At 39.7% G+C, this 288,358-nt stretch overlaps 8 protein-coding genes and 1 long non-coding RNA gene across 16 annotated transcripts; 5 read left to right on the forward strand and 4 right to left on the reverse strand.

Annotated features, from left to right (window-relative positions):
- Positions 1-2,330: 2,330 nt before the first annotated feature.
- On the forward strand, positions 2,331-59,681 carry mib1 (MIB E3 ubiquitin protein ligase 1). Of its 4 annotated transcripts, none has more exons than XM_042429012.1 (22): positions 2,331-3,259; positions 4,200-4,371; positions 7,911-8,040; positions 11,426-11,530; positions 12,628-12,694; positions 13,249-13,453; positions 13,828-14,011; positions 15,415-15,559; positions 15,661-15,794; positions 16,641-16,748; positions 16,914-17,111; positions 17,368-17,519; positions 46,754-46,886; positions 48,076-48,162; positions 48,633-48,791; positions 50,767-50,948; positions 51,724-51,913; positions 51,999-52,077; positions 52,202-52,354; positions 53,794-53,865; positions 54,660-54,760; positions 57,279-59,681. In XM_042429012.1, the coding sequence occupies exons 1-22, from the start codon at positions 3,031-3,033 to the stop codon at positions 57,417-57,419; spliced, it is 3,126 nt and encodes a 1,041-aa protein (XP_042284946.1). In that variant the 5' UTR covers positions 2,331-3,030; the 3' UTR covers positions 57,420-59,681. The 4 variants fall into 4 exon arrangements, with proteins under 4 accessions (XP_042284946.1, XP_042284947.1, XP_042284948.1 ...); XM_042429013.1 differs by having other exon boundaries at positions 53,797-53,865; XM_042429014.1 differs by having other exon boundaries at positions 2,332-3,259; positions 52,202-52,288.
- Positions 59,682-83,329: 23,648 nt separating this feature from the next.
- Positions 83,330-88,534, forward strand: gata6 (GATA binding protein 6). Of its 2 annotated transcripts, none has more exons than XM_042429819.1 (7): positions 83,330-83,585; positions 84,265-85,176; positions 85,701-85,873; positions 86,775-86,900; positions 86,993-87,080; positions 87,177-87,274; positions 87,761-88,534. In XM_042429819.1, exons 2-7 carry the CDS (start codon positions 84,324-84,326, stop codon positions 87,920-87,922), a joined length of 1,500 nt encoding a protein of 499 aa, XP_042285753.1. In that variant the 5' UTR covers positions 83,330-83,585; positions 84,265-84,323; the 3' UTR covers positions 87,923-88,534. The 2 variants fall into 2 exon arrangements, with proteins under 2 accessions (XP_042285753.1, XP_042285754.1); XM_042429820.1 differs by lacking the exon at positions 83,330-83,585 and adding an exon at positions 83,964-84,154.
- A 1,604-nt stretch (positions 88,535-90,138) lies between these two features.
- LOC121908266 lies at positions 90,139-138,436 on the reverse strand. Its single transcript, XR_006099207.1, has 3 exons — positions 135,034-138,436; positions 106,528-106,586; positions 90,139-91,786 (listed from the first exon to the last, which is right to left on the reverse strand). It is a non-coding gene; the product is annotated as an uncharacterized LOC121908266 (long non-coding RNA).
- Positions 124,290-148,817, forward strand: cables1 (Cdk5 and Abl enzyme substrate 1). Of its 2 annotated transcripts, XM_042428170.1 has the most exons (10): positions 124,290-125,046; positions 132,633-132,704; positions 132,851-132,943; positions 134,278-134,355; positions 138,702-138,807; positions 140,353-140,509; positions 140,652-140,755; positions 143,285-143,391; positions 143,567-143,774; positions 146,882-148,817. In XM_042428170.1, the coding sequence occupies exons 1-10, from the start codon at positions 124,460-124,462 to the stop codon at positions 147,020-147,022; spliced, it is 1,653 nt and encodes a 550-aa protein (XP_042284104.1). In that variant the 5' UTR covers positions 124,290-124,459; the 3' UTR covers positions 147,023-148,817. The 2 variants fall into 2 exon arrangements, with proteins under 2 accessions (XP_042284104.1, XP_042284105.1); XM_042428171.1 differs by lacking the exon at positions 134,278-134,355 and having other exon boundaries at positions 124,292-125,046.
- A 4,886-nt stretch (positions 148,818-153,703) lies between these two features.
- npc1 (Niemann-Pick disease, type C1) lies at positions 153,704-169,914 on the reverse strand. Its single transcript, XM_042429373.1, has 25 exons — positions 169,745-169,914; positions 166,145-166,273; positions 165,884-165,990; positions 165,310-165,455; positions 164,833-165,000; positions 164,413-164,662; positions 164,195-164,277; positions 163,678-164,048; positions 163,210-163,436; positions 162,689-162,789; positions 162,143-162,245; positions 161,827-162,016; positions 161,420-161,602; positions 161,099-161,213; positions 160,792-160,919; positions 160,383-160,517; positions 160,024-160,113; positions 159,572-159,762; positions 159,188-159,303; positions 158,245-158,374; positions 157,878-158,063; positions 156,975-157,206; positions 156,464-156,577; positions 156,036-156,198; positions 153,704-155,935 (listed from the first exon to the last, which is right to left on the reverse strand). Exons 1-25 carry the CDS (start codon positions 169,820-169,822, stop codon positions 155,853-155,855), a joined length of 3,819 nt encoding a protein of 1,272 aa, XP_042285307.1. The 5' UTR covers positions 169,823-169,914; the 3' UTR covers positions 153,704-155,852.
- A 2,832-nt stretch (positions 169,915-172,746) lies between these two features.
- egfra (epidermal growth factor receptor a (erythroblastic leukemia viral (v-erb-b) oncogene homolog, avian)) lies at positions 172,747-215,060 on the reverse strand. Its single transcript, XM_042428591.1, has 28 exons — positions 214,838-215,060; positions 193,881-194,032; positions 192,776-192,962; positions 192,456-192,587; positions 192,280-192,348; positions 191,792-191,910; positions 191,294-191,435; positions 190,593-190,709; positions 189,465-189,591; positions 189,270-189,343; positions 189,095-189,182; positions 188,765-188,964; positions 188,467-188,599; positions 187,930-188,020; positions 187,202-187,359; positions 185,471-185,509; positions 185,185-185,329; positions 184,834-184,956; positions 183,690-183,788; positions 182,243-182,428; positions 181,723-181,878; positions 180,319-180,394; positions 179,306-179,452; positions 178,993-179,090; positions 178,716-178,883; positions 176,149-176,196; positions 175,960-176,053; positions 172,747-174,866 (listed from the first exon to the last, which is right to left on the reverse strand). The coding sequence occupies exons 1-28, from the start codon at positions 214,914-214,916 to the stop codon at positions 174,523-174,525; spliced, it is 3,591 nt and encodes a 1,196-aa protein (XP_042284525.1). The 5' UTR covers positions 214,917-215,060; the 3' UTR covers positions 172,747-174,522.
- Positions 215,061-221,448: 6,388 nt separating this feature from the next.
- Positions 221,449-237,514, forward strand: mmp16b (matrix metallopeptidase 16b (membrane-inserted)). Of its 3 annotated transcripts, none has more exons than XM_042430023.1 (11): positions 221,449-222,076; positions 223,962-224,110; positions 224,392-224,406; positions 224,844-224,960; positions 226,054-226,358; positions 228,683-228,844; positions 229,266-229,483; positions 229,583-229,721; positions 231,026-231,176; positions 232,850-232,965; positions 233,753-237,514. In XM_042430023.1, the coding sequence occupies exons 1-11, from the start codon at positions 221,948-221,950 to the stop codon at positions 234,112-234,114; spliced, it is 1,863 nt and encodes a 620-aa protein (XP_042285957.1). In that variant the 5' UTR covers positions 221,449-221,947; the 3' UTR covers positions 234,115-237,514. The 3 variants fall into 3 exon arrangements, with proteins under 3 accessions (XP_042285957.1, XP_042285958.1, XP_042285959.1); XM_042430025.1 differs by lacking the exon at positions 221,449-222,076 and adding an exon at positions 222,993-223,112; XM_042430024.1 differs by lacking the exon at positions 224,392-224,406.
- Positions 237,515-272,199: 34,685 nt separating this feature from the next.
- pter (phosphotriesterase related) lies at positions 272,200-275,833 on the forward strand. Its single transcript, XM_042429539.1, has 5 exons — positions 272,200-272,302; positions 273,005-273,462; positions 273,904-274,169; positions 274,711-274,851; positions 275,134-275,833. Exons 2-5 carry the CDS (start codon positions 273,031-273,033, stop codon positions 275,342-275,344), a joined length of 1,050 nt encoding a protein of 349 aa, XP_042285473.1. The 5' UTR covers positions 272,200-272,302; positions 273,005-273,030; the 3' UTR covers positions 275,345-275,833.
- Positions 275,834-275,934: 101 nt separating this feature from the next.
- On the reverse strand, positions 275,935-280,815 carry c1ql3b (complement component 1, q subcomponent-like 3b). The gene is made up of 2 exons (XM_042429540.1): positions 277,568-280,815; positions 275,935-277,191 (listed from the first exon to the last, which is right to left on the reverse strand). The coding sequence occupies exons 1-2, from the start codon at positions 278,186-278,188 to the stop codon at positions 277,012-277,014; spliced, it is 801 nt and encodes a 266-aa protein (XP_042285474.1). The 5' UTR covers positions 278,189-280,815; the 3' UTR covers positions 275,935-277,011.
- Positions 280,816-288,358: the final 7,543 nt, after the last annotated feature.

Below are 288,358 nucleotides of genomic sequence, written 5' to 3' on the forward strand. Positions count from 1 at the left end.
AGTATCTGGTGATTTGGATTGGGAAAATCTTCTGCCTAGAAAATGCTCCATACAGACACGAGATGCATCAAAAGTTGACTGTCTTTCACAAAGTCACTAGAACAAAATCTGATAAATCCTATATTACTTTTATTTATTTGCCATTTTGGAACCTTTTTGATATTTTTAAAATATTGTTTTTGTTTCTATATTGACAATTTTGTTTTGTTTTTGTTGTAAGTTTGCATTGTCTACCTTTTCAGACTTATTTCACACATTTTCTGATGTCTATGTTTGGCTTGTTTAGCTTCATCTTGTTTTATTGATCAATGTGATTTTAAATTGCTGCTTGTTTTATTGTTGCCTGTGCTGTGTGGAAGCCAGGAAGACTAGTGACCACTTTGTGAAAGCTAATGGGGATCTCAATAAAGAATAAATCATTATAGTACTTTTATCTATAATTGTCTGGATGCGCTACTCAAACTATTAAAGACTTTTCAATTATGATCAATTAAAAATAATGATACAATGATCATTAAATATGACAAATAAGAACTATATCGAGTATAATGAATTACATTTTCTTTAAATGTGAAATGAATATTTCATTTATTAATGCCAGCTGATTTCCTTTTACAAATTCATACTTCTGTTATGATGCACTGCAAATCCATTGTATAGTATACACTATAGACAATATAACAGGCATGTATGCATGGATGGATTCATGCATAAGTATATAAATTCTTATGTATAAGGTAGGTCATATATTACATTTTACTTATTGTTATTAAATATATATGGTTATTCAGTTTTAGTTTATATATTTCCCACATCTCATCTCCTGGTTTATTTCAATTTTAAAAATATACTTAAATAAAATTGATCTTTTGTCCCCCCCAAATCAGCCATATACTGTGTGTTTTGACTAATAATAATAACAATTTTATTTGTATAGCACTTTCCAAACCTGGAACACAAAGTACTTTCCATTGACATCATAAAAGACAAATGTTAAAAAAGAAAAACACAAGAACGGCAAAATACAAGAACACAATTAAAGGACTGTAAAAGAAATTTACATAAATCATCCAAAAGGTAAAACAAGTGAAACTATTAAAATAAACTTAAAGTCAGGTGCACAACAGAGCTGTATTATGTAAACAAATAAGACTAGTTGTCAGATGAGAGGGCAAGTCTATAAAAATGTGTCTTAAGACAGGATTTAAAGGCAGAAACAGTTTCAGCACATCAAATCCTACCTGGAAGACTGTTCCAAAGCTGAGGTGCCAGTACAGTAAAAGCTCGATCACCCTTTGACCTTAACCTGGACTCTAGAAAAGCTACCAGGCCTAATCCAGCAGATCTAAGAGGCCTTTTTAACAGTAAGGAGATTAAAACATTTAATTTTTAATGATTTTAATTAATCTGAATCATCTTTATCATCTGTATTGGCTACGTATGTTTACACATACAAGGAATCCGGTTTAGTGGCTCTCAATGTATACTTAAACAAAATAAAAACACAACAATCTTCAGAAATATACACAGGAAATGACTATATACAGGTGAAAATGTTTCTGTGGACTGTAAAAAGGATAGAAATAGTGCAAAGAAGTGAAGAGTTCGAGGAGTGCTGAGATAAATATTAAAGATCCCCTCCAGACATGTTTTAAGATGTATATAAAATACTCTACTTTGAATAATAATTTGTGCCTGATATGGTTTTTCCACAAAAAAGTATACTTACCCCGTTAAAATCCTTGAAATGTTCTCCCTCTCCCTCATTTAAAATACCAGAATATATTTATATATCTATAAATATGTAAACATATTTCATTTTGGAAGTTTAACTGCCAGACACAAGATGTTTCCTTCTTCACTGTAATGTACATTCTCAATGTATGTGCACTGGAGGCTTCAAGTTTCCACATCACACTTATGTAAGTTGAAGATTGGACCAGGATTGGCTTCCAAAACTATTTGTGATGTCACAAATCATGCCCGTAGGGTCCACAACTTAAAATTGGATTTTCAATGAGCACAGAGAAACTTCCCACTTCAGCAGATGAATGTAAAAACAACCTCCCAGTGTCAAACTCTGCACATACATTGTTCTGTGCAGTGAAGCTCAAATATCCAACTGAAGGAACAAGAAGAACAACATATTTTTGAGTGGAGGGGGACTTTAACTGGTAAAAAAGACGCCGTTTTGTATACATATTAAATAATCCTTGTAAATCTTATACCATTTGTAAGAGGTGAGTTAATTTAAATTATTGTTCTGACCGGAAAAATTCCTATGTAAAAGCATTTAATAGAAAATTCACAACTGTCTTTCTGCATCAACAGGAGCTGATGTTTTTTGCATGTTGCACATGCGCATGCGCATCGTAGGCCGGACTCGTGCTTGTTTTCCGAGCTTCGCGTCTTCGTGCTTTGTCGTCTCCCTCCGTAGCTAGTTGTTGCTCGTCTGAGGTCTGGACGATGATTGACAATAATGGCGACGCGTTTATTCTGAGTTGACTCCAGGGAACCATCTCTGGCTGACAAAGGGGAACATCTTGGATGGATTTTGAGCCCCGTGCACATCAACAAGGATAAACAACTCCCTTTAAGGACTACATTTGCCTCAACGAGAAGGACTTGCTAGCCAGGAGAGGTTTATTTCGCTAGCATTGCGTTAGCTAGCAACTCGGCTCGCTAGCTTGCTAAGTTGAAGAGGTGGCATTCTTGTGTGTGGAGAGGAGGAGAGGGGTAGCCAGCAATGTGGCCACTTAATGGGCTCAGAGGGTAATTAGTTTCTCATTCTCAGAGGCAACACTGAAGAGGCTCACGGTTAGCTTGTGAGAAAAGATTTTGGTGGCTCCTTAGGTGGCTAACTTAGCTTGCAGGCTATCTTTGTGGATTGTTCCAGTGTCTTTCCTGTTAGGACTTGCTCTCACTTGGCGTTTGGAAACTGTCCACCAGTGCACCGAAAGCTGGCTAGCATATAGTGCTAGCTTGCTAACTTCTAAGGGTTTACTGTGGCATTTTGAGATCTTTTCTTAAATGACCACCGGCAGAAATAACCGGGCGATGATGGAAGGAGTCGGAGCCAGAGTGGTCCGCGGACCCGACTGGAAGTGGGGGAAGCAGGATGGAGGAGAGGGACATGTTGGCACCGTCAGGAGTTTTGAAAGTCCAGAAGAGGTGGTGGTTGTCTGGGATAATGGGACGGCTGCTAACTACCGTTGTTCTGGGGCATACGACGTGAGGATATTAGACAGTGCTCCGACAGGTAACTTTACATCAGTTGATTTTGTTTGCCAACACTTTTAAGACAAGTGTCTACTTATATGCAACAGAGCTATGCACGACAACATACAAGACATTGTTTCCTTAAGGATGCAGAGCATTAGTGTGATCAGACAACCAGACAACAAAAGTGCATCTTTCATTAAAAGCTGTGATCATGGTCGTAAAATGAAGGAGAGCCTGTTGAAGAAACTTGCGCTCTGGAAATTCTCAGAGGGACTTAGTTGTAGTTCATTTATTCTATTTCCGTTGAAGGCAGACAACGTCTTCTTGTCTATCCCGATTTATAAAAGCACAAGATGAGTATTTATAGACATCCTGTTTGAACAGAAATGTCACGGACATCTCTGTGTGCCAGACATGCAAATAAGTTATGCATGATTTACAAGATGCACAAACATGTCCAGTGTCAATACTGCCTTAGTATAACACTTGTGACATGATTGTTTTCATATTCAAACATTTCTCTCCCACAAGATATTAAGTATGATTTCTCAAATTACCTCAATAGGGTGTATAGTATTGGCATATTCAGAAATGTTAAAGGACTACTTCTCCATTGCTCAACTTCATCTCTTTGTACCTGTAATAGTATCACATACCCGCAGCATAACACTTCAGTATGCATCATATAGGCCAACTTCAATTATCTTCCTAAATATCCACCTAATTATGTCTTTATGGAACAAGCAGCACTTATTAAAATGTTCATAATTCTGAAGTATCAAGTATATCCTGCAAAGAAAGGATTAAAGGCCTTAAGTCCAAAAGTAGTCTAGGTGTGTGTTTACATTATCAGTTGTGGAGTTCAGGTTGCACATAGAAAAAGTGGTCAATTGTCAACAACTTACTAGCATTATTTTTCCTGCACAGATAGTGTAAACATTGCCGTTACTAAACCGATGAATACTGCCCCCTCTCAGGCATCAAGCATGATGGAACCATGTGTGACACCTGTCGTCAACAACCCATCATTGGTATTCGCTGGAAATGTGCTGAGTGCACCAATTACGACCTCTGCACAACCTGTTACCATGGAGACAAGCACCACCTGAGACATCGGTTCTACAGGATCACCACCCCAGGGAGTGAGAGGTTAGTTTACCCGGCAGCATTTGCCAGTGTTGTGGTTCACCTTAGACCCACCTATTATGAAGAGAAACAAGGTAGTCGGGTAATCCCTAGCATTTCACTGTGATTGGCTGGCCTACGTCGTTACTCCCTTACTTTGGCTTTGTGTGTGTTTGGGTGACATTTGAGAAGTCTTTTTGTGTGCCCTGCCTCACGGGCAGACAGAATCTATCTCGATGCTCCCAGCCCTCAGTTGCCAGGCAACAACTCAGCCTCGTTTTAGGATTCAGTCAGGCCTTTTTAAAAATGATATTAAGGCAGTGTTTCCCATATATACAATTTATTTGAGCAGATTTCCCATGTTTTTTTAAATACATTTTTGGATGTCTTCAGAAGGCTGCAAGGTAATGAAATGTTAAGTCCAGATTTATTGAAAAATCTGTTTTGCAGCTGACTTTCAAACATCAGAATTTAGAGCTTTGACTCTGCAGTAAGTGCATTTGATGAATAGAGATAATGAAAACTTTTCACTACGTTACTGTGTAAGGCAGCTTCCTGTTAAGTAGAAAGACTAATCTAAGTGTCCAATAACTGTCCCAGAAGTTACTCGGTGATATAACAAAAAGAAAGAATAACACTAGACATGCACAGTCAAGTGTTTTGACTTCATTCAATCACAGTTGTTTGCCTCACCTACATTTTTAGTGCTACAGCAGTCTCTTGCACTTAATATTACTTTATCATCATTTGCCTGCAGTCATTCTGTCACTCAAACGGTGCTGTCAAAGTGGGAGCCCCAGTCTTTTTTTTTCTCCTTTGCTCTTTATTTGTAGCTGTAAGCTAATGTTGAGGTTAAGATTTATATGAACTCAGCACTTCCAGCACGTGCCTCATAATGAATGGCAATTGATGTGAAGGTGTTTTACCGTAAAGGCAGTGTTAGATTTGCTGTGACGCCACCTCGGGAAGAAATGACAATGCCAGCAAGTTTAGCTAACGTTACCAAAAGTTGACTTTATAAAGTGTGTACACACATACATTTATCTGCACTTTTTGTCTGGGCATTAGAAGTTGGTGCAGAAGCTTTTCAAGCTAGGACATGATCAGTGGTAATCAGACATTAACAATTGTGTGTTTAAATACATGTGAGTAGTTGAATGTGATGTATGTCTATCCTCAGGTCAAGATATGGTTAAAAAAAAAAAAAGTACTAAAATGGAACTGATGTTCCACAGCAGGTGTTTTACAGGTGGTTCTACTTACATTTGGCAACTCATAGTTTTTCATTTATTGTCAGAACTTTAAATTAAAGTCAAACACATAAAAAGACCATCCTCCCCCTCACCGCTGTGCCTGGAAGAATTTCAAATGGAAACATTATTTCAGGCGTGGTGTGTGTGTGTGGGAAGTGGAAAGATTATTGCCAATTAATTCTTGTACAGACAAGATCAAGTGAAGTTGTTGAAGATGGCTTCATTCTGTGCGTTCAGAGATGCTCGTTAAAGAGATCAAGGTAGTTCATGAGTTGGAAAAACGAGCAGCCACTTATTTGAGACATAAGTTTAGTATTGTAAATTCCTCAACTTGCATTAGATTGTGTTATCACATCTACTCTCAGTACTGTGATGACACCTCATCTATTTCAAGGCCATTTCAGCCAAACACTGTAGTTTAGTAGACGAACACATGGCTCAACAGCTGGCAGCCTTTTCAACTGAGAACGACTTCATTTCCCCCGAGACAGACATTGCATAATGCACAATGGGTGCTGGAGGTCTCCCCAACTCACACTGCTCTGCCAGCATGATGGGGTGTTTTGTTACACCACATTAGATTCTTTCACTAACTGCTGAAGAGGGAGTGGTTAGAGGCCAAAAGCTGTTTGCGCTGGTTAGACCTACACTGTCCAGCTGCCATGTCTGCCATCAAGGTTCACGTTGTTGTTTGATGGTTAGAGCTCATCTGGATATTTTATTTGCTATTGCCTTTTTTATTGCTTTGAGCTTATAGCTATGCCAGAGTTTAGACTGCAGCTCTCAGCATTATTGTAAATTAATGTCTGGATGTCAAACAAAAGAAAATGCATTTGACTACTTAACTGCTGGTTTTGCATTTGCAGTGCTATTATTGTTGGGTATGGGTGCAAAGGGAAGTAATTGTCAGTAAGGTGGGAATGCTGTGCTAGTACAAAAATTACTGTTAGTCGTAATGTTACGACTTGACACCTGATGCTCAATTGCACACAATGTGTTTCTTGAATTTTACTGCAACAAGGAAAAGTCAAAATCTAGGGCTGTACCCGACTCAGTACTCAATACGACGATTCGACTATTCGTTCCTTTTTTTTTCATATAGACTATCTGGCAGTCAGAAAATCCATTGGCATGAGTTTCAGTGATGATTTCGACCACATAAACATAGTCAGATGCAACAGAGTCATGGGAACATATCTTTGGGCTTTTAAAAATCAATAAAAGACAGCCGCATATGATGCAAGATTTGAATTGTAGATATATTATGTTGGGCTACTATATGGATTTGTCAGATTAATGAGACAAGCAGCATACATGTGTTTCTGTTTAAATCAAGCTCTTATAACACATTTTTTATATTTCACTTTAAACATTAAAAACAACGTGTAAATGAATAAACAAATGAAACAGTTAAGTTAAACAGTGAATTCACAGCATTGCCCGCTATGAAATAACTGACATCTCCTCTTCAAGAGCATATACCTACTTCTTTATTTCTCTTTAAACATAAAAACTAATAAATAAATCTAAACCAGAATAAATTAACAAATGAAATTATTTAAGATCGGAATTATTTCTAGATGAAATTTAATAGATGCAGTTTAAGACAACAAACAAAAAAATCCCCAAAAACTCCTGACTTGGAATCAGTCGACTGAGAGGTCTCCGACAGACGATTTTACTTTTCGACTTTCAGGGAGCAGCTCTAACAAAATCCCTTACAAAGTTCTAAGTAATGGTGTGTTTTTGATTTCAAACTAGCAGAAACATAGGCCAGTATGTTGCTTATACACATGTTTCATATTTGATTTGGCCTTCATTTTTCTGATGCTATCATCAAACATATCGTGAGACAGTTATAATAGTGATTGTCAGTGACTGCACAGTTGATACAGCAAATTAGATGCTGTTACGGCCAAAAGCCCTCAATGTAATGTGATTTTTCCATCTGAAGCCAAGTCCAGTTTGCTGAACGTAATTTATACAATGATTCCAGAGCAGTAGGCACACAGGGAAAGGTTAGTTAAGGACGCAGGATAGCTAGAGGGAGGGTGACAAGGGGATAGTTTTTAATCTATTTATTTAAAAAAATATTGTGGAGCAGGGCAGGCACTGGCATCCCTTCTGCAATCCATATTTGATAATGGTTAAAAATAAGAGTGAATTGCTCCATGTAAACAGAGCCGCTATAAATACCTGCTGTTGAATACAAGGTCTGACTGTGTCTCTTAAGTCACTAAAGCTGAGCCCAAATAAAAATAATTGACTCTTTGTGGAAACTTTTTTTTTTTTTTTGGTACATCTGTGCAGAGTACTTCTGGAGTCACGTCGCAAGTCAAAGAAAATCACAGCCAGAGGGATCTTCACTGGCGGACGGGTGGTGAGAGGAGTGGACTGGCAGTGGGAAGATCAGGACGGAGGCAACGGGAGGAGAGGAAAGGTAGCGTACCAACTAGAAAAGTAGAGCCTTTAACTGTATGCAATTTTCTTTCCTCCTCGAGCCAAACCCTGGAATTTTGACCTGTAAATATGTGCAATACAGAGACAAGAAAATGCTCCACAGTAAGCACCGAAGCCAATTAGATGCAGACTGTTTCACAGTAAGTGAATAGGTTGTCGGTTACATAGTTGCCTGTAAGTGCCTGCAAGGACGCCTCTGGCTTCACTGTTTTCCATACACAGTGTTCAAAATTAACTTTTTGACTCACCTGCCAAGGGGGACTGGTAGATGCAAAAATCCACCGGCCAAGCATATTTCTTACCGGCCAAAATAATAAATTGCCTTTTTTTGTCACACATACATTCGTTTCAGTACATTTCATTGTGATAATAAGGTATTTTGAATACAAACTTAAAGAAGAGGCCAGAGCAAAATTTAAAGCAAAATAATTTTAATGTGTTGATCAACAGTTCAGTTCAACAATCAAATGAAATCAAGTTTATTTGTAGAGCATATTTTAAAAAAAACTGTCTCAAGGGCTCCTGCAGTTTCGCAGCAAGGTTTAGACGCATGTAAAAACATATGATGTGCATGTCTACACTGTATAGGGACAGCAAACATGAGTAATTTCCTCAGAGCCAGATATTTATTACATGATTATTTTGGTACAAACATTTAGCCGCCAGCGTGGCGGATAGACTTTTGAGATTTACTCACCAAACAGAAAATCTACCCGCATTTGGCGCTTTGCAGGTGTTAATTTCAGACCCTGCCCATACAGTGAAAAAACATATGATCTTTGCCACTTTTTTAAAGTCATTATCTACATCACCTGAGAGCTTGTCGGTGTCCAATCACTTAGAGTTTTCTGTAGTGGACAAGGCAGGTGTCTTCAGTAAAGCAAAAGGTGCTTTATAAAAAGATCAATGGATTAATAAAAAGAAAACTAGTTTCACAAGTGAGCTTTAAGTGTGTAGATACCCTTCTATTTTTTGCTGAATGACAAGGCTGCTTAAAGGCACCGAGCCTGCCAGAGGCCATCAGAACCACATGTGTGCTACTGAAGGGAGCATGACCACCCGTAAGGGTTGCATATAAGCAAAAAAAAAACAAGAAACCCTTGTACAAAACAATCCTAGGGAGGAAAAACAAACTTGCATCCCAGGATATGATTCGATTCGAAATGTGCAGAAGCCTCAGTGAAAACAGGAAGGGCACGGCCTGACTCAACATGTGAGTAGCATGGAGGTATTATAGGCGAACAAGTACACAAACAGTCCAGTCTTATGGTGCCTAGCTAGGTGTACAACATTATGCTGTATTTGAAGTTACCGCTGCCCAGAAATAATCAAGATAACTAATGTATTTGTCAGTCTTATTTACATTCAGTTTCTATCACTCTTCATGCATCATAATGCATACTACAATAAACAAAAATCAATATTTGTCTCATATAACTATGTCAAGATTATGTTGGCATCACCCACCTGTAGCTGGAGCAGAGAGTGACAAATGTGTTCTTCTCTTGTGGCTTACTTTGCCAAAAATGAAAATGAAAAAATAAAGTGACAGTGAAGTTTGAGCATCATTTTTCATAAGTGAAAGAAATAATAATATATTAGCTTTGTTCATCAGCAGCTATAGCCAGTAATCCAGATTAAGTGGAAAATCTGTGCTGATGTGTTTAATCTTTTCTTAACTCATCTGTCAGTAGCTCTTTTTTCAAGGATGTTTTTTTTTTAAAGTGCACCATATGTTGGAAAGTTATCAAAATTGTAATTAATAAATTCAAATAGAAACGATAATAGGAGCTAGTAGAATGTGCCATTGAAAAACCTTTATTGCTTAGTTTCATTCAACTGATTCCTATTCATCTTTACTGGGGCTATAAACATATTTCCTTGCTGCAGGTTATTCCAGGATTAAATACGTCATTAGAAAGTAATACAATGTCAGATGAGGTTGAATTTGTTTAGCACAGTCTATTTAGATTCATACTGTAACTGTGCTGTAAAGTGCTTGTATTTTGACTCTGGTCCAGACCCTCAGAGTATTCAATTTAAGAGTCCCTCCAGGCAATTTAAGACTTCATTCTGCTGTGTTATTTAATGGCATATCTCATTACTGTTTTATGATGCTGTAAGCAATATGCTCTCCAGAAAACTGCTATTACATGTCCTGCAGCTTAGATGTTCTGTTAGTTTAGCAAGAATATTACCTCCTAAGGCCCATTAATCTATTACCTCTGGAAGGGGCCCGAAAATTAACGATTTGATTTCTGTATTTACTTAAGGCACAGCTTTTAATTAAAGAATTAATTTACTCCACTGCGGCTCTGACACTTCCTCAATCTTATGAAAGTGTTGTGCTGCTTGTGATGGAGAGAGAATTGTCTCATGTGAAAATCCTGACCTTATGCTCCAAATATGAATTGATTTTACAGTCCTCCATTCATAGCTCATTGCTTATTTATGATTGTAACAGACATAATTTTCCTTGGCTTACAATGCCCTTCAAAATGTTTTCACCAAAAAACTTAACGGTTGTGAGCTGGTTCTCACCACAATAGTCAGGTGTAGCATTAGTCATAATGTAATACACCAAGTACCAAATCAAGAAAAGTCTCAGCAAAAATGTTGTTGCAGATGTGTTTTGATCAACTCTTGATTTAAAAAAAAATTGACTGACTCACTTCCACTGACTCATTTTGTAAATGTGCTGCTTTTAAGCCTTTTCTGGAGCTTTCCCTCTGGGAACAAATAGTATAAGGCCTTATTCATTTAACAGTAAAGATTTATTGGTTGTATCTCAGTAAGAAGATGACTAATGACATTATCTAAGCATCTTTGGGTTCCTGTCTAGCAAGTCAGCTGTTTGAATCCAGCTGTAGAATATGCTCCTGTCATCTTACTTGATGGAAACATATGTAGATATTGAATTTTAGGAGCTTCAGGAGCAAATTGTGACTGGCCAGAAGACATCGGAAACTTCAATCAGAGGAACCCAAGTTCAACTCGTGTCAGCAGACACTAGCTGAGCCAATGAATGCTTACTCGTCTCCAGGGTTGTAATTCTGCAGTTCAACCTTCACTGTGACCTTCCATGTGAAAGCAGCCATCAAAAAGATAATTTCCCAAAAGGGATCAATGAAGTATCAGATTTGCTATCGTTGTGAAGTTTTAAGATAAAAAAACACCTGCTTGAAGCCTCCCACTTAGAAAACAATCTTCTTCCTCTCAACAGATTCAGTTTTCACATATATTATGCCAAAAACTTTGTTCAGTTAAAATTTGTGGTGATATTATAATTGAAACTCAAAACAATCTGCTTTCCATATGTCCTTTTTTTCTGTGTTCCCCATCTCATCCCTCCTCTTCCTCCACAGGTGACAGAGATCCAGGACTGGAGTGCAGCCAGCCCTCACAGCGCTGCCTACGTACTGTGGGACAATGGGGCCAAGAACCTGTACAGAGTTGGCTTTGAGGGAATGGTAAGCAAACTTCCAGTCTGACCCACATCCTCAGTTCCTCAAACACACACATACACACACACACACACACACACACACACACACACACACACACACACACAGATACTCACAAAAGATCAGCTGTCAGGTGCCTTTTGTGTTTGACCGCAGGGCTGAGGCCCTTTCTTTTGCTGCCAGGCCTTTGTGAGAGCCACGCAGCCAGCATGAGTAAGGCGCCATTGTACAGGCAGCTGGAAGGGGAAGGTATCTACATGATAAAGGCAATCTGTTCTTTCTGCTTTTTAGGGGGAGAGAGTGAACATGGAGGTCAACTTTAGAGGAGGGGGACATTCTCTTGGGGTTGTCGCGGGTGCAGCTACACACGCGTCTCAAATGAAAAGCATCTTCCTTATTGGTGGAGACTGGCCTTGCCTTTTTATGAAAGAGGCCAATCGGGTTTCTCCGTTGCATAACAGATTTGTCCTTTGTCATTCTAATAGGTTTAAATGCTTTGGAGAGGAAGGGAGATGGCATCTGCTTGTGGATTGAATAAATCATGGATTAGACCCCCCATCTAGACAGTTTTAATTTGTCTTTTTATTGAGACAGTGGCCAAATCCTGCAAACAAATATAGAGGGACTGCAGATTAGTGTATGTTCCAAATGCAGTATTTGTGGCCAACACCTTTTTCCTGTTTTGTAATGTCTGCTCTATGCACATAGAATCATCAGATCAAATGTGACCTGCTGGTAGGATACAGTGAGATAGACTTGAGTTATTAATTTGTTGAGACTTGCTGTATTTAAAGGTTGAGTGCTCCATCACAACAGAGGAATGTTTGCTCTGCCTTACAATCATCTCTGCCCTCTAACTATGCCACAGTGGCTGCGCATCTGAGTCATCACAAATGATATGATGCTTTCTCCTCGTAGAAATGTAGTGTTTCATCGTCCTGTCTTACCCTTAGGGCACAGCTATTGTTGGTATTCTAGCTAACTACACTGCCACTGCAGCTTGAAGTGTGCAAATACTCAGCTTCATTATTCATGACTGTGCCCCTCCTCTAATGGAATTACCCTGACTAATTATCTGACCCTTTCCGTCTTTCCTCTGACAGTCGGATCTGAAATGCGTTCAGGATGCCAAAGGAGGCTCGTTTTACAGAGACCACTGTCCCGTTTTAGGTAAGTGAGCCAGCGATCTGTGTCCACCGTCATTATTGCACCACTTCTCTCACCCATCGTTCTGGTGCAGTGAATTCAAGGGCATTAGGGGGAGTTTCAGTTGCAGTTAATTTTGTGTGGCCACTAGATGGCAGCACCACATTGTCACCTGACTGCCGAAAGCAGGTACAGGCTCAGTTCATGCAGACACGGTGTTCCACGAATGACATGTTCTCTCTGGTACCTTATTAGCGCAGGATATAAGGCCCTAATTAAGTTTATTAGTGTCATCATTCACATATGGGAGGGGTTTTTATGTGTATTTCATGCTGTGAAACTTAACCTTTGTTTTGTTGTTACCACAGTAGAACCTCACATGTATTAACGTAAATGTTTTCTCAGATTATTCATGATTTCTGTCTCTAAAAAGCGTTTCCCTATTTATATCTCTATACTTCTGTCTCAAATCACTCACAGACTCTAAATCTTGATGTGCAAAACCAGTACCATTTTTGACGCACTTTTAACACTGCAGTTTCATGATGAATAGGCCTAATTCAACCTTTATCTCTTAGGTGAGCAGAATGGCAACAGAAATCCTGGCGGTCTTCAGATTGGAGACCTGGTCAACATCGACCTGGACCTAGAGATCGTCCAGTCCCTCCAACACGGTCACGGGGGATGGACCGATGGCATGTTCGAGACCCTCACCACCACCGGCACAGTATGTGGCATCGATGAAGATCACGACATTGTGGTTCAGTACCCCAGTGGGAACAGGTGAGACCTTAGATGGATTGGCTCAGATTTAATAAATCCCAGTGATTGGGACTGCATCATCTCATCAGCAATAGTTCTCTCCTTAACTTCTAAGTACATCTTCACTGCAAGATCTAATCATCCTTTGAGAGAAGATACTCTGAAAAAAGTAGATTTAAATTTTTATGGAAATATATAATTATAGCGGAAGTTCTGAAAATGAATTCTAAATGTAAACATACTCACAAAATACATACATACATAGCAAATTTTTAGTCTGCTTCTAGTATTGCAGATACTCAACTATTCCATGCGACTGCTCAGAATCTATACTTGGTAGATATCATGTTTTATGAATTGTGAGTGAATGAGTGCATTAATTTTTGTAACCTCAGGTGGACATTCAACCCAGCAGTGCTCACAAAGGCAAATGTAGTGCGTAGTGGTGAAGTGGCAGCTGGGGCAGAAGGAGGCAGTTCCCAGTTCCTAGTGGGAGACCTGGTCCAGATCTGCTATGACATCGACCGCATCAAGCTCCTACAACGAGGTCATGGAGAGTGGGCTGAGGCGATGTTGCCTGTAAGAGTTTGGAAGTACTTTCACTGATTTGTGCAAATTTAAACCCTTCACAAAAGGCATTAAAAGTGTAAATATGAACTGAAATGAAATGCCATCACATGTGCCTGATTTGATCATGTGACGGTTTTATGATTAATGAGTTTCAGAATATTAGAATTGAACGTCTGTACGGATTCATCTCATTCATCCAGGTGCTGCGACATACAAGGTTGTAAATAAAACTATCCACTGGACTGTAATTGTAAAGTTGCAAAGTTGAAGACCACTCATCCTGATGAAGCCTCTTGAATGATTCGCAGAACATCTTCATATCTAAATTACACTAAATTACACTCTAGTAGATAGTTTCATTTCGGCTTGATGAGAGAAGTTGTCTTTTGACACTGCAAATTGGAGAATATTATTGCTATTGATATTGGCACCAGTTACTTTTTTTAAATCTCAATTTGACTTTGACTTCATCGGAGACTTTAAATTTGTATGCAAGAATCTATAAATTAGGCTCAGAGCTTCTAACTGTCTGTTTTTATTTTTTCTGTTTTTCCTCTCACTCTCGGCAGTACCACTCCTTCATCTTCTCTATAGGAAGTTTCAATGTTATTGACATACAGGCACATGATCCCTCCCCTCAAATCACTGTGACTGTTTTGCTGCCTCTTTTTATTTTAATTTTTTTTTTCTGTCTCAACAAGAATTTATTCTTCCTTTATGAAGTTTATTCATTGCTGCCCAGCACGCCCGAGGTTATGTAACGGCAGTCTACTCCAATATGCCACTTGTCCCTGCCAAACTGGCCCCCCTCAGCAGCTAATGAGCCTTAAAAACCCTGAGATGGGTTGTAGCTTTGATCACTAACCACGGCTGTTTGCCGCCCGCTGCTGCTTCTACTGCAGCAGTCTGCGTTATTGATGGCATCCTCCAGGACAGTCCCAGACCCGGCACGACAGACTCAAAGTGCCTCTTTCTCATATAGCCTGGATCGAGATGATATGATTCAAAATTGGAAAGCGTTTTGCTCTGTCCTCTTTGTACAGGCTGTATAGATGAGGAATAGTCTAGCAAGTAGAAGGGTCTCTCTTTTATATCCATCTTCTTTCTCATACAAGTAAATCTCCTCTGAATAATGAGAACTCAGCTTAAATCTCTAATATGTTTTTTCTGTCAATTTTTATTTTAGCAAAGAGCTTTATTTCTGTGTCATGTAGGACAATTGCTCTGTTGAGGTGGTATTTTCTCCTCTTTATCCTTTCCTCCCACCTCTTATTTATAAGCTCTTTTTCACAATCTCTCTCTCCATCATTCCTCATGGTCTGCCTTTTACCACTTACAGACTCCTGTTAAATAGCTCACAAAGACAACAACCGTCCATATACTAATGAATTTGTCGCACCATTTATCAACAGACCCTTGGCAAGGTGGGCCGTGTGCAGCAGATCTACTCCGACAGTGACCTCAAGGTTGAAGTTTGTGGAACCTCTTGGACGTACAACCCAGCCGCTGTCACCAAGATTGCTCCCTCTGGGTCTGCTGTTAGCAACGCCTCTGGAGGTATGTACGAACATGCACTACTGACATTGAGCACAGTGTTATCTTAATTCCCTGTTTTCTGACAACTATCACTTTCTGATGTTTTCCCCTTGTTTGGTCAGAGCGCCTTTCTCAGTTGCTGAAGAAGCTATTTGAGACGCAGGAGTCCGGTGATATCAACGAGGAGCTGGTCAAGGCAGCAGCCAACGGAGACCTGGCCAAGGTGGAGGATATTCTAAAGAGACCTGATGTGGATGTAAGTGCTCCAATAAAAAATTTGTATCCACGGTTGCTGAATTTCTAAATTAAGTTTTGATGAAAATCAAATAATTGTGCCATTAAACATATGCAAAAGATATGAGTACACTGACAATTGGAGCTGGAATACCCCTGACTGTGCTCTGCTCTGCTCTCAGTATATTAAGGAGGCTGAGAGTCTCCTAGGAAAGGGCTCTGAGATCCTCCCACTCCTGCACCTCTCTCAATCTGAAAAGCATTAAGGCTGGGCCCAGAGGAGGCACCAAAGAGCATTGGTGTGCACTGCAGCACAGACCCGATTCACTCTCAGAAACAAGTTGAGATCTGCAAACCCCATGCGGTTGCAGATTGCGTCCTGACACAGGCTTCAGGCCAGGGGAAACACCCGTTTACCAGAGGACAGAAGCCTGTGCCCTGTATAGGTTATAAGTACTAGTTATGTCAAGTCTGCAATATTGTCTTCACTCAGAGCAAGAGAGAGTGAATGAGTGTGTGTGTGTGTGTGTGTATGTCAGTGGTGAAGGCTGGCCAGATGCCCTACTGCCTTTCAGTGGAATTGTTTGCTTAAAGCTGAGCACACTGAGCCTGGCCAAGTGATCCGCCTGCCAGGACAAGAGACGTCTCGAGACTCCCAAAGGAGTCCACATTAATATTTATGCTCTGAGTTTTTGCTGTGCTGCAGTTGGTGATGAAACATGCACACATAGCCGTGCGTGCGCAACACACCCTCACCCATCTCTTAGTGCCTCTGGTGAACAGCTAATTCAGTAGACACGCATCTAAACGCGAAAAATGACATTGACATGTGCACTCATTCTTAATCTGAATCTTGATGTATTTGCAGGTGAACGGGCAGTGTGCAGGACACACCGCTATGCAGGCAGCCAGTCAGAATGGTCACGTGGATGTACTAAAGCTGCTGCTTAAACACAACGTGGACCTGGAGGCTGAGGTTGGTATCATTTAAAAAAAAAAAAAAAAAAAATTTGTTCATCATTTTTACAAATTCATCACAGCTCATTTTAAAGCATGTCACATAATATTGAAAAAAAAAAGGGTGGAAATCCACTCACAAACACAACATTGAGTCTTAATGCGGGTGTGTCACTGCACTCAGGACAAAGATGGAGACCGGGCGGTGCACCATGCAGCCTTTGGTGATGAGGGCTCTGTCATTGAGGTGCTGCAAAGGGGCGGTGCTGACTTGAATGCCAGGAACAAGCGAAGGCAGACTCCATTACACATAGCTGTCAACAAGGGCCACCTGCAGGTGGTCAAAACCCTGCTGGACTTTGGCTGCCACCCAAGCCTCCAGGTATCTATCACTATGACATATTTACATTTTGAGAAATGCTCCAAGGTATGGCTTGTGTCATCACAGAAAAGCAATACAGAAACAATTATATACAACAGCCCTGTTAAATATGAGTTGGGTTTACATTAATTGTCATACACTACATTGTTTGACAGTATGTTTGTTATAATACCGTAATAGAGAGGGGTTTTATTTTGCATAAATAGTTAGAATAAAAGAGGAGCGAGAAAGAAGTAACACAAGGTTTCCCTTTTAGGATTCAGAGGGGGACACACCCCTGCACGACGCTATCAGCAAGAAAAGAGATGACATGCTGTCAGTGCTGCTGGAGGCTGGTGCTGACGTCACCATCACCAACAATAATGGGTTCAACGCCTTGCATCACGCTGCCCTGCGAGGAAACCCCAGGTATGAGACACTTCTCTGCCACCACTCGCTGTCACACCTGCTTGGCATCTACAAGGGACCTGATAATGTTTAGGTGGGATTTGTGGAAGCAGATCCTCTGAATCTCAATAAATGTCTGCTTTAAGCTTTCAGTAAAGCCTAGATTAGATACAGACATGCTGAATCTTATACTCCTACCTCAAAAGCCTTGTACATTTCTGCTGTCCACACTAAATTCACAGATAATGAATAGCAGTGGAAAAAAAATAATTGTTTCTTGGATATAGTTTGATTCTTTCTCGAATGATTCAGCACTGATGCACAAAACTCTTTAATTGGATTTCAGAAGGTTCGCGGTCTTATAGTAACAAAAAGTATGGAAATTAACAAATGAGCAGCATTGAGAATCACATTCAATCATAATCCCATTTGAGGTACCTAGAGATTCTCAGCCATATTAATTGAATGGACCCCAGACTACTTTTGTTATGCTGTATGTGTAGCACTCATCCCGCACACATTTTCAGTACTCATGTTGGTGCTCATGCATGAGTATTGAATAACATCTAAAGTGATATTTTCTTCGGCACTGACACAGCACAACTGAAACAGTTTTGGTGAAAGGAAAAAGGTACATTTCACAGCATCACAATTATCAAATCTTATCAAACTTTTGAAGATTATTGAGCAAAACTACAGCCAGTAGACCAATTATGTTCCGCTTCTTAGCAGTTAGGAGGACAGAGGCCATGTCAGAAGCACTAATCTGTTATTACTCTGTAATCCGTTACTTAATCATCCTCTGTTGATATGAAACAACATGACCCACGGGTCTAAATGAGGAGATAAAAATGTGGACAAACACATATTGTGGCACAGCATCCTAGGAGTCAAAACTCTAAACCCTTTAGAGTGGGTTTATTTCACATATTGTTGAATTTGTTTTAAAAAATAAAATTCAACTATGGGTTATTCAGTCATTCAAGTTTATCTGTCACATGTAATCATATAAGGCATAACACAGTGAAATGTAATTATTATTATGACGTAGTTTAATGTATTCTATATTTCCAACATCCTCTCAAAATCTTAAAATATTGAATAAAATAATCAGAATCTGTAAATCAAACTCACAGATGAATCAGCTTTCACTCAACATCTCCTGGTTTTGTACCGTTACACACTACTGCAGTCTCGTGTGATGCTTCCCCTTAAAATGTTTCCTTTTGACCAAATGTTGTCAGTCAGTTGTCTATCTAAAATGAACCCACCACCTTATTTGGAAATCTCCACAGATTTCACTTACATTTAAAAGTAGTTCAAAGCTGTGAAAACTAAAGAAGGTTTGATGCCACTACTTCACTGATCACATTTAATCCTACAATAAGATTTACTTTGGAATCTCAATTTAGTTTGACATTGATTGAAGTTTGAAGCAGGCCTATATGCTTCATCCATCTCCCCAACAGATGGTATGGTCTCAAACTGACATTAGACTACCTTTGAGGCCTTGAAAACATCTGTCTTATGTAGATTTTTTTTTTTTTTATAAGTGTAGCTAATAGCTACTGAAGTGAATGTGTTGTTTCTTTCTACTGTCTTGCTGGTCCATCACTGTGTGTTGTGAGCAGAGGCTGGCCTAAAGTGTCTGGCCTGTACAGCAACAGCAGTTTGCCTCGTCCTTGGCCATAGTTATTTCTGGTTCCAGCAGGTTGCTGCTCCTCTCTTTGGCTGTTATATTCTCGTCTCTCAACCATGAGCATATTAAAGATGTCTCAGAGAGACGGCTGTCTGTATCATGTTGATCATCCAGGGTCTTTTAAGGTGATGTAAGGTGACGTTACAGGGTCAGGGTTGTAGACGGGAGCGATTCCTAGAAAAGTTAACAGCTGCTTCCTTTTACTGAGCGCTTTTGGTGTGTATGAGTGTTTGTTTGTGCATGAGCGTGGTTATCCCGGACTATGTGTCATTCCCCTTCACTGGCATTCATTCCATTGGCGTGAGGACAAATTGAATTGAGGTCAGAGGGCTGTGGAACACCTGCCACCTGCCACGAGGCCGGCCGAGCCCAGCCCTGCACCTCTGGCACACTGCGGAATAGCTTGTCTAATGCCAGCGCCTGTTTCCTGTGCGGTCAACTGATCCATCGATCAACAGATTGATTAAGACATGAGGAATTATCAGATTGCATATCAAGGCTGAAATTAGAGATCAAGAGGTTCAAATTTTTTCAAATTGATCTGAAATTGATCTCAAGTTGAAGTGATTCAAGTAACCCAAAGACAATGGGTCAATGTTCTTTTTTCTGTTAAAAAGCAAATGATGATGATGATGATGATAGTAACGACATGATAATAATAACAAATATAATAGTTATTTATATGTGACTTTTCAAAAACAAATTACACAATGATTTACTGCTTGAAAAAATCAGAAAAGGTATAGCAAAGCAGGGAATAAATAAATTAAAAAAAAGTAAAAATATGTATTTAAATATTTAAAAAAATAAGGATAGGTCTACAATAATGTGTTTTTATTTAATTAATTTATTTAAAAAGCTACAGAACTAGCCGTCCTGATCCCTTTCAGCAGGTCATTCCAGAGTCGATGATCCCTGAAATTCTATAATTAAATATAATTATATAGATGTAGGTCTATCCGATAAACATCCACATGTTAAATCTTTTTCAAACTATGTCCAATAAATGACAGTAATGAATAAAAATCAATAACAGAACCCACAGAAAAAATTGGCCAGATGATCAGCAGTTACAGTTGGATTCTTGTTGTCTGAGGAGGGAAAATATTACAAGGCTGCTCTTGATTTTTAAAAAATTTTTTTTTATTGCGCAGTTTTACACTTAAATGGATAATAGTGAACTTATTTAAGAAAGGTCACAGACCGGCAGAGTTGAAACTAAATAGCTTGCATTATAAATATTAAAACACTAGTGTAATTTTTAATGTACGGTGGGTAATTATGCGCACTAATGAAGAATATAGCAAAATGAACTGAGTTGAGAGCAGCAAAAACGCTATCAGTAACACAGCCAGCAACCGGAAATGAGACAATACGCTTACCGCAGCATGTCAGCAGCACATCAGCAGCACGTCAGCACCATAAAGAAGTGTGTGTGTGTGTGTGAGAGCGAGTGTGTGTGTATGTGTGTGTATATATATATATATACAGCAGGATTCAGGAAGGAGTAGGAAAGCTGGTCTACTGTAGGACTCATTGACTTAGAGGCAAAAAAGTGCTGGAGAACAGTATTTTCTGTATCAGGGTCTCTGCCATGTTGCGTGTGTATATGTGTGTGTGTGTGTGTGTTGCTTGCTTGACTACACACTCTGTCCCCTTGCCTTCAGAGAAACGAAGATATATGTCGCCTTCTCCAGTCTGCCCATTTACTTTTATTTCACGCTCGAGCTCCTGCAATATCAGGGAGACAGTCCACAAGTCCTAAAGCCCTCGAAAATCTCTCCCTAGGTTGAAGTGAAAGTACCTTGTCTGGTGTGTTTTTAGTGGAGAGGCAGTTGTTTCGATTGAGTGCTTAAAGGAATTCTTACCATAGAATCATATTCCTAAAAATTACCCTCGATGAGTGTCATGAAGAAGTGCTTGCAGTTGGAAGCTGATCAGAGACCCCTAAGATGAAAGATATGAAAAACTCCCTCCGGTTAATGATTGATGTTATTATTTCTTCTCCGATAGCAACTTTCAGCATCGGGTCCGCTCTATCTCCTCATGTTTAGATTGAGTAACGGCACAGAATGTCCTGGCATACATGGATTAAACAAGTCTGATCCATAATTTCCCATCAACTCTTATCACAGTGCAACCTCCTCTAAAAGATACAAAAACCGGCTTCCACTTTCTGTCCAATTGCGCTCTCTCTTTTGTAATGTGATGCGAGTTATCAACGTCAAATGCTTGTTTTTGGATTCAAGTAGAGAGTGCGTCAGACCCTGGAGTGTGTGTAATGTGTGTTATGTGCCTGGGTGTTGCTGAAGAGTGCGGGTGGGAATTCCAGCGGTGGAAAGAAGATGGAGGAAGACACAGAGGAGGAACCCAGCGGGCGACGGAAGAATCTTTCAGCTTGGAGTCCCAAATACTGAAACAAATCAACTCTACCAATAGGGGTGCGGCAGGAACCGGGGAGTTTCACTATATTTCACCTCGTTCATTACTCACGCATACACCACTGCAGAGTGTAAATGCATTTCCTCATAAATTAGACCTGGTTGTTAAGTTTTACAATTGCTAGTAAATTGAAACTGCCGGTATAACCAGTAGTAACATGTTCGGGAGAGGATTTTCTCGGACATCCACATCGTGTGTTCTCCTTGTGTGTTTGCATATGTGTGTGTGTGTGTGTGTGTTTACCGCAGCCCTCAGCCTGCAACGGGAGCCTGGCTCGTCTCTGTGTCTTTCCCTCGGGCAGCTTGAAGCCAGTAGCTGCTACAATACTGTAAACAATACGATTAATAGCCCATGACTCATAAACGGGCTCCAAACAAGCCCTGCAGCGACGGGCTGTACCCTTTTACGTGTCACCTCCTTGTAATATTTGCCCTCCTCCCTCTCCCCTATAGTGCTCAGCTTTCTTTTAATATGGCGACATACAGGCAAACCCCATATGGTAATTGCCTCACCTGAGGATATTTGGGGTTCTGCAAGCTTTTCCCACTGTGCTCCAAAATGCAGGCAAGAAGTATTGCTAATATAATGGTTCACTCTGTGGGAACTAATAGACAGCGTGCCAGTGCCATAATGGTAGTATTTTAACAGGGATTACAAATGGATAGAAAATAGTGTTGTGGGCTCATGGAGAGAAATCTGCGAAATGTCTTTTTTTGTGTGTTTTTGCCGCTACACTCACTCATTCTTCGTGGCTGCCATTGATCGGATTAGGAATTTTTCACCCTCTGTCTTGCTCATTTCAGACTAGGCCAACTAATGCAATTGAGTAAACTATTGCCTTACATTACATATGTAGATTTTAAGGGTTATTGGTGCAAAGGAAACCACTTTTAATTCAAGAGAAAAGGAGAGCAGAGCAGCAGCTATTTACAGTGATTTAAGCTCTTGATCTCTGTATGCTGTAGATAGTCCTACACCTGTCCTCACATAAGTTTCAGATAAAAAAAAAACAGATTTTAGATACATTTTGAAACAAATCTGTCAGTGATTTTATGTGATTTGTGGTTATGTTTTTGTGAGAACGAGTTACTGTGACATATATTTGAATATCTGCTAAATTAGGGCAAAAGAAAATGAGCTAGAGAGAAAAGAAAAGAAGAGATTGCAGGAGGCACAGTGCAAACAGAGTTTATTGTAATCTGCCCGCCTGCTCTGCAGTAACAGCAAGCGAATGTGTGCAACTGTAACTGTTTGCGTGTGGTGTGCTTCTGTGATGTGTGCGTTCAGCTTCTGTCCTCTAGAGCATCTAGCTCTCATCTAGCCCAGCTTGTTCAACATCACTGCAGGATGCTTCGGAGGAAGGAGGCCTGAGCGTGTGTGAGTGTGTGTTTGCATGTATTGTACCACACACTCTCTAAACAACTGTATTTAGCCCCTTCTTTATTTCTCGCACCCTTATTTTCTATTTCTTCTTTAGATCTTTTTACAGTGCTGTTGACCCCCCGCTGAGCTGCATTAGCTGTCCTCTTTATTTTTTTCTTTAGCCTGTTCCCACCCACAGTGTAATTGACTGTTAGCATCCAGTGACAGTCAGTTTAGGAGGTGTCTTAGCAAGACAGCCGTAAATTCTCAGACGTGTGACTGCCATGTTTCTGAAATAGCGCACGCCGCACGTCTACCCCCTGCTATTTTTGAAACAGCTACTGATAGTGCGGTCAGAATACCAATCTCTGTTGAGGCAGAGAGGCAACACTCAGTCAGGAAAGGGGACCATACCAAGGGTTTAAAGGTGGGATTGGTTACTTTATTCATCAAAAATGAGACAGTTTTAGCATTGAACATGACAATCAGACACTTCAGATGTTCTCGGGGTAGAGGAATGCCATGAGCCAGTCATCATCAAGAAGTGGCATGCTTTCGTTACAGAGATTGTGTTGAAGGCGTCACAAAAGGGGAATTCTTGTAGTCATCAAAGCATAGCTACAGCTGGTTGAAGGGGACCAAATCCATTCAAGAGGTGATTTGGTTCCATTTTACCAGCTTTAGCAAAGCATTGTGGAATCTCCGTTGCAGCGACAGACATGAGAAGTGCTGTAAAAGTGAAGTGAACTGTTTCAAAAGCTCTACTGCAGTAAAAATTTGTCCCAACAGAAGCAGATTAACACCACGAGCAGAGAAAGGCCATGTTGCATTCGAACATCTTATTAAAAAACCCGAGATGTGGCTCATCACAGTGTTCACCCACTAGCTGAAATGGACTTTTGCTACATTATGTCTCTCTCTCTCTCTTGCCTATTCACCTTCACCCACTCCGTGCGACACACAGGTACATTTAGCACACTACACCCCATTTACCACCACACCAATAACACATAGGTACAGTTGATCAACCTTACCTAACTTTCTCCTTTGCTGTCTCCCAGGCAGACTATTTATCCTCTTTGCTATCTTTTTAAGTTTTATACTGGCCCCCACCCAGAGAGTGAGAAAAATTGTTCCCTGAGAAAAGGATAATAATAATCTGTGGCAGTGCACTTGAGTCAAATGTCCTGGAGTCATGAAGCAATTACAGGCTCTGACAGATGGGCCCTGCTGCAAGCGCGCTGCTGCTCCGGTCACCGAGACGGCCAACAGACAAATGCAGAGGCATAACCACATACACAAGCTCTCTCACTCACGCTCCTACAGCAGCACTCTGGGGTGTCGAGTCAAAACATTAATTTAAAGCAGTCATTTAAGTCCTAGAGACTGATTTGTAGTGTAGAGGGTACTGTTTGAACAGTGACTAAGGGCAGATTATTTGATGTCTCTTTCAGGCCTCTACGGTAGTACAATATTGTAACATTTGCTACTAAAAATCCATCCCTGTGCTAATACAAAAATGATCACAGTATCGCCTACATGAAGAACTTTGTCATGGTCTTTGTGTGTATGTGTGCACTGCCTAAGGCTTACGGTTGTTGAGGATCAATCATGAAAACTATTAGAGAAACATCAAACAACAGTTCCCATGTTATAGCAATTTTTTCCATCTTTTTCACTTTTTTTTTACCCCACTACTGCAATATTTCTTTTTTTATATTTGCACTACAATTTTTTTTTATCTCTCTAGCATTTATGCTACCTCCCAAAAAGTTGTCTTAACATTTATATACTGTTAAGTGACATTTATTTGCTTCCAATTCTTTCTCATTAATCATAATACATGCATACTGTTTTTGATGCTATTTTGTAAGCAGAATGTAAAACATAGTCAGCTGTTATAATTATTGACTTTTTTCTGCCAAGGCACGAATAAGTTTCTCAGAGTGGGCAGCGACAGCTGAGGGATATACTGCACGGCTTGTAGACAGGATGGAGGTCAACATAGGGCCAGCTTGATATGGCACACCAGAGGCAGTTCTATTTGTAACATACACATGCACATTCATGCTTGCTCACTTACCCACACACACACACACACACACACAGTCTCTCAGAGTCAGGTGGCCCGGCTGCTCACCTCGTCTAAGGGCCATAACAGGGCAAAAGCAGGGGGGATGACAGGCACTGAGCATTTGATAATGTCAGCATCTGCTGTGTTCGTCACTCAGACAGCAGGTCGTTGCTATTGAGGGCCTGAGAGAAACAAGTAGTGCAAGCCATGCACTCCTAAAAGCCACTGATGTCTTGACAGAAAAGAGTGCTAAACAGATAGAGAATCGTACAGATGGGTCCAAATGGTAAAAATGAAAAGAACCGAAACCTGAAAAGGCAGTTTGATTCTGATATTCTTAAATTTAAAAAGAAGGATTTAAATATTTTGGATCTGGTGGACTGTGGTGACCTTTTCTCTGTTACCTAGTTCTGCTATTTTTCAAGTTGAATAATTATCAACTGATTTATAGTACTAACAGTATCAATAATTCATCAATTAAAATGTAAATTCTTATGAATTTAATATAAGTCCTGCATTTAAGTTCAAAGTCTTTCCCTTCAGAAATGTTGAGTAGGGCTTTTCTTTGATTCTTAATAGATCAAATTTGACTTCATCTGACAAAAAAAAAAACGGAACAGGAAGAAATTTATAGGTTATGAACATTTTTTTTTTTGTTTACAGCTTTATATTTATATATATTTTTTTCAGATTTTATGTATTTTTAACCTTCAATAATCTCAGTTATTCATAGAAAATTGAGTATGTCAGCCCTACACCTTGAATATTAATCAGTTCTTGTGTTTCATTAGAATAAAGCTGTCGTATTACAGTGGCATATGTACACTTTGTCATTACCTCACTGCGGGAGAAATTTTGTAGGTATGGATACATCCCAGCCTGCATCCTCTAACAACATTGTAATTTAAGAAAAGAAACCTGTTTTTTATCAAGGAGCACTTTAAGCAGATACTGTTTGTGTTTTAGTTGTACGGTTTCATAGACTATCCCTATAAGGTTTAGTGTTAGTAGTGTAAATTTATATTCAGTAATGCTGAGACATTAGTTTGAAGATCAGGCCTCAAATAGTTATCATATTGCATAGGTGGGTTATTTAGTTGTATTAACTGTTTTATTTGTTCCATGTCTATTTTATTTTATTTCTTTCGTGTGCATTTTCAAACTGGAGACAGAATGAAGTGGAAAAATTGCCTTTAGCAGAGCAGTGAGTCCACATTAAAGAGGTGTAATGGAGAAGTAAACCTGTGCTAAAACTGTTGCAGGCCATGTCTATGATCCAGGCATAGGCCAGAGAGGGGGTCAGAATAGGTGAGAGTGCTAGATATGAATAGCTCGCCATGCAAACTGCTCCCCACCTCCCCCCCTCGCTTCATTTCTCTCTGTGCCTCTGTCCATATTCTGTTGCCTTTATTTGTTTGAAGCAGTCTACAATTGGAATCAGCTGACAGGCCAGAGTTGACCCTGATCCTGCATTGTCACTTTTTGATGGTCTAATCTGACTGCCATGCAGCCCAGCAAAGCATTTGGCAAGCATAGCAAACATGAACAATGAGAGCAGGAATCAGGGGAAGGGAGGGGAGCACGGGGCAGTCGGGTTGATGTGGGGTGGGGGTGCGGGTAAGGGCAGCGGCATAAAGGGAGGGCAGTCATAGTTAAACACACAAGATTGTTAACACGGAAGCCATATGATACAGCAATAGGATAGGGCCAGCTTGTGGCAGCAGCAGCAGCCTCAGTGCCTTTCCAATCTGCCGCCTCAGCAACTATTTCCTGCTCTTTCAGTTGCATGTTTTAAACAACAACAAAAAAAAAAAAAAAAAAGCCAACAATGGCAGAGTTTTGGTCTGATTTCACCTTGCTCTCTTTTCCCCCTTGAGCCATGTGGGACCACTGGAAAAGATTATGGTATTAAGGAGCAGCTCCAGCATACCACTGACTGGTTGCTGAAGTTGGTGCTAAGTTGCAGCTGGCTGAATTTCAAGGGCTGTAATGCAGTAAAATCACCCAATCATGAAAGGAGACCCAGTTCATATTGCGATGTCACAAGGCGCCTGTTTGCCCTTAGTTGGTGTAGGTGGCTAAAGTAGTGCACTAAACTCACACTGCTGTCAGAACAAACACAAAACATGATTGCTATCTTTTTATGCTAACTTATATAATTGTCCAATGAACTCTTGGCATATCCTGGATGAGGGATTTTTATTGGCTAAGTCAGCCAGTTTGAGAAAGCAGCGAGTTCCCTACAGCGATTATTGCTGCAGTGAGACTGCCCAGAGACAGTATAGCTAATGTATGAGCCTTACCTATCACATTCAAACTCTCCCCCCCCCCACCACCACCACCCCCCTTTCTCTATACTTTGCTTTCTATTTTTTCCTCACACCGCGATCACAGCCACATGAACAATCTGCAAAAGCACAAGACATATTCTCAGACAGATCTGCCCAACATCATTTTCTTAGAACGAGGACTTGCACCTCACCAAGAATACATACTTCTTTACATTCCATAGCTATCATATGTTCATATGGGTACATAAAGAAGTATGTACACCAAGGAGGTAATCTTAGGTATGAAATTTTCTCACCTTTTGCCAAGGTCAGGAAGTTCTGAGCAGAACAGTTTTCCTCACCGTTCTTTCTCCCAAGTATGGTAGTCTGCACTGTAAGGTGACTTTGAGTGTAAATTCAGTTCAACACTCAAGGCTTTCCTTTGGTTGCCATGTAAGGCTGAACAGCCAGTCCCCCCGCCCCTGAACATAACAGAAGTTTTGCAGTCCATACCATAGCCCCCCCGCTGTCCTCCAGACAACTGTGAGAAACCAGGAGGATCAGGGGGGCGGAACACGGCTCCTGTTTTTTTTTTTTTTTTTTTTTTTTTTTTTACAGCAGTTAAAAGGTGGTCTTTTTCTCTTTCCAGGAAAAATGTTGAGGAGGTAGATTAAGGGGTTGAACAAAAAAAAAAAACCGCAGCAAAGAAGAGAAGAGTTGTCTCCTTGATAGAAAGTCCGTGGTGTGAGGCGCCTGTGTGTGCACCTTGTCTTATATGACGATGTCCTGGGAGCAGGGTTGCACCTATAAGCTCAATGGCCACTGACATACTTAACATTTTCACTTCTCCCCTCCCACTTCTCTTTCAGCCTGTCCCCCTCCCCGCCATCTCCTTCTCCTCTAACATCACCACCACTCTCTGTATCGGCCCTCCTTTTTCTCACCTCTCACTTGCACCAATAACGTACCCCTCTCTTGCCTGTCCCTTGTCTCTCTTGTGTCAGCGACGTCCCCAGTGGCTAGCTGGAGCGCTTGCTGATGTTTGAAAACGAGGGTGATCCAAGTGGAACAGGAAGCTATTGTGAGCAGGATTTGGGCTTTAGGCGCAGAGGCAGGCCATAGGTCACATGAAGGCGCTAATGCCCACTCAGCACTTGTGGATTGGTCCTAGTTATACCCCCCACCCACCACCACCTCTCTCCCCCCCCTCCCTCTCTCTCTCTCCCTCTCTCTCTCTCTCTCTCTCTACCTCGTTCTCTCTCTCTATCTCTCTCTCTCTATCTCTCTCTCTCTCTCTCTCTCTCTTCCCACACATAGACCCCTTTTTTTTTATGGTCATCTTTTTCTCACTTCCTTTCTCCTCTAATCAAGCCTCACCTGTCTGTGTTTATAGTGAAACCAGCTGTTCTGTTGCAGAGGGGGGTGGAACAGATCAATAGCCATTTGCATGGTGGCGAGAATTGTTCAGCAGGTCTCTAATGAATCTTTGCCCCAGACCAACACATTCCACAAGTCGACACTGCCCCCAACCACGCTAAGCACGCAGCCAGCAGGCTGAATGCTGAGGCAATGGGTGTAAAAACGAAAATGGATTAGGGGAGACCAGCTTAAGTTTGAGTTTGGAGACTGGGTAGCAGAGAACTGAATAAATGGGAAAAGTGGTGCAATGTTTTTGCAGTGGAAGGGTTTGGAATAGCAATGAGGGGAGGTTGAACTGGAGGTGACAGTTGTTCTCAGCGCAAAGATAGGGTTGGGCAGGTGGATGAGCCCGGTCCTAAAGGTGTGACGTCCTGTTTAGGAAATGTCACAGCCACCCGAGAGGGTGAGCAAATAGGAAAGAGAGGGGGTGAAATTCCTTCCTACACACAGCAGGATGGAGGTTGGAGAACATGAACCAGCGAATTAGCCCGGTGGTTGTTGTGTCTGTTCTGGTTTGGGCGATAGCACTGCAGTACTGTGTGCCCTGCATGCCCTGCCTAGCCTATAGCAAACCGTTATAGAGAGAGAGAGAGAGAAGAAACTGGGTTACTACCCTAAGTGCTATGGGTTCAGCCAGTGACACACATCTACTCAGCCAACCATTGCTTCCCAATATCCCCTCCCACCCATCCTCACCCACCCCCACCCCCCCCCCCCCACATCTGTGTTAATACACTTCTCACAGCTGTGTGCCGTCAATCCGCTTTTCCCCCTGTTCAGAACGCCCGACCTGCCCGCTGTTCATTATTCTGATGCTTCGTCATCCCTCTGGTCGCCACATTCCATCTTTCCGCCCCAATCAGCCAACCTTGGACTTAAAAGTGCGACGTGTCCTCAAACTTACCTCCCATCAATTAAGAACGGCAGTGACCTCCCCTGCCCCTCAGTTTAATTGAAAAGTGATCTGGTAAGACCACCAAGAAAGAACCAAAAAGATATTTAAAAAAAAAAAAGACAAAAATAACACATTAAAAGTCCCAGTAATTATAGTATCCTTAGTCACAGTGACAAAAACATCTTGGAAGGTGTCGGACGCAGAGGGCGAGTTGTGCATAAGGGGATGTCTCTCCACACCAGTGCAGGTCTGAGTTAACGAGTCCGTCATTAGATAGCGGCAGGGCTGCAACCATGAAGCCTAATGAGCCAAAGAGCTCTGCTGCTGCAGCATGTCCGGCCAGTGCCAGGAACACGAGAGAGAGAGAGAGAGAGAGAGAGAGAGAGAGCAAGACAAGAGAGGGAGGGAGGGAGAAAGAACAAGATGAGAGAGATACAGTGGAGAGTGCAAAAAAGGGCTAAAATCCATGTGGACTAAAGCAACTCCCCAGCCTCCCTTCTCCCTGTTTCACCTCCTGCATCCTCTTCCTCTCCATACTTTTTTTTCTCTTTTTATAAAGCCTTTATTTCTTCCCTTTTTCTAAGACAAAAGGAACAAGAAAAGGAGAAAAAAAAAAAAACCCAAAGGTGTTCTCTGGTTAAGTTCTGTCCCAGTGCTGTTGCTGCTGCTGCAGAACAGTACATTCCACTCCCCCTTTCGACTACGCGACTCACAGGCAAACCATGCAGTTAATAACTGATAGCATCCGAAGAAGAGAGAGGGAAGAGACAGGACAGGAGACGTCAAGGCCCGTCAGGGGTAAACTCCGTCCGAAAGCGAAGGAAGAGCATATATTACCTGTCAGATCAGTTTCTTATCTGAGCTGCTCCTCCTCTCTTCCCCTCCTCTCCTGCTCTTCCCGTAGTGAAGAGAGCCATAATGACCTAGAGAGCGCTCCAGCTGCTGCAGCCATCGTGTGTGCCGGGTGCACGCCTGACTCGCTGAATCAGCTTCTATGATTGGGGGGAGGGAGGGGAGGGGGAGGGTGGTGGCGGGCGGGTTGAGTGCCAGAGTCAAGGAGGGGAGGAGGGGAGGAGGGGGGGGGGAAGGAGAGAAAGCGGGCATACACGCACGCAAACTCACATGCGCACACATTCCCACACAAACAAAAGTCATACCTTTAGAAGAGGAAGACGTAGAGCTGACATGAAGAGCTGCCATTTGAGAAAAAAAAAAAAAAAAAAAAAAAAAAGAGGAGGCAGGGAGAGAAGAGGGAAAGGAGGGGTGAAAAAAAATCTGCAGCACTCTCCTCTCCATCATGTGCATTCTGAGGCAGAGAGCTGGGAGGATGCCCTGGTCGGTGGAGGAGGCAGAAAGTGTACCAACCATCCTCCCACCCTGCCTTTTTCTTATTCCATCGACACACACGCAACCCCAGAGCTTTATCCTGCTCCTAAAATGCGCTTTTATTATTCAGTGGAACTTTATACAGCAGCTTAGAAGAGGGAGTTTACTGAATGTTTGAGAGGCGAATTGTGATAGAGGTATTTAAAAAAAAAAAGGGGTGGCTGTGCCTCTGCAGTAGATGACAGCTGTACTTTTAATAGTCCCTTGCAATCCATGCAAATTTGATTACCAATGTCAGAGACTAGAGATGAAGGATATTGCAATATCTTTTTGATATTTTTTTGTGTTTAGATTTTTTTTTTTTTTGCACTTGTCTAAATCTGCTATATGCAGGTTTTCCCCATTCCTGACAGTTTATCTCAAGGGTCACCTTTTTTACTAGGATAAGAGCAGTTCGGAGGGCAGGAAACACAGGTAGAACAGAGTGGCAGCAAATTAGGGACGGAGGCCAACCAGCCAGCAGCTTCCTACCCCACATTGCGGAGGGCTAAGCTAAACGGTTAGCACTTTGTGGGAAGCCAAGCATTTGAAACATGCCTCGGCCCCTGTTGCCGGGCTGCTCCTGTGTCTTGTCTCACCACCTCCCTGACCATATTTAGTCAAGCAGTGCAAAAAATAGTTCCCGCTCCGCTCCACTCTGCTCCTCTCCTTGCCTCATCCCCCCTCCTCCCCCTTCTCCATATCCCCCCTCAGCAACTGTTGGCTGCAGGCTCCGGGAAGCCTCCCCTACAGCTCCCTGCCTATTGATTCCACCGGCCTGGAAGGAGAGAGGAGCGTTAGGCCAGCTAGCCCCTGCTACCATTTGCTGCGCTATTTTTAGTAGCTCCAAATAAAGTGGTCTCTCATGCTTCCACTTGTATATTCTTGATACTTTACCCCCCTCCCCTGTTTTACATCCTTCACCACCACCGCCAACTCCACCGCCTCCTCTGATACCACCCCCTCACTCTCTGTGTCCTTTTGACCCTCTAGCCCCCCCCCCCCACCCCCGACCACCCCCCACCCACAGTCTCTATCATTCTTCTTTTTAAATAGAGCTGGAACACTCTGCTTATGGTTGAGCTTCCGTCTGCTCACCTCTATACTTAGAATAACTGCATATTCGAGAAATGGAGGAGAGAGTGAGGGTGAATATGTAGCGCAGAGAAGCATTGGGGGGGGGGGGGTGTTAGACAGTAGGAAATATTATTGTTTTCCCATTTATTTATTTATTTACACTGCTTTTGGCAGTGCAGGGAGACAAGTTGCAGCCTCACCTCTGAGGCACTGAAAAAGTTTGGGCTGCTTTCTCTCCTTTTTGAGCTCTCATTAATTTTCAAGTGTCTTTTTCAAGCTTTCCCGAGGCGCGGCCACTGAAGAATCTGTTTAATTAGTCGGTCTCATCACGGGGCACATCTATACTATACGGAAGAAATGTCCTCTGTGCCCTCTTCTCTTTTTTTTCCACTCGCTCCTCTTCTCTCCTCTTATACCTCAGTGACAGCACACAAGTCCTCTGACTTGCCCCACCTGCATTTAAACTGCAGAATGCTCAGGATGTTGTAAGCCAATTTTTTTTTTTTTTCTCCACACCAATCCCGCTCTTTAAGGGAATCCTGTGGAACACAAGACTGTGGCGTTTCAGAATGTGAAAATCCACAAACACCCCTAAATGCAGCAAGAACATTTATCAAAGTGTATTTTCATGAGACAGAAAAGTCATGCAATTCTCTGGTCTTGTGTTGATTTGATAAGCCTTTTAACAAGCTCCCAGTCATTTTGCCCTCACTCTCAGTTATATCTCAAGCCTTTTTTTCATGGTGGAGATAATTCTGCATAGATTTAAGTGTGCAATTTAATGTATTGTCACTGCAATTTATAGCTTTTCGATTACATTATCTTTACGGCTGTTACAAGAATTGACCATTTGCGAGGCAAAAATGGATTCCAAGCTAATGTGTCTGCTCAAAACTTGACCTTACAAGGCCAATCAAAGTGCAGAATTGCAGCTGCATAAATGGCAACTGTGAATGTCCACCTGTTAGTGCCCTGCAGTCTCAGCTTTTGCACACCACTTAAAATTGAACCAGTAATAATTTTCCAGGCAGCTATAATTTCCTCATATAGGAAATTTCCATGTCGGCACACACACAGCACACGCACTCACTGTGAGCGAATGCTTGTAGACCCTTTATATATGTGCATTAGAACTTGATGGCGTGCATTTATTCTCAACATGGTGAATTCAGGCTTTTGTGGCCTATAACTGTTTCTATTGATGATGCCCTTGTGTGTTTTGTCTATCCCCTCTGTGGGTCTCCACCCTGCCTTTTCCAGCCACCCAACCCACCATTTTAATCTCAATTACATCCCGACATCCCATCTGCCCCTGAAACTCAGCAGCATGGCTTACATCTTCCATCCATGATGAATTGCACGGGGCTGAATGTTTAGCTGAGCAGTTAATCGATCAATAAGAAAAGGGTCTACTAATGGATGTGCTTTGTTTCACTGGATGAAGGGGTGGGATGGGTTGTTCTTCCTACGAGCACCGCTTAACTCCACTCAAAATTAAAAAAAAAAAATGAATGAATGAAACACAGTGGTGAGAGATCAACAGTTTTCATGTTTTAATGATGCTTTATATCGTCCAGAAGATGCATTGTGGGTGGAAACAAATAAAAGAAAAAACATTTAATTAGCTGATTACAAGTTAGTTGTAATAACTTGGTAATATTTAGCCTGGAGGGGATCATACGTTTGGTCGTGTGTTTATCTGTCCGCAGCTAATCTCACATACTACTGGACCCGTCAGCCTAGTATTTTTGTGCATGTTTATGACTGCATACTCAACGACGTCTCATCAATTTTTGAAAAACCTGTTTTATAACACGATTTCTTCTGTGCCTATAGTAAAACTTAGACTTTCGTCTTCTCAGCAATCCTCGCCCACCCGCTCCTCTGCTCTGCTCTGCTCAAATTCACCATCACTTTTCTGACGCTCACTCTCTCTCTTAACCACTCACTCACTTAGCACCGCCCTATTCCTTAAAAGGAGCTACGCTATCCAGAGTTTCCCAGGCAACGACACAGAGGTTGACTCACATTTCGAAACAGCTCTGCTCAGAGGCTCCCAAACGCTATTGATTTGTGAATGAATGGAAATTTGGCATTATTTTTGGCATTTCAAAAAATATTTTGGCGGCCCGCTAGGCCTGTACCATTATAGGGGAAACACTGCTCGCCATTTTACGATAAGCGTTACAACAAAACAGAAGGCATTTCCCCACAATCAGCTATGCTAAAAACAAGTCTGTTTGCAGGCCACGTTTTGGCCTTTGTAGTGGCTCAAAAACTGACATCCACAGAAGAGTTTGGTCTCATCATGAAGCAGAGCATCTGCAGATTAATTCCATTCCTGATATGTTATAATCCACTTAAGTTAGGCACGATACGAGATGAGTAAATCCCCATTTTGTTATCTCTGCCGCCATCTTGACTGTAAGGGAGCCGGGAGGGACAATTGAGTGAGATTCAACTCTTCTTTGTTTGGGAGGGGAGAGGGAGGTAGGGAGGGGTTTCATATTGTCTGGTGTGTTACAACGAAATGTTCTAAATAAATAACAATGTTTAAATGGAGAAGTTTGGACTTATCATCCTATTTATTGTTTCCTTATTAAGTTTTTACAGTTAGGTGAACCCAGGAGGCCGCTCACTTACAATGCCATTGCACTATTCTATGCAGCTTAAAGAAAACTGAGACTATACTATACAAAAACACTTCATTAAAAACTTTGCATACATCTATATAAGAAAACATACACATCTGGCAGAGTCCAGAGTGCACTCTTTCAGTCTTTTTCTGTTGTTATTTAAGAATTTTAGATTGATGTAATTAGGATATTTAATAATAAACAGAAAAAGGGCAAACCAACATAAATCTCAACAATTGATCTGAATTGAATACGAACATCAAACATCATTTATTGCAGGAGTATTACCCCACATAGTTTTTTGAGTCTGTTTCTAAACCATCAATGTTGAAGCCAGTTGTGTTTTAGAAGTTGCATCACATGGTAGGTTGCAGATCACTGCTTTGCAATGGTGTGACAAGTGATCTCAGGTTAAACATGTCTACCTGGCAGGTCCTCCACTGGTTATATAATGTCTAGCATGACCACAAAGAATATTTAATACAAAGTTATTTTAAAATAGCAAATACAAGGAAAGCCACATGCTTCTGCAGTTTTGCAAAGAACAGGGAGAAATGCAGTGTTCACAAGTGCAAAGTCATATAGACTCAAGGCTACCAGAGGTGCCTCTAGTAAATATTGACTTGAGGGATTGAATACAATCAATTATTTTGGTTTTTTTCTTAGTACTTAATTAAGATGAATTTGTTTCACTTTGACATTAGTCTTCTTTTGATAAGTGTCAAAAGGCCTGTTTGCATCCAGTGTGATTCAGAGGTGTAATACATGGGTGGCAGGGGACTGAATATCTTTTAATGGATATTATTTGTATTTTTGTGTCTTTCATATTCATATTGATTTCATATGATGAACAGTCCAGATTGGACTCTCTGAGTTTAGTAACATAAGAGGCAGGTCTCCTCTCAGAAAGAAAAGTTTTGTACTTGGAGTTTTGGATAGTTTCAGACGATTTTTCTTTCTTTTAGCTTCAAGTCTGCCGGTGAGGTCTCGGTCAGTCTCTCAGCTTGTCTTAATTCCTCCTCTCTGTGTGCCTGCCCACCAGTCAACATCATGGAGGGATTAGAGCTGCTTCTAATGAGTCCAGTTTGTGCTTTTTGAGTAAATCTCCATGCTCCCCTTCCATCAGCCTGGCTCTTCCTCGTGCTTACTTTATCTCTCTCGTCAGTTCCTCTCCCCTCCCTCCTCCACACCCCATCTTCTGTCCCCCGTCCTCCCCCCCTCCACCTCCCCCTTCCCTCCTCATCCCTTTACACAGTGCATCATTTGAAGAGGTGAGGCTGTTGAGCGCTTGGAGGAATAAAAGTGATTTATGAATGGGCCAACCTACCTGGGTGCTGGAGGGGGAAGCCAGTGGCAGTCAGGCTTTCTGATCCAGCAGCCCATTGTTCCCTCCAGTCTCACTGCAGGGGAAGCTCCTCTGCCTCTGATCTTTTACCATGCTTTACTGGTGCCGCATGTAACCGTTAAGTGACTCGCAAACTGCACAAATACCTATGCACTGCAGGGTTGCATATGTGCGCAAGGCCATTTTCTCAGGGGCACACCCATACACACCTACGAATTTAGAGCTTACTATCTATGTTTATTTAAACATTCATGCACAGGCACATTGTTATGCCTAACCTGTATTAGTCTTATATGATGGGAAGTTTTAATTTTTCCAGATTTTAGAAGCTAGTACAGGTGAGGACAGGCAGATGCACCAGAAAACAGCCCTATTGATAAAATAAAGAGAGGTGATGTAGCTGCTGAGGCCAATGTATGAGTTCCTCCATGTCACTATATGCTCATATGCAGATATGCATCACATACACATAATATTAGACTGTCAGTGATGTGCATGGTAAAACCAAGGAAGGATGTCACTTAAGCATAGTAATTCAGCTATTTGTTTTTATGTGTTTAGCTTCCATGTATATGATCTTTCCATGTTTACATGTAATATATAATATATTTCCTGATGGTGGGACGGTTGGGGAAATAGACTTGTTCAGAGGAAAGGTGCTCAGCTGTAATTCATTAAAAGATAAGTGATTGCAGAGATATGTCAAAGTAACCTTTTGAATCCAGATGAACTGCACTTACTGAGTTCTTGAAGCCCACAATGGGAGGTAATATCCTTATGTAGGGGGAACTATCATAACATATTTTATGTAGTCTCGAGATTGATCCATATATCTCCGTATCTGACCGTTATTATTTCAAGTAGATGAAGTAGACTCTGCATTATGCTGCTGTAGCTTATTCCAGCTAGATCGCACGCTGAAGAATGCACCCATTAAAGATGCAGTGCAGTGACGAGTACATTCAGTGAGTCTGCGTACCAGTTAGATGCAGCATGCACCGTGACTTAATTGAAAAGTCCCCCAATCCTAGAAGCCCTCCCAGTGTCCACCTCTCCATGAGCTGGGACCAGTCCAACAGATCAGCCAGAGGACAAGCTGATACAAGCCCCAATCCCCCTGTGACCAATCAGAACGCCCACACTTCCTCCTAGGGCTGGGCCAACGGTGGCTCTGAGCCAATAGATAGGCTCAGCCATGCTGTAATGCTCTGTCTGTCCTGTGGCATGCTGAAACATTGAGTCCTGGCTGCTATGTTGCTATAGCACATGTTGGGAGAGGGAGGGGTGGGGGTAGCAGGGGGAGGGAGGGAAGGATGGATGGATAGAGGGGGAAAAGAGAGGAAACAAGGGATCGAGGGATGGATGGATGGAGGGAGGGAGAAAGGGAGGGAGGGAGGGGTGCATCCCTTACTGAAGGGACTCAAGGACATAAAGAGCTTTTGGGAAAGTGACTATAGCGTGCAAAGAGAAAAGCTTGCATTGTGAAGCCACTATACGCACTGATGGTATGTATTTTGCCCACTTGCCAAACCTAGAAAGAGCAGGATTTATTTGTGGCACTTTAAGTGCCTCAGCAATGCAGGTAATAAATATGACAGAGCAAGGTGATATACTTCCACGGCACAGCTGTCAGACATCTTTAATATTTTCTACCCCCCATTTACAAACAAATGTAGTTTATCTATTTACTTGATGTATTGGAATAAGTAATATAATTTATCAGTGCATTTGATGGGACTTCAACACCAGTGATGGCACTTTGGTTTGTGTTTTTATGTAACAGTAAGAAGCTTGCTCCGTATTTATTTCTTGGTGAGTGAATGCATGTAAAGCATCAGCATAAACCTAGCAGGATACTAGATATAGTTTCACACCCCACAACACTCAAGAAAACATGTCACTATGTCTATTTTTAACCAGCAGTTTACCTGATGTGAATATAGCATTTTTTTTTTTTGTATTTCTTCCTGCTGCGTACTTCATAGATACTGATATCAATAGGAGATGATATAAACATCCTGGATTTTAGTGAGGGATGTCTCCATCATGCTTTTGCAACCCCGTGGCTGGCCACAATCCAGCAACCCTTTTTTTAACAAGGTGAAACTGCTACAAACCTGTTTAGCAGTGATATATAGGGAACCAACTTTGCAGACCTGAGTCTTGCACGAACAGCTTCCAACTGGTTTTTGCCAGTGTGCTGGTCAAATGTGGGCTGAAACCACACTCAGTTCCCCATGTCCAGTCAGGCCGATGTTCACATCTAAACCAAGCTAAGCTGTTGAATAATGCAGGCCATGTTACCTTGGTAACCCGTACGGACACCAAAGTCAATGGCTCCCATGTAAATGCAGTATGACAGGCCGGAGAGGAAAAGGATTTCTGTTTGTTTGTGTCTTTTGGTGTGTTTTATGCAAGTGTGTGTGTGTGTGGATGTTTGTGTACTAACATGCAAAGAATACTGAAGAAAACCGGTAATGGCACAGCACTTAAAAAATAATCATTTATGTATTTGGCAGAATGGATTACGTGTAAAATTTGGGATGAAAAGCTTCAATGTAGGCTACTATCTGTAGAATCATGGATCAGTGTGAAATGCATTCAAGTTTCTATGGAGGCTTATCTGCACATTTTACAGTCCGTTCATACAGGCTCCATTCCTCCGCCATTAACAAGTTGGCTGTTTAGACATTTTGTGTGCTGCTCTGGGGCATATGGCCTGTTGTCCCAGTGCTTAGGGGAGGCAGTAGCCGATACAAGGCCCTTTGATCCCCATTATTTCCCATGGCAAACAATAGATTTTAATTACCAAACCGCTCTTTCAGCCACTGCCTCTTCCTCTGTATGTGTGCCTAGAAAGTGCAACTGCTGGAAAAAGTGAGACTCATCAGCTGCAATATGGCAGCTTGTTTGTGTCTCTTTGGATCTGCTCTGCCAATTACTATGGCAGAGAATTTGATGGTGTGTTATCCTTGTTTTGTTTTGTTTTTTTTTTCCCATCGTGTTTAAGGGGTGATACTGTTACCGCTGGCTTTCTGTGTGTAAAGGGACCCTCATAGGTTACAACATACACAGAGATGAACGTTTCAGGGGGAGTGTGAGGGTGAGTGTAATGTATTTGTGGGGGTAGAAAGGTTGGAGGCAGGCCGGGGGAGTGAGGGGTGATTTAAAGTGCTAGATTTGCCGTGAGACTGTATATCACAAGAGCCTCTCAGACTGTCTGCCCATATGGTGACAGTGTGGCAGGCTGCTGAGTGGCCGTCGATCGAAGGACCTTCAGAGCGGCTGAATTCTCCACCACTCTGCAAAACCCCCCCCAGTCAATCCCTCGGTTCTATTTACCGCTTTGTACCTCTGTGTGGAAACACTTGCAGTTAATTTCACCAGGCAGGAGTAAGTCTGATTTTGTTCCAAAGAAAGTGACAGGAACTTAATAATCACAAAAGGCCAGTATCTCCTTCAGAAAAAAAAAAGTCATTGACGGTCATAAATGAACCATTGGCTTCACAGATAAAAAGTCATTTAGATGCTGTTGGGTGGATGAGCTTATGGCTAAAAACCTGAAAATGATTCAAATGAAAATGACATGCTGGCCCAACACAAAGAATACTGATGATTTTTACTGCTAGAAAGCAGGCTAGAAAAATTAAAGCTAAAAATTAGGATTTTCCATCATTCAGACTTTTGGTGATGGTAGCAAAGCTTTCACTGTGAAGTGTCTGCACAAAATATTGACTAGCACCTTCTTCACCTTTGACTTTAGAAAAGCACAGATGGAGAATGTGTGATGTTACCCAAAGCTTTTTGAAGGAGTGTTTTGTAGGCCTGTGATGATGCACTTATCTCCCGATTCAATACTATCATAATACTTGGACGCCAATTCAATTCAGATTCTTGATTCAAAACAGATTCTCGATTGAACGAATAGAAAAAGGGGCTCTATTTTCAGTCTCTTGCTCCAGTATACTGTGTGCCAAACCATTCACTAGTGTCCTTAGTCCACTGAAATACAAAATGAAACATAACTGGCCTTTTTATTTTCAAAAGTTAACCGCATTAATGAATTAATTCATTTGAAAGCATCTTAAGAGTCTCCCGGCTGGTTGAGAATAACAAAATGAGGGGGAGGAAGAGTGCTCTGCTGTGTTGTTACTAACATTATGTCTCCAGCAGTAGAGAGCAGCCTCTGTGCTGCACTGCTGGCTGCAGGGAAAGCCATCGCTGTCCAAGACGCCGAGCTCTCGTTTGTTACTGCTGATCACTGCTGCGCTCCACTAACGTTAGTCTCCCAGTGACTGCGTAGAAAGTTCACAATATACTTCATGTTTGTCTTGCAAAGGTAATTATTTAGTCATTAAATCAAAAGATGCTTTCAACCGCTGCCTTTTTTTTGAAGATGAATTACAAGATAACTCTAGTGTGTGCATGCTGTAGACTGTCCGGGTGCTGCAATGCCCTTGCAGTTGAGTTCCTCCTTTTTTTTGCTCCTCCATCAACATCACGTTATCATCATCACAACATAAGAATGGTGATTCTTATGTGTTTGGAAGCCTGTATTTGGGCCCTTTGCAACCATGTTAACAATCGCTAAGGCCATAAAATCCAAAGATGGGCAAAAGCCTCCGTTTTCTTTCAGAGCGGCATAGTAATGAGCTCAGTTTCCACAACAGACATATCAGAGTGCAAAGCTGTGCAGCTGACAAGAAGGATTCATTTTTAAACACAGTAAGAGAAAAGCTGTATTTAAAGCAGATTGTTTGAGCAGGCGGTAGCATTTACCAGAGGGCTGTTTGTAGAAGAGGGAGCAAGCCGGGTGAAGGGGTCAGAGATGATTTTCTTTGCTCTGTTAGCAGGTTGTTTGAGGTGCAATGACTGTAATGATAGGAAAGAGAGACCAGTAAGTTTTTCGGATGCTCTGGTGACGCTGCACTCATGTCTTGTTTTTAGCTTTCACTTAAAGCGCCGTTTCAAAACGGTATAAAATGACAAGTCACTGATTTGAATGAGATTTTCAATTTTCTTTCCTTTTGGTTTTTATCTTATGTCAAGTCAACCATTCAAAATGCTATTACCAAATCCTGTCATGTGCTTTTGTCACTTTTCAAATTTATTTGCACATTGTCAAAGTGTATTTACTCCTTTTGAAGTCAGTCTTAGGTCAGCTACTTGCTACTTGCAAGACATTTTCATACAGCAGGTTCATTTCAATTTATTTTTATTAGTATGTATTTAACTGTCCCCAGATTTACAGATATGCTTGTTTTATAGGTAATGACGCTATCGAGCAATTGTTCACTATATTATAGAAGACTTAGGTGTCTCTTCATTCTAATATAATCTGCATGTCCTTGGTTCTTTTTTTTATGTCGTTTTTCGCTTTTTGGGTGCACAGATGTATATTATGACTATTATGGCTGGTGCGTGCTGAAATGAGAATGAGGTTTTTTCAAGGTGCTGAGCAGAATAAAGTGCAAAGGAAGAGCAGCATGGGAAAATAATTGGGTCATCTTGAACCAATGGGACATTAACACGCTATTGGGCTTCTCTGACTGTCTTGCTGCCTCCTTCTTCATAAATGAATCAGGACACCCCATAATACCAGATGATTTAAGGCTAATTAAAGCTAAGCATTTACAGGCCCCCACCTACTTCACGAATGGACAGACAACTGTACCTGAGATGCTTGAAAATGCACCTGGTGTCTTCTAAACAACCTTCAAGGCATCAGCAATGGCTAAAGTGATAACCAAAACATCATAGAAATGCACCTCTCTCCCGTCTTTCCCCCTTCCTGGTTTATGCAAATAGTCCTTAATAAAAGCATGCTCACTCAGGGCCTCAGGTACAGGCAGGCAGGGGAAGGTCACATTGTAGGGGAAATTATTCTCTTCACGGCATGGTAATGAAAGCCTTTTTTTTTTTTTTTTTATCGAGCGGAGCCAGTTAGGTTCTTGTCCTCAGCTCTCTGCTGCACTGCTGGCCTGGACGCTACCTGTGTTTATTCACTCTGTCCACAGCAGGACGGCCAATAGCTGTGGGATGGCTCTGACAAAGTGGACTGTTAGCTAATTGCTTCTAGGGGTAGAGTTATGGCCAGGATGAACTTGGAGTGATCTGGAGTTTAAGCAGTTATATTTTAATAATATAGAGTATATAATAAAAGACTGCTTGCATAATTTGCCACTTCCTATATCTATTGTGTATTTAGTGACAGCAGTGGAATTGACGGTAATTTCCCCTTTTATTTGAGATGGGGTCGTTCCAGTTAAATTTTTACACACACATTATCAAAAATAAGCGATATGTTAGCCTGCATTCCCAGTCAAAACAGCATGACTGCTAAAATCACTGAAATCCTGAACAGTTTTATCACTCTTACCCTCCCAGCTGCCAGTGACTTAGGCACTCGGTGCCTTCCAAACCTCTCACACATGATGAAGAGGGCCTCCCTGCCCAGAGTGGGAAGGAGGGGGGGGTGGTCCATTTGGAGTTGGTGTGTTGCATTTGTGAATGATTTGTTGGGAACAGGGTTCACTATTTCAAAGGACCTGAAAGTATTGATCCTGTCCCCGATGAGCTGACACCTCATGTATCGTCTGAGGTCGCCTCATCTCGAAAAGGCTGTTTCAATAAGGTCTCAGCATCAGAAGAAGGTATTGGGCAAGAAATATATGGACAGACCACATGGAGCTATGTGACAGCTAAGCTCCCTGTAGGCAAAATGGATACAGTTAGGTGACTAAAAACATTTTTGACAAAACAATCTCAACTCAGGGTTCACTTACTTTAAAGTGTATTAAATTGCTGTCTTCTTTCAACTGATGTTGTTTGTTTAGTTGTCTTGGAGATGGTTATCCGAGTAGCTGTAATGATTTCTCTGTAGCACTTTCCATATCTCTTGTCTACATTGGTTTATAAGTTAAGCACTTTTTTTTGATAAAGTCCTGTAAATGCTATGGATAAAATCACATAGTGACCCACCAATGAAGTGTGTGATACAGTTAAAAGGGTTGGAATTGTTTTGTCAAACTTCTATTTCCAAGGTCAAGAATAAACTTTGATTGTTAAAATAATCTTGGTTAAGGTGTTAGGGTTTTCAGTACCTCAATACCTTGCCTCACCTTTTCGGTGACTAATCTCTGATGCAGAATCTGGATCTCCTTTGTTGAGCTTGAGGCCTTAGTTAATGGATGAAAGTATGCCAAACACGTCTCCTACATCAGAGTAACCATATGTTTGTGCGCAGCCATTAATCTCAGACTGGATGTTGACTGTTCCCGTTTTGCCCTGTCCTACCCAAGTTATTGTCCCCCGACTCTCACTTCCTGTTGTAATAACGGCTACTGACCACCACACAGATGGCTGTCAGCCAGGCGAGGGCAGCAGAAGGGCCCTGTCGACCCCTACACTCACACGCGCAAACACACACACACACACATTTAGTTCACTGTCTTACACACAGTGACAAACGCCAACACACACCGAGCTGAGGGCGTCAGAGAACGTCGCGGTCAATGACAAATTGCAGTCCAAGACAACAGGCCCCGGTGTAGCTCTCCTGAGGGACTCTTGATATCTCTCACAGGGTGACCCAGTTCCATCATGTCTCCCCTTCTCCTTCTCTCCTCTACCATTCCCTTTCCTCAGCTGCAAGTCCTCCTGCAATCACAGAGACCATAGCGTAGGTTTTTGAGGTTCAGTTGTAAAAAAAGGAGATCCTCGCTTCCCTGTAAACGACTGTCCCCTTCACATAGCAGATAACCTCAACGGTCTGAATGTTTACTCTCAGGTTGAGTCAATGCCTTCAACTCAGTAAAAGGTCTGCAGCCTGAGCTGGCCAGACTCACTCTCCTCTTCACTCTCCCTTTTTATTCAACATCGTACGCTCACGGGCCAACCCAGTTTCTCTTATACCCCCTTCAGTCACTGCTAACATCACTTACCCAAGAGATAAAAAACAACTAGGATTTATTTCTTGGTTCTTAATTCACTCTTTTTTTTCTGCCTTTACAGCAAATAGATTAACTGCAATGCAGTAGTGCCAGTATGGGGCATTAATATTAATGTCCGCCCATTTCACCCAGCGTGGCAGGGAGCCTGTCAATCCAGACTTCTATTGGAGGGGCTCCCTACCCCAGCAAACACCTGCCCTGCACTCCAGTGCCTCGTACTGACACTAGAAGGCGCCAATCTGCCCCTATAGTGCAGCAAGCGTGGATTCATTGGCTAGTTGTTCTACATATAGGAGATATCTCCAGCCAATCCAGATCGCACAAATGTTGTGTATTGCACCAATAGGTGGAAGAAAATGGGCACAAAAGGAACAAAGGCTTTATGTGGGACAATTGCCCTTGATTCTGTTGGAAGTAGTTTAGAAAAAAAAAATGCATTTCTGTATTGTCTATCAGCCCTAAGATAAAAGAGGGTTATGTTTAACCACTGGGAATAAGTTTTATGTTATAGCTTCAGGCAAGAATCTGATGTGGCAAGGTCCTTTTTTGAATAATTTATTTGTTTTAAGTCTCAACTTCTACTCAGTGGGAGCGCAACGGATGAAATTACTCAAAAGTTCCCAGCGAGAGGGTAGATCTACGGTATGCAAGCATATAGTTCTTTGTAACAAAGGCGACACATTATGAATGTGAGATTAGGCAGAAGGGGTGCGGTTGATCACATTTAAGCAGTGCTCCTCTGCATTAAGTGGTTGAAGATGGCTGCAAGCAATGCAGGTGTGTGTGTGTGTGTGTGTGTGTGTGTGTGTGTGTGTGTGTGTGTGTGTGTGTGCGTAAGCCTCTGTGCAATGAGAGGTAGAGAGAGAGCGAGAGAGCCTGGGATCAGTGTGCTGCGCTGTTCATCACTGCAGCAGTACACCAGCTCTGGATCTCTGTCCGCACAGAGGTGCTGAATGCCTGCCCCCCTGCCTCTCTGCCCCTCTTTCTCTGCTTTCCTCAAGAGGGTGTGCTGATGATGCTCTCTTTCATTACTCCAGAAGGAGGGAGACAAGCTGTAAGTTTAGCAAAAACCTGCAGGGAACCAACCATCCTGATTACCTTCAGTGTAAAAGCCTGCCAGCATGTTCGTTTGCATTTCTTTCTTTGCTCTGTCTCAGTAGTTAAAGCTTTTCATTGATTGTGCAGGCTGTGGCCCTCCTGCCTTGCGCTGGAGCCCATTTCCTCCCTGCACTGCTCCAGAGCCTATTTACCTCACTTTTGTGGACGTAAACACTTCAGCGCTCACATGGGGCTGCTCTGCCGTATCCAAGTCAGAGTTAAATCGGCTGCCTGCTTTTGTCGCAGTTCAAAGATATGCCCTGCATGATTATTCAGGGTTAATCAAGGTCAGAAGTGTTCCTTCCAGCTTTGCTGCTTTAATGCTTATTGAAGGTACAGTGTGTACCTAACTCCAGATGAGATACAAGAACTGTTCAGGGATATGGCTTTTAAGTTTCTCATTTCATATTCCATAGTATTTGTACAAATTGAATAGTTGTGTTTGCTGTCTTGTTTCTCATCACATACGCCTGATTGATGCAACGTTCATACACTACAATAGGAATAAGTCTCATTTCAGTGTTCACATGTACCGTATGCTTGGGGGTTTACATATGGGCTAAAACAAATAGAGTTGGAAGAGAGGAGCAAAGAGATAATGTATGAATTCAAACATAAAGTTAAGCTGCCATGCAATGAAACACAGTTGACGTAATAGGATGGAGGGTGTTAACTCACATCTATTTATTTCTAATCACAACTTTATTACAATAAATCTGCTTCTTCTTGAGTTTTTTTTCTTATTTTTCCCTGCTGTCTTTTTTTGCCATCCTTATATTTAATAAAGAATGGAAACACTGTATATGCGCGGCTTCCTTTTACCGTTGAAACTGAAGTGTCTTTTCTTCAATGACGCTGCAGGGAGTGACAGTCAATTTCCCTCCTTATCCCCACTGTGACACCGTGACTCTTTCACAGTCTTCCTCTTGTACAGTTGCTTTTGCAGCCACATCTCTCTGTGGCACACATCCTCTAAATGACCTTCAGTTCAGAACAGAACTGACTGGCTGTCTTCACCACGCCAGGCCACTTCTGTTAAACAGCGCTGTTTAAACAATGTTTTATTTTCCTCCTTCCCACCCTGTCTGTTTCTTCCCCGGGAGGAGACCTGAGTGAATGCAGCTAAATCTTGTGTAATTACCATTTTGCCTCCCAATGATAGGCTCTTTTGCGCATCATCATGGGAAAAGTGTCTTCCTTTTTTAACTGACGAGATGGTAGTGGGATGGCACTTTAAAATAACACGCAGCACTTGTACTGCTCAAAGACTGATGTAAATAACACTGCTTGGGAAAGCTACTCCTCCCTAAGTTGATTTAGTATTCTTGTCCCCATGTGTGAAAATGGGATATGCTCTGCTGTAAAAAGAAAAAAAAAAAGTATATTGGAATATGCTGTGTATCAGCAGTACAGACTCTGTGATATGTTTGCTTACAAAAGCTTGTGTCTGGCCCCCAAGCTAGCATCCAGTGTGACACATTTAGTCACAGATAGATGAATTTTGGCATTTTACATCACAAATTTAAACCTTTCATCTAATTGAGTGTATTGTCTTGACCTTTTTCTAATGTCCAGTCAAACACTCACTTCTCTGCCTCTTTTTTTTTTGCTCTCTTCACAGTGCCATGCGTGTGCTGCTATCCAAACTGCCAAGGCCCTGGATTGTAGATGAGAAAAAAGATGACGGTTACACCGCACTGCACCTGGCTGCCCTCAACAATCATGTGGAGGTGGCTGAGCTGTTGGTCCACCAGGTAACAATACGGACAAACACACAAACGCTTTCCGAGCATACAAATAGCTCATCTTAATGCTCATATAATCACTTAACCGGACAACAGATGCGGTTATTCATACGCCCTCTATTCACACATACTTTATTGGCCTGTAGCAGAGCTGCAGCAGCCCATTCTGCACTCCTGGCTCTTTCTCACTACACACCGTTAAGAGCAGCATCTACTGCACTCCCTGCAGCGAGCAAGCTGTAGACCAGTTGAAGCTGCTATAACTGCCTTTTTTTTTTTTTTTTTTTATTGAATCCATACAGTTCACAAGGCCTCCAGGGGTATTCTGTAGTGCTGCTGGGCCTTATATCCTCCTCCTTCTGCAATCACAGGTTCATGCTCCTTTTTCCCCTCTGAGATTGCAGTTTTAGCTCCCTGAAGACTTGACATACAGGAGTATACAGCAAAAGTCACCTGACCAAGCGGGAACTGGGTTAATTAGGATATGGTGCAAGGCAGCAACGTAGCTGCAATGTCCCAACGTGTGAATGTCTGCTGTGCTAGCTACCTTTCAGAGGGGACGGCCTTTTTTCCAAAGTCTCTGCAATGGGCTTGTTCACAGTGATGGCTCAGCTTTCTATTCAGAAATTGCGCCACACTACAAGGTGCACTGCAGATTCTCTGCCAGCCAGCCAGTCAGTCAGTCTTATTACTTGGGGATTTCACACACTGCCTGATTACAATGCTTATCTTCGCTCCACATCTCCTCAGCTGAGGTGTTCGCAATTGGAAATGACAATCACATGCAGCGTTATTGTAGGATGCGTTTTTTTTTTTTTTTTCCCAGCCCCCCAGGTGATACTTTGTTGGTCGGCAGGGTTGAAAGAAGCAATGTTCTGTCATGATACAGAAAGTCAGATTGTTCAGCACATTTTTTCATATGCTGAGCTATTATAAACATTTTTAACGTACTACTTCCCTTTTTTTGTGTGTTTGTTTGTATTTGCTTTGTGATGCAGTGATGCTGATCTCAAGAAAAAAAAAATCCCTAAGGGGACAATAAAATCTATCTTATCTTATTTGTCTACATTATCACTTGTCTCTCTTATCTGTGTGTGCATATGTATGTGTGATTAATTATGGTTTCTTGTTAATATAACAAAAAAATGCTCTCATTTTTTATGGTGTGTGTTTGCTCCTCTCTTGTTTCACCTCCCAGGGCAACGCCAGCTTAGACATCCAGAACGTCAACCAGCAGACAGCCTTACACCTGGCGGTTGAGCGTCAACATACCCAGATAGTCCGGGTTAGTAGGCGCTCTTCTTTCTTATCATTTTTTCTTTTTTGATTGTCTCCTTTTCACCTCTGCCACCAACTGATCTTGTCTTTGGTTATCTCTTTATCAGTCCTTCAGTCTGGATTATACACAAAAGGGAATAGAACAAAAACAATGCAACCCTACATTTAATTTAAAGTAGTGGATGTCCTGCAGATGAATCAGGTCCCAGTTTCAGATTGATGCTGTGTAGGGAAAATGCTTTCTGAGGCAGTTTGGTTAGAGTCATTCAGTGTAGTGTTGGATTGAGATTGCCACGTTGCCATCTTGTGGTCTCAAGAAAAAATGCAGTCCATCCAGCATTGTAAGCAGCGCTATAATACAGCACTGTGGTATTTGCATTGTAGCATATAATTAAAGTTGCTTTATGGTTGATGCAGGAGTTTCTGCTTGACTGCCTGTTTGTGTGACTTGTCTTACTTGTACTTCTTTTTTAACAGTTGCTGGTGCGGGCAGAGGCCAAGCTTGATGTGCAGGACAAGGACGGGGACACACCGCTCCACGAGGCACTGCGTCACCACACACTGTCCCAATTGCGACAACTCCAAGATATGCAGGATGTCAGCAAAGTAGAGCCCTGGGAACCCTCCAAGAACACAGTAAATATACATTTTTTCATTTAAAACCCTGTTCCTTACCAAATTTACCCTGCTCCAAGGGTTTGTTTTTGATATATCAAACCACAGAAGTGTTAACATGTAAAAAGCTAAATGACTTTGTGCATAGTCTAATACTTAAGAAGTGCAGGTAACAAGAAGGAAATCTCAACAGACTGAGAAAATATGACTGAAATATGGCTGCAACTGCACACTCATGAGCTAAGATAATGTATTTGATGCAAATGGGCTGACAATATTCAATTGAATATTCCCAAATATAATCGGCTAGAAACACAAGGCTCATTAATACAGTACTTAAGATGAAACGTAACCAAACGTAATAAGACTATCTGCCACTACTCATGGCTCTTTAAGATGTGTTACTCATGACTCATGACTACTTTTTCCTATTCGAGGTCACAGGGACTCTTGAGTCTTACCCAGCATGCATTGGCCAGAACACTGGAAACACTCCAGACAAGTTGGCAGTATATTGCAGAGCTGGTGCACAGAGAAACACATTCACACTTAGGGACAGTTTAAGCCACTTTTGTACATAAACCCTGTGTGTGAAGTAGAATAATGCATTCATTTCACCTTGCTTTAACATCTGTACCGGACTACAAAAATGGAGTCAAAATGTATGGTTGAGAGTCATCACCAACACTGTTTGGTTATAATAATCTTATTACTCTCTTTGAACAGGATAATGGCTGGGTAATTATTTATTATATGATTATAATCAGATATATAAAACATGTTACAGTTTCCAGTTCATATGAGCTGTATGTCTTTGTCTCTGTGAAAAGAAACCAGAGCTCCCACAGTCGAGATAACATATAAACCATGCTCTATAAGAAAAATAGACATTTTTTGTCAACAATTGTATGCTTGTCTCTTACAACAACACCGGTGATCATAGAGAAGTATAATCATGTTCTGCATTTAGCGTTTATAATTTTGAGAGGTTGTCATTAGAGTTGTTTTGTCAGTATCCTGTAACACACCTGTATGAAGATTAGTATGTGACCCATTGCCCAATGTTGTGAAAAACGATGACAGATCACACTTAGACAGCAAGCTCAGTGCTCCTCAGTCCCCCGTCATCCGCATCACTGGACAGCCCAGTCTCCTCGTCCCATCATTCAGACAGCAGCCTGACACCAGCACAGAGCAGTCAACCAGCTCGCCACCGCCTCTTGACCAGCCTGAATGAGTTCATCCTTCTGTAGAGGCCAACGCAGGCATGTCAGACCAGAACCCCCTTTCCATGTTAACACCACATCACTAAATCCCTACAGGGATACATTTAAGGCTAGAGGGGCCTACCTGCAGTGACAGACTTTTCTTACCTGTCACCTTCTGTCTCTCTCTCACTTCTTTCTCATGTCCGCCTCAGCCTCCTCTCGTCTAACCCCCTTCCTGCCCTCTCTGGTTCCCCAGCGGAGGAGCGGAACAGACAGACAGTGGGCCTAATTGAGATATATGCAGTTGGGTCACTCTCCCATAGCTCCCCCCCCCCCTTCAAGATGAGAATTGAATTAGCCGGCCCGATGGCTCCATCAGCAGAGATGTAAAAGCTACTGGTTGAAGACGATAAGACATGGAAGGCCCAAATTGCTAGAAAGAGAGAGCGGCTACGAGTCGGGCTAGTCACACTGAGGAAGGGGAGGGAGAGAGACGGGACAGTTAATGGGATTTTGGGCAGGGGTGAGGGGGTTACACTGCCCGAGAGGCGTCTTAAGGCCTGTCTTTGATTGGCTAATTAGTGATGATCTGATAGCGCTTTGACATGGATCATCTGATTTAACTCTGAATAATATTAAAATCAGTAGTCCTCCTGCGCATAAGGGGGTTTAAGTGCAAGAGTGTGTACTCTCATTGGCTTCAACTTGAGAACTATCTTTTGTGTGAAAAGTCAGAATATGTGTCTCTGATTTTTTTTTTTTTTCTGCTTTTGTGTGTTTGTCTGCAGTTAATCATGGGCTTGGGCACCCAGGGGGCAGAAAAGAAGAGTGCAGCATCCATCGCCTGCTTCCTGGCTGCCAACGGAGCGGACTTGACCATTCGTAACAAGAAGGGCCAGTCCCCTCTAGACCTGTGTCCTGACCCCAGCCTCTGCAAGGCTCTGGCCAAATGCCACAAAGAGAAGAGCAGGTAAACATCTCTTAAAGGATTAGTTTGACATTATTTGCTTTCTTGCCGAGAGTTTGGATGAGAATATTGATACCACTCTCATTATCTGCTTGTAATATATGAAGCCGGAGCCAAGAGGTGGTTAGCTTGACTTAACATTAAAGAGTGGAAACAAAGGGAAACAGCTTGCCTCTTCCAGCAACTTTAAAACTACTGATTAACATGTTATATCCTCTTTGTTTTATCTGTACAAACACCAAAGTTTTAAGATGACAAGTTGTGATTTACGACCAGTTATGTGCCAGAGAAATGTTCGGAAAGACACGGCACCTGGCCAAGATATAGCGCGTTAATTCGTGAGCTTTAGAGGTGCTTCCAGCTTTGTACTAAACGCTCTGGCTTCATATTTAACAGACAGATGTAAAAGTGTATCAGTTTTGTCATCTAACTCCCAGAAACCCTTGTTACACACAGGGATGAAATGGAACTTACAAGAGTAGGTGTTTTAAAAGTACGCTCATGCACCCACAGACTGTAACAGCAGCCGAAAGAGAGAACGGAAGCGAGCGCCATCTCAGGAAAATCATCAGACAATCCTATTGATTTCCTTTCTTTGCTAACAATGTTTCATGTAGGGCTTTTGTTTCCTTTTCTTTCCTTTTTCCTCCCTCTGTTCCTTTTAGTCTCTCTCCGTCTCCCACTATTTTCTTTGTTCTCCGTCAGCCTCTCTTACAGATAATCTCCTCTGTTCTCACTCTCATTCTCTTGTGTTTTATTCTCTTCTTCTCTGTTCCAGTGGCCAGGTGGGCACCCGCAGCCCGTCTCTGAACAGCAACATCGAGTCGCTGGAGGAGTGTATGGTGTGTTCAGACATGAAGAGAGACACTCTGTTCGGGCCCTGCGGACATATCGCCACCTGCTCCCTCTGCTCACCACGTGTCAAGAAATGTCTCATCTGCAAAGATCAGGTCCAGTCAAGAACTAAGGTATTAAAGTTACCACCATCTATCCTACCCAGAAATAAACATGATGCAGCATGAATAGACACTTTTATTCCCCCTTTTTCCACAGATTGAGGAGTGCGTAGTCTGCTCTGACAAAAAGGCAGCAGTGTTGTTCCAGCCCTGTGGTCACATGTGCGCTTGTGAGAGTAAGTCGCACACATTTTAACATCCTAACCTTGACTTTTGCTGCCTTTTTTTTCTATAAATTAACATATTGTGCGTACACAGACTCAGCATTCAGGTCTAAACAGTATGTCTCGTTGTCTCCAGACTGTGCCAGCCTCATGAAGAAGTGCGTACAGTGCCGGGCTGTGGTGGAACGCCGCACCCCCTTCGTTCTTTGCTGCGGAGGGAAAGGTATGGAGGATGATGCCGCTGATGATGAGAATGATGATGATGATGATGATGATGATGATGACCTTAGTGAGTGAATCTTCCACACGTTCCCTTTTAATTCCCCTTTTTTTATTCTTTCTTTCTTTCTTTCTTTTTCTTTTTTTAGTCTCTTTTAAAAAAATATCTGCTTTAGCCCTTATTCATTTTCTTTGCTTTGTTGCTGCCTTGCTTGTGCATTTTATTCTTATGTTTGCATCACTGATATGTTGTTTTGTTGTCTGTTTTCCATCCATTAGAACTGTACAGGTTCAGTCAGAGATTTGAATCAGCTATTATTGCTTTTTAAAATTGATAAAAAAAACTCTTCCAGCACTGTTAGATCTGACATGTTTTAATCATTTATTTTAATCTTGTCACTTTGTACAAGCTTCTTTTTAGATATTGACTATAGTGGACAACGGCCTCACTAATGCTTGTCTGAAATTCACCACATACTCTACTCTTTTTTTTTTTTTTTTAAAGTTTCAAATGGATCGTATCATAATCTATTTATAGGTGGGATCTCAGAAGCCATTTCAAGATGAGTTTTACTGACCCGCACTGAATAATGCAATAATATCAAAGAGTATGCAGACAACCTGATCACTTTATTCATGTTTGTGTGGCCTCTAAAAGTTTGACTAATCACATTCGCATAAAATGGGCAAACTTATGTGTAAGCAATAAGCATATGCTAAAGGTCCTGTAGCCTTTATTATACATGCATATTAACTGAACTGAATTATAATACCTTCCTAGGAGTGAATTTCTGAAGGATACAGAACAGTTTTAGACCGATAAGATATTTTAGATACAACACCTCATGGACAGCAGCCCTGAATGTAGTCAAAATATTGTAACTGGCTTGTAATGAAGTGTATTAATGTATTTATTTTTGGTTGCATCCACAATCCATCTTCTTGTCTTCAAGTGAAATACAGTGTTTTATTGTTTTTTTATTGTTATTATTGGTGCATCTCACCGATGGTTACTCTTATCGTGTTTTTCACATTTTATGTTGAGTTAAAAGGGAAACTGTTGTAAGTTCACTTACCAATGCAGGTCCAGACACACATACACTCATGCAAGGGGCAGCATTTATTGTTTATCTCCTTTCCCTTCATCCCGACTGTTGATGTCTTTTATGAAAGAAAACCTAGTGCACGAAATTCATCTGTTGATTTGAATGTACCTCTAACACAGTGATCACAGGCTTTAGACTCTTGACTTCATGCTTAAGCATTGGCTGATGGCAAAAAGAGAAAGAATCACTTGCCGCTACGCCTTTTAACTATCAATACTATATAGATGAGACTCTATTTCCCTCTTTTTGCCCGATCATTGTTTTCCGACTTGCTGGCTTCCTCTTCAAATTCTTTTTTCTGAACCTCCCTTAGAGGCTGTAGTGAGTAGTTTTTGGTCCTCAGGCCAACTGTTGAGCTGGTGAGGACGGCTCCTTCTATAACAATGTGACTGGTTATTCCCAGCAGGGAGCTCTAACACTATGGCAGGGGGATCGCAGGATCTTCTCCAGCCCAACAATCTGGCACTAAGTTGGTGTAAGTATGCCTCCATGATCCCCTCCCTTATCAGAGCCCTTTTTCAAAGAGCTCCCCAGAGTGCTGCCCTCGCCCCTCTCCCCTCCCCTCACCCTTAAAACCCTCGTTTTCTTTCAGTGATACACACACCATAATCAATAGATGCTGATATATATATATATATATATATATATGTATGTGTATATATATATATGTATATACATGATGCATATGCCAAGAATCACACCAGTACTCGCTATTTCTGGCAGATATTTGGCTGTTGACAAGCAGCTAGTATGAGCCGGAGTCCCCAGCAGGGCCCCAGTCCAGCTAATTCTTGTTGAGTGCTCAAATGATCCATTCAGGCACTTTTCCACTCATATCATTATATATCCTGTGGATTGTAAGATGCCAAAAAACATTGCATGATGTTTTGCCTTGTGCCAGTTTATGTTTCAAATAATTACAACAGCATATGCTTTTCTGAAATCAAGTCATTTAAAAGTGAGTGCAATGCCAGCATAGGCTGCTAGAGCCCAAGTTCAATCTGCCAAACATAATAAAACTCAGAGTGCATGTGTTTGCAATCCTTGCTCATGTTTTAAATATAATAGGACTCCCAGCTTTTTTCCAAAATGGCAATGTTAAAGTGGCTGCATTTGTGTTTTATTGGCAATAAAGTTGTCATTATAAGAAGGTGAAGTTTGATGTGGCCACTGATGCAAACTGTTTTTTTTAGTCTCTAAATTGGTTACTGCATTTCCTTTTTTCTCCTCAACCTGTTTTTTTTGTATTGTTATATTGTGTCGAAACAGCTAGCGGAAACATTCCAGCCCTGCAGAGAGACAAAGACAACACCAACGTCAACGCTGATGTACAGAAGCTACAGCAACAGCTTCAGGACATCAAGGAACAGGTAAGCCCAAACTGAACTGTAGACCAGGTTTTGGCCGGCTGATACTTCCTCAGAAGTTGATAATCGTCACCTGAGGACCAAGGAATGTGAAAATGTTGTTTCATCCATGCCTTTGAGATACAGAATGCTTGCTCCCATTTAGTGGATGTGTCGAGGGTGAAAATAAATGAGCATTGACAAGTACAAATATTAAATGGTGCAAAGTGTGTATTAGTAAACATATCTTTAAACCTTTAATCTGAGAATTATTGATTATTTAGTCAATAAAATGGTAGAATATATTGGAAAAGGACCATCACAAGTTCCCACAGCCCAAACAAGATTGTCTAGAATTTGCTTGTTTTGTCCAACCTGCATTCAAAAACCTTCCAGCTAATGAATCTGAATTAGCTGCTTTAGTAATAAGTAGCACCAAGGCTAACAAAACATGTATAATACCAGTCAAAAGTTTGGACACATCTACTCATTCAAGAGAATTTCTTAATTTTTACTATTTTCTGCATTGTAGAACAATACTGAAGACATCAAAACTATAAAATAACCTGGTTTTGTAGCAACTATCAAAGCGTAACAATTAGCTGCTTAGAGAGCTAATGTAGGGAGGTCTGTCCGGCACACTGACTGTGTCCAATCCAAGAGCAAGAGTCTGTAGCTGCGTTATAGTTGTTTATTGACACGCTCATTTAAAAAAAACAAAACACTTTTACAATACAAGATGTTCTGCATAGATGTCACTAAACCTGACGAAAAGGATAGCAGTCAACAGAAAATGACGGCACCCTACTCACCCTCTCTCTGTTACAAACAAAACTGATAACAAGCAGGTGCAGGTGATATTAATTACTGCCGCCATGCCCTGGTGACACACACACACACCTAGCTCCACACACAGGCACACACTCCTGCAACTACTATTGTTGACTGAGTGGCCCAACCCAACCCAAAAACATCCCCTCCCTACATATGAAATCATGTAGTAAACAAAAAAGTGTTAAACTGAAATATCTTTCATTCCTCAAAGTAAACACCTTTTACTTTGATGACAGCTTTGCACACTCTTGGCATTCTCTCAACCATCCTCATGAGGTCGACACCTGAAATGCTTTTCCAGCTGTCTTGAAGGAGTCCCCACATATGCTCAGCACTTATCGGTTGCTTTTCCTGCACTCTGCGGTCCAATTCATCCCAAACCATCTCAGTTTGGTTTAGGTTGGGTGATTGTGGAGGCCAGGTCATCAGCTGCAGCACTCCATCACTCTCCTTCTTAATCAGTTAGTCCTTACATAGCCTGGAGGTGTGTTTTGAGTCATTGTCCTGTCGAAAAACAAATAATGGTCCCACTAAGTGCAAACCACATGGGATGGCGTGTCGCTGCAGAATGTTGTGGTAGCCATGCTGGTTAAATATGCTTTGAATTCTGAATAAATCGCCAACAGTGTCGCCAGCAAAGCTCCCCTACATCATCACACCTCGTCCTCCATGCTTCACAGTGGGAACCACACATGCAGATACCATCCATTCTTGGACTCATTAGACCAAAGTACAGATACAGATTTCCACTGGTCTAATGTCCACTCCTTGTGTTTCTTGGCCCAAACAATTCTCGTCTTCTTATTGGTCTCCCTCAGTAGTGGTTTCTTTACAGCGGTTCAACCATCAAGGCCTGATTCACACAGTCTCCTCCAAACAGTTGATGTTGAGATGTGTCTGCTACTTGAACTCTGGGAAGCACTGATGTGGCCTCTAATCTGAGTTACCGTTAATTGGCGATTTCTGAGGCTGGTAACTAATGAACTTATCCTCTGCAGCAGAGGCAAGTCCAGTTTCATCATAGCGTTTGATGTTTTTTGCGACTGTACTTGAAGAAACTCTTAAAAGTTTGCAGATTGACTGACCTTCATCACTGGACTATTGTTTCTCTTTATTTACTTGAGAGGTTCTTGCCATAATATTGTTTATTACAGTAAAACAGGGCTATTTGCTGTATACCAACAATACCTCGGCACAGCAGAACTGATGGTCTCAAACACGTTAAGAAGGTAAAAAAGCTGTCATCAAGGCAAACAGTGGCTACTTCCAGGAATCTGAAATATGAAACATTTTGGTTTGTTTAACACTTTTTTGATTACTACACAATTCCATCTGTGTTTTTTTACAGTTTTGATGTCTTCATCGTTCTTCTACAATGTAGAAAATAGTAAGAATAAAGAAAAACCCTTGAATGAGTGGGTGTGTCCAAACCTTTGACTGGTACTTTATAAGCCACACCGTGGCTGAGCTGAACACAATAGTTCCACATAGAAACAAAGCATGTGTGACTCAAGAACTACCAATAAATAACATTGAATTGAACTGGGAGGTGATGACCCCTGCTGTAAAATGTTGTGTAATCCAATGGACGTCTGCGTCATAGATGTTTCATCCAGGGCTTGGCTCAGTTAGTGATTTTCTGAAAGTTGAAATGACTTTACCCCAACAGAACATATGAACTGTGCTACTTCTCTCCATCTGTCTCCAGACCATGTGTCCGGTGTGCCTGGACCGGCTGAAGAACATGATCTTCATGTGCGGCCATGGCACCTGCCAGCTGTGCGGGGACCGAATGAGCGAGTGCCCCATCTGCCGCAAGGCCATTGAGCGCCGCATCCTCCTCTACTAGAGATCCCAAGACTTTTTTTTTTTCTTCTCTCTCTCTCTCTTTAAGCCCACCCTGACCACGCTCGCAATGCCACAACCACACCAGCTGCTGCTGCTGCTGCTCGACCATCCTCACAGCACCCGAGCCAGCCAGCCAAGGGCGTCCTCAGATGTCTTATTCTACACAACAAATGCTCTCTTAATGGTTTGATTGTGCTCTGATGGAATTTCTGTTACAAAACAAGGAAAAAAAAAAAAACGAATTGACTTTTATTCTGCGGTTCTGTCATCACGTGTCCTAACTGCAGCCAGAAAGATGCTTGTTTCACGGACGTCGCCTTTTTCTTGTTGTGTCATTCACTCTCTGCCTCTTTTCCACCATCCCCTCTTCATCCTTCTCTTTCTGTACTGCTTTCTCTGTTTTTACTTGATATGTGAAACTTCTTTCCTCTCTTTGAGTCGGAGGTGGCTCCTTCAGACTCATGGTCTTGGATATGAAAGGGTCCTATCTCTGGATCTCACTCTGGAATCACAGAAAATTCAGAAGTGTGAGGTGGGATCTGTTCCCTTTTGTTGTAAAGTTCTCATAAATCTGCTGCAGGCCTTCTGATGCCAGCTGCAGTCACCTTTTATTGTAATTGTAAATCCTTATGCAAGTGTATTGGTATCGGAAGCTCCTGATGTGGATTTTAAATTCTTAATTTTGTCATGACAGTATGGCAAGTTTGTGACACATTACTGTATGCACAACTTAAAAGGTTCAGTGAGTGTTTTAGCTTCATGTCAGTGTTCAGCTTGGCTGTTGTGACTATACGCTATATGCCAACTGTCCTTGCAGCAGAAGACCAGATGTTGGCAGTTTTGCACTAGCACATGTCCTGAGGTGGGATAAGAAAAGCTGAGTCAGGGTAAAAGCGCTTTTTCCGCACTGACTTTGGAGGTCCACTTCAGCTCAGCGATAAAACAAAGATAAGAGTAGTCTGACTGCCAGGTAGCAAGCCACACCCGTACTTTATTTACCAAGCTGTACCGAGAACGACAGCAGTGTTGCAACACCTTTTTGGCTGCGGATACCAGAGCGGCCAGTCAAGCATTCAAGACAAACACACAAACTCATTCAGCTTCTGTCCAGTGAACAACCCTTGTTTGACCTATTTGTTGTACACACAAACCCACACGATGCAAACATTTATGAGTATCTCGTCACGAATTGATGTAAAACTGTTTCAAGACTTGGTGGTATTGTCTGACAAAAAAAAAAAAACTGTACAATTCAATTAGCATTGCTAATTTACCATTTATGACTCTGTGCCATTTGCTTCCAAAAATCTACTTGTTAAATAACTTGTATGGGGATAAGGTGCTCTTTATCTTGTATTACCTTTTTTTTTTTTTTTTTTTTTTTAATTTAAGTGTATTTCCTTTCTCAAAATCAGCATTTATTGAGCTAGAGAGTACAATCTATTAGAACACTAAGACGAAAAATGTAGATTAAATTATTTTGTATTGCTGCCCAAAAAAAATAGGATTTATAGGTATCACTGCCTTCCTAATATGTAGCCTCAAAATCTCTCAAACATTCTGCTTTAATATTAATGTTGAGATACATTTGTGATGTTTTGCGTTTGCTTCTTTCTGTTTGTTTTGCAATAGCTTTCTAGCAATCATCGGTAGAAGCGTTTTTTTTTTTTTCTTTCTCTGAAATAGGTCTCTGTAAGCCTAACTTGTTAATTTGTGAAACGGGAAAAAAAAGACATTTTGTTGTCAAAAGTGTCGAGTATCTTTCCACCAGTGTTTCTTTGGGAGGAAAGCTAATGGTTTTTAAGACAGAACTTGCCTTACCTCTTTTAAAAGGCAGTTGCCCATGTAGAGACTCGGCAAGGTGGCCAGCTCGCTCCGCTATGTGGGAATGTGCAACCGCATACAAGCATCTCTCTTTTTTTTTTTTGTTGTTTTTTTTTTTTTGTTTTTGTTCTTTTCAGGACTGAAAGTGACTTTTTTTGCGTACAGTTTTGACTCTTTTCACTGATCATGATAACACTAAAAGCTAGAAGCACTAATACGCTTTATGGTAGTGTTGTCTTGTTATGGTTGTTATGAAAAAGCCTATTTTGTACTTTATTTTGTAACTGTCCTGTTGGAAATGTATCAGTAGTATTTTCTTTGGCATGAATGTTTGACATGCAGTACGACATGTATCATGAAAACCGTTCAGTCTGTATTGCTAATAAGTGCTTTTAAAACAACCATATAGCTGAAATAAAGTTCCAAATGAACCATGGGACATTAGACGTCGTGTTTGCTTTTTCAACTTCTTTCACCGTATTGTTAATTTGATTCTTTTTGTTGTTTTTCAAGTTGAGCTCAGATGTAGTTAGCTTCTTATAAGCCGAGATTAGCATTTTGTTGCTTTTATCCTGCTGTGCAGCGTCTGCCTCACAGTGGAGACAGGTTGGCAGAGATGGGAGGTGTGGGATAATTGAAAATGCTAACACCTAATAATGACTCAGCACCAGTGTGTGATAGGTCAGCTATGCTAATCAGAAAAAGAGAGAAGAGAAAAGAGCAAGGATAAAGAAAACCGTTCGAGAGAGATGACAGAGAACCAAATAGAGTGATGTATCTTCTCCAGTGAGCAGTGTGACAGCAGGACATCTCACAAGGCATCTCCCTGGCACTAAGAAATTATGACCAAAGGCCATTTATGTTCTAGCTCATTGACTAGTCCATTCATAACCTGGACATCTTCAGGCTCGCCTCACATGCAGCAGCTCCTCATAACAAGACATTCATCATGCTGTCATCCTCTCACTCTCATCACTGCACACTGTAGGGAAGACTCTGACACCTTTTTATACCCTCTGAGGTCTCTGTGACTTGGCACGAGGCCTAGACAGTCGGTGTATAGTCTGGTGTCATGTCTGTGGCACTTTGTCATTTTATAGTCAAGTCTTTAAAACAACGGGCTCTCATGTGGTTTACCTGTTACGGTGTTAAACAGTGAGTGAATGGCAGCTGTGGTTGAATGCTTTGTCACCGCGGAGAATATATTCATGCATACTGTATATATAAACTATATGGCTAAAAGTACCTGGACACCCCTGTCATTTGGGTATGTTTTATTCAGCAGCTGTTTTTTTTATTGTTTGAGTCCTTTAGTTTCAAAAATCTTGATGATACGACAGACAATGATATTGCAATTTGATATTGTGTAGATTCAGAATGTTAGTAATGGTTTAACATGGTGGAGTGATGCACAAAAAGACTGACTATAACATTTTAAATTTAATTTCCTGCTTTCCACCATGGGGTTTTGCTTACAATCTCTTCGTAAATTAAGATAAATAATAATACCTTGATAAATAAGATAGTATATACATACCCTAGGATGGTGTCAGGCTATCATGAAATGTAGATACATTCACATACATGAGACACATACATTCAAGTATTCAAGTATTACCGCAATCATTCATCTTATACTTTATATGAACACCTCTCATCCCCACCCCCTACCCTCTACAAACATAAATACCACAATGAGTTTTGTTTTATTGTTATCTTCATTCTCTTTTCTATGGTTAAATCAGTGTGTGATGTTTATTGCCAGGGTCGTGTTGTCGTTCTGAAGCAGTAAAGTGTGCCCTGTAGAAGCTGTCATCATGCTTTTTCTTTATCCATGACCCCAAAAGTAGTCTTAAGTCCTAGTTAAGAGTTACTGCAAAGAGAAACCAGCCTTGAATATTTCTTTTAACAGTCTGCCTCCAAACTCTGTAGTTGGGGGATGGCCAGTGCTCTTTGCGCACAAATTGAGATCCATAAAGAATTGATTTTCTAAGTTTGGTGAGGAAGTACTTGACTGACCTACACAGAACCCTGAGCACAGGCCTTATCGCCCAGCATCAGAGGCCAACCCTCAATAATGCTGAATATCAGCAAATCCCTGCTGCAGTGCTGCCAGGTTCCAAATCTTGCGAAAAGCTTTCCCAGAGGAGTGCAGGCTGTGATAGCAGCAGATTAATGCCCATAGTTTCAGAAGATGTTCACAAATCAGATATAAGTGTGATGTCTGGGTGTCCTTATTTTAATCATTTTCAACCTTTTAGCCATGTAGTGTGTGTCAAAATTATCACAGCCATGACATTCAGGCGTAAACTTTTCTGCAGACTTAATGTCAGGTGGCTGATCTCAGCTGAGCAGCCAGCTTGTCCATCACTCTGACTGACTGCAGACACACCCTGCCTCGCCGACTGACTGTCAGGGTGCCGGAGACGCCGCTATCTCTCCCCCTGGCCACGGCTTGATCCTGGGGAGGATCCCTGACCGCCACACCTGCCGGTCTCAGCTGCTTGAAGACTGCAGTGTTTGCTGACTGGACTGCAGGGGTTGTTACTCCCACACCAGGGGGTCAGATAATCCACAGCCTGCCCTGCAGAGCGTGAGTGATGGTGGCTCAGGCACTGCAGGCTTGACTGAGCAGCAGATAGAGATGACTTGAACCCCTGGAGAGGAGAGCAGGCGACACACGATCAGGAAAATGACTGTAACCCTGCTTCAAGTCTCTGCTGTGATCACCGAGAAGGGTCAGTGACATCCATCTGCCGGTGGAGTCAGCATGCGGCAGGGGAGGACGGCAGCCAGTGTCCCCCCCCCCCCACCTCCCACACTTTGCCCTTGGCGCTGGCACTGAAGTTATGACCTGACAGAATTTAATATATTCTCTCCACATTTACTGTGAAGTGATGATTTTGACATGCAGGTTTCAGAGCACATCACAAGGTGGCAGTACATCCACTGACTAAATACTGTATGTCTCTCCTGTCATGTGGTGCAGAAGACAAATCAACTAAATTTACAAGAAACTCATTCATGCATTCTATTTTGGTGTAATAGCCCTTTATATTAACACCATCATTCATCTAGAGGTGAACCTTTTAGGTGTTTCAAACGCTCGTTTTGGGTTGTTAATCCCCACCCTGACCTCCTGCTGGGTTCAGAACAGTTTAAATCTACCACCTCATCTTGATACAGAACTTGAACTTAACATATTATGATCCCAGGTGGGCTTTGTTCCAGTATGAAACAGCATTATTAAACTGTACGTGCAAAACTCAAGTCCAGGCCAAGAAAGAGGAAGATCATTCAAGGTCTCAGCATCAAACTATAAAAAAAAAAGGTTTGCTTAATGAAAATAAAAGGCAATTTTCTGAATTCACTGTGTTGATAAATGAAAACTCAGTGGAAAATGAATTCTTGGGATGTTGAGATACTTTGAACCAGCAGAAAACAGGGAAGAGTCAGTGCTGTGGACCATCTGCAACACATTTCTTACGACACAACGTTATTTGGAAAATTGCGGAATTCCAATTCTCAACGTCAGTGTTTTTTGAAAACCTAGTGCTGCAGAAATCAATTCTTCCCTGAATTCAGTCGCAGACAAAACAAGGGGGAGAAATACTTGTTGTTTTTTTTTCCTCTTTCTCTCCATCCGTTTGGCCACTTGGGCTTTCCTGCCATGTTGGAGGAATTGATCTCTGACAGTCTGAAGGTCCTTTCCCCTCTCTTTCGCTCTCATGTCATGCAGTTCAGAAGTCTGGTTGAATTTATTGTCTCACTTTATGGTCGGGCTGGGCAAAGTTCAATCTGGCTGTCTGGACTGACTCTTGGAGGACCTGAGAGGAAGGGAGGGCCTGATATAGGGCTTGAGGATTTTGTGCGCGCCATATTTAGGGACTGATTTTTGGCTTTTAAACCAGATTATCATAGTTAAGGTTTGTTTTCATTGCAGTTACATTCAGCAAAAAGCTAAAAAAAAATGTCTTTATATGGTTTAGTTTACAGTTAGGGTAAGACATGTGCGTGTGCATGGGTGGGTGGGTTGGTGTACCTGAAAGCAGCAGCCCCACCTCCGCAGTAAAGCCATAAACTCAGTTATCCCCTCCCATAGGTCCCTCCTCAAAACATATAAGCCCCTGAAACGCTGATTGCTTTATTGATATTGATAAGGGCAAAGTGTCAAAGCACTCGTCCATCTCTCTCCCAGCGGGGGGTAATTGTTATTCATGCGTGTAAAGGGAGAAGGTTAACAAAAACAACACCCAATAAAGCTATATATGTGGCTATAAAATACCCTTATGTAAAATAAACAACTTTCAAATTAGATTTTTAGTGCTCATTTTTTGCAACACTTCTTCTTTTTTCATTATTTTATACTAATTTTTGTATTGTGATTTATATATTTGTATTAAAATATGTTTCTAATATTTTGAATTACTTGTATTATTTGTATTATACCTGAATGGAATTGGAGGAGGGGGGAAGGTTTCAAATTGTGGACTATGTCACATCCAGTATTGCTTATATAATAATAATTATTTCCACCTTCAGTGTTTATAGACAAATTGCATGCAAATACTTGCAATAGCCAGACATCATTTACTGTCACAATTCATTTAGTTTTAGAGGCCCACAGCTTTGATCCTCAGTTAATTTAATCATATTAATTTAAATGATTTTTAACAAAGTAAAAGTTGGCTTTCGACATTCCCAAACCAAATATTCTGTGGCTTTTGACCTATTGGTCGTAGCCCACTAGGTGCTTGTCCTTATCATCGCAGCATGATTGGAGGCTGGAGCCTGCGAGCCACATTTACAGTGCAAATGTTATCGTTCCAATGACACTTTAAACAGTCTTTATCAATATATAGTCATTCAAGGTTTATGAGCTTTGATAAAATGCCACTAGCCAGGCAGGGTCATTACAATGTGCAGCTACGAGGTGTTGTTGTTTTTCAGATTATAACTATTATTATAATTCCCTACAGAACATCTGGAACTTTTAATGCTCCACAGGTAAAATAAACACTCGGCGGATTGAGAGGACAAAGTGGCCTAAGTGCAAAAAATACTGATTTTCTCCTCAGGAAGAGCAGCGTAAGGGCAAACTACAGTGTGAGTTTGGCAGAACCTTATCATCCTATTATCTTTAAAACAGTGGGTTATCATAATTGCTTACTTAATAATTCTATAAAACTGTGGAGGTTCAACCTTTGCCTGGGCTGTAAACTGTCAAGTACTTTTGATGCTGAGATTGAGAAGATTCCTGACAGGGTTAGAAATGCTGCAACGTATTAATTTTATTGGATATAGTGAAATAAAAATACATAAATAATGTGTGGTTGAATTTCTTAACTAACACAGAGTATAACCAGTATTTTTTCTATGAAAATAAAACAATAATCACTACCAGTATTAATCTGTTAAATCAGGATAACTAGTAAATTCTCCAAATGATTAACCAGTAGTGGCACTAGAGCTCTCTTTAGATGTGATTAGTTTCACACCACTACAAGTATGCAGAACAATGGGGTAGACATACTTAATCAACAAGTGCAAACTTCATCACATTTAACTCTCAAGTAAGCAAACAAAGCGGCGTTGATGACACTGTCCTCCTGCTGCATGGTGTCAGGTGAGGATTTCTAAACAAGGCTGGCTTCAGGATCAGTATATAAGCCACATGTGAGTAGAGAGTTCAACAGTTTGTAATCCTTGTGAACTCAGATAGAGAGACAACAACAAGGAAACTCCCCAACCCAGAATTGCTGAATTCCCCAGAGCAATCCCTTTTTGTTTTTTACAATTTCTTACCATTACTGGAAATAAAGGGTTTCTATGGAGGCAGCAAATGCTACAAAGACACATTGTATAACAAAACAAGCGTACATCTGACAGGTGCTTGCCTCCACCGTGCAGGCAGTAACCTTGGAGGGAGTAGACAGGAATGTAGCAGCCCTATCTGAGCTCAGAGGGAAATACTGACTGCGAAGGCCTTTTTTTGTTCAGAGAGAAAAATCAATATTCCAGAGTCCATCACACGAGCAGGCATTTTAGTGAGGTTTTTTTTCTTTTTTTTTCCAGGTGGGTTCCAACTATGTGAAACAGGCTCAGAGTGCCCCCTGGAAAAAAATAGTTAATGCCTAACTTCTTTATCTTTGTTTTACAGCCAAGGGTTGTACCTCCAAATCAATACGTGATACACAAATATCCCAGGGCTCCATGTTCTAGACAGAGAGCGATGACGAGGGCTTGAGAGTTAGCCAGCTTCAAACCACCTGGCAAAGAGTAGGTCTTCTCTTAAAAGGCCAGAAGCTTCTAGTAGAGCCGATGTAGAGAGACTGAGGTTAGATTATTTAGCAGGGCTGCTAGTAATGTTGCATTTTTTGACAATTGGAGGATGTAGGCCTACCAAATGTATGAAAAAATAATGTTCAAGTATGACATTTGTTTGTACACTTGTTCACTTGTTGGATGAGAAGCTCAATACTGTTTGTGGCTTTAGAATTATAAGATTCTGACATTTTTGGCAAAAAATAGTTATTCACATGAAACTATTCTTTGACAAGTTATTAACATTTTGTGTTGGTTTATTTTTTGTTTTCTGAATTATTGGCCCCAAAGTTTTTAGATGAAGTTCATTTTCAAAAATCAATCTCAAACTTGGTGCTATAAGGTTCCATCTGCAAAGAACCAATCAGTGCTCAGAATGTAAACAGAACGACCAATCCGGTTCTGCCTCTTTACCATGTGACCTCACTACTCTGTGACTATGGACAAAGGAGCTGAAAATATTATGAAATGTTGCTCAGTCTTAAGTTTTGAAACCTCCAAATTCATTATTTTATCATAACCATTATGACAATGATGTGAACACCAGCTAAAGTCAGATTTTGATCTTGTATGAACTCAGTGAGAAGCTATCTCAGCTCATATTTATCTCATCTTTAGCTATCAGGCTAGTCAGCTAGCTTTCTAAGTTTACACAGTTAGCACAGTTGTTAGCAATAATTAATGTCATTATTAGTGACTTAAGTTACTCTGACTACTTAAAAAATGACAGCAATGAAAGCCAAAATGTTAATATGTAAGAATATGAGATACATTCAGGCTGCTAGCTGCTGATGGCTAATGCTACCTGCTGCTAACTGGGTTTGTGTCTGTTTAACGTTATAACTTGTGCAAAAGTTAACACAGTGATGACAGTGAGACATTCAGACCTCAGACACTGACAGAGACCCAGTTTGATTATAAACTACAGCCAGCAGCCAGTTAGCTTAGCTTAGCATTAAGACTGAAGCTGGCGCACACAAACCCTAATAAAACTGCAACTTTACGTTTTTTCACACTTCAGTTTTTGCATGGGTTAAACAAACAAGACATAAAATGTTAATTAGAGAGCTTTGGTGATGCTGGTAAACGGATTATGTTACCTTTGGACAAAGCCAGGCTAGCTGTTTCCAGTTTAAGCTAACATGCTGCTATGATTATCAGTTTTGTGGTTATGATCTGCTAGTTTTTGCTTTGTGTCCGACTCAAGAAGAGATTGATTTTCATGGAATATTTTCAACCTGCTCTGGAAGAATTTTCACACACAAAAAATCCCCCCTGTTAAATATTAGGGTTGAAGGTCTCAGTGTGCAGCCTGGGAATGCACCATCTGGACCTTGATAGCAGACCAGCACTTTTCCATGCTGTTATTCCAAACCTCTGGATGAACAGCAGAAAGTAGCTGGATGTTTACAGCAAAGACCAACAAGCTTGAAGTTTTCTCTCCTCTCTGCGTCTACACTGGCTGAGATAGTTGATATCTGTCACTGTCTGGTACTCCGTCCCTGCAGACCTTGTAGTGAATCAACAGAGCAGCTCCCAGACAGATAAAATGCCACATCAGAGTTCCAGAGGCCTAAATCAGGTTCCAGCCCCCAACCAGTGTTATGGTGAGAGAAAGGAGCATCCACTTAGGGAGCACCCCCCCTCCTCCTCTGATAGTAGCTGGTAATCTCTGAGGTCGACCTGTCAGTCAGGTCTTGGAGACAGATGACGTGAGGCCCCTGATAGGCTGTCTCCAACGGAGGAGACACCAGCCGGCCGCATGGGCTGCTGGGACAGAGAGCAGGACCCGAGGCGAAGGACAAACGGTGGAGCTGACGGGGGGAGGGCAAGAGAGATGAAGACAAGGTGGGTCAGGGAGGTGGTGTGGTGGAGGAATGCCAAGGCAGAGAGTTGGGGGTCATGGAGAAGGTCTCCTGATGAGCAGAGAGACAGTTCTCTGCTGGAGATCGTTGCATGGCTGACAAAGTTTACTTAACACCAACCCCCTGGGAGCCCAGGTCACCGGGGAGGGGAGGAGGACCCCAGCACACGTTGGATCTCAGAGAGCAGAAAAAGATCTGGAGGACAGTGAGGACTGGTGGTTCTAAAAGAGACGAGTTTGCTGGTCCAATTCATAGGTTTTATACTGATTTCTGGCTTACATTCACATCAATACAGCATTCAAAGCTTCACATAGGTAATGCATCTGACTCAACATTTAGTCAGTTAGTTTTTGTTACACACAGTGATTAATGAGTTGCAAGTAAATTCACACCTGATGTTATATAATGTTTGTCATCCCAATTTTGATATCCTGACGACAAAGCTCATGCAAATAAATGCAATGCTTTTCTACTGCTGACTTTCACATCCCAGATGTTGGAGTTCCCCACAGTTAAATGCAACTACAAAGAATTTTTTTTTCCAAAAAGCTTCCCATACTAGAATCTCACAGTGGTAATGCAAAAAAATTATAGCAAACTTAGTTGTCACTATGTGTCAAACAAGATTTAAGTCTCTGTAAATTAACTGTATGAAACCAATTTCTGATTCCTGTCTGAAAAGGTAGAAAATAACTGAAAACAATAATAGTCAGCTTTAATCTTCAGGGGTTCACTATGATCCTTTAAAATCACAGTTGCTGTACATAATTACTTTAGTCATTAACTTTATGAGGTCTGTTGCTAAAAAAGTTCATTAAAAAATTCTCTCATCTTCAGGCTGATGGTTAGCCACGTTGTAAAGCCTTTTAAATCCTTTTTGCTTAGGGGTGACCTCACTAATTACCTTATCACTTTGGCTTTGTGTCCCTTTTAATTTTACGCAACGTGATTACTTGCAAGTGTGAAATCAGCAATATCAGAAGTACTGGATCAGCGTAACTCCAATCAAATGTTAACCTCTGTGCAAGAAACGAGGATCAAATCAGGCCTCCATGATGTTGAAGGAGCAGTGCAGTGACCAGTACTGAGCAGCACTGTGCTTTCAATGTGTCTAATTGTGACTGAGAGGCAGAGAACTGCTGAAATGGATTTTGTCTAACAAAACTGAAAAATAGAAATGTTACCTTCAAAATGTCATTGAATAACGTTCATATTCTGACACCTCACAGTATCAACCTCATAATTAGTCTCTAAACAAAACCACAAATCTATTTTTCATTCATAAATACTTTATCACCCATTAATAAATGGATGATTAATCCTTAATTAAGCTTTCCAAGAGCAAAGAGAGTGTATTCTTTAGGTTTTATGCTATTTGTTTATGGAGAAAAAACATTCAAAATCAGACTATATTATGACCTCTGTTACCTAAAATAGCCACAATGATTTCAGTTAAGGTCACTGAATGTGAAGAATGCAACATCATTTTTGAATGCTGATTGTTGAATTTTTGAGTAAATATAGGTCAAATTGAACACCGCACAAAAATTTTAAAAGATGAAATATTTCAATTTTTGTATATTCTGTATCATTTTAGGAAAAGTCATAAAATATCAGGCTAAAGAATGGTGTTTAGGGTGTTTTTACTGCTCTAAAATGTAAAAATTGGACAATTTAACCTGAACAGTTTGCAAGAGTTAAGATTTAGACTGATGATTATTGAAAACCCAAAATCCAAAACCATTATCTGTAATTATTTAAGTATTTACAAAATAATAATATAGACTTTTTATTTTCAAAAAATATTATCCATAATGACTACTTTTATGAGTGTCTTGATAGCACCTATTAAGACCATAATTCTTAGTGTTTCTGGTCAACTTTACTTAAACAAGAAGCTATGAAATGGCTTGAAAAATGATATTTAATAGTTGTACAATTATATTTGACATTTACATGCTTGATGTGGGTCACCATCTCGGCTCTGTCCCAGGTACACAGGATGTAATAAAAATGCCACTTTTTACACTTCACTTTTTGGCTCTGTGTGCTCTAACAGACTTACTGTCACCAGGCAACTGACAAAGGCTATCAGTATTACTTCAATATGTCAACAAATTCAAAGTAATCCTGAATGAGTAGTGATAGTCATTTGTTTAATGTAAAGATGTTATCAATTTTTTACAAGCTGGCAAAGTCTGCCCTGTCTTTTAATAAGAGTAAGTCTTCACTTGAGCCCAGCACAGTGCAGCACACAGTATTCCCTCGATGGCAGCTACTGCCCATGACTCCCATTAGATTACGGAGGAGATTTATCGAACCTGCTTCCGGTTTGCAGATAGGATAGTGACAACACTTATCTCCAGATATTCCCTTATCAAAAAACAATTTAGTGAGAGAAAGAGACATTAGCCCAGATTTTTTTACACTGCTGAGTGCTCCAGCTTAGCCTCCTCGGTGCAAGGGTCTGTTTACACTGTGCACACACACACATACACACCTCCATCTGCCTGGATAGAGAAGCATTAACATTGCCTTAGTGCTCTCTTGATGTCACTGCCATTACGTTCGCATCAAGCTCTTGGACTTTGAGACTTGATCAATTCTGTTTGGATGTGGAATACTGAAAAAAAGGTAGTTGAAAGAGGAGAAGAGAGCTGAAGGCTGTAAAGTTTTTGGAAGTACAGGTATGTGTGTGTGTGCCTCTATGCACAAGTGTTTGTGGCTAAAATGGCAGCAGGGATGGGCCAGCAGGCCATCTGGTGAAAGAGGTCACTACTGGAGATGGAGCGAGTGGGTCACTATGAGGTTACTCTGACCTGAATTAGATTTTTTGCTGCCTGTATTTATCAAGAACCTAGGGAGGCATGTATTTGTGTGCGTGTGTGGTGCTTTTTTTTTACAAATGTGTGCTTGCCAGTGCATGTTTGTGTATCCATGTGCAGAGAGAGAGAGACGCAGAAAAGCAGGGGATAACCTAGAAGGTGCTACAAGATTTTGACAAAGGTGTTTGTCAAAGACATGCTTGTGTGTATGAAGCCAGAAGGCCATCTGGGGGAGTTGGGCAGACGGATAACACACACTCCTGGTGCTGTGACCCTGAAAGGATAGCCAGAGAAGAGAAGAAAAGAGAAAGAGAAAGAGAAGAGAAGAAAAATAAAATTTGGGCAATAAAGTTGTACATGGCTCCACACGGCTTTATGGTCCTAATAACTAAGTTCGAGGTATAATTATTAACCCTGTCAACCAAGAATAATTCTTTTTCTGAAGAGCTTTTTGCCAAAACACCTGTTGGCACGTCAGGTGAGAAGGTTCATGTAAAGCTGATGTGCCCAACAAGCATTCAGAGTATTTGTTCTGTCTATGGATGATGCCTGTAAAAGGGGCTGCAGGTGCTTGGGCTAGGGGCACCGTGTCTAGGGGCCACGTTAACTATTAACACAGCCATATAACACTGTTACTCATTACCGTCTCTCGTTCTTGAGACTCCCACTGACCTGAGTCACAGGTAGGAGTCCCACTAGGTGTGTATTTGTAGTTTTTTGTGTGCACGCTCCTATAGCATGGTGTGGTTGGAATGGCTTTTACACACCGGCCTTCACCATGCGTGGTGTTGGAAAGCAGCCTCCCTCTTGCTCATAATTCTTTCTTCTCTTCTTCCTCTCCCTCCCTCCATTCATCCCTTTTTGCTTCCTTCTCTACCACGCACGGACTCGCTCATACAGTTTGATCTTTTCAACAACCTTCATGATGACCTTTATCCTTGCTGCCGTAAAATGCCACGACGTAAAAATACGTCTCGTACAAAGTTAAGAGGAACCATGCTTGACATGTAGCACTCCTGGTACTTTACGCTGGGGAAAGAGTCTAAGGTTTAGAGGACACTGATGAATGACTCACAGCACATGTACAGCAAGACTGTTAGATGAGGAAATGTCAAGATGTTATACTGCAATGTGAACAGACTTTGTGATAAGAACTCCGTTTATAGTACATTATGACTTTGTAATATTAAAAAAAACTGCTCATTACATTCTTTCCAAAGTGATGCAGCTTTAAGATGACCCATATGAGGACATTTGTGTGTTTTTAAAGTAAAAAGGAAATATGCTTATTCATTTTCTTTCTGAGGTCAGAAGAGAAGATTGATGCCACTCTAATATTTGTAGAAGTGTGGAGCTGCAGTCAGGAGGTGATCTTTCTCCAAAGCTCAGAAATATGTGTACCAGCACCTCTAAAGCTCACTTACATGTTTTATCTTGTTTGTTTAATATGTACACAAAAAGATATGTTAAAAAAAATTGTGGTTTAAAGAGAGTTACATGCTGGAACGACAGTATTTCTTGACAAACAACACCTTATCCATCCACCAAGAATTCCTGTGCAGATTATCTATCAAAAATAATTCATAGTAGTCTAACCTTTGTAGCCTGACTTATCTGTGGCAAGAGAGGAGTTTTTTGTTCTGCATTAAATTTAGATCAGATCATAAATAATGTTAAAAAAATAAAAATTAAATAAGAAATGGTCCCCATGAAAACCCACAGTGATATTCTGTGAATTATCCAGAGTAATGGGGGATAGATTCTGGAGATTGCCTTCCCTTATATTGAAATAAAGACAGAAATATTAGGAGACTGTTATTACAAATTCTTGGCAAGTAAAACCAAAACTACCTGCATACCACTGGAGGTAAGTGAGAGATTCTGTTGTTTTTGTAATTTTGGTGAACTGACTCTTTAAAATACATATAAATATAATATACATATAAAGCCACATATACTGAATTTCATCTTTTTCAACATGCAGAAGATATATAAAAGACAAAATCTAGGTGTCATTATGTTCTGTCATCATCACCATTATTTTACAATTAGCCAAGTCGTTTTCTGTCATTGAGTTGCACTGGAGATATGACATCGGCTCCATTTTCGCCTTGATTCGCCGGCGTTATCATGTTGTCTTAATCTCGTTCCATGGATAATATCAGCCAGTCCAGACCTCAGACTTCAGTAATGTCCGCCCGCCTGGATGCAGCATCTTGGAGCTACAAGGCTGCATTCTAGCAGATCTGTAAACACTGGGCTTAGTGGAGCCTAAGCACCTATGCTGCTGACCGGCTTCTATCAAAACAAACCACACACACTGGCCAGGGCTTGTGTCGACTGGGATAATGACAGGGGTCAAACTACCAAATGTCTGCTTTTGAAGTTCAGAATAGGATTTATTTGCGTCTCGGTCGCTCTAAATGTTGTTGATGCTGAAGTAAAGTTCATAAATTTGTGTACCGAGATTTTTCCAGCTGCAGGTGTGCCGTACAGGCTTTTATATATTTAAATTATGGTTATACAACCTCAGTTGTGATAGCGACATTCTTGTGAAATAACTGGCAATGTGGACGTGACTTTGACACTGAATGGAAGTCAGGCCAATCAAAAACTGAACCAGTGGTAAGTCAGATCAGCCATGTCTTTCTTGCCCTCTTTTGTTGAGGCATACAGTGCAAGTCACAATAAGGGATTTAACTGTACGTGCTGTAGATCACCCTGATATGGCTTCCTTTTTTTTTTTTCAAATAAGAGATCCGGGGTTGGCAGTTGGAGCTGAAACTGGAGGTGTTTGTTAGATACCAGCAGAAGGACTTGTGTTTAATTTTGCTGTAATATTCACACAAGGAAGTTCTGCATTTGAAACCAATCTGTTACTGTGAAGTAGAAGGGATTGTGACACATTGTTTTTCGACCAAGCCATGTGTTTTCCGCCACAGGGACACAAACCAGCCTGAGATATTATACTCCCACCATGGGCAAACATGCAAACACACCGAGCCACTGCTCCGCATGGTACAGTACACACTGTTAGAGAGGGCACAAAGGAAGGCGCATGATTGGTGTGTTTGACAGCGATCTGATAAAACCATAATTGGAGCATGTAGAATGCATATGTTTTTCAGTCAAACAAAAGCCCTGGTCACGCCATAGAAACTGCTTCTCAATGTTTTCATTGTCTGGCAACTGACTAAAGTGAAGGAGAGGGCGACAGAAACCTCCAAGTCAGACTGAAAGTGTGTTTAATGTGTGTGGAAGGGGAGCTTTGTGAGTCTGAGAGTGTGTTTGTCTGCATGTGTGAGAGGCTGAGACAAGGCGAAATTGTAAGGTCATGGAAGGACAAGTGCCGTGCAAAGTCAGCCATGTCTGGTGGAGCTCCAGACCCCTTTGACTGAACCTCAAATCTTATCAGATCTTCAGAAGGCTTATTTGTTCTTCTGACTGAAAAGCTATAGACACATTTGAACACATTTTCCCCTGGAAAGAAAGTTTAACTGTATTTACAGAAGGTCAAGGCCGAAACTTCCTACTTGGAAAGGCAGTTATGTGGAAACATTGTTTAGCACCTTGTTGCAACTCTTAAAAGATCTGCTCACTCGCCCCTACTGGTTTCAAGCCATGCAGATAGTTTTTGGTTTTGTCTGCCCAGATTTAAAGATATCTGGCTAAGAGGTTTCTGCCTCCACAATTCGTTTTCACATTAATTACTTTCTACCAAAGAAATAGTCCCTATTTGAAAACCACTGGCATTTAAAGCTGGATTTCAATCCCACTGTAAACACCTACAATAAAGGTTTTGATTTGATTGTTGCACCACTGCAACACTTGATAAATATGTTGTAGATGAACAGGCTGTATCATGTTTTAATTATGTACCCCGCAGTAACTGTACTTAATCTTTCATTCACTTTGTTCTATGGAGCGACAATCAAAAGGTTCAGGTCATGTCATTCCTGAATAGAGCTTTATTTCCGTGCAAAAGCAGAAGGTTTGCAGTGGAGATAGTGTAGCTGTCACTCAAAAGAGAACACTATTAAGTCTTTCCACAACAATCTCCACAGGCATTGGAAATTTGTAGAGGAAAAAAAGTTTTTTTTAATGACCAGTTCATGCACTCTCCATGAGGTATTTTCATAGCGTAGTCCTGACATGTTACATTTTTCAGCTTCGGCATATAGAGGCTACGTGTATACTAGGCTACACTGTAACTATAAATACCCTCTTAAAGGGGACATATCATGCACATTTCCAGGTCTATATTTATATTCCGGGGGTTTTCTAGTATATCTTTGCATGATTTGCAGTTAAGAAAACTCTTTATTTATCTTATACTAGCCCTTAATGCAGCCCCTTAGTTCAGCCTCTGTCTGAAACAGGCCGTTTTAGCTCCTGTCTCTTTAAGGCCCCCCTCCTTCGACTTTCAACCATGTTTAACATAGATGTTTGACATCATAACAGTATAAAAATAGCAGAAAATCACAAAAAGCATGATATGTCCCCTTTAACAAATTTGTGGAAAGAAATGTTGCTGATGACTCTTTTTAATGTAATTTGTTTTTCAGTGCGCCACAAATTAATTCTATTCACCTCCACTGTATCGAGGCAGAGGCAGAAATCTCAGAGACAGATATCTCAAAACCTGTGAAAATAAAACCAAAGTATTTGCACGATGAGATACCACTAGATGTGAGTGAGCAAATATGTCTTTTTTGCAATTTGGGTGTACTGACACAGAAATTTTGTGTTCATAGAAAGAAGAATATTTAAGAATGAATGCCTGATTTGGAACAATTGGGCTTTTTTTCACTATAGGCATTTTGATTTGTCATAGTAGGAAAAACACAGGTGTGACTAATAACATTAACAGAGTCTCTGTTGTATTTAAATGCCCCAGTAAACCATGACAGTGTGACAGTGGACCATGAAATTGAAGCAGCTAAATGGAATTCAGCCACCATTCATTTTATTATTTACAAATGTGCTTTTCCTACTGTGACATCTTTAATTGTCTTCCATAAAACGGCCTATTCCTGATCACAATCCAAAACTGCTGGGCCCTTCAATACCTTGTCTGTCCCCCAATTTGTATTTTAACAATTGGTGATTGTTTCAGTTCCACCATACACTCCTCTCATATCTCTCTAACAAGTAGCTGAGACTGTGTGGACCTTGAGAGCATGAGTGGGCCTGCAAGGTCTACCAGCTGCCCCGTCCAAACTCCACTGCAGTGCCAGGACCAAGTACTGTATCCCTCTGTGCCTCCCCACCACCACCACCACACCCATCCTTACACCAGCCCTGCCACCCCGCCACCGCCATCTCCAAACTGTCTCCGTTTTGCTATCAGTGACGTCACCTCTGCCCAAGGCTGTTTTCTCTCAGGCTAGGGCTCCAAACAGCTGATTCAGGGAAAGTCACAACGTGTACTGGGGACCTGACCTTCTCTCTTGAGACAAAACACATAGAGAGGGGCTGGCTCCACAGGATGGAGACGTTAGCGTGGAAACAATAACACGGCCTCTGAATCTACACAAGAGATGAGGCTTGGTTTTCCAGAGACAGACACAGAAAGAAGGCGTCTTTGAGTATAGATGAAACTTGGCATCCATGCTTGGTCCCTCTTTGATCTCAAATCATTGGTGCGGGGCTGGTTTTGCTAAGTGGGTCCCAAACTTTCTTGCTCAGAACACCTTTAAAAAAAAGCAATGTCTACTCAGAACCACTTTGTGGCTAGTTGTTAAAATTCACAAGAAATGGAAAAGATTGGAGAAAAGTCCAGAAAAAATGAACAGAATTTTGTGTAGCATAGATATATTTTTTAAAGGAATACACTTGGGAAATACACTTATTTGTTTTCTTGCTGAGAGTTATATGAGAAGATCACTCTCATGTCTAATACTGTGTGAGCCAGGAGATAGTTAGCGTAACTTAGCATAAAGACTGGAAACAGTTAGCCTGAAAAAAATCTAAAGTTTACAAACTGACATTCAATATCTCATTTTGTTTAATCTGTACAGATCCAGGCTAGAAGTTTCCCCTTGCTTCCAGTCTTTATGCTAAGCTACACTAACTGGCTGCTGGCTATAGCTTCACAATTAATGCATAGACATGAGGGTGATATTGATATTCTCATGTAATGCTAGACAAGAAAGTGTATTCTATTAGTTATCAATATACATAATGAGCCAAAAGCACTTTTCATTATTTATGACCACTTGCAAATGAGTATTAGTTATCAATACACACAATGAATGATAATGAACAGTGATGATGAAGATCCAATGAATCTAAAAGACTAAAGAACGTGAACTGAAATACAGCAAATGTTCTATTTTGAATTAGGTTTTTAGACTTTGGAACAGATCTATCCTGCCAAAAAAAAACTCTAATCATTATGAAAGTTTTTTTTTTTTCTTTTTACTGGGTGGCTATGGACTGGAAATGTTACCTTGATGGTCATTTTTTCCTTTTAATTGAATTCCACTGTAACAGTTGGAGTGTAAATGGAATAATAATAATAAGACAGAGTGTTGCATTGTACACCTCTGTCTTATCTTGTTGTTATGACTTTTTAAACACTTACGGTTTATAGGTGATAGATGTTGGTTTATCTGACTGCTGACTCTTTCCAGACAGGGTTCGTTTTGATGTGGAACTTTCCTGCTCTGAGTCAGGGGCTCGCCCGTTATACACTGATCAATTGTTTTCCCCAAAAAATATGAGTCAGAACCTGTCTGTCTCAGAAATATCATGGAAGTGAAAATGAAAGACTTGAATATTTCCCTGTCAATCTATTGTACTTTAATTCAGAAAAACAGAAAATTTGGTTTCCAATGTGTGTAAGGATTCACTTTTCTGCGACCACAAAGCATCAATGGAGCTTTCTGTCATCGATCCACATCATAAAATATTTAAAAATAGTAAGTCAAAGACAAACGGACTTTGGTTTTACTTGCTGAAGAGGCTTCATGCCTTGTAAAGCTGAAAAATCAACATCCAATACAATGAAGCACAGCTTAAAAAGTGTACAAACTCATTTCATTATCCCTTGAGGCAACAGATCCTTCTCCTTTATCCACTTAATCCCACATCCAATATGACTAAGCACAACCTGAAAATGTGCAAATTAATATTATAATTAACATGCAGCATGACTTTGCTCTACTAATCCCTTTAATCCTTCATATTACAGAGAAATGTGCTTAGCCTCAGCTTGTCTTATAAGCTTTGTTTGAATTTTAACTCTGTATGATACCAGGACAAACTCTGTATCTTATATCAAATCTTAAATTAATTACAACCAAAGTTTAAAGTGAAGTTTGACCTGTTTTTATCATCATATTCCCACTGATATCAAGGTTTATTTTTCATGGGAAAAAGACAAGAGCAGCACAAATGATTAAAACAAAGAGTTCATCATATAATAACACATATATGGTCGATTCATGATTGGAGACAAACTTAAGAGGTCAAATGAACCCTGAAGCCTGTGTCAAGCTGATATGACAACATGACACTGAAGTGATAAACTGGAGCTGCTGGAGACACAAATAACAGCTCACAATAATACAGATAAATGTGCCTCCATATTTCTCCAGACACAGTCCCTTTCCTAAGACTGTGTGTACCATCATTTGTGACATTTCATCTTCTTGTTCCTTACAATTTATGTCTTTATTGAGCCATAAATACACAGACAACGATTGTACCTCTCAAATAAGGAGGAATATATTTTTCGCTCATTCGTCACGTGCACTGGAAGGGAGTGTAATTGTGCAGGATCATTAGCAGGCTCCAGTCTCCTCCAGATAATACAACACTCACTTAGAAACACACAGAAACAAACACACTCACACACACTCAGTATAACCAGGCAGGTGAGCAGGGCGTTCCGTTGTGGGCGAGCCGAGGAAGCAAGGACGGTCCATGTCCAACATGACAAAGGTTGCTTTTACACCTGTCATGGCCTCGTTTAATCATCTACCACTTCAAACACGAGAGTCTGACGCTCATGGCCTCCCAGAAGCCTTTGCTGTGGCAGCAGCTCTGGATAGGCTGCTATTCAGTGGAAGCCAGAGAGAAACAGACCTGTGCAGGTATAAAACTTAACTGTCTTCCATAAAAATAAGAGCAAATAATTCATTAAGGGTGCGGAGGTAATATGTACAGGAAATAGCTTTCGCAGGTGCAGGAACAAATTTAAGTTTGGTACATTTCCTGTAAACTGATTTAGATTCAATTGAACTGATCCACCCAGTGGATTTACACGTGAAGACAGAGGGGGGAAATAGTGCTGTTAGCCCACTGCCTCATTCATTTTTGTTTTCAAGATGATTCTGCATAGCATTGGCTAATATTATATATCAAAATATACAATATCAATGTAATATAATAATTGATAGTTAAATGGCAGAAAACTTAATTATGAAACCTTTTTCAAAAGTAGTTTTTCATAAATTAATATTTTAAGAAGACTTCCAATTTAACAGCTCATATGTATAGAATTTACACACCAGCAGGGAGACAAAGTGCAGCTGGTTGAGATATTTACTTTATTTTGAAACTGAGTGTTTCATTGTCTCTTTCAGAAAATAATTATCCATCACCTGAAATTGATGTCATATCTGTAAAATTCACTTAATCCACCAAAGATTTGTGTCACTTACCATAAGCACAAAATGAAAATAATGTATTTTTATATAAGATCTGTCATACCTTAGATGAGTATTAACTGTTCATAGTATTTTATATCTTATTTTACAGTGAGACTTTCTTGTGTAATTCCACACTGATCCAGCTGTATTGAGCATTTTCTTTATGATGAAACATAAAGCACTAAAGAGCATCAGGCTCCTCGTATTGCATATAATGCTGCAAAAAATATTTTTAATAATGAAATCCAAGTGTAATTTAAATGTCAGTAAAATGTACATAAATTTACAGAAAATGTACAGCATTACAGCGAATTACAGCTTTTTAATGGAGAAATACACCTTTAATTTCGATTATAGTGCAAACTTCCCACATCGTTGGTAAAAAAAACAAACAAATTATTGATATGTCATTATAATTAATAGCCTATTACAATATGATTACTTACATAAAACACACATTATGTGTGAAATACAGCGTTACCACAAGACAATATTAGAAAATGATGAACTGAGTCCCTTTCCTGAATGTTTTTTTACGTGTAGCCACAGTTATTTCTCATTAATCACAATCACGACATCAAATACATCCTTATATTTTGTAAATAAAGCGTGTTAAACGTCGGTATCAGTTGCAACTGGCTCTGCACGAAAGCAAAACCGCATTTCAACCCTCAGTGGCCGAGTCACATATACATTGACAAGTCAAAGTACAGGCCAGAGGTGAGATTTGAAACAGCTGCACGACAATCTGCAGACTCACTGATGATGAAGAGTTTCTAACCTCAACTTTATTCCTGCTCCTCGTTATCTCCGTAACATCATGCATATTGCAGCAGTATTGGCTAATCAGGGACAGAGAAGCGGGCTGTAACAAGTGCTGGAGTGTTGGAGATAATCATTATCAAGTCGGTACATAAGACTCTGACACCTGAAGAGCAGCGGCGGCCATTAGCCTGCACACCTGCTGAAAGAAACAAACAGTATTCAGATAAAACCGTGGACATCATCTTCTCAGTACAAAAAAAAAAAAAAAAGAAAAAAAAAGAAAAAAAAAGAAAAAAAAAAGAAAAAACGAAACTGAGATCATTTTACAAACACGTGGGGGCTTTAAAATCCAAACTAATATGACGATTTATCTAATTTTGCCTTCAAATTATTATTATTATTATTGTTATTATTATTATTATTATTATTATTATTATTATTATTATTAGTAGTAGTAGTAGTAGTAGTAGTAGTAGTAGTACCATTATACAATTATTATTAATGACAGTAGTATTGTTATTATTAGGCTGTTATATTTTTTTTCTGTAGGCTTAACGAAACGAATACTTTTGTATAATATTCATGTATTTTTAAAAAAATTAATATTCTGTTTGGAATCCAATATTTAATTTATTATTGAGTAGTTATTAGTGGGCCTCATTTACTAGATATACATTTCAAAAGGCGTTTTCTGGTGAACGTATTATTATAATTGGATTATCGGCCATCAGCTGTTCATGCAGGCCCGCACTGTTTGACCGATAATATGGAGACAGGGCGGCGTCCTGTCACTTCTCCTCACAGGCTCCGTGTGTCACAGCAGCACACTTTGACATCACTGCGAAAACACCTCATTCATCAACTTGAGGCTCCGCAGCAGAACAGAAAGAAAGAAAAAAAAAAACAACAACAACAGGATTTTGTATTCTCACACTTCTCTGACAACTGCTCACTAGCTGGGGTGATGTGATGGGAGACAGTAGCTGCAGGGTTTCGTTTACTCCCCTCTGATAAAATCACATCTCCCCAAACCTCTCCGCTTACCCGGACTGTTCCTGATCTCTGTTTTATAACTGAGCAGCAGGCAGAAGTCTGGAGACCTACAGGGAAGCGCAGTGAATTAAAATGTTGCTTATATGACCCCCCGAAAATGATTTTTTATAAGCATATAAAGTTATATGGGAATGTGGAGCTATAGCACATGCTATCAAAGACTTATCTCGAGCACGCAAACACAACAACTTCAAGTGCATGTTAATTCAGACACTCAGAGCAGGAAAAAAATAACGTAGTTTCAATAGTAGTGACAGTGTTAGCTTTTAGAGTAGGCCCACTGCAGGCTTGTGCAGTCTAGTATGCAGCAGCTGCAGCTGAATCATCCTACAAGTAGTATCTTAATAAGGCCTCCTAGTAGAATTAATGCTATGCTTTCCACATTCATTCAACATTGACCTACATGCAACAAAATACATGCTAAATACAGTAGCTGCATCACAGCAGCATTTCAGAAATGCTAGCAAAGTAACTGTAGAAGTTCTAGTATTATAGTAGTAGTGGCAGTAATAATAATAATATTAGTAGTAGTAGAAGTAGAAGTACTGACGGTATTTGCAATAGCAGTATTGATAAAAATATTTTTATCAGCAGTAACACTCGTAGTAGTAAGCTAGTAGCAGAGATAGTAGTGATAAAAACAATAGTGGTATTATTGGCAAAAGTAACAGTAATAATAGTAGTAGTAGTATTAATAGTAGTAGTGGTACTTGTAGCAGTAATATTCGGGAATATAATATGTATATTACCAATGTTAGCAATATTCTTCCAGTTCAGACTGTAATGTAGTTGTGGTAGCAGCACTACTAGTAGTATTAGTAGTATTATTGTTTTCTTGGAGTATCTTAGTAGCAGAAGTGGTAGTAATATTAGTAATTTAGTAATATATTGATAAAAACACATGTGCAGTCAATTCGCTGTAAATCATGGAGTCTATGCAGCTTTCTGTGCATACTGTATTGTAGCAGTAGTAGTACTGGACTACTGGAGGTAGCAGTAGTAGAAGAAGTAGAAGTAGGGCAAGTTTATTTGTATAACAGCATTCAAACACAGAGGCAATGTAAAGACCTTTACATAGAAGACGTGGAGTATAACGACATATGAAAACATAAGAGAAATAATAGTCTAATATTAGTAAACGGTGACAGGCCTCGCTGTAGTCTGCTAGTACTGTAGTAGTATTAGCAGTAATATTAGCAGTAATATTAGTAGTAATATTAGTTGTAAATGGTGGAGTCCTCAGTTCAGTCTTCAGTTATCTCCCATCCAGACAAAATGTAAACAGACACAAATACCTGCTGAATGCTCGTGAGTGTGATGAACCGAGAGAGTTATTTGTTAAGCTCTGTGAACACGCACGAGGAGACCTGTGAACGAGTGAATGATTCAATTGACACCTCGCTACTTTTGATCACTTCACGCACCGCGATGTATATTCTGACTTGAACGAATCATCGCGGTTCAAAGTGAATCTCTTTCTCACAGGTATTCACCGGCAGCGGAGGCGTGCTGAGAGTTTGTGCTTCTACACAAGCTGAAGCCATTTAATACTGAATGGAAGCGTCTGACTTAAATAAACTAATTAGGAGGCGGTTTATTGATCACTACGGTGAATATAGAGAATAAACAAAGAGGGAGGCTCATGATCAAGACAGGCCTTGGATAAAGATCATCATGGAACAGCAATAAATAAAGATAAATTAAATGTTTCTTTACCCTTTGTGAAAATGTATTGTATTAATTGATTAATCTCTTTCCATACAATGATCCATATTATCTGGGTCTAATTATAAGTTTAGTCTGCAGTTACGCATCAAAATAATCTCAATTCGTTTAGATATAACATTTTATTAGAACAGGGTCCAATAATAAAAAAGTACACGCAAAAAGTACTATTAAAACAGCACTGTACTGTAAAAAACACTCCATTAAAGTCTTGCTTTCAAAATCGGACTAATACGGAAGTATTATCTGCAAAATGTACTTTTTTACAAAAGTATTTGTTTTTAAGACAAACGTGTGATTGTTATATTGTTGTATATTATATTATTGGGTTACTGTTAATAATACAGTCATTGTATTGTTGCAGTTGGACTTCATTTTAACTACGTTAATACTGTTAAATTTGTCATATTTTATTAACTCATCACGTGTTTTGTTTGTAAAATCAAGCAGCAAAGTAAATAATTACAGCTGTCAGACAAATGTAGGGAATAAAACGCGCAATATTTCCCTCTGTAATGTAGTTCAGTATAAGTAGGCTATAAAATAAAATGGGAGCACTCGAGTAAAGTATAAGTACCTCAATATTGAAGTTAAATAGTGTTATTTGTAGTATTCCACCATTGTCACAGCAGGTTTTAAATGTTAGTGACTTTCAATCCGGCGTTATCAACCAAAACAGCACAATATTATAAAATAAAATACACATATAAATCTAGTAAAGTACTCAGACTCACGAGAATTATTATGAGTAATTAATCAGGAATTACAACATTTGACAGCTGAGAGAGGCGGAGCTCCATCTCTGTCCAAACTAAGCTTGATTAAAAACCTTCTGAAACATGATTGCATTTTCAAAGTGTTGTAAGAGTTTTCAGCCGGGATCTTTCTCTCCGTTTCTCTCTGCGTTGTGATTGATTGGAGGAGGTCATAGGCTGGCACCCCCATCGTGTTTCCAGCCGCTCACGCTCCACATGATTGGTCCGCCTCCTTCAGCCGCAGCCACCAGAAGCGCCTCCTCTCATAAACCTCGTCAGAGCGCAGCAACGTTTCCCATTTAGACTTCCAGGAGAAGCAGCGGCTCACTATTGCGGACTTTGCGTGCGACTTATGGCACACAACTAACTAACAGGTATGTAATGAAAAGCGTCTCATGTCTCTTCTTTTTTTTACCCCTCACTCGCTGTCTTTTTCCTCTTTCTCGTGGCACACACAGCTGCTATGAACATCTGGCGGTGTGCGCAGCAGGATCTAAATCATCATTTCGGGGTATTATTGTTTTATCGCTCCAGCCTGCCTCTCGGCCCTTATCTGTTTTGGGTCTTATCAAACGGTTATCTCTTTTGCTGTGAAGACATATTGCGTTTTGTTTCCTATCTGTTGTGCATGCGTGTGTGTGTGTGTGTGCGTGTGTATGTGTGTGTATGTGTGTGTGTGTGTGTGTGTGTGTGTGTGTGTGTGTGTGGGAGGACAGGGATTTGACACGGATGGATTCAGTGCCTCTTAAGAGCGCTTGATGGGAGTATGGCAGTCACTGTAGTTTGGATGCGTTTTATTGGAGTTAAGAGATGATACAAGCCGTGAAATTCATAATTAGCTTCATAGTTGATCAGTGTTTTTATTATACAAATATAAGCTGCGCGTTTAAAGATGAAAACAAGCGGTACATCAGTGGTGGGTTTGCGTTTTTCTAAGAACTTGGTGAGTTTCTATTGAGATGTTTTGGTGTCCACAACTTTGCGCCACACGAGTAAAAGTCATTTCCCTCTGGTTTTATATTAACCTAACGGTTCCCAATCTTTTTGTTTCAGGGTAGACTACTCCCTAACTATTTTTATTAACCCCTACGGTGTATGGAAAGTGCTCCTGGATGGACCTGGGCGAAAACAGCTGGTCCATGGTGAAGCGAGAAGTATCCAGCAGCCCAGGGTCACCGGCTGAACAGACCTACCTGCCCGGTGACAGCAGGAGGGACGGTCCCACCCCGGATGAGCTGAGGACACCGGCGCCTCCGAGCGACCTTGACGCACTGGGGCACCGCCGCTCCGACGGCAGATCACTACACTCCTACGTTCACTTCGGACACCATAACAACACCCTGACCACCGAGGACATCCCGCTGTTTACGGATTTAGACCAGGGCAGCAAACTCGTCCTCTCCAGCGGGGCGCACAAGGCGAGCTTACTGGTGGACCCGTCCGACATGTACCAAACACTGGCCATCGCCGCAGCCCAGAGCCAGACTGGATATGATTCCTCCTCTGGCGGTTATATGCACTCCAACCCCAACTCTCCCGTGTATGTGCCCAGCTCCCGGGTGGGCTCCATGATACCCAGCCTCTCTTATCTGCAAGCCAGCGGCTCTGCGCAGCCAAGCCACGGCGTCTCCAGCCACTCGGTCTGGTCGCAGTCCACCCCGGAGAGCCCTTCGTACAGCACCGGGAGCCCGCACACCTCCAGCCGGTTCCACTACCCTCCAAGCCCGCCCATGAATAACGGGACGCCCAGGGACACCGGCTACAGTAACACGCTGAATGTGAGCAGCAGAGACCAGTACGGCCTCTCTCGGCCCCTAAACGGGGCCTACCCGAGTCCATACTCTCCTTATGTGGCGCCACAGCTGTCCCAGCTGCCCTCGCCTTGGACCGGGGGACCTTTTGATAACACGATGCTGCACACCTTGCAGACCAGAGGTGCGCCCTTGCTTCGAGGACCAAATGGAGGTAAGAAAAACTGCAACGTAATAGTCTCACCGTCTAGGGTGGAGGTATAATGATTAAAGGCCAGCTTCCACTGAAGCTCCAGAACATGATCTCCCTGTTGAGGTCAGAGCTAAAAAGTTGTTTTTTAAAAGGATTTAAAAATAAAGTAGGCTACCATAGAAATATTCTAAAATTATGATTTATTTTGCCCGAGAGACCGTGTGTGTCATTCCTCTAAAAAAATTCGGCCTATTTGTGTGCGCAAGCAGGCCTAACTGCCCTAAATATGTCAAACTTTAAAAATATAAATTGTCATAAACATTTCACAAAAGTATGAAGATACTGAAAGTATCAGGTTTATAATTCTCCATTTTAATTTAACGGACTGTCTGTACTCTTTAAATCATATTTTATTACATTAAATCTGTGTATCTGTTCGATCAGCTTCACCTGACACATCAATGTCCTCTGAAACAAACTCCCTTATGGCTGTTTTCATGTTTAAAAGTGGTGCGTTTGGCTGATTGTTCACTTTTTCTTTTCAGTTTCAGATATTCTGGACGACATGGCGGAGAGCAGAGAGTGCGTCAACTGCGGCTCCATCTCCACGCCGCTCTGGAGGCGCGACGGCACGGGCCACTTTCTCTGCAACGCCTGCGGCCTTTACAGCAAAATGAATGGGCTGAGCCGACCATTAATTAAACCACAGAAACGGACGGTAAGCAGGGGACCACTTAACCGCTCACTTTCCTGCCTAATTATTTCAAACGACAGGCTGGAGAGGCTATCACTGACTTTATTCATAGTACTCAATGCTTACACAAAAAGAGCTGACCCTCAGGCCATTTATCACTTTCACATTTTATTTTTAACAATATTTTTGTTTGATCATGTCTGTGATTAATGCTGCAAAATGTGCAGAAATATATTTGTATCATATCACATTAACGATTAGGATCAGTGCTTTTCCGTGCAAAATGGTGACACGTACGTCCAATTACTCAGCACAATGATCAATAATAATAATAATAACTTATTAGTCAACAGTCATATAAATTAAGTGGATACAGGTTTGGAAATGTTGGTGGCGAAGAAGACTTTTAGATTCAGTCAATTTCTTACAGTTTGGTTTTAAGTGAATTGATGGCTCTGATTTAATTGGACCAGAACCATCACTTAATGGAGGGCGTTCACTCACCTAATTAATCATTCACCTCATTGCTGTCACTGTATGACTGTGGAGTGAACTGACAATGAGAGTAAATCTTTTCCTGGTGCCATTACGCTCAGCATTACGCACAGTTCTTTTATTTTTTTTTACTGGGAAATCTGATGTCACGTATTGACCCCATGAAAATTAACATCCTGTTTTAAATAAGCCGTGCGTAAATGGCAGTTAAATGGACATCATAATAGGGAATGTGTTATTGATAGGAAATAGGGTGTGAATGGCCGGATTAAGATTAAATTAGTGGAGTGTGTCTTTCATTTCAAACAAAACATAAAAACAAAGAAACAGAGATTAAAGACAAATATTCCAAGTCACGTCGGCTTGACAGACATGTGCTCCATTTATATTCTGATTATAATGATTAATTTTATGATACATCTGTCACCAGTCAACGTCCAGAAGGATCGGCCTGTCCTGCGCTAACTGTCAAACCAGCACGACCACTTTGTGGCGCAGAAACGCGGAGGGAGAGCCGGTGTGTAACGCATGCGGACTCTACACAAAATTACACGGGGTGAGTCCAAATATTCATATCATTTTGCATTCAAATTAAATTCTCATTTCAATTAATCGGAACATCACTAAAAATGATTCAATTATCTGCAGGTACCTCGGCCGCTCGCCATGAAGAAAGAGGGAATCCAGACAAGAAAAAGAAAACCGAAAACCTTGAATAAAACGAAGGGGTCCTCTGGTGAGTTACTGCAGCTATAAGTGTGATTAATTACTCACAATCACAATGTTGCTTTTAGGATAATATCTCAACAGCCTCTTTCATATATTTTCAAAGGAAATAACAACGCTGTCTCTATGACTCCCACGTCCACCTCTTCATCCAACTCTGAGGACTGCTCGAAAACCAGCTCTCCCTCCGCGCAGGTGTCAGGGGTAAGAAAACCTTAAAATGACTCCTGCTCCATTTGAATTAGAGCATCAAATACATTCAGCTTAGCCTATACATTTGTCTAATTTGGCACACATAAATATAAAAAAATGTGAGCATTTATAATTTGAAAAAACAATTCTCGTACCTCTTTTTTACATGTGAACACAATGTATTCTCATTGTATTACCTCATGTAGCCTTTGCTACAGCAGATTTTTTTGCTAAAAATACCTCACAATGGCTGACCGATGCTCTGTGATTATGACTGTTGCTATAATGAGGAATGTGTCACCATAATATATCACAGTAAAACGAGTTTCACATTGCTCAGGATGTGGTGCTTTTTCCAGCTGTGTAATGCAAGTGGCATCCTAGTCCCAACATCAACTGTGAATCACATTCCAAATAAGGCTTATTTTACAGTACACAAGCAATGTTATGCTTTGCAATCACAGTTTGAGACTAATAATCTGTCCTCTGGTGCTGCAGGTCAGTTCATCTGTGCTGTCTAGCTCGGGGGAGGGAACAGGCTCTGGATCTGCGGTGAAGTACCCGGGACAGGATGGCCTGTACACCAGCGTGGGTCTGTCCCAGCCTTCAGATGTAGCTTCAGTGAGGGGTGAAGCCTGGTGCCCCATGGCTTTAGCTTGAACATCTAAATCTTTGAGAGGACAGCATTTCCCTGGACCCTCTGTCTGGATGTATATAGTGTGGAAGTATTCGGGGCAGTGTTTGTTTCCTTCCTCACAGCTGATGCAAGAAGAGTCAGACAGTCAGAGGGAAAAGAAGGGTGACCTTCAGTCACACTGCAAGCTTGAACCGAGTGTGGAATATCTGGGTTTCAGATTGGTGTGGGGGATCTTGTTGCCTTAAAAAAACACAAAGGGAAACTCCTGGGACGAGGCCAGATGATCAATCAGGTGGCCGGGCTGTGGATGGTTTCTGGACCTGTCATGCACTCGATATCTCTCCCATCCATGGCACAGAACCAGATGTTGGTTCTCAAAAGAAAGCCATCGTGTACATAATGGATTTCCTCTCTGAAGAAAAAGCTGTTGATTGGATCCCGGTGCTTCATAAAGCGCTATATTCTATAAGGACTTTAAGATTTTTGTTTTTTTTTCTTTCCACAACTGGAATCATGCCACAAGTGCCAAGACAACTTTTATGAATCAAAAGAAAAAAAAATATTTATAAATCTTCCATTGTTGAAAACATGGCTATGATTGTTAATAAAGATATCAATATAGAGTAGAAGTTAAACCATTCTGATGTCTTCTTTTCTAATTTTTTTCTTTTTAAGTGGTTGTTTTTAAGTAGTACAGTAGTGTTGAATCTGCACATGTTTTCCACTGAAAGCTCTTACTGTATTTGACTGAAACTAGTTTGGTTTAAACAGGGTATCAATGACTATGTCATCTAATGTTTTTGTTTAATTATTTACAAAAAAAAAAATGCAAATAATCAACTCTTTCAGACTAATTAAATTAAAACATTGTCAGCTGTTGGGTAACATTAAAGGAGAGGTTCACAATTTTTCAAGTCTGTCTTAAAACAACAGTCAGGTGCCGAAATGAACAGTGAAAAAGGTTTTGCTCGCTGTAATCATTCGTCCTGATCATACTGACCATCAGAAGATCGCCTCTAAATGTGCTTACAGTGTAAGTGATGGGGGACAAAATTAACAGTCCTTGCTTTGAGAAAAAATCCACTCAAAAGTTTATCTTAAGATAATATGAGGGTTCATTTATCTCAGTAAAGCAAAGAGGATATCATCCTCAGTTAGTGTTTATTTTTTAAAAAAATCCCTCTGCGTTTCATCAGACAGTGTTTTTCTGTTGAACTACAGTGGGAGGATCACACCAAAATAGGGAATTTGGCACTAAAAACACTAACTTTGAAAATTTTTGACTTTAATTTGGATCACTGAAGCCTCATATGAGCTCCAAATAAACTTACATGGAAAGTGCATTATGAAAAGATCTTCTAATGACCAGTAAGTATGAACAGTAGGAATGATTACAACAAGAAAAAAAAAATGTGTCAGTGTTCATTTGGGCACATGACTGTTGTTTTAGGACAGACTTGAAAAAGTGTGAACCCGTCCTTTAAGGTACTATTCTCAACATGATGGTGGACCCTAAGCGGAGCTACAAAAACTCTTTTACACGTAAAGCAGTTCAATGGCTTGTTTGAACAAAGCACACCCAGAATAGCTGTGGGCCTACACATACTGACCTTTATGTTACAAGACATAAACTGCGAAAGAAGACTGTTGGCTGCTTTACCTGACTGACTATTAACCTTTCACACTGCACGTATTCTGTTTCATCATTTTAACACTAAAATTAGAGCAAAGGGAAGCGTGAGGTCACCTCTGAACAAATACATGTTGCGTTGATGACTTTTGACTAATCCATGTAAGGATTAAAGGGAGTGTAATGGCCCAGTAGTTTAACATGATGAGGCATTAAAGTGGACAATTGAAACCAAACCAATCCCAATACTTTTCTTTTTTCTCCCATCACAATGTAACCCCTCATCTTGGTGACGATCTGAATTCACAGCTGAATGAATAGTGTAAAAATTTGAGTGGTGTGTTTGATTCTTCACACTGTACGTCTCCATGCGCTGCCGCAAGAGGTGTGGGTGGAGTCTCTTTGCAAGAAAACATTTCAGACCACAAAACAATTCTGGGCTTCACAGAGTTACATGTGAAACTTTGCTACAAAAAAAAAAATATAATAAAGGGTAAATGCTTATAACATGCTTCATCCAAAAAAAAAGGGGGGGGGGGGGGGGGGGCATGTGATTCATTCTTCTGGACTTTTATTTATTTTTTTTGGAAATATCATGTTTATTTTAGCATTGTTTTGTTTGAATACTTTTATTGTTTGTTTTTTTTCCTGAAACATTATAAGAAATTATTTTTATTTAAATGCAGTCCAATAAATTGTCCTGGTGATGCAAATGAATTTACAGTTACCCTGTGTTTTAAAGAAAGAACATCAGTATGTTTGAGGTTGTGGTAAGAACTGATGATCTTGCATAATGGTAATATTACTCAGGCATATTTCTGCATGTGGCAATCACAGCCTTACCTCCCCATTCTTCTGGCCGAACAAAGACTGAATCACTTTGTGTCCTCAGATGTTTTAATGGCTGTGAGGGAAGAACATGAAGGAAAAAAAAAAAATCAAATAATCAAAATACTGCATCTCGAATCAAGAAAAAAAATGATGCTTTTTCTGGGTGGTTTGCTTCTGCTTATGTTTCATTAAAGCAAGCCTTTACTCTTTCTGACAGCTTTTTCTACTTAAGAGTTTTTCTTTTCTGCCGGCCCCACAAAGGCTCAAAGCACAATCCACTTTCCTGTGTCCTCTTGAACCAGCAGCTCAAAGTACCTGTCACAATGTTTACTGTACTTAAGCGAATATGGCCTATGAGTAATACCACATGAAAAGATTTTGGAGATGGTTACGATTTATGTCTGGGCTTAGCGTTATCTGTCTGCTCTTTGACATATTGATTTAACTGAGTTTATTGAGTGTTGAGGAATGCGCCACACTGCACAACAGCCACATCAACGGTTTCGAGATGAGCGTTGTTATTGCATTTCTTTCTCTTTCTTTAGCAGATGATCAATAATTTTTTTGACATTTGATTGGAAAGATGCAGCCACAAACTCTTTATTTTTTCGTTTTTTAGTGTCAGTAGTGAAATGGAAACATTTGGTGTGTGCTCATTTGCTGCTGGTTGGTATGTAAAAACCAATTTGACAAAAAAAGACCACCGGGCACAAGTCCTTGAGCTTCCAAGTGGATAAATCACAAAACCACCTTTAGATATGTAAATGCAAACTAGTGTTGAACTCAAAACATGAGCAAATATTTATAGCTTGCTGAATTTATGAGGTGGTCCTACCTTGGCACTGTCTGACTGGTATCCATGGTGCAGCGAGGGAGGAAATATAAACACAACATTGCAGAAATCCTCCCTGCGCTCTCATCTGGATAGATGTGTGCCGAGGTGAGGGTCACATCAACAACCACGTTCGCACAAAGGGATGCAAATGACAAGCTTTACAGTTATTATCTGTGAGAGTGATGGAAAGGGAGGGTTAGTGATGTTAGTCATAGAGTTGCAGAATGGGATAGGTGATCAAAAGCTGGAAAAAGGGGGAAAGAGATAGAGACAGACAGAGCAGAGAAAGAGGGAGCATACAGAGATCTTGATGGCTGTGCAGGGTTGAAAGTCCTCTAAAAGTAAACAACACAGACTAGCTCGGCAGCAGCAGCAGCAGCAGCAGCAGCAGCAACAGCAGCAGACTACAGGCCCCAGGGCTGTTTGACCATGGGGCAGCAGCATAGTATAGCCTAGCGGCTCCCTCAGGAGATGCCCGTTGATCTTTCCATGCTTCCTTTCAAAGGAGAACACCGCTGGCCCTGCCTCCGGAAGAGATGGGATCTCTGACTCAGCCCTTTTGGGTTTCCTCGACAGACACGGGGGCACATTCTGGGAGAAAAAAACATTTAAAAACATGATAGCCAGTCCTGCTTGTGGAGACTTTTTAGATTTGGAGTACCATCAAAAGATTTCACTAATGGAAAGTTAAGAGTTTTTGTGTGTGTAACGTTTTATCGTTCTGGATTATTATTCTTTGATTTATTTGCCTTGTCAGTTTCATAGAAAGCCAAACTGTGCTTTCAAAGCTTTGTCCTCAGAGTGTTTCACCTTCTCAGTTTAGCAAACATATCCATAACTGTATAGGAAAGAATAAAAGCACCTCCTCCACCCCTGTCATAAACTCTAATAGTCTTACTCACAGGAAGTTACACGCAAGGGCAAAGTTCAGTTCAAAATAATAAGTAGTAGTGTAACTCCTCTCTCTCTAATAATAAAACAGCAGTAAGGACACTGTTGTTAAAACTGAAATCATATGAAATGCTTGGCTCCACTCAGTGTAGTGATGACATCATATTGCTATGTATAGTTAGATTTAGTAATCATAGAAACCATGGGAGTGTGTTCAGGGAAGGTTGGGTGTTGGAGAGAATGACACTTCTGGTGGAGAAGAGTGAAAATCACCGGGTGGGACACAAGTTCTCAGCCTGACTCTGAGTGTAAATGAGTGTGTGTGTGTGTGTGTGAGAGTGTGTGTGTGTGAGTGTGTGTGTGTGTGTGTGTGTGTGTGTGTGTGTGTGTATTGTAAGGAATGCCAGGAAGTTGTATACTGAATGGGACCTAATGGCGGAGATGTGATTGAAGGTTTGAAGTGGAGGAAAGGACAAAATGACAAAGCACTTGTTATGTGGGAAAAGGAAAAGTTCCTTGACAACTTACGAACCTTTAACCTGACGATGAATCAGAAGCTGAACCAGTTTTATGGAAACAAATGGTCAAGCTGAAAAGCTGTCACGTACCAGGTTACACCTTTTTAAACTCTCAGATAGCTGTTAGAATGGAGGAAATGTTTTGAGATGACAGTTTATTATTCAAATCATTGATTAGATTTGATGCTTTTTCATAAAATTCAACTGTTAGTAATAAATTATATATGATGTAAATTACTCTACTGTCCTACTTTTTAACACCAGATAACAATTCCAACATTGATCTGATACCAGTGCCCTGTTTCACCAAAATTTAAAATCTGTTCCTCACTGTGTACAACTTATTAGAATAATTTTCATATAAAGATAACATGAGACCAGGGATTTCTGTTGCACTAATAGTCATGAGCTGCTGTGACTGAATAATATAACTTACAGTGTAAACAATGAATTTTATACTGACATTAAAACAGAAACGGTATTTTTTAAAATAACATATGAAAAATGTAAATACAGAAACTATACTTAATGTGGATCGGTCACATTAAGGCTGATCCACTTATCTATCAGTATGTATCAGTATCCCTTTAATATCTGTGGATGTATTAGGGTATGTGGGCAGAGTTGTGGATTAATGAGAAAGGCTATTTTATGGAAAAGTTGGATTTTTATATGATTTTTATGTCAATGTGATCTTGATTTGTCAGGTTATTTGCTGAATTAGCCAGTCATTCCTGTGTGGTTATTTTTCTTCTCAGTTAATTTTGATGATTGATATAATGTATATCATGCTACAGTCTATCAGCTACATATCATGATATCAATAAAACGTCACATCACGTATGGTGCCTGTTGCCCTCTTTAATTTGACACAACATTAAGGAACTATTCAACCTTAAATATCAAATGTGGGCCTAATATCTAATGTGTGGTTGGAAATGTACTTTATTTACTTTACATTATTTATCAAACAGGGACAACACACAACATTAATATAATGTAAATGTGTCAGATTTAGCCAAAAGGATCATTTTCATTTGCAGTCCCTGGGCAGGTTGATATTATCCATAAAAATTGACAAACAAGACAAACAAAACAAGCAGACAAAACAACATCAGAGCACATATAGTAGGACGATGCATAAATGAAAAGAAACCTAGTTAAACCGAGTTACAGAACAGACAAACACACATGACAATCAGAGCTATACAAGAACAGACACTACACATCAAGGACTACTATATAGTCCTACAAGAAAACACAAATGACTGATGTTTGGAATGTTTTTTTTCCCATGACAAATACCTTATTGTATTAAAAACATCACTCACTCACAAAACATCACAATCTCACTTTACCTCACTTGACAATATGAAGCTGATAGAGGTAGTTGAATGTTTAGCTTGCATTTTACTTGAATATAAGTCACCATTTATGTTAAACAAAATTTGACAGGGTTCTCACCTGTAAAAGTAACACAAAAGAAAGTCATAGTCAGATTTCAACATCTGATATAGACTGTATATGAATTAAGACACTGAATTCAGCTGAGTGATTAACAAAGTAAAGTAGCAAAGGAGCTCTTTAAAAGGCTGGATGGCTGATTTAAGACTGAAATTTTCTATAACAAGAAATTTAGAAAACGGCCCATATGTCGTCCATCCATTATTACTAAAAAAAAAAATTCCTGTAATTGAATATTTTGGCATCTGGTACTGCGAGCTCAGTAAATAAGGTTGTGCTCCGATCTGCAAACACTGAAGACAAATAAAAAGATGTTGTGATTAATTCCTGGCACAGCAGTGAAAAAGCCAGTCACATTTTGTGTTTGTTCAATCTGTTGTTCCTTCTAAAGGTGCCGACTACTGGGAACTTACTGCAATGAATAATGTACACTTGTACTTGTGCATACAGAAACACACACAAACATGCTAGGTCATTGTGAAGGGCGGATGACTAAAAATTTGGGTTAAGTGTGAGGTGCTAAGACATTTTCTGTTTTATGATGAATTCTTAACACAAGTTGACTAAAACAAGATGTGTAGAATACATTTTACTTTTAGACAGACAACCTGCAGTGTGTACATGTGTGCTGTTTTGTGGATAACCACCAAAAATATTCAGATTTTTCGTCAACAGCATAACGAATGGATTCCAGAAGTCACATTTAGATCCATTTGCCTTCCATGATTAAATTGAGGAAGAGACTTCTCACATCACACAAAACAATTTTACAAAAACTTTTTTACAAAACTAACATAAAACCCCTACTTCTGCCTTTAGTATACTTCCCAGAAACCTATTGTCATTTGATTTCTTCTCTGTTTATGTGGTTTTAAATTTGTGTGGGTGGTGCTCTTTTGCTTGTGTGTTCACTAATGTTGCTCATGCTAAAGTTCTTTGGCTATTTATTAATAAGACTACGAGTCAATAGCCATGACAGCAGCTGGGAGGCTCTACTTTTAGCATTTGACATCTATGTCAAGATGTTAACATGCTCACAATGACAATGCTAACTTGATGATGTTTAGCAGAGATAATGTTTACCTCATTCACCATCAGTTTAGCTTGCTGGAATGCACACTTTAGCTAATTATGATGCTGATGGGAATGTCATTAGTTTTGCAGATAGTTGATCATAAACCAAAGAAGGCAACTGGAGAAATTAAAATTATGTGACTTATGTGAATGTCTGTACCACATTTCATTGCAATCCTTACAGTAGTTGTTGAGACATTTCTCTCAACCAACACATTTAAACCTCAGGGTGGTGCTAGAGGAAACATCAGGAGATCACCAAAGTCATTAAGATTCATTGTCTGGGGACCATGAATGTCTGTACAAAAATTTCATGGCAATCCATCTAATAGTCATTGAGATATTTCAGTCTGGACCAAAGTGGCGGACTGAGCCACGCTGTTAGCATAATTAACTTCTTGATTGATTTGTGATTTCTGATCTGTGAGCAAAAAATGTATTCAGGGAAATTATTAAATTAATAATACATGGATATTTAACATTACACCAAAATGGCAAAAGTGGCTGATATTCTGACTAAAACTATGTTGTTGCTCTCTGGTTTTGCCAATTCTCCAGTAAACTCCCTTTTAACGGTAGAAATGTTTCTTCTCACCCAGTGTGAAGTATGAGATGTATGTGACAGGCCCGGCACAATTTGACTATCAAATCAATTCCTAATTCTAGACAATGCATTGCCAGTTTTGTCAGGTTGAGCTCTGTTACTCTTTAATGGAAAAGTTATTTCATTACCAAGCTCTCTGCCGAAAGAGGTCTGGGCTTTGAAACGCAGCCACTAAATCATGTAACTCGTGTAAGTATTCTCTGCTGCCGTGATCCAAGCAGTACGCTGAGATTCTTGGGAGTTCAGAGCAAGGTTATGACTATCTCTCCTCTCCTACTAGGAGACAGTCAGCCTTGTGTCCAAGGCGTTTTGAATTAAGCTCAGCGCTCTCGCGTATGGGAACCTGAGATTGCCGCCAAATGCAATACTTCCCGGAGTATTTCTGTCAGAACCCCGGCCTTTAAAAACAAAACACAGTGAAATCACAGCAGGCCTGTTTTAATCAATTAAACATATGTCAACAAGCAATATGCTGATCATTGCCTCGACAGGGAGAGCAAATTCTCTCCTGGTGATGTATGATCAGAAGTCAATCATGATTTTGAGAGGACTCACAGACATAACTGAGAAAAACGAACCATGTGAATTAAGATTTGTGAAAATAGTTGTTATGAATCTTTCTTGATTGTTTCATTGCTGTTATCTTCATTTTTCAGATGTGGTGTGAAGGAGACAGAACAATAAAGCGAGTCAGAGAGGGGTGGTTCCCATGCCTCATGATGTATGTTTGTGTTTGTGTGTCTGTGTTTGACTTGGAAGAAGAGGTAGGGGGAAACCGTGCCCTCCTGACTGGTATCAGTTGTTCAGCTCTCCGGCCTTCTAGAGAATCATGGAGTCATAGCTTTAGTCACTTGGGTCAGCTGAGGAATATGAAGTTTGCTGGGATTTTTACCAGCCCCTCCTTGGCTTGATTCTACCCAGAATGCAACACAGTGTCTCAGACTTTAGGACCCACACTCTCTCAGATATGCTTGTGTAAACACCATTTGGCCCACTGAAGTCTTGAAATGTAATAAATTTTCATCTAGAGCTCAAGATAGCAGCAGAGTCACTACATAGTGAGGACGGGGAATAAATTGCAGGATGCTGAAGGCAGGCTGACAGAAGAGTCCAGTGAGGCTCCTCTTGACTGCTGATTGGACGGCGCCCCGTTGAGACCTCTTATGAACACTCCTGATAACCAAATGAGCATCTTAAATAAATAACAGGCTGACGCATGGCAGGCTCCCAAACAGAAGATACAGCCTCATTAAAATCGCGCCAGCCATAGTCAAACTAGATTTTTTTCAACTACCATTTCTAAAAAGACAGAGTTGTATTTTATATATTAATTTTAAACTGAATATATACAGCCAGAATCTTAAAGAAAAACTGTGGTTTATTACAACTTTGAATTTTATTTTCTATTGATTATGATAACATTGTCCTCACCAAGTTCATCTGGGAAAACAACGATACTGCTAAAAATAGACCCAACGAGACAACAAAGGCAAGTCATCACATGATCTTACAGGTTGTAAACAAACTTTCCCAGTATAGTCAAATTTAGTAAAATTACAACCCAAACTGTCCTTTGTGAACATCCAACAAAGCTTATGAGAGACTCTCTGGTGACTACAACCTGTGCAAGGTGTCACATGGCTGTTGCCAAGCTAGCACTACCACAATAGAGCTAATCTGTTAGCATTTTTTCCTGCTAGCAGACCACAATATTGCAGTGCAAGCTATTATTACAACGTTCTGTAACAGACCACGCTGGCTGTGGTCTAGACAATGTTGTTTTATGTGTTTTTTTTTTATGTTACAACAAATATATTTCAGTAGGAATTGATATGAAAATGACTTTTTTGTCTGCCTACTACAACAGCATTGAGCTGTTTCCTTCTCATTATTTAATGTTTTCCTGAGACTGTCTTCCCAAGTAAAACAATAGAATAAGTCCTTTCAGCATGTGCCCTGAAATGACTTATGTTTGTAGTCAAGTAATAAAGCCCTCTTCCACAAAGCAAAGCTGATATTATAGAGCATCTGTCTTAAACAGACTGCTGTATTCTTCCTTTTCCACAGTATAGACTGAAATCTTATGTGAACCCAGTGACTGAGCTCAACAACAGAGCTGCTTCCTTGTGCTCCCCTGACCAGGCAGACCCTTTGGCTGAGGCGACCAATTAATTATAGACGTGACTTTAAAACTTCCTGTTTTTCCCTCCTTAATTAAGCCAATCTGCCCCGCTGCTCTAAAGAGAGGAAATACCTCAAAATAGTTCCCAATTTCAGCACATTCAATTATTTTGTGCCCAGCGCAGATTGCATCGGTCGTGTTAATGCACAGATCAACAATGTTTGATCACAGGGAAATTATGTCTGTCATTTCTTCCTGCTTCGCCCCGAATAATGTGGGAATTGTGAGGAGAGTCAGTGCCCGAGGTGGGCACAGCCCGCTCACGGATTAGCAACTACGTGCCTTCAGTCAGGCCCATCCAACATCAATCTCTGCCTGAGATGTTTATTATTACACTCATGCAGTCACTTATTCTGAGGAAAGTGAAAAAAAAAAAATCCCTGATTTATGCCTCCACTGTTACTCTTTCCTGTCCTCATTTATGAAAACAAAATTCCAGTGAATTCCTGCTGTATTAACACTAAGCAGTTATGAGGTCAAGCTTTCACTTGCACTGCACAATTCAACCGGCCGGCCACATAGCATGCACAGATGTTGTGCTGTTTGGTGCGACTTTGCTGTATAGCTTTTCTACTGCCACGTAAGCTGAGTAAAAGAGTCTGCACATAAACCTACAAACTGACCTTGACAGCAGACACACTCCATATCTCTTTTTCTGTTTTCTTTTTTTTAGTTACTCTAAATCTATAGCCAGCGTTCAAAAGCACCAAGTCAATTTGACTGTTATCATAAATGCACCACACTTGTTGAATACCTGCCAGTGTTTTTCAGCTGTGCCCTTTTCAACTTTGAACTGAAACTCACCTCCAGGCCTCACCCTGTGTTTTTCACTAGGAAACAGGAAAAAGGAGGAGAAAGTGAAGACGTACGTGGACGCAAAAGCATGGCTGGAACATTTTAAAAGGGGGATTTTAACATGGAGGTTTTCTTTAGAAAAATCTGGAGTTTTGCCTAATTTAAGAATAGAGCACAGTGGGAAGTGACAAATTCTTTCATAAACTGAGTCAGGTGAATACTTTCTATTGTTCTTTGCTGTGGTATTTTTGTGTCAGATCAGTGAGGTTGGAGGTGGATCTACTGTGAGCGTCTGCTCTAACACTATCAAAGAGAATTACATACAGTACATCAGTGATTTAATTGTTTACCCCATTAGAGTTTATTTGTGTAATTTACATAAAATATTTGAATGTGAAGGATATGATGAATAGTGTATATTCTAAATCATGGAATATGAATATGCCACATAAAAATACACACTTTCTGTTTGGAAATCATTTCTGGAAGGATATTTAGGATATTCGTTGATGATTTTAGCTGATTTTAGCAAAATTTGGTTATTTGGGACTTAAAGTTTATAATTAAATTGCATGAATAAGGAATTCAATTTCATATATTTCTTTCTCCTCCTTTCCACATACAAATATTCTATTATTGTGTGTGAAGTATGATTACAAAGCAGGTTCCTTAAAGGAAACTGTTTTTTTTGTTTTTTTTACAACCTGGGTGGTACTGACACAGTTCTAGCCAAGCTTACCTATATACTCATAGGTTACATACACATAGTATTGTTCTCACAAGCCTCATTGTAGAGAACATGAAAGAGTCTTCATCTGCAAAACAGCTTTAAAAAAAAGGAGTCCGGCGAGGCCATAGACAATGAGAACCTGTAGAGCTGTTTCTAAAGGTTGACCCAAATGATCCACTTATCACAATGTACCATATCCATGCACAGTGCTGGTTTGTTTACAGTGGCATATGACCACGCTTTTGAAAATGAGCACTCGTGTAGACGGTCTAAATTAAGGGCATGAAAACGTTTTTGTTTCAAGCTCATTTTTTTGGCCCTTCTGAGCTCTTTTTTGGGGGTGCTTGTGCTCTTTACGATGATGGTGGTGAGTCGATGCAAAATTCTGACCAAAACCCAGGTTGTAGAAAAAATATTTTACTTCCAGTTACCAGTTTTGTTCCAGATAGATCAGTGAGCTCTGACGTGGCTATATTTGGGTGCTATATTAATGTAATGCCAAGTAGACAAAAGATAAGCCAAAATGGGGTTTTTTTGTTTCACATTGTTCCTCAAGTGGCTGAATTCCTCTAATTCTTCTAGGTCTGAAGAAAACAAAAACGTACTTGTAGTAATTTGTTAATTGAAACAAGAAGGAAACAGGCCTGCTGATTTATGACATGTTTGGCAAGATTAGGGGGATCCTGGTCTCGAATTAAGAATAAATCAAGTATTGAATTACAGTCAGATTGTCACTATGCACGTATTTGTGCAAATCTCGACCCTTCATGAGTCTAAAAACGCAAATGTGGACCTGAATTTATCATTTCTTTGTTAGGACAGTGCCATAGAGGTAAAAGGTCTTAAAAATATGTTTTTTAAGAAGAAATATTTTTCCAAATGTGGTGATGTACAGAATAATTCCTCGGAAAAGAGATTTCTCATTTGGTGTGTTGGCAGTATGACATCATCAAAGAGGAAACCCAAGCAGCCCTACTAGATGTCCTGCTAGAGGCCCCTCAATAAACAGACTGGTTATCACATCACTAACATTTATTTAACCCCCCTGCAGAAGGTGTTCTGTTGAAGAGTGCGCAGGGGAGGGAGCTGTACCCAAATTTCTTTGGCTGACCTGTTACCAACCTTAACTGATATAACATGGGTAAAGACACGCACAAGCTCATACGACACAGCCTTCACAGATTCATATGGTAAAACATAGTGTAGAGGCACGTAGTTGCTGTCTTCTCTCTGCCATTAAGTGTTTCAGACTGCTCTCAAGACATCCCCTTACTCCCTTGAACTCCACTACTCTCCGTCTCCCACTTCATCCAGTCCTCCCAAGTTTGGCTGTCTCTCTGGGACAGAGGGTTGAAAACATGACTTCACCAGAGTGAAAGCATTTTAGGGGTCAAGAAATGAAAGGATGAGGATGAGAGGATGAGGGGAACGCTCCCATCCTTGGATATTTCACGCCCAGCCGCCCCCAACTCCATTCCTTTCCCGTTTGCAGTGAGACAGTGTGTGCAGCTCTCTCCCACACATCTCCACATCCGAGAGCCAGGCCATGTGTTTTCTTAATTCATTACTTAAAGGAAAGAAATGTAGCCCATACCAAAATAAATACGGCTCTCTTGGATCAGACCATGTGTCATAGTGCGATAGCTCCTCAGAAAAGGCTGTTGTTTTAACCGGAGGAGGATGGAACTCTCTGGCTCTGCAGAGCGTCTGTCGCTCTGCTCTCTGTCTCCGTCACACATCACAGACTCTCAGCGCGCACTCTTATCGCACGATTTAGACTTAAATACATTATTTTTAAGTGGCCTACAGCCACAATGCTCAGCAATGAAAACAGATTCACGAAGTGTCAACCTGCAGTTAATGAGCTAAGCCTAAGCTTGAAGTCTTTTGCAGTCATTTTTATATTCTTAATGTAACTTATAGCTCCTCATAGTATGTTGGTCTGTCAGTCAGTCAGTTGCTGCACCACTTTGGTCCACACTGAAATATCTCAACAACTATTGGGTGGATTGCCATGAAATTTTGTACATTCATGGTCCCAAGAAGGCAATCTGCTGACTCTCACAATATTTCACAAAATTTTTGTAGTTCCCAGAGGATGTATCCTAATGACTTTGTTGATCTCCTGACTTTTCCTCTAGCTCTACCATGAGGTCGACATTTGTGGATTTCAGTGAGTATCTCCAAAACTATTTGATGGATTGCCTTGTAATTTGATACAAACATCCATGGCCCCCACAGGATAAATTGTAACAACTTTGGTGATTCTTTAAAATCCCCCTTTACTCAAATTTTTTTTCCTCTTTCTACTTCACTTGGATGTTTGAGCTTCACTATGCAAAATGATGTATGTGCAGAGTTTTGTTTTCGCATTCATCTGCTGAACAGGGAAAGTTTCTCTATAGTTACCTTAAATCTGAGTTTGGAGCCAATCGTGGTCCAGTATTCAACTTAAACAAGTGCGATGTTGAAACTTGAATCTTCTGGTGCACATACACTGAGAATACAATGAGAATCTTGTGTCCAGCAGTTACGCTTTTGAAATGAAAAATATTTGCTAAAAATAATTACATTCTGGATTTTTCACTGAGGGAGAAGGAGTGTTAATGAACTATGAATTATTCAAAGCAGAGAATTTTAAAACATGTCTTCAGGGGATCTTAAATTTTTCATCTATCATCATCAAGTCAGAATATCGATTGGTCCAATACTTTAGTTTATGATCAAATTCCTGCAAAACTAAAGACACTCCCATCAGCCTCAGCTACATTGTGTTTAGTGCTATTACAAAATATTTGCATGCTAACACGCTAAACTACACTGGTTAACATACAATATATAATTATTTAAAACCAACATGTTAGCATTGTCATGACGAGCATGTTGCCGTGCTAGAGTTAGCATGTTGCTCAAAGCACCACTGCCCGATAGTACATCCTCGCAGAGCTGCTGGCACGGCTGTAGACTAATGTTGTTAGAAGGCAAATATTCATATGATGCAACATTTTTCATGGTTACTTCTGGATATTTTGTATAATTTCCAGCTTCAGTTGTATTAATATTAATATTAATCTATGGAATATTTGCATATTTAAGGATAATTGTTCATGGTAGTTGAAAAAAAGTTTATTATATTGTATCTCTCAACTACTATATGTGCATATGACACAAACTTTCTCTCATTCCTCAATGACCTTAGTATTGAGTGCATTCAAATTCAAAATTGTTGCTTTCAATTTTCTTAAAACTGACAAAAATGAAGATCAGGGCTTAGGCAATTATTTTAGTCTTATTTAGGCTACAGTTTCTTGCTATTAATTTCAGATAAACCCAAGCACTTGTTATTAGGAGCCTGTAGCTGTCTTCGTGGATTATTCGCTTCGGGTGAGGTCTGTTAAATGGCCAATTGAACACTCTGTCAAGCAGAACCTTCCTGTGACCCTAACAAACACACGCACACGCACACACATACACCACACACATACACACGCACATGCACACACACACCACACACATGCACACGCACACACACACAGACACACACACACACACACACACACACACACACAAACATTTACTGCACTGGCACAGTCTAGCACAATCCTTTGCTCGAACATCAATAGTTTGTTTATAATTAGCCCTGGCACCTCTTGACTACTTAGAGAGAGTGATTGTTTTTGAAAATGGCCCCTGGGGTCCTGTTGACTGATTGGCCTGAGGTTTGGGGGGTTTTAGGGGGGGTTGAGGGTCTGCAGTTGCAGTAGATGGTCTGTTGCTGGCCCACAGTTGTAAGCTGCATTCCACTCAAGCCGCTCTGGACCCTCGTCTGACAGCCACTCCGATAATATCCAAGTCAGATAGAGTCGCAGGGGCGGCGTGTCTGAGCCCTGTTCTGAATCACTCAATTAGTGCAGCGGCAGGAGGAGGAGGAAGAGGTGGTGGAGGAGGAGGAGGAGGGATCTGAAATCTCTTTGTTCAACAAAACCCACACTAGCAACACAGAGCAGTACACAAACAGCATGAGCTCAATTAATAGCAGCAGTGTTTATGCAGAGAAATGCAAGGGGTAAATACAGTTTGTGTGGTCTTGTGGCAAATTCTCTGTTGGTGGGAAGAGGTGTGAGGGTGTTTGTGTGTGTTCGTGCAGACTCTCCTCCTGTTTATGGAGAGTAACATCTCTTCACAACTTGACCCCCACATAGGTGCCAACACCTGCTAAATATACCTATCACCCAACTATGAATTTAAAAATACCTGCGATTATTTGCATGTCAGGAATAAATTTAATTCTAGCAATGGAAAGTTAAGATGATTGCATGGAAATAATATTTATAACAGTTTATGGAACTGTTGTAATATACAATAGCTTGTATTGTACACTACATTAACATTTTTTTTCTTTTTTAGTTACAAGAATAGTTATAAGAATGATGATAAATAATAAAAAATGTATGCTTGTTTAAAGGGAAACTTTTGGGCATTTCCAACACGGCCTCTATTTTCCCATGTTTTTGTGACTAAATGACTAATGGGAACAACAATTTTGAAATTGGTCCAGTATTGAGCGAGAGTGCTGCAGCCAGCAGCTGCGGAATGGGCTGTAATGTAATCTGACAGGGCAATAGCGCCGTGTCAATGTACGTCCACTGAAAGTGCTTGTTTTTGCCACTGACAGGCTCAGATTGTTATTATAAGTGTCCGACAACATTATGGAAAGGACAGAGAAATAAAAACATTTTTCTTTACTTTTTGCTTGATCCAGTCTGTTTGTTGCGTCTAACCAAATCTCGCTCAAGGAGAAGTCTCGTTCTGAATGAAATCTTGTGAGAGTTGAGTTGTTATCGAAATCAGCTAAATATTCAGCCATGACAGAGTTGAAGAGAGGAGTGCCAGGAAGAGTTTGTTGTGTTGGTGTACAGAAAGCATAGCCTAGTGTTATCTAAAAGATTTTCAAAGCCATGGCTGAATATTAAGCTCATTTCAAAAACTCAACTCTTGTGTGATTTCAGACTTCTCCTTGAGTGAGACTTTGTTGGACACAGTAACAAATGGATCAAGCGAAAGGTAAAGAAAAAAGTTTGACGGGTTACAGCCCGTTTCGCAGCTGCTGGCTGCAGCACTCTCACTCAATACTGGACTGATTTCAAAAAATGTTGTTCCAATTAGTTAGCTTAGTAACAAAAAGATGGGAAAATAGGGTCCAGTTTAAAAATACCAACGTTTCCCTTTAAGTATAAATTAATGATAATAAAAAGACCCAAAATATACAGTACATGTGACAAAATAATCTTCACAAGCTTTTTTCATCTCACATCTCTTCATGAGCAAAAGTTTGCTCAGTTGTCAGTTGCAATGAGGTACAGTACTGGACTAACATGTCTACTAGATTATTCAAATTGAATCAGTTATTGTAGCCATTTTGGAATTTTGAGGATTCATGAATTATGATAACTTTGTACTAAACTCAGTAATTACTGAGATTTGGGAACATTGCACCATCATTACAATAAAGCCTGAAAGTGCAAGAAACCCAAGCAGTCAGATGATCAGAGAAGCTCTAAACAAGTCAACAGTTTAGCCAGATTATCTAAGCCACTTTTGGGGAGGTAAAACTTAAAATGAGTGCCCCAGTAATCGCTCATTGAACAGGAAAAACTGTGTGCACAACAATTTTAAACTATTTTGTAGTTCACCTTTGTTTTCTATTCCAATATAAATTTGGCTAGTCTGGAGCTTTGTTTAAAACTTGACTGCTCTTTAACTTGACTGCTCTGCTCTGATGATTGCTAAAACTGTGAAATTTCCCCAGGGTTTCTGCAGTGCATTTTTTATATTATCAAATTGGTGACTGTGCTTCATAATTTTCTTGTGTTTTACTTATTTGCAGCTTTTCCCTCCTAAATGCAGTCTTTTGTCATCAAAATGGGGAAGCTGTTTCTTTCATTTCCTTGTGTTTTGTCCATTTGCGTATGTTATCATAAAGGACCATTGTGTAAGATTTAGTGGCATCTAGCTCTGAGGCTGCAGATTGCAACCAACTGAATATCCCTCCCCCTCCCCCTTCCCCTCTCGTTTCAAGTGTGTAGGAGAATCTATGGTGGCCGCGTAACTCGCAAAAAATGCAAAAGGCCATCTCTAGAACCAGTATTTGGTTTGTCCTTTCTGGGTTTCTGTAGGAACATGGCGGTGCAACATGGTGGGCTCCGTGGAAGAAGACCAGCTCCCTATGTAGATATAAAGGGCTCATGCTAAGAAAACAAAAACGGGATGATTCTTATTTTCAGGTGATTATACACTAATGAAAACATACTTATGAATATTATATTCCATTTCTGCCAAGTCTGTTCTGCTAGATGCCACTAAATTCTACACACTGCACCTTTAAATTGCAGAGCATTGAACTCTATTTACCATTATAAAAAAATAAAACCCAAGGTGTAACAAACCATAATAATCACGTGACATACATGTAAATGTGAAATGAAGAGCTGGAGTTGTATGAAACTTGCAGGAGTGTTATGGGAAAAGAAAACACATGTAACATGTCTAGTTATGTTAGTCTATTCATTATAGTGTTCAATTCATATTGATATTGGATAAGGTTTACATACTTTATAATGTGCATATATACATTATACTGTGGTGGAGACTCTTGCAAGTTAAACAAATATGTCACAAGGCCAGCATCTCAACATTACTGTCTATCTCAACCCTGCAGATTACTCAACCAAACCCATTATGAGTATGTCTCGTCTACTTTATCTCGTAATGAGCAGCAGCGGTGGTTGCTGGGTCATTTTTCATCAGCCACAGTGGGAATATTTGGTTGTAAAGGGCAGCGATTTAATTTCAGCGGAGGTGGAGGGGGGTCAATGGTAAAAACTCTCCCTCTACTCATCCACTCAGACAACCGGTTTTCCTCGCTGGATGATTTCTCCATTCCTGCTCAGGCCTGCTGTTCTGCCAGCCTACAACTGACCCCTCACCTCCGGCTGACCTGTCACCTGCAGACACCCTCCGTTCCTGCCTTTGATGTGGTGTTTACTCTTATGTACAGTAGGGTTAATCACACACCTTGGGAGAGTGACGTGGAATTCCATACAATGGGTCCCTTGGCCTGTGTTGTCTGAGGGCTAAGAGAGGGATTAGAGATTAAAGGGCAGCCAGTGTGTGAGGTAAACAGCAGAGAACAATATTTTACCCACTCTACGTTTAGTCAGCGGATGTTGGGGTCAGTCAACTTTCTTTCTACTATATAGTTATTATTGAAAGACTGGTGGCTGCCAGGACGGTGTGTATCCAGTTTGTTTGTTCCTTGTTGTCACTTTTGGGTGTAAAATAGTTAGTTAAGCTTCAATTATTCAGGAAATCTCATTGAGACCAAGATCTCTTCTGCAAGACCAGACCAGAGAACAGGTTACATATACACAGGATCACAATAAGACAGTTCATTCACATTACAATCACAAAACAATCATCATACACACTCACAGAAAAATTAATTAAAACAATTATAGAGGGCATTTAAGCTATTTTAAATCCTTTTAGGCTCCGCAGAAGAAAGTATAACAATGTCCTTGGTCACACCTCACAGGATTAACATACTGAGAGTCATCACAAACGCATTGTTTCAGTGGCAGGGGTCATCAACCATTTATGGTAACCTTTTATCCAAATGAAACAAAGATGTATTTCAGTGAAACCTATAGCTTAGCCATAACCACAGCAAACATGCCACATCTACTGTTCCTTTCTCAGTCTCAGAAGAGTTTTCGGGAAAAAAAAAACAGCAACCAAGATCATTGATCTTCAAATCTGGGAAGAAGCCCAACATTTTTGTAATATTCATTCAATCTTTAAGATTTGTTGCAAAAACTGGCTCATGCTGAAAGACAAGTTCCTAAGTACAGAAAACATATTCCCTCGATCGTTGATTGCTATGCTCAGGAATGGCGCTGTTTACATGTTAATTGTAACAAGACACTCCCTTAAGAACATGGTCATTCACATGCTAATTGAAACTGAAGTACATGAGTTATAGCATAACAATTTCTCATAAAAAGCATCATTAATTTTTGTGACAGTAGAAAACAAACTAAAACAGTAGATATCTCATGGGAAGATATCTGCAGCACACACAAGGAATGAATGACAAATGCATAACCCCAAAGACGAGCTGATTAAAGAAGATAGTTAATCAGTCCTCTTGTCGATGTGGACCACCAACAGTAGTGGAAGGAATACTCTGCTTAAGATAAAATAATACCAAAATGGAAAAATATTTCATCAAAAATTAAAAAAAAAAAGTATTATCAGTAAATTTATCTTAAAGTATCAAAAGGAAAAGTCCTCATTATGCACAATATCTGTGTTCAATGTGTTATAATATGATCTATATTACAGTTAGTGGATTATTTTTGATGCATTAACATATAAGCAACATTTTAATGCTGTAGCTGGTTGATGTGGAGTTAATTCTAACTGCCTTATACTATTGGATAGTCCATCCATCCATTCATTTTCTTTACCACTTATCTTCTAGAGGGTTGCAGGGGAGCTGGAGCCAATCTCAGCTGACATTGGGTGAGTGGCGGGGTACACCCTGGACAGGTCGCCAATCACAGGGTGAATAGCTAAATCTATAATGATACATCATATTTTATTAGATTAGAATAGGTTTTATGGATAAAATCTTGATATGTAAAGCCTCTAGTAAATATAGCTGTCAGATAAATGTTTTGGATTAAAATGTAAGATGTTTCTCCCAGTGGAAAATGAAAATACTCAAGTACAGTACAGATACATCAAATTTGTACTTAACACGATAGCTGGAAATTTTGGGAAATATGCATATTTGCTTTATTTCCAAGAGTGACATGAGAAGATCAATATCAATCCCATGTCTATGCGTTAATTGTACAACTAAATCCTGGAGGTTATTAGATGAGCTTAGCATAAAGAAGAGAAGAAGAGAGAGAGGAGAAATGGCTAGCCTAGCTCAGTCCTAAGTTAAAAAATAAGTCTAAATAAAAAATACAAACATATATGAATGCAAAAAATCAGGAGGAAAAAAAAGAACAACGGCTGGGAGGAGTAGCTTTCCATGTTATGACCGTGAAGTTGCCAGACAACCAGCTTCAGAGGTAGTGATAGGCAGATTTTTTAACTTCGAGCAGAGCCAGGCTAGCTGTTTCCCCCTGTTTCCAGTCTTTATGCTAGGCTAAGCTAATTCCCTCCTGGTTGCATTGCATTGTGTGATGTAAGTTCAAATGTAGGTTAATTTGAACGTAGTTGGGATCTTATGCTACAACTTAGCTTGTTAGTTACGTAGAGTTGAGATATAATTTAAAAGTCAGAGGAATTTTTTCTTTGATCTTTACACTAGGAGTGTTGCTTTTTAACATGTATGATCGCACTAACATGCATGCTCAGTATGCTGCTCTTCTGAATCATCACCTTGTGACAATGTGGAGATGGCGCAACTGAACAAAGTCGTGAGTTTTGTATGAAACCGAGTAGTTTCAATGTAGCAGTTAGTGTTGACTTTATATTCAAACTTACAATCAAACTTACATTCAACAAGGATGCATACAACAGGCTCCACGTTTTAACTGGTGTGCACTCTGACCTCTGTGGAGCTTTGCACTACTCCTGATGGTCTCAAGAAACAGGGCCCTTCTTCCACTGTAACCAAACTATATCGAACATCATCTGGATCCTGACACCAAACTATAAAAAGTATTCGTTACACTCCTATTATGACATTGGGAAAAAAATAATAAAACAAATTGAATGTCTTCCCCCAGTGTCACAGTGACAGCTGATGATGAAGCTGTGCTTTTTAGCCACAACACCGCCAGTGCACTTCAGAATTTGAGGGTGAATCATGTTATGACAATATTTACTCTGGATCACAGCCTCTCACATGTTGTGCAACGCAACAGGAAATCCATGGGACGACAGTAGGGAGTGTGGCTGCACGCAACATTACATCTGACATTTTTGTGTTTTGTGAGCACCGTCACCGACTTTGTCACCTCCACATGGTCCCCTCTGGTGGGCTAAACTGTCGTTACGACTACCACCTACGTAGCAACTCTTTCTCATTGGCACACAGTGCGTGTGATTGTGATGTTTATTAAGAAATGACTCACCAAAAATTCTGCCAACTTGAGTCATAACTGCAGTCACTTTCAAAAACAATTGCTAGACTGAGAAAATACTGCTATAAATATTAGACTTTTGGATTCACAGTATAACTGTTCAGAGTACAGCTGAAACACATGGATTGTGCTGCGTGGTTTGGGATCAGGGAAATCTCTGTTGACTTTGATTTGAAATTTCTAATACTGCAATCAGACTACTCTATATTTTCTTCTTTCACAATGGTCACTATGTCAGATTATGGAGATTGTAGTCATAAATTCTTGCTCTCTTGACCGAGAGACATGGCAGACTACATGAACACTAACCAATCAATTGACATTATCTTGATGTTAGTCTTGCATAAAAATGAAATAAAGACCCACAAAGAAATTATAAACCTGGAAGTGACTGGCTGTTTTGCTCTGTAACAATTCTTATTTCTAAATTCCTTTTTGAATACTGACATGTATGAGGGTCTGCTTTCAATTGTTGGCTGGATAGGCCATGGATCAGCCTGATAACCACGGTTGTCTGTGCCGTGAGTGAGTGACTGAGTGAGTGATGAAGTTACACCATTGGTCAGCCGGCCGAGTGTTGGAGTTTCCCCATTGGCTGTTGCTCTGCAGTGCGTTTGGATTTATAACTGAACTAATACCAGGACGCAAGCTTTTTATTTCTCTGATGTTTTCACATCACAGACGATGAACAGCAGCATTGAAACACGAGTCTTGCACATAAAACATGCAACTCGTGTAGCTGTTATATCAGTTTAGTGTGGGGTGGCTGCCCTGCAGGTGCGCTTGATTTGACTGTAACTGTGGTAACTGGGCGGAGATGAGCCTCCTGAATTTGCACCCAAAATGCAGTTAAAATCTTCATTTACAATTTCTACTGCAGCCTCCATGATGATCGAAGGCGCATAGAGGCATGAGAGAGAGCACACAATTAAAGCACTTCAAATAACAATCACTCTGACAAAATGCTCAATGCAGAGTGAAAAATGAGAGACATCTGCAGAGTTAAACAGATAAAAGAGTAGGGGGAGTTAACCGATAATTAGAATAGTTATAATTAGAATTAAAATAAGTACTCTTTCAAATCAGACATCCCAAGATATGAGTGGAAAGTATTGCTCTTGCAACTGCATTCACAACATTTTTTTTTTTTTTGAGTCAAACGTAGCTTAATCATGTCATGTCATATGTTACTTCACTACACTACACAGCAAATATTACTGGGATCACTACAGAAAACTGCAGATGAACATTTAATATCCAGGAATTCACATTATAGACACTACCACTGACTATCCCTGTAACAAATTGGCCACAATTTCACACACTAACCATTCATGGTCCAGCCAAATACAAGGTTTTGACCTGTTTTGTTTTACTTTCGTTGTCTGTTGTCACTTTGCTACCGACAAAGAACATGCACAGCTATGAAGTCAAGGACTAATTCAGGCATTCTGGATAATGTAGCATTTTTAAATGTACTTTAAAGGAATAGTTTGATTTTGAGAAATAAACTTATTTGCTTTCTTGCCATGAGTTAGGGGGGATTCAATTTGATGTTGGAGCCAGTTAGCTTAGATTAGCATAAAGATTGGAAATAAGGTTACAGGGCTAGCCAGGTTCTGTCCGAAAGTGACAAAATCTGCCTCCCAGCACGACTTGCTCACTACTTAACAGTATCAGGTTTATTCAATCTGGAAAAAAATCAATGTATGAAACAGTGTTCCCCTGTTTCCAGTGTTTGTGCTAAGCTAAGCTAACTGGCAGCTGGTTTCAGCTTCATATTGAACGGACACATATAAGAGTGGTATTAATCCTCTTATCTAACTGAATACGTTTATTTCCCAAAATCCCAGAACTATTCCTTTTTGTTGTACTGTAACCATGCTATGTGCTACTGTTTTGTTATTATTATATTGTTTGTTCTGTTTGTGCTCCATACCATGTGATCTTGAGTCAAAATAAATGAAATTAAATGAATAAAATAGGTTCATTCAAACCACGAACAGCTTAAGTTTTTTCCTGATTAGTTGTGGATCACAGGTGGAGACTGGTCTAATGTTGCCACACAATCAATACTCTTGGAAGCCAAGCAACAAGAAGAGGAGTAAGAGTATCGAAAGACATGAAGCGATCTGGTTTCAAAGGGAATTGCTGATGCGATTTCCTAGAAGAGGTGTCAGTGGGAGTCAGATCCTGCCTGTGAACAGGCCTAGTTGCTCTTTGCACAACGTCTTCATCCCAACCCTCCCACTGGAATCTGATGACAAACTAGGTTTAACCTCCCAGCTATGAGGAACTGGGTTCAGCTTCTTATTGCTCCGTGTGGAGGAGTCGCTTGTCTGGTGAGAGATGGATTCTAGTGGTGGGTTATGATTCAGGGCAGAAGGAGGTTTGGATCGGTGCTCCTTCTTGCTTTTTGTGATTTGAGTCACAAGTGCTGTTAGACGCTAATTGCAAGGGCCATATGAATGACTGTGCAAATTAAAATGAGATTAGAACGGATAACACAAACTGTGATTTCTCCTGTTTTCTTCATTATTAAGTCGAATCCAAAAGTTGCATACCATAAACATGAATCCTCACTTGAAGACGCTAGATTCTTTTTTTTCAGTTTTTTTTTGGGGGGACTTTTGGATGCATCAGCAGAAGACAAAACACAACAGTGACATATTATCGTGTAACATGAACATGTTAGCAAAAAAGTTGCCTACAACACATCCAGCAGACACAGAGCAACATGAGCATCCATTTGGAGTCGTGTTTCTGTCCACCTAATGAATGTGAGTCAATATTCACTCTCCTTTTGTGTTTCATGAGGGAAATATCAGGCTCTTTACCATAACTGCTAATTTCTAAATGCACCACTATGTTCACCAGTTAGTCTAAAATGCCCTTTAGAGCTGAGGGTAACTGTAGAGTCATTTTATCCACATAAAAAACTGATTGGATCAGCTTTAAAGGAGCAAAACATCTATACTTAACATTATTGTTGACCATTTTCAAATGCATTCTGTACCTACTTTTGTTTTATGGGTGCATTTTTTCAGTTTACAGTTACAGACAGCAATTGGTTTCCACTCATTTGTGTATGATGAGTGTAATTGTATGAAAATCAATTTGCAGATGCTTGAAGCTTGTTTATGTGATCCAGCATCTAGTCTGCATTATTTTTTGTTGAGGTTATATTGTTATTGTGTGTTAGTGCTGTTATTTAGAGAGTTCTGCAGTGAATTTCTTCACAAAAATGAAATGTTCACTGTGATTTTTCAAGTGTGTGTTAGTGCGCAAATAGATTTTACAGAAATTAATGGAAATCAATGGAAACCTGGAATTGTAGAAAAAGTAGATAGAAAAAATAAATAAAAAGTTGAAAATTTGAATAAGAGGTTTGCAAAATGACCAGCTAAACTAAGTTAAGTATAATAAAAGTATTAAGTATTAAACGTAAAACATGAATACTATGTAATACTGATACTAATACTTGTTTTAAGTATGTATTAAAGAACATGTAAAAACACTGGTATGATATACAGTATATACTGGTACTGGTATGTATACTGGAATAATGTGTACTATACATGGTTTGTGTTTACAAAAGTCTGGCAACTGGTTTGCTGGCAAGATCTAAATGACGCTGGCCAGTGCACACTGGTTTAAATATAGTCTCTGGAGGAGATAAAAACGAGTGAAAGCTTAATTATCTTTACTTCAAAGCAGCCAAATTGTCAATACTTTCCCCATGGCATTTCAAGTTGTGCCAGTTCTTTCATCTCTGCCCATGGTCCTTGAGGGCCAGGCACTTAGATGGAGTCAGGAAGTCATTGGTACTGCTTGGCATTCTGGGATGTGGGAGGACTGGTAAAGCGCTGTATAGTATATAGTAACAATTATCCTTGATGGAGCATTTAGCCAGACCGTGTTTCTGTGCTTTATGATTTAGTGGTGTCTTTTTCTCAGAGGTAACTTTCTTTTCAGCTTCACTGACTCTCTGAATTAATGACTTAAGACAAGAAGAAATCCTGTTATATATTATCCCTGCTGGGGAAAAAACCCTGACTAATACAAAAACTTCAGCAGCTCTTTCTTATAGTCACTACTCGGTGCCACCAGCTACGCTTTCACATGACAAATCATTTACATTTCCAGCCTAGGTGTTTCCTCCAAAACCATTTCATGGACAAAAGAAACAAGAACAAAAAGTGCTGATGTAGCATGAAGGATGGTGTTTTCATAAGTGGTTCGGCGTCTCTGTCACAAAGCCTGTCACACACTGCCATCCATTATCTTTCTGTGGCACAGGGGAAGTTATCTTGGGGACCTATTGTGTGCCTGGCGGAGTTTTGACTGTGTGAGTAAGTGTGTTTGTGGCACCTCTACTGTGCATACAGGAGGTGTTGGAAAGACCGGGGGGCTGCTGTCTCAGATCCCAGAGGAAAGTCTTGGCTCCAGGGGGCCTGTCCTCCCCTCTGGCCCCTGCTGGGCTGGGGAAGCCATGCATGGAGACAGTAGGATGGGGAGGAGGAGGGCATGGAAGCAAATGAGCAGAGGAGGTGCTGGGCCGGCTCTTGCCCTCTCACTGACAGGATCTGGTCAATGTCCTGCCGCCAAGGGTCGCGGCCCAGCTTACGCACACAAACTTATCTCCAGTGCATCTGCCGGGCCGCCTGCGCAGTCAGGCTGTCTCCATTGCGGGCCACAAGCGTTTTCCTGCTTGGGGTGAGAGGAGGATGGTGGAAGGATAGAGGGAGGAAGGGAGAGGGTGGGGAGATGCAGGGGGGAGAGAGGAGTGTGAGGCAAGGAGGGGAGGGAGGGGGCGGATTCGATGTGAAACTGCTCCTGCAGAGGCCTGCCAAGTCGCTGAGCTATATGGAAAACACGAGCCGCCTCCAGGGTAACAGGACCACTTCTGAATTTCTACAAACAAAAATAGCTCTGATGTCTGGCTACGACCTCTCTGTTCTCTGGCCCTCGTCGCTCTCTGCATGTCTGTCACATGGAATTCCCACACAAAGACCAAGCTCATGTTCGAACCTAAACAGCCCTCAAGAACAACTTCATTTGCTGTAGACCAAGGGGGAAAAAAACCTGTAGAAATTCAATAATTGTGTGGAGCCGAGTGTATTTATCATTCCTTCTCTTCTCTCGGTTGGAGATGACCTCTTGGTGACCAATTGTGTGGACCTCAGTCGAGGTCCCTTTGGTGAGCCATTTCATCATTTGAACAGCACGAGTCCCAATTCTCATGACCTAATGCGTTGTAGAATGCCTGAAATCTGCTGCTTGTGTTTTCTCTTCTCTCCCTCAACCCTTTCTCATCAACAGCAGCAGGGATCCATAACAGGAATTGGTGGTTGACAATCTTCAGTTGTTGTGACAAGGAGGTAAGCTTGCAATTAAGTTTTTTCCTCCATACAGGACTGAAATTTGTGTACTCGGAAACACGTTTATAATGTAAGTAAGACATCATTTGCAATTTTAATCATTGTTTTTCTATTTTTTCCTTTATTCAGTAAACAGGACATACAAGGGCAGAGAGAGAGCGGTATGACACATAACAATGGTCCACATCCAAAATCAAACTAGGGAGGTTGTGATTACATTGCGTGCATCTTAAACACCGTAATTTCCATTTAAAAAAACGAAACAATTCAGTTTATTGCATCTTGGGTCTTATTTTCTTACTTCTGTTCCTGTATTTCTATTGATAATGATAACATTGTACTTATAATAAAAATAATTGTTGAGATCTAGGAACATGGCAACAAAGCAATAAAAGAGTTATCAGACAATCAGCCATAAACAAGCCTGTTTAGTCAGTTTATTTAGAGGTTTAACTAAAAGTGAACCCACCCAGAACATCTGTCATAATCCCTTAGTAAAAACGAAAACAGTGTACACACAACTACAACAAGTACGGTAGGTCAAAGTTTAACAAGGAAGTTGGCCTGTTAACTGTGATGGATTTTTACAATGGACAATGGATATTGTCATTTGCCTCTGTTTTCTCTTCTATATAAGTTTGGCCAACCTGAGGGTTTTGCTGAAAACCCAATCCTATTGACAGACCAGAGCCTTGATGCATTATGTCCAATGCCTACGTTTTTAATATTCTCGCTTTCTACAATGTCTGCAGATGCAACTATGATACAGTTAGGGTTCGGCAATTAAGGTTAGGGAAAGAATTTTGTTATGGTTAGTAAAAAGGTCTGTGATGGGATGCAAACTCCAGTCTCCTGCATGACATCCAGACTCGCTACACTCCCATTCATACCCCAACCTCCATACTCTTGTTAACTGCGAAAAAAATGTAAATAAATAAAGAGCACACAACTTCCAGCATTGGCGCTTAACGTTGGCATTGGATGTAGACCTTAATCATGGACGTAATTCCTGGAGATACTGTTAAAATTTGTATTTGGATGTTTTTGGCCCAATCAGGCTTCTTTTTACAACGTCACCACATTTTGAGATCTCAGCCATTACTTTGGTGAGCTCAACATTACTATTACCAATAGGAATGGTGACCAAAACTACAGAAACGACACCAAACTTATACAATAAACTAGAATTATCCTTTAATGTAGCAAAAAACAGCTGAATCAATTACTTGAATAAACTTTTTGCAGATTGTTTTGCCATAGAATTGACCTTTTTTGGGTTCCTTGGCTGCAGATTCTTCTTTGGTCTGTGGGTCAGTTACCTTTAAGGGTAACGTTTCACATTTTGGCTGTAAAACAAAGCATTATTCCATCATAGTAATCCTCAAGTCCTAGGACCTGCAATAAATCCCCCAAGTCCTACATGACAGCACACCTGACACTGGCACAATTACACCTATAAACCTTACACACCACAACTCCCCTCATCTGCTACTCATTGGGTCCACTGTTAAAGCAGGACCTTTAACACAAAGGTAAAACCCTGCTACGTGTGTTTACAAGGCAGAGTTTAGCCATGTGACCTCCAACGCTAAAACCGTTGTGACTGAAGGAGGAAGGGAGCAGCAGGGCGAGGGCTCGATTATGGCATACTGCTCTTCAACCTTTAAACACTCAAGATGTTAAGAAACAAAACATTGCAGTAGATGGTAGCAGAGTGAGTTGGAGCCACATTTTTGGGATCTAAATCATCTCTGATTTCACTGACACACCTGTGAAGCAAATAGGAAGTAACTTAAATGAGGAAGGGCTGACTTTACCCACCTAAAAATTACAATTTAGGGAACTTTTTTGAACCATTGCCATGTAGTTAGGATGGAGGGTGCAGGGAGAGAAATAAAGTAGAAGAAGAGGGGAGGAGACACGACCTCCTTAATGTACATTCTGTTCTGCTTTGACTGTGATTCCCAAGGTTGCCTGACTAGTGTGTGTGTGTGTGTGTGTGTGTGTGTGTGTGTGTGTGTGTGTGTGTGTGTGTGTGTGCGTGTATGCGTGTGTGTGTGTGTGTGTGTTAGGTGGTGCCAGGCACAGCGTCTCTTCTGGCTCCCTCCGTGTTGACCCTGCCCTGTACTCTCCTCCTACTATGGGCGAGGCTTGGCGGTGCAGCACGTAGCAACTCTGTGCTAATACTGATATGTGCATACACAGATAGGCGTGTACACTCACAGGCCAACAGACAGACAGACAAACGCACACACCTACATGAACACTAATAAAATAAAGACTGCGATATTTGCTCATTGCATAAACACATTCAAAGCTCAGAATCTGCAGAAATGAAGTCCGCTTTCAACTGCTCACTACTGAAACGTTGCTGCTTTTAGCATCAAGCAAATAGCTCAGTTGCATTCTTTCATCATGCAAACTGTTATCTATGAACTAGACAATGGCTAGCTTGCTGCCAATCAAAACAGCGTAGTGGCTTTTATTAATGACGAGGTGTAAAAAAGTCAGCACAGGTCACATTTCTCTTCAACTCTACAGTCATTATAGAGCGACTGCTTCAGAAGAACAGAAGAATTCAAATAAAAGCCTTCTTCCCCCCCCTTCATCTCACTCCTCCATTAACATCAACCAACACTCTCAACCACTGATTTTATAAGTGAGACAAATATTCCCATGTGAAATGAATTGTAAGGCATGTGAAGGTACATTCCTGCAAACGTTCTACCCTGATTTAAGGCTTTCTCGTCCAAGGTTTTTAGCTCGGTTAAAACCCTCCACCTTCATGTGAAAGAGGCCACGTCGCCCCAGTTATAGCGACTGATCGTATCTTGCCACCAGTCCACTTTATGTCTCTCACCCACTCAATTCCAAATGAATATAAATGAGTGTTTTCATTGTGAGACAGAAACGAAAACAGCAAAGTATGTTACCAAAAACATACTTAAAAGGAGCAAACTCGTCTAAAAGAAAAACAAATGCAGGGAAGTCTTACAAAAAAAAAAAAAAAGTTGTGGCCAAATTGTTTTTCATGTCTGCATTTGTTGAAGCCGGAAAACTGGTAGACAAAAGAAAGACGAGGAAGACGATTTACATGAAAATAAGATACATGGTTGATGATTAATTTTAACATTGTCCAGATGAAATTCTATGTATTCATGCATTTAGCTGTTGAGTTATACAAAGCATTTTATAATAAGTGCAAGTGAAACAAGCCCACATTCCTAGACTAAAAACATTACAAAGTGACTAATAGGAAGGAGTGCAAAGGTCAAAGCAACAGGAACAAGTCACTGGATGTGACATGAATTTGTACAAAAGTGGTTCAGATTTTCACGTACATGATTAACTATAGATCCCTGCTTACTATTTAAAAGGAAATATGAAAAAAATAACTACCCTTATGTTTCCAAAAAGTGATTTCGTCATTACTGTGGAATCCTGAGAGATGCCAGGAACATGTCAGAAATATAAAGGAGGTTTTGAATAACTTTTACCCTGCCTGCCTCACAGTCTGACACAAAGTATGTGCTAATGTGTTTATAGCATTAGATGATATCACTGAGCATTTACCAGAGACTACAAAACCAAATTTATGTATTTATCATTTATAATGTGAGTATCAGAATTTTTTCTTATAGCTTTTAGATTTGGAAGGCTGACGTCACAGAGCCTGAAAGTCGTCTTCTGGATCTTCCTACGATCTGATATTTGCCTCAGTGTAAATCTCTCAGGCCAGGACCCCAGCTGACCCTCAGAGTTAGCCTTTGTTTGGCAGACGCCTTAGCCCCCTTTAATCTTGTGAAAAGATAAATCCTTTGATGGACCTGGCCTGACTCAGTTGAAAGTGCTGCCCAGCCATCTCCATAGATCAACATAATACGGCATGTTTGATGTTGGGGGGCTGTGGCGCGCGGGTGGGCTTTCTCCCTGTGACCTGTTACAGAGTCACCAATCCCAGGGCCACAACCGCAGACTCCACCGCCTCTCCACGCCTCCTGTCCCCTCCTCCTCCTCCTCTAACCGTGTGCCCGGGCCACAACCAGCCCTGCCCTCTTGACCACAGAGAGCTAACACTCAATCAGGATAAGCATATCTGTCTGTGTCAGGCACAAACAGGCAGACTTTGGGACGGCAAGCTTTTGACACACAGACACACATTCCTAATTCAAAATATATTGCCTCTTTAGAATAGTTTGACATTTTCAGAAATACATATTCCCTTTCTTGCCAAGAGTTAGAGAGTCAGTTGCCTGGCAACCTCACAGTGACAAGAAGATTCCATGAAGTTACTAGTCCAGCACATCCTAATCCCTGTAAAACCACGCATCCTTGTTTTTACACTTAGTTTTTTTGTACAGATAAAACACATGATATAATGTAAAGTGCTAGGTGGATTTTGTTAATTGTGGATAGAGCCAGGCTAGCCTTTGTGCTAAACTATGCTAACCACAAGAGTGGTATGGATATTCTCATTTAACTCCAGGCAGTAGATCAAAAAAGCATATTTCTTGATGAATCATTGAGTCATTGTCACTCCCTCAATTACAAAAAATGTGTTTCTTCATCTCTTTGTCATTGAACTTAATTCCCATGAATTTCACACCAGTGAAAGTGAATGATCATTGCCACCAAGTACAATGGGCTTTATAAGTGTCTTCCAAAAGCCTGCGATTAAACTGAGGTGAACTTCAGGGAGCTCTTTAGATTCCTCTGATAAAACCACAGTCCCATTAAGATGAGCCGTCCCTGTGTGAGAGCTCAGCGCTGGCCTCACACACTCGCTCTTATCTAAATCCTTCATCAACACACACCTAATCTGACCACGGCTGCTAATGTTGATAGATTTGATTCTTCGCTGGGGAATATGGGAGAATTCAGTGTCAAAAAAATAAACAATAACAAGACATTTTATTATCCCAACATAGATATGATTAAGTGTCATGGCTCTGCTAAATTAGAGGCATTTTCTACACCCAGTTATTATCATAATATAGTTTTCTTGCTTAGGTGTGGTAGCAGCTAAGGAACTCTGTAGGTGATGCTGTCATACTGCAAAGGCTTTCTTCAGTCTGCACGCGCATGTGTGTGTGTGTGTGTGTGTGTGTGTGTGTGTGTGTGTGTGTGTGTGTGTGTGTGTGTGTGTGTGTGTGTGTGTGTGTGTGACGTATGCATGTAAAGAGTGTTCCCCAGCAAGACCAACTAAGGCAAGCCACGACATTAGCACCCCTGAAATAGCTTGGCAGGCATTTTAATTGCTTTACCCTGCAATGGCTCAAAATGTTATTGGTATAAAAAAAACAAAAGGGTGAAACCTTTCCCAGGCATAGGATTACCAAAAACACGTATCACATGTCACTGACAGGGAGTTTCTCTCAGTGAGATTTAAATTCAATCATTTTAATAGAACAATAAATACCTGGATGACAAAATTTTATTTCCCAGTTGTGGTTCCTAATATGTGCCCTCTTCCTTCCACATTCTCTCCTCTCACCTTAATCCCATTTGTTTTTCAAACCTCCCCTTTTGTTTTTAGGGCCATAATTATTGCATTACTGTACAATAAGAGACTAACAGTATTGTGTTTTCTACCGCTTAGGGCAGCGAGGGAGAATTTATGATGCATCCTGGCATGTTTGTCTTTAATCATTGTAAAAGTAATAGCAGAGTCATGTGCATGAAGCCTCACAATGAGGTGCTGAAGTACTTCATGAGTAGGAAACTTCACACAAACACAGGAAACTCAGTGTTTCTCACCAAGGGCAGGAGTCTTTGCCGCGGCGCTGCAGGGACTGATGGGCCGCTCAGATTAACTGGGGCCAAAGAACCTGCAGTTCCTACTCTTTATTGTTGCTCAGGCTGTCTACAGAAAGGCATCAGAGCGCAGATCTGTAGGGTATAGTGTTGTTAACAAGAGATAAATATTAAATGCAGATATATTGTATATTCTGTGGCATTCTGGTTTTGAATGTTGGAGAAACTTTCACAGTACGTTAAGAATTCATGTGAAAGAATTAAGATTTCTTTGGGTGTTTTTTGGTGAGAACAAGTGAATTTTAATTCATATAAAAAACAAGGAATTGCAAAACCTGGAGCTCAATCATCAGTAATGGTATGAATATACTGTTTATATCATTACCATAACCTTTCAGGATGAGTAATTACTACCCATACAGAGTCAATATCATTAATTCCAGTGTGGGTTACAGTGTTAAAAAAAAACACAAACACACACACTACCCCAGGGGTTTCAAGATACTTATACACTGATATTATGATGTGCATACACCCAGGAGCTTTTACAGGAGTTACACCAGTAACTATGTGCTCTTTTGTGCACAGTGCAGATTTGAGGTGCAACAGCGACATCCAGTGGTGACAAATGCTATGTTGTTGTCAGTCTACAAAGCACACAACAATAATACCTATTTTTTAATAACTAGCTTAAATTAGACTTATTTACCATGTTTTTTATATTTGTAAGATCAATTTTGTAGATTAGGATATGATATGTGTTGTGGCTTCGAAAATACTCTCTATCAGAAACTATTTCTCTTTATCACATGTAAATGACGTCCATTTCAGCTGCAAGTGTCTTGTTGTAGGAGTTTAAAATGTACTCTTTTAATACACATACAGCGTGGTAAATCCCCTCCCACTCTAACCTTCCTCTACCTGCCTCACTGTTTTTTGGATGGGTGGGGCCTCAGAATCAATATGGGCAACCAACTCACCTGTGGCAAACTCTTGAGACCAAAGAAACTGGCTGGACTCATGTGGATGCCTCATCCCTCCAATAGTTTGATCAGTGTATATGACATGTAAGTCTCCTTTGGTTTAAAATGCACCTCTAGCAGCTTTAATAATTTAAGATCTATTTGTTGTGCCGATTAGGTTTAAGTAGTGTAATAATTATTGAATTAGGAATTTTAATGTCTAGATTAATATCCTTTGTTATCCTTTTTGCTTCTGTTATCAGATAAACCAGTTCAGCTATTCCTCAGTTAAGAACTGGTACCACTGGCAATCGAGGTAGGCAGATATAACGGTATTCTCGAAGAGAAACGTTTATGTGTGTTTTGTGATCTTGGTGTTGTCAAGGATGAATTTCAATTTGTATTTCATTGCCCTTTGTACAATGGCTTGAGGAATTATTTGTTTGAAAAGAAAGAATTGAAAAACCCTGCTTTGTTTTGGTTGTCTGATGCTGATGTGTTGAGTTGGCTTTTTAATATGGAGATTTTTATTTGAGTGAGGTTTATAGGAGATGCTTGGCAGCTAAGACAGAGAACATTGTATCCATCATAACAGGACATGTCTTTCATTTAAACTAAATGTTCCAAAATGCTTTATTTCTGAATTTGTGTCATGTGGCCATCTTGGTTATTTTTGTCTAGTGTCTTGTAAGCTCATATGGGCTGGGCACCAGAAAGCTGCAGGACACTTAAATAAACAATTCAATCAATCAATCAAAATCCACAATAAAAGATGTTGGACTGGAACTCCAGCCTTTTCTCCTCTGTCCAAACAGACATTGAGTTGGTGATATTCCTTGAACCAGACTATCCCTAGGAGAGATCGATATCCCTCAAGCTAAATATTCTTCATACAGTATATGATCAAACATTGAGACTTATACACAGAAGACATTTTGACATGTCACATAAGGAAAAGCACAGGTGTAAGTAATACAATTTCAGAGTCCTGGTATTGCACATACTGGCTCACTGTCACTCTGTTGTGGCTTTCTGGGACACAGAACAGGGTGATCATTAATGTTCTAAGTAACACCTGAGTTTTTCCTACAATGAAAGGTGAAAAAGGTCTTTTATTAGATTCTTTCTTTCTTCTTTCTTTCCTTCAGACTAACTCCAATTGTCACAACTACACTTAACACTTAGTCTAGATTAGTATTGTGACTGTTCTTACTGTCCTTGCATGCATCTATTGAAGTAAAATTAGCTACATTTACTTGCAAAACATACTATAAATAAAGATAATTTGGCATTTCTGTAGCTATTAAAAGTACGCAATGTCGCTGATCAGGTCCCTGTTCTCTGCCTCTTTCTTCTGACAGTAGCTGTGTGATTATCCTACACCTAAGTCAGGAGTATTGTTAACTAATTATTAACATGTCAGTTCATCTTAAGAAAATGGTTTCAAGACTTGGGGAAGAGAATCATTGTTCAATGAGGTTTAATCACACATTGTTGAACATAGCAGTTTGGACATGGAGTAAAGCTGCATTACCAATCAGGCAAAGCAGGCAAATGCTCAAACTAATTGTACCAAAAGTCTGAGCTTTACTGTGTGTCAGGTTGGTTTGTGGTAATTTGATGAATTGCTAATTTGTTTAGAAGGCAAGACTGAAGTACAGTATTAACTAATGACACTCTGCATTATAGTAGCCAGTATTCATGTAGGTTTAGTTTATTTTGTGCTCATGTGGTGCTTATTCTTCTGGCCATGGCATGAAAGTCTTTAAAATGAATCAATTTAAAGACCTGAGAAGGCCAAATAGGGCCAACAACAAACATGTTTTGTGCAGGATGTCCTCTTTTTTTATGCCCGTTTCCACAAACATTCATAATGAATTCGGGAGAATGAGTGTCATCATCCATAGACTTAAATTTCTACACATAAGGATATATTCATTTACACCTTTATTACATCCCCAAATCCTGATCATCCTCCAGCCCTGCCTCTCTCTCTCTTTCTCTCTGCACAGGCTGCTGTGGCTGCCAACACAAAAACCACTAGATGGCACATTTAACGGGGTTATATGGCCAAAAACAGCAAACGCAGTCCACGTCAAACAGACAGATGGCGCAATTGCCACAGTGATGCTGACTTGTACAGTTCAGAAAATGATCTGTTTTCTCAAAACAAACGGAGACAGGCCCCATTCTGTCAGCGCCCATTGATCATTGTGCATACAACTGCGCCTTGTGTGGACTGAGGAGACAGCAGGCAGCTCTTTAATCGCAATGCTTTGATGAGATTTGGAAATCTACACAAAAAGTTCCTGCCTTTATGTTGAAAAAAATACTTTGTGATTTGGTATGCAAACCAATGCAAAAGAGGGGAAAATGTGAGTTATTACATGTAACAAATCTGCAGATTTGTGTTATCCAGATTACACAGTGTGGTGCTCAGTTTATGTAATTTTGGCATACCCTGTCAGAGAAGCGAGAGAAGCGAGAGGAGGCTTCAGCAGTCAGGAAAAGGTAAAAAAAACAAAAAAAAAAACACATGTATTCCTGACAGCCCATTGGTCCAAATTTTCCCTGTGATGCCACAATACTGCACACACGTGACCTCCCTGTTTTCACCCAGTTAAACGCATGTACTTAAAAGACAGGCCACTACCATTCACCACCAACACAAGCACGATTAACACAATATTAATGTCAGCAAGGTAAGCTCGCTGCTGCGGGGACTCGGATCACTGGAAGTGGGACCATGGCGGCTGCTACGAGCAGCAACACATCCACAGCCACGCTACAGATAAAGCACTCCAGTATCGAGCATACGCGGAAACGCATAGACCCGAGGAGGAGGCAAGCGGCGCTGTCTTTTCTCAGCAACATTTCTCTAGATGGACGACCCGTGCAAGACGACGCCGACAATCAAAATGAAGAGGAGAACTCGCTTGAAGCTAGGACTAGACATAGCCTGGTTTCTCCGGAGCGCTCGGCGGCGTACGGGGCTTCTGGCGCCCCTGGAGCTGCTGCTGCTGCTGCTGCGGCGGCGGCGACTACGGCCGCCCAGGCGCTCGCCTTTGCAAACCAGGCTCTCCTCGCCAGCAGTCGGGCCAGTTTGGGGTCGAGTCCCGCAGCTGCCCCGGCGGGTACAGACACAGAGGGCGACGCTTTCTTGCCCTCGACGTTCAGCTCGCCTTTCTCTGCGGTCCCAGTCTCGACTAGAGGGAGGCTGCAGACGTACACTCAGGGAATCCTACCTGCCTCTTACTCCAGGCAAGCCTCCCAGAACTACTCCCTGGACGGCGGACAGATAGCCAACTCTGCCATAGAGCTGCAGAGGTCAAGGTAACTGTATGAACAACGGTTATACTTAACTGGGGAACATGCAGTACATTGTTCATGGTGAAATGGGGACGTTAGAGGTGCAGGATCTGCACAGCCAGTTCATTGAAGTGCACATTGATTTGATCATTGCAAACAAACAAAAACTGTTCTCCTTCCCAAAGAGCCCAAAAATCAGACCATCTGCTATTGCAAGCATGCAAAGGTGCAGTCAAGTCCTCATGCATGTTTAGTAAAGTCACAAGAGTCCTGCAGACAACTGTCAAGATGTCATGTTTTCAAAATCATGTTGCATATTCACAGTTAATTACAATATGATGCCACTGCCCCCTATTGCATTTGATTTTGTCAACATAGGAGCAGCCAGATTATGATTTCATTGGTTATATTTTAGTCAATCTGTAGTTTCATGTGCATTTCATAACTTGGCAAATGCTGCACATATTAATCAGTTAAAGCCCCCCTCCAGTCAAAAAAGCGTTTTTCTTCTTGTTACTTCACTTGGCTGTTTGCGCTTCACTGTGCATGTATGCACAGGGTTTGACACCAGAAGGCTTTTTTTCACATCCATCTGCTGAAAATGAACAGTTTTGGCAGATGACCAAAAATTTGAATTTAAGGTGTGTATCTTCAAGCGTGATTTGTGACATCACAACTAGTTTAAGACCAATGATGGTCTAGTATACAACGCACACAGGTGTGATGTGGAAACTTGAAACCTCCAGGGCACATACACTGAGAATGAACTTTACAGTATTTCAACTTTTGAAAGAAACAATATTTGCATATTCATAGTTTCTGGATTTTTAATGAGGGAGAAGGAGTAGATGTCATTTTAAGGGTTTTTTCACAAGGGAATTGAACTTTTTTGTGGAGAAACCATATCAGACACAATTTATTATACCAAGCAGAGATTTTTTTGCATGTCTTAAAACATGACTGGAGGTGATCTTTAAGGTTTAAAGACTGAATGAACAACTTATTTGGAACTTACAGTGTGTAAAGAGCAGGGCTGTGAATGAAATGAATGAACCTGAACAGTTTTCTTGCAGCTCTTTCACAGTCAGCTGTTTTGAAAAGGTACTTTTGGTTCTAAGCAACACTGGACACAGCAATACACAGCAGGAGGAGAAAGTTTGCTGTTTGCATATGTACTCCATGCAGGTGGTTGTAGCCTTATGACAGGGACACATACATATGATCACAGGTCCAACAGCTGTGGAGCTGTAACCTAGTTTTCCCTGGAGAGCGAACTCAGCACACCTAATCAGTTTCTTTCTTTGTTTCTGTTTTCTTTTCTGTCTCACTTACTTGCTCACATAGACACATATGGCTAGCTCCCAAATTATTTTTAGTGAATGTCATTCCAAAACCTGGCACACACCTGCTGTCACCTTCTCCCTCTGTGTGATGTAAACATCCTGTAACTCTACACCCTTGTTCAACTCCACATTCAACAGGGGCCTGCTCCTCCATGTGGATGCTTTTTTTAATTCGCCCTCTTTGTCTGCTTTGTCCTCACGTCTGAGGCGGAGGAGAGGCTCGGAGGGTCTCGCCTCACAGCAAGACAGCTGTCAGTAACAGTAGTCTCATGGTTCTCTTGCTGTCAGAACCCGCTGTCAAATCCTCTCTGCTCCGCTTTCCACTCAGAGCCCTTCTCTTACCCAAATCCTCTCCTCCCTCTGGTATCGCTGCCAGACTTCTCAGGAAGCTGTTTCATGGTGAAACACTCAGTAAGCATCTAGTTCCCCTTCCTGACCTCATGGAAAGAGCGCCGCCAGTGTCTTTAATCTGTACTTTTTTAATGAGGTGCATTGAATCCGTTATATAAGACTCAAGGCGAAGAAGTTAATCATTTCTGAATGCTGGTAACGTATAGGAAATGGACAGAATTGCAGAAATACAGTCCAGTACAAGAGCACAAACCACAGCTTCAGAAATAAACTGTTGAATTGATACACAGGCTCAAAATAAATTTAGCCTTAAAGTGCCAGAAACACGGAAATTTGGACATCTGCACATCCACAACAGCTCCTTCTGCTGAGGAAGATTGTGTAATACCATCAAAAGCTCTGGAACAGATGCTAAATAAACGTTGTGGTGTGAACTGTCTGTCAACTTTCAGGCTCATAGTGAACATTGTTTGTCTCAAATGGGCACATGGTGGTACTGAATGGTAGTGAATAGTATATGCATGTGGTATTGAATTGCATTATATTGTATTTCACAACAATACTCATTGGATAGTTGAAACACTCCATTTCTACTACAGTTAGCGCAGTGTATCATTTGAAATAGCAATGCTGATGCAATACCTGAGTTTGGGTCGTGATTCCACAACAATACTTTTCTTTTTTTGACACCTTTCTTTGAGGAATATATACATGTTTTCCTGCAAAACCCTTTTTTATTCAACAAAATGTTAAACACAAGCAGCCATACAGGGAATTTTACTAAATTGAATACAATTGAAATCTGGCAAAGTTAGGATTCACATCCATAAATCTCCAATCAAAGCATTAAATGCCAGATTTTAATACTCTCTTGATACTCATTGCAGTTGGTACCATAAAAGTATTAGGGTTCAGTACCCAGCTCTAACCACAGTGTTGCATGTTTGGCATCCCTTTTCTAGTCAACCGTTCTGTTCTGATGGTAAATACAGTACGAAGTTGTTAAACCCTGACTGTACTCTACTTTTGGAGTGTACTTGGAGGTCGTCCACACAAAATGAGTTCTAACGTGGAGAAGTAAGCAACCTGTTGATGGAGCACGGCCATATTCCACCGACGCGCAGACAGACAAGCGTTCTGCACAGTGCCTGGTTTGTTTTCTGAGGGCAGCTGGTGGAAACGTGTCCAGAGGTTCCTGGCTGGGAGAGGCAGGATGCCCAGGCTTTCTGAGAAGCAGTCTGGCTCTCTGCTCTGTATTTTCTGTCCTCCACTTCCTCTCCCAGGGGCATCAGAGACACACTCTCCCCTCAGACTTTTTGGCCTTTAGTCCGGCTCCCATTCAGGAAGTTGCGGAGCCTCTGATGTGCCGCCAAAATAGACTTTCTGAGGCCAAAGCTGTTTTAGACCATATCCTCATCAGAATCGAATGCATGAAAATGATGGATGATTTCATACTCAGCTTTCCTTCCACTCCTCAGCGTTCATCCATCATGAATCAGCACAGCAAGAGCTGTGCTTTAAATATAGCACAACTATTACCATCTGGCCTTGTCTGCCTAAGGTCTAGAGCGATCTTCATTTCATCCTTTCTCCCCTAAAACATAGCCAGGCTAAATCTTCTCACATCCTGTTACAGTTAGGTTTCCATCACACTATTACAGTGCAGAAGCATGTACTGTATTTTCACAACATTTTTTTAGCATGAGGCAGCAGAAGCTGTGGCTGGAAAACAAGCAGCACACCCATTATAATGGTCCTCTAGAGTTTTTATGTGATTGGGTCACATTCTTCTGGTTATGAGATTGATTGTTGTTCGATGAAGTCATGGTTGGCATAATCACAGGATTATATAAGAATGCTTCATTTTCCTTCACAGCGTCTCTCAATGCCTGAGTTGTCAACAAATGCCCCCTGTAGGATATGACTGAAGAAACCCAATGCAAATATATGACAGAATAACAATGGTCAGCATGTGTTTTACTCTATGCATACAGTCAAGATGGACCCCAGAGTTGTCCTGCTTCTCACCCTGAACAGCTAACAGTGCAGCATATTGCTGTTGTAATTGTTTCAGTTGTGTTTCAATATGTTTACCTAAACCATTTATTTTTCAAATCTGCTGATTCACCACATGTGTTGTCTCAGTGCATATTAGATCCAAAGAAGCTGAACTGCCCTGACTGGATTTTATAAAAAAAAATCTGAATAATCACATTTCCGTGAAGAAGCCCTGAACATTACATTTATTTTCACTCAGCAGCTCTCCGGCAAAATGGAAGACTATGTCCTGTGGCAAGCTGCCAATGGGGCGTACGTGTGAAACTGTTTAATCTCCACATCTAAATAGTCCACTTGAGTTTTATAGCTTCATTGCAAGGCACCACTAGGCAGGATTATCAATAGCTTTTTGAAACATTTTCATTGCAAAGGGATGATATTGCATTTGCTGTAGAAATGGGTAATGCAGTATGGGTTGTATTTACTTGAACAAAATTACTTGAGGCAACAATAGCAGGAATTGTGTCAGAGACACTGAAGGATGCTTGTTGTTGCTCTTTTACCACTAATTTATACTGAGGCTTCTTTGAAGCGTCTGACTGGGCCTTGTTCATGTCAAACTGGATAAAAAACGGACTGTTTTAATCCTAGTTGCTAGCATCGTGTCTGAAGTGAATGAGTAGCCTGGCCCGTGTTATTGTTTCCAGGATTTTTACTGGCCTGGAAAACATCTTTTGCATTAAAAACACATCCTGCTGCTGGTCAATCACAGTGGCTCGATCAAAGTGCTCACAAGCACAGTTCACGTGTGTCCTCGTGAACTGGAATTGTGACCTTCAGCCAACTGGGAATAATTTTTGAAGCATTGGCCTATGGCTTATATGTAAGTCCTATATTAGCTTCAGCTGCACTTTTCAATGCTTTTTTGCATGTTCAACTCAGTAAACATACAGTATTGGCATGTGAGTAATGTATTAATATAGACTTGGAAAAAATCAAACTTATACTCTTTTAAACATTAATTCATTTTTTGGCCACTTGGGGGTAACAAAACAAGCTGTAAACACTACATTGACATATTATCACCTAATAAAGTTATGGCAATGATAGCAAACAGTTGCCTTTTTTACACATTCAGCAGACAGGGAGAAACAATAAAATTCATTTGAAGTAGTGATTTTGGTCAGCTTGTAAATACGAGTTTGTTATTCTCTCTCCTTTTAGCTCTTTCTGCGCTCTACCAACTCTTGAAGGAAATATCTGTCTCTTTAGCTGCTAAATGCTGCACTGTGTGAACAGCAAGATGCTAACAATGTCTGTCTGTTGTTTGGTGCCAGGCAGACAGCATAGAGTGAGTCTATCTGAAGCTGATGAGAGCAGTGAGAGTGAACCAAAACAGTAGAGCTGCGGGCCGTAAAAACCAAAACAAAGAGCTGAAAGACACTAAAACTGTTTGTTGGGCTGAGGGGAACTGCAGAAACGGGTGATAATTCTCTGTGGGTTTGTTACTATGAGTGACCCCTTTCACAAATATCAATTAGTGCAGCTTTAAGTGATCTCAATTTTAGTCAATTTTGGATTAAAGAAGTTATTTTCCTTTCTTATTAGCTAAAGACAGTGTTATATTCCATGCCAAAATCCAATATCATCTGGACATACATCAAAATACAGAAGCAAGACACTATATTTAGACCTTATTTTTTCAGAGAGCTTCATTTGGCATGAAGTAGTTTTAGCATCTGACTAAAATTGCAAATAAAGTGATGCACCATCAGAGAAAACTAAAGCCTTTGTTGTCCTTGACCACTTAGTCGCAGATCCTTATCTAGCCAATCCATCTCAGGCTTGTCACTGGAAGAGGATGATGTAAGACTGACCATAAATCACATGATCCCACAAGTCTGACCTTCAAGCAGAGGTCAGACCCTTCATAATGACCCTTTCGTCTTGCGCTAGCAGAGACTGCGGTGATGTCAGCTGCCCACTGTTCTATTCATTAGGGTCAACAATTTTACTGTTTATGCCCTTTATCAGGACTTGATGTTCTTCCCAGCAGTTTATGATCATTAGAGTCATAATATACAGTGCAGAGGGTTGGCTGATATAATGGCCCTCGGTTTCTTGTCTGCTTCAACAGTCTGGCTCCTCATGTAAACATTTATCCCACCCCATCTCCTCTGGTATACAGCGTTCACTCAGCTCATGTTGGTTTAAACCCGCGGAGATCCTCAAGGACAGAGTCATCTTTTGTTAATCTGTCCTCATGCTCTTGTCATTTATTAACCAGCCACCCTGCGTTACGCTTCGCTGTCTCTCCCCTCGGCTGAAATGCTCAGTGAAGAGGGGTGGGCAAGTGTCATCAGTTTGTCCTCGTGCTGCAGGGTCTACAGCATTACAACACATGTTGCATCGTGGAAAGAGATGGTGCAAAGATGATGAACAGTATGCATGGTGTGAACAGTCAGTTGTTTGCACTTTTACTTCGCTTTTCCGACTGCTGAAGATTAATTTAGTACTTGATGATGGACAGACCCTTTGGGAGAATGTGTCAGGTTTTTGTAATTTGACCACTAATGTGTTAATTTTCACTTGTTTAAATGTGGCTACTTCGTAAGGTCGACTAATGAGTTGGATTATGTTGCTATTGTGGTACTAAACATGCAATTACAACTGAATTTTGGAACAGCTCAGGCATACTTAGCTATCACATGTGGGTTTGTTTCTGAAACTGGCAGCTGATCATATAAAAAGTGGTGCAGCAGAATTAGCCTGTTGAGTCGTGCAACTAAAGTGTGAAATAAAGGCCATCTGTGACAAAAATGTGTTACACAAAGTGCTTGCAGAGCCAGCTCGTTATCCTCTCAGCAGCACTGATCCTGGAAAATTCTCTGTGATCTACGCAAGATTGAGGAGTGATCATGGACCACACAGGCACACGGCGGCGTTGATGGATGGCGATCATAACCGTCCAAGACTCGTTTTTGTAAATTAACCACAGAACATACAGAGACAGGTGATAATTTAACCAAGGTGTTTGACTTTTGTTCCAAGGCTCAAGGTGAACACACAGATACTTATTGCTAGAGCTGGGAATCAAACCCTATACTGAAAAGCGTCTATAGCAGCGAGTATCAAAAAATGCCATATATCAAAATTTGTCATTGAATTCTTAGTGAGATTCTACGGCTTGTTAACTTATTCTTTGATCAAATATTTCTAAATCAATAATCTTGCCTTTCTTTAAACTATATTTTACTCAGGCAAAGGTCTGGTGCATAGAACAGTTTGTCATACTTTTTTAAATTTAAAAGTGGTTTTACATTGTTTACATGTTTATATTCCTCAAACTAAGGTTTTGAAAATGGTATTGTAGAAACTAAGGTATCATATTGGTGCAAATATCAAAAATTATCAAATGACACCCCACCCTAAACTGTACAGTCACTGAAAAATGAGTGATATGCCATACAGTTTGTTAGTAGTTGTGTAAGTGTGGCGGATGGCAGCTTTATCCACTTATTGAGCCATTGCTTTGCACTAAGTAGGTAAATGGAGATTTGGGTAAAAATTCCCTCCACTGTTTGTGAATGCTGGTACCTTGGTTTATTCTAAAAGCTAGACTGACCTCAATTTTCAGGGTAATGACCTCTTATGGATTTTCAGTGCCCACTCTTGCCATTTAGGTATTGTTGTGGAATTGACTTTGGTGTTGTGCCTTTTAATGAAATTGCTTTGCAGTGTGTTTGCTATAGCAAAAATAAAAACTGATCATGACAAGGATTATTATTATTTTGCCAGAGTTATTCTTAGAACTGTTTTGTAGATTGACAGTTATTTATGTAAGGTTTTTTTTGTGTTAATAATGTTTCTTCACATCCCCTCACTTAAAACTTCCTCTCTGTCTGTCTGTCTGTCTAGACGAAGACTCATCTCTCAGCGCTCCTCGCTTGAAACACTAGAGGACATTGAGGAGAATGCTCCTCTACGCAGGTATTTAACTGTACAGATATACCATACACACTTTGTCTGCTACTATATTTCAGTGTCTAAAATGAGCCATACAGCTCAGTGTAATGTATCCATCATAGTTTCTCAGTTTTTTGACATGTTGATATTTTGTTTGTTTTACATTTTAGATGCCGAACCCTATCGGGTTCCCCCCGACCAAAGAGCTTCAAGAAGGTCCACTTCATAAAGAACATGAGGCAACATGATATGCGCAATGGAAGGTATGGAGGCAAACAATGTTGTCCTTTAGTCAATACAAGTCCTCAGTGGATAATAGCAAGCTGCCTCCAGTCAATGAACTGCAGTTTGGATGTCTCTCACATTACACATCTCAGGCGAGCAGGCTTGGCCCATACACAGCATGTCATTCAAATTTAGAGGTAAAATGTAATTGATTGAGAATCCTATCTCTATTTAAAATGTTCTATTTTACTTAAATCTTTATTTGATTACCTTTTGTAGATTTGTAATCACACCATGAAATCACTGACTACTAAAAGCTAAATCACATCTCACTCTCACAGTTTACATAATCATCTACACCCCAAATCCTTGAATACAGACATATTTTGGCACAGTGGTTGATGTTTTACCCTATAATCATAAAGTAAGTAAAGATCGTTGCAGTCCAGGCCAGGAGACCTATGAAGTTTTAAGGCTGCTCTGGTAAATATTTATCATAATCAGTCACATTCTTTGGACTGGAAAGATAATTTGCTAGTTAGCTTTTCTTTTGGGTGTTTTGTCATGCAGAGTCTAGTTCTGATGCTTTTTGAGTAATGAATCACTTTTGAGTTGAATATTTTTTTTAAGTGTATATGTATTTTCCAGTCCTCAGTTCTATCATTATTCAGTATTTGGTTGATATGGACAAGCATAAGAGGATAGCACAATAACCCAGACTGAACCTTGTAGCAGTCATCTTGCTTAAATAGTCAACTGTTTTGGTAAGTTCCACTAGTTCCAGTAAAATTAAGTCATCTGATAGTTCGCCTCTGATGTATTTTTATATCCAGATCCACATGTGATGTGGAAGAATGGTGAGCTGGATTTTCCACACCATTAAGAACTGCTTGTTTATTAATTGGCACTTTGTGACTCATGTGTTGTTTATGTCCTTGATGCCGATTTTGGCCAAGTCGTAAAATTCATCATGTGTCTATGAGCTGCAGCTATTAAATGAAGACTTTTTGAAATAGTTGTAGTGTTACTTAAAGTCAACGCTATTCTGCCCACTGTGCTGTTGACATCTGGTCACTGGGAAACATCTCTGATTGGATACTGCATTCCTGTTTACATGAGTAAAAGCCAATTTAGTTTGAAAATAGCATGTTTACTCTTAAAAAAATAAGATATTGTAACAAAAATGCATCATTTGTTGCCCCCAAACCACTGACTATATACTATATGTACTACAAAACATCACACACCAAAGTCTCAGTTCATTCTCCTCATTCTGATTTTTTTTTTTTTACTGCACACTCTCTCCAACTTTAACCTGTGGATCTTGTCAGATAGATATTGATTAGCTTGTTTACCATTTTTGTTTTTATAGGATAGTCCTTATCAGTGGCAGAAGATCCTTCTATAGTGTATTTTCTGTCCTGCCCTATCGAGATTGTAGCCAAGCAGGGTATGTATCCTACAGCATGCCGAACTTTGTAACTTCCTCCAGCCTGTGCTCCCTCTTTCCCTTTGTTTTCTCATCCCTTTTTTCTATGGATGTACTCTCCTTTGACTGGTGCATACATCACTAAGGGTTGGTTTTGGTGGATGCATTTTTTACCTTTCTAAGGTTTAATAAATAACTAAACAGTGGGTTGCAATGGGCTTTAAATGCTTAATTTTGTAAAGACTACACTGTAGCCTAATGCTTATTGCTTGTGTTGCTTTTTCCATAATGGCTCTGGTGGCTTTTGGGCACTCATCCTTTTTGTTCAGGTCAACCCATTTTTGGCTGTTGCAACTGTCGCTGGCTTTGCTGTGTAGCATTTAAGATTGACCTCTCCTGAGGTGCCTGCTCTTTATAGATTTTTGAAATTTTAGCCCTTTATACCTCAGCAGGGATTCATCATTAATTTACTTTCATGTGTTGTTCACTGGTCTAATGATTCTGGCAGTCTGGAGTTTCTGTTGTGTCCCCACAGCCATGACAGTTTGTCATTAACCATTTTTGTTTGCTCTTTGGCTGGGTTTAGAATTTACATTTCTTGGCGCTAGAACAGAACACATCTCTGGCTTATTTGTAGACAACACTTATTTCCTTTTTTTTAAGCAACACCAGACTGCAATGGCTCTCAGAGACTCTTACCTGGTTTACACAGGGATAGCTCTAGTACAGCCGTGGTCCTGACGCCCACCAGTCACATGAAACGGTGTGTTTTGGAGGAAGTCAAAGAGAAAAGAGACAGATAAACACCAGAGAATACAATGCACAGAAAGAAAAGCTCCATACTGGGGCTTAGTGAAGAGCATAAAAGGCTCAATCCGTTTGTGGAATTTCCTAAGCCAGCCAATTAGTGCAAGGTCAAGGGTTAATAAACCCCCAGGGCTATCCAATATGCACATTTGACTGTGGATCACTGCTAATTGACAGTTTACAGTCAGACTTTGGCTGGCTCAGTCAAGTGTTGTAACTGCAAAACATTTCATTAGATGACTGTGCCCAAATGGCTGATTGCCTGCTGCTTCGTTCTTCCTGTCTTTCCTCATAACTATCGTCCGATGAACAAACATTGCCAAATTTTGCATAGCAGACAAGTACAGTCCTAAATTATGTATGCTGAAATTTGGGGACAGTTCTACAAGTATAACAGTAAATATTCAAATTTAAAGTAATGGTGTGGGAAATATACTTTTTAGCCAAGATTTAGATTCGAAGATCGATACCTCTCTCTGTAAATATGAAGCTACAGCTGGTTAGCTTAGCTTAGCATAACGACTGGAAGCAGGGAGAAACAGCTAGCCTGGCTCTGTCTAAAGGTAAAAGAAAAAGTCTGCCCACCAGCACATCTAAAGCTAAAATCTTAAAGCAAAAATTACAATTTGTGGTTGTATGGGGGGATTATGTGCGGGACTATATCTTGGCCGTGTGCACTGACTTCCCTCACAGTGAAAACAAGACTCGAGGAAGTCAAGAAATAAACCAGCACTTAGACCCCATAAAACTGCAACTTGTCATTTTTACACTTCGGTTTTTATATGGATTAAACAGACAAGATATAATGTGTTAATTGGTGAGATTTAGATGTGCTGGTGGGCAGGTTTTTCTTTTACCTTTAGACAGAGCAGGGGTAGCTGTTTCCCCTTGCTTCCAGTCTTTATGCTAAGCTATGCTAACAGTCTGCTAGCTCCAGCTTCATATTTAGCATGCTAGCATGAGAGTGGTATGGATTTTGTCATCGGTTGGCAAGAATAAGAAGGGTTGGGCCAATGTAAAAAATTTTCAAACTAGTTTGATAGTAAGCTATAATACTGAACCGGACCGGTAATACCGAATTTTACCACTAGGTCGGTGTACGTGACTCAGCCACTCCTGAATAGAAAATAATGAGAGCCCATGAATGTGAGTGTAGCGGCACCACATTCAAGACAACTGTGTGACACATTCCTTGTGCTACGCCGCAGCTACACACAGCATGGCTATGCTATGCTAACGATGCTAGCCATGCCAACTAGCTGCTACGTCGTGCAGGCTGGTAAACTTTTCCGTTGTGTCGCTTCTGCGGGTTTTTTTAAAACACAGACTGCTGGAAGCTGTAAGCAGCCTGGCTGGGTTTATCCAGGTTACTGGTGAGATCTGTGCCGTTAAGCCGAGTCAGCCCACCTCTTCCAGCTCGTCTTTGGCATCTAACTGGGTGGACAGCAGCAGCTGGCCCTTTCAGTGTCGGAGCCTACGTGTGAGACGCTTAAACGTCTCATAATGACAAATACCGGTTCAGTCAGTTCACATAAAATCAAACCGGTTTAAGCTTGTACACCGAACCGGATCGGACCAGCAAAACCGGAAACCGACCCAACCCTAATAAGCATATTTTTCAACACATCTTAAGTATTGCTTTGAAGAGAAGGAAAACATTAAACTATGCTGGCTGTTTAATTGGACATCTGTTTATGGGGCACAATTGTGTCACAGTTAGAAGGTCATGGGTTTAAACTCCATGGGATCGACTGTGGCTTTTTTGTGTGGACTTTGCATGTTCTCTCTGTGTTGGCATGGGTTTCCTCCGTACACTCTAGTTTCTCAGATCATAAAAAACTTGCATGTTAGGTAATACTTCTGGCAGTGGAGTAAAACTGAAGTTGGTCCAAGAGCCAAAACAATTAGACTGGGTCAATTGCAGAGGACAAGTTTCCTCACAGGAATTCCTTAAGTATAACTTAGTAATTCTCATAATATAGTGTAATGGTTGATGCTTGGGAAAGACTGTGACATTACTGCAAGCCAGTCAACCCAACCCCTACCTGATACTAGATTTAGAAACATTTGGCAGGGCACAATGAGCACTTTGCATAGATTATAACACTACTAACATCCAGATGTTTGAAATCAGTGATTCCTATTCATGCATGTTACTAAGCAATGTCAGCTTTCCTTTCATTTCTCCTTATTCTCAGCCGACTGAAGCACAACCTTTTTTATTTTCTGGATGGCTTCATAGAAAAGCTCTCTCCCTTGAAAGCTTTCCGTCTCTTATATTTCCCCTTTTTATTTTATCTCCACTGTCCTATAAGACGTCTGCTGCCTGGGGATCTCCATGTCTCTAATGCATCTGTCAACATTGTGTCCTGACGTGCCTGTCTGCCAGATAACACTGTTTTCATTTTAACAGTTTGGCCCCACATGTCATCAAAACACTAGGAGAGTCATGTGAGGGCCCACTGTGTCATTTGTTCTATTTATCTGGGCACCACTTAGAACAGAAAGCAAGACTGAACGAGGAAAGATAAGCACAGAGTAGGAAAACAAGACAGAGTTACGATTTAGTGTCTGCTGTCATTCTAAACTTTCAGATCAAATATTGTGCTAAAATAAGTCTGAAGTTAATATTTTATAAACACAGGTGGATATTTATTTTGGAAATCTTTGGTTATTAGCTATTATTTTGAAAATATTCACTCTGCCATTCTGAATGTTTTGGTTTTCAAGCGATCTTTTGATGACAAATTTTAGATTACTGGAAAGGATTAGAGTCTTCAGCTTGCCATAACCTCTTTGATATCAGTTATTCAGTATGGCAGAGTGTGAATAAAGTGGACTGCAGGCATGTAATCTTTTATGTCAGTGCTCACAGACTGCATTAGCCTTTACTGACTGTGACCTAAAATCATCAAGTGGAGTTAAATCATAGCAGTAGCCAATGTTTAATTAGTTAATTTTATCATTGGGATTACTGCTATGACTCATATTTTACCCTTTTCTCAAATTCAAACATTGAAATGAACTAATTAAATATGACTCAATGTGTACACTGCATGTAAAAGCACCAGTCTGTATGCTCTCAGCAGCAGACGTTAAATACAGAAATATTTGGCTCGCACAGAATTTGTTCAGTCGAGGACTTTCTACTGTTTGCTCCACTGACACACTTTACTCTCCAGCGGTCTGTTTTCTACTTCAGCAGAGCATTTGACCTCCTGCAAATCTCCCACAGCAGTATGGCATTTCAGGCGTTGGTGAGGCAGCAGCAGAGTTTGAAGAGACTGGCCTGCAAGAAGGAAACTGTACTCTCCGCCATCCTTCTTCCCAAGGGTGCACTTTATTTCTGATTGCCCTGAAATGCACCCAAAGACACAGGCAATTAAAGAAACTAGGCCAGCTGATGAGCGCAGATCGATAGAGGGCCTTTGTGTGAGGTAGAGATGGGGAGGTGAGCTATAACAGGCCTCAGCAACACGGTTAAGGAAAGGGATGGGAGTTAAAGAAGCTGCACAGATGGTTTGTATGGTGAAAGCTCTAAAAGGTCTTGTGCTCATCAGGGATGTAAAGCTGGAAGGAGGGCGTCAGCGACACCCGTCAGGAGGCGTCAGTGCCAAGGAGATGGTGATCGGGCTGGAGGGAGTAGAATTAGGAGCTGATGGAAAGGTGAGAAACTCACAGAAATGTCTGTGTGGAGGGGGGGATGCTTTTTTACAGTAAATATACAACTACTACAAAATTTGAAAATGGTAATAACTGATGTTTTCGCCAACTTAATCCATGTACATTCAGTGTTGGGGAAGCAAAATGTAGAACAAAGTTACCAAATATCTACACAAGAAACGGAAAAGGTGCAGCAGAGTGGAAACTGGATAACTAAACATATTTCTTTTGTAGCTAAGAAGCTGCTGTCTGCATTTTGGCTGAATAAACATCATTTTTAAACTCGGTTTTTAAAACACAAGCACAAAGCACCATATGTTAAACTTAACTCTTTATAATATTCAAAATCTTGATGTTTAAAATCTCAGTAGTTGACCTTTTCTAAAATATTTTCTCATCCAGACAATCTTAAAGGAAACTTTTTATCAGTTTCTTATCCCTGTAGCTTGTAACATGCTAGACAAAAACATTTACACTTGTATTCCTTCCAAAACCTCCCAAAAGTAGTAGACAGTATTTATGGTATTTCCCCCAAAACTTTACTCAGTCACAGCTCACCAATGCTTGAACTTTGATGGAAGATTAGCTATCTCACAAGCTTGTTAGTTGCTGCCTGCTATGTAGGCTAGAATGGTACATAAGCTATCTAGTCAGGCATTACTTTAAATCCACAGTGAAATAAAAAATACATTCTCCCAGCTCTACACTTACCTTTGTTAAGTATTCAGTTCTTATTCAGTTGAGTTCAGTTCTTGTCATATGCAAATACATCCAAAAATATACATATATTTTTAGTATTTTTATATCAATATCCCTGTCTTTTATCTTCCTGTGAAACATTTTCATATGTTTGATGACTCATCTTGAACTCAGGGGCGTATACAAAGATGTATCCATTTGAATTTGAATTTGGATGACATCTAGCTATCACACCCATCATATAAAACCATGCTTGACCGCTCGTGTGTCATTGTAGCTATCAGAACAATTACTGTGTGCCCACATATTCCATTTCGCTGGGAAATATGTCAAAGTACAGAAGTCAAGGACACACAAACTTCTGTTTCACTGTGACTTAAGATGCTAAAAAAAACTGTTTATTAATCTTAAACACTACGCTGTGATTTCAATAAATTGAGAAAATAAACTCAGAAGACTTGTTTTTTCTGTATATGGTGTGCAGCAAGATCATTTCTACAACTCAATGCTCTTTTTTTATCATATTTGAACCACACACCATATGCCCTTTTCACAGCAGTATTTTGACATGTCATAGCAGGAAGCACAGGTGTAACTAAATACATTAATAACGACTGCATTCCTTTTAATTGAGTCAGTTCCAGGGCTCTGGTACTGTGTATGCTGGCTCACTGGTATGGCAAACTGGGGCAGTTTTGATAAATAATATTATTAGTTAAACCTGTGCTTTCACTGCTATGATAAGTCAAATTGTCTGCTATGAAAGAAGTCTATTAATCTAACAGGTGTAATTCATAGAGCAAAAATGTGAAGGTGAAACAAACATTATATCTACACCTGTGTTTTCAGACTGTGTCCTACACCCAGTTCTTATATCCCACTAATGTGCTGGGTGGCCGAAGAAACACCATCGACTCCACGTCGTCCTTCTCTCAGTCTCGCAACGCCAGCCACCGCAGCCTCAGTTTGGGTCGAGCCAACAGCAACCAGAGCAGCCTAGACACAGGTTAGTCAACATGTTACAAAATGTTGCGGTTTCCTTGCCCTGCGGTTGTTTTCTCCATTATTCTGTATATTAATATTACAAAAGAAATTGTGCAAATATTTACTTGGCTAAACCTCTGTTGTTGTGTTTGTTGTCATGGCAGGGAATGATTTGGTTGACTTCCGCGAGTACGACCCCAATCTTCTGGATGACCCCCAGTGGCCTTGTGGAAAACACAAGAGAGTCCTCATCTTCCCCTCATACATGGTGAGAAAGTACTCTAGCTGTGTCTAACACACACCAACACCAGCAGTAGCAGCAGCAACAACAACAACAACAACAACAGCAGCAACTGCAGCCTTGTCCTCTTGAGAGCAGAAAGGAAAAGTTGTTTTTATCCGGGACATAACTCGCTGAAATAGATCTATCTCTTTTGACATGTTTTGTTGAAATGTCCTACAATAAGTCAATGTTTTTTTTCCCCAATGGTTATTTTTGTTATTATGGATCTTTTTTGCTCAGTTTTCCCACCATGACCAAGAACAATAACACACCGGAAAGATTCGTCTGCCTCAACTGTTTGTTCTAAAAATTCTCCTGAATTTTATCAGCTGTTTTTGAAAAGCAGCCAGGAGGATGTTTCAGACAGTTTTAATCAGCAAGGTCATTGGCCCAGAATCTCTCCCACCTTCTGGGGCCCAAATTAATACACATATTTTATCCCTGTTTAGTGGGCAGTAGCTTTTAAACAGCCACTCCATCAGAGAAACAGTTAGTGTTTGTGTCTCAGCACTAATCACTCTCACACTTTTCCGGAAAAGAACGGATGTTTTATTGTGGTTAGCGGAAAAGAACAAAACCCTGACTAGACTCCCACCTCATTCTTTCCTGGGCTCTGTTTTTGTTACGGAGACTGGCAGAATACACAGCAAGGACTGACATAGTTGAAATGTTCAGTCAAGGCCAGGCTATGTTGGGTTTTTTTTTTTTTTTCTACTCCCTTCCTCCAATTACAAAACCCAACGTCTCATAACAATGGCTATTGTGTTTACTACAAGAATGGAACCAGTAAATTCTCAGCATTTCACAGGTTTAACTGGTTGCTCAGAAGACATGACTCCCTGACTACACCTTCAAGTTCAAGCAGAAGATAATACTACCTTTTTTTTTAAACATGGCGTGCAATTGAGGAAACGTTTATGCACGAAAAACCCAACTGTAGTCATTTTAAATGTGGTAATGGAGCACATTTGGCTTTTACTTTAAACCGTGGTGTTTACTTGTATGAAATAGTATTCTCGGGGTAAATAATGTGTTTAATGTGGTGACATAAAGTAAGTAAGTGTGGGGCTGGTCATAGTAAACTAGATTTTCTGTCATGCAAAATCATTGCTGTCCTGTTTCATGTTCATTTCTCAGGGCTACAACCATTGATAAGCATATTCGTTCTCCTTCGTGGTTCATGATCAGTAGCATGGTGTTCGGGGTGGCTGCCATTATTCATACTTCATGCAGTGCCTGCAATACCATACATGCATACTGAGAGTCATCCTTGTATTTTTAGCACCACTGTATGTGCTGTATGTGTGTCTTTCACTCACACTCTGTAGACACATTATTAAAGGATAATTTCATATTTTTTTTGTACAACTTTGCGCTTATTTTTGTACTTTTGGCCATCATTTCTATCGGTTATGATAACATTATACACAGTAACACGATAATGCTGAGTTCCGGCAATCACTATGACAAAATCCGTAAGGGCAAAACACACAAGATCAAGGTCAGACAGGTTGTAAACAAACCAACATATTATTAATATTATTTATTTATTTAGTGCGATTTGGACATGGAGGTCGACACAAGATTACCAGTAACTCTCACTTACTCACTGGGCAAAGGGTATGTGTGTGTGTGTTTGGTCGAGATAAAAATTGGGTGTATGTGTGGCATGCGTGGATATACTGTACGCGTGTTTTGATCTGCCAGTCTGTGTATAAGTGTCTAAGGGACAAGAGAGAAAATGGAAAGAGGGCAGAACAAATGGAAGCAGGAAGAGAAAAGTAAGACTAGATTTAAAAATGCTTTCGTCAAATCATGCGTAACACTTAATTTGGAGGTCAAATAAAGTGCAATAAAATGCAGTACGGAAAATAAAAGTTGAAGCAGGACATCAATCTGTAAACTTTGAGTGTTTACTACGGACAGTTTGGATAATTATTTTAGAGTTTGCCTTTGTTTCCTTCTCCAGTTTTGTTTAAAGCCTGTTTGATCATCTCACTGCTAGTGTTTCGTTCCCTATTGTACTATAGTGTTCCCAAATCTCAGCCATGTTATTATAACCAACTGGAAGGACAATAGATGTCGAACAGCAAAGGTCCTATTTTGCCTCCAGAAGAGCTTAAATTTAAGCTTGGATTCAACCAAGTGCTGGAAATGCACTTTTTGTTTGACAAGGCTCTTTGTCCAAGCAGATTTGAATCCCCAAACTCTCAGCCACTCATTATATTGCCTTAATATGACTCACCCATTTGGTACTCGCAGCATGTTATAGCAAGCACTAAGGATTATTTTAAAAAATGCTCTTTGATAGCAGTGTGATTAAGGCGTGGAAAGCACTTAGGATCAACTCTCTTTTGTGTCCTCTTGGTTTTTAAGACACAGGTAACACCAGCGCTCAGTAAAGCCTCATTATGAGATAGTGGAATCTAACACTAGTGTGTGAGGATCCAGTCACCTTGCTCAGTGCTGAAACTGTGGTCGTTTTATGACACCCTCTCTGGTTTTCCTTTCCAGACAACAGTCATTGAATACGTCAAACCCTCTGACCTCAAAAAGGACATGAACGAAACCTTCAAGGAGAAGTTCCCCCACATAAGGCTTACACTCAGCAAGATTAGGAGGTAAAGCAGGCTGAAATGTACAGCTTGTTTCACATACATTAATAAAGATAATCCCTGTGATTAAACTTAAATGTATTTATCTTGTAGAAGTGAGCTGTTTTACTTATTTCTTCTCTTTATTTCCACCGCTTTTCTGTTTTCCCTCCCTTATTCTCTTCTTTTTCCCTCCCTGCAGCTTGAAAAGGGAGATAAGAAAACTTGCCCAGGACGAATGTGGGTACGAGGAACCGACAGTGGCCATGGCTTTTGTCTATTTCGAAAAACTTGTTCTTCAAGGCAAACTAAACAAGCAGAATCGTAAACTCTGTGCTGGAGCTTGTGTCCTCCTGGCAGCCAAGATTGGTGGTGACCTCAAGAAACACGAGGTTAAGCTTCTGATAGATGTAAGTAAGACCTAGTATTTATCTAAAAACAGGATGTGATGTTGCTAGTTGAGCAGTTTCCAAAACAAAACAAGATTTTCAGGGGATGTTTCCAGATTCCACTTTTCAAACTTCATGTCACCAGTTTGCATCACAGACTTTTTGTTAAAAATTTGAAGTCTCAAGCCAAACCCAACACATCTGTTTTCACAGGCTGAGTGGTGCTTCTTATGACAAGTAAACTGATTATATGTGTAAAATTGGTGGAGTGGGCTCCTTGGGAGGGGGGCCATAAAGAGTCAGGAGCTAAAACAGCCTGTTTCACACAGAGGCTAAACTGAGGGGCTGCATAAAGGACAAGATAAATAAGGAGTTTTTTAAACTCTAAATCATGAAAAGATATTCCAGTAGAGCCTCAGAATAAACACATAAACCAGGAAATGTGCATAATATGTCCCCTTTAACATTACGTGATAATTATTCATGGAAGTTCTCCCATAACTTTGTAGTGTTTGGACATAATAATATTCACGTCAAATCCATCATGTAAATTTTAACTTCGTCACTACTGGACTGGTGTTGGATAATATACTAATAATATAATGAATTGTGGGATACAATTGGCTCTTTTTATTGCTTGGAAGCACTGTTAGAAGCAATAGCATTTTTAGGTGGAAAAAATGGTGGGGCTACAACTACTTTGGAGAGAAGCATGACCAGAAAATTGCATGATTTTACAATTTGACATAATGCTTCATATCCCTGAAATAGTAATATTTTGACTCTTCTACAGCATAACTACAGGACTAGATAAAATATGGCAATGTGACTGTCAATACAGGCTGCTGGCTTTGCAGGCTGAAGAATAGCAATAGGAGGAGGGGAGTGGCATTTTCTGGGGAATGCATGTTTTAAAGGTGCTATATGTAAGAATTAGCCACATGTCGAATTCATACTCCACCCAAAAAAACTGGGGGCAGCATATCACCAGAAAGTTGAGGTGTCCGTTGCATTACGCTACATTAGCACCAAATCAATAGTGCATTAGCACTCTGTTAGCTAGTAAACTAAGTAACTTACTAGGTCTTTGACTAAGTATGATAGCAATATCAATTCAGTGCTAAATAAATCTAACCTGTGGAATGAGCTGCGGAGCAGCGCTACTTCCTTATCCTCTCAAATTAGACTGGATGCTACAGTGAATCACTATTGCTTCTTGAGGTATAAATTGGTATTACGAGACAGGACGGGCCATGTTAGCTGGTTAGCATGCTAACTTAGGTAGATATCTCTGCAGCACAATACATAGACATCTTTGACATAACGTTAAAACTGTTAGCTATTTCTTCTCATTCTCTGGATAGTTTTAGTCCATTTTTGAATGTTTCAAACTAAAACTCTTACATATAGTCCCTTTTAAGTAAATGCAGGAAGGAGAGCAGAAGATAACTGGAGGAAGAGGGGGAACAGTGGTAGACACCTGAATGAGTAAAGGCAAATAAGTATCTCACTATTCACAGGATTAAACAGTTCAGCAGCAGTGAGCTGCCTTTTAAATCACCATAAAATCCAGCCAAAACCATTAGTATCCTAAAAACTTGCCCTTGGCAAGATGCCATCCCTTCCGAAAACACACACAGGAAGCAAAAAAGTACCTTCTTGGACAAGCTAGCAGTTAGCCATTTTTTTCCTGGAGAACTACTCCACATTAAATCTGCGATTATTTTTGCCTGTGGTTTGGTTTATAACAGTGTCATGTGGCTGGTGGGCACCAAGGTGTTTAACCTCACGCTTTTCTTTAAAAGGCAGAGTTTCAAATTTGTGTTTAGAAGGTAATTCACTTTGTTCACAATGGCAATTACTTTCCAGGAGAAAAGCAACGGCTGCTAACCGCTAACTACAAGTGAATGACGATTGTTTCTAAACCAAAATAGCCAATCAGATAACAGCATTTATTGTTTTTTTTTAATGCCATCATCTCGAGATCACAAGTTAAATTCGTTATCTTGAGAAAACGAGATAATCAACCTGTTATCACAAGAAAACAAAAGGTTGTTTCCTCTTATTTCTTATAATTTTCATCATATATCAGTGAGTGCCATGCCAGCATGCATAGATGGTGTCTTGACAACTGTAGCAACTGATTTAAGTTGAAAATGTCAGATCAAGGAGTACCCATTATTTTTAACAGCACCTGTATTGATGACATCTATGTCACGGCCAAATGGCAGGTTGATTAACTCCTGGTCATAATATGATGGTATGTTTCATGTAGGAGAAGTACCAAATGATACCTTTTCATTTTGTTAGACTTAATGAGAGAAAGGAAAGTGGGGTAGAGAGAAGGACCCACCTGAAGGCTTCTTATTCTTGATCTAAATAGCTGAGCTATGTGAACATGAAGAGAAGACAGAAATGAGCAAATGAGAACAAGCTCCACCCATGATAAATTATCAGGTTATCTCGAGAAATCAGCCTTTTGTTTTCTCGAGATAATGAGATATATTAACTCGTGATCTCGACATAATGGCATTAAAAAAATAATTGGCCATTCTCAGCATCCGTAGCTTGCGTGGCTTGCATGTTGTTGTTTTCCTGCACTCAAGCATTTGGTGTCGTGAGAGTGGGGCTATCCCCACATAGCGGCTTCTGGAGTCGAATACAATTAAAATCACCCTATTGTATCAAGCCACTGACCTCAAACTTCATAATAATAATAAATAACAGCAGCAACCGAGTATTTTGTGTCATTCATTAATACGGAATTATGCACCCAGTGTGGGTGAAGTGTAGTGTGTGTTGACATATGTAAGCTGTGGCACACACTTGCCTACTATCTGGCAGTGCGTGAACTTGGGTGCACAAGAGATGCAAGTGTGGGTACTGGGACGCACCCAACATTTCACCCCTGCCACCATTACATTGTTGACATAATGAGTACAAGGATTTCACCAACAGTAGGAATCTCGTCACCCAGTCTTATTCAGATTGTGGTTTTGCAGGACCAGTCCTTATGAAGTGCTGCTTAAAATAAGCGGGTGTGGTTATGAGTCATGGGGAAGCAATTAGGAAGGCAGCATTCTGTGTATCTATTGTTCAGTCTTAACTCAATTTTTTTTTTCTGGCAGAAACTGGAGGAGAGGTTCAGAGTGAACCGCAGAGAGCTGATAGCCTTTGAGTTCCCTGTCCTGGTGGCACTAGAGTTCAACCTGCACCTGCCAGAACATGAGATTATGCCCCACTACAGACGCCTGCTGCAGACTTCCTAGCATTAGTGACCCATCAGGAGGACGACCACCAGGTTCTCCTCCTGATCTTTTGGTTCCCACGGTATCCATCCTCCTGCTTCTGTCCTCATTCCCCGTCCCTGTCTGACAGCTTCAAGGTACCGCTGGCTGCCGCTCAGCTGCAGCCGCTCAGCTGCAGCCACTCATCACTACCGACAACACTCTCCTTCCTCTCAGAGACCTGAAATCAGCCAAAGGGACACACATTTCTAAAACTTTTCTCCATTATTTGACTTCTATATTCATCACTACACAGACTTCTGAAAGAAAGGGTTCAACTGTCTGCAAAACAAGCTGTTTTTTCTAGTTTGCATGTTTCCCATCTCTTCATCTTCACTGTGTATATTTTAAATCTCTCTTGTTGATTAAGAGAGCTATTTTGTTTGAATCTGATGGTGGACTTTTTTTTCTGTTAAAAGCAACCAATGATTGTAAGATTTTTTATCATCTCTTTTCATTAATCGCCTTTGTGTAAACTTTGGTATGATTGGTTGCCTCCTGGCCTGCATAAAATTTAAACAAAGCCTTTTTAAGTGGCTGGTTTTGGCTGGACTGTTATTCCACAGAGTGACTCATCTTTTCGCAAGTCATCGTCTTAAAAAGTGCACTTTTTCCAATGTTGCGAGACTCGGGGGGGGCAGGGGAAACATTTTTTCAGACTTTTAATGAGCTTGGGAGCTAACCCTGAAAAATAAGCTGTGTTCATAAGCACCACACACATATCATTCGAATGGACATTTTGATTTGTTTTTTCTCGATTTTCTAGCCACAACTACCCGCATGAAAAGTCACTATTGTTTGTACACAGGTACTTGCAGACAAGATGGGACTTCCTATTTTCATTGAAGTATTCCATTCGTTTTCTACCAGTCAAATGCTTGCTATGGACTTACAGCAACCAGACCCACTTTTATCAGTGTCGAATTCCCTGTGCTCTATGTTAGAGTGTATTGCTAGCACATTTACAGTGCTATAACGGGGTCAGGAAGGTAATTCTTGTTCATGAGTGCAAAAATGCCATTAACCAGTGATCAGGATTTGGTATTTAGAACAGCAGAGTGCTCTAGTGTTGAGAGAGAGAGAACATCCCTCACCTGTTGGATGCAGGTTAAGATCCTGTACCAGTAATTATCCTCCCTGCTGACATGGCCTAGAGCAAGACTCCAAGTCCCATCAGGATTCAGGGACTCTGCTGTTAAACTGATCCTGACCTCTGACCTCTCTGGAGAGGGGAAGTCAAAACGAGATCCCGACAGGGATTAATGAGAGATCACTCATTTGCGTATAACGTGAATCAGCATTTGTTGATTTGAAATCTATTGAAAAAAAAACACTGAAAATTGACAACTTTAACAATGACCAATTTTTACAAAAGTATTATTCCATTTATTTGGCATGTATGTATCTCAACTTGATTTTCTTTTTTTTTGTATTACCTTGAAATGTTCTGGACTGACTTGCGTAGTCTCACACAGTACAACAGAGTATTGAGAGACCACCGAATCAGGAGCACAGGCCTACTTGAAAAATGGTATTTAATGCTGCTCCAAGTATTGATGGTATTTGAGTTACAATGATCACAAAGACTAAACCAAATTGTAATGAGAGAAGCATGGATTATGCTGATTTAAGGTGAAAAAAAAACTGAGCTTATTTCTGTTTGCAAGCCCAAAGATTTCGCTGTATGATGCACACTAAAGACTGTGAGGAAAGACTCATGGGCGACACTTATTACCTGTGTATGTTTGTAAATAAATTGCTTTGCTTGTTCAATCAAGACGAGACTCTGACATGTTTTTTGCTTCACCTGAATCTAATCTATATTTAAGATAACCTGCGGGTTGTTTCATAATGCAAGATTACACGTTAAAACCTAGCGTACTTCAGTGAATCCAACTTGTTTTCAGGAAATTCATTTTTATAAAGTAGGTTTAAATAAGTCTGACCTAAGTTACCATGGAAACGTATCCTCCCCAGACTAGCCTGGTAAAGGTCAGGCTAGTTTTCAGGCTTACTGTGGCTTCACTTCAGGCTGAACCGGGGTTACAATCAATCGGCCAGACTGAAACAGTGTTTTCTCCAAAGATCCTCCCCAAGGCTTCTCTTAACTGCTGCGCTGTGACCATGAGTCAGTTTATGGTACATGTCAAAGTCATCTTGCAGACATGTTACATTTATCACATTTTGACATGGTCTGCACTTCTGAGCTCATATCATTTTCAGTCTGAAGTATTTGCACAGTATTGTAGTCAACTTGTGCACTTCATTGCCAGAAATATAAAGCAAATGATCAACTTTGTTTGTCTGTAGCATTGTGATAAATAGGATTTTCACTACTGGTTCTTTCTTAAAATTAGCGAAACAGACACCTGCAACTAACTATATTAAAATCTGAGGGGCAGACAACCAATCTAAAGGTGTTTTACAGTATTTTTACATTGGACTGGATTCTACATCACTTGTAAGTAGAAAAATCCAACTTGTAAAGAACAATAGTTTTGGTTACAAAATGCTATTTCATCAATTTTATTGCAAAAAAATAAATCGCCGGTCTGGGGTCCTATATATTTTCAAAATTGTTCAATGTCATGTTGCATCTTTCACATTATTTTCCAGCATTTCTGATACACAGACAATTCACATTACTCACATGAGACTTGAACCGACGATGCCAAGATTACAACAGTTCTGACTTCATCTCTGCTTGTGTCAGAGTCTCACTGCTGGTGTTTATCATGCTGCCAAAAGTTATTTTTTGTTTTGTAAATGGCCATGGTTTTCTTTGTTTTTGGTTCATTATTTTACTCTCCATATTATATGTTTAATATGTGCTGCTGTGTGGCTGCAAACGTCACTGTTTTGTCTTTACAGTTCTCTTTATTGTGCATTAATGTGATCTGTGCTCATTGTCTCAAGTCTCTGAGTTTCAAATTCATGAACTTGGAGTTCTTGAATAATGGGTTCACAATGTTTTAGAGTCTGTCTTAGACAAAACAATAGTCATGTGCCCAAATGAACATTGACACGTGTTTTTCTTGCTGTAATCATTCTACCTTTTAATACTGGCCATTAAAGGATCTCTTCATAATGCACTCTCAATGTAAGTGATGTGGGACAAAATCCCCAGCCCTCCTTCTGTGCAGAAATGTATTTAAAAGTTTATTTGAAGCTAATATGAAGTTTACATCCAAATTAGTCAAATCAAGTCAATAACCTTCAAAATTACTGGATTTTGGTGCCAAATTCTCTCTTGTTACAATCCTTCCACTCCAGCTGAATAGGAAAACACTTTCTGATGACACACAAAGAGGGAATATTATAATAAAAAGACTGTAACTGTGGGAGATATCCACTTTATTTGACTAATTCGGACAGCTGAAGCTTCATATTATTTACAGATAAACTTTTAAATACATTTTAAATAAACATTTTTTCAAATCAAGGACTGAGGATGTTGTCCCCCATCGCTTACATTGTAAGTGTCTTTAGAGGGGATCTTCTGATGGTCAGTATGAAGGAGGAATGTTTACAGTTTCAATATTCAAATGAGCAAAAGAATATTGTTGTAAGACAGACTGGAAAACTCTGTGAACTCATCCTTTAAAACAGATTTGAGTTCAGCTCTGAGTTGACTTTTATGAAACAGCTTAATCATGGTTCATTTTGTTAGGCTGACAAACAAACTCGAAACACCCCACTGATTAATAACTCATGCTTTCAAACTGTCAGGACCGATCATTTCAATACAGTAAACTGGGTGTCACTCCGGGAGCCCTGACTGGAAATGGATTGCACCTGTGGCTCTGATGCAATCTGAGAGCTCGGTTTCTCATCGAGTGGGAACTCTCCACTGCCTGACACACATCCAACGTAAACAAGGCCCACAGTCACGCCAGTCTCGTGCTGCCATCAAAACAAACAGGCCGGGCACGAGTGTGGACACATGGCATACGTGGCTTAGTCCCCTCCATTGACGGCCTAATTCCCCCCTCACCGCCTCATAAAGGGGTCTATTGACAGCCCTTCCTGAGCCCTGCTCACACATAAGTGACCCTCATTGTGAAAATATGTGTACCATCGTTTGGGGCAAGCTGCGGTCTATTGCCCTTCCCTTTAAAATAACAACATTTGGCTGAAACGGCATTTTGCCCCTTTCCTGTCATGATACTGTGACTCAGGGCTTTTCCACCTTTACAGTGATTTGTAAACAAGGAAGTAGTGAACACTGAGGTTCATGGTGTATTAACTTATCTTCTGTTCAGTACCAATATTACAAGATTGACTACACTTGCTCATTTTTTTTGTTATCTACACAAAGCACAGAGAAGTCTTTAATGTGAACAGGTGACTCTGTTATCTGTTAAAATCCATTGACCCCTCTCTTCAGTAACTGCAATGTTGTGTTTCATCTACCACCGGCTGGCGGTGAGGAGGGGAAAGCACCGCGGGGTGGACCTGAAAATCTGATCCTCTCTTCATGTTTGACATGGCTACCTAATCCCTTTTGTTCCACCCCAAGAGTCTATTTCAGAGACAACTGAACCCACTGTAACAGAAAACCAAAGCAGTGACGCAAAGCAGGACATTAAACGCTTCTTACACTTATTTATTGATGGATCTGTGGAAAAAAACACTCAGATCATCTTTTAAAGCAGAGGTGGCTTCAATGAGAGTTCAAGGACAACTGTGGGAGGAAGTTCGGGGAATCAGTTGAGGGCTAAAACAGGCCTGTTAGAGAAATGTTTGTCTAAGTAAATTACCAGTAGTTAGAAGCAGATGTGATGATTCACATTACTGAAGAAATTATCCTCTTCCACTAAACTATATTAGGAGGCATGACTGATGCACTCACATTCAAACTTATGGAATGCTTGATTTATGAGCAGTTTTTTGGTTTTTCAGAGAAAAGAAGAAAGTTAACATTTCTAAACAGGTATATCACTAAATATGACTTGATTGCATTTTCTAAAAGTGCACTCTTTCTTGGAGGAATTATTTTTCTTTCAACATCAAGGCAATGCGACCATGTACATCACTGATTATATTAAACAGTTAGTATGTATGAGTTGTTGTGGAATCATTCTTATATAACTACTTTTGATATATAAAAGCATTTGTATCCCACACATAACTGTTACATTTGACAACATGATTGTTGTAATTACAGCTCTTGAGTTGTATTAGTTAACAGATTATTGGCAGATTATTCTCTATATTAGTCCTGTTATCTAAGAGGGGGGAAAAAATTAATTCCAGGGATTGATAATCCAGGGTCACCATCATTCAGACAGCTGGGAGGGGGATTCAGTTGGCGCTCAGCCTACCGGAGCAAATTATAAAATGAGAACTTCTTTCGTAATAATTCATCCTGAGTGACGTTGTGTGCAGGAAATTACACAACGTACTACAACTTTTTTTAAAAACTGAAATGAACCCACTGTGAGTGCATATGCTATTAGGAGAGCTAACTGTGACCTTGATGCAACAGACTGAGTCTAAAATAAGCATCAACAATAAACTATAGTCACAAAATCCATTTGTATAATAACTAAATGTCACTCTTTTGAATCACAATTGCTTTTACCTTGTCTCCTTGTTCAGTTTTGAAATATCTTTAGTTTCACTTGTCGTCCAGGATTTCCTACTTTGACTTTGACTTTCTTAGAATACTTAGTTTTTTATTTGCATTCATATATCATTTAATATTTCAGAAACCTCTCCCAGAATATGTCTAGCTAATATTTTAAATGAATGCACAAGAGCATGATAATTTTCAGTGAGCCTGATTTAAGGGTGTCACTGGCTTTTAGCCAAAAACGTGACATTTCCATTCTGTTGTCAGAAAATGATGCATATTAAGCATCCCCCCCCCTTTTTTTCTCAGCTCTCCTTTCTCCTTTCTAACCTACAACACTTTTGCTGTAAATGGTGGCGTCCAGCAAGGGTATTGTCATAATGAAAGATGGGCTCAGGTCAGAGTCTAGCGAGAGGCGAACACTGCACATCTTACATAACAGTACTCTCACAACCTGTATATTCCCCCCTGCAGACAGCACACTAGACCTGCAGAGGAAATTAATATTTTAATCTCTCAGCCAGATTCAAAGAACAGTCCCGGCTCTCACAGGACAGCGGATAAATAAGTCATGAGGTGGAGGTTTGTGTGATAACAGGGCTGGACAGACAGTCACAACAATACATGCTGGGAGGAAGTGCACAACTGAGGGTTTGGCAGCGACTTTCGGTTGGGATGTGAGTGACTGATGGCCAGTCAAGTTTTTGTGTAAATATCCCAAAAGCTTCAGATTTAGATGCAGAACAATCAGATGGTTTTTTTTTTATTAATACACTCTGCTGTCTTAGCATTTTAAACACTGGAGTCCTGCATATATTCAGTTCACTGACACTGTAAAAACATTGCAAGGCTGCTTCTCTGCAAGACATAAAAAATTAGGTCACTCCCACTACACTACAGAGGGCATGATGCAGGCAAAGCTCCATGAATGGATTCAGGCGCCACACTGTGGTCAGCATGAACAATCTCAACGACAGCACATGCATGATTTTTACTGCAGAAGCATCGGCTGCAGTTACTGCAAGTGGCATTGCATTCCTTTAAAAAAAAAAAAAAACACAAAAAAAAACAACAAAACTACGGCAGAACTTGTTTCAAAAATTTTTCTTCAGACAAGAGCTGAAAAGCAACATATGATTAAAGAGAAACTTTTACAGCAGCTTCTTACTTCATTCTACTGACAGTGTTACATCATTTAAAATCAAATGTACATCTGCAAAAACATTAGTATAGCTCAAATATTTAGGGACAAAAAAAGCAATTCAAAGAGGCGTCTCCACAGTGAATCAGGCTCCACTACATACTTTTCAGAGAAAGTTTTAATGTGTTAAAATTGTTAAAAACTAAAATATCCCAATTGTTGTTTTAGTCTCTCTTTCTACAATCATGTTCAGGTTGAGGGATGATTCGTCTATATCAATGCACAGCACTGTTAACAAGCACAATTATCAGCATTAATGTTACAACTTGGTCAGTTGCTCATTAACATTTTTCACATCCAGGTTCAAACTTTCTTATTCATTCTTACATTCCAAAAAACATTACCGCGTCGTCGGAAAACTAAAACAAAAGGAATGTTCCTGTTCCTTTAAGTCCCTGCAGATTTTATACACCTTGTGTAAAATGTTAACAACCTCTTCCAGTGATGTCCCAACCCTCTCACTACTAAACCTGCGGTTCTCCTTCAAACCCAAGTGATTGCTCTAGAGGAATTATTTGCAAGGACACTGGAGGAGGGTTTTCACACAGCAATGCATGACAACCAAATGTCAATAGTTAACATAATTAAAAACAATAATAACTTAAAGGTGTAGGAATGGAAAAATCCCAGGACTGTATCATTAATCCAGTATTTTACAGACTTATGTATGAACACACTCTACATGAAAGAATACAGATGTCCTGTGTATTTACAGTTATATATAAAGCTTTGTCTCTCTCAACTCTTAATGCAACAAAAATCATGTTCAGTAACTAAAATATTTAATTTACACTTCAGTAAAACCATTATTAGCATTATAGCACCCTTTACACCTGGCATGAACATGTATCTGGACGGACACAGTGGTTTTTTTTGCTGTGACCATTTGTAAAAGCCAAAACAATCTGGTCCTGCAAACACTTACAGTATAATGGACACTAAGCACATTAACTAGCTCTAAAAATGAAATGTGACACAGGATAATGTAAATAGCAAGTGGAAATAAAAGACATGGCTGGATGTGATTTGCAGAGCAACATGCAACACCTACATTGCAGTGCGCACACATATTTGGACTACTCAGTATTGGCTTTGTATTCCAATACAATGACTATGAGGTTTGAGTTTTGAACGTGTTTGCATCTACATCCGTGTAGAAATGATTCCAACACAACTGAACATCCCAAAAAACCCTGTGAGCTGAAAGTCAGCACTTTGCCCTCATAGATATTGTTTCATTTTAAATCCAGTTGGTTGGAGTGGAGTCAAAACAATAAAAAAATATTACTACTACTTACAAACCGCAAAGAAAAATCCTAATTTCTTCATGTGCACAGGAAACACATTATTGCTAGTTGAAAATGCTACAACTGACTGTCCTGCTCTATAATACAGTATATAGACAAAGCCCTAAGATTCATGTAAATGCCAAGTATAATGAGGGCCTATGATATCAGTTCTGTTATTTGTTAACTCAAGTGTGTGTGGTACCCCAGGTGATAAATGATTCATAACATCACATAGTTCTACAAAAGTCAACATTTTCAAAAAAAAAATCCTTTTAAACATCGTTTTCTCTGGTATATATATTTTAAAAAACATGAAAAAACTGACCAGTTTTACCCTTTTGAGTTTTCCGAAATCAAAACAACTCATAGCATATGGAACCGACTGAGAGTTTGTCTGTAAACTGATCTTGGTGGTGATGTCTCTGCTACTTCCACACTTTTAAAAAGTGTTATTTCTCTTTGTTCTGCTTGTATCGCTCGTGCTTCAAATGCTGAAGTCAGGCCTGTATTGTAGTGTGAGGAGGAGGAGGATTGGTGGTGGTCCACAGTCTTCTGAGGAAATCAAAGTATGCAGTCTGAAAGGCCTCTGGTACTCCTACTCCTGGGTATATTCCTGAGTTAAATCCATGCATAGTAGTTGCAGCGATGATGAGTGTGTCAGTAATCGCAGAAATGGCTTGCGCGCACACCCACACAGTCTCTCCCAGACAGATAGTTAGTTCACTGTTCATTGTCTCTGACAGCTTGCTAGTAGTTGAGGAGGCACTCCCTTTCTGTACCGGCATAGCGCTGGTTAGCCGCAAACACCTTCGCTTTGTTCACTGACGGACCTGTCAGAGTCAGAACATACAGTATTACATTTAGTATGAACTAGCATTCGATTTGTGCTTAAATCTTGTCTTTTCCTTTTAAATATATGACATTACTGACCTATATAACTGAGCAGTACAGGGAGGAAGATGAGACCGTGCGTGGCCCCCAGCAGCACTATGGCCAGGTACATCCTAAAGTAGAAGACCTGGAAGATCTGGGACTTGGAAAGCGCTAGAATGAGGATACCTCCGAACTTTGTTAACGTGATCCCACTGAAAACCTGCAAAAAGGTAACAGTAAACTTAACATTCAGACAGTTCCAAGCACCAAAATGATTTCATGACAGATTCTTTATCAAATATTAACAACAACATGACTATTTTCAGCTAAAGCAGACATGTAAATTAAAGCTTCCTCTGAAAGAATTACTGTATCAACAATATCAACATGCAAAATCATTTTTCATTCCTAACATGTCCAAAACCATGTAGCTGATACTTTTAATTGAAAAAAAACTGCCTTTAGTGGTTTTGGTGAGGACTTACAGAGCTTCCCATGTGAGCCAGGGCCTCCTCAGCCCGCTCCACTCTGTCCTTCTTCACGCTGATGGAAAAAGCTCGAACGATATGACTGCAGAACTCTACTGAAATACCAACGCTCTGCAACAGACAGAGGACAGGAAACAAGTCAGCAACAGAAACATGGAAACGCTGAGATGAAAGCCAAAACTGTTGAAGTTAGTTTTTGCTGGCTTGTGTTGAATATTTCATGGGTGAGATTAAGGACAAGTTGTAGTGACTTTTACTTTCCAGCTGGTTATAACAACATTTTCTTTGCACATACTTGTGACATCTAAAGGCACGGTGACATTGCTAGAGCAGAGTCCATTAGGGTAAGTGACAGGAAGGGTCAGACGACCAGACAGATTGTAAACAAAGCCACAGTTTTAAAAAAAAGGGACAAACTTGTGCTCCAATTAATTGAGAAACTACCCGTTATTCTCCTATTCTGGTCATTGTATTTGTATGCGTTTGTGTGTTGCATGCTCCTTCTCACCATGACCAAGTTCACAAGCGATACCGCGTTGAGACTGATGTCCCACAGCCACATGACGCCGAACATGTTGACCAGGATCATGGCGATGGTGATGCAGACGATGACGGCTGACCACAGCTCGAAGCCCAACAACACTGTCGTCACAACAAATATGGCTGCCAGGGACACGCTCAAGTTCAGAGCCGTGTCATATGCGATGGTCAGGTACTGCTCGTAAAACACATAGAACACGCTGTAAAAGAAGAAAAGATGTATACGTATTAGCAGGATGTGAAAGTGAGTGTGAAGAAAGTGAGCAGCCATTATTCACAATAATGATAATCCAGTTACTATTTTGGAAAGGACGAGTCTATACTACAGTATGTAAACTATTATTTTCATTCTTTTTAGTAGATACATGTTCTTTCAATCAAAGAAAATTATCTTTTATTATATTATCCAGTCATGCATTTCAAAGGAGACTTATGAGTCAAATTATTCTAACAATAAATAGACGTAACAAATCTAATTTTGTATCTGCAAACTACTTTTTCTTGGAATATTGGGGACGACCTCTGTACCTGAGGTTGTGATCTACATTAGTGGTGGCGTGACTGTTCGTTTATATAGGATACAGGGGACAGGAAGATTGCTTCAGTACTTAAGGTTACATTTATAATGTTTTCTTTGCTGTGTGCTTATCTATGACCTACTTTCCTCCCGTCAGTATCCTTGAACATTGAGTGCAAAACAAACAAACCTTTAGCTACAAGTATTTCAACATAGAAAATGTCCACAGAAAACAGTGGGTGAAACTCATTACTTTCAGACAGAAGCTCTACAAAGACAACGGTAAAAATCCTATAACTTATACAGCAGATAAAGCAAAGTCTAGACCACTAGAGGCAGTATAGCAGGATTTACCTGTAGGCAAAAACTTTGTGGTCCATGGACTGACTGATATTTTCAGCCAGGATTCGGGCCATTTTCAAAGCATCTATGAAGTCTGGGGACTCCTTCAGGATGGTGTGATACGTCATAAAGTAAGTGGCTCCGACTCCTGTGTTGTCGGGATGCAGATCAACTGCTGTGGCGTAGGCTGCATGGCCCCTGGAGGAGCATTGTGAATACAGAGGGGAAAAAAGGAGAAAATTACAAACCACAATGAAACTGGTATAATGTGATGTGGTACTTTTAAACATATAAGAAACAGAAGTGAAAGTTAAAGAATGTAACGGCATCTCATGTGTTTTCAATAATGAAAACAGAACTAACAGAGCTATAAAATTACCCTTTTCCACACTTGACGTTAGGATTGTCTGACAAGAACATGGGTAGAAACCGCATGAAGTCGTCTCCAACGGGCCTCTGCTTTCCGCTGGGAGTCATGGGCCGACAGTGAACGCAGGATGAGTTTACCACTGGAAAACAATATCCAACAGGATGTGAGAAATAATTCAACTCTGGTCTGTAAGACGACACCAACTCCTAAAAACTACATGCCTTTGACTTCTGTGAATCAAATCTTTTCAGTCACAGTGAGACCAGTGAAACATGAATCAAATAAACAACGACCTCAAAGCTGCACAATGAGAACTGCCAATAAATCAACGCAGTGCAGGCATAAAACGGTGCAATAGCAGAATAACAAGTCTTTTTTTAAACATTGAAGCAACATGAAGGAATTTGACATTTTGGTGATCATGATATCATTCATGAAACTGCATTCATTTTAAAAACCAAAGCCATGTGGGCAAAGAATTTCATGGTTTGATTGTTTTTCCTTTTTCCTTTCCTTTGATTGTTTTCCCCTTTTCTTCCTCCTCAAATAAACTGTCCTATGCTGACACTCCAAGGTGACTTTTAACTGTAAACAAGTCATTTTATGAACTAGGAATCTATTAATAAAAGAATACTTCAATTTGCTGCATTAATTATCATCTATGTAGATTAATGCCAGAATATTGTGATCCTGTTAAACTTGAATTACTTTCAGTCACTCATAGTTATTACAAAAAAACAATACAATACATAATACTTGAACTATAATTACATTAAAATTTAGTTTTATATTGCATTATTTCTGCAATTTTTTTTCAAATAATGTCCTGAAAGTTGTTTCACTGTGTTTTCTGTATGAAAACATGGCAAAAATGTTAACTGGTAACTTAAGTCAAACATTGGAATCACTACACAAGGCTTCAAAGTATGTTGACATTGGATAAAAAATTTACCCGAGGCGTTGCAGAAGGCCCCCGTGCTGTTATAATATCGACAGCAGGTGGACTGAGGCTTCACCCAGTCAAAGTAGTCATCCAGCCAGGAGGACGGAGTGAAGGCAATGGTTGTGCTAGAAGCAAAAGCAAAAGTGAGGTCATCATTGTTTGGATTATAGTGACTATAATTCTTTTATGATCTTTGTCTGATCTAAGCAAGTTTTCAGGCTGTGGTATGTGGCTGTCACATATTAAAAAGCATGCTGTATGTTTAAAATAAGGTTTGACAAACAGGACAATTTCCAAAAGCAAATTTTTGATTTTTCATTTAAATACCAAGTTTGTCTCGTGTGATTAAACCATCTATGAATTTTGTTCTGAGAACATGTATCTGAGACTTACTAGTCACTGATGAGTGAGGCGGCGTAAACTTGTTGGACCAGGGAGTCATTGTTGCAGCCCACCCCTCCACACACAAGATTCTGACCCTCCAGGCTACTGTAGTTGAGACCATCCTCCACCACGAAGTACACTGGAGCTCCAGTGTGGAGATACTCGCTCAAGTTCTTAAAGTAGTCCAACACGTATGAGTCCTTGATGAAGAGACAGACTGTCAGAATAGACCTCCACATGTACAGGAGTGCAAGCCGGGATATCACATACATTCTGTATTAAATTAATTCATGAAGCCAAACCACATGACACATGATTGATTTAGCTTCTCTGACAACTGATGGGAGCAGTAACTAAATTGTTGAGAAGTGTTTCCACATCTGATTAAGAAGCTCTGGTCCAAACAGTGTCTACTAGCAACCCATGAACACACACAGGTGATGGACACTGTGAAGACTTACATCAGGCATGGAGAGTTTCTGGTCCAGTCCGATATCTACTTTATTCACCACAGCAATACTGAAGGAGAGTATTCCTACAAACACGGCCACCTAAACAAGGAAAGATGAAAAAAAAACCTTAATGAAGAAAAACAATTATCATATAATGAACAAACACTACATTCTACTCAATGAAAACACATGTGTTGCAACACAAAAGAGGGGCAGCTGTTCTGTTGACATCTCTAGAGACAGATGTGTGTGACAAAGTGTCTATGAGATACATACTATGATCAGACAGATGTGCGTGACAAAGTGTCTATGAGATACATATTATGATCAGACAGATGTGCGTGACAAAGTGTCTATGAGATACTTACTATGATCGGTCGCACCCACTCTTTGAGAATGAATGGGGCATAGACTTTCTTGAAAAAACGGAAGAGTAAGCCGTCTGTTTTCGTTTCCTGACCTTCTGGCAGCTTCACACAGCAGAGGATGTCAAGGCGATTCCCCTTTTAAACACAACAGATAACGCAGCATTTGATAAGTGTAATTATTTAGAACATATTCTCAACCATGTGTCAGTGACGCCCAAGAGCAGGTTTTCACTCCAGTCACTGCACTGATTAATTTCAACCAGAGACTAATCAGTGAAATTAGCTAGTGCAGTGTTTGGTTGGATCTGTGCAGCATAAAACCAGGGGGCTGTTAAAAGCTGTAGTCCCTGACCATCTAAAACCTTACATATCATCATGAATGTTGCCACCGTTTTCCCCAAAGTCTCACCTCCTGTCTTCTGGCGTCCAAGCCGAGCAAGCTGACAAAGCAACTGATCTGCAACAGGAAATCAATGAAAACAGCCAAGCCAGCAAAAAGAGAGAAAGTCCTCACTGCAGGCATGTTGGACAGGGCTCCTGCAGAGGAAAGAGTATTATATCAGCATGTGACTATGACATGATGGCACTTTTTGTGGCAACTGTGTCAATCTTTTCCACTAAAATGATTTTCTTAATTCGAGTTGGAACAATATCATTAAGAACACATATTTCATAGTTTATATTACAAATTGTATTTCATAAATGATCCATTTTACCCAGGAAGAAGGCCACCGTCTCAGAGAAGGAGGAGAGTAACAAGCTGGGGGCAACGTCTCCAAGAATACGACCGATCTGCTGGTGAAGTTCCTCCTGAGGCATCCGCTCATCTCTCTGTTCAGATATTAAAATGAAAAAAAAAAAGCATGCAAGTTAATCTTTTATCTGAAAGAAAGATAATGGCACTGAGAATATGATCTCTTTTTTAAAAAAATAAACCTGCATACGATAAAACAAGCACAGTTGAGTTAATGATCAATATGGATCTACATACGCATTAAACCACACAACAAATAACTGGGTATAAGATATGAAGGTACCTGGTATGTTTGAACTATAATAAAGATGTTATCCACTCCAACAGCCAACACCAGGAAGGGAATGACCTCAATGACAATGAGTGTGAGCGGGATACCAACATAGCTGAAGATGCCCAGTGAGGCGGCCACAGAGCTCAGCACGATCAGGATACCTGCTATACCCAGAGAAATCTTAGAGTCCACCTGTGCGGGCAAAAAAAAAGATAAGAGGATCAGTCATCTTCTTTCTTTAGCTGTTCCCTTTAACGTTCGAACGAAAGGAAGTGGTCAAGCATGTTTTACAAGTTCTGTTGACTCACAGCCATTTGTCAAGCTCCTATGTCACAATGAGGAAAAAGGAATTCCATTGAGTAATATGTAAAACTATGAAAACAATGACGTAAATGAATAAGCGCTCAGTCTCTTACCATTACTCTCCTGAAGCTGCAGATGTGACCCAGGGCCAGGGAGATGTAGATGAACATAATGGCATAGCTGATTACTATGGTGCTGATGTCACTGTTGCTCTCTCTGTCGAGTTCATCTTCAACACTCCTCTCTGAGTTAAAGGCTATGGTCAGGTTGGGGTTTTTGAAGTTTTTCATGAAGTGGATGAATCTGAAATGCGCGCATGCACACACACACAAAAACACAGTAAGTACATAAATAGACCACGAAAAGTAACTTTTACTGATGCCAGCTAAAAGAGGTCTGACTAATTTTAGAAAAAGATTGATGTCTCACTCTTTCTCCCATGCCAGAGCTTTGCCCATCCTGACAGAGTCGTTCAGGTAGTTGTTGAGTGGAAAGGTGATCACTAGAGCAGTGGCATTGTTGTAGTTGGTTTCTGTAGTACGAAAAAAAATTTAAACATTACCTAAACCATTGTCTGTATCAAACACAATAACAAATATTATAGATCTGGCAGTTAATTAAGATAAATGATAATTTTAAACAGCAAATGTGTAACTGTAACTGTTGCACAAAAGTGATTATACTGTAAATACCCTTCTTATTGCTATTATAGATACTTCAGTAATACCAACAATTCCAAATCATTACTAACTGCAGCGACAGTGTTGTTGATACAACTTTAGTTGTACGCAATCACAAGTGGAAAGTTGATACAGAAATTGGTACAGAAATTCAGTGACCAAAGAGCATAGGTTATTTCTCTTACTGCAATAAAAGAGGTTCTAGACAGACTATATAACTTTATAATCTCCGTAAATGAAAAACAATATCTATTTTCAGTTTCTATGCTCTTCAACAAATGTTTATCCAGCTCACCGTCATAGCCTCCAAGCGCCAGCCAAGGGAAGACGGGGCCTCCATAAGTGCCAAGACAGGGATCATGGAGGAGAGTGGTGTCGTTGAGGGACGCTGGTGCACTTTAAGATGAAAAACAAAAACATAGTTAGAAGCCTACAAAAATTACAATCAACTGTCATTAGGAATTACTTGAAATTCATTATAGTACAGTTAAGAACAACTCATATGGAAACACGTCATGACAACCAATGCGGAACTATGGTTGGGCTATTTTAAGAAGAAACTTTCACCCACAACGGTATTGAGAAAATGCAAATGCCTGCACCTGGAGAAACCAGATTCTCGTGAGCTGCAGATGTTTTACACTAATTTAGGTTTTAACCTTTTCCTCGACTGCGAGCAGATATTTGCTGGCAACTAAAAAAACTGCGAGGAAAAGCTAAATCTAAAGACTGCATGAATGCCAGCTTATTGGCAAACACATGAAAAAGAAGAAAGCAACTGAGAAAACTGAGATAAAAATTTTTTTTAAAAATCACCTGACACAGTAGAGGAAGTGGCTGTGAAAGTCAGCGTAGACAAAGAAGTCATCTCCAATGCTGTGGTCCAGCACAGTGTGGCTGTTCTGGAAGTAGTTGAGGACACTCAAGATCGTACAGTTGTCATTGTATGGGGCCAAAGGAGCCAAGCAAATGTCCTTTAAGGTAACGTTTTTCCCCTCGTATGTGGCAACAAGGCCTTCAATCGCAAGCTGCAGATCCAGCACCTGGTTGGTTATGGTTAGAAAAAATGAGGAGGAAAAGAAAGGAGAACCGATAAACCACAGTTTCAGAGATGCAGCTGCTCTTCCAATGTCCCATTTTTATCTAACGTGGTGATGTGTCTCTTTGAATCCTCATAACAGAAACAAAAGCTTATATACAAAACGCTCAGTGGCTTAATAACAACAGACTAATCAATATCGCTCACAACCAATCTTCCAAGTTTGCCTCTCTGACTAAACCCACCTGGTGAAGGATATCTTTGCGAAGGATGGCTCCAAATGGGACATCTGATCCTCCGAAGTAGGGGGAGTAGATGAAAGTGTCATTGATGGGAGTGGTTATAATGAGCTGTGCAGTTCTAAAGAAGGGTCCGAAGTGGCTGTCAAAGTAGTCCTTATCCTGGCGTGCCTGGCTGCTTGGAGACGACCACAACTCAACGGGGTCGGTGGTAATGCGCATATAGACCAGGCCACCAGAGGAGGCTACCACCAGTATCAGGCTGCCCAGTATGACCAGAGAGGGACGCCGCACACAGAAGGAACCCCAGGAGGTAAAGAGAATCCGCAGTGCATTCTCAAAGCGTTCGCCCAGCGTTTCACAACAGGATGCGTATACTACAGAGAGAAATACAATGAGATTTAGTTTGTGTCATGTGGCAATGATAAGAGATTGTTATTACTACCTACAGTGCAATGCAATTGTTGGTATGACAAACTGTTTACAGAAAGAAGAACAATAATTTAAATCATGTGTGAGTTACCTTGGTCAGGATCGTCACTGTTGAGAGACAGTGGGTTATTGCTGTCCAATATGGGGCCATACTCAGACATGATTGTCCTTTTCCTGTATGCACAAAGAACCACACAAGCCAATTAGATATTCACTTCAAAAGGCAAGCATCAGAACCAAAATATTATCATCACAGATGTATGATACGGATCCCGACAGAATATACGCCACAAACGAAAAGTCTTTTACCTGTAACACCAAGCTGCTAGCACAGCACCAATAAAGATAAGCAGGAAGGCCATGTAAGAGATCCACATGATGACAGTCATGGCATCCATACCAAGGATAGTCCAGGGAGGTGGGAGAGGGGGAGGGACAGGTTTGGGACCACAGGCCTTTGTGCAGTCCTGACAGGAGCAGGGACCTGAGCCGTCCTCCAGGCCCTCTGTGCAGTCATATGTCTTGTTGTTCATGGGAGTGTAACCAGAAACTGGGACATCTAGAAACAGCAAAATATGCATGCTGGATTAATCATCTAAAGAGTAGATGTGACAAAGGCATTAGACAGTTAAAAATGATGAAGTATGTATTTAACTTAAAGAAATAAAGCTGGAGAGATATTTTTTCTGTAGCAAGTATACAGAAGTACAATGAAAAAAAATTATTTACCTGAGAAGATCGGGACGATAGGAAAGGGAGTCTGTCCATTGTTAATATCGAACATGTACTGGATCCAGTTAGTAGCATTGCAGTCCTTTGCATCCTTGCCACACAGCAGTGATAAGGCCTTCACATTGCTAGATGGAGCCTGGACGTCCTTACAGGCATTGTACATGGCTGAAAAAGCCCAATTTGGTTATTTTGTGGCAAAAACTCGAGAGTTACTTTCAATTAATGTACCCATTCACTCTTGCATCTGACCACAAATTTAACAGTCATGACTTTTAGTTACCCACAGAATTACCCAATTGAGAGCATGACTTCATGTTCAAATAGAAACTGTTTCCTCATGCCAGGCACATGTTGCTTATTATTTGGCATTTTTTTTAAATATATCAAGAGGCTGAGATTTGGGAAACCATGAAAAAAGATGTTTTTTTATATTTAACATTTAAGAAACATCTGGCTACTGCTGTGTGAACTCACCGTTAGAGAACGTTTGTCCGATGTAGTACTGCACTTCCACAACATTGGACTCATTGAACTTGGTGCCATTCATGAACTGACTCTGGTGGGGGCTGCATGTCAGCTCACAGAAGAGGTTCATCAGATTGAAGAAACAGGCGGGACACCTGTACACAGATGCAGTGAGTGTCAGATGCAGAATAATTAAGAAAAAAAAAAAACAAACAGAATAATAAAACTATTTAAGGTTTAAGAGCGTTTAATAATTGTAAGGAAAGAAGCATGGTGGTAAAAAATGAGGTTAAGTAAAAAGAAAAAAATCTACAAAGATAAGAAAACATGCCAGTCTTGGCAAATGATAGTCATTTGGTCTATGAGCCTGTTTCTGTCTGTCTTTAACCCCTTATTAGCAACATGCAACACCAAAGCTTTGCAGAGTTAGAACAACATATAACATTCGAGCACAACATGTACTTGAAGTTTTAGAAGGACCAACAGCCTACTCTCTGTGAACAGAAATTCAGAAGAGGAATAATGATGCCCTTCCAAGAAAGTCATGCGCCTCATTAGTTAATTTTATAAAAACAGTGCATACCGAGACAGGAACTGAAGGGGAAGCTGGAGACTCCCTTTGAGAGTGCGCAATTGGTCAACATTGCAGCAGAGACTTCGGTTTCCATAGTCATACCCAGGACAAAGCTCCTGCATGTAAACAAAAAGAGCAGTGACGTCACTTTGATAGACTTTTTCCGCGGTATAAAAATAAAGCACCGCTGGAAAGCAGAAGTATGATGCAGACGTTTGGGATAGGCATCATCTGAAAACCATAACTGAACAAAAACATCAAGATGTGTACCGTGAGAAGGTCATAACCCTCATCTTTTAGCGGCATAGGAGGACCGGTGTAGTTGCAGTTGTACTTTTTTCCAGGCACCTTTGCGGACTCGCCGCACTCACCGTACCACACACAGTGCTGGGCCCCAACCTGATAGTGAGACAACAAAAACATAAAGATCATTTGTGCAGTGTGTTTACAGAGCAAATTCATTTAGCCTTTCAAAATACAGCTCATATAGTCTGATGAATATTATGTAGCCTTTTTCTGAGAGTCTACTTTTTTATCTTCTGAGAATGAGAACATGTGACTTAGTTTTGGTGACTCAAAAGGACGTAACCATTGTGATTTGCAGATGAACCTTTTTACCTCGAGGTTTTATATTTGCCAGGTTAAACCTCTGATAATGTTTCATTTCCTGTGTTTCTAATATCTCATGCTTTGGGTGTCTGAAAATAAGAATCTCACTTCTGCAAAAAAGGTTCCCTAGTAAATCAGACATTTGAAGAGTACAGAGAAACGACAGAGCAGCCCTTAGTTTAGTCATATCGCACATTGTTAATATGACTAACCCAACACATACTGTGGTCAGATTGCTATGGCAACTGCAAATAACAGTGGGACAGTTTTTGTTACAGCTACAATGACCTTTTTTGTGCACTTGTAAGATAAAATACATTGAACAATATATTTTTTTAAAGTGTTCAATAGATTTTATTACCTTTCATAGCTTCTGCAGTTCAACTTTTCCATTATCTGTCTATTCAGCATCACAGTCCTCACATGTTTTTGTTGAGGGGGGTGACTTAGGGAAGTTAATTCACTTACTCTACAAACTGTTTTATGAGTAAGCCCAGTGTCACACTCTGGCCTACTTGTGTCTTGTGGTTTTGAGTTAAAGGACAAGATTCAGATGTCACCATTTCCTCAGTTGGGGTTTTATGCAGTAGCAGACGGAGACAGAACTGTAACTATACTAGCTATTTTTACAAAGTCAACTTGAAAGACTCACAACTCAGAGAAAGAGACTTGTTTATATTGAATAAGAACCAAAACCCTCACATATTGTTGTTTGGGTCAAATTTGACCCATCTTGACATTTGAAAGCAGTAAAAGCACCTTAAATGACGTTCTTTAAGCCTGAAATTTTATGACTTTTCCTAAAGTGGCCCAGAATATACAAAAATGGAAATATTACAAAATTATTTATTTTTGTGCTGCTGGTATAAATATTAACACATAGAGGGTGTTCCAGGTCAAATATGACCCATATTTATCCAAAGTGATTTTAAAGACACAAGAGGGGGTTAAATCAAGGTAAAGGGTGGTTATGGGGATTCTTGAAGCAGTGAAACTACAGACTGGCATGTGTGTGTATTTCTGTCTTTGGTACAATGGGGAGAGAGCTCAAGGCAGTGTCATGAGAACTGTCCGTGTTCCCAAAATAATGCTACATTTGCTAGGTTTCCCACCCAGGTGGGCATCTGCACCCGCTAACAAGCCTGTACAAAGTAACAAATCAAACCCATCAATTACCAGGCGACCAACATAGTGGTTGCCAGTCATAGTCCTCCCTGTAGTGGAGGTCAGCTTTCATAGTGCTATAAAAAGTACCTGAGCCCCTATTTTACTGATTTGGCGGAGTGGAAGGAGTGCTTTTGTGGATCTGTAACTCCAAGACGAAAAAGGAGACAGTGAGTTGAAGAGAAAGTATTAGAAGAGGACACTTAGAGAAAATGGAGGAAAGGCCCTTGTAATTTCTCTGCAAGATGGTGTTGCCTTTGCAGCACCATCTTCCCCCCAACACCAACAGCCACAGCAGCATGTACAGTAAACTGAATCTTGCCCTGATCAATCTGCAGTCCCACGGTCAATTTCACATGGGGACAAAAGAGAGGAAGATGCAACTTCTGCACAACAAAAACAGACTGTCAAAGTAATGTTTTTGCAGTGTTGTTTGTTTGAAATCAGCAAATCAGTTTGTTGTTTTGTTTTATAACTAATACACTCAATGCAGAGTTGATTGTGTACAATTGACCTACCGTAACCTACCGTACTTCACTTTCAATAAAATTAGAATAGAAATAATTATGGCTGTTTTTTCTCTGTTTTAGATAAAATGAGACCATAATATAGTACAATTGCAAATGTATTTTCTCTATAAACAAATAGTATCAAACATAAAGAAAACACTCTCTCTGCTCTCTGAAACATTAATGACGGCTAAATCATGCATTTATTAATGACTGTTAACATATATATGGATGCAAAATGCATTTGTGGTTCAAAGTTTGCTATAGGGACTAATTATAAAGGGATACTTCAGCTGGGTCAAAAATGACCAACTCCATACTATGAAGGGTCAGAACATGAACAGTGTGTAAGGACAATTACATAAACATGACAGAAACCTGTTGCACCACCCACAAACCCACAAAAGAAATCAGCACCCACACAAGTTTATGGTTATCCACTCCACCCTCTAAATAATCAATACTTTTTTACTCATCCCACATCCTTGTTTTACAAGGACGCTGATAACTTATCTCATTACAGTAATGATTAATCAGACCTGAAGTTTTAGCATAGTTTCTCAGTGATTTGACCAAATAACCTGATGAGATGGAGTACAAACAATGCAGTCAATGCAAAAGAGCTATTAGGCTACTGATGACAAGTGGGCACTATTTAAATCTGATTACTTCAAATCAAATGCATAAAGCAGAGACCAGCTTGTTTTGAAATTAAATCTTCACCAATCAATCGATGATGACAAGTGGAAGACATGGGTAAGTTGGATTTTGTACCTGTATTACACCTTTATGTCCATTATTTGTTTAATGTGAATCATGTGAAGTACACTCCAGGGTGATGCTCAGGTACTTGCTAAGTTTTGTTTTTCCATATGCAGTTTAATTTTATACTTACATAGTCATTACTTATTTTTATCTTCTAATGTACTTTCCCTTCTGCTATGTACTTACTTTTTATATTAGTACTGATCTTACTTCTTCTTACTTATAACGTTACTTTAAGGCAACTGTTTAATGACCCAGTAACACTCAGCTTCCACATTTTGTTACAATGACACTATTATCCCAATAAAAACATAATTACAAGATGAAAGGTACATCCTGAAACTGATATAGTCAATTTATTTGGCTCCAAACCATCTCTGCTTTAAAAAAAATAATCCGATAACAATCACAACATTAAGAAGCAGTAACACATTTAGGTTTTTTTTCATAGTAAAAACAGGGAAAGGATTTTGATCTGTCAAGGAATGGCATAATGAAACTTCTTGATCCCAGCTTCGAGTGTAGACTAACAGTTAGATCCTGCACTAGAAGCACTGCCCGCCTCAGAGAAACGTCAAAGCTAACGTCTTATGTTCTGCATTTCAGGTTTTCGGTTACGTTAACGTTTCCAGCTAGCATTAGCTGTCTTGTTTGAGCCACCATTAAACCAATTACTGTCTATCTTTAACCAGAGGAAACAAATAGCTACACTAACCTGACTCTAAATTTCGCTAGCCGCCCAAGATTAACATCACACTAGCAACGGCGAACTGAGCTGAGTCATGTTTTAGTCACGAGAACACGGACGTTAAATTACACTTACCCATCGAAAATGTCCTTCTGACAGGAGTATAATGAGGAAAAGTACACATAAACTGCTTCTCTCTGGTAAGAGCCCCATCCCTCTTACTGAAAAGACCGAATCGAAGTGTCAGTTCAGGTAAACTTTCGCATATTTTGTTGTTGGTTTCTTCTTCGTCGGATTATTTGTTTTGGGCGGAGACAAAATGTTCCTTCAGTGCTGCCACTAACCGACGCTGGTGACGCACTACACCTAAATACCATATTAACTAAAAACCATTACTCTTTGCACACTGGAATATTTGACTAAATATTTGACTGTATTTGAATATTCAAATACTTGTGTTTATGTACCTGTTGTCATCTGTAATTTAATGTATCTGGCTGCTATGACGATTTAATTTCCCTCCGGGGATTGATAAAGTCAACTATTTGTCTATCTATCTATCTATCTATCTATCTATCTATCTATCTATCTATCTATCTATCTATCTATCTATCTATTTCATCTCATATCAAGACAGAGACAGGCATTTAATGTCTGACATACAGAAATATTAGAATTTTTATTAAAAAAATAGGGACTAAAAATGTAGTTTTTTTTTTCAGGAAGCAAGCCAGGTAAAAAAGTAGGGTATGATTGACATGCACAAAAGAAATCATGTTAAACGATAACAATCCAAATTTACATCATATCAGTATAGTCAATTAAAACACAATTTAGAGTCATATACGTATGCCACCAAACAGGCAACAGAAGGCCGGTTTTGACTCCCCAAGGCAAACATTAATTCCTTTTAACACATAGTAGTATACAGAGCAATAAAAACATGAAATTCTTTACCTCTGTTACTGACTAAATTAACACAAGAATCAATGTTTAAAAAGCGAATATGGAAACACCAGGGCACATCATATTTGTGGGATGCCATGCATATGTCAATTTGTAGTTTTTGCAGTGTTTTTAAATGTGGACCCAAGGAAGACTAGCTGTATTTTAGGGCACAGCTAATGGTGATCCTAACAAATAAACAAATAAACAAGATTGATGCAAACATCAATATACCAACACACACCCACACACACACACACACAAACAAACAAACATATTAAGATGTCCATAATCCACTAGGGAATACTATCCAGCAGTAGTTAGGGTTCGCATTTGCCTCAAAGGTAGAAGTGTTCAACTCTTCCTTAATTAAAGGAGGCAGTTTATTCCACTCCATGGCATCATCGTACAGGAAGAAAACCTTGCCCAGTTTAGACTTGAATCTATTAAGTTTGCTACACTGACTCTGTTATTATGACCATGAACTTCCCCAACCTTGTTGAAATACTGTTGGTAAAAAAGCTCTAAGCATTGCCATGTAAAATCCTATAAACTGTAACCAATTTAACTGAATATGATTAATATACATTTTAATGCCAAAGTCAGAGGTATATCTGTGTTGTTTGTCTTGGAAGTGGACATGGCTGCAGTGAAAAAAGGTGATTTCCATGTATCAAAACTTGTCCATATTATTAATATAATATGACAATATTACATTTATTTTGTCATTGTTATTATGCAGAATCTTTATGGAATTATATCACACTGATAACATTAAAAAATGTTTGGAAAATATACTATTTGGTTTCAACAATTTTGATTAAAAAAAATAAGCAAAAAATGTATGTAACTAGTTTAATAATAATACTGGGAAATAAGACCATCCACCAGTCTAGATAAGCACTATTTTTATTACTCATTTTTGAAATCTAACAGTAAACTGAACAAACAAGTAGGCTGTTAACAATTAATGTGTGCTCTTTTTTGATGTTTTCATTCAAAGACATCTGCCCGGTCTCTGTTATTGATAATGATATGTTACTTTTTTCTTTGGAAACTGTCAATCAAATCAGATCAAACCACACCAAAACAGTCCCGATGAAGCAGATTAGCTCAGTGTTTGAATATTTAACTGTCAGTTCTTTGTGTTAAACCTTCATTAGATAATAATTACATGTGGGGTTTTTCTAACTTTATTTAGTCACAAATATTGAATTTTATATAGAAATACATAATATTTGAAACCAAGTTTTCATGTGTTTTAAATCTATAGTTATAAATATGTAACTCAAATGTTATGCTTTTAACCTTGCAGCCAAACTTTATCTTTAACCTAATACTTTAATATAAAAAAAATGTAACCTTAACTGTATAGTAGCTAAACTTACCCAAATCCTCAACTACAAAAATCCCTATTTTAACCATAACCTACTAGATTAACAGTTTTTGATCAGTGAATTAACATACCCATTTCTAACCTTACACCTACATTTAACCATCTTAACCACTTAACTTCATCACTTAAACTGTTCCGAATTTTAGGGTCATTTGCTCATTATAATTGGACTTTTTATGATAATTTCATGGACGTGAGGTAAACATTTAGGTTTCAACAATTTTTCTGTCCCAAACACAGCAGACAGCGCCATATCTTGTCCTGGTCTATTTATTTGATTTAATGACTCAATTTCCCTCTACTGAAAAGGATCCTTAGTTAGGACATAAGACCCCTCATACTCTCTTTAACAGTATATTCAGAACTATAAAGGCAGATTAAGGAGTATCTGCTGTAAATCTAGACCTGCCTTTGATCTATTAAGATAAAACGTAATTGATTTATTCTATGCACTTTACATTGAACATATACATTGAAATGATTTTGTCCCCTGATGCTTAATCAAGCCTCTTTTATCTCAGTCACTCACCAAACAGATATATGTGGATTTCAATCAGTTTTAGTGAAACAGTAAAGCATTAGGGTGGATGCAGCTCTCATTCAGCTGCTCATCCATTGAAGGCACTTCATCAAATTTAACTTGAAGCGCTGCAGGCACCCAGATAAAAGACTGAGTGGATGAGTGAATCATCCTCGTTTTAAGAGAACAGGGGCTTTGTGTCCCTCCTGTAAATGGCCCTTTACTTACCAAAGCTGTGGAAATGTTGGGAAAACAACAAAAAAAAACCACACAAGATTTATTTCCATAGAAAAAAAAGATTTATTCATATTCACTTTTGAATGAAAGAATCACAATCCAGGAATAAGTGCATATTCACGTATGATGTGGCAAAACCAAGTACTGATAGTATAAATTATAGATGACTATCTATTTTGGGGTATATTACAGCATAAATCACTACTATCTGTACATGTACCTGTGTAAAATCTGCAAAAGTAGGCTTACAGGTTGCTACAATAGTATATTCCTTTAAAACTAGGAATAATATTTGCAAAGTTAATGCTCTTGCAATACTACAAGACTTTAAAGCTAGGAGCAGATTCATAGGTGTCAACCCCCTGTGTCAAACAACAGTCTACACTTTTGTTTAAAAAAATAGACAAGCATAGATATATTAGACCACACACATCAGAAAGATGTGATATAGAGTCATTCAAATAGTCTCTAAAACACATAATGTTTACAGGGAAATACTACTTTTATTTAAAAATTCAAACAAGTTACTCACATGGGCTAAGACAGTTCAAGAAGACCTTTAAAAAAAAAAAAAGTGATAAAACATAAAAATAGTGAAACATCTATTGGAACGTGTTTGGAAGTGGTGGTTATAAACCCATCTTTTGTTTTTGCGGTCAAGTCAATGTGCTTCTCAGTAAAAACTTGATAAGCTCTTAGTGCAGTCAGAAGATACCATTTGTGGGAAGTTAAGAGTAAAAGAGTAAAAGTAAAAGAGCTTCCTGGGTACAGACTAATGTGCCATTCTGTTATAGACCTCAGAGTTTAACTATCTTTGTGGGTACAAAAAATGAACTCCAGGCTACAAGAGTGCTGCAGGTTTTCAACTACAAAAAAACAGCAGTGTGAATATGACCACAATCACATTTGCCATATTTACCATTACATCGTCCACATATGAATATAGTTAATGTGACACACAGGGGGATACAGGAAACTCTACTCTCTTCTTCCAATCTAAGAGACAGCAACAAATCTGAATTGTCTTAGAGCATAAAGGTAACCTATTCAAACAATGCAATTCGCCAGTATTCCCCTTCAAACTGGCTATACATTCTAGACATCGCATCTTGTTTCCTCATCGACTCATCCTTCAGGAAGAGTGTCATCAGGCTGTCGAGAACTCCCCTTTTAACTTCTTGACTTCACCACAGGACAAATGCTCTGTAGGCTTCACATCAGCGTCAGGTGGGTGCACCACATCATAGCTGTCCAACCCTTTCATATCCAACTTATCAATACAGTTTACAAATTGTGTCTTGATTGTGTGATTCTACAACACATGTACCTTAAGTTGTGTTTGGGTTGAGCTGCCAGTTTCTTTTTTTTGCAGTAGAGCTTTTGTGTCCTTTTAATAGCATTCCTCCACTGACACATTTGGATCGCAGCATTTTGTGCACAACATTTAGAGATATTTTCAGGAGAAGATTTTCACTTTCTGGCAGGGGTTACAACGTGTCCAGCAACTCTCAAGTCAACTGAGTCATTTTGTAAAAGTCAGCTTTTGTCCAGCTTTCATGAAATCATCTGTAGTTTGGTTGTAAAGAAAGAACTCTTTGGAATGAGACGAGTGTTGTGTGACAAGTATGACTGCATGCGAGCAACACGGAAAGCTGCACCTGACTCCTTTTGATGGGAAACGAACATATATGATAATTGATGGTACCACTTAGCTATGCTGTCCCAGCCAAGACATCAATGTCCTTTTTTTAACGGAACAGGAAACAGTCTCTTTTTTATTGTCTGTTTGTCGATCCAAGTCAATAAAACAAATCCTCAGTCTGGGCCCAGATACTCTGTGTTCTCTGCTGCTGGGACGTGTCCATTTGTGTGGGTCTTGAAGGTGGGAGTGAAATCCTGTTGGTAATCAGGGTTGTCTATGCTATTCTGGGGCTGGTATTTCTGAATGCTGTGAACCGTGCCGTTGGAGGTGAGCGGGAGGGTGGCGGGGGATGGGACCTCGTTGAGGTACTCAGGTCCATTGGCCTCGTTCTTAAAGCAGTTCAGGTACTCAGTCTCCGTGTCGTCTGAGGAGATGGTGGGAAGGATGGTACGAGGCGGACCGGGGTGCTGGTATATGGGATTCATCATGTCTGAGACTCCATTCTGGTTCATGTAGTCTGTGAGAAAGACAGTTACATTAGCAAGGACACTGGATAGTTTAGTGTATACACTGCTAAAACACAAACTACTAGCTCATTTATAATGGTGGTTTTTCATGTTTTAGATCTTTAACTACAAATAATATCATTGCAATGCTGATCATTCTCAGATCCCCAAGTCTGGTGATTGAATTCCAACCCTCTAGGCAGTTAAAGGGGTACTCCACCAATTTTACACATAAAGGTCACAGAGGAGATTTCTGAATTTCTAGGAAAATAACTGAGATGATGCTATTGGAGATATCTTGGCCCTGCTGTGGGGAATTAAAAGTCTTGACAAAACATAAACCTTATAAATTAGGGGCATCGAGTTTGAAAGAAGTGGACATTTACCTGGTAGGGTGGATTTAACAAAGTGATGCTATCAAGATGCATTATAGGAAATGTAGGATCTGGCAATTGTGGATCCATAATAGGATATTGAATTCAAGATATCTCAGCCTCTGCCACATTGACTTTGACCAATCTTTTATAAGATTTTTAATCTTTTAATCTGTCTCTCCCCACTTTCTGGAAGTGGACTATTGAATCAGTGGAGTGCCACTTTAATGGCGGCAGGTGATGAGAATCAGCAAACAGACTTGAAACGTGCCTTAGACAACCAGCCCATCAAGGATTTAATTTAATTTAATTTAATTTGCTTTAATTTCAAAACAAAGCTTGATTATTGTCACATGGCAATGTAGCTGTGAGGAGGGACTGTTCTGAAAACTCTTTCCTCGTGGTGCATTCAAGGAAGCAGTTTGCCGTCAGAAAGCATTGCATTTATGAGCTATGATTGATTATGAAGAAAAAAAAAAGAAAAAAAAAAGAAAAAAAAAGAAAAAACACCTGTTTGGTCTTTAAAAATCTTATATTTAGATCCCCTATTAAAGCAACCTGGATTAAAGATTTGTGCACTTATTGTACTGTAAAAAGTGAAATAGCAATATGCTTCTTTCCCACTAGATGTCCCTCTTCCTCATTGAATCAAACATAGGGACCAAGGCAGAGCTCTGCTGAGATTAACTTGGATGACAGAAAAACAGCAGAGCAACTAACGCACACTTGCCTGGAGCTGGCTGGAAGGCGTCTTCTAAATGTTTGTCCGTGGGGTCAGGAATATACCGAAGAACCATGCTTCCATCTCGGCTCGGGAATCCATTCTGTAAGAAAGAACAGAGACTTTTAGGGCTGTTGCACTCTCAATGAAACCAATTTCTTCATCTTGTTTATGAAAGGATTAGGATTGTTTTCTTACCAATAAGCCATTTCTGCCGTGACAGGTTCCAATGCTACTGTTGAGGCTCTGCAAAGTAGATAGATAGTAAACTTTTGTTAATATCTCCACAGCAGATGCTATGTAGGAAATAGTGTCTTATAGAGCTGTAACACATTTGGATAAACCATTTGGATAATGTAGACACTGTAAGTAAGGAAAGGTTTAATATACAGTCAAACAAGCTGTTTCAGTGCAGTGCATGCCAGAAAGTTGGACTGCTGTGCTCCATTTTGGATTTAGGCAAATCCTTAATTTTATTATTATTATTATCTTCCACTTTGGTTGTCTTTGATTGAAAGACAAAGTGTGTTTATTTCTTTTAGCCATCGTGATTTATTTCAAAACATCTCAAGGGGTAATAAGTTCCTTTTGAATGGTGATAGTAATGTGTTTTTATGGTACCCGAAGAGCCATAGCTGTCATCTCAGTACAAGCTGATAAGGATCGAAATAAACGTCCACCAAGCAGATTCATATTCATTCAAGCAATCTGACAGGCTTTGTTGTGTCTGTCAGACTCTCACAGTCAAAGGGCTGTGAATGGTGTTAAACCAGGGAAACCGAGCGAATAAAGAGAACAGAGTGACAGCTGTGGCAATGCAATTACTTTCAACAAGAAAAGGAAATTAAACACGCTGAAAGAGCGGCCATCTGTAAAAAAATTTCTTGACCCATACTGGGCCATGCCCCAACGATGATATTACAAAAACAGGCTGACTCTGAGCTTTTATTGGACAAAGATTTGAAAGTTTGCATGGTTGTCTGCAAAGGTAATCAAACTTGAAAGCTCATCTGAGCTAAACAGGCTGTCAATGGCCGGCACAGATCCCAGGTAGAAGAGCCAGACCTACGCATGACTTTCCTGAACCTGAGGTAGAAAAGTTCTCATCAATCAAAGGGCACCTGGGAGGAAACGTGGGAGAGGGGATGATGATGAGGCCGAGTGGGCAGGGATAAAAAAGAGGAGAAACAGTTCCATTGGTGACAATTAAACAGAATGAGGGCAAATGGGGTAAGGAGGGTTCAAGCCAGGTATGACTGGACACTTTGATTCAAGTTACTGTTCTGCTTCTGCTGCTTGAAGTTGAAGTTAATTGTTTTTAACAACCTGAAAAATGACTCTGTGTTTATTCCATTCTGACTCACAGGGTAATGATTTATGCAGAAATCCCATTTCCCAAATCACGGTTAGAATAGCCCAATTATATTTTCAAACAGTTGACTTCATGTTGGTAAAGTGTGCACTGCTGGTGTGTGTGGTGCAATTTCTTAATCAATTAATTCTGCTTTTTTTGGGAAATCAGCTTGTACTCCTCTTTCACTTGTTTGGATAGGGAAGTTTTACAGTGACTATAGTGGGTCTGGTGTGTACGTCTGTAGTAGAGGTACCTGTGTCTCATTACTGTACATGTACTGATTGACTCCATACTGGCTGTTAAGTAAAGTAGCAAAGGGTCATGGCATTTAACATTGTGGCAATATTTTGGTTTTGGGTTTTAGATTTCCTTAAAATCTTTTCAAGATTAGAAATAAATGTGGGGGGTCAGGTCAACAGCTGGTACAGTTTAAGTGTAACTGTAGCTTAGTGTTTCCAAAACTTTGGGGAGGGATGAACCTTTTGTTGATATAAAAGTATTGTTATACATACTGTAGTGTATTCATAATTTTTATAGTCGATATTTTACCCTCTGCGCTAACATCTCATACCCTGGTTTTCTTAAGATTTATTTTAGTTATTTAACTCTCTCTCTTTTTTTTAGAATTTACTTGGTTGGTCTTCCAGCATTCTCAGAGGCCAGCTGTGTAAAAGGTGCAGTGTGTAGAAATTTGTGGCGCCCAGCGGAACGGACTTGGCAGAAATGGAATAAAATACTCATAATTATGTTTTAATTACTGTATAATCACCTGAAAATGATAATTGTAGTGTTTTTGTTACCTTAGAATGAGCCCTTTATATCTACATAGGGAGCATGTCCTCTTCCACAGAGCCTGCCATATTGCACCGCCATGTTTCTACAGTAGCCCAGAACAGACAAACCAAACACTGGCTCTATGGAGGGCCTTTCACGTTTTTTGCAAGTTTCACGGCCACCATAGGTTCCCCTACACACTTGGAAGGGAGTGGTATTAAGTTGGTTGCAATCGGCAACCTTACCGCTAGATGCCACTAAATCTTACACACTGGTCCTTTAAGTTTGATGATATCATTGTATCATTATCATTGTTAAATCTTACACATCTTTAATTCAACTTTCATCAGTAGCGGACCACTCGTATCACAGTTATGCTTTCTGAAGTCAGAAATGTTGTCTTTTAATTAAGACATTCTTCATGGTTAAATATTTGAAATGCCAGATCACAACAAATAGATAAATCACCAATCTCCAAGTTTTCCAAATATCACCAGTGGTGATATACAATTTGATTTAATTTTAAATTTTGGTTTGCCAAAATCTTAGCTGCAGAATCACAAATGTAACCATGATGGACAGACAGCCAATCCAAAACTTTCGATCACATGCGTGTTGTTTATATAAACGAGCTTACCGTGGAGTGCATCAGCGGGGTGTGAGAAGTGCTCGGGCTGCTGAAGAAGCCATGTTGTGGCACCAGGTATTCATCTGCATCGACAGCGTCCTCCATGTCCTCCCCGCTGATCAGGCTGCGGTAGAATTTAGTGTCCGTGGGACTTGGCAAGTGCATGCGGTCATCACCCTGAATAGAAATAGAAATAGCCTGGTCAGCTTTGCGGATCAAATAGGTCATTACAAATTATCATTAAATAAACTGCAGATTTAAGGAATTTAGTCAGAATTTGTGGTACCTGAATGACAAGATAACGAGAAGGATCCCGAGCCATTTTTGTAAACTCGGCTATTAATTCCCGGAAACGAGGTCGGCTGTCTGCATCAATCATCCAACCTGTGCAGACACATCAGCAGATGTCATCATAAGATAGACGGACTTTACAACATTAATCTCAAAAAAAAAAAAAAAAGATAAAGGGACTTAACCATTATCTCTGGGGAAATTATTAGAAATTAGCTGCAGCAGCCAAAACAATAAATTCAATGTTTAGAAACACAGATTGTGACGATAATGATTACGTTATAAAACCAGCATTCCATCAAGCTTACATTTCACCATGATCATATAGACATCGATGGTACAGATTGGTGGTTGAGGCAGACGCTCGCCTTTCTCCAGCACGCCAGCTATATCACTGGCTGGAATCCCATCATACGGTTTGGTCCCGAATGTCATCAGTTCCCAAACTGTAACACCTACAGAGAGGAAGACAGTTGGTAAATATCAGTCCAGTGAGCTGTCATTAACTTTGTTTTCCTCCCCATAAAAGGGAGGAAATGAGAGTGACAGGATGTAAGCTTAGCAAATATCACACAGTATCAAAATAGCTATGTTGACAAATTGGCTGTGCCTGCAGGAGTGGGAGTTAGCAGGATGCATCTCTGTGTTGGAGGAAGAGAAAAAGGGAAAAGGAGGAAAGGAAGCCTGTCACTTCTGCCAGGGTCTGCTGATAGTTTTGCCATACTGAGCGGAAGGCATGATCAAAACCCCGGGAAAAAAAGATTTGGAAGCTAGCCCGCTCAAGAAAGCTGTTTAGTTTCTATGTGTATGTGTGTGTATGCGTGTGTGTGTGTGTGTGTGTGTGTGTGTGTGTGTGTGTGCTGGCATCTGTGCATATGTGTTTCCGAGCTGGAAGAACTGTTTATGTGGGTTGAGGCAACAAGCTCTTCTGACGTTATATTGTCCATCTGAGACTGCAGCTGTGTAGGTGTGTGCTACTGTACCTGTGTCCTAAAAATCGCAGATGCAAGCAAGATGTTCTCATTTTGTGCTTTTACATTTTGACAACTACATCCCCTATTACATCCAAAAACAACATCCTATCTGAAAACGACTGTCTTCTCTCTGCCTCACTTGCTGTTAAAACACTTTATTTAGCAATGAACACATATTTCTCCAGTGAGACTGTCACCAATACTCACAGGAGTAAAGAAACCCAGCTGTTTTACATATCTGAAGTTACACAAGGATTCAAGCGCAATCTGGGACACTGCATGCAGGATTCATGTGTTACTGGGTTATGCATACAACATGCATTCACAACAGGAAGCACAAGACTTACCATAACTCCATACATCACTCTGGTGTGTATACGTCCTGTTCAGGATAGATTCAAGAGCCATCCATTTTATTGGTACCTGTGAAATGAAAGTTTAAAAAGTAAAACATTGTAGTAAATTTGTATTTAGCACAGTAAAAAATGTTAAAAAAACCCACAAAATTATTTTCCTCTGAGCACCACAGGCACAGAAGATATACATTTATTTATTGAGTGATAGCTTATTAATTATAACTTAACATCTTGTCACATTTGGCTTCTTTACTCAATGTAGCAACGGATTATGAATTTAATTTCATGAATGTCTCTACTACATATGTAATGTAACTGTACTGTCACCTATTAGATCAGAATTGAATTAAAAATGCTAATTTTTAAAACTGATTTCATGTTTAGAAATGTAAACTCTAAGCTATTTGTAGACTTAATTATGTTTACAGTGTATGAGAAGCAGTTTGATGTCATCAGACAAGGCTTACTGTACTTACTGTAAGCCGCAAATGTCCTGTAATATTTAATTGACAGCATGTTTAAGTGTAGCAACTATAGTGAATGGAGGAAATCTCAGCTGTAGCAGATGTTTTTGTCTGTTTTGTCCAGATGTACTGGAACAACTGTACGGTGTCAACATCTGTCTCACTGGTGTGGGCGAGCTATAAAATACAATATAAATCTCTGGACTACAAATGAACAGTATGTCTTGATTATCATTCAGTATCATTAGTTTGGTAAAAAAAACTCAAAATGTCACGAAGTTCCAATAATATAATATGAAGAAAACTCAGTAAATAATAGTTATCAGTTAATAGTTATTTCCAGGACATGTTATCACTTGGTGCTTTGCTGAAATTAACAAACATTCAATATATTATGGAGGATATTATACTAATGGTTACTACAGAGAGGAGTGTGTAGGTCAGCCTGTAGTTTCTCACAAACACATTTTTCTGCAAGTAAAAATAGTGCTCACAAGAAACGCTGATGAGAGAAGGAACTTATTCATCATTTCTCTTAGAACTAAGTTCTCTGACAGGGACTATTTTTATACCACATTACTTACATAAGATGTAATCTAGAACAAAACTACAAATGCAAAAATAAAATCTTTCAGGAAGTCATCTGTCAAACCAGCACCCATTTTTTTCAATTATAAGAGGCTGGAAAAACACAAATAATGTTTAGATGTGTTTTTTTAATTTAGGTTGTATTGTGACTGGATGCAATATCAATCTATGATGATAAAACTAAAAAATGAATTTTGGTGTGAGGTGACTTTTAAACTTTTTAACCAGCAAACCCACAGCAGAATGTGAATGTACAAGAAGGCCTAAAACATTAAACATGGAGAGAGGAATGCTTTACACTTTAAACACTTAAGACAGGAGTCTATATTAACCTCCAACCAACCTTTCCTCCATCTGCATGATACTCCTTTTCATCTGCGTTAAGGAGCTTGGCCAGACCAAAGTCTGTGATCTTGACATGTTGAGGAGTCTTCACCAGGACGTTCCTGGCTGCCAAGTCACGGTGTACCAGGTGGCGCTCCTCCAGGTAGTTCATACCCTTTTGTCAAACAAAAGATGAAATACAGGTTGTTACATAAGAGCGGTACTTTATTTCAGTAGCTATCTAATTTACTGCAGCTGGATTAAACTGTGTCAAAACATGGCAACTTTGCTTGATCAGACATGATAAAAGATCTAAAAATGCTGAATAGTGTCATGAAAGACTTGTCATCATCAAATGATTAGTCACATCATTCAACAGTGTTTCATAGCGGTTAAAGCCTGTGTTTACTTTTCTTTCTAGCAGTGACTGAAAACCCACACAGGTATTTTATTATCACGGCTAATGTTGATAAAAAAGACACTACTATATATCTTTATTACTAACGTAACCCGATGCCTTCATGAGCTTTCTCTCTTACCTTTGCTATCTGCACACACCAGTTGAGCAGGTACTGGGAGCCGATATTGTCCTTGTTCTCTTTGACGTAGTCCAGCAGGCAGCCGTAGGGCATCAGCTGGGTGACGAGCTGCACTGTGGAGGTCAGGCAGATGCCCAGCAGGCGACACACATGGGGATGTTCAACGCTGGCCATCACATAAGCCTCCTGGAGAGAGAATGTAGTGATAAAGAAATGTGGGTTTTTTTTGTCATTTTATGTTAATTAATGTTTTTGGGGCAGTCAGGTCATACAAACAGCAAAAACCAACCCTATTATCCAGTGTAAGGGAGGTGCAACGACAAAAAAGCATCTCACAGTTTTTATGCCATCTTCTAAGGAACAAATATTGGTAGAAGTAAACATTTATTATGGCATGGCAGATACTGTAGCTTGAAAAACATAACATTCGCACAGATATCTACGGTTGGACGATAAGTTTCTTGGCAGCAGACGTACCCATTTTTTGTGGCTTGGAAACTCTCCATCATCATAATAGAAAAGCGACTTAAAAGAAAAAAAACAAGGGGATAATCCCCATTGACTGGCCACCAACAACAGGTTTCCAGTGAGGAGAACCATGCAAACACTTCAAAATGAGCTTTATTTAGCATGTTTCCTATCATGTGTATAGTACATTAATTGTATCCAAGATATTTTCTACAATCCTATTTCATTGTTCAGTGATTAAACACTCAAATTCTAGGTGTAATTCTGACAGTCTGATGAGAATGGGGTTTCAAAGCGCATTCGGTTTAGTTTTTTTCCTTCAAAATAGAGCCTCTGTCCTTAAGCCATGAAGTTCAGAGGATGTTCGTGTCCACCACAACTTCCACATGAACAGTGACTGAGCAACACAACCACAAAATCACAGGATCTAAGATGCACATTCAGCTGTTTGCATAATGCAGTTTTAACAAGCTGCTTTCTCAGTGTGGCTACAGGCTGCATTCCTTTCCAGAACACCTCAGCCTTGGATTACACACCAACGCCTACACACGGCCCTCCAATGAATTAATCCTATTTCCTACAGCCCCATGAGAGGGTCACCATGTAGAAACATGACACATTCTCCATTACAAAGAAAATAAGAAGTCATTAGTTTGAAATAAATTTGCATGCGCTGCAAATTACAGGATACATTACAGCTAAATTGACATCTGGCGGGCAATAATTGTCACTCACTTTGTGCAACACGATTAGGTTCATCTGAGCCTTTTAAATCAAGTCAAAATAAATATAATATAATAAAATGTGTGTATAAATTTTCTAACTTTAATATTTTGCTGTACAGCCATAGTCCTTTCACACCCGCAACACATACTTTACTTGAGAAGTAACATTTCAAATGAATAGCTGTTTTACTTCTGACACAGTATTACTGTAAGCTTTAAGTCCAAAAAAGTACCACATAAATCAGTGAACTTACGTCCAAGATTTCTTTGTTTGCTTTTGGTGATGTGGCCTCTCTCAAAACCTTGATGGCTACTGGGATCTTCACATCCTCTCCCTCTGGAACCCACAGGCCCTAAATGGACACAAATACGTGGTTTCATAGGCTTTAATTACACCTGAATCATCAAGTGAGGTAAAATACTGCAAACATTAGTGCTTGAACACATGCACGTACACACAAATGTTACAGTATCACAGTAACATTTGTGATACTATAAAAATGTTGACATTCATGTACTGCATGAGTGCAGCCCACCCCAAATCACATTCTACTGTATTCTATTCTATATTTGTGAGGATCCTCATTGACCTCTCCATAGTCCCTAAACCCAGAGGGGGAATGTAATTAATTAGATTTAGTCAAGTACAATTTTGAGATACTTGTGCTTTACTTGAGTACTACTTTATAATTCCACTCCACCACATTTCAGAGGGAGATATTTTACTTTTTTCTTACTTTTTAGATGCAAAATATATGATGAGCTTATAGAAAATGATTTACTGTACTGTTATACTATTCAACATTGAATAAAGTAGTTAAAATTGGCTCCAACTCAATTAGCTAAAACTTTAAAATGCTGCTTACACCTTAATACATCAGTGCAAATAATAATCCACACCTGATGAGTACTTCTACTTTTAATACTTTAAGGACATTTTGCTTCTGCTATTTTCTACTTAAGTAAAATTATGAATGCAGGACTTTCACTTGTAATGAAGTAATTTTATAGTGTGGTATTGCTACTTTTACTTTAGTAAAAGATCTAAATACTTTTCTTCCACCGCTGACTAAACCTTACCAGAAGGGTAGAGGAAGGGAGGCGAGTCCCCATAATGTCAGTGTGTACGCAGATGTCCACACAATGTGATTAATGCAAGTACACACATTGAGAGCACTGAAACTGAGAGTGGAGTCAATGATGCATGATCTGGCAAGTTAGAAATGTGTCTTTTAATTGAAAAATTGACAACAGATGTAGATGAGCGAAAAAACTGACGGGTGTTAGTTAAAAAGACTTGGCACATGCAGTACTGCAGCTTCAGTAAAGCTCAGCACTGGAGAGAAAGTTTGACAACAAGGCATTTAAGGCAAAAACCTGAGGCGTGTTATTTATTACCTTGTAAACCGTACCAAAAGCCCCTGATCCTAGCACTTTGATTTTCTTGAATTCAGGTTCCTTCAGGATTCGCAGCAGAGCCTGATTTGGTGCCTCTCCGCTTGGAGTCAGAGGTTCAACCAACTGGAAAAAAAGGATTGACTGTTTCAAATTCTTCCTCCCAAACAGCACTAGTGATTCTTTTACAATGCAATGTAGCAGATCAATACTACAAATTATAACAAAACTACCAAATACAGAAGAAAACCAAAAATTGTTATCTGAGCATACAGCAGACCGGTATCTCTGTAAGTTAATCCTTACATCTTGATGTCTCCCTACACACATGGTGACACAGTTTCCTCATCTTACCTCTCTCTCTTGGAGAAGTCTGCGCATGGTCCTCTTCCTCTTGATGTGGCGTCGGCGTAGCAACACAAAGACAGACAGGCCTGCAACAAGAACAGCCAGCAGACCACCAACTACACCGGCCGCAATCATGGAGAGACCAGAAGGGCTGAAAGACAGGAGAGAGCTGATTTGAGAATACAGTTAGAAAACAGAGCACATTTGTGAATTAAATCAACCCAAAGAGATGAAATTAGAATGACTCTATCTTAGGCCGAGGCAACATCAACAACCAGTGTTATTTACTCACCTTTTTCTCTGGCAGCCTTCAAGACCATGCCCAATGCACCTGTAAACAAACCAGTGCAAAGAATCTGATGTAACTATACCATCACTGCAAATTCACAGAGCCATCATAAGTCCATGGATTTCCTATAAAGCTGAATGATGAGGGAAAAATGCTTTGCAATCAGTGTTCACGAAAAACCACACTTTCATGTTTCACAAAATATCTGACTTCACGAACAACAGTTCAATCATGTGTGCGCAAAATAGATGAGAAGCTGATTTCTACAAGTGAAAGCATCCAAGTTCTTAGCAATTTCCTACAAGTCTACAATAGTAAATGCCTCAAATGGATGCATCAATCACTGGGGTCAACTGGGGTCTGTTTATTTCCATTTAGTCCAATGTAGCCATAACATACCAAACTAGTGAAAAATACATAATTTGTGGAAATGCAAATCCTAGTTTTTGTCAGAAAAAATAGCACCAGACAGATTGTAGTGGTTAAAAGGACATTCTAGTATCCCTGAACCACTTCCTTCCACACTCATCAGTATACCACCATGGCTGAATGTTGATAGTCCATCATGGAGAATATTAGGTCTGCTTTCATTTCTGTCAGAGTTATTATTGTTTTGTTCTATACTGCAAGGCTGACTTATTACCGCTGAATACTGAAATGAATGGAAACCAACAGCAAAGGTACAAAATAAGAATTCAGAAATTTTCTAGAATACTGTATGCTTTGGAAAGGTCATGTTGTATCAAATTGTTGCAGAAAAATGTACCAGAGCAAAAAAACTATCTTTTGAAAATAAAAAGGGAATCAGAGGTCCAAGCAGCAAAGTGTTCTTTAATGCCGGCAAAAAAGGGGAGCAATCAGCACTTTACAACGAACCAAATCGCTCCAAAGGTTTTTCCTTCGGGGCGTAGTTTTTATTCCCTTGGGTCGGCATAGGTCACACCTATCATCCACCCTCCCTAATTTTTGACCAATTATTCTGTTACTTTTATCTCTGTCACTCGTTGTTGGTCAAAACTCTTCAAAACATATTCAATTCTACCTGATTATATCCAATTTTTATATAAGTATTGGGAATCATTTTACACCATTATTGCCAAGTTGTCTTCTGGCCTTTTATTTTTTTTATAAATTATTCTAGTCATTTTATACCCTTATTTCTTGATCTCCTCCAGAGAGTATTTTTTTTAAAAGGTGAAGACTTTAATGCAGACCCAAGCAAAGTGACCTTTTAATACAAACACACTCAAATTTCTCCAGTGTATGATTATGATTCTTCTATCGTGCCTCTATACGTACATTGTGATTAAATATGGTTCATGAGATTATAACTACACCAATACAAATTGTATCACAATAACCCTTATTGCTTATAAACTTATAAAATCAATCTGCATAGCTTAATATTGTCTTTAAGCACACCAATGACATTTAATGAAAATACAACACAGTCAGAAGAAGTACTATAAAGCGTATCTGAGCTGTAGTGAATAGGCAAAAATTCAAAAGCCCAAGTATGGTCTGCAACATCTCTCCTAAATTGTCCAATTTCATCATTAATCTGAGAACGAATTGCCTCTTATTGAAAGCCAACCTCACTCTCTAATCCGAGCCAACAATAAAAGAGCCTTCAGGCTTGGAATACATTTCTGCATCAACATTACGACAAACAAATGTTTGCTATACAGTTGAAATGTACTGCCAGTTCTCAGGTCGGCTGAACAATGCTTTTACCCTTGAGTGCAGTTTTTGTGGCATAGCTGGCACACTTTCATCTCATCTGCGTATTTCCACACAAGCGTGTCGTCCTCCCCTGGCACGCCTTGAGGACAGCGAGACACACAGAACAGTCCATCTCTGAAGTTGGCACACTTGGTACAGTTTCCAGAACCCTGAAAAAAAAGAGACTCATTATGTTTACAACTCTGTTGAGAGTAGTAGTAAATATTATGTAAACTGCACTCATAGTAATAATTTCTCAGAGCAAGCCGCATCCATCTTCCTTATAGAGATGGAAATATTTGGCAATGAAAACCCACAGTCAGGTGCTTTTAGTTTAGGCCAAAATAAATCAGTAATCTGAGACACTTTTTGCAATCAAGTGCTGTAATTTAATATTTTCTCTATATTTGCCTATTTCTCAGCCTGTCTACTTCTATTTCCGATACCATATATTTCCCAGAGTTACATTTAACTACACCAAAAATTGTGCCTGAACTTGCTGTTTTCAATCAAAGATGGGATTATGAGCGTATAAAAGAAGACAGTGAGCTAACTAGATCACACAGCCACACCTCTTATTCAAAACGAAACATGTCTTGAGGCTGCGCTACAGTGGTCTTCTGTGGCTGCTGTTGATGGAGAAATTGGTAGCGCTAACACTTCTGCAGCAGATTCCATGCTGCATAACACTGCGTAATTCTTAATTTTATAATTATAGTTTAGTTGTTTGTGGCACGTACAGGAGCACTGCAGGTTGCTGTCCCATTCATGCGTTGACACTCTGGGTGACATTCCATGCAGGTTTTATTCATGACTGCCTCCCGCGGCTCTCTGCAAAAACAACAACAAAGCTGACAGACTCTCACCACTGACACACCTCATTTCAAACAGTTACAAGTAAAGTGAAATTCTTGATCCCTTTTTCGAGGGCAGAAGTTAAATTGTAAGCACGTTGAGATTCAATGTTTGACAGAGATCTGCAAAGATAAACAGATGTGAGTGAATGTGCCATTTCAGCTACAGTGTTTGTCTTATATCTACTGGAGGTTTAACTTCAAAATACCTTGGATCGTATTTGGTCTTAGCATTGCTTCAAAAACAAATCCCCAACCTCATCTAATATCATGGTCTGGAAATGCTCATTGTATGAAAATAGACTGTGAAGGAGTTATCTACAAAGCAAACAGATCTGATATTGAGACTGTTTGTTTGTCCAAAATAAGGAACATTGCATTTCAGAGCTTAAAAAGGCAAAAAACCCAAGATTCCTCCCTTACCCCTCCAGGATGTTGCAGGAGTCAACACAGCTCCCATCACGGCTGTAGTCACGACAGGCGAAACACATGTCCGGGCCAGGGCCCCAGCAGCCGATTGTGGTACACTTCCTGTCACAAGTGTTGTTCCTCAGAGCTGAAAACAAACATACAATCTCAAGGAAAGATCTTTCCCGCATAATTATCCAATTTTGAAATTAGAAATCATTAATTAAATCCGGCTTGTGCATTGTGTAATCAGAAATTGAAAAACAACAAAAGGGTCTGACTGCATTTGGCATGGGGAGCTAAATCTATTTACCACATGTGGAAGCATCAGCGATTTCGTCTATAGTGATACTTTGGCTTTTTGATTTGAAGAGCCGCGTCCAGTGGTTTTTGTTGGTATAGCAGAGGTTATCATTCTTAATAATGACCACATCTCCATCGCTGATCTCTTTGAGGGAGCGAAGGCCAAGGTAGTTGATACCGAGCTGAGTCACAACCATACTGCGGCTTCCGCTATCAAGGGAATAGATGGAACAGGAAGAGAAGAAGAAAAAAAGGAAAGATTTTATGACAGCCTTGAATAACACTCAACTTGTGATCCAGTGGTTGTGAATCTACGGGGGGGTCTTTACATGGAACATACCGTTTAGTTCGTCCTCGAATGATCTCCAGATTTTCAAAAGGACTGAGTGAGGTCATGTTCTCTGGCCACGTTTGAATCCACAAGTACCCTAAAGCAACAAATGTTTTGTTAATGGTGAGATGCTTCAGTGTGCATTTAGTGTGTCATGCATTACTCAGGTCTTACACAGTCTTACCGGTAATTTCTTTAACTGTCTTAAACACATCAAGCTGGGAAGGGTCCATCTCTGGTGTGTTGGTGTATGAATCCCTAAAAATAACAAGAATGTACATATTATCTGCTATGAGTAAAGGTGCTCAGTAACCTATTGCAAATATAGTTGATAGAGATGGGCATGAAGGCTGTAATGCTGTTAATGTCCTTGACTTACCCTTTAAATGATGTTTGGATGATAGCAATGTGACCATTGAGTTTCGTGCAGTTTTTAAAGGATGCAATGTTGGTGGCATTGATCGACAGGGTGTGAATCAGCTCTCCCGATCCAAGTCCATTACACACTGTTTACAATTAAGAAAACAAATATCAGTATAGGAATAATTTTAAAAGCTCTTGGCCTTATTCTAATTTGGGGAACAAACCTAAACCAAACTGAGCAGGGCATTCTAGAGAAATCAAACTGTGATAGAGGAAGTATTCAAACCCCTTAGAAACAACAACACAATAACAGTAAGAGTACTAATCATTATCAGCAAAATGTGCTTTAAATGTAACAGAACTTGTCATATAGACAGTATGTCCCCTTTGGCTTACTGATGCACTAACATGTAAGCAGCATTTTATTGTTGCAGTTGGCTGAGGTGGAGCTAATTATCTTACGTAGTTACATCTATTAATTACATTTTATAAACTGATGATAAGGTTTGTATGTATACAGATCTGGTAAAGAAAGAAAGTTGCTTTCTTGCCAAGAGAAAAGATTACTACCACTTTCATGTCTGTATGCTAATGATGAAGCTACAGCTAGCAGAGAGGAAAGTGCTTGCTTGGGTCAATACAAAAGTTGACAAAATCTGTCTACCTGCACCTCTATAGCTCACAAATAAACACGTTATATCTTAAAGTTTGTTTAATCCGTGTAAAAACCAAAGTGTAAAAATGACAAGTTGTGGTTAAGGGGTTAGCTTCGTATTAAACTGACATATATATGTCAGTCTGTAACTATAACTCTCAGCAAGAAACCAAATAAGCGTATTTCTCAAATTCTGAAGTATTCTGTGATAAAAATTCTAAACTGAAAGTTCACATACGGCTGAAAGTTTCAAGAATATCTTAGTCGGTAAACTTTTGAATTTAGTGTTTTTATCACAGTAAGAATGAACCTCTATGCTTATGTTGTTTCACATAGATCCTTTCAGTATACTCTATAGTACCTGTCAAATTAATATAATGGCATAAAAAGTGCAGTATGTATATGTACTTAGTGACATTCCACCACTGCAAACTCGCTGTATGAGTCAGAAGGATGTCGCCTGGTTGCACAGTAATAGCTTTACCATACCTTTGGGGCACAGTCCATCACATTTAGCGCACTTCCTGATTCCTCCCTCGTCCACCTCGTATGTGTTACCACTGCACGTTCGCACACAGGCTCCATGATCAGTCACCACATAGTTATCTAGGATGATTGCAAAAAATACAAGATGCTTACTTTATAATCATTTAATATTGAGCATTTACAGGCTAATTATTACAAAGCATTTCGGCACACAAAGCCAAAAAGACAATAAAAACAATCTAATTTTACTTTTCAGCAACAATAACTTTTAAGCACAGAGCAATACTGTGGGTCATGCAGTAATACTGGGACATGAACTGTGTAAGTTAAACTGAGAAGGAGCAGTTGTTGCATTAACATGCCCTGAAACTCAATCATTTTCTTTTCATGTTTATACAGTTTATAATTAAACTGAGACAAACTGTAACCACTGAATGTCTAACAACCCTGAAGGACAACCTGGGCATTTGTTCAGCATATTGCAATGTGAAAAAGCTCATATTCATGCTTCATGTGTTTCATATTGGCAAGTGAGGCCTGCCAGATTTATTTAATTTATCTTGACTGTCAAGACAACAACTACAGTGCATGCTTTTGACATATGGGAGTAAAATATAAATATCTAGAAGCAGTGTGAAAGCAAAACTCTGGCTACTAAAAGTAAAAAAAGGAGGATTAGTTTCTCTGTTTATAGTCATTCTTACGTGGGCAGCTCTTGACACAGGTGGCCCCAAAGTTGTACTTTCCATGTGGGTTGGGTACCAGCTGGTGCAGGTTGGGGTCGTAGCGCATGAGGCCCGGGCAGGAGTCCTTACACACCCCGTCATCCTGGAAGTCCCGACAGGCCTGCAGCACAAACAACAGTCATCCAGTATACTGGGACAATAACAGAGCCTCACACTAATGATAACACTGCATTCCTCTATCACAGCCTCAGCTTAATCCTCAGACTTGCACAGAGACAGAGGGATAACAGAGGTTGATACCCAAGGCACTGCCAAATGCAAGATTTAATCAGCATTTATATGTCTCATTGGTATGGAAACCAATAACAATACTTCTAATCGTGAAAAACAAATGCTGCTGAGTGAGAGCTTTGATTTCTTAGAGGCTTCTCATACAGATTTAACAGAGAAACATTCAGTGTCCTTCTTCATCATCATTATTCCTGTCCCCCATATGAAGGTGTGTCTTTCTCTCACCAGACAGTCGGTGGGCCTGGGTCCTGTGCAGCCTGCGGCACAATGTTCATTACAGCAGTCACTGGGTGAAGGTCCTTTGCATCTCTTAGAGCACTGCTGTGCACAGTTCAGCTTTGTTACTGGAGATAGGAACAAGACAAATTTAGTGGAAGGACAAGTACCAAGTGGATTTTATTAAAGCTGTAAACTATAACATTGTCTATGTTCAAATTATGGCAAACACATTGGAGTATGTTTGCCAAGTTGTTTCACTTTGCTGTTGGTATACAGTGAAAATGTTAATAATCGACCAAGTAATGCAAATATAAATGTTTTCCTGAAGTGATGAAGTTAGACAGCAAAGATATATTTTTAGTGTATATACACAGTGCACAATCAATGATATATTAACTAAAAAGCATTACAGATTTCAGCTTTAATACAGCATACAGTATGTACTTGAATTTTTGTTTTCACATTATGAAGTTAGATCACAGATCAAAGCTTACAAGTCTGACAGTTTTGAGGACCAGGTGCCCAGCATGAGCCATTGAAGCAGCTTGAGTCACACTTTTTACCTATAAAAGCAGATCACAAGAAACAGGGAAAATGTTTTATAAAACCCCTGGAATAAGCAGATATAATGAATTACTTTCAGTCGTCTGCTGTAAAATGTGTTACTTACAAAGTGGATTGTTGCTGGCCACAGGGAGCTCCATGTTGGGTTTGTTTTCAATGTTAACAATATCATACCACTGTATTGTCTCCACATTGCATAGCTGGTTGGTTCCAAACTTCACACCTCCTTTAAGAATTTCTGTAATGGAAAACTTCTACGTGAATTCACATAAATGTACACAATCCATTTTAAAACAAACCAATTTTAATATTTACATTTTTATTAAAATACTGTGCTGCCATTAAAAAAATAAAAGCTGAGTTTTATTAGTAGACTTTGTGAGAAATCCTGTCACAGAAAATGTGAACATGGAGAGGTGCACTGACCTGTGAGGCTGGTCAGGAGAAGCTGACTGGTGCCTTGACCTGTGGCTTTGTCACTATTAGCAAGCACAGCGAGGGCAAACCCTCCCTCGTAGAGGGAATGACCGCGAATGATGCGCAGGTTTTCCAGAGGAATCCTGGAAGCTGTGTTGAGGGCAATCAGGACGTAGCCTCCCACTTCTTCAATTGACTGTGAGAAAAAACATGAAAAAAAATCTGGTGTGATGATGACTGAAGAAGCAGATGTGCTTGAGCTGACTAAATGAATTGGCAATGAATAGAATTCTATTTCCTGCATTTATATACAGTACATTTATCATTTTTTTCATGCAATATGGTGACATTGATTATAAAATTACTGTATTAGTAATGCACTAACCCTATTTAAAATAACATTTTGTTTCACTGATAGACATCACTGCATTGTTGCTAAAAAGATCACTGTCCTTTACTGACTTTGATTGGTATACAGTTCTAGCAACCTTTTCATAGAACATATAAATACACACTGTTGCCTGTAAATAAAAATTTAGATTCAACCTAAGACAATTTTCTTGTTCTTGTTACCACTCCTAAAGCTTATTGTAGTGAGCGCATGGTAACAATTGAAATATGACAGTTCGATTAGGGAGGTTTTATTGAGTAGAATCAAATTGAAACTGTAATAGTGAGTGGGGCAAAAATCGGATTTTGAAAAAAATGAGGAGCACATGACGCCCCCGTCCTCAGTGGAAACGCTCTTAGAATTACTGCATGATATGTGCTGACTGTATGCTATTCTGTGTTTGTGTGTGCTTGCTGGCTTGTGAGTGTGTGTGATCCGTAATCACATCTGCCCAGTGTTCACCACCTGGTCGTTACAGCTGGGGTTCAACCGGAACGTTATAAACACTCTGTATCATGCGTCAATACGGGCTCATTCTCCACTGATTTTACTTATCTGTGCTGAAGTGATAAGAACAGTGAAAAGCCTGGGAAGATCCAGAACAGATTGTCTGGCAAAATTGCTTCAGACCACCAAGGAGACAACAAAAAATGATAAAAGAGACTTTTTCCCATATGTCATGTGCATGTTTAGCCTCCACCGCTAATAGAGTGCAGTCTTTACCCTGAGGAAGGACAGGTCGCGGTGCTCTTCCATATAGGTGACCTCTAGATTCTCCAGGACCACAGTGCAGTTGCTATAGGTCTTCACCATGTTCAGGTAGTGGTCCTCTTTGGAACCAAGAAGGTTTAAACGGTTGGTGATGCCTTGACATACTGCAAGGAAAGACAGAGAAAAAAATTGAGAATTTTTCAGACTCATTTGGATGTTACTTGAGACAAAGTTGTAAATCATCTGCAATTGCCTTTGTCCAGCGCCAACGGTGCTATCAGTCAGCTTATGTAACACACTGGCTCAATTTATGACTTTCTATGTCTCTGTTTGTGAATTCAGTCGACGCAGTCATAACTTGGCCAGCTTTTATGTAAAAATAACCAATCTGGGATGCATCTACAATAGGAATCCAATCTCCACGACAGAGTGAGTTCACGCTCATGAGTCAAAGTGAGCTGGCTGTATTTATACTGGCAAAGGCCTGGATCTTTCCACTGCTAGGAAGGCTAGTTAAAACAACCACCGCGACCAGCAGTTCCAGGCTGTTGTGTCATTTCAGAGAAAAGATTTGGTGTGTCACAGATTCCATGAGATTTGTAAGTGTATTTCTTGAGGGAACTTGAGATCTTTAAATCTTATTATAATTAACGGTCTCAATAACTTTAGCCTAGTTTAAGCATCAGATTTTAGGGCAAGTTCTTGACATGACTAAACAACAAATGGAGGCTTAAATCAAATGCAGATCTGTGCACTTTCTTGAGTTTTCAGTTCCAACAACAACAAAGACATTCACAGGACTATAATAGTGGGCTGATAATGTAGCCTATCTAGCGTTATGCAATGAAGTGTTAAGGAAGGTAGTATTACTGAAGAACAGAAGGCACAAGAGGCTTTTTCTTAATGAATGTAGTCTTGAAAGGAAGATTGCGTGTCTTAAAAGACAGTTTGTCTTCCTCTGTTGCGTGTTCAGTCACCCCCGAGCTGGTCAGACAGGTTCTGACTGGTACTGGTAGAAAGAGTCAACTGTGTTGAACACTGTGACACCCCTCCAACACGCACACACACACACACACACACACACACACACACACACACACACACACACACATACAAACACTCTGCACATATACATTATAATAATATAATAGATTTTTTTTGTTTCAAGTCTGGATCTTATGGGTGAGGGTTCAATGTGTGAAATATGTTCTAAAAAACAAAAGATTCCTCCTCCTGTTTATTAGAAACGCTGGCGTTGGTGTAATCTCTCTTGGGTCACATTCCACAACTTGTCTGCTCTTGACTGCAAAGAAAGCCAAAACATGTGCTCCAGATTCTTACACACACCTCACAACTCTGTACATAACAGTTCACTCAGTTGCAGTTTGGCATTTTACAATTCCTCACATAAAAGGAAAAAGACAAAATCTCATATTTCATCTCAGTCAGACTAGTATAAGGAGCCAACATTTTGTGAACTTCCTCCTCTGCAGTGTGTTTTACTCATGTTGTTATTTTGAGTTCACACAAACCAACAGCGAGAGGCACCGAATCAGTGAGAATTAGGAGCAAACAGCTGTCACCCACCCTCCCTCTTCTTCCTCCTCATTAGTTTGTCCCTGAGGGATCTCCCTGACATGAACCCTGCAGTCCACCAGTCTCACGCCCAGGCAACAGAGGCAGACTAGCAAAAGCAAGCTGACTGTTTTAATTAGAGGAGCCATGTGAGATGTAATTAGCCCTCTTATTATTACTCAGACTGAGAAACCAAACTGTAATAAACAAAAAGGTTGTCATGACTGCGGGTCTGAATATTAATCAACCTGATCTGGACATCCCAAATGACAGTTTGCTAATAGGGATACTGATTATGGTTAATTGGTTTGTTGTTATACCATATACAGTACAACTATGTATATCAGCTGCATACAGGCTGCTTCCTGTCTGAATGTTTTCTTCTGTTAACATTTATGATGAGCAGTAAAGGCTACATGAGGCAGGTGACTAAAGGTTCAACAAACTTCCTCTACCAGAGGCTCAGACTTATGTGGCACACAAAAAGGAAACAAAACTGTTGATTGCTCAAGCAAGTGGCAGACACAGAAAAGATAATCCTTGACCAGTTCTTGATTTAATAACTCCATTGCAGGTGGTACAACAACCTGATATTATACCGCCATAAACTGACTTCCTCATCAGATTATACATGATAAAGAAACAAGGTCAGATTGTATCAATATAGAAGTTATAACTGAGAGATATAGTAGCTTCAAGCTGTAAGGATCACCAACTGAATAATTTTAGCTAGTTTTATTTAACAACACAACCCGCTATACATGAAAACTCTTTAATACATGAGTTAGATGCAGTCATAAAAAATTGCGCAACTTGCAAACTACCTTTCTGCTAGTGGAGAGAGACAACAGCTAGAAAACAAGAATATGCAGGTTGGAAGACACAGGAAACTCAATTTTTCCATAGCACCTGAATCAATTTTGACTCATCAAACATATTCAAAACACAACTTGCTGTCTGCAGTCTCCTTAAATGCAAGGGTGGGGCTTGCAGTGACGTAACTGATACTCTGACAAAGACTAATTCCCGATTGCTTCACTTCCTCCAGCTGTATTGTCGTCACAAAATGTCCAGGAGGTTACTCTAGGAGCAAGGAGTGGCAGTTCTGGTGTATCTCTGCCTAAGTACTGCAAGTGTGTGTGTGAGTGTGTGTGTGTGCGTGTGTGGGTGGGTGTGTGTTCTGGCATGTGCAACACTCTTGCTGAGAGACTGGGCCATAGAAAACATTCCCTGGATTGTGCTGTGCTGATCAGCACCCAGTCAGAGCTTTGACAAAAGACTCGATAAACCCGATCATTAGTCATCTAAGCTTGCAGCAATGTGCGGTGGCATATCACTGTTTTTAAGTTTACTTGTGGACTAGTGTTGGAAGTCAAGGGTGTCAGGGTAGATATTTGTTTCTTGAGGCTATATCTGAGCAACTACAGAAAAAGAAACTGTCTAAGCTTATTATGTGAGATAATTTGTTCATTGTTCTGGTCCAAAAGAAGTGTATACTTACAAAGACAATGAACAATAGAAGCATTCCTCTCTGTCTTTCCAAGCAATAACGCACTCAAGTTGAGAACTGATATGCTACTGTTATAGTGACGGCAGGCAAAATCTGGAATAAGTACTTAAATCTTACCATATAGTGCTTTAAAAAGTTTAAAATTTACTTTTACAAACTAAAATTGTGTATGTAAAAGGGAAAATCACAATTTCAATAGAATGCTTTCAATACAACAACATCAGAAACCACCAGCTGATTTTTGCATTGAATCAACATCTCTCAGCAAAATTTGAACTTGAAAGCTTTCCAAATGTGGCATTTACTGAGGGGTTGTTCCATTGAATTGAATATATGTTACAAGATTTTTTTAATGTAATTATTACCATCTCCTTTACTACATAAACAGTGTTGGCATCAAACTGTATTTGACAGAAAAGGGGGTACGAGTGAAGCAGGGTATAAAAACCAAAGTCACGGCAGAGAAAGTTACAGTAAACTTTTGAGACACTTTAACTAAACACAGTAAGATCAAATGAACAATAACCATTCAAGAAAATGGTCAAAATCTGTCATAAATTCACATTTTGAGGTCTCATTTACATGTTTGGGTGAAACTTCATATTTTTCTTGCCATGGGAAGAAAAAATGAAAGTCCACAAATGCAAACCAAACTTTCCTGGGACAATAACTTCCAAAACCTATCTAATGGTTTCCTTTGGCACACTGAGCCATCTACTATACATTTAAATCATCCTGCTTTAGACTTTACTACAGACAACAGAAATGGCCCTGTCGCATTTTCTTCCTCTCATTCGTTACCTGCAATTCAATTACCCTGTATCCAGAGTCCAATAATCACATTATCTGAAAACTTATACATAATTAAAGGGAAGGAACAATGCTAACTGACATTCTTGTTTATTTCTCTCTCTGAGTCAACAGCATTACAGCAAAGTATCTTATGTAACTCAATCAGCAGTGTTCCTCCGCTGATAACAAATCAATGCCAGGATTAATTCCCTTATTTAGGTGCAAATAATGGTTAACCCCCTAATATTTCTCGGCAGATGTATATTAAGAGGATGTTGATAAGCAGAAATAAATGCACGTTCTGCTTTTATTGGCCACAGTCTGGGTTACGTTGAGTTGCATCGGCTCAGATTTCTAGACCTTCACATTTCAGGGGGAGCATAAATCTCCTAAAGCCCACTATCAGTGAATGAAGAGGAGGGGAAAAAAAAACACACTTCCTCAATTCCTTCTATGCATTCAGCTCCTCCTCTTATATTTTCCAACTGGCTGAGATTCAGGAGGAGATGATGTATCAAATGTCATATAAAGAAAAAACCATTGAAACAAGAAGGCATGTGGATTCTATGATGGTGTACTATATTTGTAAAAAAACATACTTTGTAGTTGGACTTATAAATTCATGATATCCTGCCCTCTGTACAGGGGAAACGCAATCTTTCTTTGCGTGGGAGATGCATCAATCCCTTAGAGAAAACATCTTGGGGCGTCTAAAAAGAAAAAAGGGGGCCAGTGAAGACTAGAGGATACCCCCACCACCTCCCTCCCCATCCCTATTGAATGCAACAACACAAGCCCCTCTGACATCTCAGGAAGTTGATCTTCCACAGGGTCAGTTCCAGACAGCTACCCCGCGATGCTGAAACAGATGGTAGCTGATTGTCATCTCCAGGGGAGGAGGATAGGAGGACAGCCTAACACTAACTGAATGTACTATTGGAGAAAGGAACGTGAGGGAAAGGAAGTGAGAAAAAATAGAAAAGGGAGAGTCAGGAGTGGTTTGTGGTTTAGCTAACCGACATGTAGATGGGATGTAGCGGCTGGCTGTGGGGTCAAACTGCGGAGAGGGCGTGTAAAGCCTCACACTTGATGTACGAACATTACTGACCTTTCTCTTAAGGCTTACAAAGGGGGAAAAAACTTTTTCAGCACCCAGCTGTAGCACACAAGCAAATGAAGCGTTCCACTGAATACGTCATGTCCTCCTCAGAGTTCAACCCCTGCGACTGGCCCTGCCTCAAGTTTGAGCGAATGTCAGTGGAGTTTGGTCTACTAAAAGCTCAGCAAAGTGACCAAATAAAGACCAAAAAGGCTTATGTTTACTCTCAGCTCCTGAAGAGTGCTCTCTAGCAGTGAGTGAGACACTCCAGATACCTGTGGCTGGGTCCATCATAATGTTTACTCTCTACCTCAGTGTGAGGAAACGGTGGATTTAGGTTCCGCACAAACACAGGAATACAGCATGTATACTCACACTTCTGCATAATGTGATCGCCATTTCTTAGACCTTGTGGCACATAAATGTCTCCCTAATAATGTCACATCTGAGAACCAGAACCAGAACTGACTTTTAGCGCAATTAATTGTTTAATTCTTGGGTGTAAATGAATATACAAACATTCAGTGTGCTAGTCCTTGGGAAGCAGAAATCACCTATATTTTTTTTGACTCAGCATCCAGACAAGAAAGCTGTATGTGTGTTCAGCACATAGATTGAAGATGAATATACTAAACTATACTAACTCCCCCAAAAAAGGACTAATTTTTTCAATTTCTTCAAAGGGTATGTAGCCATGTTGAAAGTCTTGGATTTATTTGTTTTGGGATATTTGTTACCATTTCTACTGCCACCACAATAAATTCAAGCTGAATGGGTTTTTTAAATGTTCATAGTAATAAAAGAAATTCAACCAGAAACTGTGTCTTTATCACTCTGGGTAATACTCAGAGTTCGATGTCAACAGGTTTCATAGGAACCAGTTCTTTGGAAGAAAGTAGTTCCAATGAAACCTGTTTCCAGTAAGTCTGTGGATTATCCAGAGTAACAGTTACACAATTTCTGGAGAATATCTTAAAGTTGCTGTCATCATTGTTTTTATAAATCAACAATAAGACAAACTATTATCTGTTATGTGATGACAAACTCGTGATGACAAACCCACAGCGAATTATCACGAATTCTACAGTTCCTCTTGGCTCTAGCATCTTTCAGTTCATCATTTTAGTTTTACAACCTGCAACTTTTACTATTTTGAAACCCCTTTTTTATCAGTTTAATTTCTAGTTGCAGCAGGCAGCTGGATTTTTTTTTTTTGTAAAAAAGCTCAGATAAACCAACGTTACTCTACCTGCCAAGCACCACACAGCACACAGACAAAGTTAGTGGAGTGGAGAATTTACTGTAGCAGCTAAAGAGCCAAGTATTTCCCTCAAGCATTGAGAGAGCACAGAACAGAGCTAAAGGGAGGAAATATCAGATTTTTATTCACCTGCAGGTCACAGAAAACAACTCCAATAAATGCTAATGTTGCTCTGTGTCTGCCTAAATAGGCAACTCTTTGCTAACACATTCGCCCATAACAACTTTATAAAGTGATAATATCTTAATTTTGTGTTTAACGCCTGTTGCTGTGCCACTAAATGGAAAAAAAGAGAAAAACATCTGTTAATTCAGGTTTTCAAAGCTGTGGGCAACACAAACAAAATTCAATTCCCCTCCATAATAAAAAGCTGTGGCTAGAAAGTACAAGAGGTAAATGAGAAAGTATGTTTTTTTTCATAATTTGGATGAAACAACCCTTTAATTTAGTAAAAATATTAATTTATTAGGTAGTTACTGATTTACAAGAGGATCTTTTATTGCATTCATGCTGGTTATCCTTTGAGCTGCTGCTGTGAATAATCAGCATGCTGTACATTTATCTCAATAGTCAGTGATGCCTTCATTACTCAATAGCAATATCCATTACGGAAGAGATAAATACACCATACATGATAGGAGATGAGTTAAAAAGGCATAAATTACTGAGTACCAAGTTGATGTATTGGAGTTCGGTAAACACAGCTGCACCCTTATTACTCTCCAGCTGTGACCAACACATGAGGGGCCCAGCATGATGGCCCAAATAATCAAGCAATACATATAATTAGTCAGATAATTCTCCCATGCACATGCCCTGTTGGAAAGTCCATTATTCCTCCATAAAGGCACCAAACAATCCCACTCCTGTTACCCAAAACTCACACAACCACTGCTAGCCCACATTTAAATTCCAATAATGCACCCACCATTCTCCTGAAATGTTCCAACATTCAACCCACTTCCTCTTTAAAGTCCAGACATTCTCCCTATTGAAGACCATTCTAGCCAAGACAACCCCCCACCCCCTTTTTTTTTTCTTTCTTTCTCCTTCCCTGTTAAAACCATACTCCTCTTCAATCCCACAGGAAGCACGAGAGGAAGACTGGAGAGGGAGTGGGCGGCGAACGCATTGCCGCTAACTCACTGCTCAATGTCTGTTTCTCCCCCCTCCACCGGCCGTCACTGAGCCATGCCTGGAAAAGAAGAGCTGAGGACGAGAGGCAGAGAGGGAGAGAGAGAAAGAAAAACAACAACCACAAGCAAAGAAACCCACACATTTCACACATCATTCCAGCAGGAGAAAGCAGCTGTGATTCGGGAATCCCCTATTGGTTTAAGCATTCCCAGAACAGAACAGCAGGCTCAGGTTGGAGCACATCAACAGAGAGGACAGATAACTCTCATTCACTGGACTCCTCACAGCCTTTCTACTTAAGGGTTTCTTATTTTTAGACCGATCGCTGACAGGCTCGTTTCTGTGTAGGTCTAACCGCTGTTTCGCAGCGTTGCCTGCCAACAACTCTGTTACTGCCTTAGTCATGTCTCCAACAACTCTGCCCCACTGGAGTTTTCACAGAGAGAGACCCCATAAAAGGAATATTCTACAAAAGCCCCGGGGTTTGCGTTAGTAAGATTTACTCTGTTGCTCAGCCCTTACTCACCATCTCAACCTCTGCTTTACACATCAGCAAGCCGTTAAATCCACTGATGAGTAGTTTCTTCCTCATGCACATTGGCAGAGGGCAAGAGTCAGGGACAAATGGAGCTCAGGGAATTAGTTTGTACAGCCGAGGAGCTCTCATAATGTTCAACACTGTGAAAGGGTATTCTGTTACGTTTTGCGTTGTACTCGCCAAAAGCGTGACCAATTTAATTTGCACAAGGAAGCTCGGAAGAATTTTTAGCAATGTCTTCCTGATGACACATCAAACTGAAATCCTTGAAATGTAAAGGAGTGCCACTGCCAAGCACTTGGGGTCCCGGAGTGCTCAGTAATCTTCAGAGTATTTTCAAAACATCTCCAACATAGTAGTGTGAACAGCAACAACTGACAGAAAATGGTGCTAGTTTTTCATCAAGCCCACGACTCGCATTTCATCTATTGTTAACATGCTGGGCGTTATCCTGTTCCTGACAAAAAAAGCACATCACACATGGTTAACAAGCTCCAAAACAATGCGTTAGCTTGTTTAAGATGATTATGACTGAGTAGGGTGGTTGTTTCAAGGCCGCCCCCTCACTCCAGAAACACAGAGGGGCTTTTGCACAACCTACGGCCTGGCTGCTTTGTGTCAGTCATCAAAGGCATCAGACTTGGCAGACTAGACCCTTTTCTCGCTATCAGCTACACTGCTGAACACGAGGATCCTGGCTCAGAATCCCTGTGTATGAAACACACACTACGAACTCTCAGTACTACTCCAAAGAGTGGATGATCAGTGTATAAAAACTCTCCCATGTTATCCAACATCTAAACCAGGGAGAATCTTAGTAAGAACCCACAGAAAAGAGAGAAATTGGCTTCATTTCATCTTTGTTGTATTATAGACGGAGAAACTTCAACTTTAAGACAATAATTACCTCAATATTGGGGTTAAACATTTTGACTCATATTATACAACCATTACAATTATGGTGAGACGGATCATTCTTGACCTTGGAAACAGTAGTTGACACAACAATCTCACCACAAGGGCCATGTGGCACTGTAGTTGGTCTGGAGCTCTCAACCGTATTACACAATCCTCCATAACTTTCAAGCAAATATGAGTGAGAAAGTCCTTAATGTGCACTTAAAAAATGAAAGTTCGAACATCTACAATTCCATAACAACTGGGCAAACTCTATCTGCTGAGAAAGACTGTGTCATACGATCAAAAGCTCCGGCACAGCGACTAAATGGAATTTGTGGTGAGATTGTTTTCTCAATTTTAGACATGATAGAAATGCCTCATGTCATCCCTGTGTTACTGCTGTCAAATATCAGCTTTGAATAAATAGCTCAAGGGATGCAATGTTGTTTCTAGCTCTGAATTCTGGCTCTCATTTTGGATGTTTTTCCAATGGCATTCATAACTGTCCAAGAGAAATCTTGGACTGTTCAGATCTCCTTCTTGGAAGCATTAGACGTCAGTGCATAAAAGTATCTAAAATGCTGCCATACAATGGTAGAATAACAACAAGAAGAAAAGGAAAAGGCAATTTCCCCTACCAGTCTAACAAATTCCTCCTGCTTGACTTTTATAAAGAAAGCAATCATTCATTGGATTGTTTACATGTCCTTTGACCCGAAAACCCAATTAGGTTTTAAGTATTTTTAATCTCTTGGAAATCTTCTGCGTGCCTGATTATTGGAATAATGCTTGGATAAAAACTAAACAAGTGGATTCATATTAAAAAATCTCAGACTACCTTCTAATCAGCTCAGGAAAAGGTTGTTGATGTGGCGGATATAGTGCAGGTCCACAGCATGGATGTATTATACAGTAAGAGGGCTAATCCTTACTGCCTGGAACTAGTCCAACTATGCACTCCAGGGTATTTCTACCAGAGAACCCATTCTCCACATAGCTATCAAGCTGAAGTGGCTTCTCATGAAAATAAAAGGAGAGAGTAGAAGATATCGATCATTTATCGGTGATGCTTTAAGTGTCATGGGGCTGTAATATGACACAGTGCATGGGTATATGTTTATAATATATGGCCTTCACTAATGGTTTATTGTGCAATCATGCAATGAGAGGGTCAATTCCACCTTTTTTATGGAGGGAAACATTGCAAGTGGAGCAAACTGAATTCCTTCTTTTTATTTTTACAGGCCTCTGGCTTCAATTATGAAAACATGTGGTAATGAAGATGTTCCGCTTTAAGTCCCACCAGGAAATTAATTCTAAGCTCAACGAAGCATTGGTGCTGTTGAAACTTACTAGGAAATTAGAAAAGGTACTACGGAAGGTGTGTTGTGTTTAGAGCATATTACATTTTGGTGCTCCGGGAGTTAAACATATCACAGATCAACTCCGTAGCCCAGTCTTGCCACTGCTACACTATTATGAGCAATGTTGTCAGCTCATCTAGAAATGGCTGGGGTGAAATACATTTTATGATGCCGATGAAATCCCTGAGAGGTGATGCTGGCCTGTAAAATGCTGGAACCATGGTGAGAAGAAGGGCTGACATCTTCTTTTTCTCATCCAACACACCCCGTCGCAATACACTGCCAGCAGCCCTATCATCATTGTTGTCGTAATTCAGACTGAGCTTTGTCACGAGGAGGAACGTCTGTTATTTGCTTGCCAGAATTATAGTTTACTTGTCTATGAGATAACCTGTCAAGGTCCTTCTTGTTGCTGAGTTCTTTACTGTATTTAGGCATCTACAAAACTCCCTGGTCTAAAATACTTTTTTTAGCCATGCTAACAAGGTGGCTCTAGGGATTGCCGGTTGGTCGTTCTACCACTTTGGTCTGCACTAATGGACAAATGTTAGCATGCTAACATGCTAAACAAAGAGTGAACATGCTAAACATTATACCTGCTGAGCATGAGCATGCTGAAGCCACAGATATAGCCCAAAGCGGACACATATACAGATAGCTGCAGTCACCAGAGATGCATGGTAGTTCTGTTTCTGGAGTCCGCTTGGAGGACACCTTCCACACATGTGCAGTAGATCGGCGTCTACTGGAAAACGTGTCCATGCAGACCTGTGTGGACAAGTCCACATGGTCACAACAAATTGGATGTCCGCAAAGGGCCAACACATACACCGTCTGATGACAAAATTTACGTCATGCGGACCCTTGTGGATGCAGAAAATATAATTTCAGCATAACACTAGCATTTAGTTCAAAGCACTGCTGAGGCAGCCTCACAAAGCCACTAGCATGGCTTGGTCTTGTTGCCACTTCATTGCATTTTTTTCTCTACTAATATTTATATGTTGAATTAGATTCAATATAAAGCTTCAATACAGCTTAAATGGCTTCTCTTACTATAGCCTTCATAACTTTTAGTCAACAGGGATGCCTTTCTCCTCGCTGTTGACACAGGGCTGTAAAGTCGTGTCTACAGGGCAAGTTAAGGTCAAGGAAGACAGATAAGCCTGTGTCAAAGAAGAAAACAAAGTCCCGAATAAAGAACCTTTTGTCCTTGACTTGGGGTTTCTGCAGAAAAGGAGATGCATATTCAAGTTTGGTCTACACGAGGCACAGGGGCTGAATGCATTTGTCTCATACATGTTCCTTTTTCTTTGTGTATGTTTCTCATTTATGCATGCTCTCTCATTATCTTACTTAGTACCCAGCCACCCGCCCACTATGTATATAGGCTAATTTTCTGTAGGAAACAATCCTGTCAGGAAGCCTGGGGAAGCAGACCACAACAGGCACACTGTAATTTGAGAAATCAAGTCTCACAATCTGCAGATTGTCAATAACAGGCCTTTTCAAAGATGTGACAGGGGGTCTAGACTAGAAGAAACCCGGGGCAATACAGGTATCAGTTAACAAATGTAGATGTTTCCTGAGCTCATTAGAAACTCTGCTCTGTAAAAGTAAGTTTCCGACTTTCCTGTGCACATGCAAAATTAATCACCAAGGTAATAAGCCTTATTTCTCTTCATGCTGGCATCTAAGTGCTACTGAATGCAAGATAAAAAAAAGGTTATAACATCACTGGGGTTTTATTTATTTTCCTTGAAGAGATTACTGAAAGTGTATAGCAGTCTACAAAGACCAAACATGGCAAAACCCCTTCTGTTTGTATTTGACTAGTTATTACTCGTCATTAACAAATAGTGGAAAGTTACATACTGTATGTCTTGATTGACACTGTACCACACCTTTGCAATGAAGCGTGTAATGCCTTAATAACACAAGCAAAAAAACCCCACTCTTTTCAGAGGTAGTCGAGCGATGAAAACTATCAGACAAGCCTGATCAAGATTCCCTTGAGAGGCATAAATAATTATGTATTATATAAATTAAGCAGATGCAGTTTGATATAATCACCCTCATCCTGAGTGAAGTGGTCAGTTGCCGTAAAGTCAAGCTGAATAATTTAACGTCAATGTCTGTTACATTCTCCATTGTTTACAGGTGTGAGCATGGAAAAAGTAAAACCTTTACTATCAACTGACTGCAGACCAGAGCCAATGCAAACCAATGGGAAATACCCTAATGGTTCAGGTTAAAGCTGCTGGAGAGCTCCAACATCCTTTTAATCAGGATGTGAGACAGGAAGCCCCCCTCTTTACACTGCAAATGTGGATAACAAATTAAACATCCTGGATCTAAATCCCAATAGCTTTTGACAAATGCTGGAATTCATTTACAAAATCGGATAAATTAACAATAATGTACCAAAAGGTCTAAACTCACTAAGAGTGAGTCAGAGTTTAAAACACACCATTTAGTTTACTAGTCTAATAGACCACACAGGAAGAGGCTAAATGCTATTAGGGAAGCAAGTTTCAGAGATCAGCCGCCACCCTCGAACTAGCTCTTTCTTCTGAAATATTTTGAGATGGGGATTTGTTTGTGAAGCTATTGTTCTCCTCCCTATGGGCAATTCCTCTTTTAGACAAGCAGTGTTTGAAGCATTGCTCCTCAGAATGGCCTGTAGGTCGCTAGAGAAGATGCCACACCTACATGTCTTAAGGATAATGGTGAAAGACTCTCATCTCCAATTCGGACTCTAAAGTGAAGCAACAGAAACAAGAAAGAACAGATTGAGGCCTCTCTGATTAATGATTCAGCTGGCAAAAATACCAAAAATCTCACCCTGTCTTTCTGATGTTTGTTTGTCTATCCTCGACTTTCCTGTTTTTCTTCCATGCTGTGATCCATCTTTTGATCTGTACGCCACCCTTGTCCATCTCTATTGACTTCTCTTGCATTTGCGTTGTGACAGATCCATAGAGCTAAGCACTGAATACAAATGCACAAATGTTATTTGTCTGTAAGGAAAAAAAGGCCTCAGACTCAGACTACAGTGCGTCTGTTCACCATCCCGAACTGCAAAATTCTCTTTAGCAGGGCTTGCAGTGTGTTAGAGCCATGGTTTTCATCCGAGATGAAAGCCGCCAGGATGGAAACATGTTCAGTGCCCACTTTCCATCTTCACTCTTTCTACTAGCAGTTACTGTTTCAGCAGTTTCAGTCTTACAAGACATTCACAAAATGCTTCGTCAAACAAATGAAAAAATGGAATTCACCCACAACAGAAATGAATTGGAGAAATCTGGAGGAAGTGCTGCAACTAGTATAAACGTAAAGGGTGTGTACAGTTAGTGCACTGGCAAACATATACTAACCAACCAAAAGAGAATACTAATTTCTTTAACTCATATCTAAAAAAAAAAAAAATAAATGCATGACTAATGCATGACTAAGTCAATCATGCAATTTTTCCAACACATTTTTTTTAAATCTTGGAACTCCTTACTAGTCTTTAAAAAATATACTATACAGATGTACATGTATGTATATTTAAATACAGATAACCCATGAAATGAAGGAATGCACCAATATGTGTTTTGAGGATGCTTGTTATACTGTGTCCACTACTTTTTCATCTAACAAATGCCAATACTGACGTGCATTTTTGTTACAATCTTGGTAAAAAAATGCAGATGCAAAACAGGTCGAAATTTCTGTCATATGTATCTTATTATGAAGTATTATTTATGTCTTCAATACTGATTATTTTATTGATTGATTTCTCAATGAATCATTTGCTGTAGAAAATAGTGAAAATGACCAATTGCCATTTCCCAAAGCCCAGCCTGATGTCTTTTAATAGCTTGTTTTGTGTTCTTTCCAAAACCCAAAGATATTCATTTTTACTATCACATAAGACAAGAAATCATCACAGCTGAGAGGTTGTTTAGTAATTTGGTTTGAAAAATTACTTAACCTTTTAATTGATTACCAAAAAGGTTGCTGATTAAATTTCTGTTGATCGACTAACCATTTCAACTCTATTGTTATTTATTTATTTATATCTGTAGATATATTATGAATCCCAAACAAACTGAGAATGACCAGTGAGTCATGTTTTCCAAAGATAAGGTCACTTTTCCCAAAAACAAAGGCTTAGCATCGCCCCAAGAGGCAAAAAGATGAAATCATATGAAATTATGACCACTCCTAAAGATGTGTTGTAAGAGATAGAAACACACAGGCTAAATAACTCAAATGGAGCTGAGGCCTCTTTTCCCTTTTAACACGACACTGCACCTGATGAGATGGGAAGATAGCAGAAGGCCTTTTTTCCAACCTGAATTCCTTGGTCTCTTTCCACTGGAGACACTGAGCACAGCCACTGGATCATGGAAAGGCCATAAATGCAGCGGATGACTTTGTTACCATGTACAAACAAAGGACGCAAATCAGTTCAATGAGTAACCACATTCACTCACTTATTCATGCTGTGCTCTCAGTGGATGTATACAAACTAAAGAACGTCTATGAGTTGAAGTATTTGCAGGATTCCATGCAACACATGGTGGATTACTTTGAATGAGAAGTCAAAAGAAGATCTTTTAATAATTAAAATCACTGGTATAGCAGGCAGCATTTCTTAACTCATTAAATATTGATGTCAGACACGAAAACAATACATAAAACTTTATTGTTTGTGGTTTGTTTAGACTGAAAAACATTGGACCCAGACACATAATTACAGCAGTGAACTCAGTAGAGTGCAGATCTCCACCAGGTGTGTCTGGAGGCATGTATAGTCTCATTTTTCTATCAGATGCATAATATAGTATGATGGTATTGTAACCAAGCGTTCTGGGTTTGCCTCACCGTATAAACTTAATAAGGAAACAATAAACGTAACAAGAAGTCCAAACTTCTCAATTTAAACCTTGTTATTTATTTAAATTATTTTGTTGTAACACACCACACAAAATGAAACCCCTCTTTTCCTTCCTCTACCCTCCCAAACAAAGAAGAGTTGAATCTCACTCAATTGTCCCTCCCGGCTCCCTTACAGTCAAGATGGCGGTGAAGCTAACAAATACAGGGATTTATTCATCTCCTATCATGCCTAACTTTAGTGGATCATGACATATTGGGTATGAAATTAATCTGCAGATGCTCAGGTTTAAGATAAGACCCAACTTTTCTATGGATGTCAGTTTTTGAGCCACGACAAAGGCCAAAATGTAGCCTGCAACAGACTTGTTTGTAGCCTAGCCAATTGCTGGAAATGCCTTTTGCTGCAGTTGTTGATGACTTGCAGCCCTTATCTGCTGGTTAAGGGGAGAGAGGAAGCAGCAGTCAATGGCGGTATAAAACGCATTATAAAAAAGGTTTTTTGTCAATTGTGGATCACTGCAACCATGACAGATCCTTGACCATACAGCCATAAATGTGAACAAAAAACGTTAGGCTGATGGGTCCAGTAGTATGCAAGATTAGCTGCGGACAGACGCACACATGGACACACACGACCAAGCACATGATCTCCATCAGGCTTACGCTTGGCGGAGAAAACAATTATAGAACAGCAGCACTTCTTGATTTTTTTTGTTACACAATAGATTTACTGTATTTAGAGGTGCTCTTACGGTTAAAAGTAAGAACAAAAGCTGCTTCACTTCTCTCTTGATGACATACATGTCTAGCCTCGGGTGCGTCTGCTGCACGGCATAGTTCTCGGCTGCTCTACAAAAGTATCAGCGCTGCCAGATAACCTGCCCTCTACAGAGGCACTATTGTCTCTGAGTGAAACCAAAATCCTGCACCTCGCCAGCAGCTCTCTAAAATCTCTACCGCTCAGACATGATGCAGTTTATCAAAGCTGGGAGGGAGGGAGGCGAGAAATGATCCTCCAGCTCCCACGGCCCAAAACCCAAAAGCCATATTTGCAACAATGGCTGCAGCAGATGGAAGTCTGGGAAGGTCGTCAGTGGACCAGCAAAACACAGCAGCACAAGTAGTAGCACCAGGGCCACTCTGGACTCTAAAAAGCAGACTAGAGATTCTAGGATTACACAGTATCATAACCTATATTTCACTACTGACATGCATCTAGTCCAAGAGAGTGGGCTTTAATGAAAAGAAAAGGCATGGTTTCTGAAAGTTATGGGGAAAAAAATAGGTGACTGATGAGAGAAGCTGGCTTGTTAGATCCCAACACAATGCAGAAGGAAAAGCACTTACTCAGGATGCTGAAATGCGCCGCAGGACTGAAATTTTGTCGTGATTCAGCTTAACTGTGGCAGGTGTGCACTGAGCAGGCACATTTAAATGTATAAATGATTGAGCTGAACCCATATATTATCTTCCAATCTCATTCTGGTGAGAACTTGAATAATCCATTAACACTGAAAAAACATATTGATATAAGCGGGTTATCCTGTGCCCAAAGCGAACCGGGAGCCTTGCTGTAGAGATTAAGGATTTAGCCACCGACATGCCCCTGAGATTAGTTTGATCTTTCACAGGTTTTCTCATATAGACCATTTAGAAGAACTCTCAGAGAGGTTCACCTCATATCTGCACTTGGGAAAGTGACATTTAACAATGAAAAGTAGAAGAGGTTAGAAAATATTTAAGTGTACAATAAAAAAAATTCAATCATCTCCTCTACAGTACAGCTCCAGTCACAAACAGGAGTCCAATTGATTCCGAGACCATTTAGCATTTCATATGGAAATAAATCATCACAGTTATTACTTGTGGTTGGCTGCCGGGTAAAGCCGTGGGCATTATTTACAACCTTCCCACAGATGATGACAGTTAATAACCGAGCATGCCAGCAGCGCGGGACGAGGAGCTTTTCTATTATTCAGCAAGTCCCTGTCTGACTCCCACAGAAGCCATCACGCCCTGCCAGGATGTCACTGAGCGGAGGACTGACAGGTGGGCTTCCTGAGGGAGAAGCTGCTCACTGCCAGGTGCATTAACAGATCTCAAATTCAATTCCATGAGGCCCAAATGTCTTCACCATTAACAGGACTTCATCATGAGGTGGGCTGACAGACGGGGCTAAAAGACCACCTGGTTAAGATTCTGTTAAGATTCTGATTATCATTTAATAACTTTGGGTATCCATCTTTGATTAGAGAAAGGATTTTTTTTCTTTTCATTTGATTTCATTGTGTACAGGACTTTTATTTAAATACTTTGTCAAAACTGTTATAAGGCACATCATTAACAAATTCACCATTCACTAGTTGCCATTGAGAAGGCTGACAAGCTTTCTAATTTTGTATGGCACAAATGTCGTTTACAGTGATAACAGCAGTAGATATACCACTCAAAATACTTGGTCATTGTTTAAACAATGGGCCCTTGATTTCAGGCAGAGGTAGAAAAAAGACTTTCATAGTCTCTCAGACTATGCTGGCTGAAATGACAACAGTTGCAGATGTTATCAGCTGTACTGTGCTAAACCCCATGACTGAAAATGTTGTTTCCAGCATCATGTAAAATAATTCCAGCTGACTCTTTTAAAACAATAATCTAGTAAAAGGGGTCTTAAATATGCACTGGCTGCATACATGACGTGCTAAAAGTCAGCATCCTTTCCAGCTGATGACCAATCTAGAAAATGACGAAATAAGGAAACGGCATTGTTCTTGTATTGTAGTGCAGCAGAGCAGTGTTTGGAAGGAAAACAAAAGATCAGCATGTTATTTCTTTGAAACAAAACCCTGGTTATTGTTCATATTTTCAAACAGTATTATTTGGCAAACATAAAGCAAACTTGAGTAAGTTGGGTAGCTGGAGTGTCAACTTTGACAAATCCAATTAAGAGTAGAGCTGAGTTGCTAACGTTAACTCCAAACTCTGACAGCAGCCACTGGCTTCCACACGGTGTGGAAATACTTGACAGTGGATGTGCTACTCATGAACAGCGCTTCTCTGTAATCTTGGTTGCCACTGTAGGTAAATGAGCTGACATGCTAACAATTGCATGTTAGGTTGAAACAGATATACACACAGTTTAATCCATTCCTTACATGTTAACACCTGCATTTTTGGTTTTGGAAAGACTAAAAAAAACCCCTCCAAACTCTTTTAATGCCTGCTGTGCCTAGATACGGGTTTTAGAAAAGGGCTTTAGTGACGGTCGATTGAAAAGTAATTGTCTGTGTGTACACATTTCGAATGCAACTGTGTCTGTGATTAAGCAAACACTGAAACATGACTAATGTTAATGATATTAATGTAAGGTGTTCTCTCTCCAGCTCATTGATCTATACAAAGGTTTGTATTTTTCAGAAACCTTCTGTTAGAGAACACCCGAATACAGAACAATGTGCACCGATGGTCCATTTTTCATCCATGATCTCCATTAATTTGACGTTTTTTTTCCTCAACTTGAAAATCTTTTGCCACTTCCAAGTGTAAACAGCTGACCAGATGTTCTCTCTTGTTTCTTAGCAACACAAACACTTTCAGGTCAAACAGACTCTAAATTAGACCCAATAGTTAACCATCGCTGAAAACCATGTATCTCCTGCTTTGGTGATAAGTCGAAGGATTATTATGCTCCTTTGTGGGTTGAAAAAAATTATCCTTCTTCTTAAGGTTTATAAACCCCTTTCAAACCCCACTGGATTATCTCAGAAATGCTTTGTCACTAAGCTTACAGCAAGACTATTTATCTCTCTTTTTGTTTTGATATTTTGGAGATACTTGTTTTCCACTGGAGATTGCGTCTCATATCACAGTAGCGCAGCGTCCCAGGAAAACATACACCTCTGACTATCAAAACATAAGCTATATGATGTCTGTTTGGGCAACCGTGTCATAATCCAGTCATTACACAGTGGCTTTGTGACACAATATTTCAAGTAGTCAGCATGCAATTATTTAAGAAAAAACTCCGCCATCTATGGTTTTATTTATCCATGGAGTTAATGGATAAACCAACCTCAAATGAACTGTGCTACCCTCCAGGTACTATTTCTTTAATCAATAACAACGATTTATGTGTGTGTTGTGTTCATCAGGATGGAAAAACAATCCACATATTTGAGCTTTTGTTTTTCATTTATGAGTTTTGATGTCATAGGGACATAATTGGCGTTTGACATCTTGTTCAAATCAGGTTTGGACACTGTGTTCTTGGAAAACACGGTGTGCCACATGGAAACATCCGTCTTAGCCACTGGCCAAAAACAGAAACCAACAGGAACAACAACAACTAAAACTGTACCAAATACCATGGCGATCATTACAGCTGCTCATTTCTAATCTTCTCTGGTCTTAATAAAATACCAAAATCCTTATTTACTGTGGGAGACTTGCTGCTGCATGAAACGTGTGCTGTGTAGTTTGTTTAGAAGCCCAGAAATATTTAGGAACTCTGTCTTTTTGGCTGACAAACACTTTTGATTTGTTATGGTTTTCTTGAAACCGGCACTGGTTGTTACTTGTTGGAGTAGACAGGAAAGATGCAACTTGCCTGTGTGCTGCTGGCACTGAACACACTGTGCTTATCTGCTTATAAGCAGGAACAACAGTGCAATGAGCATGCATACAATGATGATTCATGAGAATAGGAAGACATTAGAGAGCAAAGTGATACTTCTGGTCACTTTCTCTCCTCACATCTGGCCTGTACAAGGTCTGAGTCACTTGAATTACACGTGGAATAAATTTGAATATTTTTAAAGTGCTTCATCTCACACTAACATTTAGAAGATGTGTTCGTTTAGACTTCACACTTGGAGTATTTAAAATAAAGATGTCATTTTGTGGAAAATGGAAAAAAAAGTACTGAAGCAACAGTCAAAACAGTGCTGTTTATAAAAATAATAAAAAAGGTTTGTGCGACCTTTACTTCAGGGCCAAAAGAAAGCCTTAAAATAAGCAGAGCAAGAGAATTCAAGAGACCTGCCACTTCAGCGCTAGTTCTCATATTTTCATCAGCCTCCAGGCTCTCTGTTTTATGTTATTTCTGCAAGTAAGTGACTGTCTTCACATTTTGATCTAATCTCCTCTGAGAACCAGATGCAAACTGTGCTCATGCACCAGAGCCTTGTCACTCAAGAGGATGCTCAAATAGAAATATATATATATATGTATAAATAAACAAATGTGACCCGCTGAAAAGGCATCAGAGGCAAATCTAGTACGAGATTTATAAGTATAATCTATAGTATAAGAAAAGGTTAGAAAATATATCAGCAGTATGTCCCAATTTCAATGTAAATTTAGCCTATAAAGAAAAGAAAAAATGTTCACACCCTGCTTAGAAAAAAGATACAGTTTTCTAAAAAATAAAAAAAGAAACATTACGGGACTAGAAAATAAAGTATGCCAGCAAATTGCACAATCCACATCCCCTCCCTGCAGCATCATCACCAAATACTTGGGTCATAGTCATTTCTCATGGGATGTGGCAAAGATGCGTAATTTGCGCAGTTCACTAATTGGCTAATCAATCCCAACTTTAGCGCAACACGCACGCGATTCCACCGTGATTATCAATAACTATATCGCGCACTGAAACTGAACGTTAAACTTTACTGAAGCCTCTTTATAGCTTTTCCCAGGTCACACAGCCTGAACACACCGAGACTGTGAGAGAAACTTTTCTCCCACGCTAGATCAAGTTTCTCCGCGGCTTTCTGAGCACGACTGTGATTTCTGTGAGATTCACGTAAATGCTGGACGGGCAGAGAGGAAAGCGAAAGCCCTTTTTTATAAAAACCATTACAACATAGCCACGTTACGCGTAGTCTACCAGCTCCCTGACATACCTTTCTTTTCCGCCAGAACAGAAGAGCCCAAGCAGAGCAAAGAGGTGAGAGTGATCCACCTCAGAAAATGCGTTGCCATCGTGTTTTTGAAGCCCCCGGTGAGAAGGTGTCATTCCATACCAACAAAACGCGATATTCCGCTCTATAGAAACCTAACAATCTTTGAGGTTTCCCCTCGTTAAGTGAAAGACTTTTCCTTCTCTAGGAAACTCAAACTTTGACAGCTCCTCCTCCTCGCAGATATCTCCAGCAGTCCGTGCTCCGGCAGTGAGGACAAACCACTGGCTCTGACGTCAGCAAGAGGGAGGATAGATGCGACTCTCAACAGCTCAGGTAGAGACAGAGTGGATGCGTTTTAAAAGAAACACCCCCCCCCCCCCCCCCCAAAAAAAAAAAAATCTACTATTTTCCGGAAGTGGTCTGCAGTATGGTGAAGGACGTATAATCTGTAATATAATGGAAAAACACTACACTGATGTTTTTTTTGTTGTTTTTTTTCTGCATCACTGAGACCAAACCAGTTTCTCTGAGTGATGCAATGATAAATAAAACGCTGGATAAACTTCCTGTCAATGAGCATATTTTGGCAACAGTGGACAAAAACAAATAGTACTTGCAGAAAACTACAAATCTACTATCTTCTTCTGTAAAAGCAGGACTGCAGCCAGTGATTTAAAAAACAAACAACCAACAATTAAGCAAGTAATTGTTTGGTCTATACAATGCCAAAAGATATAGAAAAATGTCCATCATTTAACCCCAGAGTCAAAGGTTAAGTGTTCAAATTGTTTGTTTTGTCTGACAAACAGTTCACACCTCAAATATATTCAATTTACAATGACATGAAACTGTGAAAAGCAGCAAATCCTGTAGACATTTAATAGCTTTAACAATTAATCGATTATCAAAATTTGGTGTTGATTAATTTTCAGTCGAACAACTAATCAGTTAATCCAGTGATAATTTCAGCACCGCATAAAAGCACAAGAAAGGGCAATTTAATCCAGCTAAACCCACTTTTTCCAACTTTTAAGTGCAGATAAACTTGATATTCACATCTTTGTGCACTTATTCACCAGTAAATTCAAATAAATATCAAAAAAATACTTTTTTTCTGCAGTTAAAAAGTTGGATAAAATGCATTTAGCTGGCTTGTCCTCTCCTTTTTCTCTTGCATGCAGCTGTGGTACTCAGTACTTAAATGTAAGTGTGAGATTAGATATGTCTGTAGTTGCCCCTAGCTAGCATAAAGCTCTGATGAAATTTCAATAAGGAATTACGCCTTTGATGTGACTACACTGTTTTAGTATTCATGTAAAAAGGAAAATATAAAATGTTTTAATTAATTTTCAGTGACCAACATGAATGTAATAAACGATCACATTAATCTAGAAAAGTAACCGTGGGGTCATCTTACAGACAAATATCTACTTTCAGTTACATTTTTATCACTTACTTTAATAAGACACAGAATCAGATGCAACTGTTTCCGGAGCTTTTTTAGTTGAAGATATAAAAGGTGAAGATGATTCACCTGAGATTTCAAACCTAACCTCTAAAGTTCTCATTGAATTTGACTCATAACAGCAAAGCTCCACAGTAATTTTCTCATCATTATTTCATGTATTTGTTGATGTGAGTGAATGAAAAACAGTCCTCAGTATCAGTGTCATACAGGGGTTGAATGGACAAAATGTCTAGACTGTTGACAGAGTGTCTGTCTTATTGGAGCCGAGTCTGATTGGATGTCAAGCTGCTTAAATGTGTTTGTTGTTGTACACAGATCAGACTCTATGGGGACAGGAGTGATAGAAATCATTTTTCACACTGGTGTTTATTTCATTACCGCAGCCTAATGGCTCAGCAAATCGTCTTTGGTTTTACTGTTGGAGGAAGAGGTTATTGTGTTGGGTGAAATTATGACCATTCTCCTCCAGGAGAAATTACTTAATGTGAGGCTAACGTTTCACATGAGAAGGCACAGCGAGCTATTCTGAATGCGCTGTGGATTTGATGCAATTGTCAGTTTGACTGTTAGCTTGAGAAACAGAAGAAAAATCCCTGTTCTCTGTCATATTATCAGTAAGGGGAAGGAAATGTTAACTGAAGGCGCACCATTAAGTGAGAACGATATTTGCTTCTCAAGGTCATACACTTTAAATGGTCCAACGCTCATAAAGAGGATCAAGAGAGGTCAAATATGTTTTTTTTTTTTTGTGAAAATCAAATTTCATCGTCATTCAGTGTTAAATAATTGAATCTAACTCGGTGGTTGGTTTTAAATGTTTAGAAACTATGGTTTGCCACATACCAAGCCACAATGGAGGCTCATTAAACGAAAGGAAAAAGAAAGAGATCACCTTGGCTTCTCACCAGCGCATGATTTCTACACCACTAGCCAATGTCTCAATTATGAAATGTTCCACAGAAAGAAAGAAAGAAGTCCCAGTTGTTACAGTCTTTCATATCACCACCCATCACTGTCCTGAGGCTCTATGCGTTTTACACAGGCCTACTCGGAGCCTAACAGCACAGTTGCTTGTCAGCCAAGCAGAAACACCAAACAAACACTGAATAATGGTCATACCACTGGGGATTCAAAAGACAGGGAGAGTTGTTGTGTCCTGGTATTCAGTACCTGGAGACACATTATGGATTAGTATGTATTAATTAATACAGGCACATTTTTGAGGCTTGAGTTCTTTCAAGTACAGTAAAAGCCTAACCATGTAATATTACTTCTAAGAGCATTTTATTAACTAATGTGAGGGAGTCTTATTAAGTGGTTCAGTGAAGCAGAAAGGTTATGTGACCGTGTTGTGAAGGGAGACCCGTTATCCTGAATGCCTGATCTCTGATCTGCATGACAGGGCCCATATAGACCAGCAACATCTGAGTATATTTTGGAAGACCTGCACAGGAAAGTGCCAACCCCCCTCCGACACCACCAGCACCACCACCACCGCCGCCGCCGCTGCTGCTGCCATTATTCTCTCTCCCATCACACGGAGCGTGTCATACTGTGCATGGTGTAATGATGAGACAGGCAGGACGAGCACAACATACGGGATCATATAGGATCGGCTGTCACTCGGAGGCGCAACATCTGCTGCATCCACCCAAACAGACGTCACACTGGTGATGTTTCAGAGCGTGAATATGATCATAACCAACAGCTGTGAAGATGTGAAGCAATGAAGAAGCCTCATTTCAAAAGGAGACATTAGCTATGATGAGAACAAATAGAGCTGAACTTCTGTGAAAAAACTCAACTTTAGGCTGAATTTATATTGTGTTAGAGATTATTTGAAATCAGAATCATATTGCATTATATTTCATTTTTGTTAATTCATTACATTATAATTCTCTAGGAGGTTGATAAGCAACAATATGAATTTATTGGCAATGTGCACAAATGATACAAAATAACAGGAAATTATGCTTAGATCTGGTTTCTCAGACTGAAAACACCTCCACAGAGCAAATCCATTAGATATATTACATTTCCTAAATTTATTCATAAAATTAAGTCTTCAATTTCTGATTACCGAGTGGTTGTTTTGAGTCTCTGCACTATTTGGGGCACTTGTCATTGCTGCCGTATCACGGACATGTGAGATAAGACTTGGATTAGATGTGACTGAATCCATGAAAGCTTTAATAATAGCTTTCTAAATCCTGTTTTCAGCAGTATGTTGAAAGGCCTCAGGCGTTTAAAACAAACTGTCAAGTACTAATTAATTGGGTTTAATTAAAGGAGCCAGTGAGATTACCTTGTATCTCACCATCTGCCCCACTGAAAGGAAATTATCCTTCAGCTAAACTTAAATATTTGAATGCATTGTTGTTTTTAAATCGTGAGTACACACATGTGCGCTCTTTGTTTTCTCAAGAACGATAAACCATGTCTTATTGCGCTGTGTTTTACCGTTTCCTGATGAGGCCCCTGCTCTTTGGCTCTGAGCCATGTTCACTTGCCAGAGCATGTGGTCTCCATGGCAGCCCATTGGGTTACAGTAAACACCTCAAAGTAAATGAATGAACCTGTTTTAATCCAATAGGTATACCTTTCTCAACGTCTCAACCAGTCACATCCTGTTTCAAAACATGGAACACCTTGTTCACAGTTTGAGTAATGTCAATGATTTCCAGAAGGTTCTGTGAGCACAGGTTTCAAAGGTAATGTCAACATATCAATATCAAACATGTTTATTTATATGGCGCTTATCTAAAATCAGTGAGTTCTTTACAAAAGCCAAATATAAAGCAATAAAACAATAAGAAACATCAAGTGAACAGTAAAAATGTAACCCTTATGTTCTGACCATTCACAGTATCCCCCCATATTTAGTATATATTCCAAATTTCTGAGCCACAAATATATTTTTCATTCATAAATAGCTTCTCAGTCACTAATAAATGGATGATGAACTCTTAATTAGTCTTTCAGAGAGCAGAGGGAGTGGTATTATTTAGATTTAATGCTATGTGTTTATGGAGATAAAACAATCACACTATATTATGGTCCTTTGACAGCAATAATGATTTCAATCAATGTGAAACATTTTTGAATGATTTTTCAGCTTTTGAATAAATATGGGTCAAATTAAGTTGAATCTTGAACACCCTCTATGTACAAAAATGTATATCAGGCGCACAAATTTAAAAAATTTTTTTTGTATACTCTGGGTCACTTTGGGAAATATCAGAAAATGTCAGGCTTAAAGTGGTATTTAAGGTATTTTCACTGATCTCAAATGTAAAAAATAGGTCAAATTTGACCATCATAAACAGTTCAATCTAATTGCAAGAACAAAACATGGAAAAAGAACTAATAGCATTCCAATATACTATTTATACACACACATACTCATTAGCATATACAAATGCACATGTTAGCCACTTAAAATTTAATGATAAGAATGGCTCATGATCACATTGGGTCTTTGGAAGCGATTTAAAAGTCTGATTTGATCATACCACAGTTATTATTATGAATATTACAGACAAAAGAGCAGTCATGATGGTTTATCCAACCTTTCTTCATGTGTTTTGAGGATTTTTAAAAGGCCCATTATGGATTTTCCTTCAGTTATTATAGCTGCCAGGGCTGCTGGTGCTGCAACCCATTTGATCCCTGGACATTTAGAGAAAATACGCGCAGGCAAAAATGTTCCTTTTGTGATGGTCTTGGACAGGATAACAATCCACTGTCGAGGCCAGCAGAGTGTTCAGTTTGATATTGTGAAGGTGTCATCTCTACCCTTTCACGCTGTCCTCATGGTTCATGGGGCTTTGACTATACCAGTGTGCACTTATTTGATTTGGTTGAGGGTCTGCATTCCCAGAGCTGGTGCCATGGCTCTCTTACAGTAAAAACATGGCGTGTCCCATTCAAATCAGTGATGAGAAAGTGGCCCCAACTACAGGAATCTCTGAGTCATTCACAAATGGGAATAAAAGGGATCAAAAAATTGACTGTTGGACATGCTGGCTGGAAGTGCAGAAATTGCACGTAGCCAGAAATCTGTCAGCTTGGCAGATGATATTAATTTTACTCCTTTCTTGTAGCACAAGTGATTGATAGAATGAGATCATGGATGTAATCAGCTCAATTTTCTTCTACAGGTAGTCGCACTCTGTCACAAGATGAGGAGCCCAACAGTCCGAGGAGATTTCACGTCATGTCATGCCACTGCCCCTTAAGGAGATCACTGTGGCACTTATGATGCCTGTAATGAGTGACTCCTTTTGGAAAGTCCTTTGACAAAAGACCGTTGGACACCTTGGAGGGTTTAAATCTTCACCAGGCTACTCAGTTCTCCTTGATGCCAGCTCAACACAAACAGATAAATAGCTAGAACTGTTTCTATGTTATGTTATCCTGATTTATTTGGCATATTAGTGCCACAAATACATACACGGAGAAAAAGCATAAACCCAAACACCTGCACTGGCTATATTACTGTAAACATAAAAAACCCCCTCAGTGATATGAAGATTCTGTGATGAGCCTCATCTCTACGCCTTACCATATGCCCTTTCTGCTTGTCATATCAAATCAGTTTCTCGACTCATTAGTGGGGTGGATTCAGGTTCCTCAGTGTGTCCTGTGTCCACTGAGATTTGCAAGCAAATAGCTGGCGGCCAGATTCCTCAGTGAAACACCGCCATCTTGTGGCTCATTTGCTTGAGGCAGGATGTTGCAGCTCATATCTGAGCGATTATAAAGTGCTATAGGAGCTATAAATGTCTTGCTGTCAGGTCGTCTGTTCTGGGTCTTCAGGCCACAGATCAACACAGGGGTAAACTGTGGGACAGATATTTTAAGATAAGCTGTTAGAATTGGGCTAATGGGAAGATTTAGTTCTGATACTCTGATGTCTGATGGTGCATGGTACAATGATGATGAAGATTGGATGACTGATTTATCAGTTATTGGCAAGGTGGAGGCTATATTTTGTTTATTATAGCGCTATTACGCAGTTTTGTTTTGTTTTGGGTTTTTTTGTTGTTGTTTTTTTTACAGTGCATTGAGGTCATTTGGTTTATCAAAGCATCAGCAGGGGAATGTAGGCTACATCAGTCCATAATCTGGATCCAACCTAGGCCTTTGTTTACTATCAGGAATTTAAGATCAAGCTTTCTGCGCGTCAAATTGCACAGAGCCGTGGCCTCTGCGATGTTAAAGTCAAACGTACAGGCAGTTCTTACGAATTGTATTTCATCTCTCATGCACTCTGTAGGGCAGCTCTCATGATGCTGCCAAGCAGCGCTGCGCTGTGTGAGAAATCAAAGCGCAGGCGTCGAGTCGGGAGGGAGCCTATCTTGCGCAGACTGGGTACTGTACATGGCCATTGATGCTGCTGGATAGATGTAGCCCCTGATGTAAATAAGAATGGCGAGGGCAGCGGGTCTAACATGCCGCGTTATCTCTGCTTGACATCGGAACATTTTATGCCACCATCGGGATTTTATAAAAACGCGGGGTCCTTTTCTCGTTTTCATCTGAATCTGCCTTGACAGCTCACCTGATGGTTTTCATTTGACACAAGAGCCAAAGCAGACGGGCGGCTTCTTCTAATAAACACTCGGGAAAAACAGGTCATTATGACCTTAGTATCCTCCAGTAAAAGAAAACCATCGGATTGCTTTTACGCGGCAGCTTTCTGCTTGCATTTTTTGCTTTGGATTTCGTGTGCCGTGTCCGGAGAGGAGGATCATCAGTTCAGCGTTGAGGTAAGATAAATGGCCTTCCCTCCCTGGCTGTCATAAATGACCGTGCTCTCTCCTCCACATCATCTGCCTCAGCGTGAAAAACATATATATTGACTCCCCACGCTGTCCGTGGGCACAATTACCATAATGCATAACATGGAGACATTGTAAGCCTATCAGGACGGCCCACGCACTGAACGGCGAAAATATCGCGCATTCCTCATTTGTAAGGTGCAATGAAACAGAAGGATGCTCATTTGAGGTTATTACACTGCGGTCCATGAGCTGAGGTGATCCAGCCCACTGATCCTAAATGTGCAACCCAGATATGATTGCACTTAGAGGTCTATTTCAGCAGGCAGAGATGCCTTACAGCACAATGTTTTCATTGCTAGATATAGTTTTGTGACAGGCCAGCGTGAAGTCAGACATGCTTTGGCAGCATCATGGTGTTGGAGGAGATTAAACATTTACAGACACAAGTTGCATAATAGGATTTGCTTTTTTGTACCTTATTAATTGATGTCATTTTCATCCTCACCACAGGCTCCCCTCCCACCACTCTGAAGAAATTAAATGCTGAGGCTGACAGTCACACACACACACATCATTATTCAATTTTATGGCTCACTGAAATCGGCCTGATATCTCTCTGAGAGATCTGTGCCTTTGAACAAACACAACACACACAGGAAACACATCCACAGGAGAGAGAGGAGGGAGGGAAAAAAAGGGATAAACAAGGCGTTTAGCTCAGCAGAAAGAGGGATAGAGTCAGAAGGGGGAGGGATGGACAGATTAGCTAGCTGGAGCATATCTCATAGGCTGTGTTGCGGTGATGGAGAGGCAGTTGGCTGGCGTGTGGACAGCTGTGGATAGCGTGGGCACCTCGTGGCCCTCAGCGTCAGGATTGAGTCTGGCAGTGACCCCTGGATGATGCTCAGTCTCACCTCTCTCCCCTGTATCACTCTCGCGCTTTGTAGGGCAAGCAGAGGCAGGGCCACAGTCCTGCACATGTTCACTGGCCGGCAGCCGCAAGACACAAACACTGACTAAGGTCACTAGTAGGAATTCAAATGCAAACAGCTGTACTCATGTCCGGAGAGCCTCTGAGCAAACAAACACAGATATATTTAAACCTGAACCACTGCTGGATAGACAATTAAAGCAAACAATTGACAGTCTATTAAGCACTAAATTAAAGCTTCTAAACATTCCAACTGCACAGTGATGTTAAATATAAATGTATCCACAGCGGCTCATTCTCTGTATAGTTGTTTTTTCTGCTGATAATAGCGATTGTTAGTTGACTGCTCATCCTCTTGTGAGATGCAGAATAAATGATGCATGGCCGTATTCCTATTGCTTTTTTACTATGGGACTGGCAGTGGATGAGAGGTTGAAGAAGGAAGTTGGTGTCTGGACACTTGCCAGTTTGAACTGGATAGAGTAACTCATCAAACAGTTACTGTTGTGGTGCCCTTCAGCAAGGCACCCTTAACCAATGCAGTGGAGGAATGTCTGTGTTTTTACTAGACAACCTACTCGCATTAAGTGAAATATAAATGCTGAATATACTGTGATAATTACAGATAATGGAAAGACATAAAGGGAACTGAATTTCGTTTTTGAAATAATACAACATAATACAGCAGCTTGGGTGATACATGTGCATTTTAATAGTGATTAACTAATTAATTATACCTTTACATTTTGACTTTTAATTTATCATGAACAAGTAAGTGCATCCTTGTGGTTAGGGGGACAGTTTGGTTCTTTCTCTTTCCTCTGAGTTTTCTAATAAAGGCAAACAGTCCAAAACAAGTCTAACCCTAACCCTAACCCTAACCCAAGTCTTAAAAAGGTCACAAAACTCCAAATCTTTCTCTTTCTTTCTTCCTGCTAGGGATGGCTACAGAGGTATGGCTACCTTCCCCGCACAGAACCGGGAATGTCCGTCCTGCGCTCAGCCCAAACCATGCACTCAGCCATTGCTGCCATGCAGCGTGTCTATGGTCTCAATGTCACAGGGACACTGGATGACAGAACCAAGGAGTGAGTATACACACACACACACACACACACACACATACACACACACATGTGCTGCGGACTTGCTGAGGTGCACACGCACTTTCATTAAGCCGTTGACCTCATACAGTACGAATGCAAACTGATTTATTTAAAATGCGGAAGAGATGGATATTAATATTTCAAATTATTAGTGAAGGACAGAAATAGAAGATGTTAACTTCTCCCGCCGTCACCTCGCCTGAAACAACCTCAGGTGAAGGTTTTAACACTTTTCCTTCTTCTCATTTTGCATGATGATGCAGTGATATCACGCTGAGGTGAGAATTAATGTTTTGCCTTTGTATTGTGTGTGTGTGTGTGTGTGTTTTTGTATTTGTGATACTCTGATGTGGTATGAATGAGAAACTTTTGATTTAACCCTCATTCAGGTGCCGCTCTTACACTTCATCTGATAGTGACTGTAGTTTAGTTGTAGTCTGCACAACACTCCCTCATTTTTCTGCTGTGATACTTTGGCACCCGTCAGGAAGAGAACTACTGAGTTCACTTCAGTGCTTTATGTTGTTTTGTGAAGGTGTTTTGCCTCCCAAATTTGAGTCAGCAAAGTTGAGTCAAATTCTCTTCTCTTCTCTTCTCTTCTCTTCTCTTCTCTTCTCTTCTCTTCTCTTCTCTTCTCTTCTCTTCTCTTCTCTTCTCTTCTCTTCCACTTCCTCTTCCTCTTCCTCTTCCTCTTCCTCTTCTTAACTGTTTTAAGTTGGATGCAAAAACCTCGCTGTGGAGTTCCGGACAAATTCAAAAGTGCGTCGAGGTCACGGAAGCGGAGATATGCTCTGACAGGACAGAAGTGGCAGCGTACGCACATCACCTACAGGTGAGAGACGGTGGAAGCAGTTGTCATGGCGACCATTGAGTTTAGCGGCACTTATTGTAGAGTTCAGATGTGCCAGGGATAATTTTCTCAGCTCTCCTCTGTCTCTCATCCCCTCCTCTTTCACCACCTGGGATCACATGCGCTGTGTTGTCATAGAGACTGCACATATACGTCACATATGAGGGGGCACACACATACACACACACACACACATGCAAAAACATGTTGGCACATCCAGAAACACATAAATTAACACATACATTCGCCCATGTGTGCTGTGAGTATGTTTACTTTACAGTGCATAAATAGCTTGCTGGCAAAATGAAAAATGGGATCAGGAAGGTTTTTTTTAAACCCTCTTCCAATTTTTCTCATTTATTCTTTGCTTTTCATAAAGCAAAACAAACAGTTTTAGCTGAGTAGCATGAAGATTGAAGGCTTTCCTCTCGCTCCTATAAAACTGTTTAAAAATCCTGAGAGTAAATTGTCCCTAATCTCAGCAGAAATATTCAAACTCTCATCTTATCTTTCCTGATTAAGCTCCAGTTTTTAATGGGTTCTGAGGAGGACCGATAAACGGGTCCCCAGCACAACTGCAAATTGACAGGTTACAGCAGTAATTGACGATAACACTGTCAATTTATTCAAATCCTTCCTTCCTCCCCGAATTTGAATTGATGAGCCACCTCTCCTAATGGAATGTCAATCAGTGCTGAGCCAGTGCTGCTGCTGACTGCACTTTATTCATGAAAATGAGTGGCAAGAGAGAGAGAAGATTTCCCTTTCCTCTCCGCCTGCCAGGGACTGATAACGACTGCTGTGTTAAAAGTTCAGTGAAAGCTGCCGGGCTTGAAATAGTTGTGTCAAGTAGAACTTCTTTTCAGTGTCTCCTCATTTTGAGAAGTAAAAATGTTCACTTGAAATTAATGGGATAACGAGGCATGGGCTTGTCTATTTTATTTTGTTCACATCAGTTTCAAATTATGTGTATGTGTGCTGCACTATTTACATCCGCAATTTATTTTACTACAACCTGCGGAGCATTTTCTCAGCCTGATAATGTCTATCTCAATCACTTATTTTCTTTCTACAGCATAAAAAATGTCACGCCGAAGGTGGGCGCCCGGGAGACTCATGATGCCATTCGGCGGGCGTTTGACGTGTGGCAGGGTGTGACTCCCTTACGCTTTGAGGCCGTTCCATACAGTGCCCTGGAGACTGGCAGGCGTGACGTGGACATCACCATCATCTTCGCTTCGGGTTTTCACGGAGACAGCTCACCCTTCGACGGGGAGGGGGGATTCCTCGCCCACGCCTATTTCCCAGGCCCGGGCATAGGAGGGGACACGCACTTTGACTCAGATGAGCCCTGGACCCTGGGGAACCCCAACCATGATGGTAAGTGGATGAGTAAATGGGCGTAAACCTGAATCCATGGATAGAGAAAGTGGTGAACGTAAGGAGTAATAATAGGTGACAAAGTGCCATGAATAAAGGAGTGAGGAAAGCATAAAAAGGGAAAAGCTAGAGCAGCAGAGTGGAAAGAAAACTATTAAAGAAAGAGATTAAGAAAATAGGGGAGAAAGGAAAGAAATGGAAAAAAGAAACATTGAGGTAAGTAAACAAGTAACGGGTGTGGAAGGAGTGAGGAAAGCATAGAGAACAGAAAAAAGGGCGGTCATTGGTAGAGGAAGATAAGGACTGATGGAAAGCAAATAATGGATATACGGACGGCTAGGCAGGAGGGCGATATGACAGAGATGGTATCACAGGGCAGGGCATGAGGGATGCTTAACCAAAGACAAAGAATGCAGAAATGTCTTTGATCGGGCTGTGCTCTGTAAAGACGCATCACCCCATCTGTCAGGATTTTGATGTTTTTTTCTGCATAATAAGCTCTTCAGATGACAGGATAGAAAGCCCTGCTATTTTAAGACATTGGTTGCCATCACATGATTATGGCTATTCTGTTTTTCTGTGAGTTTGATGTATGTTATGTTATGTTATATTATGTTAGGTTAGGTTAGGTTAGGTTAGGTTAGGTTAGGTTATGTTATGTTATGTTATGTTATGTTATGTTATGTTATGTTATGTTATGTTATGTTATGTTATGTTATGTTAGGTTAGGTTAGGTTAGGTTAGGTTAGGTTAGGTTAGGTTAGGTTAGGTTAGGTTGGGTTAGGTTGGGTTGGGTTAGGGTTAGGGTTAAGGTTAAGTTAGATCAGGTAATTATGTTATGTTATGTTATGTTATGTTATGTTATGTTATGTTATGTTATGTTATGTTATGTTATGTTATGTGTATATTCAGTTAAGTTATGTTATGTTGTTATGGGTATATAAGGTAAAGTTTTGGTTATTATGGGTTATGTCATGTCGTTATATGTTATGTTATTTTGGATATCGTTATAACAGGTTAGGTGGGTCATCCGAAGTTATATTTTAATACGTAACAGTGGCCCACATAGCATGTAATGTGGGTCACACAGCCAGTGTAGATTCTGGCAGGGCACTGCAGCCGCCCAGAGAGGGAGATTAGATCTGCCTTTCTTCAGCGTGCATCCAAACACACTTTAATTATGCTACCTACAGGGCGCCAGGCTTGTCAGAGCACCATCAGGCTGCTTCGCTAATACCCATGTGCCATACTCTAACTTTCTATCCACCCATTAGTGGGAGAGGAGGGTTATAGCTCACATTGTGTTTGTTCTTGGAAGCTACTTGCCACCCATCAGCTCCCTACCCTTTCTTTCTTTTGTTCTCATCCTCCAATGGTAATTGTCTCAGACTGCAAGTCAAATTCATGTTCACCCTTGTGAGGTGTCCCATAGTTATCCATGTGGACTGCTGAGGCTGTTTCTGAAAAGCTCCTGTCTCAGCTTATGTGTCTGGAAAGCTGTGCAACCTTCGATGGGCTTTCACAGCGGTGTAATTATAAATGTTGCATGTTGACATATGCGCTAATGGTAGCTCTGGTCTGTCTCCTGGGAGTCCTTATGGGACTTTTTTGGTTTGGTGGAAGAGGCTGGGTGTGTTAGATAAATGGAGGAGGGGGAGGTGTAACCTTTTAGCTGCTGGCTGAGGGTCAGTGGTTGTTCTGTACTGTGCTGCTGGCAGGAGTGGATATCATGTTTTAAAGGGCAACAATCTCCTGGGGACAGCTTCAGTCACAAGCTGTATGTAAATGCTGTACTTCTTTCTAAATCAGGTTGACACTATGAGCTGAGTGCTGACCATGGACACTGACCGTGACATTTTTCTTTTTCATTTGTGCATGTGTTTGAATGTGATACGAACTAGAACCACAATGTTTGCTTGTGCAAGGCTGACATTTGTATGCATTCAGGTGCTTTGTATGAACGTGTGTTTTCTCTGTTGCCTTGGGCAGAAATGTGAATGTGTATCTCTGCTCTCTGTGGCTAACATGAGGCTTATCGTCTGTTATGGAGCAAAAGAGAAAAAGTGCTCACGCTTGGCAATTTACCCCTAGTAATCTTTACTTGCATAGCATTGCACAAGAATAGCTTCATGGATTTAGTTTGCTCTGACACCAATGATTGTTTTCATCGTTGATTAATCTGCTGATCATTTGTTAATTATTAAGGAAAGAAAGGAGAAAAAAGGACAATTCTGAGAGTGCATTGTCATAAAACTGAGAAAAGTGAAAAAAAAATACAAGACATATATGATTGATTGTGTTTGCTGTCCTCATCTCCTCTTCAGGTAACGACCTGTTCTTGGTTGCTGTTCATGAGCTGGGTCACGCCCTCGGTCTGGAGCACTCCAACGACCCCACTGCTATCATGGCTCCTTTCTACCAGTACATGGACACAGAGAACTTCAAACTACCTCATGATGACCTACAGGGCATCCAGAAAATCTATGGTAACCCTCGATCACACATTAGTCTCTCACTTTAGTCTTTATATCCAAGAGGATGTGGAGGTTGAACAAATTAACAGTAGACAGTACTTAGAAAAACACTTTACAGCAATGCCATATACTTATTCTATTGATCCAACGGTTTTTTGAAGCTATATCACAAATTTGTACTTTAAAAAAATGACTTGAGCCCTGAAGTAACTTAATCTCTATTACAAATCCTGCAACAGTACAATATCATACTGGGTTGAATGCCAATAAGCAGCATTTGTCAGCTGTTAAATAGGCCTGGCAATCGCATGCATGAGTCAGCTAACAGAGCTCCAAATAGGCCAAATCATCTGTGCCAAAATGAAAGGTGCCTTGATAAAAATAGAGACAATGGAAGGAAGAAGAAGTACTTTTATGTTTTTTTTCTCTTTAGGTCCACCAGATAGAGCCCCGCAGCCTACCAGGCCCCCACCTACAGCCCCTCCTCCTCGCTTCCACCTTCCCTCAGACCCCCGCAAGCATGACCGCCATGCCAGGCCTCACCGCCCTCCACAGGGGGCCAAGCCCTCCAACCCCAACTCCAAACCCAACATCTGTGACGGAGGCTTCAACACCCTGGCCATCCTCCGACAGGAGCTTTTTGTGTTTAAGGTAAAGTAACATAAAGTAGCAGTAAACATGGATTCAGGTTTCAAAGCAGTTTGTGATGTTGATGTTGATGAGCGTGATGATGATTGTCCATTTCTACAGGACCAGTGGTTCTGGAGGGTACGTGACAACTCAGTAGTCCCTGGCTACCCCATGCAGATCAACTACTTCTGGAAAGGCTTGCCTCCCAAAATTGATGCCGTCTACGAAAACAGCGAAGGGAAGTTTGTGTTTTTCAAAGGTAATAAAAACAAGAGATTTGCCTCCCTTTTTTTGATTTTTTGTTTATTTATTTAAGGTACCCTGTGGAGTTTTTGGCTACTAGTAGCACTGTGGAGCAATGTTTTTATGCCTGCCACTTGCTTCACTCTATTCTGCTGATTGATAATTGGTGGCAGTAACATTCTGAGAAATGTAGCAATGTGCCAACAAAGGCAAAGGAAGAAGACAGCAAGCTAGAAAACATGGAGGTAAATGATGCAAGATTCAAAATATTATTAAAAATTGGCTTTGCAAAGGTTTTTTGAGGGAGGAAAAGCATTCAACTTATACACAATGTGTTTTGGTGAAAAACAATATAAACATTACTCTTGTTTGTTCAAAAGCAAATTTCATACGGCACCTTTAAATTTGAAATTTTTATTAGATTATTCTTCCAAGTTTCAATTTAAAAATATAAAATAAATCAAGTTAACTAACAAAAATGAGAAAAAGACAGATCACACAAACGACCTTTTAACCCTTTACCTTCAGTTACTGCAGCATTTGTAATATTTTTATGCTAAACTACAAGTGACCAAAAATACTTTCTTTTATTTATTAATAAAAAAATTATATTTTATTGCATACCACTACTACACGTGTATGATCTTTTATCATACTGTAATAGACTGGGTGATTGTGAGGTTGTTTTTGTGTTCTGTATGGTAACAGAACAAGTGCAGGTCCGGTACAGCCATCCGTCCATCAGGCAGATTAACATGACATCTGTCACCCAGTAGGATCAGAGTGCCTCATGCTTTATTTATTCACTCAGGGGGACTTAACTGTGTGTGTGTGTGTGTGTGTGTGTTTGTGTGTTTGTGTTTGTGTGTGTGTTTGTGTGTGTTTGTGTGTAAGTGTGTGAGTGCATGTGTGTGTATGTGTGTTTCTAGCTACTTACTGCAAGCACACCACCACACCAGCTCTCCTCACTCTGCCTGAGGCACTCATGATCAAACTGAATCAAATGCAACAATAGCTTCAATAAAACTCAAAACAAGTCTCAGCGGAGTTGCCTTCAGAGCATCATCTTGCTGCTTATTGTATTATAGATAACACTGCATAGATTTTCTGTTGTGCAGATATTTTGTAAATGAGGTGATACATCTGACCTTTGATATCACATGAAGAGAAATAAATAGACTCACTGGCAAAAAAAAAAACCCACACAGAAAGCTGGAATGAGCAGAGAGCCAGCGGTGTTTCATCTAGCCCTATTTTTGAGGTCATATTTATGATAATGTCTTTGTCCCAGAGCCGCCTAACTTTGTGTATGTATTTTAGGAAACCGTTTCTGGGTCTTCAAGGACACAACTCTGCAGCCTTCGTACCCTCAGGATATCTCGCTGTTCGGGAGCGGCATGCCCACTCAGAGTATCGAGACAGCTGTCTGGTGGGAGGATGTCGCTAAAACCTACTTCTTCAAAGGAGACAGGTCTCTGTGGAATGATTATTAGTACTTTATCTGTTATGAAGTTAATAACAAACAGTTGGGCAGAACTAGAATCTCTCAGAGCAGAAACAAGTACTCTGAAAACCTCAGATGCCTTAAATCTCTATTTAATTTTGTTTTGCTGACAAATTGAGTCCTTTTTACCAAATGTAGTCATTACATGTTTTAGCTTTCTCATACAGTATGTTCAGTAGTGTTCCTAGAGGCTCATTCTCATCTGTTCCTCTCTGTCAGTGTAATTCTTTTCTTTAACGTTGCTTTAGGACTGTTCCCTTTTGAGATATTAAATAATTTCACAGATTTGTTGATCAATGCCTCTTTAAGTTTGGCATAGATTCTTTGGCATCCTTGACGCTCTATAAGCTGTCGCATGTTGTTTTGAAAATGACGATTGCCTCTTTAACAGCTGACGAATGCTGCTTATTGGCATTCAACCCAATACGATCCAAAATTAGAGCAATGTTTGTAATGGTGATTACATAACTTTAAAGTTTAAGTGCTTTTCTATCAAGTATTTACATTACGTTGTGTAAATCTTTGGCTTTATCGAAGGTTGTACGATGATTACCTGTTACCTGTAGTCGGAAGTGAACTGAAACTTAAACTCTTTCCAAAACAACTACATCAGAGTGTCTGTTGTTTATGCATCTATGTGTGTTGCTGGGGTCTTAAAGTTTGAGACTATGCCAGTGTGACTCACATGTTTGTTCAGCTGTCATGATAAATCATACCCTAAGAGGTCAGGGGACCCTGTGGAGAGAGCTGACAAAATGCTTTGTCATGATACTGTCATCCCTCAACCTGCTGCTGCACATCATGACAAACGGGACACTCTGTCCATCGTCTGAAGCATGATTTTATCTCTCCTCCTCTGTGTGACAAGGTGGTGTTTGTTCTAATCTAAAGAAATGACACTATGTAGCATGATTTATGTGTGTGAGCACCAGTGTATGAAAAGCAGATCAATCACAACAACAGATCTGTGCTGCAGATAAACACAGTATGGATGATTGATTGACCGCTTTCTTTGGTCATGTGAATGAAGTCATTTGCTGATAATTACACGGTCAGACTGAGAGGGAAGACTGTCTAGCCGCGAGGTATAGGCTGTCACTGTAAACACATTGTATAGATGTCTAGTTCAATGTCAGATTTTGACATCTTTTATATTTGTCCTGGTCTCCTAGTCTGGAAATAAAGTCCTCTGAGCTTAGGTGACTTTTCTAGGCGAGTAACATGAACAATAAAAGAATCCACCTGGTAAATCTGACTCAAAATTGTCTTGCGCTGAAGAGCTGTATAAAAGATAATGGAAGATATTTGATTTTGGCACTGTCCCTCAGCGCTAGTTTCAGGTCTGAGGAATCATTTTGATGCTGGTGATGGTTGAATGAGATAGTACAGGGAAGTTAAAATTGCCTTTGTATAGAAGAATGACAAATATGTCTTGTGCTATAAAGTTAACAGATTTGGTTACGGTGACTTTGTCCAATTGTTGGATAAAAAATGTCATTAAACTCTGATTTGTGATTGTGTGTGTAGATTTGTGTATGCCTGCATGCATGGGTTGGCCTCAGAGGTGGCACATGTCACTACTTGTGTTCATAAACCTTTGATCTGTATTGACTGTAGTATTTCTGTCTGTCATGTTGTAGATACTGGAGGTATAATGAGGACATGAGGACCATGGACCCAGGTTATCCCAAACCCATCACCATCTGGAAGGGCATCCCCGACTCTCCACAGGGAGCTTTTGTGGATAAGGCCAATGGTATGCCAACTTCACTGACTGTAAAACCAGCTGCCAAGTAGTTTCACAGACAAAGATATGTGATACTAGATACTTATAAGAGATCAATCTCATTTCAAGAGCAAGACCTTCAAATTGGGCGAAGCTCTTTGCCAGAGAGATGTAATTTTGTTGTCAAGCATGTGTCGGTATTGTTTAAGTCTTGAATGCAACAACGTGACAGAAGGAATACAAGATGACAGAACAGCATTTGCAACAACTTGTGCTGCAACCTTCTGGTTTCATTTTCTTAGAGGTCAGCATACAGTAGCAGGTGTAAAAGGAGAGTGATAAACAATGGAAAACAGAAACTCAATGCATACAATGCTGTTGCAATACACTACACTCCAGCCAGTTATTAGCAAAGTATAATGGTTTTGCACGGCCTAATTTTGGTAAGAATTTGTCCTTCTAAAGACTCATTAGTGCCTCTGCTGCAGTCAGCAGTAAATCTGTGTTTTCTCCCTATTTTTCTATTAATTTTATATTTGCAGAAGATTTACTGTTCTTGTCACAAACTGGACTGCACCATTCAAAAAACCAGGGTATGCTTCGGTAAAGAGCTGTGAAAACGGAAATTGGTGCTCCTTATCTATATGCAACCAAAAGCATACAGCAGTGACAGAACCTTTATTTCAAAGATTGAAAGACAGTAACATGCTGATTTGACTGCTTTGCTGTGCTATAAAATGGTGCAAGCAAATGAAGAATAGTTGGTGTCTTTGTTCATAAAACTGATAAGTAACTTTCTCACAATCCCTTTGTCCAGGCTTTACCTACTTTTACAAGGGAAAGGAATACTGGAAGTTCAACAACCAGCTGCTTCGTGTGGAGCCCAGCTACCCAAGATCCATTCTGAGGGACTTCATGGGATGTGACGGTCTACCTGCGGACCCCGACTGGGACTGGAGCCCCCCGGTGGCGGAGGAGCGCCACTATGACAATGGCGATGTGGACGTTGTCATCAAACTGGACAGCGCGGGGGGAACGGAGAAAGCGGTGGCCATTGCTATCCCCTGTGTGCTGGCGCTGTGCATGATGGTCCTTCTCTACACTGTTTTCCAGTTCAGGAGGAAGAGCACGCAGCGCCACATACTGTACTGCAAGCGCTCCATGCAGGAGTGGGTCTGAGGGGATTGTTACTGTGCTGTATAAAGAGAGGTGTGAAGCTCTGATAAAGGTCTAGTTATTGCTTGAAACCCTAAGTACAGTAATTGGAAGCACTGTAAAGGGTCCAATACAGAAAGATTGCCATGTTGGCAGATTTTAAAACTGCTTGAACTCTTAACGTGCAAGCTGCAAGGGAGCAAAATGATCAGCAGAACTCGACTGAAGAAAGTGCGGGAGCCACATCTCCTATGTCTAACTAATATGTATGTATCTGCTTTGACTTTTTTCTGTATCCTGGAATGAACTCAATTAAGTGAGACAGAGTTAAGCTACTGTAAGTGGGACCTTTGTCTATCCTCGTCTCTGCACGCCACTTAAAAAGCCCCTAGCACTAACTTCAGTGGACAAATTAGATATAGGCTTCTACTTTACTTTCGTTTCTTAATGAAATCGCCCCTGAGCTATGCTTTTTTTTTTTTTTTTTTTTTTTTTTTTTTACATTTAGGGTCCCTGTAAAAGATGATTCATTGTGTGGAGGACTGATACACAGACCAAATATGACCTTATCTTCCAAAGAGGATTACTGCTGGATGTTGTTTTTGATGGGATGTTCCTCCTCTGCGGATCGAACATTGTGGCATCATACTCAGATTTTTCTTTTGCCATTTCTATTCATATCCACCCGTCTGCTCTGTAATCTGTGGGGATGGGAAGCAGCAGTAAGAGCTCGGAACTGAAGACTGTTGTGGCAGTCTGTCTCCAAAACAGGGGCCAAAAACCTCTCTGCAATAGTTATGAGACTGCCTTAATCACAGATTGCTTATACTCCCCCTTCTCTTTCTCTCTATGTGTCTCTGACACAGTAGGGATACAAACAGCGTATGAAGGCATTAATTACTGCCCGTAACGCAACTTCAAAACCAGTAGTTGAGGACAGTTTGATCCACAATGGGTTCATTGCTCTTGAAAATGTGCTAAACTGTGCTAACACCTGATGGCAAGTAGGCTATCATCTTTCATTTACTGCCTCACCGGAGGGTATGAGAGAGAAGGTTAGTTGGGTGTGTGTGTGTGTGTGTGTGAAAGAGAGAGAGTGAGAGTAATTACCCACACAATATATGTACTGTACTGTACTCTACTGTCAGTTATTGAACAGCTCCCTTTTTTCCCCTTGCCAAGTTTGGACACTAATACTCCAAACTGTGTCAGTCCATATATTTGAAACAGCTTTACTAATCCATCTTCTGTTTTGTACAAGGTTTGTAAGTTTACATAATATTTCACATAGCACAGTCACACAGAGAAGGGTGGGAGAAAAGTGAAAGGAGGATATAAAAACTACCATGAGACATATTTCTCAAGAAAAAAAAAACCCCCATCAACCTCGTGCTATTGCCCAGATTGCTCCATCTTTTCACCGAGTTGTTGCAAATAGCTGTTGAAGAAATGCAAAGTGAAACCGTTGTTATAAAAAGGAAACAATAACATGAACTAATAAGCAAAAATTAAGGATTTCAAGAAAAAAAAGTTCAATAATAATGGAACCAGGTTATTTTACACACTGTAATAACCATTATATAAAAACTACACATATATTTCATTAGATTAATGACTAACAAATATTTATAGAACTACACTCACATTGTTGAAATTAACAGGCATATTGGAAAAACCAAAACAAGCAAAATTAAGTCTAACATACTTAACATATATATCATGATCTATGATATTACATATATATAACATCATGCATACAACATATGATCAACACTGTCAAATCAGCAAAGTATGAGAAACAACTAAGTGAAATAAAGCATACAAAAAAGGACAGACTCTTACGATCTGAGGTGAGATAGAGTTAAGCTGAGCAGGAGCTTTTTCTATCCGTGTGTATTGCATTATAAATGCATTTTTCATGCAATACGCAGCCCGGATCCTATTGTCTCGTAATTGCCTTTGGTTGCCTGCCATACATATAATGATGTGGTCATGTGGTGTTTCTCAGAGTTATCCAGATGACCTGTCTGTGAGCATTCATGATGTAATTTTTTTTAATATATATATATTTGTGCTCCTTGTTTTTGTTACTCTTTTACTTGAAATGATCAAGTCAAACATTAACTGTACAAGACGTAATCTTTCATTGATGTGAAGGCAATGCTGTTTTATAGCATATCAGAGAAGGAATTTGACATCTTGAAATGTACGTTTCTATGAATTCTCTAAAGAAGGGTAAAACAATTGAACTGTGATGGATGGGCTTAACCTTCGTTAAATGTTGGTTTATCCCATCATCATTTGTGACCGTTAAAAACTTAACATAAGGGGCAATGCATGCCATTGTCAAGCTAAGATGTCTTTCATAGCTGTTGACCATGGATCACTCTGACATTGTGCTATTCGATGCTATTATTATGGTCAGATGAAGGGACGGATCATTGCATTGACAGATCCAACTGTCATCTTTTATAAACCATTTGAAATTACTAGCTTCCAGTCTGTCCTCCCCGCTCCGATCTTCAGACGAGAAGATGATAACTTGTCAAACTGATGAAAGAAAACGTACGCATTTTAAAGAAAGAAAACATCTTTGCTTTCCCAAGGCAGCGCCGAATGGCTGCGCACATCAGTCCACGTCGATTCCGTGACCACTGTAATTTAAGGTGGACGCAAAAACCTTCAGCTCAGTGTTGTGTGTGATGTCTTATCAGTTTGTGTGTTTGTGGTGAGGGTCTGATGGCTCCAGTGAGTGTGAATTAAAGACAGCCAGTGAGGAGAGTCGGTACTGTATTTATTGCTGTATTTATTCCTCTGTGCTCAGCACCTCAAATCTTGCTTTGCATCATACTGAGGGCAAGAAGCTGTCAATAAAGTGGGTTTGAAATGCAATGTTTTTATTTTTTTTCTAGTCTCACTGTTACCATGTAATCCTCCTCCTCCTGTTATTGCCTCAACAACAAACAATTCATCTGGTGTGAATGTTGTTTTCCATCTTAGAGAGGTAAAAAGGTTGCACATTGACAGCTGTCTTTTTAAATCACTTGAAATACCTGACATTTTAGATGTGGACTAAGTGCAAGCAGGAAGTGTCTGTGCTTCGACCTGTCCCTGTTTATCTCTGGAGTGCTTTTTTTTTTTTTTTTTTTGTCTGCCTTGACACACGCTGCAAAGCATTAGGGCTAATTTGGTATGTCATTAAAGGAAGTAGATGGGGCCGATTAGACAGCAGTCGATACACCGGAGAGTGTGGGTGTGGTAGAGACCGCAGTGGAGATTTTATACACCGATACATTCATTATATAGTCCAAGGCATAATGTATGAGAACTAAACGTATTGCATATGTACATAAAGGCAGAGTGTATACTGTCTGCTTGGGAGAATTTTTGTTTTCAATCCATCCATTCCATGGATAAAGAAATGCTGTGTGTTGTAAATAAAACAAGTGCATAATGAGTGCGTCCTCGTATCATGGTCTCACACAAACATTCAAACCAGACACTAGTGAAAAGTTTCATAGTCAACCTGAATAAACTTCTGCAACAAAGTGACGATTTAGATGCAACATTAAAGAGAAATTTATTTATGAAACTTGGAATAACTCTTGTTCAGGATACATTTAACTCTTAACAAAGCAAAGAACAATGGAGAACACCATAGTATATATTAAAGTTCAGCAAAATAAAAACACTACAAAATGCATAAAAGAAGCCAGATTTCTATGAGCAGTGGCAGAAGAATCTTGAATACTTTTTTGTAGGCTTTGATGTTCTTAATATTGGTGCCTTTACAATTAACAACTCAGCATGTACTGCTCATTCGTCACTGTTTCATGTCACTGATTGTTTTGAGGGCCTCATTGCTGATCTCTCTCTCTTCCTCTTTGAAGAAACAACAGATAGAAAGCAGCACAAAAAGGGATCAGGTAGATATTGTCTGAGACGCTGCTGTAAGTACGTATGCAAAGTGAATCTCATACAATCAGTTAGACTGTAGAGGAGGCAGCAGCCCTCGATGCATTTTGAGACGTGTAGGAGTAACAGATAGTAAGTACTACATTAAAGGAGCATCAAAATGTAAAATATATGCTGTGACATTATTACTTGCGTAACACAAATAGTGGTCTTTGGTTGTCAAAAAGCAAACCTACCCTCAGTTTGCAGAAGGCTGCAGCAGGAGGAACAAACTCAAAGCAAATGTCAATGACTTTGCCAAAACGAATGGACCCTGCAGCAGAGTCATTATTATTTGTGAGGTGTTTGTTTACAACAAAACAACCCAAAAAATTGTTCAGAAAAAAGAAAAATCTTATTTAACACAGTCCAATCCTCCTTGTCAATATTATCTATGTTAACAGAAAAAATTGAAGAAACTGTACTTCAGCATTATATACTCTTCAGGTTAAATTTGACCCGTTTTTACACGCAATAAAAACATTAAATACTTTTCAAAAATGTCTTTATAACATTCATTGAAATTAGCTGTTATCTTCTCCTGTTTTATAGGACCATAACATAGTGTGATTGTGATTTTTTTTTCCATAAAGAAATAGCATAAAACCTAAAGAATACACACTCTCTACTCTCTGAAAGCTTAATTATGGATTAATTAGCCATTTATTAATGACTGATGAGGTATTGATGAATAAAAATTCAGACTCACAGTAGATGCCTCCATAGTGGAAGCTCTGAACATGGCAAAGGTGTCACATTATCCAATCAGTAACAAGATGCAGCACCTCTCTAGGCTTTGTCAAATTTGGGGCTGTCAGTAATATAGATACAGGAGATATAATGTCTGTTTATTAATGCACATTTTGAACTAAATCATAGAGTCCGTATGAAGTCTAATTTTGTAAACTGCAGAAAACAGTGTGAGCATCACTTTCTGGATTATATGTGTCTGCATATAATACTCCTGCTGCAAAGGTAACTTTTACAGATACTGTCCACGTGATGTGTGATCATAGTAATCAGTAACAGTCAGTAACTAATTACATTTCATAATCTTTTCAAGGAAAGAACTAAAATATATCATATTATCTACAAACTTGTTTGAAAGGAAAAAAGGTTTGAATAATATATTTTAATCATTTTTGAAATGATGATCAACTGTTGTTGTGGATTTTAATGTTATATTGAGTCACACTGAATTGCATTATTCCTGACTTTTTTTTTTTTAAAGAGGAGCTTGGACAAAATGAGCAATACTCTATAGGTTTAAGGTGAAAAAATGAGGTTTGCTTGGAAGATTAAAGCTGTTAAACTGGGGCTTCACATGTCTCTGTGTGATTGTTCATGTGTTTCCTGTGATTGTTCATGTGTTTCCTGTGTGTGTGTGTGTGTGTGTGTGTGTGTGTGTGTGTGTGTGTGTGTGGTTTCAGTAACTGTGGCTGTCCTGCGTGAAATCACAGGATTCTTCAATTACATGGTAGGAAACATAATAGTCATCCACAAATCAGACGACTTTTTTTTAGCTGTGGTGATTCAGCAGTCTGGACTGACACCTTTTTCTAAATTTTTGGCAGTAAAAGGTACATTTCACTTCTGAGTATGAATCTCACATTACATGTATTTCATTTTTATGTACTGTATTTCATTGCATTTGTTCAAGAGCAAACTGATAATCTATATATCTGGAAATACTTTTTGGGACTGTTGTTTGGTATTATGGAGGCATAGACTTGTCTGGTGTGTTATTTCTAGAAATAATCATATGTCAGCATTCATCAAGCAATATAATATGATATTATATGATAACATGCATTTATTTTACGGTTATCTCTAAGTGATTTTATTGATTTAGTACACAAAATATTTGCCCCATCTCTCCTTTGTAAAATGTGCTATATTCATTTGTCATTATATATTTATGTATTTCTTATTTATTCATATGGGTATATTATAATTTACTTATATATATAGTATTTTTAAATTGATTAAATATACTAGGAGATTAAATTGAGATTAAATTGATTTTTCATACTGTATTGATACAAATAACTAATTCTTAACAAACTACACATGAACAGTTTTCACTGGTTTTAGGGGGAAAAAAGAAGAAATTGTTGTTATTGCAAGAACAAAGAAACAAAATAAATAAATCCTAAATAAACAAAAGAGCTCAACTTGTCCTATTTAGGGTGAATGGAAAAAATAATAAAACATTATTTGTCATGAAATTACAGATTCTACAACAAAGAATCAGTAGTCACACAAAATATACTTCATTGTGATGGTTCATATCATCTTACCAGTTATAATAAATAATATTAAGTTTGTTCTGATACTGTTTATCATTCTTATCATGCTGTATGTGTGTGTGTTTTTCTGTGTCTATGCATATAGGTCACTGTGACCAAATGAATAACAAATGATGTGCATGAAATCATTTAATCGTTTTTCATTGATATGGTTGACAGCCTGATGGTCATTCACAAATCAGCTGACCAATGAGTTGGATATGTAGATCAGTGAGGCCAGACTGGAGAGAAGAGGAGGATCACCTAAATTCCCAAAGATAATTAAACAAAAACAAAAAACAAACAAACAAAAAACTTCAAGTGGTTTTAAGCAATGCAGATAGTATTGGTTTTATTTGTTTTGAGATATTTGTCTCTGAATTTGTGCTGTTGCAGATCTCTAATTTGGGTTACGGTTAGGGTTACAGATCCTTTAATATAAAACCAAGAGCGCCTTTATAAAAAGACTAAAGTCTAATGTACTTTCAGATGAATTTTATCATCAAACTCTATCAAATAATTGTCCGCAATTACCTTATAGGGAGCCAAAATATGATTTTCTTGAGTGTTTGTCCACCGCAAAATGAGAAGCATTGTCTTGTGTAATTAAAGACAATCACCACAAGACCCACAAGTCATACTCTTAAATTAATTTCAAGCATCATCACAAGGCCCTCATGTCAAGCCTGATATTTTGTATAAATTGACTTGCAGAGGAATCAGTCAGCACACTCTCGTGAGCTGCACTACAGAAGGAAGAACCTTGCTTCATCATCACCATGAGGACTCTGCTGTTGGCTTCTGCTCTCATTGCAGCACTGTTTGGCTCTTCAGCCTCTGTGCCTGTCACTGTCCCTGTTCCTGTTCCTTACCATGCCTTCTGCAGGACACTCTGGTGAGTCTGGATTGCTGATGTGGTTTAGTCATTTTGTGTCTCCGTATTTGAATGCAACTTCAGAAAGTTTCATATTTCAAACATGTATGTCTTCCAGGCTCTTTGCAACACCTTGTGCTGAAGTCACCACCACACTACTTCAACAGATTCAAGCCTACAACCCTCTGATTGGCTGTGAGGAATGTCAGTATATGGTAAGAAACCACTTTTCTGTTTATGTAAACAGTGTTTTAGATGGATAGAATTTCAAGAATATAAGTTTCAAAGACACAAAAAAGTTTTATGTACCAACATCTATTATCAGTGTAAAAAATATACATATACATATATATATATGTACTGTTTTCTGTTCCAGCTGGTCTCCGCCACCCCTCTATTTATCAAAGCCAACCACACTTCCCCAGACGGCCTCCAGGCTGAGAGCATCACCTTCACATTTACTCCAACCGTACCGACCGGTGGCTGTCGTGTATCTGTGAGTATCAGTGACGCTCATGATTTAGTTTAATGCAACATGATTGATTTGCTACTGATCTAGCTTTAAAAAAAACAAATACATTGGTTGACAGATGATATACCGTATACTCAGTTTGTAAAGTCTTCACAAGTCTGTTGGAAATTAAGTCATAACTAGTAAAATTACTAATATTTGTACTTTTTCTTTTTCTGGCTTTTCTTAACTTATCAGGCACAGTCCACTTCTCTTGGATTCACAAGTCTTCTTGATAATGGCCTCAATTACTGTAACCTCTACAACCTGCTGTCAGGTGAGTTCAGGAGCCACGATCCCTTAATTTCCTTATAAACATTTTATTATCTTTCCATGTATGCTGTCAATATAAAATTCAGTACCTTCCAGAGGACTATGGAATATTAGCCATGAATGTGGATTGATCTAATTTCTATCTGTTTGTGTTTGTGAATTAATCTTTTGATTCTAGCGAGTGGCCTCACATCATCACTGGGCTTCATGGAGATGACCAATGAATGGGCTTGTCTGGGCTATGGCCTCGCCACCTGTAAAGCCTAAAAAGCTTCAATGTTGAAACTTCATGATGGCATGATTTTGTTACATTTGAATTAGAAACATCTTTTTTTTTCCTTAGGTCTAGCTATCTCTGATAATTTATACTAATAAATAGATATTAGTATCTGGATATATCCTTGTCTAAAGATGAAAAAAAAAGATACCAATAAAAAGTTGCAGTTTCATTATGCTGTCTTGTGTGTGCTTGTGTATTTTCCCATCATCCATGTAGGTCTCTCTTATTTTTCCCATGCTCTGGTTTCTGCATCACCTCCTCTTCTCCTTTTTTCAAAATTTCCAAATTTTGTTGTTTGTAGTTTGGACAAGACAAGTCGCTGTACTGCTGCCCTCTCCTTACCTATACAACATCCATAATTAGAAGGCAGGGTTTTCATGCCAGACACTGGTAAACTGATGAATCATGACCTGGATTGAATTGGGGCAGCTTGCATGTAGATGTGGAAATCACACATGCAAACACTTCTCTACCAACTGTTGTCTAAGACTGCAAATGCATTCACTTAACTTTTATTGGTTCTCTATTTTCTGGTTCTCTCCACACAGTTCTCTCTTCTTTTCACACAAATATTACATACAATGTATAATTCACAAAACTTTTCACACAACTACAGGCTCTTCGTGTTGGGACTACGGTTGCAAATCAGCTGTTGAACGAACCCCAGAACATTTACAATGATGTTGTTAAAATGTCAATATTAATTAATGTGCACTGTCCCCTATAAATAAACAAATAAGAAAATCCAACTGAGTCTTCTGCTCACAATATCCTCAAGCTTTCTCACAATGAAGGAAAGTCTGTTTCTGCTGTGTTGGACTATTCATGATGTGAGAATATGCAGACATACAAACCATTTGACTCCATAATCAGTATAAAGGAACACGACAGGTGGGAAATCTACTAAAAGTAAACATAAACTGAGCAAAAAGAGTAAGAAATACAGCTGTGGGATGCAGAGGTGTGTAAGTTTAAGGTCAGAAAAACCTGTGCAGGGGCAGCAGTTGGTTGACTTTGATTGAGTGTTACTATACATTTATATGCAACATTGCAGTAAAGAATAATTTACTGTATTTAGGAAACTTGTGTTAAGGAATCATAAATGCATTCTTTCACAAGACGTATAGTCTAGACAGTAAATATTGGGGCAGTTACACAGTTTTGTTCTTCAGGCTCTGTGGTTCAGCACATTCAGTTTGAAATAAATGGATACTACATTAGTCTCAGCTTGAGTGGGTTTACATTTATATAGAAATAACTTTAGTGCCCACAGTTTAGGGGTTTCAAATGTAATTGGACACTTGGCTACTAGATGTTTATTGGGTGGCTGAGTGTAGTTTCAATGTTACTTCATGAAGACAAGAGCTCACATGCGGAGTTGTCTGTCAATATGAGGAGTAAAGAGGTGACCTTACAAGTGAAGAAGATACTGATAAGGCTGAAAAAATCAGCAAAAATCAGACATCAGTTGTAGTTGGTTTATCAAAATCAACAGTTGGGTACATTCTAAAAAAAAGCAAATACACACAGGAAAAGTAGAAAGTATACATTATTTTTATTTCAAATTGCATGCCAGTGGTATAGCAGATATTGCTGTGTATAATGATGATTTTGAGCTTCAGTAATCAATTAGTCCCTATTAAGTCTAATCAGTGGAATTTTTTAAATTGCAGAACACAGAACAAAAGTGAATCATCCCAGTTTTGAAATTCGAGTACAGTAATGTAGTCAATGCTGCTGATATTGCCTTTGCTTCAAAAGTAACTCACACAGAGAAGAATAACAAAGATGAACCAGTGTTTCACATGTTTAATGTCCTTGTGTGTGTTTGCTTGGTTTCTGACTCTGATTCTTCTCAATACCTCTGTTTGCTGTGAGATGTTCACTGCTATGTTATGTTTATGATAAACATTCAAGCCTCTTGACGTTGTTTCACAGTGTATAATTTCACACACACAGTATTTTTCGGCTCAAGAACAAACTTTCAGTGTTCTTTAAAATCTTTGTGGGCAGACTCACCTGGGCTGACAATACTAGAAATAGACACATGAACATTAGTCAGGCAGTATAATGTAACACTCAAAGATGATTTAAAAAAAAGTTATATATATATATTATTATATAAAAAGTACAAACATAAAAGAAGAAACAGAAAAATGATTAAAACAAAATAAATTTAGTGGCTCTCCACCTGAGCACCACCTCACCACAGAGACCACATGAATAACAAATGACGATGTGTGAAATTCACTTCATTCGACATTAACATGATGGAGGCCAGATGGTCATTCACCAAACAGGTGACAATTTATCTCATTGTTCCGTTAATTATGTATGTAAATCTGTGAAATCACAGATTGAAGAGAAGAGCAGAAATAATCCATTATAGGTTTGGTTCACCCAAATGTTTTAAAAATCTCATAAGTCTTAGTTTTTGCAGTTAGTTTTTGTTTTATATATCCAAGTTTTTAGTTATCTGTCTCTGAATTTCTGAATTGAAATTCATTCGTCATTCTTTATTGAATGGCATGTTAAAAAATCAACAGCAATGTGTCTTTTTCCAGAAACAGCCTCCTGGTTATTCAGTGTGAACAGCTTTTCTTGGAACTACTTTCTATCAAAGAAATAGTTCCCATGAAAACTAGATACCACTAGACATTTGAAAAAAGTAGTAATGTAATTTAGATGAACTGACCCTTTAGCAAATCTTGTTGTTTCCCACATTCCAGTGACATTACATGACATATTATTTGTTTGGCAGACCCTTTTGACCAAAGCATTCAAACTCCACGGGAAAAATCAGAAGTTCAGGCCTCCCAATCAAAAGCTTGTTCAGTGCTACACTACAAGTGTTAAGAGTTTTCTTATTTTTGTATAAATGAGAGATAAGTCAGTGTTAGCATTGGAGTTTGCTATCCTGAATGAGTGATCACAGGGTCCTCGGAGTAACACCGCCAGAGGCAGATGAGCATAATGGTCACCACAAGACCCCATAAGTCATACCTCATTCCTCATTAATGTAAGCATCATTGCTGCCCCTCATGACAAGACTTTTCTCCTTTTTGTATAAAGGGAACTGTTCAGTCAGCCGATCCAGATTTACTGCGTGAGCAACCAGTGTACTCTCACCAGAAAGGAGAAAGGAACCTACTTCATTGCAACCATGAAGACTCTGCTGTTGGCCTCGGCTCTCATTGCAGGACTGTTTGGCTCTTTAGCTGCCGTCCCTGTTCTTCCTCCTCCTCCTCCTGCTCCTGCTCCTGCTCCTTATCATGCCTTCTGCAGAACACTGTGGTAAGTTTGACTTGCTGATCTGCTTCAGAGTTTTGTAGTTCTGTATTTGAATGTGAGTTCAGGAGGGTTATTTCCTTGTCAGTGTTATAACTGTTGGTACTTTTTGATTTTAAGCATGATTGTCTTACAAACTATGTCTCTTCTTCCAGGCTCTTTGCATCGCCTTGTGCTGAAGTCAGTATCCAACTACTTCAGCAGATTCAAGCATTCAGCCCTCAGACCGGCTGTGAAGAATGTCAGTATATGGTAAGAAACCACTTTTCCTGTTTGTGTAAAGATGCTGCTGGGATGTGTAGAAACTCAAGATATTAGAACATGATTTTATTTGGGAATATTTATCATCATTATGTTGATTTCTGTTCCAGCTTGTGTCAGCCACCCCTCTATCTATCAAAGCCACCCACACTTCCCTCGGTGGCCTCCCGACTGAAACGCTAGCCTTTACCTTCAATCCCATTATGACCGGTGGCTGCCGTGTGTCTGTAAGTACCAATAATGCTCCTTTTAAAACAACACTGATGTCCATAAATCAAGTAGTACAAGGAAAATATAAACTGAAAAAGCGGTAAATAAATTAAAATTTCTTTGGTTAGTGGTTTGTATATTATGTTTGTGTATTATTATTATTAATATTTAAAATGATTGCAGGTTTGATGGATTATTTGGGGCTTCCACTTGCAGTGGGCTTACAATATAGCAGAATTTCTTTGTATTTATGCATAATGATACATTTTTTGTAAAAATGGCAATTGTCCTGGACACGCAAAACTCCCGGTGGCCCTGAATGCTTCACCATTACTGTGTGTCTACTGGTTTGCACTAATTTAATTGAAAACTTGTTTAGGAATATGCACTGTTAAAACACAATATCAACATTATATAATGAGGGTCTTAAATTGGTCCTGATTTATATCCTAATCCTGAGGCCATGTCTTGATCAGAGTATGTCAGGATTTAATGATGAGGCTTTTAAATAATTCAGTTTTGTTCTTACATGTTGTGTATCCTTAAATTAATTTATGTTTAATCAAATCACTACAATGGCAAACCTGGGACCAGATTACAAATTGCACATTTTGCCCAGGACCCTTATCAGATTAATCCGGCGATGGATGAGCTGCTGGTCTAACTAAAAACAGATAAAGAAATGGGTTGACAGAGGATGGACAGAACCAGAGAGTTTGTTTAGTTAAATGTGGGCTCACAATTGACAACTGAAAATCATTGCTGTTCTGTATACATGTGTAGGTAACCACGCACATTTATTAATAACAGTATATAAACCCTATAAATTGTAAGTTATGTATTCATTTATCTACTTACTTACCAGGCGCAGTCCACTTCTCTTGAATTCACCAGCCTTCTTGATAATGGCCTCAACTACTGCAACCTCTACAGCCTGCTGTCAGGTGAGTTCAGAAGCCACAATCATTTATATTTTTTATAAATTAAATTTTTTTTATGAACATGAATTATCTGGACATGCATGCTGCTCTGTGCTATGACTAAGGCCGAATTTACACTGCATGTTTTGATGCCCAGTTCCGATTTTCTGCCTATATCAGATTTTTCTGACCGCCTGTTTACATCTACTTTTACAAGTGACCAATATCTGATACCTTTGTTTACACTTGCCTAACACTTGAAACAACCCGCATGCAGTTTGGTTACCGAAACAGAAATAAACAATTTGTTTTTGTTTCTTTCAGCGGACAGTAGTTGTGCCAGCTGTGCACGTGAAAATAACGTTATACGTCATTAAAATGCGAAAAAGTATAAGATGGTCGCATTTTCAATGACGTGTGAATCGCAATGACAGGGAATATCCTATCCGTCCGTTTAGATGACAGTTACATTGGCAGATATCCAATTACTATCAGGTTTATTTCTGCATATGATTGAGGCCCAAAACAGATCTGAGAATATCCAATTCCATGTGCTTTTTTTCTGTTTACACGTTCATAATACATATCCCATCTGTGCCACATGTGAGCAAAAAAAAAGGAAATTGGGTCATATGTACCAGGCAGTGTAAACGCGGCCTAAGAGTCTGACACTATTTTTAATGATCAGGGCTCACATTATGTGTCGCTGTGCTCCGGTTTTATTTACTTAAAATATTAAATTCAGTACCACCTGTGTTTATATGAGCATAACTCATGAATGTGGAATGATCTAATTTTCATTTTCCATGTTCTGATTCTAGCGAGTGGCCTCACATCGTCACCGGGCTTCATGGAGATGACCAGTGAGTGGGCTTGTCTGGGCTACAGACTCGCCACCTGCAAAGCCTAACAAGCTTCAGTGTTGAAATTACTAAAGTAAATCATGACATGATTAGGTTTGAATTAAAAATGTTTTCTTCCCCTAGGCATAGCTATATCTGATACTTTTAATAGTAATACATAAGTGTACAACAGACTAAAAGATACTGTGTTAGAGATTGAAAGAAATACCAATAAAAGTTGCAATTTCATTATGCTCTCTGTGTGTGTACATGTGTATTTTTACACTCTGCAAGCCATTACTTGGAAAAGACTTTAATCTGACCCACATAATCCTCCTATTTTCCCCATGCCCTTATTTCCCCATCGTGTCATCCTGTCCCAGTTTTGTCTGAATGGACTGTTCCAAACAGACAATCAGGAATATTTGTGTTTTGGGATGTTTGGACACTTCTAGAAACAACAGAGAAGCAAAGGAGTCAGTCATGTGGTCAAGACTGTCACAGCATGCAAAATAAACGTATCAACACTACATTTAGATTTAGACTGGTGAACACTGATAAATCATATGAAACATTTCCAGTAGAGTTCATTCTCTGGGCTAGTACTACAGTCAGCCCATTTAAGAATATCAAGTCTATAGTCCAACATACTCAGCATTCATATTATTATTTACCCAAATCTAATTTCCTGGTCACACTCACTGAGGACATTGCCTGTTTGTTACGAAGCTCTATTTTTTTATTTTTTGTTTATACAAGGAGTCTGAACAGGCAGAATATTACACTATATGGATGGAAAAATGTAACCCTAATGGAAAATATATGTAGTAAATAAAAAACAAATGTTTTTTTGTAATAATTGCAGATGTGATTATGATATGACAGCATTTCTTTTTAAACACTATTATGTGATTTTCTTGTTTGTATGAAGAGTTTTGAGAAAAGTTCTGTTCATGCAGTTACTGTTGTTCTGCAAACTGTCGTCTATTCCTAAAACTGGGCTTGTTTCCAACAATGTATCCAAGTACAACAGTAGAGGAAAAACTTTCCAACAGCAATTAATCGCCATTTGTCACAACAATGAATCAAATGACAATGTAACGTCAGACGCATTGCTCGTAGTGATGAGGACGCTGCAGTATTGTGAGCAGAGGGGGGCCTCGACTTTAAGGAGCTTTATAGTGAGTTTCAGCTTACTGTTTAGCTGTCCAGCTGCAACTCCACTGTTTTGATTCACTCTCATATCGTTGTGTTCAGCTGCAGTAGGCAGCTGTTTTCACTGAAAAAGCTATTAAAAAAAAAACCCCACTGCACACAACCAGCTCAGCACCAAATTACAAACAGACACAGTCAGCGACTAGCTGGTGAACATAGTGGAGCATTAAGCAGTTAAAGAGACAGATATTTCCCTCAGGGGTTGGTAGAAATCTAAAACAGAGCTAAAGGAGAGTGAATATTTCATTTACATTCATCAAGTGGACAGAAACACGACTTCAAATGAATGATAATGTTGCTCCGTGTCATGACCCGGCTCAGGAAGTCACAACAAAAAGGGAGAGCACACCATAGCAAACATTTAAACAAAGAAACTTTATTACACAAAACAACCAAATTAGACCAAATTAAATCAGATTAGAGGTTCCATTTAAACTGAATTAAAGAGGTGATAATTAATCAAAAGTATGGTGTGTGGATGTCAGTGAAATCAATACTGTATGTGAGGTTTTATTGATGTGTGCGTGTAAATGTATGGGTGCGGAAAGTAAAATAACTAACTAAATGGCATAACAAACCAAACCAAAAGCAGGTGTTTGCAAGGGAGAACAAAGAGAGTGAATGACTACAGCTGTGGTTTAAATAACTTCAGGACACTGGGCCCAGGTGCTCTGAGTTACTGCAATTAGTCACCTACAGGGGAGAGACACAGATTAGAAACAGATACAAACTCCAAGATGACACCACAGGGGCCATCACACTGCGTAACTGCTGGATGTGTAAATAAGCAACTGTTTGCTAATATGTTAAACATAATTAAATTGTTACGATACCGTATGCCAATGTTGTGTTCACAACTTGTTTCCACTGCCCCCAAGCGGCCAAAACAACCAGTTAATGCAGCCTGCATTAGGTTTAAGATGCAGTAACAATTTATCTAGGACATGGTGGTTAGGAAATACAAATTAATTCATACACAAGACATATTTAACTACATTTTCCTTGAACAAAGACCTTTAAAAACACTACATCATATATGAAAATGTTAAAAAGTATTTTGTATCATTTCAAACGTAAGTTATTGTGTAGTTTTAGTATGTGGGTAGGTAAAGATATGAATAAACAGCTCTTTTTACATTAATACATTGAAGTTCAGCATGATACAAGAAGGAAACAGAATGTGCATGAGCACTGACACAGAAATCAAGAAACACAAAAAGTTGAATCATCTTTTGTAGTCATTGATCTTAGTTCAACAGGAAATGTTCATATTGTAGGGCAACTAGAAATAAATCTTTTATTTTGATACATATGTCATAGACAACTCAGTGTGCAGGATTCATTCTTTGTTGTTGCATTTTGCTGATTTCTTTGAGGGGCACATTACCTCATTGCAGATCTCTTTGTAGCTTTCCGTCTGTGTCAGTCCACTCCCTTTATGTGTACAAACAGACAGGAAAAAAATCATTAAGCTCATAAAACCTTTCAGATTATTTGGATTTTTTCTTTTATTGTTTTTTTTCTTAAACACTGCTGTAACAATCAATGCAAAATGAATCTCAAACCATGAATTAGATTGTAGAGGAGGCAGTAGTCATTTGGACTGGTGACAATCTGAGATGTAGTGGAAAGGGCCTGTGAAGAAATAACATACACTATTATATTACAGTACAGGAGCATCAGAATGTAAGACACAAATTTATACAGCATGCATTGCGATCTTTGTTTGTCAAACTTACCCTCATTTTGCAGAAGAAGGGCGCTGCTGGGGGTTTAAACTCAAAAGAAATTTCAGTGGTTTTGTAGGTGCTAAAGGATATGTGCTTGATTTCAAGGTATGTTGGGAGCTCCTTTACTATCTAAAGGGAAAAATAGAGCACTTAGAAATGTTAAGCTACAAAACCTTTAGTAAACCTTTATCAAAATATGATTATTATTTGTCAGGCTTTTATTTACATCAAAAACCTCCCAGGATTCAAATTTCTAACACCTCTTACTTACAAAGATAAAGTTGTATGTATTATTTAATGACACAGTTGTAAAGGTACAATTCTCCTTGACAGTACCATTTTAGCTGCACAGAAACAAACGTGAAGATGCTTTAATTACCTCATACATGCACTTTTCCTGGCGCTCATGACACTCTTGTGTGCTCCAAGCCTTTACGTGGTTCACAAGAGCACTGAGCAGTTCAGTGCAGGGCAGATGAAAAAGCCTGTGAGGAAGAAGAACACCTTTATTTTTGTATTTTACAAAAAAGAACAAAAGAATAAAAATAAAATTCAAAGCAAATAGCAACCTTCAAAGAATGTGATCCATAAATACTTTATATACTCTACCCTATTGCCGTACATGTTGACTAGTCTACAACTGAGGTGGAAGCTAGCAGCAGTTGCAGAAATAAAGCTGAAGGTCACAAAAATAAATTAAAAGAACAGCAAATAGCAACTGTCAAAGAAGGTGATCCATAAATCTCTTAATAACACTTTACCATATTGCTCTGCATGTTTACGGGTGTACAGCTGAGGAGGCAGCAAGCATCAGTTGTAGGAACAAGTCAGAGGTAGCTAGTAGAGCTTTGACACTCATTATGATCTTAGCTGGAGGCGGTGTCCTCTCGAGTGTTGAGCCCCTCGCTGTAATGATTTTTAAAGATTCCATGAAAGGGGTTATTTCTAGAAAAAACTTTGTCTTCGGTGGCCACCTAATGTATCACTAGTGTAACTAAGTAGTGCAACCCATAGTCTGGCAATTTCTTCATAACCACTGGCCCATTGGTTTACACTTAGGATTGGTCCCATCTTGTGGCGCCCTGATGGAATAGGGGATTAATGTGCTTTGTAACATGTTATTCCCCACATTTCTCTCCCCTGGTTCCCTTTCTGCTCTTTAATATTGCCCTTAAACTACTGAGTGATATTATTTCATGGGACCTTTAAAGGTTCTATGGACAGTTTGGGATTGAACTTATGGAGGTGTTAACCAACATGTTATTAGTTTATGGAGAAAAGTTTGATATAATAGGATATAAATCACAAACATTTGTGATGACTGTATTGGTTGGACACAGAATTCAGTAACTACCAATACCTCCCATGTTGTTGCATGTGGGGCTATCAAACAAGTTGTTGTTGCTGTGTATGTTCACACAGGTAATTGATAAGCTGGAATTTACATTTCTTTACAATAAATATATGACACGTCAGGTGTAATTGGTAACCACAGTCAATTTCGCCACCCCTCCCAGGTCACTGGTGAGTTTTGTCTCCCTTTCCTTTTCTATGAGAAGTGGTGAGTTGATCGTGAGGAGCACAGTACATTATATCGCTGCATTCACAGGATCCTTAACAGTTCAAGAGTCTTCCCAACAATAGGCTAATCACATGATATTAATATGCGTAGAGAACTGACTGACCAAACACCAGAGACAGGCAAGTCATGTGAAACGTGAAAGCTCTGACTAGCAGATCACATTTTAAAGAGCTGTGAACAGACATGGTATTCATGATCTTACTTGTGCAGTGATTGATGATGTTTTCTGATTGTAAACAGTATCTCTATCAGTAACATGATGCAGTCATCAGTCCATCATTAGTCCAACTAGCATGAGAAGCCATACTACCATATTATTGTCTTCCATCTCTACACCCACAGCTCCATTTGGAGTCCAACTTCAATTTGGAACAAGCAAACATCCACCCATACATACAACCAATATACCATACGAAACTGCAGGAAGTATCTCCAAAGTCCACAAACAGCAAAGTATCCATAGGCTAACAAGCACTGAGTCTATTGTCTACAGGCTAACAAACTGTGTCTGACTCTGGTAAACATAAACAAATCTAGCGAACCCCTGAGCCTCAGGTGGTGTTTGGTATTTTTCGGCATATGGGCAGTATATCAGCATTATGGATGTGTCAAGGGCAGCCAGTCTGTACAAGAGCTGGTATAAGTATCAGCAGTTGAATCGAGTCTAGTATACAGGTTTTTAATATTGAAGGGTCTCAGCGCAGCAGCAGTTGAGTCTAGTTTATGGGTTTTTAGTACTGAACGGTCTCAGACAGCAGCGAGGCGGGCACATACAGCTATGGTAAATCCCCAGGGACAAACATGTATCAGCCACCACCTGCGCTGCTTAAAGCAAGCTAAATGTTGTCACACAGTACCCAAGTAAGTTTCATTGTCCAAGTCCAAGTTCATCTCCCTGCTTAAGCCCAGACACAATGCAAAAGAAAGTCATTTTGGTCACTTCCATCCCTGCCCAAATATTTCTCAAATAAAAATCAGTAGCGGCCCTCCCCTGCTGAACATTGCCTGGGCAAGGCCTTGCCCTCCCTTCCTCAGTAACCTGATGGTTTGTCAAAAGCTCTTTGAGGCCTACTGAAACTCCTTCCATGCCCAAGTTTTTGCCTCCACTATCTCAGAAGTTGAAATCTTTTGATCTCACAATACCTGTCTGCTGATTCAGGAGTTCCCCTGGCTATCTAAGCCCGAAACGTTAACAGGGTACCATCACGAGAGGCACCAAAGATCCTTTGTTCACAACTCTGAGCAGCTATCTCCACAATGGAGGTTTTGAACATGTCTCACTCAGATTCCACACAGCAGGTGGTGATCAGTTGATGCTGCTGCACCTCTCTACACCTGAGTGTCCAAGACATGTGAATGCAGATGTGATGAAACACAAATACAAACTACAAACTTGATCATCAGTCTTTGGCTTAAAGTGTTCCAAGCAGACTCATGAACTACATTACCTTGTTATTGACAGTCCATGAATAGTACAGGCAGTTCCTTCAATTGACCCCCCTTGAGGTTCCTCATTGAAGTCTAGCAGAACTATAAAGTCTGAAAGTGGCATCATCTCCAGGACTCCACCTAAAGACTCCAAGATGGCCCCTTTGTTGTTGACTAATACATATGCACAGACTCCCCAGTGAGCCCAACTGGTTGGGTATTAAAAAAGTAATTGAATAAATAAGCCAGTTTTCATTACTGGGGGTCAACAAAGCATCAGCCTTCCCTCACCACCTGGCTGGCAAGGCACCAAGCCCTTGGGTCCCTCACTGTGGGTGGTGAGCCCACATAGTGGTGAACTGTGTTTTCTTTTCAGGCCCTGGTTTCCCTACCTACAAGAGTGCTTCATCCATTTTAAGCTGATTTTTTAGGGTTCTTGAATTGCTCTTAATCTTGCCTTTTACTCTGACTATATAAGAAACCCCCAACGATACAGCTCTCAAGGACACACAAACCCCTCCGAGGTAAAGGGGTAGACGGGCTTGTCAGATGGTCAAATAGCTTTCGAGACCACCTCCCAGCCATTAGGATTGGGGGGTGGGGGGGTGGGGGGGTGTGCAAGGACATTTGGACATTTCTGTAACTCTTCAAAACAGACAATCCGGCATTCACAACATGATTGGCCAGTTGTGCAGAGGTGTGAAGATGTCATGGTTTTAACTTCCTGACATAAAGATGAACTGGGGTTTCACATGCCTCTGTGTGTTATTTTTTTAATGTTCTTGAATCTTAATGCATGTGTGTGTGGATTCAATGGCCATGGCTGATTATGGGCGTCCTGTGTGAAATCGCCATGTTCTTAAATTACATGGTAGTATACACAATATTCCTTCACAAATCAGAGGACTTCTTTTGTCAGCTGTACATCTGGTGATTCAGCAGTCAGGACAGACTCCCTTTTCTCATTTGTGGCAGTATTTTCTGACTTTGATTCTCACATTACATTCATTTTATTTTATTTTTTCATGCATTTCATTTTGTCACAAAACAAAACACATTATCATGATTAGTTTGTGGTCAATGACTCCTTCAAGATGTCTCCAAAAATGACCCAGTTGTCTTCTGATGATATAAATCAGACCCATTTGGGATGTCATTCAAATATTTATCGAATACTTCAAAGAATGAATTAATATACTTAATTATGAAAAGACTCCTCAATGTGCTTCTTTCTGTTACTAGATGTTATGTTTTACAGTGTACAGTGGATTTATGATCAACACTCAGTCCTTTCACAGTGGTTTCACAGTATATAATAGTTAAATAACAGTTTTTTTTCTGGGACCCCTCTGTTTGGTATCATGTGGACAAAAACTTGTCTGCTTGTACAGTATTTCATAGTAGAAATATTGTGAGCATTAGTCAAGCTGTATAACGCATTATTACATGATAACATGCATTTATGTTTCAGTCATTTTGTTGACTTATTATACAGATTCTTTTTCTTTATTTCTCTCTTTTTATTTCTTCTCTCTTTTTAAACATACCCATACTAATTTTTCTGTATAAATGTATGTAGAGTGTGTACTGTATATTTATAAGTGACCTATTTTTGCTGACTAAATGCTCACGCCCAGAGCCACCCCTCTGCTGGTGCACCCTACCTCTTGTCATGAGCACTGCCTCAGGCTATCGTGTATTGAAAGGGTGCGCCCCCACCGTCTTTGTTGAGAGGGTGGAGGCACACATACAATTGTTCTTGCCTGGCATTCATCCAATAACATCAATAGAAAAGGTCTCTTTTCCATTGTTTTTGTCATTTAAAATGTTTTGTTGATGAGGGAAACAGCAGTAAATGTATTAGTGGTGTATAGTGGTGCTGCTTTTGAACACTGTAATGTTTTTTCTATGTTAGCAGAAGATATAGGTCACAGTGACCGTAGGAATAACAATGTGCATGAAATCATTTCATTCTTAATTTGCATGTTAAAATGCTGTATGGTCACTTGCAAAACAGGTGACTATTTTGTTCTTGTATTGTTTTGCACTGTATGAGATATCTGTGTTTGGTAAAGGATTTTTTTTTCTTTTTCAAAAGATTGAAAAGTGAATAAAAATTCAGTAACAACATATCCTGGTTACTCTGGATAATCCAGTGAAGACTGTTAACAGTATGTTGTCTTGATTATCCACAATAACAGAACACTTTATCTGAAAAGAGATGCTGGTGTTAAATGTCTTAAATACAAATACATATAAAATCTCATATAAATCTCATTTATGTCTTCAAATAAAACCAAAACTATCGACATATAGTAGATACTGCAAGACACAAGAAAATGTTTTTTGTGATTAAATTAATTGAGAAAATTCCCCATTATATAGGAAAACTTAATAATTGTTGTTTGTATCTCTCATTTCCCTGACATCCAGATTTTAAGTGTTCAGAAGCATTATTTTTATTTTTTATTATTAAATGAAATAAATGAATCAAAATGTGATTTGCCTGAATACTTTCCCAATTCAAAATTAGAAGCATTTTACTGTATAATTAAAGACAATCAGCACCCACGAGTCATACCCATAACCAAATCAATTTCAAGCATCTTTACTACGCCTCATGACAAGCCTGATATTTTGTATAAATTGGCTTGTGAGAGAGGCACTCACTCATCAAGTTCTCTCATCACTGGTTCACAACCAGTACACTCCCACCATCATCACTGCACTACAGGAGGAAGAAACCTGCTTCACTGTGACCATGAGGACTCTGCTGCTGGCCTGTGCTCTCATTGCAGGACTGTTTGGCTCTTCAGCCTCTGTCCCTCTCCCTGTTCCTACTCCTGTCCCTTACCATGCCTTCTGCAGAACACTCTGGTAAGTTAGCTTTGTGTCTCTGTATTTGAGTTCAGAAAGCTTTTTTTTTTTTTTTTTTATCAAGAATGCTAAATAAACTATTGTTTCAAACGAAGGCTTGATATTTCACTGAATTGTTACTTTTCAAACATGAATGTGTACAAACTGTGTTACTCTCTCTTCTTCCAGGCTCTTTGCAACACCACCACACTACTTCAACAGATTCAAGCCTACAACCCTCTGATTGGCTGTGAGGAATGTCAGTATGCGGTAAGAAACCACCCTTCTGTTTATGTGGATACAGAATACAGAAAAAATTAAGAACAGACATATTTACAAACACTTTATCAATGTAAAAAATCATATATTTAGTGTAACAATTGCCCATATACGTCTCGTCTGTTCCAGCTGGTGTCCACCACCCCTCGATCTATCAAAGCCAACCACACTTCCCCAGATGGCCTCCAGGCTGAGACCATCACCTTCACATTTACTCCAACCGTACAGAGCGGTGGCTGTCGTGTGTCTGTAAGTATCAGTGAAGTTTGTTTTTTATCAATGACTTCTATTATAGATATACACTGACAGCAGCAAGTTGCAATTATAAAACTGTACTGTTTCACAACAAGGTTCACTTATAAAGGGTTAATTTCACACAAATTGCTCTCATTCAGTTAAGACATTTTTATTGGTCAGTGATGCTCTACACATCAGTGATAGTCTGTTTTATTGCAAAAATAGAGCAATTATTCTTGTTGGCTTTTGACCTCTGCCAACAAAACAGGTGTTTTCTTTTTACCTTGCCACTGACACTGTGGAAGAAGGTGTCACATCATCCTGGCTAATAGCTAGTACTATTGTTTGATGATTAAAGTAATATAATTGCAGGCTTAGATGCTTAATTTAAAATGTGAGCTTTCACCTGGAGTCACAACTTAACAGCTCAAAGTGTCTTTTTATTTTATTTTATTATCACAAATGAGCTGGTGATGTAACTAAAAAATACAACGAAAAAGGTCGACAGGACAGCAAGCAAAGATATCCTTTAGTTTGTTATTGATTTATTTAATTATTGTTTATTTAATTACTTACCAGGCACAGTCCACTTCTCTTGGATTCACCAGTCTTCTTGATAATGGCCTCAACTACTGCAACCTCTACAACCTGCTGTCAGGTGAGTTCAGGAGCCACAATCACTTACTTTCTCTATAAACATGTGTTATCTTTCCATGTACACATGCTGTCAATATAAAATTAAATACAAATTCAATGAAATTATTAATTATTAACATTATAAACATGTCTGACACACAGTGAATGGTCATAGCTCACTCTATGTACAATTCAAAGTCATCAGTGTTTATGTGAACACTAGAAAGTATTAGCAATTAATGTATAATGATCTAATTTCCATATGTTTTTGTTTGTGAATCTGAATGTCTAGCGAGTGGACTCACCTCATCACCAGGCTTCATGGAGATGACCAATGAATGGGCTTGCTTGGGCTACGGACTCAGAACCTGCAAAGCCTAAAAAGCTACCATGTTGAAACTTCTTGATAGCAAATGGCCTGATTCTGTTACATTTGAATTAGAAACATAGTTTTGTCCCTGTTAGATAAACTAATGTTATGCCCCCACTTTTAGACCAATAAAATTTGCAAATTTATTATGCTCTCTGCATATGTGTATTTCTTTCTTTTTTTTCTTTACCAGAGTTTTGATAGGTCAATGCACTAGTGCCCTCTTCTGATCATCATATTTACATGACAACATCAAAGGGTTTTAATTCCTGATTTGGACCTGGTTTGACTTGAGTCAAAATATCCAAAGAAAATTCATTCTCTGGATTATCATTGAGGCCTTGTTTAGGCATTGGTATTCACTGGTACAGGTAATTGAAGATAGGGAGAGATACTATGTTTTTATTCACTGGTGGCATCACTTCAAGGGACTCCAGTGTGTCATCCAGTTAAAGTGGGGCAGTGCAGACGAGCCTCTGACAACTCCTCCCTTTGTCCTCACTGAGGAGCAGAATCAAAATGACACGCTGTAATGTAATCAACAGGGCGGTCTTTTCCAGGTCAGTGACATCTTAAGAAGACAAAACTAAACTGATAACATGCTAATGATCATAAAAGTCACTCTTTTTGGAAACTAGGGAGCTAGTTGTCTTGACTGGTGTCTTATTTGTGTTTTGTCTGTGCTTTTCTCATCAGTTTGAAGGGTGCTTTGCTTTTACTACTATTCATTTATAAATAGTAATGTTTTTTTCTAACTTTAACTTAGCTTTTTCCTCTTTAAGTCACGCATATTTCAATATTTTAGATTAAAGACTTGAAACCAGCTTTTTAAGTGCTTTAACCTTGGTATAAAAGCTATAATACCAGGCCTATATTAGCGCTTCACACCAGACACATGGCCTATACTACCAAGATCTGTGTAAATAAACTATAATGAAACACAAACAAACATACAGACATAACCTGGCATTAACAGCTGTGACTGAAGGCAAGAGCCAAGCCTAATCGCTACAAGACCAATGGATCAAATCCTTGACCTGATCAATTTTAACTGGCTGTACTGTTCCTCGTGACGAGCCTTTTAGATCTTTTCTTTGGAAATGTATTCAGTCACCCAGTCACAAGCTCAGATTTTGCAGTCATACTTCACACTCGACAGAGCGAGCACCCAGCACACTCCTGAAACCTACTTCACTGTGACCATGAGGGCTCTGTTGTTGGCCTCTGCTCTCATTGCAGGACTGTTTGGCTCTCCAGCTGCCAGCCCTGTACCTGTTCCTTACCACGCTTTCTGCAGAACACTCTGGTAAGGCTTGTTCATTTGCTTTCATCCCGGGTCTCTTTGTCTCGCTGTATTTGAGCTCAGAAAGGTCTTGTGTCATAGGACTGGCAAACATTAGATACTATGAAAATATCAGCTGGAAGTAAATTGCTGCAGCTTTTTGTCACTTTGAGAATAATGTGTCCACACTGTGATAATTGCTTTCTTCCTTCAGGCTGTTTGGGCTGCCTTGTGATGACGTCGGTACCAAACTGGTGCGCCAGATTAGAGACTTCAGTCCTCTGAATGGCTGCGAAAAATGTCACTATATAGTAAGATTTGATGTTTTACTTCTTTGTTGGTGGTGGACATTTTTGAAAATAGACTGTAAAGGTATTAACAATTAGTTTGATTAACATATGAAGACACTGAGACATGATCATTTTTGTGTTTCTCCACCGCTCATAATTCAAAATGCTAGCTTATGTTTGCAAACATTATTGATCAAAACATTAAGTCAAGTCCTTTTTGATTGTATTGCTCAAAATCACAAATTATAAATATGTCTCAAAGGGCTTTACAGTGTGTACGACATATAACACCCTCAATCATTATAGATACTTGATTAAGGTTGAAAAAACTTGTTATGCATTTGTTATTAATAACCAAGTCAAGTTTGTGTCCTTTTGTTAACATTTGGATTTTGGATTCTGTTTTTAAGAAAGCTGTCAAAGCTGTTAATAGCAGGAGTCTTTTAAAATCATCTCTATAAATCTGAATTCAAATTTGAGTCTTCATTTTCATTATTTTGCTCCTTCTAAAGATTAGTGTTATCCAGACATTGTCTTTAATATATCCAGTCATAACATACACTATAAAGTACACAAAAGTATGTGTTTCCACATAGTGGAAAAGTATGTGTTTCCACATACTTTTGTGGACTTTCGGTCTGGGGCTGTTTTTCATGTTTGTCTCCTCAGCTTTCCAGTTTAGGGAAAGTGTAATACTACAGCAAAAAGTGATATCAAATAAAAAAAACTTTTTTGGCTTGTGAACCCTTTAATACAAAGCTACTTGCATGTGTCTGAGTTGTGAGCAGTTAATTCACCCCTTTAGATTCATCTTGCAACCCCTTGAGGGCGTCCTGACCTCCAGACCACTGTTTTGGATAATTGCTTTCTTCCAATTTTGTGTTAACAGCTTGAGGAAGGTCCTTTCCTGTTCCAGCATGACAACAATGCTATTTGTACATCTCCCATCTCCACCAGGAAATGATTTGTTCCAGTTTGGTGTCGCAAAACTTGACTGGACTGGCAAACCCTTATTGACCTCATTAATGCTCTTGTGGCTAAATGGGAGCAAATTCCTGCAGCCAGATTCTAAAATCTTGTGAAAACCTTTTCAGAAGAGTGGAAGCTCTTATAGCAGCATATTAATGCAGATGGTTTTGGAATGAGATGCTCAACCATCACATCTGTGTGTAAAGTCTTGGTGTCTACATACTTTTGTCCAATGTCTATAAACAGTTAAAACATTTTTTGAGGGTCATATATATTCAGCCTATTGATTGTCCCTGTTCCAGCTCGTTTCAGCCACCAACACGTCCATCCAGGCCCACCACACATCCCCAGACAACCTGCACATTGAGAGCATAGAGTTCACCCTACACACCACCATCCTGACCGGCAGCTGCCGCGTGGCTGTGAGTCACACTGATGTTCAGTCCTTAATATAAATTACTTCCCTTAATCAGCAGAATAACACATATGAATTCATATTTTTTGTTGGTTTTGCAACAGGCTCAGTCTGCTTCTCTGGCCTACACCAGCCTCCTTGATGGTGGCCTCAACTACTGCAACCTCTACGACCTGCTGAGAGGTGAGTCCAGAGAGCCAGCGTCATGTTTTTGTTGTTTATAGAGATGTCATCCATGCTTATTTACTTTCACTCATGTAATATATCATATGACGAGTGAAAATGAAAACAAATATTATACCTGAATGTGGACTGATTTCATTTTCAGTGTGTGTTTCTGAATGAATGTTTTCATTCTAGCGAGTGGCCTAAACTTATCGCCGGGATTCGTGGAGATGACCAGCGAATGGGCATGTCTTGGCTACGAATTTGCCACCTGTAGAAAATAAGAAGCTTATGCACATTATGTTGCATTTGTTGCATAAAGATTTGAGCTTTTTTATATATAAACATTTCTATCTATGCTAATGTGAGTTCTGATTACCTGATACAGTTTTTGGTCGTTGATACATGTGAGATGAAGATGTAACTTTATACTAAAATGCAATTCATATCCGATCTGCTTTTGTTAATATAAAACAATTTATGAAAAAATATTGCTCAATGTGTAAATACACAAATAAAAAGTCAGATATAAAAGTGAATGTGTACATGTATAACTGTAAAATTGTCTGTTAGCAGTGCGTGCGCTGTTTCATGCCATTTTTAAAGACAAAAACAGTCATCATCATCATCATCAAATGTATTCACTGAATTTTTACATCCTGCTTTATATTCTGTGAAATCGCTATATGCTTGATTTACATCAATGCATGATGTTCATTCAGAGGTCAGATGACTTTTTCTTCATTGGCTGGACATACTTGAAGTAGAACATCAGAGAACCAGAAGGCTTGACTGTCAGTTCACTCAAGTCTCTATCAGTAGATAGAAGACAGCAGTGGATGTTTACATATATAGTATAAAAAATGTTCCACCGCAAAAGGAAAGCATGTGACTTCTGACACTCAATGATTTCTTTGTCCTCCTTAAACCACATTAGGACCATAGACTCACCAACAGGCACGAAACCCGGGCGGCTGGACAACAGAATGATATTTTACGTCAGTCTGTGTGATGTTGAAATAGTAAAAACAGACAAACAGGAAACATGCGCTTCAAAGCCCACACACACACACACACACACACACACGCACACATACGCACAGAGGAATGCACTGATAATCGGTAGTAAACATAACCAATGTTATGTTAACTAGCGTTGAGCTCCTCACCCACCTTCCCTCCCCCAACAGACACACACACACACAACCAAGAGAGTCACAGCAACACACAAATGTGGCATCACATGACTGATTTTCTGCATTGTTGTAAAATGTGAGTATCAGCCTTTATCTATTTTAAATTTCTGATTGAATAAATCATTTGACATTATATTATCGTCTCTGTTGAAACTATAAAACAGTGAACTCTGGTATAACATTTTCCTTTCTGTGTATAGCCTAAATAAATGAACAAGTGTGCATAAAAACACAATAAAATCAACTGCAAAACTGACAACATACCTGTTTTATTTGATCATATACTGTAGAGTTTTTCATACATCCAACGAGCCCTAGTAGGTCATATCACATTGTGGTATTGTAAAGTAAAGCAGGAGTAGATTTTGCTGCTGAAAATGGCAGCGAAATGGCATCTTGTCCAACATTTAAATGTCTAACAAGAAGAGTTTCATTGTTTAAACTGAGATCAGAGACACTAAAATGTAGTCTGGATAACTTGTTATATTGCAGTGTTTCTCCTTCTACAGTGTGTGATGACTGCATTCTCCAATCACCGCTATATGTCTGTAAATTAAGCTAAAGCTCAGTCATATACACTTCTGTCATCAAAGCTATGACATAATGTAATATTACCGACACTCAAGATATATAAAAATGTGCAAATAATAGAATGTATTGTCATATTGAAGATGTCTTTCTCTGTTCCATGTTTAAATGGAGTAAAATATGTATTACGTCTTGTACTATACCCATGACGTTGACCAGCTTCCTTCAGATTCTGAGGCAGTCAACAAGCTCAACGAGGCTTTTACATGACAGGTTTTTTTTTAGAAGAAGGTAAACAATGAAAATAGAGCATGAATAACTGCTTTAGTGTTCAAGAGTCTTGTGGATAGCGTGACACGAGGTGTTCATCATGTTTTTGAATGAATAATCACTCAATAGTCATTCTCAGGGTGACATTTGTTTTAACTCTGTTTAACACTCTAGAGAAAAATAAAAAATAAATCAATGAGCACACTTGACGCCATGATTAGAAGACTGATATAATGATATTTGTTAAAGATTTATTCAGTTGAAAAAAATATATATTCTAAATATAATTTGTATGTAATACATTTGTAGGTCTGTCCATTCTCATGACAAAACTTTTTTTTTTTTTTAAATTTTTGCACCAAATCTTGTAATTATCTTTACTCTAACTTAACTTGAGGATCAAGGGGGAGTAGTTCAGGTCACACATCTGCAAAGTTGCACCGGCAACGTCAGTCTCAGAGATGCTTGCATGTCTGGCAACAACAGTATCAAAGTCCAACGTTCAGTCAAACAGTAACTTTTCCTGTCTGCATGCTTTATAGTTTAATTGTCAACCTACTTTTACAGTAACTTCAATCACAGCCTGTGTGAGTTCTTCCTTCTTTTCTAGATTTGTCATAGCTGGCAGCATTTGATGTCATATGTAGCAGTTGTAAAATTATCAGTTAAAACAGCCAATTATGAATTATGTCCACAGTTCAGACATGCAATCAGCTGTTTTTGACCATTGTTGCCATCATCTCATATTTAATTTATTTTGCACATATTGTAAAAACATGTGGATGTTCAGGACTTTGCAAAAGTTTTAGGCACAAAAAGTAAAGTGAGGATGCTTTCAAATATGATGCTATAAATAGATTTCTATTTATCACTTAACTTCAAACAAAGTGGAATAAACAGAAGACACTTAAATGAAATCAACATTTGGTGTGACATGCTTTGCCTTTAAAACAGCAGCAGTTCTCCTCGATATCTGTTTTCAATTTTTCAAGGTATTTGGCAGGTTGGTTTTTCCTGCATCTTGGAGAAGTTACAGTTGTTCAGTGGATTTTGTTGTCTCAGTTGTTTCTGTCTCTTCATGTAATCCCAGACTGACTCCATGATGTTGAGATTGGGGCTCTGTGGGGGCCAAACCACCTGTTACAGGACTCCTTGTTCTTCTTGTCACTGAAAATAGTTCTTTATGACTCTGGCTGTATGTTTGGGGTCTTTGTCATGATGCAGAATGAATTTGGGGCCAATCAGATGCCTCACTGATGATATTACATTATGGATACAAATCTAAAAAATCTAAAGTGCCTAAAATGTTTGCACAGTACTGTATATAAATATATTATTTGTATGTATATATGTAACTTTATATTGCTTGTATATATAATATAGCTTTTCCTTTTTAATTTCTTCTTTATATACTTTGTTCTATTTTGTTGCCAAATTGGTTGTTGTATTGTTTTGTAATTTAAAATATTTTAGTATTTGTAAAGACATCATGTGTAGTGTGGAGGGGGCTACAACTGAATCTCACTGTGCAATCCTGCCTTGCATAATGACAATTAAAATGAACCTTGATATTATCAGCAGGCTAATTAATATTTAATCTGTTAATTAAAATTTGGAAATTTTTCTTCTCAGAGCAAACTGACCCTTTAAAAACAGTAATTCAGGTTTACTATTCGAACGCAGAAAAGAATCTTTTTTTGTAAATAATAATTTTATTGAGTTTTTTTCTCATTTGAATAATGTAGCAGTCACAATAACTTAGATAAGAAACTAAACAAAAGGCAAACAATAAAAACATACACAGAACAGAGCAAAATATCAAGTTCTTGTGCTACAGCGTAAACATATTAAAACATTTTCCAATAAAGCTTTCATTGAGTGAGTTCATTGTCTTTGTTCTTATAGCAGGGCAGAAATTTCAAATATGATATGACACACATTTTTGATTTCACAATCATTTGCAAGCAGAAAGTCCAAATCCAAGGCAGAGCCACTCGTTGGTGAACTCTACGAAGCCTGGAGCTTTACTGAGTCCACTTCCTGTACAAACAGGAAACAGAAGTCAATAATGGTGCTTGATTTCCACATTTCAAGATTGGATATGTTAGAAGTCTAACTCACATATATTTCTGCTGTTTAAATAATATTTACCTTTAAAAAAAAAAAAAAAAGAAAACTTACCTTCTATGACATTGTGGAGATTACAGTAGTTGGTGCCATTATCAAACAGGCTGTACCAGAATGCAGACACAGATGAACCCTGAACAGCAACCAAATGAAACATGTACATGAGATTTTGTGATGAAGATTTAGGAGTCATCCTTAAAGTCCTCTTGTAAAGTGGATATCATTGTGGGTATCATCTGTTTCTGATTACTGTGAGATTAATTGGATGCAAAATGAAAAAAAAAAAGAAAATCTGACATACCTCTGCATGGCAGCCCATGCCCATAGACGTGGAAACCATGGTGAAGTTAACACTCTCGATCTGGTCGACCGCTGAAGTGTGACTGGCCTGAATTAGGCCTGAAGTCACTGGGCCGAGCTGGATTGAAACCACAGAAAAAGAATTTTGCGTCACAAACTGTCACAAAAACAAATCCGTCCATGTGAATCTAAACTTCCTCCTCAACCACTTTCTTACCTTGTATGAGCCCATGGCTTTAATCTGAGTCACGATGGCGACGTGTACTTCATCACACGGTATACCGAGCAACCTGGGGACAAAAAGAGTTCAAGTAATCACTGTCTATCAATCTATCTGCCTTTCATTTTATTCCACCCACATTCATACTGAATGAAACATTACCTAAAGGAAATATCAAACTAAAACTCACAAATATAGTAGATGAAGTCTTACCAGACAATTTTGCAGAAGGCGTGTGTTGTTTCGGTAGGTTTGCCATTTGTAATAATGCACATTCCCAAAAAGAGAGCACAGGCCACAACCAAAGTCTTCACAGCCATGATGATTATATCTTGTTTGTTTGTTCCAAGTGCAGCGTTCTCACAGGAATGAGATGACGCTTCTAGGATTAGAGTTTATATAGAGTATTGCATGGAAAGGAACAACTTGAAGACCATTGGCTTGTCATGTGGACCCGTGCAAAAGTGATTTGCATGACACTTAGCATGAACTGCATGGCATCTTTCACACCAGCAGAGCTGGATTCACCAGAATTCAACAGAGGTCTCTGCTTTTAAAGGGGAAAAAACCCACCAGATGACTGTACTTTCAGAAATGTATATGTGCACCCGACATGATTTTATGTTGTCATTCATTTGTAGGGCTGCAACTGATTATCATTATAAATTAATCTGACAAGTATTTTCTTTAATAATCAATTAACTGTTTGGATAAAATTGTTTGGGGGAAAAAAGCCATTCACTTATTTCCCAAGCCCAAGGAGACATCTTCAAATTTCTTATTTTGTCCAACCAACAGTTAAAAATAGAAAGTTATTCAGTTTACTGACAAAGAAGCAGCTACTCCACATATTTGAGAAGCTACAACTACAACAAGCTACTGGAAAAATGCTTTGAACAAGTATTATCAGAAAAGTTGCCAATTAATTTTCTGTTGATCGAGTCATTAATTCAGCTCTGTTCATTCGCTTAATTTTTCCTTTAATTGGATCCAACTGATCAATCTTGTAATCTTTCTGTATATACTATTACTACTACTCCAAATAGTAACAATATAAATAGCAATAATAACATAATAATGAAAATTATTATATATTTTGAAATAAAAAAGAAATTGTCATTTTATATTTTGCCTCTGGTGTTAAATCTAAAGACTTAAACAATTTGAAAAATATCGTAAAAGCAGTAAAACTGTAAACAAGCTGACTTATGTTTATCTTCCAACTCGTGTAGATTATTACGTCTCTTTCTGTGATCATCTCTTAACCAAAAGGCTGTTTCTTCGACTGGCTCTGTATGCAACAACTATAGTCTGTCAAAGCACTTACAATGAAAAAAAAAGCAATGTGGAGTGATTTGCAGTAAAAGCTCTTCAACTTCGGTTTGGGCTCCACACTTTCAGTTACATAAAATAAATGTTAATGCATCAAACAATTTTATTTTAGACAACAGTGTGCTTCAAAGTATGTGGCTGCTGCACAAAGTAAAGTATACAGTTTAGTGAGGAAGAACTTAATCATAATACACTTTATTTATAGAGCACTTTTTCAAGATACTCACGGGACATACATCTCACATTAAAAGCAATTCTAAAAAGGTGAGTTTTGATGAACGTCTTGAAAATAGACAGACTGATGAAGTCACGAATGTGTTGAATTTCACCAGCCTGCACAGAGCCTTGACTTCAACCTCATCTACCACCTTTGGGATTAACAGGAACAAAGACTGAGCGAGATCTTATTGGCCAACATCAGTGGACGACCTCACTAATGTCCTCTAGTGATATATAAATGTAATTTCTAGGAGATAGTAGGTTTTCTAATGGCTGAATGGGAGCGAATCCCTGCAGCCAAAATCTTGTGGAAAAGCTTCCCAGAAGAGTGGAGCCTTTATATTAATGCCCACAGTTTTGGCATGAGATGTTCAACAGTCACATATGAGTATGATTTTCAGGTGTACACACAATTTTGGCCTGAAACTGAAATTTTTTTTGCCCCATCATTGTAGCGGGTATTTGATATCTGCTGCTTTTATAATATCATATTGAGTTGTTTTTTTTTCTAATTTTTAACTGACTCACTATGTAATTTTATATAACTGTCAGTAGAAATGGCTGAAACATTTTTTTTTTAACTTTAGTGTTTGTTGGTTCTTTGTCATTAACATTGTTATGATTTTCCCCCCCAAGGTAGTTCACAAGGAGAACTACAAGGAAGACGTTACAGTATAGTTGCTCTAAATGCTGCCCTGGGTTAAAGTGTAATGTTAATCACATTTTTCCTGCCTTTGTATCATCTCTGTAAACACGTGCCTCTGATCAAACACTATAGTTGTCCAGGGCGAGGTTTGCAATTCATCACGGTTTCATTGTTGTCATAATTCATTATCTTATTTCTTGAAACAAACATGCCTATTGATTTAACAATCCCTGAGGCTCAAAGCGCCCTAACCAGCGTGAAAATTATTAAGACCAGAAACAACAAACAGAACATCACTGAAACCACTGACTCTTATTGTCATTCATGCTGTTTAAATTGGATGAAAGCTTAAACACAAAACCATGTCTCCCCTCAGGCAAGAGAACTATGAGCATTTTTCTTTCTTTAAGGGCAAATGCGTGCCTCCTCTCTATCTGCAGAGGGCACCAGACCACAACACTTCACAGACTTCCTCCTCCACTTGCAGCCAGGAGCCAGGCCTAGCAAATCCTGATGGGCCTCTTGCAGTCAGAGACATACCCCCACTCTTTGTCTTTATTGTCTGGTTTGATGGAGATGTAAATTACAAGGAAATGCTACATAGCTAAATATAAATGCAGAGAACAACAAAGAAAATTCAGTGTTTAAAAACTGTTTTACTGTGAGATTAAGGCATATAGGCTTTGCTTTTATTACATCTACCTATCAATTCAGAGGCCTTAAAAGATCTGCATCACACTCAAATTCTGGTTAATGTTTGACCTGTGTCTCAGGAGGCCTGTCTACATGTGAGAGGATGGTTTTAGTCATTCCCCCTGCTGGAAAATTCCCTGTGGTCAGGTCTGTCTGAAACATGTCAGCCATGCAGATGAATGGGAGTGACGATCTTCTTTTGTCAGTAATGAGGAACCCTGCAGTGGGATGGTATATTAGGCAGATGAGTAACAGCACTCCAAAAACTCATTTACCAAAAAAAAAAGAAAAATTTAGACATGGTCCTTATTTTGCACCATCCCTGTTGCCTTGTATATTCTTTTTAACATTTCTTCTATTTGTGCTATGGCAGTAGCTGAATGAATTACTTTGATCTTATTATCTGTAGTGTTGGCAAGTTGTATTACTGTAGTATTAGTGGTGTTTTACATTCACTTTTGTGAACTGTGGTTGACCTTTGTTTCATCTAATCTCGAGGCCTTGTTTTGTGGAGGAGCGCTAATTGTAGCTTCATTTTGTATTCTGCTTACAGCACATTCTTAAATTTTTGTTTAATAAAATTACTATGAACTGCACAGACGCACAGTAAATCTGCTTCACAATTTTTCACATCTATCTTAAAACAGTCAGATGCCCAAATGAACACTGAAACAGGTTTTTTTGTTGTTGTTACCATAATCATTCCTCCTGTTCATACTGACTATTAGAAGATCCCTTCATGATGCACTTACAATTTAAGTGATGGGGGCCAAAAATCCACAGTCTTCCCTCTGCACAAAAATGTATTTAATAGATTATCTGAAGCTAATATGAAACTTCTGGCATCCAATTTAGTCGAATCAAGCGGATATCTTTAAACATTACAGTCTTTTTAGTGCCAAAGTCCCAGTATTTGTTCGTGTCCTTCCACAGCTGTCATGGTTATGCAGGCAGATGGACCCAAGTGCAGAAGCAACAGGCAGGCAACAGAAACTGAAGAAATAATAACTATTTATTACCAGATTCAGGTTGTAAGCAGACGAAGGCAAGAGAACAAGCGGACTTGAAATGCAAGGAACGAAAACAACTGCAAACACCAGGATACACTGATCACGAACTGACAAAGAACTCAAAGAACAGACCGGTATAAATACGCAAGGAACTAATCATAGAACAAGACACAGATGGAGGGCGGCAGGCACTGGAAAAGGAGGGGAACACAAGGGTTGGTTAACAATGAAGACAACGAGGGTGTGGCAGGCAACAAACAGGGCAAGGCTAACGAGACTTAACACTGAACAGGTGTGCTGGGGAGGTGTGGAGGGAAAGTGTGGAGGGAAAGGCAGAACAGACACAAGAGGGAAAACCCAGAAAACACAATCATTTTCGTAATTAACCAACATACCTAAACCCATCTAAGAATATACATGAATATAACTTAAATGCACAGGTGTGCTATAACCTGCAAATTCTCTTATTTACAATTTAATGATGAAGCAGTGAATGCAAATCAGTCTACAAAAACAAATGTTAAACCTCTAGTCGCATTTCACTATTAGTGTGAAAGCAAACTTCAGTGTCCTTTACAAGGGCCTTCTCCCAGTCAGTCCAGTATAACAAACAGGGAAAAAAGTCTGAGGGCCTCTGGAGGACTGGTGGAGAATGGCAGCTAGGGACACAGAGTCAGACGGCAAACAGAACCAAAATAACGGCAGCTCAACAGGGAAACTCGCAGACTACTGAAGCCTCATATAAGAGCCTCAGATAAGTTTTTAAATGCATTTTTGCATAAAATGAGTGTGTGGACACACTGTGGATTTTGGCCCCTATCACTTACATTGAAAGCGCATAAAAACAAGACAAAAATATATAAAATTAAACAAAGGCAAGTCTAAACTGGTGGGTTTTGAGCTGCTTTTAAGTAAAGGTGTCTCCACAGTGTTCACAGTTCAAGAGCCAAAGCTTTGCAGTCTCCTTTTAGTTTTAAGGCTGGAGCAAGGAACAGCCAACAAACCCTGATACAGTAGAACAGAGCCTTAAAAGTGATCACAAGAACCTTGAATTGGATTCTGAATTTAATGGAAAGCCAAGTGTAAAAAAAAAAAAAAAAGGATCAGAGACTTTTTAGACTAGAGGACATAGCCTAAAGCTTCTGGACCACTCATAAATAACGAAAAGATGAAAAGAAATCTCAACCAGATGATATAAAAACATGGATAATCATCTCCATTACAGTTTGAAACACAGGATCCTCTGTTCTTTTTTTTGCCCTAAAGCTACCCAGCAGGTTAATCCAAATGAAGCACAAAAGTCCCATATGTTTGCTGGCTGTTGCTCTGTTCCAATCCACAGACTGGTGAGCTGGTTGACAAACGGATGGCGAAGGCCCTGCAGTACATGGATGGTCATTTGCTCAGTCATTTGCCAGCATGGTCAGTGCAATGGTGACTGTTCACAGGGCAATCCCTGCAACAGCAGACCAAATGCTGCTGTGGAGACCATCTGCTGAGTTTAGATCACAGAAAGAGTCACAGTCTGTCTCTCAAACTCTGCATCATCTTCACATGTTCTGCTCAAATGACCAAAACCAGGATATTAGCCAAATACAGTAACAGTGATATTATATTATAGTTTATAATGTGATGTTACAAAACTTATTTGTAATTTCTATAATAAAACTTGATTTGTGCTCATAGTCAGTATGACTGTTATGTGAGTAAATCTACTGAATCATTATTTGTGGTTTCAAGTTACCCTGTTTGGTACCACAGATGGTTCTATTAAGGGTTAATAAATCAGTATCACTGCTATATAGACCAGTTAAAGGTCATTAATGAAAATATGTATACAGGTTGTGGCATCCAGCATGATATTTCATCAGAAAAACCCCAACTTTTCTCAAAAAATTAAAAATATTTGTTTGACTTATCAAAATGTGCAACTGCAGACTTGATATGTTATTGTAACAACCCTTCATTAATGACTTAAGAATTATAATGACTTTTGCTGTCAGCTCATTAGAAAGTGAGAAACTCACTTATGACCTCATTAACACCTTGACTATTAATAACTCAACAGCCAGAGAAATTTTTCACAGCTTGGCAACCCGAAAGTTGTTCTTATGGCTTATTAATGATTAGCATTAGCAAATTATTTATTAAACAATAGTATAGCCATTAGTTACAGCTTATAGCCTTTATGAGTGAAGTCTATTTATTACTTTCATTTATTTATCAATCTATATTTATAATCTTTTAGCTGTAAATATTATGTAAATTAAAAGAACAAAAATAAGTAAAGAATCCCCAAACATACTGTATATTAAGAAATAACCATTTTATTTTTATAATAATGTAATAAACTAGTTCCTCGCTGTAAATGTAATTGATTTGCAAGTACTGAAGTCTCGTAATCTATCGCGATGGTTCTCAATTCCCGCGACGTGACGCTGTGCTAATCTCACAGCGGACCGGCTGTGTATACTCGGCTGGTGGTGGAAGCAGACCCGGTTTAAAGCAGAAACAAGGTCAGCAACGTGTTTCAACAGTTTCCACAAATTTCAGGATTTAAAGTCTTGAAACTTTAGTATCCGTCTACATTGTGCTGCAGCTCTGAGTTTATTGCACGCTGTTTTCGCTTGATTTAATCGATTTCCACGTTGCCCTTGCACAAAACACTTATTGGACGACCACCATGCTGCAGCAGAAAATACTCGGAGTTCTTTGGAAAGTAAAGAAAGTAACTAGAAAGAGAGTCAATGAATGTAACTCATATTTATTTAAATGTTTATCTGATACCATTTTGGTTATATCAATGTCATCTCCATATCTGTTATATTTGTTGTCATTTGGATAAATTGCCAGTCATTACTAATCAGTAAGCTGATTTCCATATTGTTTTCTTCTTTTATTTGTTTCCATAGAATCACACACACACACACATCAGTAAAGACAATCCCCAGTCTTGTGTCCTGACCGAGGATCAAACATCCACCTGCTTGCAACAGAACTTTGAGATCCCTCACCTACATTCAGTCTGGCACTATTGTTAGTCCAAAGGTCCCTCCCCTGCATGCACTGTCTGGTCAACCTAGTTAATGACTTGTCAGGATCCCTCCTTCCCTTCCTCCAATCTATTCTGCAGAAAAAGTTGCACCAACATGCAAAAAGTTTACCTGCTCTTACTTTTCTCTCATCTCTCAATAAATCAATACTTTGTGTCCTTGCAGGCTGTTGGAAACCCTGAACACCCATCATGTCAAAGCTGAGCGGGAAGGTCCAGACTGTCCTGGGTCTGGTGGATCCAGACCAGCTGGGCCGCACCATGACCCACGAGCACCTGACGATGAGCTTCGAGTGCTGCTACTTCCCTCCTCCTCCGGGTGACGAAGCGGTGGCAGAGAACCCGTTCCACATGCAGCACATGTACTGGCTGAGACAAAACCCCTACAGCTGCCATGAGAACTTGCTGCTGCTGCAGGAGACCAGCGCCGTGCGGGACGAACTGCTGGCCTACAGGAAGGCCGGAGGGGGCACGATAGTGGAGAACACCACCACGGGCATCGACCGGGACCTGCCCACCCTCAGGCAGCTGGCCAAGGACACCGGGGTCCACATCATCGCTGGAGCAGGGTACTATGTGGACTGCACCCACACAGAAGCCACCAAGAAAATGAGTGTGGAGAAGGTGTGAGTCTAGCAGTATTTGACGCATTTCTTTTTTTACGAAATTTTAAACAATTTGATCTAAATTGTGGAAATTTCTGTGTGTGTGTCTGTGTGAACATCCTGCATCAGTTGTGTTAAGTTGAGTTGAGTTTGAGCCATCACCCATTCTCTCAACACATTCTGTGTTTCTTCTGTATCTTTTGATTGATTTGAACATGTTTCTAGCTACTCGTCTTGTCTTTGAGTAGTGACCCACTGACAATATGCACATAATCTTCATATTTATAATTCAATATTGTCATTCAAACTGAACATGTGCCGTTCATGTGCATCAATTCTGTTAAAGAAGCACAGCACATAATCAGAAAAGTGTCACCTTAATGATCTAATATGCAGATTAGGCTGCAGCAGGAGTGATGTCGTTCTGCTTTGACTAACTTCTCATTTTCCTGCCCGTCAGCTCACTGACATCATCATCAGCGAGGTGCTTCACGGCGCCGACGGAACAGACATCCGCTGTGGCGTGATCGGAGAGATCGGCACCAGCTGGCCGATTACAGAGAGCGAGAAGAAGGTGCTGAAGGCCACGGCTCACGCTCAGGCCCAGCTCGGCTGCCCGGTTATCATCCATCCCGGCAGGAATCCTGCCGCTCCGGCTGAAGTCATCCGGATTCTCCAGGAGGCCGGCGGTGACATCGGCAAAACTGTCATGTCTCACCTGGATAGGTGAGAAGTGCCTGAATACAGCGGGCTGAGTTTGGGAATTGAAGGGATGCTCAGATTTCACTGAAAGTGTAGTAGCTGACCTTTATAATACCATTTTAATAGTAATATATGAAATATGTAAGCTTTTTATACGTCAACTTTTCAAAATTAAGACCACATTTCCCATAAGCTCCACTATTTCTGTCATGCAGTGGAATTATTATTCATTGATCTCACGTTGAAGATGTAAGCATGTAAAGTAGTCATGCTGGCAATACGGTACACATTTTTTCTACTTCATCATGCTCTTCTTACCTTCATCTCTCAACTTTGACTGTGAAGGTCTAAAGAGAGATGGCGTAGAATAACTGAGTTCATCCCAAAATTTCTTGGATGTGATTTTCACAACAAACTTTGGTGGGGGCTATTCTTTGGAAAGTTAAAATACATCAAATGCATTTCATTTTAAGCATTAACCCATATAAAGATAAAATTGGATGACCTCCTCGAAATGCCACACGTAGCACCTCGACTTTATCACCTGTGTGTCGTCTACCTGCAGGACTATATTTAATAATGGTGAACTGCTTGAGTTTGCTAAGATGGGGTGTTACCTGGAGTATGATCTGTTTGGAACCGAGATGCTGAACTATCCCTATGACCTGAACGTGGACATGCCCAACGACAGCCAGAGAGTGAAGGCGTGAGTAACACTGCTCTTGTTTAAACTCGTCAACTGTAACCATGTTGATGTGTCCACACTTGACACTTAAATGTGACCTCTGTGTTCACATTTAAGTAAGATTTCCTTTTCTTTGAGAGAATCTCTTTTTATGTTTTATACATATACATTAGATGTGTATGCCCACATATAAAAGGTTTAACATCTGGCAGAGGCATTACAGTATGTTCTTTAGCTAAAATTGTCAGTTGTGTTATGTTTAAAGGCCCCTCGTGTCTCACAAGTTTCTCTGTTCACGTTCAGCTTGGCGTTCCTGGTAAAGGAAGGCTATGAGGACAAGATAGTGATCGCACACGACATCCACACCAAGAACCGTCTGACCAAGTACGGCGGTCACGGCTACTCTCACATCCTGAAGAACATCGTGCCGAAGATGCTGACGAGGGGCATCTCGCAGCACCAGGTGGATAAGATCCTCATCGACAACCCAAAACACTGGCTGACCTTCAAATGAGGCAGAAAAGAGACCCAAGGCAGGCGTTTTTGATGTAGCCATAACTTTATCTTCACACGAAGACTGAACAACCCACAATGAACACTTTGAGATTCTTGCAATAATCACCAGTCCAAACAGATTCATAAATGTGCTTTTTGGACCCTTAAACCAACGAGCTTATTGGGTTTGTACTTAATTTGTTTATTCTTAATTATTTTCAGTCAAGCAAAATGTTTTTAACTTCATCTACTTTAAATGGAAAATAATTATAGGCCGTCATTTCATTTAACCAAAAATATTTATAGGGACCGACTTGAACAAAGTTCAAACATGATTTTATATCTGTGATTATACATTATTCACTTTGTAAGCAAATTATATAAAGTAGCCTTGCAGGATCACAGTGCCTCTCATTAGCAGTCTTGTTTTGGTCCACAAAAAAAATGCTTTTGTTTGTCTACAGAAATATGAATACAATCGAAGACAAATATTTTTCTTCTCCCTGGAGGTGTTGTCTACAGTGGTGCTAATTGATTTTTTAATGTCAATGTAGTAGCTGCTTTCTTTATATTTGTAAGTGACAGCCCTGCAAACACGTTTCATTGAAGGAAAATAATGAGTGTGTTGGTAATCAGTATGCCGCTCTGCTCTCGACACAATGCGGCTGTGTTAGATGAGTTGTCCTGTTGCCCCTCAGTGGGTTTCTGGGAGGCCCAGATGAAGGACACATTCTCCTCTCATCTGGGAACAGGTGGCTTCACAGGGTGACTTCACACCATGATCAATGGCGTGATCGCCACAGCTGACTGTGCACCGTGAAAAACTGTAACTTTTGATTAATCTTCCGAGAGGATTAGAAAGTAAAGCCAGAGGATTTAATTTAACATCATATTTTACATTCTAGCTGACAATCATATCTAGAGGGGCTCAACAAACAGCAGGCCGATCGATGTGTGTCGTCCAGTTCGAGGGAACGTTGCTGTCAGTGTGACTGTCCAGTTTTATGATGGTGACTAACCACCAGACTACCCTGTCGCTCCAACCAGCTGTCATATTGAGACAGACAAGAAGAATGAGTTACAGTGATCATATTGTGACAGTGCGTCAACACATTTTACAGATTTGTTTTTCTTTTAAGTGTTTTTTTTATGCTGCGCAGAGTTAAAATGTCAGTTTTTATAATCATGCATCACTACATCTTTTAACGTTTTCACTCAAAATGCAACAGCCACCAAATATTTTGTTGAAAATTAAAGCGCCAATATGGATCAACAACACTGTAAACAGAGTGGTGAATATGTGCATATAACTTTAACTTCTATAATTGAGTGCTACAGGTCAATACAATGAATCTACACTCAGTATGTGTTACAACAGCAGCTACAGTATGTTTGACACATCAGCAAACTTAATTTGTAATGCTAAACAGTTCAGTCAGGGTGCCATAGCGACACTAATCAAACCGACAAGGGTACAATTCAACGCTGTACACACTAAAATTCATTATTGTTATTCTGTAATTACACTTTACAGTTCTTTTCTTTTTACGCATGACTTCTTCAACATCTTTCTTGATTCGTTTGCAATGTGGGAAATGGTGAGCGCTGTCTCTAATAATCCAACTGACACTGAACCGAGCATGAGCAGTGAAGCAAAGTATATGCAGAGCAGATCTTTCCCTTGTTTCAATCAGCGTACAACATGAAGCCAGAGAAGGTGCTGTACTTGTTGTTGTTGCCCCCGTGCGCCTTTCCGCCGTCCAACTTGATGTAAATCTCGTCTCCGGGCTCGAGATGTAAAACAACACTGTTGCTGGCGTAGTCGTAGTTCTGGTCGGCGTCTTGGGCGATGGCGCTGGCTCTCACCTGGAAGACAAATATGAAATTTCTGGTGATAAAACTTGGTTTTTTACTTGCTTGCTGAAATCAGAACCGCGGACAGCTCCGTCACGTGAGGTCATCTCACTCATGACACATCTGTCGTTTTCATGTCAACCTTAAAACAACACTCAAAACACTTAAGTGTAAGCAGTCTCTGTGTTTAAATGTCCGGAAATGTAATCTTTGAACGTCTTTCTAGGTGCACTCGTGCGTAAAAGCTGTGCGTAAAAATGTATGAAGTAAACTTTGTTCGTCAAATTACGTTTATAACCTTGATCTAACGAGTATTTCATTGTGCATTTTATACAAAGAGTAAAGCGGGAAAAATAAAACATTTATACTATTTCATGAAGTATCCTACCTGGTTGTTTTTGCAGAGGTCGGCCCACATGCTGGTTCCATCCCCTCCTCGCATCAGCACGTGGTAAACAAAGAAGTAAATCCCTGGTATTGAGCAGGTGAATTTCCCTGTTGAGGGGTCATAGTGGTTGCCGAGATTTGTGACCACGTCGTCGAATTTCAGCACTTCATATCCCTCATGTTGCTTCTTAAGTCCTGCATAAAATGCAATCTTTGGGATAGTGTTGTAGGTGGCTGCACTGATGGCACCGGTGGGCCCATTCATTCCGGGTGCTCCGGGTGGACCCGGAGGACCAGGTACCCCTCTCTCTCCGGGCGGACCAGCAGGTCCAGGTGGCCCGGGCTCGCCGACCGGGCCCCTCGGACCCATCCTCCCCACGCGTCCCGGCTCTCCTTGAGGACCTTGGATGAACGTCGGAAGCGACTGAACCAGACGGTTGTCTTTGATCGGGTTGGTCGTCTTGGCCGCGGCCGTGGCTGCGGTCCCGTGGGAGTCGCACACCATTTGGCAGGATCCGAGCATCTCATAGCGGGCAGGAGTCCCGGCGGAGTTCACCACGACCGGGATCAGAACCACCAACACCAGCACCAGCGCGACGCCACAAACACCAGTTGCGATCATCTGCGCTCTGCGGATTCGCTGTGTTCTCCGGAGTGGATGGTCTTCCAGCCTGCTTGTGAGCGATATCTCTGCCGAGGGAAGAATTTGACCCGATCCTGTATGATACTGCAACTTTTGGAGATAAAATAGTCCCTTAAATGTTTATGCGCAAAAGTAACCATCCACAACTTTTACGCGCTGTAGTATCCGTCCAACTGGTTCATCTCCACTTTCTCACCGCAAGAAAAACAACAACAAAAGACTTCATGAGATGAAAAACAACACAGTCTACGTTATATGTTTATGCAGCACAAAGTCAGCTACAAGTTTCCGCCCACAACGGTGCCACAGGAGAGAATGGGCTAGAAATTAAATGTTACCCGTTTCTGTGTTTGGAGAGTGAGGGGAGGGGTGGAGGTGATGGATGGGACAGAATCGGTGCATTTCTTCAATCAAAAGAGAGAAAGTGAAAAACAAAAGGGAGATGCAGCTTTGAAACGTGACTAAAATGGCACAAATAATACGGGCAACTACTTTCACATCTTAATGACACCTTCCCTTCTTTTAATGGATTTGTTTGTGAAGTCAGGAAGATAGATATGTTAGATCACTTCAGCAGGGTTTTAACAGAGTATGTATTCGTTTTCCTATTGATTATTGTGATGTAACAACCCACAAGAATGTCACAACATGCTTTTAGCACTTATTCAAATAGCTCTAAAGGTCTTAAGCCTAATTAGGACCATTAAAGACCAAAAGCTATACTCCTTTGGCACCTGGTCACACCTCAGCAGCTCCCCTGGTCCAATTTATCATTTGAAAGAAATCTATAGAGCCACTGAAAGGAAGGAGGGAGTCACTAGGAGCTGGCAGTGAGAGATGACTTCATACAAATATACTGATGAAATGACTGAATGCTTGGCCATTTAGAGGGAGAATGGGATGAGATCACTTAATTAATGACTAACTGGAATTCACAATTAGCAGTTGTATCAAAAAATCTCAAATTGTTGAGTATCTGAAGAGATATTACGCATATGTTTTAATTTTCCTGGAAATTTACAAATGAGTTTTAACTGATTCATAAAACAATCCAAACAGTCCATATTGATTGCTAAGATTTTAAAAGCATGTCTTGTCTTGACAAAACTTTAGCACACTTGCTTTTGTTAAGTTTGAGTGATGAAGGGCTAATTGTTGGTGAGGAGGGCAGATGATGATGTTCTCATGAATGCAGAGGCTGTCACTCTGTGTCGATGGCACCTCACTGAAAGGTGAAGAGATAAATGAACAGGGAGTAAAAAGACAGAAAGCCCCATTTGTTTGTTCAGAGGGAAGGTTTGATTGCAGCTGGGATGAGACTCTAGATGTGTGTTTGTTGAATAATGATCTCTAAAAGTGCCAAACAGAACTATTGACCCTCTTTAAAAAGATATAGTTTAATTAAAATTGGTGGGTAAAAGTTAAAATCAAACAATGATCTTTATTACTTATTCTTTTTGTTAAAGAAGAAATATGGTATTGAACTGAAATGCAGTTTTCACTTCAAGTAAGACGCACTAAAATCAAAGGTTTCCTGTGCTGCCATCACTTTATTTATACATTTATCCCATTTAACAATATAAATAACAAGAAAGAGAGAAAAAACACAATTGCATAGTCTTTAGAGTATAAGTGTAACATACAGCCATACATGTCAATGACATAACAAGCACATCATATTGCAGTGGGTCAGTTATGTCCTATATACACAGATGTAGGAGAATATTGTGTGACTTTTATTCTGACTTATGCATAAGGTCCCTCTTATGCAAAAGAGTTTGTGTAGACAAATGGACAAAGAGCAGAGTTAAGCGCTTACATTGATACTTGATGTCACACCTGCCACAGATGTCAGTCGAGATTACACAACTTTCGGTTATACCGTTGTCTATCACATGTCTGAGTGTCAACCCTTGCAAAGAGGGGATTCAGGGGATTCAAGGGATTCAAGGATCAAGGGAAAGAAAACTGAAGCAATCCCAATAAAAAAAGAAGCAAATGTGAATATGTTTTTGGCACCTTGTAGAACAGAAAAAGGTGGAAGTGTCTGCTTTAGATTGGCTTTAGCAATCAAGTTGCTGGAAAGGATAGATTCTCTATATATGTCGATGAAAGGAAACCAGATTACATTTAAAGATTCTTAGTTTGAAGAAACATCTTGACCTCCTTTGTCCATTTAGAGCAGAGCAGGCAGCTTTTAATCACCAAGCTAACAATGAAGCCAATGAATGACAATGAAGCAAATGGCTTAGCATTTGACTGATATGAAGTAGAGCTATGTTCTCTTGAAATTATGGCATAATTGGATTTTGGTCTATTGTTTTGATATGAGAAATGTTCAGATATTGAGGTCCAGATATCATTTAAAGAGATGCATTATCAAATCATCAGTTCCATTGTTGTTGGTGACTGCTAACATCAGAATTGTGATACATTTTGGACATATTTTCTCTACTAAAACAGAGACGGTGAGCCACTTTCAACTGTAGCAAGCATATACAAATGGATTAGGAGTGATTTCCCATGAACCTCTTGTATATCTCATTGTTGAAGCATTGATGTGTTGAATAATATCATATAACATTGAGATGTGACCTTTAAAGCTGCTCTAATAAATGCTTTTATGTTAACAATTGATCACATGATCATGCATAATGGACTGTTTTAGTGTCTTTCAGCTCATTGTTTTGGTTAACAGGCCCACAGCTTTACTGTTCATTCCCTCTCATCTGCTTTATTTCCAGCCACAAAACAGCAGGCAGCTGTTTTCAAATTTTAAAAAAAACTCTATAAAACCACCTACTCAGCACCAACTGGGAGACTAGTTAGCAAATACTGTGGAGCATTTCACAGCTAAAAAGCCAGATATTTCTCTCAGGAGTTAGAGGAGATAAAAGTCCCAAAAAGAGAGAGAATACAGGACGTCGTTTGTCAGGTGGCCAGAAACATGACTCCAAATGAATGCTAATGTTGCTATGTATCTTTTGGATGTGTGAGCTCCTGTCTGCTAACATGTTCAGCGCAATATCAACTTAAAGGGAAACTTCAGTATTTTTCAACCTGGACCCTATTTTCCCATCATTTTGTGTCTAAGTGACTAATGGGGACAACAGTTTTTGAAATTGGTCCAGTATTGAGCGAGAGCACTGCAGCTGGCAGCCGCAAAAAGGTTCTGCAATGTAATCCTTTGGGACAATTGCACCCCATCAATGTACGTCCACTAAAATTGCTTGTTTTTGCCACTGACAGGCTCAGATTGTTATTATAAGTGTCTGACAGCATTAGTGAACGGACCCCACTTAGACACAAAATGATAGGAAAATAGAGTCCAGGTTGAAAAATACTGAAGTTTCCCTTTAAAAGGATGTTTCTGTGTTGTGTTTACAGCTTGTATCCGCTGCCCCCAGGTGGCCATAAAAAAGTCAGTTAATGCAGGTTTCATATTAAAGGTTATTTCTTTTGAGCATCAAGTGGACAGCATAGTTAACTTATAAAATGTCAATGTGTTTTAGCTTGAAGAGAGCAAAATCTCTGTTGAACCTTTAGAAAGATGCAATTAATTTGATCCCAGCTGAAATCTGTCATTGAAGGCCACCAGAGAAATTACACCACACCGTGTCTCATATTTTCAGTGTTGCAAGCTGTTACGCCCAAGTAATGAATATAAAACTAAAGGATATTCAGAAACAGAAAGAACAGAAAAGGTCTTGAAAACCTGTTTCTCAATCAGCTTCTTCTGAGCGGTGTGGTCTTACATGAAAAACAGTTTTTGGTTATTTCATATGGAGAGAGATTTCTTCACTGGTCTGAAGCGGACGGGGCTCATTTAGTGATGTCACGTAATTCCACGCACCAATCAGGATTCAGCGGTTACTTGAATCAAAAGCTGATGACAGTTGGTGGTTTGTTTGCTGATGCTGTCAGTCCACTGTCAATCAAATCTGATCAACACACACCTGCACAATCCTGATGAACCAGATTATCTGGGCTTCTGAGTGTTAAACTCTTGATAAATAATAACTAAGAATGTCTTCTTCCAATCTTTAAAGTTCCTCTCCAGTCAAAAATGTGTGTTTATTCTTGTTCTTTCATTGTGGTGTTTGGGTTTCACTGAGCAGAGTGATGTATGTGCAGAGTTTTCACATTCATCTGCCGAAGGGAAAAAGTTTCTCTGAGCTCACCTTAAATCTCAGTTTGAGGTGTGTACCTAGGAACAGGATTTATGACATCACAAACATTTTGGGGCCAATCGTGCTCCAGTATGCAACTTACAACTTACTTAGTGTGATGTGGAAGTTTGAAGTCTCCAGTGCACAAACACTGATAAATTGACTTTTCAGTGAAGTAGGAGTAAATATTTAGAAACGAAAAATATTTGCATATTCAGAGATTCTGGATTTTTTAATGAGGGGGAAGGGTAGAATGTCATTTAAAGGCTTTTAAAGGAAGTAATTGAACTTTTTTTTTTGTGGAAAAAATATACCAGACACAAATTGATAGTCAAAGCAGGATATTTTTATATGTCTTCAAACAAGTCTTGAGGGGATCTTTAAATTTGGCTTTCGGAGGCTTTAAAGGGCATCAAAAACTAACAGGGACCTTCATGGATACTTAGATAGTGCAGTCAAAGTCCAATTTTGCTACATTTTATGGATGATTGTAATTAGTCTTGCAACAATGGATGCCAATAATTGAGGCTGGAAGTTCAGAATAACCTTCCTCTCATAATACCCCCTTAAAATACTCTTCCTTTTTATCGGTAGTGTGTTTTATTTTGCTTAATTCATGCATCTCTGTTATAACAGTAGTTTGTGAGGGCACGCCATGTGAGCTAAAATACATGATCATTTATAAAAGAACATGTTTTCTGTGGGAAGGGTGCAAAGTGAGAAATAGAATGAGTATATAATAGAGTAGTATATAAAGACACACATGCACACATACACAAACACAGTGGGACACACTGTGGCAGCTATGAGTCAGTGAGCACTTGTTAGTGGTCAGGCTCTTTCCCTCCAATTGGCACAAGCCTCCAGTGACTCAGGGAGACTTGTCGACCAGGAGCCAGAGTGAACAGCAGTGTCAAAATCCACCAAAATCTGTGGGAAGAAGACAGAACTATTAGAAGCTTTTCACAGTATCACACCAACTGAATCCGAGTGCACATGTTTTGATTTTTTCATGTGTCCATAGTTGACTTTCATCGCTCTTTCCCAGCACAAGATCTTAGTTACTCAGCTCACCTCCGCCGCCGTATTTAAAGATTCCTCTGGTGGTGGGAAGCTCTGACAGGTTGTTTTGAGTTTCGACTTTGGAGTTCATTTACAACCAGTCAGGCAGGAGTCCTGGGGGAGCCTGATGATTTTTGACATCCGGACAAGCAGATGTTCAGAGGACATGAATAAAACATGAAGCCCATCTGACCACAGACCGGAGGCTTTTTCGATTGTCTAATGAAATATGAGGCGTGATTTCAATCCAAAAAAAAAAAAAAAAAAAGATAAAAAAAATCCCTTTGTCAGATAAGTGTGATGCTGCATGAAATATGTATGACATTTATTGGGCCTGACCTGGCTGGCAGCAGGGCACAATTGTGGTTATGACAATCAAAACTGAGACAGGTTTGTCAAACAGTTTATCTGGTGAATGGGAAGGAAACTGAATGGACCTCTCATTACCAGCCAGGGACATAAACAGAAATATTATGTGACACCAAAGTGTACATCAACTGATAAAACACTGTGTGTGCCAGGTAGCCACGTGATAATGCACGTCCCTCTGTACTTTTCACACGTTCAGCTCTTTCAGAATTTGTGTTTATCTTTTTTTTTTTCTTCCTGTTTTCTTTGCACAGAAAAGCCAGTGAAAAAGGCTGGCCTCAACAGTTCAGCTCAGCGGGCGGGATAACAGAATGCGTTACCAAACCACCCACTCAAAGCTGGTCCTGTACTGTATTAAAGATAGAGGAGCAATCAATCCAAAGCATAGGCTTTTCATTCAAGTGAAAATCAAGGTGTGACTGGTGATTGTTTTGTTCGATTCCATTATTTTCCTCCTCGTTGACAGGTGAACAATTGCTAATCTTGATTTGTGCACGCGTACTTGTGTGCCAGTGTGCTGCTCATTAACACTGTGGAAGGGGTTTGCGTTTTTTAAAATGCACTCTGTTCATATGTGGACTTCTGAAACACACTCAATTCAGATTTGTGAAAAACATCAAGGCAATGAGTAAATCTCAAAATACATGTGGGCTACAGCTCAAAATTTCCACATGAGAGAATAATGAGACAAGAATAAATTCAAATACAGGACACAGACTATTCAGAGCTTCAAGTACACTAATTTGTGAAGAAAAATTCAAAGAGCTCCTGGATGAGAATTCATAGAGTGCCCTTGAGAATTTAAAAAAATACAGGCTTACAGACTGGAAAGTATTGTTGCTGTTGATATTCGTTAGCGCCTCCTAGAGGACAGTTTATGAACATCATAACAGGCTGTAAACGGTTGCAATATTCAACTGTTTTTACCTGCTTTTATCACACAATTCAAATATCTTTTCTGAAGTGAGTGGTAAAGCCTAATTGTCTTAAAACAAGTGAAAACTCTGACAATGCATGGAAATATTTCACTAGCTTTCGTACAAGTCACCTTATTTCTGGTGTTTTGCTAAATCAAGTTAAATTTTTCTTGATTCTAGTGTATTTTCCAGTCTTATTCTTTATTGTTTCTATTGGTACAGACACTCCTTTCTGGAAAATTCAGATTTTTTTTCTCTTGTTTTAAGCCAATAAAGGTTTTTAGGACTCAATTACAGATTGAAAGTGCACAATAAGATGGAGATTTTTTGCAGTGCATCTATCTCTGTTATTGTGGTGATTTTCCAGTAACGTTTGGAAAATGACTTTTCCACTTCTCCGCTTCTATTTGTGCCCTCAAAAGTGGTCTTAAAGAAGCCAACATACAATATTCCAAGTCACTATTCCATTAATGAGTCTTTTTGTACAGTAATGTAATGTCTGCCCTTACAGAAAAACAGTTTCCTCAGATGCAACCATTACATACTTTTCATTGAAAGTGTCAATTTCAGTTCTGTTCTTGTTTTTACAAGCCGACAAGGTTGTACAACAGTGCTGCTGATTGCTTGTTACTTGGTTTATCTAACATTTATGACTGCCACTGTTGATAACATGAAGCAGTACTTCATGTTTCTAATTAAATTTAAATATCATGTTTTCCTCCCTGCAGCATCCTCCTGTCCTCCAGCAGGAACTCAAAGCCAAACACGTCATCCCTCTCAAACAGTCTGTGAATAAGATGTTGAATCATGTGTGGCATCCTGTGAGAGGTTTAATGATAATATAGAATTTAATACAAAAAATATGAAATACCAGCTATATGAATGAATACGTGGCACAATGCACAGAGATCTGCATGGCTCGATAAACAAAAAAACAAATTGACAAAAGCCACATACACAAGGGGAATTTTTGCAGAAATTTACCTTGTAGAGGCAGATGACTGTCATTTAAGGTTTTACAGCCTGATAATCTGACTGGATTATTATTTAATTTCAATTCACTTGAATTGCTGGAAATGTGTGCAGCGATTCAGAGGTCTGGAACCAGGCGATAGATTTTAGCCTCTGACCGACATGAATGATAATTTACAGATTTGAATCACGAATAGGCAACATATTCTGATATTTGATATTCAAAATGTGTTTAAAATTGTCTATAACATATTAAACCAGAATATCACCATGAAACAATTGAACTCTCCTTAGTGCCAATTCAACAGTAGGGGACAGTGGGACACATGTGATCCTCAAAATTGAAAATAAAAATTGAAAAACACGTTATAGAAAAATGTGATGAGTAAACTGGATAGGATTTTACTGTTGGTTTTACAAACACATTTATGGTTTACAATAGCAGAATGTAACTAAGTATGTTTACAAAATACACATTTTAAGACATACTTTGCTTGAATATTTCTATTTTACACTACTTTATACATACATCTACTCCACTATGTTTCAGAGGAAAATATTGTACTTTTCACCACACTTAAATGATCTGACAGCTATAATTGCTAGTTACTTTGCAAATTTTACAAAAAGCTTACATTTCATTTCATTTATACAAAAATGCATTTTTTAAAATGTAGATTGATATATCCAGCATTATATAAAGTAGCATTAAACATTTGAATGCTGCATAGATTGTAATGCATCAGTAATAATAATATATATAAAATTCAACTTAATGAGTTCTTCACTTTAAACCATCTGTACTTTTACTGAAACAAATATTTGAATGCAGCTTTTACTTAATATACATTAAGATTAAGATTTATCATTAAGATTACTTAAGTAAAGGATCTAAACACTGAGGACATAACTGGTTGATAAAGATTTTTTTAAAGGTTGCAAATTATGAAAATACTTCAAATAGTCTACAGTATATCAAGGCTCTGTGTTGTGGAAAATATCTGAGTAAAACGTTGTGGATGTTTGGCAGTGTGTGCAACTGTCTGTGGTGAAAAGCTTGTCCCTGCATTCCAGGAGTGTTTTGATTGCTCACAATAAAACTTAATGTATTGCAACCTGGAATACAAGATTACAACAAAGGATTATAACAAAACCAAATCCCCCATGCAACAAGAAATAAGTAGATTGATTTTCATCGAGATGTCAATCGATGCACTGTTTCGCTGATGGCATCAGAGGGCGAAGTGTCACATTTTCTGCCGATGAGATTGAGCGGCAGCGAGGGGCTTAGTGGCAAATACAATTGAGGAGTGTAAACATACCGAGGGCCGCAAGAGGCCGATCAATGCCTCCAGTCTGGGATTGATTAATTACCCCAAGAAAGAGACTGAGGTGTGAGGGCACCAGAGAAACCTGATCAGAACAAGATTTATCACCCAATCTCTGTACTATCACTCCCTCCCTCTCAGTGTTTCTCTTTTCTTACTTTTTTTTTCAATTCTACCCTTCTCCATTTACCCACTTGAGTGTCATGATGTGAATGGCTTCTTTTCATGTTGTAGAGGTTAAAAAAAGAATAAAAGAACGAGGTTATGGTGACCTTAACCTACATTTTTAAAGGATATAGGCTGCAAATATCAAAAGAAAACTTCATGACCCAATTTCATTATAAACTGATGTACCAGTAGGGGCTATAAAACTCAACTCATAATGTTCAACACGTACTTCACAATACTCACTGGCCCATGACGAGGCCCCATGGAATGATTTTTTTAACATGCAAATGATTGGTTTTGTTAGTTGTGTGATTTTTTTTTTTTAAAAGACACTTCTTTAACGGCTTGAATAAGACAGTAAGCACTTAAAACTCAGAATGTGATGATTCTCATTGTTTGTGAAGGTGAGAGTTAGATGAAAAGCTTGATACCACTTTCATCTCTGAGCATTAAATATGAAGTTATAGCCAGCAAGCTATCTTAGCTTAGCATATACAGCTAGCCTGGCTCTGTCCAAAGGTTATAAAATCCAACTATGAGTACATGTAAAGGTCATTCATTAACATCTCTTTTGTTTAATATGTGCAACAAACAAAGTCAATGCGCCTCCGGTCTGGGAGGCAACCTGACAGGACTTCAGGAAATCACGGCAACCAGCCAAGAAGTACTGTAGTTCGACACAAAACAGCCTGTGAAACCACAATGTATCACTTTTACACTTTTTTTCTACTGCATGCACTAACAAGATACAACGTTAGCTGGTAGGTGGATTTTGTTGCCTTTGGACAGAGGCACACTAAATGTTTCCCCGTGTTTCCAGTCTTTATGCTAAGCTAAGCTAACTAGCAGCTAGCTGTAGCTTCATATTTTACCCTACAGATATGACAGTGTAATTGATTCTCTTATCAAACTCATCTCAAAATGTTCCTTTAATAACCTAAAAGTGGGTGTCTTTAACTTCTATTGTCTGGTTTCTATGTCCTCTTAACCTAAAGTTGTTGTTGAGGTAGTTTTTCAGTTTCTGTTTGTGTTTTTAAAAAGAAAAGACTCCGCAAGAGGAAAGTGGAGGAGATGATGTGATAGAGAAACATTAAATCTCTGGGCACAAATCAGGTTCACATTTAGAAACAACCACAACCTAACACATGAAAGGAGAACTCTTCT

This window comes from Thunnus maccoyii, chromosome 12 (genome assembly GCF_910596095.1).
Source record: "Thunnus maccoyii chromosome 12, fThuMac1.1, whole genome shotgun sequence".
Taxonomy (NCBI): Eukaryota; Metazoa; Chordata; class Actinopteri; order Scombriformes; family Scombridae; genus Thunnus; species Thunnus maccoyii.

Excerpts from the sequence above, each read along its gene's own strand:
- mib1 (XM_042429012.1), top strand. The coding sequence starts at position 3,031 with ATGACCACCGGCAGAAATAACCGGGCGATGATGGAAGGAGTCGGAGCC. Across the intron at positions 3,260-4,199 it reads ATTAGACAGTGCTCCGACAG|GCATCAAGCATGATGGAACC; the intron begins GTAACTTTACAT and ends GCCCCCTCTCAG. Across the intron at positions 13,454-13,827 it reads CAGTACCCCAGTGGGAACAG|GTGGACATTCAACCCAGCAG; the intron begins GTGAGACCTTAG and ends TTGTAACCTCAG.
- cables1 (XM_042428170.1), top strand. The coding sequence starts at position 124,460 with ATGGCGGCTGCTACGAGCAGCAACACATCCACAGCCACGCTACAGATA. Across the intron at positions 140,756-143,284 it reads TCATCTTCCCCTCATACATG|ACAACAGTCATTGAATACGT; the intron begins GTGAGAAAGTAC and ends TTTCCTTTCCAG. Across the intron at positions 143,392-143,566 it reads ACACTCAGCAAGATTAGGAG|CTTGAAAAGGGAGATAAGAA; the intron begins GTAAAGCAGGCT and ends CCCTCCCTGCAG.
- pter (XM_042429539.1), top strand. The coding sequence starts at position 273,031 with ATGTCAAAGCTGAGCGGGAAGGTCCAGACTGTCCTGGGTCTGGTGGAT. Across the intron at positions 273,463-273,903 it reads AGAAAATGAGTGTGGAGAAG|CTCACTGACATCATCATCAG; the intron begins GTGTGAGTCTAG and ends CCTGCCCGTCAG. Across the intron at positions 274,852-275,133 it reads GACAGCCAGAGAGTGAAGGC|CTTGGCGTTCCTGGTAAAGG; the intron begins GTGAGTAACACT and ends GTTCACGTTCAG.
- c1ql3b (XM_042429540.1), bottom strand. The coding sequence starts at position 278,188 with ATGATCGCAACTGGTGTTTGTGGCGTCGCGCTGGTGCTGGTGTTGGTG. Across the intron at positions 277,192-277,567 it reads ACCTCTGCAAAAACAACCAG|GTGAGAGCCAGCGCCATCGC; the intron begins GTAGGATACTTC and ends TTTGTCTTCCAG.
- mmp16b (XM_042430023.1), top strand. The coding sequence starts at position 221,948 with ATGACCTTAGTATCCTCCAGTAAAAGAAAACCATCGGATTGCTTTTAC. Across the intron at positions 229,484-229,582 it reads AGGAGCTTTTTGTGTTTAAG|GACCAGTGGTTCTGGAGGGT; the intron begins GTAAAGTAACAT and ends CCATTTCTACAG. Across the intron at positions 232,966-233,752 it reads TTTTGTGGATAAGGCCAATG|GCTTTACCTACTTTTACAAG; the intron begins GTATGCCAACTT and ends CCCTTTGTCCAG.
- npc1 (XM_042429373.1), bottom strand. The coding sequence starts at position 169,822 with ATGGGGCTCTTACCAGAGAGAAGCAGTTTATGTGTACTTTTCCTCATT. Across the intron at positions 163,437-163,677 it reads GCAAAGATATCCTTCACCAG|GTGCTGGATCTGCAGCTTGC; the intron begins GTGGGTTTAGTC and ends ATAACCAACCAG. Across the intron at positions 157,207-157,877 it reads CACAAAGTTTTTGCCTACAG|CGTGTTCTATGTGTTTTACG; the intron begins GTAAATCCTGCT and ends CTTCTTTTACAG.
- gata6 (XM_042429819.1), top strand. The coding sequence starts at position 84,324 with ATGGACCTGGGCGAAAACAGCTGGTCCATGGTGAAGCGAGAAGTATCC. Across the intron at positions 85,874-86,774 it reads TTAAACCACAGAAACGGACG|TCAACGTCCAGAAGGATCGG; the intron begins GTAAGCAGGGGA and ends ATCTGTCACCAG. Across the intron at positions 86,901-86,992 it reads TCTACACAAAATTACACGGG|GTACCTCGGCCGCTCGCCAT; the intron begins GTGAGTCCAAAT and ends AATTATCTGCAG.
- egfra (XM_042428591.1), bottom strand. The coding sequence starts at position 214,916 with ATGGCAACGCATTTTCTGAGGTGGATCACTCTCACCTCTTTGCTCTGC. Across the intron at positions 176,197-178,715 it reads CCCCGCTGATGCACTCCACG|AGCCTCAACAGTAGCATTGG; the intron begins GTAAGCTCGTTT and ends TCTACTTTGCAG. Across the intron at positions 174,867-175,959 it reads CGCCTTCCAGCCAGCTCCAG|ACTACATGAACCAGAATGGA; the intron begins GCAAGTGTGCGT and ends TCTTTCTCACAG.